The sequence below is a fragment of the Gekko japonicus genome, unplaced genomic scaffold (genome assembly GCF_001447785.1).
Source record: "Gekko japonicus isolate JY-2015 unplaced genomic scaffold, Gekko_japonicus_V1.1 scaffold217, whole genome shotgun sequence".
In the NCBI taxonomy this organism is placed as follows: Eukaryota; Metazoa; Chordata; class Lepidosauria; order Squamata; family Gekkonidae; genus Gekko; species Gekko japonicus.
In genome coordinates this window covers 24,130-246,375 of record NW_015164188.1, presented here as the reverse complement: position 1 = coordinate 246,375, position 222,246 = coordinate 24,130, and the positions used below count along the sequence as shown (strand labels likewise).

Here is a 222,246-nt window from a genome sequence, read left to right as displayed (position 1 = left end):
CCAACTCCAGGTTGGGAAATTTATGGAGATTTGACCAGCCATTTCCTCCTGGGTAACAATTGTTGCCAATCTCCAGGTGAGGGCTAGAGATCACTCAAAATTACAACTGCTCTTCAGGTAGCAGAGATCAGTTCCCCTGGAGAAAATGGTGGACTCTGTGTCATTATACCCTGCTGAGGTCACCACAGCACATTGACGCTGAGTGCCCAAGGCCTTGGCACTCTCCCAGAGCCTCTTTCTAGAGATCGTTGTATTTATTTCCACAACGGGCCTTATTCCTAGTATTTTATATTCCAGTTTATATACAATGAAGACAGAGTGACTTTCCCAAGGACCATATATGTGAGAAGGAACAATGTATGGAAGGGGTATTACAAGTTTAATATGATGTTCCTGGGGACCTGCCTTCTTCTTCTCTGTAAAGTACCATATACATTGATGGGGAAAATGCATATAAAGGGAACCAACGCTGCATGGAGCACTTTTCCTATGAGGAAAGACTAAAGAGTCTGGGGCTTTTCAGTTTTTAGAAAAGATTACTTTTGGGGAGGATCTTGATAGAGGTTTATACAGGCATCCACAGCTGCCTCAGTGCCCACATAGAGTGCAGGGTCCCCGAAGGGCAGAAGGGGAGGCTATCATTTCCACCCCATGCATTTGCTCACCAGCAGCTTCCCAGCAGCCCAGTCGCATTGCTGAGGGCACTCCTGTACCACCCCTGTCAGTGGCAAATCAAGAGAGGGAACCACTGGGGTGGGCTCAGATGTAGGGGCATGAAGCACCTTCCTTCAGATCCCCCAATTCTCTCCTCGATGGAGCAGAGGTGGTCTGGGTCTGGGATGACCATCGTTCCACTCTAGGCTCTGGCACTCCAGTCCCAGAGCAATCAGTGCCCAGAGACTGTCATTCCAAATCCATTCTCCATTCATCATTACTTCCATGTCTAGTAATATAGTAGTAATGTATTGCAATGGAAACCATGCAAGTCATTTGTTGTTTCCAGCTACCAGTATGTCCAATGGGCATATCCTCCCAAAACCCTACCCCCCTCCAAAAGCATCAAGTCCACCTGCGGCACTGGCTCCCCCCAGCCATTGACTCCAGGGATCCCCACAATTCCCTGCCCCCTCAGTGTTTCCTTCACAGATATCATCCCCCTGAGTGGCAGAAGCCCCCCATTCGTAGAGCTCACACAGTTATGAACTTCATTCATTAACTCTATTTATTTCCCACTTTTCTCCTCCAAGTGGCTTACGCCATTCCCCTCTCCTTTTTTAATGCTCACAACAACCCTGTGAGGTTGATTAGGCTGAGAGTGTGCATCTGGCACAAGGCCACCCACCTAGGTTCCATGGTAAAAGTGGGAATGAAATCTGGTTCTCCCAGATCTAGTCTCATCCTCTAACAACTGCAACAAGCTGGCTCATTCACCCAAACCACCCTCTGGCCGCTCCTCACATCACACAGAAGAGGTGAGGGAGGGAACCTGTTAGGTCAACTTTGGAGGTGCCTCTGGGCCCTTGGTAAGTTTGGCAGATGACTATGACCAGTGGGACCTGCACAACTATCCATAGCCACCCAAGGCACCCGAGAGTCCTCCCTCTCAGACATGCCGTCAAGAAGCCCTCAGGGGAAGTCACAGATGGGCTGGGGAGGGAGTGGGGCAGGGAGGAGTGTGGAGCTCCTGTTATGTAATCAGAACTAAACAGACAGAGACACAGATGTGACATGACACAGACTTTACTGAACTGAAAGCCATGGCAAAGCATGAAGACTTCATTTGCTTTCTCCCTGGGGCCACAGGGAAGAAGACTGAGGATCCCCGGCATGGCATGCGTCTACGTGGGATGGCATTGCAGGTGGAACTTGGAAGGGCTGGGTGCTATGCTCCACTTCAAGAGGCAGGCTGGGACAGTGGACTGAGCAGAGTGTGTGGGGGAGGAGGTGGGACTTGCCACACCCACGAGTCCCCCTGTTCGATCTCCATGTACAGTCAAGTAAAACAGAAATACGCCCAGCAAACGGCCACGAGTGCCATGCCGGGCTCACCCATGGATGTGTTGTCCTGACAGCATTTGCAAATGCAGCCCCTTGGGGGGCCTTGCCACGAACCCCCCTTGAAGCACATGATGGTACACCCGTCCTGTGCTGAAGGGCTCACGGATCGCTGGCAGTCCATCCACAGCAGCACCTGCAGCTGCTGCTCAAGGATCTGATTCTGCAAGGAAATGAGTTAAAGGGTCTCATGGCAAGCTGGCTCACCACGTACGGTGGAGCAGCTGCGAGACCACCCCCCCCCCAAAAAAAACCACAGACATGTTCTGTCCTCTGCTGAGTGTGGGAACCAGGCAAAGGACAGAGCACCCCCCGCACCCCGTGATCTCCCGGGACACTTTCCTGGGGTCTTTTCCCATGGCATGTCAAGGGCTTGTGCACCCCCCGTACCATCTCAATGCTGGCCTTGAGTGTAGGAGGCACTGTCGCAGCACCCAGCCTCAAGCGTGGGGAATGGGGGAGCATGTTTGGGATTCTTGCCCTTGCTTACCTGTCAGTGCATCATTGCCCCTTTGGGTCAAGCCTCCAAAGGTGGAGTACCTGTTCGGGTTCTGAAAAGGGAGAGGTCAGAGTATGGACTTTGCTCTCCTCCTTGGGTGTTAGTACTAAGTGCTTGCCCTGTAGTGCCAAATGCACTCTCTGTGCTTTTCCCACCACCGAAGTGGCTTGCCACTTGCTCTAACTCCACACAGCAGGGAGATCTGAGAGAGAATCCCATGCCACACACCCTAACTGCTGAATTGTAAGATGTCCTGGCTGAAGATTTGTAGGGTGGGGTGCGCAATTGGATGCTGGGAAGGGGCTTTGGCCAAGCCTGTAGTCAGCATTCTGAGCTCCTCCAAGATTAATTGGTGAGGCTTCGGTGGCAGGGGAATGACTTGAGTTTTCAGTTCAATTGGTGCTTATTGACCACGCTATGTTTTTTGTTGGCATAAGTTTCCACCTCTGGCAGGGGGCATTCCCAGGCTGGAAGGGTTCAGGGAGCCAACTAACTCTGGCCACACTCCCAAAACTGCCCACAACCACACTGGTAGAGTGGCCTACACCTCAATTGCGCCAATGGGCAACTGCCGCGGCCCTCCACAGGTGCCCAAGAGTGACAGAGCAGTGCTGGGGGCTTGCGCCATCATAACTGGCCCTTACACTCATGTATCTTGGTCATATGGTGACACAAAGGTCAGTTGGCTCCCTGAGCATTTTTGCTTCCCTTAGGATTGCGCTGTGGATCAATTACTATCAGCGCTTTTTGCCTTACAGATAAAACTTCCCATGTCAATGAAGACATTTTCTACACTTTAATACAGGGATCCCCACCCTTTTTGAGCCTGTGGACACTCTGGAATTCTGACTGTGAGCAGTGGGTGCAAGCACAATTATGGCTGCAATAGGAGGGGGAACCAACCACGAAATGTGAGGGGGTGAACTTATACATAACTCGAATAGAAACTCTTCAGCATTTCAGGCAGAAACTCTATTTAATAGAATACCTTTTAAGATGAAGATTTTTACCTTTAGTCATGCAGTGAAGATCCTTGTGTTATGGTGGCAGATGCAGCCAACACAATGTTTTAAAAGATCTGCATAGACAATCAGATCTCCAATGGCCACCCAGAGGCCCTGCTGGGCAAAATCTCCATCTGTCCCTCCCCACTTTCTAAATACGCTTGGTGGGCATCAGGAAAGGTGTTAGTAGGCACTGTGGCACCTACGGTCACCATGCTGGGGAGCCCTACTTTAATATAACAGAGCTTTAATCCAATTAAAAAGCAACACTTGTTTTTCATTGTTGTACTTTTCTTCTGTATTTCCTTAGGATAATTAGATATTATTGGAGAGCCATGAGATTTATTTATCCTTCTTGCTATCACTCTGCTTTGGCAATAATACTCCCAATAACCTATTGTTCTCATTAACTAATTTACCCATTTACAGTCAGACAATTGTTTTAAAGAGTATAAGCACATTTTTAATATGTCTTGTTAAAGAATGCCTTAATGAGCATTATCCTTAGATTGTTTTCAGAGAGTTTCTTAACATAAGAACTGGCTGATCAAACCTCTGGGTAAGTCCAGTGATTCTCTCTAGGGATGGGCATGAACCAACTCACAAACCTAAGTTTGTGACGAATTTTGGTCAGTTTGTTGTTCGTGAACTGAAGAGCTGCAGTTCATGGCAGATTGTGGTGGTTCATGAAGAGCAGAAAGCAGGGGTTTAAATGGCTCTGAGCTGCTTTTGGCAGGGAGGAGAAAGCAAGGGTTTAAATGGCTCCGAGCAATTCGTACCCATCCCTAATTCTCTCTGCAAGTCAATCAGAAATGTGCAGTGTTTTAATCATTGTATAGAATGTGGTAGCCTTGAGAAAACTACAATTTACTCATCAGTGGAAGTGGAAGCTGATGAAAGGGAGGTGAAGTCTGGGGAGGTGTTTTAGCCAAGGACAAACTAACCTGGTGAGACATGGCCACACCCACACTAGTCTGTCATAGAAAGTGAGTTGTGCGGTGACAAAAGCACAGTTTCATTCCCTGTGCCTTCAACCTTTCCAGGCCTGGGAGCCACTGAGTGCAGCACCAACTGATATGCAAGCACATGACAGGAAGAGGATGTGCCAGAGTTATGAACTCACTGATGTCAAGGCCAGGACCCCAGGCAACAGGCCAAGAGAGCAGTAGAGAGAGAGCACAAGCTGAATGCCTGGAGGTATATTGCAGTGAGGAACAAGACAAGGGCCCGAACCATGGAGGAAGTTTCTCTACTGTTAAGTGACATCACCATGCCATCCCACTGCTCTTCTCTGTGTGCATGCAAAGAGAAGCAAGAAGCATGGTTCAGGTTCTTCTGGAAGACAGCAAAAATAGTGGTTCTACAAGGGGATCTGACCCAGCAGGTTGAGATAAATGACCCAACTCATGAGCTGAAAACCACTGCCCTGCCCCCTATGACAGCAGATCATCACAGGTGAAAAGATTGCTTTTGAAAGCGAATAGGGCTTTTACACACAGACCTAGTCACAGTGAGGAACATGAACCCACTCATGGGGCTAGGTCCCTTGCTACCCTAACCTGGGTAGCCCAGGCTAGCCTGATCTTGTCAGATCTTGGAAGCTAAGCGGGGTTGGCCCTGCCTAGTATTTGCATGGGAGACCTCCAAGGAATACCAGGTTGTGACGCGGAGCCAGACAATGGCAAATCACCTCTGAACGTCTCTTGCCTTGAAAACCCTATGGAACATAAGAACCTAAGAGAAGCCAATGCTGGATCAGGCCAATGGCCCATTTAGTCCAACACTCTGTCACACAGTGGCCAAAAATACCAGGTGCTATCAGGAGGTCCAGCAGTGGGGCCATGAGTTGGCTGCAACTTGACAGCACTTTCCACCTCCACCAGGTACTTTTGCTAAAGATCTTGGATTGGTTCCCAGACCTTCACTCGAACCCGGGGTCTGTCTAAGATGAGAATACAAGTGGACCATTATCATCTCCAGCAAGCTTATGCAACTTAGTGTTTCAACAGGTGGGAGAGGAGACGACAGGGCTGATGGGGAACCCAACTAGGAAAAGGAGGAGCTGCATCCTCTCAGTGTCTAAGAACTTCAACAGTGAAAGGCACTGTGGCTCTGGCATCCCTTAGCTTGGATTAAAAGGGTACCAAATGCAATTGTTCTTTGCTGTGCCCAGGGGATATGTTTCCTCTGAAGCAGATCTACATTTTTTGTGTGTGAGTGGTGCTTCTACATGTAGCACATTTATAGACCTTTGATTCAATGGATCCTTAGTGCTTTCAGTTGGGTTGTTTTATGATATTTATATCTGTATTGCTGTTGCTGGAATGTTAATGTTTTGATCCTGTACATTGCATTTGTATGTAGCACATTTATAGACCTTTGATTCAACGGATCCTTAGTGCTTTCAGTTTGGGTTGTTTTATGATATTTATATTTGTGTTGCCGTTGTTGGAATGTTAATGTTTTGTTCCTGTACATTGCATTTGTGTCTTCTTGTAAGCCACTTTGTGATCTAATGTTGACAAGCAGAATATGAAAATAAACATTTTATTAATTTAATTTTATTGGGCATGACCCAGCCAAAAGTATGCATTTTTCCATCTCAGTGATTTCAAAGGGAGAGGTTTAAGCACATGTTTAATTCTCTCAATCGTCCTATAGGGTTTTTACCTTTGGCTGGATAATGTCCATTGTCTCTCTCGCAAAATGTATCTCGAGAGAGAGAGAGAGAGAGAGAGAGAGAGAGAGAGAGAGAGAGAGAGAGAGAGAGAGTGAGTCTTCAGGCCTCCAATCTCAGATGAAGCAGGATTTTCCCAGTTCAAGCACAAGAGCCTTTCTGTGAGCATTTGCCAGACACGTTATCCAAGGAATTGCCACAAAACTGCAATCATTAACCATATGCTCTGCTAGTGACAATTTAAAAGCTAGATTAGGCAGCTAATCAGAAAGATTTATTAATGAGCAACAGTGAATTTCTGGCATTGCTGCTTTGGAGGACTGCACACACACACACAGCGAGAGATCAGAGGTGTAATGGTGGTAGTGGAGAAGGCTATTCAGTAGGTATAAAAATATGTTCCTAAATAAGATTTTAGCTAGTACTTGAAACAAAATATAGAGGTGGTGATTCAGCTTTCTTGAATAAGGAATGGTGACAAAATGAACGCTCCAGGGGTAAACCTGTATCCCTGCCAAACCCAGAGATCTGTAAATTCCCCAAACGGAAGATCACCATCTCATCCTATACCAGCAATGCACTGTGACTGTGAAATGCCAATCCTGAATCATCTGCCGATAAGCATGTGGTTTGGAATCGAGATGGTTCTTCGCCTGGCAGTCTAATCCACAATCCAGAAATTGAACTGACACATTTTAATTCCATAGGTCTAAATCAGTTTAAAGGCAAGAATTTTGCACAGGGCCACCATAGGCCCTCTGGCACTTCAAACCCAAGCATTTTATGAAAATAAAATTGTATGTATGTAAAACAATTCTCATGCAGCCTGTAGAAAATAACTTGTGACTTATACGAACTGGCTTTGCTGGTTGCAAATGTCAGTACCAGATAACAAGGAGTGAGGTGCAAGAAAGAATGGGTACAAAACGGCCATCTAGAGTTCACACAACAGACTCTTGTAGAAGTTGTCTCCATCTTCCAGAGCAATCCATTTTCTGATTCTAGAGGAGTGAGGGAAAGATGCATACTGTTTGGCAGTTGCTTAGTGACCACTGAATGAGCTTCCCAGTCACAGCTAAGGTAAGGGAATTCTACCTCACAGTGTATGCAATAAAATATTAATAAAGCAATTTATTACTTCAACCAACAAAACAATTATTCCATGTTTTGTGTGTACAGTCAGTGCAAACACATTTGGAACTATGCCCTCTACTGGAAGACAAGAGAACTCTCTTTTGTAGCTTACTTCAGATCAATTGTTTGTTCCATATTCCTGGAGGCACAATATGGAGGCACAATTTTTGTCCTTAACAGGATAACACTGGGACTTCATGATCACTCTTGCAGAGCAAAGAGAACGACTGTCAGCTTAAGCAGAAATCTCATACCTGACTTTTGTTTCAATAGAGCAAGAACAAGGAGTTATTTAAAATGCCCACCAACTAACTCCCTCATAGAAGATGACTTATTTGGCTGGTTAGGATAAGATGGAACAAAACGTTTGTCTTCTTAGTTACTTTCTGGTATCAAATTACACGGCAGACTGATTCTATATATATCTGCAAAACAAAAGGAAGGCCCTGCCCGATTCCCTTCTCATTTATCAATTTCCATTTCCCTAACCTCACTGCCAAAACGTGTCACAGGCTGGCAAATTCCTCAGCTTCTATTTCACACTTACTAAGCATTGGTATATGTGATTTGTAAAAGCTAGCAATCCTCCTGCTTTGGAACAGGGAGTTAATTGCCCTCGGACATCACACAAAAAACTCCTTTTGTCTCCAGTGCCACATACTTATATTTTGACCAAGTATGTGGTGTGTGTGTGTTGAACTGAAGCAGATAGATATGCAGGGCCGGTTCTAGAATCATCTCCTTACCTGTTTGAACGGTGCTGCCTCCTATTAGCAAAATCTGCTTCCACAATGCTACTCCGAAAACCAAGCTACACATTCAGAATTATTGCACGATGTAGCTTTCCATGGATTGTATTCTAAAGCAGCAGCTGGGGCTACTCTAGAACCTAGGGTAGGGAGTTTTTATCATGAGAGAGCATTTAAAAATGCAAATAAAACTTTTGGAAAGGTTTTCAGTTGTAGGACAGAGAAGAGGGACTTCAGTGTCTTGAATGGTTCAATGTCACTCATTGGCTACTAATAGAAAGGCCATCTAAACTCCATCTCCCCATATTGCATTGCCCCCTACCAACATAGCCTTTGACCAAAAAAGATGGTGGAATGGTTAGACTAGGATCTGGGAGGCCCATGTTCGAAACCCCAGTCTGCCATGGAAGATGTTTGGCTGACCCTCTGCCAGTCACTCATTCTCAGCCTAGCCTACCTCACAGGGTGGTTGTTGTAAGGATGATATGGAAAATGATGTTGTCTGATGCTTTAGGTTTCTATTGGGCAGGAAAGTGAGGTAAAGGTAAAGGTTTCCCCTGTTCAAAAACCAGTTGAATCCGACTCTAGGGGGCGGTGCTCATCTCTGTTTCCAAGCAGATGAGCCAGCGCTGTCCGAAGACTTTTCCGTTGTCATGTGGCTAAACGTCGAGGTGCACTGAATGCTGTTACCTTCCCACCAAAGCAGTACCTATTTATCTACTTGCAGTTTCTTGCTTTCGAACTCCTAGGTTGGCAGGAGCTGGGGCCAGAGATGGGAGCTCACTCCGTCACGTGGCACTAGGGTCTCGAACTGCCGAGCTACAGACCTTCCAGTCTGCAGCTCAGCGTCTTAACCTCTGAGCCAGCGCGGCCCCTTCGAAAGTGAGGTATAAACATATAAATAAATTACGTATTCTCTGAAAATCCAAATCTTTGATGGAAAACCAGTGGTGCAAATGGAGTTTGTGTGTACTTGATTACCTTGTTTCTTTACTATAGAATTTCAGATTATTTTGGTTCCAAGGGCCATACAAAGCCTTGTTATGTGCTGTTAGTAACTTCATAAGGCGTAAGTTCTTTCCATCTGTTCTGAATCCACTGCTGAAACAAATGCTTTTAATAAACAGGTATTTAAAACTAAAATAATAATTCAGTTTATTTGGGGGCCGAGTGTCTTCTGGAGATCTAATGAAGTGATGGAATGCTGTTGTTTTTATCCTGCTGTACGTGCTATTACTGTTATCCTTTTTACTCATCTGGTCCCTCTGCCTTTCATTTGCACTGATTTTGTTTTGTTTTTTTTTGCTATGGAAGAGCCAATCAATTCTGATAACTTCCAGAAGCAACCAGTCGATTTAGAGACTCATTGAGCAGGAATACCATTCCCTTGTTCAATAAAAGAAATCATAGCTGGTGCCATGAATCCATGGGTGACACTCTGATTCCAATATTCTGGTCGTGCTCATTAGTTATCATGACCACCCTTGCTATTTGCCATTGAGTCCTATGGGCGAAAGGGAGTCCAGGTCTACTCCCATTGATTCCTATGGGTGAGAGGGATGCAGACCAGCTTCAGCACATTGTAGGCCGCTATGCTATGGCATGCGCACGGAACGCTCTGCAAAGAGCAGCGAGGGCCGAGCGGCTGCTCGGCCATCGCTTCAGCGTCTCCTTGGCAGCCGACTTAACTTACTTCTGGGACATGGCGCCGCCCCCCCGCCTTGCCCGCCTCTCCCTCAGCGCTCCCTTCGCGGCTCCTGTCGCCCGAGCGGAGAGATCCGGCGGGAGGGGGGTGTCGGGTTGCCTGCCCCGGAGGGTGAGCAAGGAGGGAATCCCACGTCCCGCTTCTCCCCCTCAGGCCGGGCACGGCGTCCCAATCCCCACCTGCTGGGCAGAGGCTGCGGCAATCGGTAGCAGGGGGATCATCCCTCTTCTCCTCCTCCCCTTTGGCCCAGGCCGGCTCCGTGTAGCGAGGGGAGGTGGCACCTCCTCCTCCTTGCCAGTTCCTAGGCAACTGGATGCCCGGCCTCAGGCGCCCTCGCTGCTCCCTCTGCCGGGCGGTTGCCACGGAGGGAGGCCTTGGGGAGAGAGCGGAGGAGGCAAGGGGGGCGAGTGCGGGGCAGCCTTCGGAGATCCCCACTGACCGCCCCCTCCCAGCTGGCTGGGCTGGGTCCAGAGAGCCTCAGCGAGTGGCCGCTCAAAGAAGGCCGCCTACTCCTGCCCCGAGGAGCAACTAGACAGCCTCTGCTGCGCCCCGTTCCACAGGCCGGTCTTCCGCCTCCTTCCTCATGCTGCGGAATAGTTTAAAACAGCTATATCAGGGCGAGGGGGGACGGCGAGGAGCCGCGAGGGGAGAGGCAAGGGGGGAAGGCAAGGGGGGTGGAGGAGAGGGGGAACCAGCGGGATGGGGGTCCTTACCTCCTCCTGCTGCTTCCTTTGCCTCCCCCCCGCGAGTATCGCGGGCCGCCCCTTGTAACAGTATAATAACACTAACAATAACAAAAACATAATTTCAATAAAATCCAAAGGAAGGACTTTCCAAGACTTTTCACAACAGTTGTCTGGGACCTCTTTGCCCTAGAGTCTGCAAATTTTGCCACAAATTTGCTCAAACATGAAACTTACCATGTTGAAACTCGGTCTGTTTGGTTCAAGCCAAGAAGATGGTGATGGTGATGGTGATGGTGATGGTGATGGTGATGGTGATGGTGATGGTGATGGTGATGATGATGATGATGATGATGATGATGATGATGATGATTTAGATCTGTATCCCAGTGATGCTGAAAAGGCCCTGGCTCTGGTCAAGGACAGCCAGACACTCTCTGGGCCAGGAATCACCAGCAAACTTTGATCGCTAGAGTGTAATGCTCTTGGGGGGGGGAATACCAGGAGAAGCGGTCCTGAAGGTATACTGGTCCAGCCGTTTAGGGCTTTGAAGGTCAGGGCTCTGGTAATGGGACTGGAAACTCGATGGTACCATCGAGTTTCCAGCCCCATTGCTAGAGCGTCGCCCGGCTACATGCCTACATCACGTCTGGGAAACAGAATAGTGCTGCGCCTGTGTTTTCCCCGCAGGAATGGTCCCACGAAGAACTATACATCCCCCGCCGAATTAAGGTAAGTACTTGGGAGCCCTATCTGGTCTACAGTCTTGTTCTTGCTGAAATCACTGAATAAAGTAGAGCTGATCACTAGACTGGGAGTCTGTTCATCCATGGAACCCACTATTTAACAACTACTTTATATGATTTGTGATTGTGAGCGATCTAATTGTCTATTTAAACCATTGCCTGCTGAGCAGAGGAGTTATGCAGCAAGGACAGGGAGGTAGCAGAGCTCAGTCAGACTGTGTGAGAACTGCATACACAAAAATCCAGTTGTGCTGTACCTTATGGTTAGCAAGGGATACAGTGGAACAAACTGCCGAACGGCCACAAACAGACTGATGAACTATCAAACTGATCAGCGGAAACTCAGGACTCTACTATCGGCAGACAGGGTGTGAGTTGAGCTGGTGGGTGTCTGAGCATCCCTACTGGAGGTATTAAGGACTGGATCTAAACCTTCTGCATGCCATTCATGTACTTTGCCACTGTGCTGTGACTCCCAGAGATGACAGTGGTGCCGGCAGACTGATGGAAGATATGCAACTATCCTAGCCAATTGTTGGTGACTTAGAAGACAGTTATAGGAGCCCTATCGTATTTTTTCAAGGGGATATAAATACTAGAAAGCTAAGTGCCCATGCAAATACTATCCATTAATACACAGCTCTGAAAAGAAAGTGCCAATGACCTTAATGTGCCCAGCTGTCTTGTTTTTAGAAATATTCTGACTCTCACGTTCTACATCCGACTTGCCTCCCTGTCTAAGCAGTCCATTCAACAGATTCGTTTTGTTCTCAGACAAGCCATTTATTTCTCTCAGCAGTCCCTGTTCCTGGTGCCTTTTCCCCTGACATGTTCTATTCAGATTTGTTTGGCAATAAATGCCCCCGCAGCAACTTGACATTCAGGAAGGAGTGGCGTGCTGAAGGTATGTGACCTGGGATGCCATTAATTCTAGCAATACCAATGGCTGTGTGTGTTTGTGTGTGCAAATGCTCTCCGACCAAAAACACAGGCATAATGATCCTGAATGCAAATGTTCAAGGCTGACAGTTTCCCTCTTTGTTTCCCAGATAGGAAAAATGAGGCCAGCAATTTCAATAACAAAAAAGTCATCTGCATTCATCGGCAGCTCCAGCTTACTGGCCTGTGTCCCTGGCAACGCCGCCAGCTTTATTAGGGTCTTGGTCAAAGATCTGAAGTTTGGCATAAATTATTTCTTGGTGTCCTTTGTCTTTGGCAACCAGCACTGTCTGGATCATTCAACCAGTGTATTAAATAATGGCAACATACAGTACAGGAAAATTCTTTCATCTGTTTTTATCTGCTCCAAGTTGCTTAAGGCGACATACCAGATGCAGTCCCATTTCATCTTCATAACAACCTTGCATGGTAGGTCAATGATTTCCTCAAGGCCACCAGCATTGAGCAGGAATTTGAACTCACATCTATATCTGCATATCAGTGTCCTCACATCCATATCATCAGTAATGTTATAGTTCGTAAGCAGAGAAAATTATACCGAGAAAACTTATTTCTGCTGTGCTGCCAAACTGAAACTGTTTGGAAAAGACAACACAGTTCTGTTGGCTGATGTGATTATGTACCCTTCACTCTGCCAGGGGAGCTGAATGGGACACAATCATTAAGTATCATTCTGCAATGATTAATTCTTCCATTACCAGGGGAGCCAGACAGGAATTGCCCACCTGTAGCTGGCCCATGATGTCAGTCAACCGCAGGGGTGTGTGCCAGGTCCCATTCATGGGAAGCAGGGCAGCCGGGGGGGGTGGGGGGGGGCCTGGCTGGGTGCCCTATTGGTTTGGCTGGTTGAGTCTGGCAGAGGTAATGGTGAATGCACTTGCCATAGGCATGGATGGGCTACCAATGTGGCCATGCTGGATTTTGGCCCAGGTGTGACTACCTTGCTCATTTAGCTGGCATTCCCAGTATAGCACTTGACAGAGACATGGTGTACCCACTGGCATCACCTGGATTGGGGAGCCTGGTACAGGGACCTTGCTCATTTGGGCTGGAAGGACCTTGCATGGATGTGGGCCACGATGCTTTCAGGGGGATCTGTGGCATGGCCTCTGTCTGGGACTGATGGGGCAGGGGTTGACCAAGCAGCAAGCTGGTCTCCCCTTGTGTGGTAGCAATGCTGCTAGTGTGACCTTCAGTCAGTCACAAATTATTTCAGAGCTGTTCTCTCAAGAGCAGTTCTCAAAGAGCTCTCTCAGCCCCACCTACCTCACAGGATGTCTGTTGTGGGGAGGGGAAGGGAAAGGAGACTGTGAGCCGCTCTGAGACTCCTTTTGGTAGTGAAGGGTGGGGTATAAATCCAATATCTTCTTCTTCAGTGTGAATCGTTGCTTGAATGGTGCACAGTACAGCTTAGGTGAGCACCCCGGGGCATCATTTGAATAGTGAAGGGTTAACCTTTAGCCTGGGGCCTCAGTGCCTTCATAGACCTGGGGCTGGAAGCTCTTGAGCAGAGTCATCATTCTCAAACCATAGAACCTGTGGCTAGGAAGTAGCACACCCCTTCAAGCATCATGAAAGCTTGGCAAGGAGGAGCCTGAGCAGTACATATGTGATGGCTCAAGGCTTGTAGCTGCTAGGGTGGCCTTGCCTGTAAATTCAGGGATGCACCAATAAGAAGAGGCCTGACTCTTCTGCCTCCCACCAATTGCCCATACTGCAAATGGGTTCGGAATGGGGTTGGACCTGGGGGTGGTACAGATCACCTATGATCAATGTAAATAATTAAATAAACTTTGCTCTTTTTATTACCCAGCTGAAGGTATCAGTTCTCCTTATTCCATGTGTGCAGGCAAAGTACTAGATGGGGGGAAGCACAAATATTTTTACTTAAGAACACTGCACGAGATCTCCATCGAGGCTTAGAAATATGATCTGTGATGACATCCCTTTAATTTGGCTAAGCTTTGCATTAAATACCTGGATTTTAGGTGGGGATGATTTTGGTAGGATTTATGATTTCAGATAAGTGATCATTAATATGGACCACTTCTAAATGTAATACAGTCCTTCATTTGACCCTGGGAACATGATTATGAGATCTAACTTTGGCATCTGTTGAGCTTCACTGCATTTTAGAAATATTCCAATCACCAGGTAGACAGAGATTTTGCACGTGAAGAAGAAAGTTTTCATTATTTATAAAGTGCTTTTTGCATGCATGGTACCTTACAGAGTTGCACAGACCTCTACATCTCAGTGTAGCTGGGGATTATTAGGAAGGGTATTGAAAACACATCAGCCAATATCATTATGCCCCTCTATAAATCAATGGTGCGACCTCATTTGGAATACTGTGTACAGTGGTCACAACACCTTAAAAAGGATATTATAGCTTTGGAAAAAGTGCAGAAAAGGGCAACTAGAATGATAAAAGGGCTGGAACACTTTCCCTATGGAGAAAGGTTAAAGTGCTTGGGGCTCTTTAGCTTGTAGAAATGACGGCTGAGGGGTGACATGATTGAGGTTTATAAGATTATGCATGGGATAGAGAGGTACTTTTCTCCCTTTCTCACAATACAAGAACTCATGGGCACTCAATGAAATTGCTGAGCGGTCAGGTTAGAACAAATAAAAGGAAGTCCTTCTTCACCACGTGGAATTCACTGCCACAGGAGGTGGCGGCGGCTACAAGCATGGACGGTTTCAAGAGGGAATTAGATAAGCATATGGAGCAGAGGTCCATCAGTGGCTATTAGCCACAGGGTATAGATTGGGACTCTGGGGCAAGTGATGCTCTGTCTTCTTGGTGCTTGGGGGGGGTCAATAGTGGGAGGGCTCCTAGTGTCCTGGCCCCACTGCTGGACCTCCTGATGGCACCTGGTATTTTTGGCCACTGTGTGACAGAGTGTTGGGCTGGATGGGCCATTGGCCTGATCCAACATTGGCTTCTCTTATGTTCTTACGTAGCATTGCAGTTAGAATGCTGAACTCAAAATAGGGAGACCTGAGTTCAAATTCGCCCTCAACTACAATGCTCATCGGACTGGCTGCTCACTTCCTCTTAGCCTGATCTACTTGACATCATTATCATGAGGTCAAAATGGGGGCAGAGCTCCATGGAGAAGGGGAGTGATAGAAATTTTGTAAATGAATAACAGCGATGTTAAAAAATTGGGAAAACAAAAGACACAAATAGGAAGTCTGCACCCAAAGCCATTTTTATTTAGAACATTTCATTGCCACCTCTCCAGAAAACTTCTCTTCTTTCAGGAATAGTGGAGGTCCTTCAAAAACCCTTTTAGTGCCACATGGAACTAAAAGCAGAATGGGTTTTCCAGAAGTTCTTGTATCATGTTTTATTGACTTTCAAGACTAGAGACAGGAGGAGGACATGCCCCAGTAAAAAGACAATCAAAGGTCATTTTCTTCTTAACTGGAGATTAGGCAAATGCCTGGATCAGAAGTCAGTCAAAGATCCTCAGAAAGAGCAGCACAGAAACTGAATGTTCCAAAAGGTTTAGGACTTCTTTTGATCACCCAGGTTTGTCACCTCAGAATGTTCTTAAAGCCATAACTATTCCTACAAGTACAGACTGTGATAATAGCCAGATCTCATCGAGTTCAACATGTGGGAAAACTGTACTACTTCCCTCCTATTATTTATTTATTTAAGAAATTTATTTAAAGGTAAAGGTTCTCTTGCTCGAAAGCTAGTCGAATCCAACTCTAGGGTTGCGGTGCTCATCTCCGTTTCAGAGCCGAAGAGCCAGCGCTGTCCGAAGACGTTTCCATGGTCATGTGGCCGGCATGACTAAACACCAAGGTGCACGGAACGCTGTTACCTTCCCACCGAAGTGGTACCTATTTATCTACTTGCAATTTCTTGGTTTTGAACTGCTAGGTTATCAGGAGCTGGAACTAGAGACAGGAGCTCACTCCATCTTGCAGCACCCGGGTCTCGAACTGCTGAACTACCGACCTTCCACAGCCTGCAGTTCAGCATCTTAACCACTTTTATTTATTTATTTATTTATTTAGAGCATTCTAATCGCACCCTCCTCCAAGATGCTCAGGGTGGTGTGCGTTCTCCTTCCCTCTTCCATTTTATCTGCACAACCCTATGAAATAGGGTTCCCCAGTGACTGGTCCCAGGTCATCTGGCAAGCTTCCACAGCAGTGCGTAGATTAGAAACTGGGATATCCCAGCTCCTACTTTGACACCCTAACCATAACTCCACGCTAGAACTGAATGGTAAAGGAGACCAAAAGAAAGTAAGTCTTGCAACAGACATGAGAAAGGTTGTCAAGGTGTTCATCAGTGGGCTAAGCCATCCTGCCTGAATGAGTAACAGCAGGTGGCCTAAAAGGATTAGGAAAAGAGAGCCAAGAAATGGAATTCAGAACAGCTGTATGAAAGCTGACAAGCTGAAGTAAACAACATGGATAGAACTGGCACAGCTGGTCGAGGTAATTTTGCTGGTTTCACATGAAAGCACCTTCCGTTCTATCCGCAGCCTCAGTCCTGCACTGCCTTCAAGCTCAAGCTGCGTTTGAAGCTCTCCTGTGGTTCTGGGTTATGTGTCTGAAAATCCATGCATTATTGGGAATTGTGTTGTCATTGTGCCAGAACACTCATTTGCAACTGGATTTTCCTAAGCGGACCATAGAATCCAGTTGTGAACGAATGCTATAGTGCAACAATAGCACAATATCCAATCATATGTGGATGCAGCCACTATCTCTTCCACCCCTACAGTCTCCCCCACCCCCCTTCTGCAAGATAGTATTACAGAACAATTTGGAACTGGTTTGTGTCTGGTTGCACATTTCAGAACTCCCTGCTCTCCAAAGCACTGTTCTGCCCTTGCAGATGAACTATTTGAGGGTTATTTTCCATTCCTAGGGTTGTTGTTGTTTTTAAAGAAAAGCTTTGGTGTTCTATTCCTTTGAAATGTTGGTCCATATAAACCAGACTAATTTGCTGCAACGAAGTAAAACCGAGGAGAAAGCCAAAACCTTCGGAACAAGTTCAAAGCAAGGTGACTGAAAGGTTGCTTAACCCAAATTGTTCTGAAGTGTGTTCTGAAATGTATCTGTCAGACTCATCATATAATAAAACAGTATATGCCTTTTGGCTTTCATAAAGTGGCTATGACCATGCCTCTATTATTTGTTGCTCTAAATTCCTGTTTCTTATTTTATTACAATATCGACAAAAACCCGGATACTTATTAAAGAAATAGTTTACTCATCTCCTTCTGTTCATTAATTTGCATCGAGTGCATCCAACCAATTGTACTAGCATGTAGCATTTCTCCCCCAAAGATGTATTCAGTATCTGGGCCCTCCAGGCCCAGAGGTAAGGGGCCTCCTTAAATCAGTTGCTGGGGAGCGGAGGCAGGGTGACGCTGTTGCAGTCTTCCTGCTTCTGGGCTTCCTAGAGATAGTTGGTTGAAGAGAGCACTGGACTCAGCGGGCCTTGGTTCTGATCCAGCATAGCTCTTCTTATGGTCTTACAAGTATCATTTGTACTAGATGGCCAAGACAATATCCATCACAGTAACTTTACAGTTACAGTAAATACGGCAGTGAAGCGTTGCTTTGAACATAGGCCCAAATTTACATACACTTGCTCTCTAATATGTCAGTATTTATGTGCACATACAAGCTTTAATAATGTTGCATGTTTTGAGGAACGATTGCTATGAAAGATTCTGTCCTGTGGTCTTGCTTAACGTTGTGTGACTGAGTAGGGCTACCTCCTTTTAATCTAGTCCCTCTAGTTATTTTTTAAATATCAGTCTGATCTGCACCCCTGATCAGGTAGGGATGCTAGAGCCCCCCCCCCCAGTAGGCAGGAGTCCCTTGTTCCCAGACCCCACCTCTCCACTGCTGATCAGTTGGCTGGTGGGGGGACTTACTGTAAAAAAAAGGCATCTCATATCACCCAACATTTTAGCGACATCCCCGATATAACTTCAACATGACCAAGAAGTGATGTAGTCATGTTGAGGATGTCAGGGCGATGCTCTGGTCTTTGGGCAAAAACTCTGTGGTAGAAGCTAATTCTACCATAGAGTTTTTGCCCAAATACCAGAGCATCACGTCAGTGTCCCTGATGTGCTGATATCACTTCCAGGTCACATTGGAAGTCATGGGGATGTCACTGAAATATCGGGTGAGACTCCCTGCTCCGGGGTAAGCCCACTCCCCCCACCGACTGCCCAGAGGGACCTGGCAACCCTATGACCAGGTGAGGTTCTTTGGCTCCATGCCATGAAAAACTTCAAGCGTCCATTTCTGAACACAAAACCTCTAATTTCCAGCAGGACAATTTTTTCCCTGGTCAGTTGGCAACCTTATTTCTGGGGGCGTCCTGTGCCTCTGCCAAAAGGAATTGTTATGTTCTGTAATGATGGTAGATATTACTTCAGTGGGGTTTGATTGCTAGGAAGTAGCTCCATGCAAACTTCTACCAGGGCTTAGAGGCAGTGACCCCTGCCCTTGGAGATGGAGAGAGGGTAGAGGTCTCTGTCTGGGTGAAGAAACAGATGCTGGAAACGACACAGAAAGAAACAGAAAGACAAGGCTCTGAAATGGCTGCAGCGCTTTGGGGGCGCAGGTTCTCTCTCTCTCTGCAGGTATGCGTCTTTGACTCCAACTGTGCTTTACTTTCATATCTGAAAATAAATGCTACGAAAACAGCCTATGTCAACAGTGCTCCCTCTCTTTCAAAGGAAACCAACCAAGGTAAGCTCCAGCCCTGGAACTCTGCACTGCTCAGAGAAGTGGAGGGGGGGTGACAATATGATTTTTAATTAAATCCCACTTCTTGTTTATTCAGCATTTTATGGTGAGTAAATGTTGCATTTTGCAGATGGAGAATGGAAGGAAAAATTGCCCAGGCTCATTGGAGAAGTCCAAAGATAAGCTCGGAACTGGAGATTGTGATAATGCTGATTCTCAATACCAGAGCGAAAATAAACCTTAGACAAAATTCTATCTCCAGTGTAGAATTTCGGATTAATAGATACAAAATTCAAGATATACATTTCAAAAGTTAATTTTTAAACATCATATTAATTTAAAGGAATTTTAAAGATTTCTACCTCTGAAGGTCAGTATTCATACCAGTGTACCAATGTTGGTCCCATGCTTATTTCACCACACAAAATGTAATTTTGTAAAATTAGGGACATGGCTCAGTGCCCATTGGATTCCCCCCAATCTGTGTTGAATTCCTTCCCATTAAGATCCCTCCCCCATTGGCCTCCTCCTCCTGGATGTACCCAATGGCGTGAGCCAGGGCACTGAACATTTTACTTATTACACAGTGAAACATGCGCAAAACCTAAATTCATCTTGATGAAATGTGCACATAATCTCCAAGAGCTGTTAGCTGGAATCAATGAAGTAAAACACTTTATGGTGGCATTTTAAAATTGTGGCCATCAGACTATTTCCCACAAATTTGTTAATCTTTATTATTCTTTCAAAACACAAGGCTCCTCTCATACCATTTAGAGGGATGTGGCAGAACCCTATACTGTGAACCTGTTACAGCCAGAACATTTCAAAGACAAACACTTTTCAAAACTTGGAGCATACAGCAGACCCTTGCTTCAAGGACCACCCATTCGCCTCCTGCTTCAGGGTCCCCAGTCTCCAGGTGGGGCTTGGAGATCTCCCAGAATTACAGCTGATCTCTAAATGATGTAGGGATCAGTTCCCCTGGAGAAAAAGGGTACTTTGGAGAGTGAAGGTTGTGGCATTATACTGTGCTGAGGTCCCTCCTCTCACCGAACCCTGTCCTCCCCAGCCTCTGCCCCCAAATCTCCATGAATTTCCCGACCTGGAGTTGGCAGCCCTACTCTGCTGCCTGGCTATAGGTTCTCCTCAGACTTGGCTGTTTAGGTGGCTAAACAACGGAAGGTGCTCTACTGTACCTCCTAAAGTCATAAAGTTTGAAGCAGCCCTACATTTTGAGAAACTCAGCAGAGAGGAAAGGTACCTTATATTCATGAAGAAAGAAGTTTACGTGCACAGATGCACGTGCTGCATTGACTGCATCAACATCTGCTGCTAGGGACGCCAGCCTCCAGGTGTGGCCTGGGGATCACCTGGAATTACAGCTCATCTCCAGACAACAGAGATCAGTTCCCCTGGAGAAAATGACTGCTTTGGAGGGTGGGATCTATGGCATAGTCCCCTACTGAGGCCCCAGGCTCCATCCCCAAATCTCCAGGAGTTTCCCAACCTGGATCTGACAACCCTATCCCCCCCCCATCTCCCACCAGTGGCCAGAGGGGACCTGGCAACCCTATCTGCTGCCTTGACCCAGAGAGCCACAGATGCCATAAGAGTCCCAGTTTTCCCTCATATCATACAGGCGTCCCCTTCCCTTCATGCAAACTGTTATGTCTGAACATGTGCAATCTTCCTCTTAGGCTTAACTGCTGGTGGTGCTAGTAGCCAGCATAAGGAGGCATGCCTGGACTTGTCTGGCAGGCCACCTAGAGGAAGCGTGGGGAGGCATGTCTGGGCTTGTCTGGGCAGGCCACCTAGTTGGAGCTTGAAGCCCCAGAACAAAGGCAGGCAGGATCCTGGAACCTGCCTGCGGATTGGCCCCTGAGGGCAGCCAGCCAATCTGGAGCCTGGAGGCCCTTGGAACTCACCAATCACATGGGGGCTGGGAGTGGCTTAGGTGTATCCAGTTAGGGCAGTGGCCCCATGTAAAGCATTCCTGTTGAGATGCAATAAACTGCTGCTTGTTGAAATCACTCTGCCTTCACCTCTGCCGTGTTAAACCCACTATTTAACACAAACTATTTGTCATACAGGAGTGTTCAGTGAGCATTACTGCAATCAAAGTCTCTGGATCAGAGGCCACGGTTCATGCACAAAGAACCGAGACATTCTGTGCAAAGTTGCTTTCCCACTGGAAAGATTTGTGTCGCCGAACAGGGGCTTCATAATGAGAGTGCCTTGATGGCAGCAGCCAATCTTTCTCTGCTTAGTGAGGAATGGAAGGGAAACAGAAATTTCCCCCTAAATTTGGGTGTTGTGTACGGTGACAATGCATTCCCATCACTCCAATTTATTTTCCTCTGAAGTTTACTTCTGGGTCATTATGTTCTGATAGGATGGTATTCAAGCAGTCAGTGGTGATATCAAGGAGTGCATTAATAGGCAATCCCAACAGTTCTAAGCTTTCCGGTAAGGAGAATTAATCATTGAGCCCTACACAAATATTAGGTGATGACATAACTGAAAAACAAAGTGGAGGTAGAAGACATAGAAGAAACCATTATGATGGTAAAGAACCTTAGTTGAATTAATATTTCGCAGCTAAGCATCAGAAGCTGACCCAAGCAAGGAAAATGTTGATCTTTCTTTTCTTTTTATAAAGCCATTCTGTTATTTTCCAATTATTGGAAATATCGGAATTTCTCTCTGGGCATCATCATTTGTGCAGAACGGTGTAATTTATTGCCTTGCAGGTATGAAAGAGCTGGCAAGACAAAGCATCGTGTTCTGCAAACTTTGTAGATGGAGCTGACTGCAGTGGCAGGAAACCCGAGGATTTGGGCACTAATGTGCCCCTGCAGTGCTATGTCAACAGCTCCCAGTCAAGTTCCTTTATGGCCTGGTTCACATACTTTCTACACTCTAAAACTTAACTCTAGCCATCTGACAATTACCTCATTTATACCCTGCCTCTCTCCCCCTTGGAACTGCGGTGGCTCAGAGGTTAAGAAGCTAAGCTGCAAACCGGGAGGTCTGTAGTTTGGCAGTTCAAGACCCTAGTGCTGCATGACATAGTGAGCTCCCGTCTCTGGCCCCAGTTCCTGCCAACCTAGCAGTTCGAAAGCAAGAAATTGCAAGTAGATAAAAAGGTACTGCTTTTGGTGGGAAGGTAACAGCGTTCCTTGCGCCTCGGCATTTAGTCATGTCGGCCACATGACCACAGAAACATCTTCGGACAGCGCTGGCTCTTTGGCTTGGAAACAGAGATGAGCACCGCCCCCTAGAGTCAGATTTTACTAGCTTTCGAGCAAGGGAAACCTTTACCTTTACTTTTTTACCTTCCTCCCCCAAGTTCTGCTCTCCTCCATTTTATCCTCATGACAACCCTGTGATATAAGATGAAAGTACATGATGGGCCCATGGTCATCCAACAGGCTTCCATGGCAAAGCAGGGATTCAAACCTGGGCCTCCCAGACCCTAGTCATTCTAATACAGGGGGTCTCCAACCTTTTTGAGATGGCCGGCACTTTTGGAATTCTGACTAGGGATGCCAGTCCCCAGGTGAGGATGGGAGAATCCCGATTTTGGGGGCTCCCCTCAGACTCTAGCCAGCTGGCCAGTGGGATAAGCCCCACCCCCAAAAGTTCCCTTTAAACGGTTGGGGGGAAGCAGGGGGCATGCGTGCACAGCACTGCATCCCCAATGCAATGATGTCACTCTACATGATGGCATCATGTCAGGGATGGCCCCGCCCCCTCATGGACCACCCCAAAATCCCCCCACCGGGGAGAAGATGAGACCTGGCAACCACAGGGGTCATTTCCTGCAGGAGCGCACAGGAGCGGAGCTCCAGCAGTAAAGAGCCTAGGGGGCGGGCACATGCAACAAGCCCCGCCCCCTGCTCCCAGCAGCCCCTGGCCATGAGGAGCAAGAAGCAGTCAAGTAAGTTGCAGAGCCCCCCCCCAATAGCTAGCAATCCAAAACAGTCCAGTGGAGCCTGAGCAGTGGGGATTGCTTTCTGACACACTTCCGGTGATGTCAGGGTGTGTGGCATATGCAAATAAGTCATGCTAATGAGTTATGCTAATGAGCTCCTGCACCTCTTTTTCTACAAAATGGCCCCTGGGCAACCATAATTTTTATTATGGTTCCCCCTAAATGAGCCAGTGGGACAACACACACACACACACACACACACACACACACACACACACACACACACACATAATTTTATTAGTTTATACATAGAAAGAGGGAAAGGGGAAAGAAGGGAAAGGAAAAGATATGGAAATCTGTAAAAAAAAAGTCTAATTTAACATTCTTCATGCAAATCTTCTCATAAAAGCTTATAACCATCATTCTTATTGTTCTTTATTTAATCTTAGTTTCTCAGTACTTGTGTCTTAACCAGTCATAAAAGGCCCTCCATGGTCCCATAAATTCTTCTTCCATTTCTCCTTTTAATATATTTGTCAATTTGTCCATTTCGACACAATCTATAATCTTCATTAACTCATAAAGCGTTCGGATTTTCAATGTCCTCCATGTCGTTGCAAATAAAATTCTGGCTGCTGTTATAACATGTAAAATAAAGTATCTATGGTTCTTATCTAAGTAATTTGGTAAACAGTTTAACAGGAATATCTCTGGTTTAAAAGGTATTGTAATATTCAACACTGACTCTAAGAGAGTATGTACTCCAATCCAGTATTTATGAACCTTTTTACATGTCCACCATTTATGATAGTATGATCCAACATCTGTTACACTTCCAGCATTTGTTACTCAAGTTTTTATACATTTTGGCTAATTTATCTGGGGTTAGATGCCATCTATAGAAGCAACCATAATTCTGACATAGGATGGTGGCAACAATTACAAAATGGCTGCTGCAGGAGGTGGAACCAGTCACGAAATGACTGCCACATGAGGTGGAGCCAACCACAACATGTCAGGGAGTGTGGCCATGCATAACTAATAGTAACTCTTCAACATTTCGGGCAGAAGCTCTGTTTAATAGGATGCCTTTTTAAATGAACGTATTATTTAAAAATATGTTCATGCATACACATAGCTTACCTTCAGATCCTTATGCAATGGTGGCAGCTGCTGCTGAAGAAGCTTTTCAAAAATCAGTACAGCCAATCAGATCTCCAGTGGCCAATCAACACTACGAATCAGATCTCAAATGGCCCTGTCTTCTTCTACCTAAAAACACTTGGCAGGTGCTAGCAAAGGTGCCCCACAGTGCCCACAGGCACCAGTTTGGTTATCCCTCTTCTAACCTCTACACCACCCACCCAGCGGTTCGAAAGCTCTGCAAGTAGATAAATGGGTACCTGCTCCTAGGTAGCAGGGGGCACCCTCCTCCCTATGGGGCGGTGTGCGGCAGAAGTGCGGCAGAAGTACCAGCAAGCAGTGGTGTGGCGATGAGCGGCGGCAATAAATGACCAGCGGCAAGCGTCGAGCGGTGACGACGGCGAATATCCGGCGCCAAGCAGCAGCTGAATCTGGGCGGAGACTGATTGGAAGGATCGGAGGTGTAATGACGCAAGCACGGCGGAGCCAGTGGGACAAAATGCCGAGGCTACGGTCATCACAGCCGCGCACCACGAGGACCTGACCCGGAGGAGCTGCTACAAAAATAAGACCAGCACCAGCCGCCGCCGCCAAAAAGATGGATGGGAAAGAAGCCCGCCACGGATAAATGAAGCTGAGAAACAAAGGGAGCAACAACAAGAGAGCCTTGCTGCCCGGGTGCCGGTAGGCTGTCACCCCCCCCCCATACAACATGTGGCCCTAGATAGGTATAAATTGATTGTAAACCGCTCTGAGCCTACGGGAAGGAGCGGTATAGAAAGTCAAATAAATAAATAAATAAATAAATAAATAAAGTGAAAATGGAGATTTACAAGGTTAGTGCCAGAGGATAGGCCCACAGGAATAAGTAACAGAATACCTCTTGTGGTTACCTTGAGTTCCCAGCTGAAACCATTCCATCAATGATCTACAGCTCATCTGGGACCATGATACTTCTTTCAAACACATAAGCCTCAGGTGGTAAGCTTTAACTTTCTTATAGTCAACCCCCTGATTTCAAAAAGTAACTTAACCAAGTGGACTATGGCCCCGGTCACACGGGAGGATTTGCCCCGTGAAACAGACAGATTGAGGGCAGATTAAACCGGTGCGATCAGATGCCAACATCTGGCAAGCGTCACACACCTGCCCCTAACCCAAAGCTTCTGGCCGAAGATGCGGATCTAAAAGAGACTAGTGAAAGGGCAGTACCTACCAGATGATGCGCAGCACCAGCAGCCGTGGGATTGCCGACGCGCGGTTATCCTGTGGTATGCGTGGCAATGGCGAACTGCGCATGCACACAACTGCTGCAGCTGGCCCTCCTTGGCCTTCTTAGCGTCGCTTCCCCTGCAGCATGTGATCGCGGCTGCCGGCAGAAGCGCAGAGCCTCGGGGGACCTGTTTGATCCTGCTGCTGTGCTTCTGTTTGTTGCGGCTCTAAAAATCCACACTTCCCCCACGGCTTTCCCCACTCGTGTGACCGGGGCCTATATAACAGAGACAGCAGCTCAGGGACAAGATACTGCAACACAAATCCACATGTCCCTCTATCCAGTGAGGGAACACTATGGCTGTGGTCACACACACTAAATAATTCACTTTCAATCCACTTTCAATGCACAATCCAACTGGATTTTTGGTATGAACTGGCAAAATCCAGTTCGAAAGTGCATTGAAAGTGGCTTGAAAGTGGATTATTTAGTGTGTGTGACCACAGCCTATGAAAGGATCTAATCATGTCAGCCGTTTTGCTGTGTTATTCACTAGCTTATCTTCCAACTAGGGTTGCTAGCCTGGGTTGGCGTTTTCTGGGATTTACCACTGGTCTCCAGACTACAGAGATCAGTTCACTTGGAAAAAATTGAAACATCAGACCTACTTCCCACTAGCTGCTGCTCCATCCTCACTCTTCCTTTCCCCCCAATTCTACGTGTCAATTTCCCACCACTTGCCCCGCAGGTTCACCTGATTTTCCCCATGTCTTCTCGATCGTGTGGGAAATCGGCTAGTGGGAAATCGGCCTCAGAGAGTGGTTTCTATGGCATCACTGAGCCCTTTCCCAGATTCCACTCCCAAATCTCCAAGAATTTCCCAAGCCAGAGTTGGCAACCCTGCCTCCAACATGAAGCCACCATATGCCAACAATGCCCTTCTGCAGTCTATATAGGACAAACAGCTCAGGTCCTACACAAAAGAATAAATGGATGCCAATTAGACACCAAGAAGAATAACAATTGGAAATCTGTAGGTGAAATTGCATTCTACCAGGATCCTGTTGTTGACCTGAGAAGTCTCCGTTCTTCAGAAAAGACCGTTCAAAGGGAGACACCAAATACATACATATGATTAATGGGTTTTAGTCCTCTTTAATATTTCACAAGTGCTTTTTGTTTTCACTCAAACATTGGTAAAAGGTGTTCCAGGACTACACCTAAAACACCAAGTGTGGGATTCTGTTATTGTGTTTTCCTCTGTATGTAAATAGATCAAGATGGGTAGCTGTGTTAGTCTGCCTATAGCAATAGAAAAGAGCAAGAGTCCAGTAGCACCTTAAAGACTAACAAAATGTGTGGCAGAGTATGAGCGTTTGTGAGTTACCTTTCTAGGGTTACCATTCCCCATGTGGGGGCAGGGAACCCCCGCTTTTGTGGGCTCCTGCCTGTCGGCAGCCAGCTTGCTATCAGGAGGAAATTCCCCCCACCTCCCCAAACAGTGATGTTCTGTGTGACATGCTGACATCACCCAGAAGTGACATAGGCGTGTCAATGACATTGGTGAGGTGACGCTCTGGTTTTTGGGCAAAACTCTATGGTTTGAGGGCAATTTTACCATAGAGTTTTGCCCAAAAACCAGAGTGTCACCCCCAATGTCACCAGCATGCCTACTTGACTTCCAGGTGATGTATGCATGTCGTGTGACATCCCTGCCCACTCCCAGAATGCCCCCCCAATCCCCCTGCCAATGCAACGATTGGACCTGGCAACCCTAACCTTTTCCAGCATATTCTCATCTTAACAGAGGAATCTGTCCTTTCAAGAGGATTATCCTTCTGCCCCGCTCAACCCACACAAACAGTATAGCTCCGTGGAGACCTGGAGGCCTTTCCCCACAATCTACATTTAAAGGAATACTTTCACCGCAGCACAGAACCGAACACACTCAGACAGTCTCCTCACAGCTTCAACAATCTGGCTTGATCGCAGTTATTTCCTGGAGAAGGGTTCTGCAAATCCCAACACTGGGATTCCATATTTTGCAATAGTTGTCCCTTTGCTACCACTGCAAGCACTTGTTTTTGACATTTTAAAAAAGATCTTCTACAGTTTTCCTTTCCCAAGCTAAACAGTCTTTTCTTTCTTGGCTCTCCAACTCAGGCTAATATTAAGAGGCCTGAATTGCCAAGCGTTGTTATCTAATCTTCCCATATTTGAGGATGGCTGAATCATTCTGGAGCCTCTCCATGCCATGCCTCGCTGCCAGCTGAGTCACCTGCGTGTGCTCCGTAGCTTTAGGTGTTCTGATCTCGGCACGGCCATCAGAAAATGCCTTTTGCTGAGGCAGATCAGACAGCTGGCTCACAAACCCCAGAGTTCAAAATGGCAGAACAGATTTCAGTAGCAAAGGCCTGTCACACAAGGGAGGGCCAACTGAACTCCAGTGGTGCCCAGCATGATAAACCAGCCAGTGGTTATTAAAAAGAATACATCTTTTATTAGCAAATATTAAGTACCCTCCCAGACTTGGATGGCCCAAGCTAGCCTTATCTTGTCAGATCTTGGAAGCTAAGCAGGGTCAGCCCTGGTTAGTTTTTGGATGGGAGACCACCAAAGAATTCCAGGGTCACGATGCAGGGGCAGGCAACGGCCAACCACCTCTGAATGTCTCTTGACTTGAAAACCCTGGAGGGGGGGGGGGGTCAACATAAGTCAGCTGTGACTTGACAGCACTTTACAAACACCCAAACACAGACACCAAGTGAATGTCAGTCTTCTTAGAAGCAGAGAGCGACTCAGTTAAGTGTTCTTGAGTGTTCTCAAGAGAGCTCGGCGGAAGCGAAAAAATAACGCTGTTCTTCTGGGTGCCTGGAAAAATCTAACCACGCTAAGATCCACCTTACTCCTCAGTGGCATTATGATTTTATTTCTTGAATGAGAAGATGCCATAAAATGCTGTGGAACATGGGAAGCCGAAAAACAATGTAGATTTTGCATCTAGAGATCTCAAGGTATGTAAGATTGTGTCCTACCAATTAATTTATAGTGCGTTTTTTAAATCATTTTTCTTACTGTGGAAGCACATGCTCTCTATTAATCAGACTTCATCACTTTCTGTCAAGAAAATGCTGGCTTTGGAATTATTCTAAGCAAGCTCTCGGCTTCCCATTTTCTTGGGGATACTTTCAATGGCAAAACAGAATTCAAGGAAGCCTTTGCAGTTCCCAGTTTGCTAACAGAGGTAGCATTTCTGTGTAGGAAAAAGAGAGTGCCCCACCTGCTGGCCACTGAAACACTTCACATTCCTAAATTTGGGGGATTCTGAGCACTTTCCCTTACGTGGCTCAGGTATGCATCATGTCAGTGTTCCTCAGACCCTCCTTCTAGTCCCTCGGTCCTATTAACGGTTTCTCTCTGAAACTGTGAATTGCCATTGGATTGGACAAGCGGGCAGCCCCATCGATAGTAAGGGCAGTCTCTAAATTCGTTTGATCCAGTGCTGGTTTTCTGCCTAAGCCAGGGTGGCACAATAAGAACACCAACATGGAAACAAACCAATTAGGTTTATGGAAATCAAGAAATCTAACTGAAAGAAGACGAGCATTACTTATAGAGAAGCTGCTGAAACAGAACTGGGACTCTCTCCAAAAAGAGGCTGCACAGAAATGCTCCTCGCTCCATCTGGGAATTAAGTACTCTACCCAATTTGACTCGCCTCACTACCTCAATATGCTGGCAGTTCCAAAACTGAGGCAGTCGTATATGATGACACATTGTAACGCGCTGTCAACAACCCAGAAAAAGGGCCGTTTCCTTAAGACACCTCCAGACCCGGCGCATTTGTGACTGTCCTGAGCAGTCGGGTTAGAATGGATAAAAGGAAGTACTTCTTCACCCAAAGAGTGATTAACACTTGGAATTCACTGCCACAGGAAGTGATGGCGGCTACAAGCATGGACGGCTTCAAAAGGGAATTAGATACACATATGGAGCAGAGGTCCATCAGTGGCTATTAGCCACAAGGTATAGATAGGGACTCTGGGGCAAGTGATGCTCTGTCATCTTGGTGCTTGGGGGGGGGGGTCAACAGTGGGAGGGCTTCTAATGTCCTGGCCCCACTGGTGGACCTCCTGATGGCACTGGTATTTCTGGCCACTGTGTGATACAGAGTGTTGGACTGGATGGGCCTTTGGCCTGATCCAACATTGGCATCTCTTATGTTCTTATGTTCCTTTGGCAGTGGTTGATTCATTGTCCCATAGTTTTTTCTACTGTCCAAAGTATGCAACAGCCAGAGAGAGATTTCTCAGAAAATGGCTACTGAAATACTCGGCCATTCCTGATACTTTGAGATTAAGATTCCTCTGCAAAACCTGTATTGTGGATGTGGCAAACTTTTGTTTTACTGTAATTTTTAATTCTTAAAATTGGTTATATAGTAACAGCCTATGGGCGGTGAAACTTGAATAAACCAGAGAGGAACACCAATAGCTCCTTCTGATATCGGCATGAGAAATGCTAGGTATAGGGAATGCCAAGACTTGCACTGCAGTTAGTTGGGTTCAAGGTATGGTGCTGCCAGGACTAGTAAGTCTCTGGCTCAGTGGTACTCACTCCACGGCTCATGGACAACCACATTTGCAAATACTATCAACCAAAATAGCCACATTTACTTTCAGCTCTGGCATAAGGTCCACACCTCAGGAAGGCTTGCAGCTTACCCATTCCTCTAGTTGAAGCTGTTTCCAGATGGGAACCACCTGCCAACCACAAGCAAGGACCTTGCCCACACTCCTGAAACAAGATGTGGGTACCATACTGAGGGAAAGTGCTCAGAAGATCCACAGGTGGCATGTCATGATCCACTGTGTATCTCTGATCTAGACCTTTTTTTCACAGGGATATAAGGAGGTGCCTTACCCCTTATATCCCCACAATGAAAAGGTTGAGACATGTACTCTTTTTTTTTTTTTAAAGGTGAAACCTGGGAATGCAGAGGAATTAGTAGATAGCAGCAACCAATTGTTATATGTAACATTATAGCACTACAATGAACTAGCAATTGCCTATTAAAGAAAAAACAGCCCCCCGCTCAGGAATACCACTTCTTGATTCTCCCAGTCATGGGAATAGAGCTTATGTATGTATCATTCATATGTAAAGAGACACTGCAGCCACATGACACAAATATGGGTAGGTGGAGGGTGGAATCATCATGCTCAGTCATCATGAGTGGGATCAGAGCTAGTGCTTTCAGTCATGCTTCCCTCTATGTTGCCACACATTTGACATGCGTGCAGGGCTAGAGGACAGGAGAGAGCTTTGAGCTACTGAACATAAAGCATTTTGGAGTTACAGTTTATACCTTTGTACCTACATATATCTTTCCAAGGTACCATAAGTCCCCAATGCTCTCTCAGCCACAGAAAATATACCCCATAGCTTTGTCTCAGACCTCCATGTTCAGGGAATTGGGGGGCTTATAACAGTATTTTCTGCTCTTTTTGTGTCATAATTCACTGAGCTACTTGTATTATTTCACCGTGGATTTCTTTTTCTGTTGAAGTTGAGAGCTTTCTATGCACTTAGTCCATCATAAGCAGAAAAAACAGCAATATGCCTGTCTGCTAGAAAAGAACACAGCAGCTGGGCTTTTGTGAAGACTGGAAGAAGCCCTGGAACAAACTCCATTCTCGGTGTATCATTTTTCTTGCTACCATTCATCAACAGTTTCCTGACTGACCCCTCAAAAACAACCGATAAGTTAGAAGCTATGGAGGAGTTAGCAATTCTTCCAGAAAGTAAAACTTTTAAGGATTGAAAAGAAGCATTTGCTTCTGGTAGGAAATAGAACACACAGAAGGCCGCAGAATCAAAACACTTACTGCCAGAAACAGTGCTATATTTGTCTTAGAGGATCCTAGAGATGGATCATGCCCAGACTTGGATAGCCCAGGCTAGACCAATCTCATCAGATCTTGTAAGCTTAGCAGGCTCAGCCCTGGTCAGTATTTGGTTGGAAGACCACCGTGGAATACCAGGGTTGTAACACAGAGGCTGCAATCAGATGAGCTGTTTGGTCTGATGTGGTTGCTGTTACCCAGTGGATTTTAATTGCACATTCAAACAGCATCGTCAGTATCCCCTTCCCCAGTTGTCGCCATCCCTCCTCACCCCACTCTGATTGTGAGTTTTTCGACACCAGGGAAAGTCCAATCTTTATGGATTGTCCGATTCCCCATGCATTCGAATAAATCCACGGTTGATGAACAAAGTAGAATTTATTGTAAAGCGATGATTAGATCAGGAACACAAGAATTGTTAGTAATGACTACAAGTCTCATAGGGAAACATAATAAAGGAACTTGAACCAGGTTAGAGCCAATGAGCCCAATTCCCGCTGGCGGGAATGTAGATAAAACGAGCGCCCAATTCCTTGGGAACCCAACGGTTCTACAACATAAACACAAGTTCAGTTCTCAGGCATCAAATACATAATAAGCAGAGCAACGCCATAACTCCTTCCCACCTCCAGCTGTGTGACCTTGAGCAGTTCCGCAGCGTAGCAAGCAAAGACAGTAAACGCCTACTCAGGAAGAAACATGGGGGGGGGGGGGACCAGAGCATAAGGTAACATGTAGAACAGAGCACACCACTCAATGGCAGCTTGCTGACATGGATGTAGCTGGTTTCACCCCACATTTCCGGATGTCTGAACTCTCTGTTCGATCTCAAGCCGTTTGGGAAGTCTGAACCTTCCCTTTAATTTTCACTCCTTTTTTAAAAAAATCAGTGATGTGTACATCACTGGATCTTCACACCAGGGTCATGAATCACCACTTGGGTGCTTCTTCACCTCAATATTTAGTTGTGATTGGGAATCCACTGGGGGTGTGTGTGTTTTTGAGCAATAAAGTCAAGAAAAACTACCCTTTCTGTCATTTCTTGAAGTAGGATGGTGCTGGAAACAGTGCCTAGGAAGGCTCCCATATAGGCAGCCAGAATTCCATGCCCGAAACTTCACTCCAATCCACTTCATAATATTGCTCTGGTGGAAAAGCTCTATGGGGGAGAGAAAAATATGCAGGATGCACATAGGCAGTGCCGCAGAAATATATAGAGTCCTTTGAAATGAGAGGGAAAGGGAGTAAGATCAGGCGGGAAAGGGAATGATTTCTGGCGAAGAAATACAGTTGTATAAGAACCAATGGGATCACGGTACTTGGCGGAGAGATTGTGGCACTGTCAAAAAGGAGCCAGTGCTTCAAATACGTGCTTATGAACATGTATGAAAAACAAACCAAAAAAAGATCCTGCCCACCCACTCCGTGGTTACTGCACAGCAGTAATCTGAACGGTCAACCATGGGGTGAGTATGCAGTGCAGTGGGTTATGGGTGGATATTTAGACAAAATTCTCCGGCACAAAAGAAAAGGATAAGATTAGAAGTGTGCCCAAAATGCGCTAAGCCTGTCATCTGATCGCAGCTGGAGCCAGGCAATGGAAACCACCTCCGTATGTCCCTTGCCTTGAAAACCCCACGGTGTTGCCGTAAGTCAGATCGCAAAAAAGAGGTGGATCATTTTGAAAACCTAGTCTTAAGACCTGCCTGTGCACAGGGCAAAACCCAGAAGAAATCACCCACCTAACATCTAGGCAGCAATTCCAGAACATCAGCTATAGAAGGAGATACCGGGACACGCACAGAGCGGGGTGGAATCAGAAACCCGGTTCTGCTTTCATTACACATCTCTGTATTATCTTTCCACACAGGACTTCCCAGAATAGGCCAAGAAGAAAGACACCAAGAGAGCAGTTGCCTTGCAGAGAGGGGCCTTGCCTCAGCCTAGTCCTGCTTCCACAAAAGCATCCTTGGCAAGCAAATGCTCCTTAGTTCTGTTAAAGCAGGAGGAAGGGTGGGGCCACAACAGCCAGGAATGTCAGCCCTGCCCAACAGCCAAAGCTCTACTGGTGCAACAGGATCCCGCTTAGCTCCTTCTTATAAACCTTAGCTCCTTGCCTGGTTCAGCACTCCTCCATGACAACACTTCTCTTTGGTAGTTCCTATTTCCAGGTCATGGTAGACAGAGCCAGTTTGGTGTGGTGGTTACGAGCAGCAGACTGTAATCTGGAAAACCAGGTTTGATTCCCCTCTCCTTCACATACAGCCAGCTGGGTGACCTTGGGTCAGTCACAGTTATCTCAGAGCTATTCTCTCATGAGCAGTTCTCTCAGAGATCTCTCAGACCCACCTACCTCACAGGGTGTCTGTTGTGGGGAGGGGAAGGGAAAGGGATTGTAAGCCCGCTCTGAGACTCCGAGTAAAGGGCTGGGTATACATCCAACTCATCTTCTTCTTAGTTGCAAGTGGTGAGAACATGTACCTCAGATAGGGTTGCCAAATGGGGCCGAGGGGCGGGGAATCCCCTGCTTTGGAAGGGGAACTCCGCCCCCAACGTGAGCACGTAGCACGTCACTTCTGGTGATGTGCTGCCGGCGCGCGCGCGTGCGCGTCAGACAAGAACTCCCAGAGCCCGGTGAGGCTCCTCCGCTCCGAGGGGTAAGTAGACTTGGCAACCCTAACCTCAGGGGAGTTCAAAGCCCATATAAAATGCCTTGGTAACTTCACAGACCTAGAAGCCTCAATTTATCCAGAAAGACTTGGATACAACTCCAGGCAAGCAATGGCATAGTCATTTCCAATTAATAATGTTTTGGACTTGGGTAATTCTCCCCATTATGGCAGCCCATGGAGCAAAGAGAGTATTCAACCTCAGAGAAAACAACTCAAGCCAAGCCAGTTAACCTCCTCTTTTGGGAGGGCACACTACAGTCAGACTAATTCATAACAGGGCATCAATTAGAGACCTGTTTTGTCATTTAAAAAATTAAGCAAGATTAAATAAAAGGATCTTCCAGCAGCTCTGGCAACCAGCTCTGGACATACACCAGGATGGCATAATTTCTACGAGCCCTCTTCTTTCTAGGTCACACATTCTTGCTTACAGCAGACTGTATCCTGAACAGTGCAGGTGGGTCTGCCACAGGCCCGGTTGTTAAATGGTCCTGCCTTTGGGCTAGTGGGAGGTTAGATTAGAATTCTGTCCTGTCTCTTTCCCCTCCCATTCTGGTACCTGAGGGCATCCAGACGTTTTTGGTCAGAGGGCCAGAGATCATGTGGTGGAGCAGGCCAAGGCATGGTCTGTCCCGTTTTACAAGGGCCATTGCTTCATCTCTGGTTATTTCTGCCTCCTTTCTAACACCTTGTCTCTGCGGCGGCTCAGTTCCCTGCCCGTTTGGCACTCAGTTGCTCTGCATCCTCCATCTGGGTTACGCATGGTGCTGGCTCCACAACACTTCAGGTGTGCCCGTGTATACGTCCATGTATCCTGTCAGAAACAGAGCTGACATGACCACTTGGCAGCCCCTGATCTGGTCTTGTTATTATTATTATTATTTTTAATCTTCACACAAGCTGGTGGAAAAGCATCCCTGGGCCCGTGAAGGCCTATAGGCCATAGCTGCAGTCCTGGTTCCGTTATTTCTGCTGCTGTGTTGCTATGGATTGCAGTGCTGGTTTTATCATCTCATCATTTCAAGTCTTTCTGTTTATGGGTTTCACTATGCATTATTAATTTTTGTTGGAAGCTGTATGGTGTGCATGTTGAGGACAGGTGGGGTATAAATATTTTAGAGAAAATAAAATACAGACTAAATTTATCTTCAATATTAAGAGACTACTTATGGGAGAACTTTGAAATGTTAACAACCTAGAGAGCAGACAATTACCGTTTCAGGCCACGACGCTGATTATTCCTATGCCTGCATCCAAGTGCATGCCTGCAAGCAGCCCCAAGCGTATCTGAACTGCTAGGAGAGTATGCTTGTTTATGACTGCAAGAGTTCATTTTCCTTTGTTAATTAAAGATGCACACTGCAAACGACTAATATCCTAGGGATGGGAGGGGGAATAAGCTAGGCTTCACTATAATCTGTCAGCACACAGTTTGGGCATCTTTCCTTTGCTCCCCTCTTCCCAGCAGTCCTTTCCAAACCTGGGAAAGTTGATTCCCGGAGGAAGGGCAATAAAGGGCCAATGGGTCTAGGTACACCCGAAAGAGATCTGGGTTCTAACTGTCATGGCTTCCAAACAGATCACTGGGAATTCTAATCTGATAGAGGATGGGAAAGTCTCAGAGATCCCGAATTCTCAGCACTGCACATCCCAGAAGGGATGATTTTAAAAGCAATCGACGTCTGTTGTTCAGATACACTCAGATTCTTGTGGTGCCTTGAGTGACTGTACTCTGGCATGAATTTTCAGAGCACAAGGTGCTAAAAAAATCTGTGATACAATAAAATAGCATTTAAGAGTACAGGGAGATTTGAATGGCTCCAAACTAGGGTTGCCAAGTCCTACCGTAGCTTTAGCGGGGGGAGTCCTGGCTCTCTCCATTAGAAACTGATAAAACGTTAGATAGAGCATCCCCCCACAATGCGAGTAATGGACCCATCGAGCGGGGAGTCCCCCCCCCCCGGGGGGACCTGGCAACCCTACTCCAAACCACTTATGGGAGCATCAATGAAGAAAACTGCATGACTCAGCGTTTTCATCTTGTGAGTCTGATGCCATAGGCAGAGGAGAGAGATGTGCACACAACCCCCAGACCAAGATGAGGGTTATTTCTACCGATTTTAAAGCGCACATCGCTGCAGAGGGTTATATTAATATAATTTGTTCCCATGAGATCCAGAGGCATGAGGAGGGCTCATGCTTCCTCTATCCCAGCTGCGACAGAACATCTGAGGTCAGCTTTTCTCTTTCTGTTGCCACAGGCAGAATTGGCTGCTCTTTTAGAATCTGTGCCCATTCTCAATCAAAGTTCTGAACACAAGCTATTTAGGCAGGTTTGGGAGACAGTTAATAGCCTTGCAGCAGCATATACTTTCTACTACTGCTCATTTTCTCATCCCTTTATTATTCTGGGGGTGGCAAATTCAACAGTGGTAGCAGTCAGTGCAAAGCAGAACATTGAGAACGGGTGGGGTTGGGAGGGAACTGGAGTCTATCGATATATCTAATAGCCAAGGCGCCCCCTGCGTGCGGATATCTAAATCCGCACATCGGGGGCACCTAGGGGGCAAAGAGATTTTCCTGCACATTTGGGCCAATCCCCAGATGTGCTGAAAAATCTGAAAAGTTGAAAAAAAATATAGGAGGGATACTTAAATACCCCCAAAAGAGTGTTCCCTGCGCATGCGCAGGGAATGCTCTGAGAACTGCCTCGCCACCGCTGCTTGGGTGGGAGGTCGGCGGCTTGGTGGGCCAGCGGCTGTGAGCTGCTCAGCCCTCGCTGCCGCCATGGGGGGAGAGGGGAGGGGGGAAGGAAAAGGCTTGGCAGGCTGAGCTTGGGCCTCGTCACCATTGCTGGGGTAGGGAGTTTGGCAGGCCCAGCAGCTCGGAGCCGCATGGGCCTTACCATTGGGGCCGGGAAGGGGAGGGGGAGGTTTGGAGGACCCAGTGGCTCAGAGCCACACAGCCCTTGCTGTCGGGGCCAGGCAGGGTGGGGGAGAAGGGGAGAAGGCTTACCTGCAGCAGCTTCTTCCTCTGCATGGAGCTCTCCCCCCCCCACAAGTATCGCGGGTCACCGCTTCTTGTAACGGTATAATCCTAAACCTTGAAAATCCACTCAAGTCAATGGGTACTCAAGGTTATGACACTGTAAGTCTCCATTGTAAACAGGTAGTCTGTGTCAAACTGGTGTATCCATCAGATGGATTCAAATCCTACTCAAATCCATGTCCGTAGGCCTGATGTCTTCATTGTGACAGTGGAATATGTTTTCAGGTTAGGAGTCGCAGGACTATCTGTATCTATTTTTCAATGTGAAGCTGAGAAATGGTCCATAAAAATGTTGATTTAGAGGTCCATGGGTGGTGGCTATTATAATTTTGGTAGTGTGGAAGTGAAGCCATCAATTTCCTCCCAAACTAAGGAAGTACAAAACCGGGAGTTTTAATGTGGGACATTTTAAAATTCTAAAATGCCAGCTAGTAGCGTCAAGGGGGCTGGGCACCAGGCCATGTTATCTCAACATCTTTCAGTTAAGTTGGAGTGACAGTATTGTCACAGCAGGGTCCTGCCCCTCACAGGGGACTCATTTCCAAATTTGCATGAGCTACGCCAAATGCTTGTGTCAGGGAAGAGCCCTCTCAGAGGTGATAAGAGATCTTTTCCTTCACCTCCTACCAAGCCATATGCTTTCAGTAAGACTTCAGCGTTTCAAAAGCCAGGATATCAAGTCTTGGAATAAACCATGCAAAAACCCTGAAAGATAAAATTGTTGCAGAGTAGTTCTGCGGGCTTATCTGCGCTGGGAGGTTTCATTTGCCTCTCTTCCTGGAAAAGCCAATCTGGTGCCTTGGAGGGTTAAAGAAGATAGCAGATGATATGTTAAATAAATCTAATAAACACCAGTTAGTGTCAGCCTTTCACACGCAAGTCTATTATTTCCTGCTTATAGAAAAAAAGCACATTTTAAAGTTAATTTACAACGACAGCTTCCATTCTAATCACATTTCTTAATGTGCCCACAGGAGTCCCCATTGCCAGTCTGAAAAGTTCACTGCCAAGAAGCTCCATTCAAAGAGAGCTATCTGGGGCTGGAAAGGATGATACCACAAAAGCCTACTGCATAGATGTGCCAGAAAATGGGAAGGCCATGCATCGGGTGAGCTAATTTAGATATTTGTAAGGTGTAAGTTTACCACTGAAATACAGCATGGAAGTGCAGAGTGTGAGAGATTCAAACCTTAGTTTAAAGATAGACACACCTTGTTGCTCCTTGTGAAAGAAACAGTAGGCTGTGACATGAGAACAGCTCTTATGGATATGCCCAACGTTCCCCTCAAAGACTCCATTATAGGGAATGTATTGACATGCACTGAAATGTGTCAGGCACACTTTCCCCCCTTGTGTTCCATGACATTTCTGTCCGAATAACTGTGTGGCATTAAACAGGACCCCTGAGGGATTGCAGAGTTAGGCATCATAGTAAATAGAGATCTGGACTAGCAGAACTCAGCATAAAGATTAGGAAAATGGTCTTTGGTTTCTTACAGTCAACGAAACAGCACTTTAGTATCTTTGCTTTGAGAACACACACTCCAGGTCTGGATTTATATAAAATCAGCCATGTAATGGCCCTGCCAACACAAAATAAAAAACGCCAAAGCACACACCGTAACAAAAAATATATAATAATATATAACATGTAGAACCTGTTGGTGTGCAAGCAATACAGGAACCCTGAGGATTCTAGAATTTACAATTTATTCAATTGTTTATGAAGCTTTTCAAATAAGGATCTCTATACCAGATGGTTATTATCTGATCACAGTACATATATGATAAACATTGAAGAAATGGAAGAATCAGAACAGGACCACATCTGGATTCCTGTCCTTGGCCTGCAGGCAAGACTTCTGCTTCACATGCAAAACTTTGTATTCTGCATTTTATGCGAGACTCACTGCTGAAATTTTGATCAGCTCCATACTTTTTGCATTCTGTTTTGTTTGTTCTACATGCACGATTTTCTTTATTTTTGTATGTCGTTTTTAACTTTGTTATAAAACACACAGTGAATTGTTATATATTTGCTGTTATGGTGTGTGCTTTGGCATTTTTTTGTTTTGTGACAGCTTTTCTTACATAAGAACATAAGAGAAGCCATGCTGAATCAAGCCCATCCAGTCCAACACACTGTGTCACACAGTGGCCAAAAACCCAGGTGCCATCAGGAGGTCCACCAGTGGGGCCAGAACTCCAGAAGCCCTCCCACCGCCCACCGTTGCCCCCCCCCCCAAGCACCAAAAATACAAAGCATCAATGCCCCAGACATAGTATTCCATTTATACCTAGTGGCTAATAGCCACTCATGGACCTCTGCTCCGTATGTTTATCCAGTCCCTTCTTGAAGCTGTCTGTGCTTGTAGTTGCCACCACTTCCTGCAGTAGTGAATTCCACATGTTAATTACTCTTCGGGTGAAGAAGTACTTCCTTTTCTCTGTTCTAAGCTCATTTCATTGAGTGCCCATGGGTTCTTGCATTGTGAGAGTGAAAAGTATTTCTTTGTCTGCCTTCTTTATCCCATGCATAATTTTGTAAACCTCGATCATGTCACCCCTCAATCATTGTTTCTCCGAGCTAAAAAGCCCTGACCTCTTTAACCTTTCTTCATAGAGGTGTTCCATCCCCTTATTCATTTTAGTTGCCCTTTTCTGCACCTTTTCCAGAGCAATATCTTTTTTGAGATATGGTGACCAGAACTGTACATAGTGTTCCAGATGAGTCTGCATCATAAATATACAGGGGCATTATGATACTGGTTGATTTGTTTTCAGTCACCTTCCTAATAATCACCAGAATAGCATTTGCCTTTTTTTATTGCAGTTGCACAATGAGTCATCATCTTCAGTTTGTTATCTACCATGACTCCAAGATCTCTGTCCTGGTCCGTTACTGCCAGTTCGGACCTCATCAACGTATATTTAGGATTTTTGGCTCCAATGTGCATTACTTTGCACTTGCCCAAGTTGAACTTCATTTGGCACATTGATGCCCACTCACCCAGCCTTGACAGATCCCTCTTGAGCACCTCACAGTCCTCCCTGGTTCTCACTACCCTGAACAACTTAGTGTCATCTGCCACTTCACTGCTTACTCCCAACTCCAAACCATTAATGAACTACTGTAAAATCTCTTCTGGAAGCTTTTTTTTTTAAAAAAATGGGAGTTAGATTAGCTACCTTCCAGTCCTGACAAATGGAGGCAGATTTTAGTGATAGATTGCATATTTTTGTCAGGAGATCCACAAGTTCACATTTGAGTTTTTCCAGAACTCTTGGATGTATGCCATCTGGGCCTGGTGATTTGTCATTTTTTAAAATTTGTCTATCAGTCATACAACCTCCTCTCTTGTCCCCTCAATCGGACTCAGGTCTTTTGACATCCCTTCTGAAATCAATGGTTCTGGAGTGGGCAAGCACTTCCCACCACTTCCTCCAAAAGAGCAATGCTTCCTCCACCAGAGGATGCCTCCTTCTGCTAGAGGAAGGTGTCTCACTTATTGGGGAAAAAGTTACTGGATTCTGTCTAGAAGAGTGCTAAGGTTTTGCTAAAGGAGAGCATCAGTATGAAAACAAAAGTGGAACAGCAGTGTGTGCCGTAGGCTCAGAAACCTATGACAAATATCAGAAGAGTACATTCGTTTTTCCTTCCTTTTTGTTCTTTTGATCTGCAAGTCCGTGGAATGGTTCTGAAGACCACCCTCTTACTCTGGTAAACTTGCTGGAACACTGAGTTGAAAAGAATACATTGAACAAACAAAACTGTGTCCCGAAAATTTACACAGGGAACAGTATAGGGGCGCAACTAGTGGCACTGCTTTAATTATGATTGATAGTAAACGAATGGCAACTTTATCAGCACAGAGGGGTGCTTAACAGGAAGACCTGCAGATCCAAATGTGACACTGCTTGATTAATCCCTGCTTTAATGAGAAATATTGACAGTTCAGTCTGCAAAATTCATTTACTCACTGAGGAGAGGAGGAGAGCTATATTGTCATGCTGTCAAGAGTAATACTTTACACAGACACTGAATCACGTGGGAGTCCTAAAATTACTACAGTATGCCAACTCTGGACAAAAGATATTTTTGTGGGTATTATGCTGCCAAGTGGCCTCTAAATCAAAGTGCCACCTGGCTTTACCAGAAATAAATGTCAAGGTGTGTTAATCTAAATCTGCAGTAAAAGAAGAAAGCATCCCTGCTAATATTTAGTGAGGAAAACTGTGGGCACACCTTCATCAACTCCCAAAAGTGCTGGGGTTAAATTTTTACCACAGTTGCACTTTATTTTTTTGGCAAAATGCAGTCTCCACCAGTGGACACTAAATTGCTTTCAATTCTTAGGCACTTTCTACTTCTTTAATGATTACTTGCAAGCAGGGCTCTTTTTGTAGAAAAAGCCCAGCAGGAACTCATTAGCATAATAGGCCACACCCAACAGCAAAACTCATTAGCATATTAGGCCACACCCTGACAGCACTGCTCATTAGCACATTAGGCCACACCCCCATGTTACCAGAAGTGTGGTCATCCAGCCACACCCACCTTTCCCTTCTTATTCTGTTTACCTTGTTTGTTGTCAAAACCCAGGGCTTTTTTTGGAGTAGGAACTCCTTTGCATGTTCGGCCACATACCCCTAATGTAGCCAATCCTAATGAGTTTCTGCTATTGGGTGTGGCCTATTATGCTAATGAGTTCCTGCTGGGCGTGGCCAACTCAGGAGCCAGCCGGAACTCCGTTCCTGTGCGTTCCTGCCCCAAAATAGCCCTGCTTGCAAGAATGCTGCTTAATGTTTGACACACATTAACAAGTTTTTGGATTACTGGCCCAGAATATATTCAGGGTGCTGAATCCATTTCCATAATTTATGACATAATCCCATAGGGACTGCTCTGCAATAGTGAATGTCACCAAAGCCATCGGAGCCTCTTTATTCCCTGAACTATCTGTTCATATTCCATGAAGTCAGCCAAAGAGTGGATCTTGTCAAAACGGTTTCCTAGTCTCTGGAATATGTCAGTTTTGAAAGGTCTCCCCTCGGTTAATCCAGAAGCAGGAATCCATAAATGTAACACAATGTGAAATTGTTGCTATTTTTAATCCATACCAGGCTGTGAACGATTTAACACCAAAGTAACAATACTCTATGAGTAAGTAAATAGCACTGAAACCACAAAATCAAACTGGTAAATCAAGATACTATGAGATTAACTGGAAGAGCTGGCTGGATCCAGCCTATTGTTCACATGCTATACCAATTCATAGAGATGCTTATCTTTTTATGGAATAATTCCTGTCTGATTTCCCATCATGCTTCCTTCTCATTCAGAAACATTTTCTAAAAATAAAGCAACCTCATTAACTCTCTGAGAACACGCAGCATTGAGGGCTGACACCAAAACAGTTGTTGGAAATGCACCATTCCAATGGAAGCAAAAATGCAACCCCCAAACGTCCACTCCTGCTGCAATAAATTCTGACACTATAACCCCAAATGTCTTATCATTCATCAAAAAACTAACTTGCAGTACACAGCGGCCACCAGAAATCTCTGGAGAGACACCTAGACTATGCTGATTCTTGGAGCCGGCTCCTGAAACTCTCTGTCTTTATCAACAGAGGAAGCTGTTTTCTTTCTTTCCACTAGATTGTAATGCATGTGATATTCACACAGATGCCTTTTACATTCCCCTCCTTATTTTTCATCTGCCTTTCCCAAGCATCACTTTAAATAGTCACTGCTTGTCACTAATGACTTTTAACTGAAACATTGTTGCCTAATAGGCCATATATTTCAGAGTAAATTCATTATAGACATAACTCTTCCTCTGTGCACCTTGATTTCAGTTCCCATTTTAAATTCAAACCTACTTTTACACTCCGGTTGTTATATCATGATGTTAGACTGTCTGTAGCAGTAGAAAAGAGCAGTGACTCATGAAAACTCATACCCTGCCACATATTTTGTTAGTCTTTAAGGTGCTATTGGACTCTTGCTCTGGGGATGGTGGAGTTTGGGGAGGGGAGAGACCTCAGCAGGTTTAAGCAGGAAAGTAATGCACTGGAGTTCACCCTCCAAAGATGCCATTTCCTCCAGGGGAATTGTAGTCTGGAGATCAGTTGTAATTCCAGGAGTTATCTAAGCATACTGTTGCCAGACAATGCATGACAACTGGCAAGTAACATAGGTAGCTCTAGGAATCACTGGGAATTCTATGATAAAACAAAAGAGATTCTGGCAATTCCTAGAGCTGCCCTGGAAGTAACAAAGAGTAGAGCTAGGAATTGTTGGAAATGCTATGCTAAAACAAAAGAGTTTTCAGTGATTCCTAGAACTACTCTTTGTCACTTCCAGTTTTTTTTACCAGAAGTGATGTGAAGATGCAGCCTGCATCATGGTTTTTAATTTTTTCTTACCCTGCTCCCACTCAGACCAGTGGCAGGCAATGGAAGTGGGGGGTGAACATAAGAACATAAGAACATAAGAGATGCCAATGTTGGATCAGGCCAAAGGCCCATCCAGTCCAACACTCTGTATCCCACAGTGGCCAGAAATACCAGTGCCATCAGGAGGTCCACCAGTGGGGCCAGGACATTAGAAGCCCTCCCACTGTTGACCCCCCCCCAAGCACCAAGATGACAGAGCATCACTTGCCCCAGAGTCCCTATCTATACCTTGTGGCTAATAGCCACTGATGGACCTCTGCTCCATATGCTTATCTAATTCCCTTTTGAAGCCGTCCATGCTTGTAGCTGCCACCACTTCCTGTGGCAGTGAATTCCAAGTGTTAATCACTCTTTGGGTGAAGAAGTACTTCCTTTTATCCGTTCTAACCCGACCGCTCAGCAATTTCATGGAGTGCCCACGGGTTCTTGTATTGTGAGAAAGGGAGAAAAGTACCTCTTTCTCTACCTGCTCTTTCCCATGCATAATCTTATAAACCTCAATCATGTCACCCCTCAGTCGTCGTTTCTCCAAGCTAAAGAGCCCTAAGCGCCTTAACCGTTCCTCATAGGGAAAGTGTTCCAACCCTTTTATCATTCGAGTTGCTCTTTTCTGCACTTTTTCCAAAGCTATAATATCCTTTTTAAGGTGTGGTGACCAGAATTGCACACAGTATTCCAGATGAGGTCGCACCATTGATTTATATAGCGGCATTATGATATTGGCTGATCTGTTTACAATACCCTTCCTAATAATCCCCAGCATAGCATTGGCCTTCTTTATTGCAGTCACACACTGTCTCGACATTTTCAGTGAGTTATCTACTACAACTCCAAGATCTCTCTCTTGATCTGTCTCTGCCAGTTCAGACCCCATCAACGTGTATTTATAGTTAGGATTTTTGGCTCCAATGTGCATCACCTTGCACTTGGCCACATTGAACCCCATTTGCCATGTTGACGCCCACTCGCCCAACTTTGACAGATCCCTTTGGAGTGCCTCACAATCCTCACTGGTTTTCACCACCCTGAACAACTTCGTATCATCCGCAAATTTAGCCACTTCACTGCTTACTCCCAACTCCAAATCATTAATGAACAAGTTAAAAAGCAGTGGACCAAGTACTGATCCCTGTGGTACCCCACTGCTTACACCCCTCCACTGGGAGAACTGCCCATTTATACTCACTCTCTGTTTTCTATTAATTAGCCAGTTTTTGATCCATAAAAGGACTTGTCCTTTTATCCCATGATTTTTGAGCTTACTTAGGAGCCTTTGATGAGGAACTTTATCAAAAGCTTTCTGGAAGTCAAGGTAAACAATATCTATTGGATCCCCCTTGTCCACATGTTTGTTCACCCCCTCAAAGAACATTAACAGGTTAGTGAGACAAGATCTTCCCTTACAGAACCCATGTTGAGTCTGCCTCAATAGGTTTTGTTCATCTATGTGCCTACTAATTCTTTCCTTAATAATGGTTTCCACCAATTTACCCGGTATCGACGTCAGACTGACTGGCCTGTAATTTCCCGGATCTCCTCTGGAACCCTTTTTAAAGATGGGAGTGACATTAGCTACCTTCCAGTCCTCAGGAATGGAGGCTGATTTTAAGGAGAGATTACATATTTTTGTCAGGAGATCCACAAGTTCACAATTGAGTTCTTTCAGAACTCTTGGATGTATGCCATCTGGGCCTGGTGATTTATCAGTTTTTAAGTTGTTTATCAGTTTTAGGACCTCCTCTCTCGTCACCTCAATCTGACTCAGGTCTTTCAACACCCCTCCCGAACTCAGCGGCTCTGGAGTGGGCAAGCACCTCTCATCTTCCACAGTGAAGACGGAGGCAAAAAATGCATTTAGCTTCTCAGCCATTTCCCTATCATCCTTCAGTACTCCTTTTACCCCTTGGTCATCCAAGGGCCCCACTGCCTCCCTGGCTGGTTTCCTGTTTCTAATGTATTTGAAGAAAGTTTTATTGTTGGTCTTTACATTTTTTGCTATATGCTCCTCATGTTTCCTTTTTGCCTGCCTGACTACAGACTTGCATTTTATTTGCCATAGCCTGTGTTCCGTTTTATCAGCCTCACTGTGACTAGCTTTCCACTGCTTAAAGAAATCCTTTTTACCTTTTACAGCTTCCATTACTTTGTTTGTTAACCATGTAGGCTTTTTCTTATACCTGTTTGTGCCTTTCCTAACCTGCGGAATATATTTTTTTTGAGCTTCTAGAATCGTAGTTTTAAATAGTTTCCAAGCTTCCCCAATGGTTTTGACCCTTTCTACTTTTCCCTTCAGTTTCCTCCCCACATGTCCCCTCATATCTGAAAAATTACCCCTTTTAAAGTTAAAAGTGGTTGTGTGAGTCTTTTTGGCCAATTCCCTATTTGTACAAATGTTGAACTCAACAACATTATGATCACTGTTCCCAAGTGGGCATCCTCTGTGGGCATCCTCTGTACCACTTGGGGGCCTGGAAGCCCTGCCCATCCCCATCTGGAGGTTGGTAACCCTAGTTAAAGGGCTCCAGCCATTCATTTATTAAAATGGGAGCACAGTGATAAATCGAGGTAGGCAAAGTTTGTTGCTTTTATGATTACTCAGGAGCCCTCGCTGATAATGCCCTTCCCTGATGCCTATTGCTTCTTATAGCATTACAAGTGGAGTGCAACGTACGCCTCGTTTGATCAAGGAGTTGACTTGCATGCTTGGACAGAAGCCTGGAGATAGGAATCCCATGTACATCTCCTTTCAAGTTGTTAAAAAATCCACAAACATATTTGCAAACGATACGGCATGTTGTCATGTGAGCCTGGACCTGCCATTGATCCTGTAGCATATAAACAGCATAAAAGACTGAGTAGCCTAAAATGGTAAAACAGTCCTGAGGCAAGAAGCGTACCAGAAAAACAGATTTTTTGAAAGGTGAGACAAAAGAGACGCAGGTAGACAGGACCAGGCAAGCCTCAAGGGGAACAGCCTTCCGTAGTAGCATTGCCAGGTCCCCCCGTCCATTGGGATGGGGATGGGGAGGTAGGGTTGCTAGGCTGCGAAACTTCTGGAGATTTAGGGATGGAGACTGGGGAGGACAGGGACCTCAGTGGGGTACAATGCCATAGAGTTCGCCCTCCAAAGCATCCATTTTCTCCAGGGGAACTGATCTCTGTAACCTGGAGCAGAGCTGTAATTCCAGAGGATCCCCAGGCTCCACCTGGAGGCTGACATCGCTATTCCACAGTTCCAAGTGCCACTGCTAAAAAAACCCCAACCCTGTCTCTGGTTGCTACCTGCCTCACCTCTACACGTGGGAGCACAGAGAGCAACGTACATGAGGGCTCAGAATGATCACTGTGGCCCTGGCCGCCCAGTTTCTGTAAGTACCTGAGTCACACTTGAATTCAGCTTCAGACAGCATTAGGATTAAAAGGGATGGGAACTGTGCTGTAGTAATCCTATTAACACCCACACCCCTTCAGAAGAAACATTGTGCTGGCTGTTTATTCCATTACTCCGTTTCATTCGATTAGCCTTTCCCTCAGCAAGATTGAGAAAAATGCATACCTGTTCCTGCTTGGCCATTTCCCACAGCCAGCCGTTTTAGTCAAATGAATGTTTTTGCCAAGGTTAATTTAGACATTTCTCCTGGAGGAAACGAATGATTTAGTATAAACAGACCCAGAGTTCACCGTGCGACTGTCCACTGAAGGTATGCCTGAAAACAAACCAGTGAATCATTCTGTGTGCACTCTGTTAATGTTCTCCTCCTCATTACCATTACAGAACTGAGACAGAGAAACACATCAAGCCTTCCTAGAAGGAAATGGTTTTGAAAGTGAGCTGTGTGAGGAGTAGGACCAGTTGCCAACTGCTTGACATCTTTTCCAGTTTGGTGTAGTGGTTAAGTATGCGGACTCTAATCTGGGAGAACCGGGTTTGATTCCCCACTCCTCCACTTACACCTGCTGATGTGACCTTGGGTTAGTCACAAGCTCTGGCACAGCTGTCCTTGAAAAAGAGCAGTTTGTGTCAGAGCTCTCTCAGCCCCACCCACCTCACAGGGTGTCTGTTGCGGGGAGGGGAAGGGAAAGGAGTTTGTAAGCCGCTCTGAGACTCCAAGTGAAGGGCGGGGTATAAATCCAATCTCTTCTTCTCTTCTTCTTCCCTCTGGAATCACCCTACACACACACACACACACACACACACACACACACACTTCTCCTTTTGGCTGCCCTGAAGTGAGGAAGAGAGTTTTCCCATCACTAGTTATGAGAAAGAGTTACAGATTCTATATGTAGAATGAAAATGGTACTACTGGTTTGGTTGGAAATCTTTATTTATGACCCTGCCCATTGTTAGTGCAATAAATGCAAATCAGATTAATTCAATGATGGGAAGCCTTAAACAGTGAAAAAATGAAGGCAATTGAATATGACTACTTTCATGTGGCAAGTTTACCTGCTAGACCTCAAACAACCATGAAGGAATGAGTAGGGATGGGCACAAACCAGCTGATGAACTAAAGTTTGTCATGAATTTTGGTCGGTTCGTGGTTCATGAAGCAACGTTCATAAACTGAAGAACCACCACAAACTTTCACAAATTTTGATACTGTTCATTGTGGTTTGTGAATAGCAGAAAGCAGGGGTTTAAGCCTCTGCTTTCTGCTCTTCATAAAAAACAACTGTTCAGTTTAAATGGCTGGGAGCTGCAGGGAACAGAAAGCAGGTGTTTAAATGGCTCCAAGTCTGGGGCAGGCTGCCCAAGAAAGCCCCTTTAAACAGCTGAGTAATGGGGGCACCTTGCTCCTATGGCTCAGTTGTTTAGATTGGAAACAGCTGAGTCATGGGGGCAGCCTGCTCCCATCACTCAGCTATGTAGAGCCAAAAACAGCTGGGTGGCATGAGCAGCTGTTTTGGACACAAACTCAGTTTGGTTCATATGCAGGCCAACTGAATTTGTGGGGTTTGTGCTTCGGTTTGTGGTTCACCCATGAACCAAACTGCATTTTTGTGGTTTGTGTCCATCCCTAGAAATGAGGTGAAAGTAACAGAATTCAGACAGAACTCTCAGAACTGCATCTTTTAATCAAAAGCTTTGTCTTTATACCTCATTATTTTGCCTTTTGTTAGGCTTGCCACCAGATCTGAACATCATCTGTCTTTTACTCAGTAAACTGGCTAATAATTCTGAATATTTATATTTTACCAAATCCACAATAGCTTTAGACACACTGGAAAAATATTAGATCTATAATTTTGGCTGACAAACTCACCGTATTCCTGATGTACGGAGGCAATCTACAGATAACATTTTCCCTGGGGATATCCCCTGACCAGGTTGAGATATATGTTCTCATGTTCCACATTTTCCAGGCACCATTGGGACCAAGGGGCACAAGAAGAAGGAGCTTAGATCTTCCCCTACAGTATATTCCCAACCTGAAAAGATCTGGGATCCTGTTTGTCCTACTGCAGAAACATAACATGAAGCCCGTCAGTACAGTGCTCAATGTGCAAACAGTGGCTCTCCAGGATGATTTCAGTTCAGGAAAACTGTGAGGTGGAAGGTATAAGTCTCCTTTTCCTACAACCACAATCTGAACCAGGCCCATGGTGTGCCCAGGAAGAGGTGAAACCCAGGACATATCTCCTAAACTGATCCAGGGACATCCCCGGGGAAAATGCAGTATGGCATTGCCAGTTAATATGATCCTGGTTAGCAGGACTGGAAAAAGACAATTCTGTCCCACAGACCAAGGTGAGCCATTACCAGGATATTGGCATACTCTTGATATGCAGTGGTAACCAGTGCTGTTTCTCTGATGTGCATATGGTATGCTGCATCTCTTTCTGAACACATGCTTGTCTTGTCTCAGTCATCAGTTCCAATTCAACTAGTACACATCATATTTTTACATATATACCACAGGTGTTTCCCCCCAATGTGTGAAGCAGCCAGTGTTTGTTTTGTGTTTGTCATTGTTGCTTGTGAGCTCTGCAAAGTATCTGCTGGCCAGTGGAAATAAGTCCAGCTAGATGGACGCTTAGTCTTCCCCCATGAGGTTCTTCTTCTGAAGTCTCCAGCTTTTTCCGTTACTGCTCACAGTAAAAAATAGCCAATTTTCTCTGGAAAGATGTATTTGTTGGCTCCTGCCTCACTTTTCATCTAGTATCCAAGCTTCTAAATTAATGTCTGTAGCTTGGGAGCAATGAATAAATCAAGAGAAAACACAATAGACTGGAGGTTGAAAATAATTTGTCTAGCCAAGTGAGCAAAGAAGGCAGTTGGGTCATCAGAAGCCCAGAAATCCTAGCAATTTTTCCAGCTGGATACCCAGTATAATGAATTCAGATGGGACATTTTGGATTTCCAATTAGCCACGTGTGCTAGACTGGAAATGTGGGCTGCTTTTGGGGGTGGGTTGTACAGCACTCCAGTAATCACAGCAGACAGTGACATGATAGGGATCCAGACCAGAGGGCAGGTGAGAAAAAGAACCAACGGAACCTTTATCCATCTTATTCAACAAAATCCACTCCCCAAATCAGCTATATTAAATACTCCTCAACCTTTGATAGCAACCAGAAAAACTGGTTCATATACTAAGCATACTGCTTCAAGCCCGCATTCTGCAGGATTGCGCCACATCGGAAGAAGAATATTTTCATGATAGCATTCTAATTTAGTCAGGTTTCACCCCCTTGGGTTTCAGTTACACCCGCAAGAAGAAATATGTCCTTGGTGTATTACTGCAGTGTTTTTTTTCCCCAGTACTGTTGCTTGTCAGTGCCTAGAGCAAGAAGCCATAATTATAGACCATTAACAAGAGTCAACTTGTGAAGTTGTCAAAGTTAGTTTAGGTGCACTGACTGTTGCTGGGCTGATAGGCCCAGCGTGTTGACACTGCGGCAGAAACACCAGCCTTCAACTTTACCAGCTTTAGAAACAGCTATCTCATGGCAGGACTTGGAGAACGTGGAGAAGGCCTCCACTAAAGAATTTCTTGACATTGCATTTGCAGCTACTGGCAAATGGCATTCTACAAGGTGTCTTAACAAACAGTCCAAAAAGGCTGAGACTTTGCTTGCAAGTGCTGTAGAAGTTCACTGGAGTGAACAATGTTTGGTGGAGAGAAACATCTGGCAAATGACCCATATCTGCTGGATCAGGACATCCCCCTTCTTTATCCATGCGTGCAAAGCATTGAAACCGGCTCAAGTCTTCAACTGCAGATGCATTTAAAAGCTTGGAAACCTGTTCTACATGGTACAGATCTGGTTGATCTCTAAGGCCCCACTCCTGAAATGCTCACAGCAACACACGCCCACACTGGAATACCACATGGTGTGTATGGCAGAGATTTTTGGCTGGCTAAGCAAAGATTGCCTTCTGACTCCCAAATCCATGCAGGTTCAGATGGTATGCTTTCAAATTAGCAGCTGTGAGCCGATTACAGGCTCTGGAGCCCAGCAAGACATTGGCTGGCTGGGGCTGTATGCCAATGCAAGTCAGAGAGAATAATCTGATGTATCTCTCTCTCTGTCTATCAGTATTCTACCTACCTACCTACCTATCAGTATTCCAAAGCAACACAGCAAAGACCTCCAACACACTTTTTCTTGTGAACACAGAACTCCAACATAAAGGCCTGTGCCCCCTCCCCACCTGACCAATTCCATTTGGAGATGTAGATTATTTACATGGTTATTATTACAGTCTGCAGTAATTATAGCAAGCAAACATGTAATCAAGGAAGCAAAGGAATGGTTCTGAAGCACCCTTGTAATTTTAATCTGTAATAGTGGCTAGACTCACAATAAGCCACCTGGGAAAGAAATGGCTTCCTTTTCCAGATTTATGGAGTACAACGCTGTCAACTTTCAAGAGGCAGCTGTGATTTGTAATATATAACCAGTTCATAGACAATGCAGGCAACAAAACTGGGAGGAATTGAGCACTCTAATACCAATAATATGTCTCAGTCCAGGAGTTTGCATTAGGAATTGGGCCTCCAATGCACACATGGAACTCGATTGCCTACAAAAACAACTGCCTCATTTATTTCAACACTGTGTACAGAATGCCAACAGTTGTGTACAACTCAGAGTGCAAGTACAATGCACCAACACCCACCACTCAGGCTCCACTGGACTGTTTTGGATTGCTAGCTATTGGGAGGGGGAACGTGCAGATCTGTCCTCGCAGAGGAGGGAGAGCTTGTACCTGAACAAAACTTGGTCTTAAAGGTGCCACTGGACTCTTTTGGGCCTGGGGGGGGGGTCTCTGCAACTTACCTGGCTGCTTCTTGCTCTGACTGAGGGCTGCTGGGAGCAGGGGGTGTGGCTTGTTGCATGTGCCCACCCCCTGGGCTCTTTACTGCTGGAGCTCTGCTCCTGTGCGCTCCTGCAGGAAATAACCCCTGTAACTACCTCATTTTGGTCCTAAATAGTTGAAATTAAGAGGTATAATATATCAGATCATGGAGGTTCCATTTAGCTAACATAAATAACAACTATTGATGACTGATTCTCCATTAATTCATTTAACCCTGTTCAAAAGCCATCTAAGCTTTTTCACAATACCTTCCAGCATTGAATTATGTAAGCTGCTTTATTTAAAATATTTATACCCTACTTATCTGGTAAATGCTCAAAGCAGCTTACAACTTCCCTGGGACAATATGTATATAGACACAATGATATAAAACCAATAAACATAATTTTAAAAGCTAAAAAAAAAGGTATTGCCCAGTCAGAAAAGTCACTCTGAAGAAGAATCCTGATGCCATGATGAAAGAGGAAGGTTTTGTGGGCCTTCTAGAATGCAAGAGAAGGCAAAGAATCCCAGGTCAACTGACAGCTTTAGGGCCACAGCTACAAAGGCTTTGCTGTCAAGAGCAGCAGATGTTCACTTCACACAAACAAGTGATAGCTGAAGCCACTTTTACCTGTTTGTCCACAGCAGGAGGTATGCTACATCTGAACATGGAAGTTTCTTCTAACTTTCAGGTCTGATAGGGGAGAGGCTTGCATAGAGTGGAGCGGGTTTGGGTGAGGAGAATTGCAGGTGTGGTGGTGGGAGTGCCTTGGAAGGGGAAGTGGGGAACTACTTGCTGTGCTCCTCCTCCTTCTTTTATGCATCCACCACTTCCCCCTCTGCTGAGCTGAGGAACGACAGTGCTATGTGCATATCAGAACATACAAGCACCTCCGGATTCAATGATTCTCTCAAATCTGGCTGGAGACATTTATGCAGGATGCTTTATTCCGAGGACTCGGTTGAGGATCTCTGGGGACATCAAAAGGAATTATTCTGACCAGGATCTTGGAGGCTTTTTGTTTAACAAATAATAGGGTTATAGTTGAGGTAGAGCTGAACTGCTATCTCTGCTAAGTCCACCAGAGGGTCAAAGACAAGAACTTCAGCAATGAAACCTTGGGTCCGAGTAGGGACTATCTTTAAGTACATACCGAGACCAGCTGAGGTGACTTCAGATGCAGCTACTACATAAGTGATTTTATTTTATCCAGTCCAAGTCAGGAAATATAGACTTGAGAAACCCAGATGATGAGGGCTGGCTTGGCATCATTCATCTGGTGCACATCTGTTCACTAATGACCACAATATGGCAAGCGTGCAGTCATAACTGCAGTCTCTTATGTTCATAGTTAATAGTTCCCTATGTTAAAAACTAAAAAGAGGGTATGCATCAGTAACGATGGCTATGCAGCATTTTCTAAAAATCAAGAGGAAGGGCACTTTCCTTACCTTCTCTGATAGCCTATTCTACGTAACTTGAGGAATGACCTCAAAAAAAACCATAAATGTTGCAGATGAATATACCACCCCATGGTTGCAGTCACATGTACCAGAAAAAATGGGGAGGGGGGGAAAGTGAGGCTATTTCCTCTGGAGGAATTTGACCCACAGTTGCACAATCACACCTCCCTTTGAAGCTGTGGGCGCAGTCCGTCAATACATGATCAGACGCAACTGCGGGTGAGTTGGGGGGGGGGGGTTGTGCCGTTTCTCCCCCCATGCGCTTAACCGAGGGATCAATTAATCGCACCTCCGCACCGAGGACTCCCTATGGAGTTTGCGATGACGCGCATACTGCGAGGGGGGGGGGACAACAGCATGGAGTCGGGGTGGCCTGATCAGACCATCACGACGCCATGAGAGTGCGCTGGAGCAATCAGACACGGGAAAGTGTCCGTGGCCCATCACAACCTGTTAATTACCAGATTTCCCCGTGTCTTTTAACTCCACTTCTGCAAGCAGAACGGGTTGCTGATGGCTGCGGAATGCTTCCCAGATGTTGTTGTCTGATCACGCCCTTTAAATCTGCTTGACCTTCACACCTATGTCGGGTCTAATTGTGCGTATGATCGCAGCCTATGGGGATGGTCATCACAAGAAAAGGCTTGTAGGAAAAATAAAGCTGGTGCCCAGGTTCTTACCAGGAGAGATGGCTTCTGGATGTATGGGTTCCAGGTCATGAAGAGCTTTAAAGGTAAGAATCCAGAAACAAAGTTAGCTAAATTAAGGGGTGGATAAACATTGTTTGAAGGAGCTGCGGTGGCTCAAGTGGTTAAGACACATTATGGCGACATTACTTCCAGGTAAAGACCTGGAAGTGACATCATCATATCAAGCAACATTCTAGAAAATTTCCCAGTCTTTATGGTAAATAACATAGGTACAATTCCTAAAGCATCACTCAACATGGTGATGTCACTTCTGGGTTTTCATCTGGAAGTGATGGTGGCTCATTGAGCAATGTCCCCTCCCTGTTTTCCCTATTTCTCAATGGAGCATAGGTGAGGGATGGGTAGCACAGCCAGGAGTTTTCACTCTATAAGCAGGGAACTGCCATTATGATGACAGCCACCCTTAAGCTGTTGACTAAGCATCTGCAGTAACCAGCAGTAAGGAGTGAAACCACTGGAGTGCTATCTCTAGCATGTTCTTGTATAACAGCAGTCAGAGATTGTTCAGCAGAAAAACTAACGCTGCTGTTCCAAAACTTAGCCTGAAGACCGACTGAAATGGGTCAAAGGCAGAAATGTCATCCAGGAACTTCTGAAGTTGCTCTGACACCACCCATTTAAACACCTGACCCTCAAAGTACAAGTCAAAGACCTGCCTCTAAGTAGCTTCATCCTCTTTACATAGTGATTAATGTTAATGTTTCGCATATGAGCCATAGGCTCATGGATTGTGAAGCTCATACTTAAGCTAGTAGTGAGACTTTTCAAAAATACAATGGCATGCATAGCCAGAGAAAATACAATGGCATGCATAGCCAGAGAAAATACAATGGCATGCATAGCCAGAGTCAGGTTGTAGTTTATAACTTGGAAGCTGAAGCAAAGATCAAGAGATTGTACTTAAAATAACATTGTATTGAGAAAGGAAATAAAAACTTCACTAGAACACCATTTTCTCTTCCAAGCACTGAAAACATTTTAACTTTCACCACATCAGTCAATAGAAGATACTGAACACATTGTCTGTAATTTAATTAATGGCCTTGTCTAGGACCAATCCTATGCATGATAACTAGCAAGTAAATTTGCTGAGTTCTGTGGGGTTGTCCTCAAGAAAGTATGCCCAGGATTATAGTCTTAATGTTTGACCCAGCAGCTTCCAGAAGTATGGAAGAAAAACAACCCCAGTTTTCTCATAACAACTCTCTGAATTAACCCAAATGGTTTTTAGACTGTATTTCAGAGATTAACATATATCTATTATTAGTAGATATCTGAGGATTGATTCACACAATCATTTGGGGGAAGGAATCGCCATGAGATCCCTTTCTCTCCTCAATATTTACACAATGGAACTTGGTGCTAATAATAAAATGACAGCTATCTGTAGTAGTTTGGTAACAAAAGATACCCCCTGAGTAGGCCACCAATACTCATCTTTTGTAGATGGTCAATCAACTCTGATAAGAGCTCCCTAACAAAAACTGATTTCATGGATGCATAGAAATTTATACCTATGTATCAGAGCACCGAGTACCCACTACTATGCATTGAATCATACTACCCCTCATAACCAACGCCCCAAGACAATTACATTCTTATCCAGTTCTTCCAGAGCTTAGGGTGCCACACATGAGTCTCTATTCCCAAGGAGGTAGTTTAGGATGGAAAAGAGTGACTGCTCCAAGGCTGTCAAAGTAAGGTGCATGGCTGAGTGGGAAGCTAAACTCAGATCCCATCAGTCCCATAACTACATCACCAAATTTTCCTTCTGCTTAAACTAGACAGCAAATACCCACAAAGAGATGAGAGATATTTTCTTGTCTACCACAATGAACACAAGATCTAGATGTGCATGCTGTCTAGCCATCATGTTTTTCAGGGTTTTGTGTTCTTGGTGTCACTTGTATATTACATTAATGGGTAGCAATTGTTCCCAGGCAGAATTTTCTTCCTCTTTGGATGGCCTCTTCCTGTCATGCTTATGGTATCTATGCCGTGGTCACATATTTTCTATTTCCATTAATTGTCCATCATCACCATTATGAGACACTTAAAAAAGTCAGTTGTAAATAACATTGATGTAATAAGTTTGCAAGCCTTTAATAACAATCTGTTTTAATAAGTGACACTCCAGCCCTACAGCAAAAGCCTTCTTTTGGTTGCATAGTGTGGATGCAAATGACTTTAGCATCTCTTTATCCAGTTTTGGCAGATGTACCGTTTGCCGGTTCCCATTTATAAAATGCTCAAATTATGTTGTTAATGAAATTTGGTTCTCGATACGTTGACCAAAATTTACAGGCTGTCACTCGCAAAACCTGATTTTGCCAATTAGGATCGTATTACTTGCCTATTAATATTGGTTAGTCCTTGACACTAATTAAACTCATTTGTAATTCAGTCCTTGAAACATTCTCAGGATGATAGTGACTTTCAGTAAGAAATCGGCAAAACTCCGAGTCTCAGCTTCATCTCTTTCAAATCAGAAACAAAATGGTAAATCATAAATTAATGCTTGAAGGTGAAAGGAGAAAGGTGGTATTGTTTGAGGAAGGGACTTACTAGCCTATTTCATTCACTCAGTTCAGCCAGGCAGAAACACTCTTTGCCTTTGTCATTAGTAACCTTCTTTATCCATATAAACAAAATGCGTTTTCAATTTTCTACCATGCCTATTACTGACTTTGGCCACCTCACCCAATTCTAATTAGACATATTGTGCTGCCGCCAGTGAGCATTAACTGTAGGCAGTAGTAGTTTGGTAAAACTGCTGTGTATCTTTAAGAGTAGTTGCACCTGGGAATTGTAGTTCTCAGTTAGGGGTCCCAGCAGCTGGACAGGACACATATAAAGACCAGAGATGTGGAGAACACCTCTGAGCTGGTCAGAACTGAGTTCAGGAAGGGGTAACTACTCCCCTCACAAATATCAGTGCATTGGTCAGTTTACTACAAGTATGATTCCAAGCTTGGAATGCCTTGCAAAAACATGCTGTTCTCCTTCCCCATCTCTGCCCCTGCCACCTACTGCTGCAGAACTAGGCTGATGGTGGTAATGGCTGGCAGACAGATAAGTGGCTCATGGGCTGTTGCATCCAATGGGTGGGCAGGCAGAGAATCTGTCTTCCCCGCCTATCTGCCACCTGCCTTGGTGTACCCTAGGAAATGTAGTCCCCAGGGACCCCTTGATATCAGCATCTGGCATCCTGAGAAATACCATCTCACAAATTGCATCACACTGTCATGAAAGACGGTAGTGGGGGAGTGTCATCCCATCTGTGGTACTTATACCAGCACTTCCTTTCTCACTCTAAATGCAAGAGAATGAGGATACAAAGTCCTGGGATAGTGGAATGGACTGTACCACTTGCGTCTATAACTGGTGGATTCTAACTTTGCATGTTCCCTCATTTGAAAAAAAAATGCAAGTAGAATAGCACAACAGGAGAAAGGGCTCATCCCAGCTCTTTGCTTGGTGCACTGATTGTCTGTCTGCAGGCAGCTTTTAACACAGGGGAATATTCCAAAATGTGATCGTCCACCTGCAGTCTGAAATGGTGCTGTCCATTCTACCATCCAATATCTATGGCTCTTCATGCACCTGTGTGTGTGAACCTGGTGTGAGATTGTAGAGTTCTTGGAGCAGGGACCTGTGTTTGCTTATTCTATAAAGTGTAATGCACTTAGCTGCTGCTGGATAAAACACCACATACTCCAAAGCAGCGGTCATACTGGAGCCAGGAAAACACATGGCACAACTGGCTTTCCTACTATAATCTGATTCTCTGAAACGTGGCCTATTAAGATGCCTCCCCCATAAGACCATCAACCCTTCAGGATGTAGACTCTTTTTTATGACCACAATCTGGCTGTAGGGATTGCTTGGCTGCAGACTCATTCATCCTACTCAGGGTGCTAGGTGTGAACTAAATATTTTGTGATGAATTTTGGCTGGTTTGTGAACTGAAGTTCATGGCAGGGCAACCAGCACAAACTTTCAAGTGGTACATGGTGGTTTGTGAATGGATACGTTTCCAGACGGACTGACTCTGCTTAATCAAAACATTTACCAAACTTCAAAGCAACAGGAGGGGGCCAAATTCTCCAGCCTTGGAAACACCAATAGGGGTGAAGTTCCCCTGTGAATTTGGTGTCACTGGCTTGTTTCTGAGCCATTCCATAGACTCCTGTAACTGCAGCTGTCTTTTCCAGAGATAGCACCCTTTTTGGAGGTCCATAACTGAGACCCCAGAAATGTAATCCACCCCCAATTTGGAGAGATTGTAGTGGGCAGCAGGGTGAGGTTCCCTGTGCATTTGGTGTGAGTAGCTTGTATGACATCCATTTTGTACACTTTTGACCCTGCCCTTGACATTTCCCCCCAAAGCACTTTCTTGGGGGCATCTTCTTTGGGGGGGCCATAACTCAGACCCCCTAAGGCCAATCTGCACCTAACTTGGAGGGTGTGTAGAGGTGCATCAAGGGGAGGTCTGCTGTGAGTTTGATGTCTCTAGGTTGCACATGGTCTGTTTTATACACTCTTGAACCCCATGAACCTGCGCCTGCCATTTCCCCAGAAAGCACTTTCCTGGAGGCACCTTCTACAGGAGGCTGTAACTTGGACCCTGTAAATCCAATCCTGATGAAACTTGGAGGTCAGGTAGAGGAGAGTCAGTTGGGGATCCCCTGCAAGTTTGGTGTCTCTAGCACACCAGGGGGATTCAACTGCATCATGAACCTCACAAATCAAATCGGCTCATTTGGCACGTAAAACTTTATCATGGTTCGTGGTTCATGAACCAGGCATACCAAGAACCAAAACAAACCACATTTTCCCGGTTCATGCCCATCCCTAGGTGTGAGTCAGAAACACCATCAGGGCTCTTCTGGGATGCTGACTGGCCAGCCAAGTTAGCCTCAACTTGCCAGGATCCGCTGGGAAAACAATACACATTTCAAGGTAGTGGTACAGCAGGACTCTTCTTGCACGCTTTGTTTCCGTAGCCTGGGTGTAGCCACTGAAGTCTGTACATCCCATGTGCAGCTTTTGTCAACTACTGATTAATCCAGATATGTACTGTTCTTTCCCTTGTTTTGAGCATGACATACAGTAGCTGCAAACAGAAAACACACATCATATCTAATTCATTTTCAGTCTACAAAACTCAATTGGGGAACTGAAAGGGAAAATTCTCCACATTCATGCCCCTTGTTTGGATGAACAAAATACTGAGGCGGTCTCTGTCTTCTGTCTCCAAAATCAATTCCAAGTTTGTCATTTGGAAGATAAATACTATTGTCAAATTATTTTACTTTTCCAAAAAAATTCATTTGAAAGTCTATTCTTCCCATTTTTAGATTTGTGTGCTTAATGGGTACCAAAACATTCTGAAGACACAACATTTTGAAGTACTATATGCCAATTTAAACATTACTCTAATGGTCAGAGCTGGGGGGGGGGTGGACCCTTGCTTTCCTGCCACTGTTCACTCAGGTCCAGGGACTCCTTGTCTTCACAAAATTCATGTGCTCACAGTGCCCTCCAAATCCATATCAATGTCATGAATAGCTCTGTACACATTGCACTGAGTATGGGAATCAGATCCTGCCCCAAGTGAATCAGGGAAACCATGTGCCCAGAGCTCCATGTGAATTTTGGATCAGGCTCATTTGTTTTAGGGCCTGAAATCTCACAAAACTGTTTCCCAGAAGAAAGCAAGGATGATAAGATCAAGTAAAGAAACTATGTATACTGTCAGAATATTAGGAGTCATACAGTGCCAAAGAGTGAGCATATCTTGTTCTTGATGTTCATGTCCCATCAAAAGGGGGAGGAGAAAATGCAGCATGCATATATAATGCATTTTTAAAAGTTAAGCTTAGAAATCTAAATTAGAATTAAAGGTAAAGGTAAAGGTTCCCTTGCTCGAAAGCCAGTCGAGTCCGACTCTAGGGTTGCAGTGCTCATCTCTGTTTCAAAGCCGAAGAGCCAGCGCTGTCCGAAGACATTTCCGTGGTCATGTGGCTGGCATGACTAAACACCAAGGTGCACAGAACGCTGTTACCTTCCCACTGAAGTGGTACCTATTTATCTACTTGCAATTTCTTGCTTTCGAACTGCTAGGTTGGCAGGAGCTGGAACTAGAACTGCTGAACTACTGACCTTCCACAGCCTGCAGTTCAGCGTCATAACCACTTGAGCCACCGCAGCTCCTATGTCTATATCTGTCTTTGTAGAACACATTGATCTATGTCACATGGAACTATTATAGGGTTCCCAGGCCCCCGGTCCGGGTGGGTTTCCCCCCACTTTTGCAGGCCCCTTTTTGCTGCTGGCCAGCAGGCAGGAAACCCACCCGCAAATGGCCCCCAACGCAATGTAATGATGGAAATGATGTCATCACATTCCGACATCGGGGGCGATGCTCTAGTTTTCGGGCAAAATTCTATGATAAAATTGGGCTCAAACCATACAGTTTTGCCCAAAAACTACAGTGTCACTCCCCAGATGTGGGCAACATGATGATGTCACTTCTGGGTGATGTCATTGCAACGCTTGTGCTCCAGAAAATCCCAGAACAGACCTAGGAGCCCCCCACTGGAAGCCAGGTAGGACCTGGCAACCCTAAACTATTAAACCATGACTAGGATGACTGTGTAGGAAACCAGCAGCAGGGTCACCTCAGGGCCACATGGAAGACAATAATGGGAACCATGTTGCAGACAGATACACGTACTGGCCAGCACCCCTCTCTCCCAGAATACTCACATGCCGCTCCCTGCCTCCCTTCCTCTCTCTCACACGCACTTCAGATCTCTCCCTAACAACCATCTTATTTGGTCAAGCATTTGACTTATCCCTAACTATAAATATATTTTTCCCAATTCAGCCATCTGTTACTCTTCTTTCCTATATTTCTCCCCTCCCTTTGGTGCGTTCCCTGACCTGACATTTATAGTGTAAGCTTCTCAGGGCAGGGACAAAATGTAAGGTATATAGTATTAATGCTCTTGTTTGTTATGAATAATAATAAATCTCTTCTACCATGTTGACAGTTTTTCTAGCTGCCACAGTTAACAGACCTGAGCCATGACCGCTACGTGTGTCGTGATTGCTTTGTATCTGACAAAGGGAGCTTTGGCTCTCAAAATCTTATATCCCCAAAATCTTGTGAGTCTCTAAGGTGCTATTGGACTCAAATCTAGCTGTACAACTGCTACAGACTCTTACCTTGTTCGCATGTTATAGCGGACACATATTCAACTTGAATGTACACTCTGATGAGTATGGATCAGTCTATTCTATATGGCAATTATGTTATTATTAATTAGTTATTCATACCCTGCTTTTCTCTCAAATGGGAACCCAGAAGAGCTTCCAACATCAATACCCCTGCCTCCATTTTATCCTCACAACAACCTATGAAGTAGCTTAGGCTGACACTGCAACTGGCCAATGATCACCTAGCCTCCATGACAGGAGGAATTTGAACTTGGGGCCTCCCTGATCCTATGCAGGCACTTTGTTCTACTACACCATGCTGGTTCTCAGGAAATGGTTTTGTTAAGTGCCTATCAGGACTGAATGAGGTGAGCTTGCAGACAGCTTTTAGCATGAAAGGAAAACACAGCTCTGATGCTGGAAGGAGCAGAGAGGGAAGCAGAGAATCACCTTGGAGGATACTAGGGTAGCAGATCTGTAGGACTGCCTCTCTGCCACAGGTCCTCAGTCCTTTCTCTCCTCAAAAGGGAACCAACCCAGGTAAGCACTATCCCAGAACTTCCTACCACTTGGAGAAATGGGATTGGGTTTCCTGGAGAGAAACTGTGAGCTGGTGAGAGTGAGCCAGAATACAGAACAAAAACAGGTATTTGTTTTCCTATCTGCCTGAAATTTGTCAAGGACTACCCGTAAAAGCTACAGTCCCTGAAAACCGCATCCCAATTGGATTGAAAGCCATTACAGTTTAATTATATGGCCATGAAACCAAAGGGGAGTAAAACCAAATTAATACAATAATGAACTAAACAAAAATGAAAAACGTTTTCAAACAAGATGGAAAAAGGAAATTATGGTGGAGATGCATTCAGCTGGTGCAGTCTATTACACTGGCTACCAACTGAGTACCGGATCCACTTCAAGGTGTTGGTACTGACATTTAAAGCCCTGCATGGCCTGGGACCAACGTATCTCTATATACGTGCCCTAGAGAGCCTTGCACTCAGCTGACCCACATCTGCTGGTTATCCCCAGTCCAAGGGAAGTCCGCTTAGCCTCGACTAGGGCCAGGGGGCTTTCTGCCCCGGCCAGGACCTGGTGGAACATGCTGCTGCTTGAGATCAGGGTCCTGTGGGACCTTCTACTCTTTTGCAGGGCCTGTAAACTGGAGCTGTTCTGCCAGGCCATTGGTTGAGGCAGTGGGTGTCCACTTGGGCCAGGGATAAAGATATCCGTATAAAGTTTATTTCCCCCCTTCTTAAGAAATATCCAGGTCGCTCTGATACAGAGCTTTCCAAAATGCTTTTCATGGGTGTCAACCCAATAGTTACAGCTCCCTGTGCGAGATTCTTATCAGTCGCATATAAATTACGCCAAGAGATATTATGAAGTGTACCAGAATTGAGGCAGTGGGTGTCCACTTGGGCCAGGGATAAAGATATCTGTATAAAGTTTATTCCCCCCCTTCTTAAGAAATATCCAGGTCGCTCTGAATCAGAGCTTTGCAAAATGCTTTTCATGGGTGTCAACCCAATAGTTACAGCTCCCAGTGCGAGATTCTTATCAGTCGCATATAAATTACCCCAAGAGATATTATGAAGTGTACCAGAATTTTAACTGTTTTAAACTTTTAAATATTGCTGTGTATATATTGTGCATAAGATTTTCTCACGAATGGTACTATATGATTTATGCTGGTCAATGACTGTATTAATAAAGAAGGACACTGGTTGAGGCTCTCCATCTCTCTGCGGCTCTGACTGAGAAGATCTTAGTTACCCAGCAGCTCCAGCTTTTGAGGCTATTGCACTTTAACTGATAGTGCTACCTGTCTTAATCCATACTGTTTTAACTGTTTGAACCACTGAATTACTGTGTTTATATTGTTGTCGTAATCTGTTCTGAGCCTGCTCACGGGGAGGGCAGAATAAAAGTCTAAATAAATAAATATTTCTAGAGGGACAACAGGTATAAAGAGGTCATTTTGTCTGTTCCCTACCAGCTGTAAGAATTATTAAGGCAACTGCATACAGAAATAATTAGGACATGCCAGACTGTAAATATGAAGCAACAGAGTCTGTGGACAAAACTATCTAAAATAGTTTATGGCTTAGGCAGCCACCTTGTCAGTCTCTCCTCCCTTCACTAGATAATACTTGAAATCAAAGCCATTACTAATGTAAATTTGCCTTCTCTCCTGTGATTGTGGTGTCTACTGTTCTAAAAATAGTAAGGTGCTATGACTGCTTTGAAATTCCCAAGATGATAAAACCCGAGTTGTGAAGGTTGTCAGTATAATTACACACTCCCCGTTGTGTTTTTTAAAATCAATCAGTGTACTTTATTATTTGCAATTTTAAAAACGTGTAATCACACTTGGAAATGGATCCTATTTCACAAGTCACTACAGATGGTACTTTTAAAGCCATAATCATTATACAAGCTTGTCATCTATGGTTTTTAGTGCCAAAGTAAATGGGAAGTGAAATGATACACATGTAAAGGTTCCTACTGTCACTGAGGTATAAGCAGCAGGATGAAGCAGAGTTTTGTGAAATTTATGATATGTCATATAGCTTACACAGAGATAAGACAGAAACAGACATTTCCATGTCAGTGTCACTGGAGTTGGAAGGGCTATCATAAAGAAATGTGTACTCACACAGAGGTAAAAAACACAATTACTATTGTTCACAGGAAGCCCTCAGTGGGAGAGCATCCACCAGAACTATTTTTATTCCCATAGGAAGTGCCCTGGCTCACTGTACTTTGGCTGAACAGTCAGCTATGAACTGTTTCATACTTTAGGCAGGTGCCCAGATCCACAGGTGTAGACCATGGTCAACAAGTATAAAGGGGAGAGGTGCACACATTAAATACCAATCTGGGGACCTGGCCAATTGCTGTTCCTGGCAGCTGCCCCACAGCATTTGGGGATGTGCTTCTTCCATTCAGACTTTCTGAGCTTAAATGCAGCTAACACCAGTGAACATCAGTGTAACTTGTGTTCCTTCATAAAATATGAAGAAGTTCTAAAGTAGTTCACCAACAAAGATGTCTGGCATGGCACCCTGGCAGAGCTACTGTCTAGATCTCAAATGGTTCTTTCACCCCCAAATTAATCATGTGGATGAGGCAGACAGCAATGAGTTATATTAGGTCCTTACAGTCTGAATATTTCCTTTTTGCTCAACAATCTTTGTTTCTGCCTGAAGTAATCTGCACAGTTCATTATGAAATTAAACTGTGCATTACTAATGAGCTGTCTGGTATTTTAGGTGTATTTGTACTGCAGAAACAATGTTTGTGTAAATACTTTCCACATCATTGCCCTTACATATCGGATAACTCAAACGCTGGACTCAAAACTTCATAAGCAACCAGTAGGATAAGCATATACAAAACAAGAATCACTTGAATCTGGAGGTATTCTATCAATTTTGTTATGATTCTCTACAAGAGATATGCCAAAAGACCACACATATATTCAATATTCATTGTAGCTGAAGTTTCTGAACAGATGGCTAAAGAGAAAAAGTCATAGCAGCAATAAATCAAGAGACTATGCATTCCTGTTTTTGTATTGTCCAGACACGTTTATATTTTTCCAAAGTGCATTAAGTGCTACAAACAGTAACATTTAGGTATTTATTCCCTTCTGTAGCTGTGTGTGTACACATATATAATTTTGCATACATATGTACACATCGGAAGTTTCATATATAAATATACATATATACAGACAAACTACCATTTATCCATTTATAGAATCTATACATGTTCTAAATTTCAATTCTGACATTTAACAATTATTTTTAGCTGCTGTGCAAGTTGTAAATACTGTCTAATGCCCCATCCCTGCAATAGAAACCCAAAATATCCCAAAGGGCGCCATATATCTAAGGTAATTAAATTTAAATAGCCTGTTCGTCAAATAAGTTCCTGGCGATTTTTAATTCTGATATATCAAAGGCACTGTTTTCCCTTTGGGACCTTCCAATTTTCTTCTGTATAAAAAAATAAACACTCGTATTATAAAAGATAAAATCTCTGATATAAGCCATAGAATATATTTCCAGCAATCCTGAGTATTTAACGATCCATTCCACATTATATTAAATAGCAAGAGTTCCTTGGGGAGTACTGGGTTGTATGCTTACTGTACGAACCAGGAAGAATTTTGCATGCACAGGATCCACCTGCCAGTCAAAGAATATACTGCAAAAAGCTCCTGCTGAAGTTGCGTACTGCAGTGGCACTGCTTGGGGGACTCTTTGGAACCTACCTCACATTTCTGAATGCTCCCCCTTCCTTGTGCTTTAAAACAGAGTACATCCCTTTGGCAATGAGATAATAAAAACCTGAAGTCAAGCCAGTTAAGACCTCATTAGAAAAGATGCCACTCTAGTCAGAATTTCAGGTGCTCATCTTCTGGATGGATAATTCCTTGTCCCCCATGGATAATATTGATACCTAAAAAGATTTAAAAGTGGTAAGTGTTTTATGGAATGAGAAATTCTATAGCAATTCCAGGCACAGAATAAGACTGAATCTTTGTGCTATCAAACAGATGTACAATGGGGATACTAGCAAAGCCAGAGGGGGAAAAGGACTTGTGGAAAGAATAAAACTCTCATCCTATAGGCTTTGGGTTGTCTCCACATTCAGAACTGACAAGTGAAACACCAACTGGAGTTCTGAAAACTGATACTAAGAAAGGCTGGTGACTAGTACCCCTAGAAGCCAACTTGTTTTTGTATAAAGGAATCTAATGTTCTTTTGGTTGTCAGCCTTGACAATTTCTGATTAAAATTAATAAGCATCATTAAACTCTATGGAAAACCCAAGGAAGGAAGTTCTTATGAGATGCTTTCTCCCTTACAGAAAAGTGAGCTGTCAGTTCTCTGGTTTGTGTAAATTTAACTCCAGCAAGCGTTTGATTTTACTATGAAATGGCAATTTGGATGCCTGAGATCTGTTCATCACCTGAGTACAATCTCATTTAAACCAATCGAACTGGGCACACCCAACCTCTCCTGTAAATGTAGTCCAGTCACCTCGGAGGAAAGACCGAAACAATGGCATTCAGGAGGGGGGGGGGTAGGGAGACCAGCAGCAGATTTCAAGACGATGCAGAATGATATGCAGGTTATTGGATGGGATTTTTTCTCTCCAAAGATTGCATGCTTCCTTTCAACTATTTCTAAATTTTACATACAACCTCACTTTCTCATGCTAGATCTCTTTACAGTTCTGCCTTTTGTGTTACATTCATAATCAAGTATCAGCTAGACTTGTTCTTAGTCTTGGCATATTTTTTTTCCCCATCAGTGTTTGTTTTTCATGAGGGGCTTCTGTAAGAAACCCATGCCGTCAACACGAATACAATGGAGGTGCCTTTCATTGCAAAAGTGCTTCTGCTGGAGGAGGGGATATAATGAGCAGAAATGGCTGCTAAGGATGCGCTGTTCTTCTGTTAGAATGCAGCAGCTGTGACCATCAAAACTACTGGCAAAAATGTGCAACATCACTTTTATCCAGCGCATGCCTACATACCATAAAACCATGCATTAAATTAGAACAGAAATAGAAAGCTGTAGTTACGAAGCAGAATACAAAGATGCATTTATCTAGCATGCCATAAGTTAGCCTTTTGAAATGAAACTCAGATTTACCTATTTGAGGTGAAATTGTAATACCCGCTTTCCTCCAGAACCTCTTCAGTCAGAGTCTAGAAAGTGAAAGGATGTCAGGTTTCAGTAGATGTTAATAAAAAGGAACTGGCATGCACTAACAAAACTGGTGAAAATAATGTTAACATCTGACCTGCATTTGTTCATATGTTATTCCTTCATCCAGATCAAAAGAGCTAGGAAGACCTATGAGTAAATTATATAAGGATAATTTATATCAGGATAATGCTGAATAACCGGATATTCCTTTTTCATAAACTGAATCACTGTAGACCATTTTTCTTAAATGGGAAAAAACCACAGTTTTAAGATTATGTTCATCGTCCTTCCCTTGGCTAGGATATAATCAGCTACTGTCTGGCCTCAGGCCTTTTCAGCTACTGCCCCACTCTTGTGGAACAGCCTCACAAAGTAAGTAAAGCATGCATCTATTCTTATGGTTCTCCAACAAGGATGTAAAATGAAGCTTTATTGATTGTAAAAGGTATTTAGTTGATAGTTGCATTGTTACTGCCTTGGGTTCTGACTGAGGTAGGAAAAAGATGAGCTGTAATGCATAAAATGTTAGTCTTATGGGTTAATAACTGATTCTTAGATCTGAGGGGAAAACAACACATGCAACTTACAGAAGCAGACAATGAAATAAACGGAGCAACAATTAAAGACAATTAGCAGGAGGATCTGTAGCTTTCATCAGCTTCCTGATCCAACCTGATCCAAATTCATTTTTCCCATTCAAGCAACAACCTGCTATGTGAAATATGTGATTTCCCAAGTCTAATGCTCTTAACACTTTCTAGTAAAATGTTAACACTGTCAATAGATCTTCCCATCCTTGATAGATACAAATGGTTAACAACTTTTCTCCATCAAATGAACAGACGCCTTCCTTATTGGCTAAAAAGTACCAGCCAATACAAAGTGTGGGATTTCAGTTCACCTGAAATGCACAAATTTGGCTCCTGTTAATATAACAAGCAGGGAGGATGAGACTCAGGAGCAGGATGGAAGAGATGGTATGGAGGTTCTGTTCCTTTGTGAGACACCATCTTGAAAATGACTCAGGACAAAATACTACTTTAATCTTTGAACTCTACTTTTTGAAATGCAATGAAAATTTCTGATTTCTTTTTATAAGTATTTTCTTTAAGAAAGTGAAACTATGCTTATGGATTCACTGTTTCCAGTGACTCACAACCTGGATGCCTTAGTCACATTATCAAAGCTTGCTTCCCTAATAGTATCGGGTTCCTCAGTTCTCTCTTTCTAAAAATAATTAAGAATGAACAGGTATCACTGGATGCCTTTAACACCATTAGTGGCAATTTAGGATTTTTCCAAGGTTTTTTGTTCGTTTGTTTTTTTTAGGAAAGAGGAATAAGTGAGTCTTCAGCCAGGACAAGGAAAATTACTCTGCCTGAAGAGCTGAAAGGGCAAGAAAAGCACTTAGCACGTTCTAACAGGAAGATCCATTCCTTTCTGTTACATCACAGCTCCAATCCAGAACTTTGTTCTGGGTTTGGGAGGTCCAATGAGTGTCTATAGTTGTGCCAGCTTTTCAATTCATTCAAATAAAGGAAACATTTTTAAAAGCATGAGGATTAGCTCCCTCCATTTCAACTAATGGGAATCCCTGAAGTCACAAAAGTCGCAATTTCTTCAATTTTCATGTTCAGTTATAAATATATATTGCATCATAAAAATGATCATATCCCAATACTTGTTCAGATAACAGTAAGTTTCTTAGTTATTGATATATTCCATCTCCTGTGAAATATCACACAGAAATGCCATATCTGGCATGTGCTGTTTTAATCTGCCATTCTGTAACATATTGTGTTTATGTTGTAGCCTCTTTCCAAAGATAAGAACAAACAAACAATTTTACTTGGAAATATGCACCACTGGGCTCAGTTATAGTTCTAAGTTTGCATGCTCAGAATTACTGGCTTATCATATAATTCAGTTTCAATTTTACTAACCATGACAATGATCCAGAGAGTCAACACACAAATTCAGAGCCCTCCAAAACTAACATTTGGGAACTTGATGCAAAAGCTTTCTAAAGTAGACGACCAGTGAAAATCAGTGGGTTGGATTCCATCTAAAACTTCTGTGCAAACAAGATCGTCTCTGCATGGAAGCATGGTTTTCCCTGCCTCCCTCCACAGCCCAAGATACCCCTTGAAATGCGGTTTTTTGGGGGGGGGGGGGGGGGGGAGAAGCAACAGGAGCAGCAAGTTTAAGGTCAACCACAAGACCACAAGGAAGATCTTGACCGTGGACCTTTTCAACAGGATCCAATCTAGTGCCCCTAAATCACCTTTCAAAATTATTGTGCCAAATCCTCAAAGTACATTTTGAACATATGGTTCGGAGGGGGGGGGGCTTCTAAAAAGAAAACTCTGGAACAGAAAAGTGTGTTTCATTGTGGCTGGTCAGTCATGTGTACACTTTTTATTTCATCTGCAACAGCAAAAAACTTTCACTGGCCCATTAGGAATTAGCTTAATTTTCACATGATTTCTTCCAGAAGTACAAAGATATCAAACTGAGAACTCCAGGATGACCGGCACACACACATTTCCTTCATAATTCCCTAGCCCTCTGCATTAATATGCATCCCATATGCATTAAGCAGTCATTTGTACCCACGCAGTTACTGCATAGCATAATTGTATGTGAAAAACATTTGTTCAAACTTGCTGGGTGACCTTGGGCAGTGAAACACTCTCAGCTTACCGTACCTCACAGGGTTGTAGTAAGGATAATGTGGAGGACAGGAGAACGATACCAACTGCTTTAGGTCACCCACTGGGAGAAAGGTAGCGTACAAATGAGGCAAATAAAAAGAACTAAAATAAGTGAGTCTTCAGTCAGGACAAGGAAAATTACTCTGCCTGAAGAGCTTACTTATAATGAAACATAAACTATAGTACTATTCTACAAGATAAGGATCTAACTCCCATTAACTCAATTTGTCCCAGCTACCATTTCAAACCACTGCTATTTCATATGATGACCGGACAAAGAGAAATCACAGCTTGCCAGAGTCATCCTGTGTGCTCTGTGTAGGAAAGAAGAACTCTGTGTGCCCTAATCAGAAGATGGCAGAGAAGTCCAAGCTAGGGATCACATGATGGCTCCCAGAAAAGACCAAAAGCCTGAGAGAATTTTATTGGTTGATTTTTCTTTTGTAAACCACACTGAGTGCATCGGTATACAAATGTGGTACATTAACTGAGGCGATAAAAATGTGGTAAGTAAATAAGAAAACCTTCCCCGCTGAGACAATATTTTGAATGACATAGTATCAAAGTCCACAAAATGTACAGTCCCTTCAACACCAGTTCTGTTAAGATGAGTTATATACCAGTTTCAATGGGCACATAAAATAAGAATTAACCTCCTGCTTGATAGTCTTTCTCCTCACCTGATAATTCTGAATGCTGTTGTTAAAATAATATATCTGCTTTTTGTGGTGATTGTGTCATCCTTCTTGTTAAGGCTTTATACTGCTAAGAGCTTACACAATATTTTCATATAAATGCTCCTGTCTATACCCCATCTCTTATTCCACTCACAAGTGTAGCTACTCTCTTAGTTTCTTGGCTTTTCTTGCCTATTTCTCTGTGCTTTTTGCTCTGCTGATATAACTTGGTGCCCTAAACCCATGGGCACGATGCACAGAGACCATGAAGAAGATCCTTACTTTCTCAACAAAGTGACCTCCTTTATGTTAAATCATCCTCACTGCACCCTATTTAAGCCTGTTACTGCTTCCCCAATCTCAGGGTATTGCTATTAGTTTAATGCTGATATTCTAATTGATTAGCCTAACACCATACTCTGAAAACACTTTACAATATAGATAGAACAACACGGTGCATAAATTCTAGAACATTCTCCACATTTTCGTCCCAACAATCTAACATAGGGTAACAAAACCCCTATTTATAACTACCATTATGGGAGCATCTGGCTCAACCACGGTCAGAATACAAAAAAGCAATCTCACCAGGTAGTTAGAAACAACACATGGCTCAGGTTTAAGGGGCAACTCTATGATCATCTATTTTCATCCCATATGTGTAAATGGACTTGAACACTGCTGCCTCAGGGCTCTATACACTGCTGTTTATAAATATTTACCTATCTACCAAACTGTAACAATAGTAATAGTATATAGTAATTTGTCTTTACTGGAGTTTTCAAATGTCAACAGCATAAGCCAACAAAAAAATCTAAAAGCCATGGTTTTTGTTGAACTTACCTGATCTGTCATCTGGGACAAACATGTTTCCACCTGAGGAGTCAAGCAGTAAGTGACAATCTGCTGTGAAAAAGTTAGGCTCAATCAGCTCTGGAGAACCTTGAAGTAGCTGGAAAAGTCAAACATGAATATAAATTTCTTTCCCAGATAAATATCATTTTAGATAGCTAGTGAGTTCTTGCAAAACTCTTCAGAAGCTAGTTACATCAGGACTGATAACTTACTCAGAATGAAGAACCACAACTGAGTTCAAAGCTTCCCTAGAAGACACAAACTAATTCTGCACACTCCTTATTACAATAATTTGCATTTTTTGCAAGAACGACCAGTATTTCTTAAATTGTATGTGGGGCCACTTGAGGAATGGAGATCACAAGGTATACAGCATGCAAACCTCCATGGAAGGAAAGACACCTGAAGCAGATGAGCCTTCCTCCCACCAGCTGCCAACACACAACTGGGTTGAATGCTCCCTAATGGAAGATCTTCATCAATTTATATTGCACTTGTGAGGGGGGGAATTGCTCTTCTGTTTGCTCAATCAAGCCAACCTGATTTGGGAAGCACTGTTGCTGTTTTTTTTAAATGACTTCTCATGTAGAGTTTTAGGAAGGATAAGAAACATCCTACTATATTCCTTTTCTAATGTCAGTATTGGATGAATGCATCAATTCATAGATTATACTCAGGAGCACATTGTATGCATACAATTGCATACAGGATTCTGACAGGTAAAACAGATTACTGGTGCTCATTTGGGCCCCACAAAGTAGAAAGTGAGGGGAGAGCTCAAGACGTCTGAGCTGGTAAGTGGAAAACTGATGGCATATCTTTTATATTTATTCTACAGCCCTTTTAATTCTGGAATTGTAATCCTAAATAAACATATAGTTTGGGCACCAACAAAGATAAAACAAACAGTATGATTGTGTTCCTGGGGGCACTGTGAGCTCTAAGCAAGGAAGGAGGAAATTATGCCAAGAAAAGCCTCGGAGACAATGGCTGGAACAAAACAGGCCACGTCTTTATTGATTACAGCAGAGCATTTGGCGCACCATAGGGTAGGATCTAAGAATCGTGACCCGACTGTCAGTCGATGATCTGCACCCCAGCCCGCATGTTGGGGAAAGCCAGGAGAGACAAGAAGATGGTTCCACAAAGGCACAAGCCCTTGTGTGGAACTCTTGCCACCTGGGAATGGTGTGAGGCAACCACCCCTGAGCTGGGCATGCTGCTAAATGACTCAACCTCCAAGACCCCATAAGAGGGTCCCCACTCCGGGAGGTGGGCACATAGGTGCAGCCTCGCCCAAAATGGATCATACCCAATGCCTAAAACCACCATAAAGCTGTGACAAAAAATAACATATGAATATAAAACATAAATAACCATACATTTAGAAAAAAGGGAGGGAGGGAAGGGAATATCTGAAGAGGTGAAAGCCCGACTGCCCAGCAGCAGGGCTTTAAGTAAGCCAGGGGCGGGGCCAGGGAGCACAAACGCTCATCCCAGCCCACCAATCAGGAGGAGCAGAAGAGCCAGTGATTGGCCGGCAACCAAGTAGACCGCCCCAGACACCCAAAGGCACAGGTCCACTGTGATCTGGCTGGAGCCTACCACAGTGGCCAGGTGGCCTTGTTCCTCTCCAGAGAGCCCCCAAGCCCTGCAGCCACAAAGCAGCCACTAGTAAGTCAGTGCCTGCGGATTATTTTTATGAGTTCTAGTCTACTTGTTCATGACAGCTTACAAAACAGTTAGCAAAATACAATTAAAACCAAATGTTAAATAATTAAAGTTAAAAATATATAGCATATAAATTTTAAATTTGTAATAAAGTAATCAGCATGAGCTACGTGGCAGACCACTGTGACATGTCTGTGAGAAGCAGGTGCTCCAGTACGTAAGACAGTTCCAATGAATGATCCTGAGCGGATGCAATGATAAGAAGTTCATTGACACAATCACTCCCATAAAATTAGCAGTTGTCTTTCCACAAGAGGGTACCATTAACACATCAGCTACAATGGTCAAACCCTAATTCTGAGATCTCCTCAACTTATGCTCCAGTTGTCCTCACCACTGCATTGCCTGCAACGACCAGAGCTTCTTAGCATACCAGGGAGCAGTATCGGCTTCCCTTATCTGGATGACCCAGGCTAACTCAATCTTGTCAGATCTCAGAAGCTAAGCAGGGCTGGCCCTACTTAATACTGAGATGGGAGACCATCAAGGAAGTCCACTATGCAGAGGCAGGCAATAGAAAACGGCCTTTGTCTCTTGCCTTGAAAATCCTATAGGGTGGCCATAATTCAGCTGTGACTTGGCAGCATTTTCCACCACCAGTATGGGCTTGGTCTAGTGGGACATGGCATCTAACAACAGTCATGTCAGCCACCCAGGTCATTTCCTCAGGACATTGTGAGGAATGCCAGTAACAACCTTGAAAAGCCCAGAGTAGACCATTTATATATTTATAGTTAGTTATAGCTGCGGTGGCTCAAGTGGTTAAGACGCTGAACTGCAGGCTGTGGAAGGTCAGTAATTCAGCAGCTTGAGACCTGGGTGTCGCATGACGGAGTGAGCTCCCGTCTCTAGTTCCAGCTCCTGCCAACCTAGCAGTTCGAAAGCAAGAAATTGCAAGTAGATAAATAGGTACTGCTTTGGTGGGAAGGTAACAGCGTTCCTTGCGCCTTGGTGTTTAGTCATGCCGGCCACATGACCACGGAAACGTCTTCGGGCAGCGCTGGCTCTTCAGCTTTGAAACGGAGATGAGCACCGCAACCCTAGAGTCGGATTCGACTGGCTTTCGAGCAAGGGAACCTTTACCTTTATAGACCTCCCAGAGTATACCAACCTAACCGGTTCTTTTAAGCTGGATGGAATGAGCAGCAATTGTATTTGTATTTTAAAAAGCTTATATACTTTCATTAAAAAATACCCTTGCATTCCAATGCGTAAGAACAGTGTAATTCTCCTTAAGGGAATAAATAAAATATTAGTAAGATCATTTTAAAGAATATCAAACTATTCAGAAATCACCATGTCTTGGAAATATGACAGCATGCTAAACAAAAAGCTGGAGTAAAATTTAAGACAGAAAATCTGTAAGGCATTTCTGGATGAGAGACACTTTAATAGAGGAGGAACTCTCTTTTTACCTATAGCACACTGCCTACGTGTTTTGTGCTGAACATAAAAGAAAACTTTCATCTAGTGCTAACTTCTTTACCCTTGTTTAAAAATATATAACGTTTGGTGTTGTGATTTTCACAAGGGCCTACAGATGGTAAATGAAATACTATTTGGCCTTAATGTGTGTTTGACACACATTGAAATCCATTGCCCTATGACAACAGGGGAGGAAAACTGTATCTCCAATACAACAATCTCCAGCAAACGGAACTCCTAATTGTAACCTTCAGGGTCTATATGCAGGCACTGGCCTGATTTTCATGACAGTGGAGTGTTCGGCAGGACCCATTGACATTTGTGCAATTTTAGCCATTTTGATCCCTCCAGGGTGCTCAGTCCTTTTGAAGTTGCTTAGAAAAGTGACAACTGTCAGAGCAGATGAAATAAGGGAGAAATTTCTAATCCTCAGAGTGACAGGTACTCATCCAAGCACTGGCTGGCCTCAGCCAGGTGAACAGGTTTCAGCAAATTTAAATTGGGAGAAGGTTTTCATATTATACACTATCAGCTTCAATTTACACTTCTGAGCTAAAGCCAGTGTTATCATTTTTAGTTACGGAATTAAAAGTTCACAACTGTGCTTTGAGCTGGCTTCAGTGGGGGGGGGGGGGGTGGAGTTAACCCAGCCAGGAAAGTGATGGAGGTGTACCTGTTCTATGTTATGGATCGCTTTGCTCTGAGAAACATCTATTCCTATTAGGCCTGCATAGTTACAATGTCTAGGTTGTTTCCATTAATTTTTAAACCAGATACCTCTAAACAAGAATGGGATTAATAATTAAAACAATGGCTGGAATACTAGCGCTCAGTGGGGTGGAGCCTGATTTAAAAGGGTGCGTGATTAGTGCTGATTACTCCCTCCCATGATATCCCTCCCGCCGCCCCCTTCAAGCTGCTTAGGGTGACCCCTGTGCCCCAGAAGCAGCATTTCCAGGGGCATTTCAAGCTTTAACAGGAGGAGGGAGGTAGGTGAGAAAGTCATGTGTCTGTGCACAGAAGTCCTTTCACACACAGAGACGCTTTAGACAGGATCCAACCCAGTGGATCATTGCACACCAACAATTAGCTAAGTCATTCCATCCCCCTGTTAAGGGCAAAACAAGTGACTTTTCTCAATGACTTCTGAGCCACTAATAACATTTGCTGAAACAGAGTGCACATTTTATATATGAAAATATTATGCCTCAAATAGCCTACCATTTCCTCCTATCAGATATTTTTCTCCCAGTAAATTCTAGTGAATTTTACAAATAAGTTCTTTTCAAATTATTGGTTAGGTAAAGCACTGTTCTGGGACAGTCTGTCCTGGCTGCTGACAAACCGTAAGCACACAAAGTTAGTTTCTCGATGTCAGGGTTGGTCAAAGTACAGCTCCGAGGTTCAGGCACAGGTTAGGCAGCACTCACAGCTTCAAGTCCAAGAGCACAGATTTTTTTAAGCAGATGAGATCCTTCATGAAGCTGGAAAGCAATGGCCTGAAAAAGGTTCTACAGGGCTATGCCAAGATTATCAAGCATCAAAATGTATTTGCATTCTTGTCAGTTGAAGAAAGGAGTTCATGTTTAGAAGTCAAAGCTCTCCACCTTTCAAATCCTGACTAGATCTCTTTTTTCATCGCCCTTTACATTCTTCCTTGTTCCTCTACAAGGTCATCTATTGTTACCCACAGCAGGCAGAGGCCTGCTTCTGTGAATGCTAAGATGAGGGGACCATTATTATTTCGAGAACAATCAGATAAGCATTAATTTTCTTCTGAAATGATTTACAACATAAAGCATTGCAATGGAAAAACCGGCTTTGGCTCCACGGGTCAGATCCAGTGAACTACAAAGGGAAAATGTTCCCAGAACGGATCTAATGCATCCTTCAGCCTCCTAAGGGCCCCGGAAGCTCTAAGGTGTTCCAGAACTAACAGAATAGAATGGGATGTAGTGTTGAGGGGAAGGGGCTGTGGCTTGGCAGAAATCACTCTCCTCTTGGGAGAGTAAAGGGAAGCTAGAACTTGCATAAGAACAGAGGAAGGCAATTTCTGCCAATTTCCCTCCTGCCTTTCCTGCTGCATCCCAGTCTCTTCCCTCAGGAGCAGCCTCGTCATTCATGGGGAAACAAGAGGCTCCAGAAGGAAAGAGGGAGTTTGGTTTCATTGATTCATTCCATTCACAGTTCATTGGAACCATTCCATTCTGTAAAACTATGAAAATTCAGTGCTGATTTGTTTTGGAATCCTTACTTTCCTAGGTAAGGATAACTTTGTGTTTTAATAGCAGCTGGCTGACCGTTCTGTTTCATGTGTATCCTGTAACTGAAGGACAGAAACAAAACCAACCAACAAACGTAGGTCCGCGCCCCCCCCCCATAAAGGCACATACTCAAATCTAGGCAAAAATCACTTCCAAAAAAAATCTCTCTTCAAGGCTTTGGGAAAGTTACTACCCAGTTCTGCGTGAATAAGACAGTAGCATATTTAAATATGGAACATCTTACTTGCAAAAATACTGCCCCAGATCCCCTGGGCCCTCATTTCAAATAACAGACAAAATCATGACCTGCCTGAAAACGATCGTCAGAATACTGCACCTTTTTAATTTCAGACTTCAAGTTACACGGATTGCTCTGTTGGTTGAAGAGGGACTTCTTGAATCTCTCAATGACTCTCCTTTTCAAGTTGCAATGCAAAGTTGGTGGAAGCTATTTGAGGGTGCAGAAACAGTTATCACAGCTCAGTCTGTGCTCTTGAAACAGGAAAAAGGTGTTGCAGAGAAATATGAATGCTTTAACTGCTGTTAGTGAGCAGAGCAGAGAACAAACAGCATGAAATGTTTCACTTTTAGAGAAAGACCATTCTCCATTTTACTAGAACCACTTCCACATGATCATCACTATTATTACTAGGCAGAAACAGTATACTACCACTACTTGAGGAGGGGCTGTGGCTCACTGGTAAAGCATCTATTTAGCATGCACAAGGTTCCAGGATCAATACTCAGCATCTCCAGTTAAAAAGGACTAGATTATAGGTGATGTGGAAGATCTCTATCTGAGACCCTGGAGAGTCATTGCCAGTCTGAGTAGACAATTACTGTCCTTGATGGACCAATGGTCTGATTCAGTATAAGGCAATTTCATGTGTTCATGTGCACTCTTACACTAAGAACTTGTATAATACATCACCCTATTTAAAGCACAGTTAATCCTGTAACAAACCTAGAAGGTGGCGTAACACCTCCATACTGAAGTTGGAGGGCTATTGAGGGCTATACAGTGGGTTGTCCATCATTATCTAGTGAGCTCACACAGCAGAGACAAAATTCAAAAGTAAACACTGGAGAGCCAGTGTGGTGTAGTGGTTAGTGTCTGACTAGAATCTGGGAGACCTATGTTTGAATCCCCAATCTGCCATGAAAGCTCTTTGGATGACCTTGGGCCAGTCGCACACTCAGCCTAATCTACCTCACAGGGTTATTGTGAACATAAAATGGAGAAAAGAAAAACAACATAAGCTGCTTTGGCTCCTGTGGCAAAGCAGATTTCTTTTTGGGTTTTTTTGACTGATGGAACAGAAAGGCTTTTAAACTTCTATCTGTTTTTGACAGGAACAGCACTCAAACCTTTATAACACAACACAGATAGTCTTCCCCTTTTTAAACTGGTATTGACAAGAACAGCACCCTACCTATCTTCAAAACACCTAAACTCCCTAATGGGATTCCCTGCCTGACAAACAGACCTCTTAGCCCTTTCTGACACCAAAATCTAACCCTCAAGCCTTGTCAATTTGCCAGCAGTTAAACTGCCTAACATCTTCTTCCTTTCAACATTCCAATCCACCCTTTCAGAGTGATTAGCTGAGTCTTCTGGACTGTCTGTCACAGCTCCCCTTTGGGGAGGAAGCAGGGATATAAGTAAACTAAATTTAACCCCCCACACACATTTTATTTTATTGTATTTTTACTCCATCCTTCCTCCAAAGAGCTCAGAGAAACACACACAGATCTCCCCTCTGCCAAATTATCCTTGCAACGACTCTGAGGTAGGCTAGGTTGACAGAATGTCTGGACCAAGATCACTCAAGTCAGCCTTCTCTTCACCCCTTAGTCTGCTCCCCACCCTACATTCATGGAACAGCATTTCCCCTGAGGCCTCAGCACCCAGCCCTTCTCCACTACCTGACTTTGGACTGTGAAGTTTTTGGGATGGGGCACTATTTTTTTTTTGTTTGTGTGCTGGTATGTTACCATATAAAGCATCATATACAGTAAGGGTGCTTTTTCAAGAATTTTAAGAAGCTGCGGGTTTATTTCTTAAATGATGAAAAATTACTGCAGATTTCTAAGAGCCTTATTGGGAGAGACAACCCTTGCAGAACAGACTCGATGTCTTCCAAAAATACTCTTGCTTCAGCAAAGGAATATGAAGGCAGAACAGAACCACATGCTTCAACATTAACCTGTTTTCACTCTTAGCTATTTTTAAGAGACTCTTTTGGTTTTTAAACAGATCCAGGTGGTCAGCCGTGTTGGTCTGAAGCAGTAGAACAAATTTAGAGCCCAGTGGCACCTTTAAGACCAACAAAGGTTTATTCAAGGCATGAGCTTTTGTGTGCAAGGCACACTTTGTCAAATACATCGGAATGGTAGATGAGGTTCTAAACTTATAGACAGGGACTTAACAGCAAATTAACATGTAACATGATGACGTTTAAGATATGCAAAGTCAGAACTTAAATAACAAGCTAAGGTTATAAGGTCAACAGTTGTAAAGCAATAACTATGTCAAAATAGCAGATAAATGTCTAAAGGTGTCTTTTCTAATTGTGGGAAGCAAACTAAGAATCTCCATTCTCTCCTCCCGGGCATGGAGATCACTTAACAGCACTTTTTGAGGTGGATGCAGTGTCATGTCAGCAAAACATCCCTGTATTCCTTGCATTATAGCAGATAAATGTCTAAAGGCGCCTTTTCTAATTGTGGGAAGCAAGGAATATTGGGATGTTTTGCTGACATGTTTTGCTGGCATGCACACGAAAGCTCATACCTTGAATAAACCTTTGCTGGTCTTAAAGGTGCCACTGGACTCTAAATTGGTTTTTAAACAAGCATTCATTAGGTCAGCAGCCTCAGCTATTAAGTCTTTCTAGACAGGTCCTTATAGCAATTTATACACATGGGTTTATCTCAGTTTTGGTATCATTTTAGAAGAAATGCTTTTTGAGCTAATTTATGTGTTACATGGCATCAAACACATTTTCCACCGTAACAGAATGGATGGGGAGATAGAAGCAATCCCAGCTCCCTGGCAACATATATCCCTGTCATACAAATGGCTAGAAACCATGACTGTCACATGCACAATGTAAAAACATGTGTGTTACTTGTGCATGTCAAGTATTTTATGGATACACTGAACAGCCTAACATGTGAAGCAACCTTAACAGCGCAACCCTAGGCTCAGTTACACCCTTCTAAGTTCATAGAAAATTAGCTGGCTTAGAAGAATGTATCTGTGGTTCCAGCCAGCACTTTCAATCTGCACTAGACAACTTCTAGTCAGGATCTGGCCTTCAGCATCAAAACCAAAGCCTCACTTTTGTCAGGGTGTAACCTTGAAAAGTCTGAATAGATAAATACAATGTTCAGCAGCTGAGAAAAAAAAGTTTAAATTTGCTACTGGGACAGCTGCAGGGAGTTCCGCACATCAGAAATTATTTTATTAATTTACTAGATCCTTGTTACAGTCCTGCTCATAGTTCTCCTTCCTTCCCACATTTTTAGCTTAACAGCAGAAACATTAGAGAGTGATCGGCCCAAAGTCAAGCTGCAAGCTGCATGGAAGAGCAGGGATCTCCCCAGTCCTAGGCTGACATTAACCAATATGCCACGGGCTGCTGGAAAAGAGTTTGCAGCTACGTCACTCCTAGCATCTCTTTTCCCAAAAAGTAAGCGCTGACCACATCTCAACTGCCGACTTGCAGTATTTGACAAGGAGCTCATACTGCTACACTTGATGACCTACCTTTTGACAATTTCCCCTTTCGGGTGGGGAAATAAGTTGCCCGAACACACTGGGGGGGGGGCCCTTGGGCGCAAAGAAGAGTTGTCTTAGGGCCAGTCGCCTGGAAAAGAAATTAAGCAAAGCCCTCTGTGTTAGTTGCTTCTCATCCTTGCTTCAGTTTGCAAAGACTCAGATGTCAGATGAGTGGAAATAAGGTAAGGGGTTTACATAATCGTTTTTTAAAAGCTTACATGATTCCCCCCCCTCGGATCCGAATGAAACCTGTTGCCATGGCAACTGAATGGGGAAAGGCTGCTGGTAGCCAAGATCTAACAATGAGAACTCTCCCCTTATGAACTTCAGCTTCTGCTTGTTAGAGACGATCTGCAACTGATAGCTTTAAATAAACATCCTACATGTCTAAAGTGTCCCATCATGTCAGCAGAGACTACAGAAAGAAAGGGAAGCATGTAATACCTCAGGGGACTGGTCAGTGAGCTTCAGTACTTCTCTGTTAGTATTTTAAAGCCAGACAAGAATGAAAGTGTGAAAGACTTCTTGATCCACTGGGATATTTGTCATATCCACTGGGATATTTATGCCTACTTTATTCTATGGGGTAGAGGTAGGACCACAAAAGGCTTGGTAGCTGGCTAGCAGATAATACACAGAAGTCCCCTGCCCAAATATTTTACCGCCACCAAAAATATTAGGTCCCATGAGCAGAAAAATCAGGAAATCCAAGTGTATTTCACATGGTTTCTCATCATGGATCATGTTTCAACCTCAACAGCACACGTGGTAAATGTGCAATTTGATATTACAAGCAGAGATATGTGAACGCTTGCAGATGCTTTTGCTTTAAAAAAAGATTTCCCCCCCTCTTTCCTCTTCACAATATCACACATTTAGACCTTTTCCCAATAACACATTTTAGTTTCTCCCCTGCCCCTGGGCCCCTGGCCAAGGCATAAGCAACTTCAACGCTAATTGGGCACAAGGGAAATCTGAATCCCCTAGCTTATTTGCTTTCTCCCTGAAAATGCCAGCAATCTGTACCCAAGTCACATATGATCACTGATAAATTTCAAGTGAGTAAAGGAGCTGGTGTTCAACAGCCTGGGCAAGGGACAACTGCTACCTCTCTTTTCTATCAGAACTAGGAAGAAACAGGGAAGGCGTGATGTTTTCTATAGCACTTTCCTATCCTGTGGGAGAGAAGGGAAGAATCTGCAACTCCATATGGAGAATTAAACAGATGCAAAAGTGCATTGGGTCGGTCTAAACAGTTATAAATTGTCCCTGCAGATTTCAAAGGGGAAGGCAGCATGGCACAGCCTGGCCTTGTCAGATCCCAGAGGCTAAGCAGGGTCAGGACTTGGATGGGCCTCTGCTGCTCACTTGCCTTGAAAGCCCCTTGCTGGGTAGCCAGAAGTCAGTTGTGACTGGACTGCACTTATGTATGTAGATTCAAAGGCTGCTTTAACGATGGACATTACAGTCACATCAGTAGCACATAACATTCTGCCCATTTTGCAGAGCAGAGGAAAGGCACTGTCTGTCTCTCTCTTTCTGTGTGATCCCAGCTCTACTGGGAAGAAGCAGAAGCCAAAATACTAACCCAGCATAATTTGCAAATTTGCTGTTCCTCTCTGACCAGACATATCCAGTTAATTAACATATCCAATAAATACTGGCATTAGTAAAAATAATATTTTTTATCTTCTTTGGCCCATATAATGTGCTAAACATCATTAGTGCAAACAGGAATATTAGCCATTTAAAATGGAAGAGGTTAACAAGTGCTATCCTTATGTCAGAAAAACGTACAACCAGGTCTGAATTTTCATTTTAAAATTTGAACAGGTTGTCTAGGCAAACTGAATTCTCCCTTGACAATAAATACCTCTTACCAGATGCTACCTTGGAATCTGAATGTTAATGGGGTGTTTCATAAAATATTAATTCCTAATGAGTAATTTTCAACAATCGTGAAATGAGCGCCTCATTGGTAAGAATCAATGCCTACCAGTCAAAACTATTTCACAGAATGACAAATATCTATATTAATTTCATATAGAGCTATAGTGTATATTGGAAGAAATGTTGGTTTAGAGGAGAGTTGACTTGGAAATGTGGTACAAAAATCTGCACTTGTACTGGGCCGTAGAGGAAACAGATTTTTTTTAATCCCTGCAGTAGAAAATTCACATGGAAATACGGAACCTTGCCTCTTCAACATCTCTGTGTCAAGTCCCATTTCTAAGCCTTTTTGGAAATATTCTAAAACATTCCCAATGAACCTTAAAAAGAAGCCACCCCATGAATCTAGCTAGGGAGGACTCCTTGAGGACATCAAGAGCTTCATCAGAATAACTTATTGGCAAATGGCTCCATTCATGATCAAGGCAATTAAACTGTGAGTTGCAGTTTCTTCATATAAATGATATGAGATTTGGCTGCTTTATAATTGGAATAGAATCAGTGAAATTAATAATCAGGGCTGTTGATTATAGGATTAAGCAACTTGTAGTAAAGGTCACCATTTATTAACTGAGTTTGCCAGCACAGTCTCTTGTCTGCCTAGAAAGTATTTTACCCATTCAGAAGAGGGACGCTGACTGAACTTGATGAAATGGATAAATAGTTTAGATACAAAGAAGGGAAGTAAGAAATCTTGCAACACAGTATGTGATAAGGTTACCCTAGCAACAAAGAGGTCAAGAACAAAAGAAACATTATGAATAATGAATAACAGGATGACCATAAGGGTGTAGAGAAATCGCCAGAGATAACAAGCGAATGTTAAGAAATGGTGTGAAGTAAGAATTGTGGTTAGGAATTGGGTTGAAGTACCAGTAAATGAAGAAGCATGTTCTGGGTTAAGAGTATGCCAATTAATCTGAATGTTTCATCGCTGGCACTTACTCAACACTGCCCAACATGCTTAAGAATAAACCTATATCCTGCCTCTATAAAATCAGCTATAATAGATACATATAGAATTTGTTTCTGATTATTTCTGTTGCTGACATGATGCTTTGGTTATTCTATCATTCAAGCATGACTTCATTCAGGGTTCCATACATCAGTGCCAGCTGCGCTAAATGTCTCATGTCTGAAAGGGAGAAGTATAATCCCAGATACCTGGGGATCTTACACATGTAGACTTTATATATTTGCTTGGCAAATGCTTGTGGAACTTTACCTGGGCTGCCAGAAAGTGTGCAGCTGTTCTCAGGAATCTGGGATGCTGAAAAAGCTTGGCCCTTGAGCATGGACATCAGTTATGACTAGAAATTTCCTGTCAGTGCTCTTGTCAGTTCAGTGCTAGTGTTATGTTACTAACCTAGGCTAGATAGAGCAATCAAAATCACACATGCACCCTGTTGTCTGTTTTTCCTAACCACTTGAAATTAGATGGTTTGAAGAATCATTCCTTAGGTCGAGCCACACCTTTCTCAAGGCACTATTAACTTTAGCTTTTTTTGTAGATGAACGTCTTGCCATGATTTGTGAGCCTGCAATACTATGGACAGGTGAACAGATTCAGCTCTGGATATCTGAAAATCTTGATGGTCTACGTGAATATCTCAGATTTTGGCTCTATTCTACCAGAACTGTACACGAGGCTGTGATATTTTTTGCCCTTGAATATATTTTAAAACATGAAACTCTGTTATATGTATTCCTCTTGAACTCAGTCCGAGATGGTATTCAAGCTGACCCTCATTATTTTAACAAAATGTCGGTTCCCCTTCTTAGGACAAAATCAGCAAAGACTTCAAAAGAACCCATGAATCATTTCATCCCATGAGGAAAAAATCTTAACTGATAGATTCATTGCTCAAATCATTCTATGTTCAACTTCTGCAAAGCTGGAAGACATCCTAGATTTGCTCTGAACATATGGATCATTATTTTGAAACTTTTAAGATTCTAAATGGGAAATCAGGAGGATTCCAATATAAAAAACAGTAAAATGTTAAATATGTTGTCGAAGGCTTTCATGGCCGGAGTTCATTAGTTGATGTAGATTTTTCAGGTTGGCCAAGTCTGCAGTCTCTTTCATGAAAGAACATGAAAGAACACGAAAGAGACTGCAGACTTGGCCAACCTGAAAAATCAACAGTGGCTGAACATAGCCTAACTCAAACAGGACACAGTATTTTGTTCCAAGTCACTGAAAGTCTGGACAACACTTCAAATTACCATGTCAGATTACACAGGGAAGCCATTGAAATTCATAAACATAAACACAATTTCAACAGGAAAGAAGAGAGTTTAAAAATAAATAGGGCATGGTTTCCTGTCCTGAAAAACACAAAAGGCTCTACATCTGACAATTGCACTACAGATAAGATTAAAATTTCAACAGCCAAACCACATACAAAAGAACCTCCTCAGGAAACAGGAAAGCTCCTCAATTAGCATGTTCATAGGCTGGGGAACTCAGCCCTACCCCACCTTCTGGAGTAGATATAAATTACCTGCCTACCATTTTTCTTCTCACCTTGACACAGAGAGTACTCCTTCTTTCTGTTATACCTCTGAGGATGCCAGTCACAGCTACTGGCGAAACATCAGGTTCTACAATGCCAAGACCACGGCCACACAACTTGGAAAATCTACAGCAACTAGTTAAATGTTACTTTTTGTTTCTTTTGATAAACCTGAAATTACGGTTTCCAAAACAAAACTACCTTTTAACAGTCGGCCACATGACCACGGAAACGTCTTCGGACAGCGCTGGCTCTTCGGCTTTGAAACGGAGATGAGCACCGTAACCCTAGAGTCGGATTCGACTGGCTTTCGAGCAAGGGAACCTTTACCTTTACCTTTACTAGTCCATAGCCACCCTTTTTAAGCACTGGAGATATGTTACAAGGAAATATAGGAAATATATGCTGAAGCTTGAATCACTGCAGCTGTGAGATGAAAGACCTACAGCAGTTTTGACAGTTTCTGGATCTTAACGTGTAAATGTAACATGCAGTTCTACAGGGGCAAAATTATATTAAATAGACGAACAAAATCTGTATTTTGGAGCACATACCTATTTTGATATTGTATTTTATGAAGCAGTTAGGGCCTAGCTGTTAGGAGGAGGGAAGAGGTTCTGTTGTGTAGCCAGAACAATGGCAACTTGCGGAGCAGGAAAATAAGCGCTGGAAAACCATACCTGGGTGATGTAGATAATCTTGTGCAGCTGAATTAAAATCTGTTGAATTGGATCACTGATTTGACGCACCTTCCGTTGTGACACAGCGATGCCTGCAGATGCTGAAGTTGATAATGTCACAATCAGCCGGGAGAACCAATTTTGTTTTCGGTACAGCTCATAAATGCCAACAGAGGTGAGGGGAAAGAGGACAGCACCTGGACGTTGCAACTGTCAGTAGATTTAGTGCTTCCTCCCTTCCTTATGTAAACAAATACTTAAAAGATAAAATCAAGAATTCAAAAAAAATAATGTCTTCCCACATTTCTTCTCAATAGCAATAGCAATATATCTAATTCTCAACATTGCCAAATCTGTAGCTGCTTAAAGCCAAAAACTGGAGCCATGAACAGACAAGACAGATCTTTCTATGAAAAATGTTTCACATTTGCAAAGAAATCTAAAATCTAAAGAAAACAAAAACAAAACCGGAGGGGGGGGTTAACCCCACAAAAATAGAAACAACCGCTATAGCTTTAAGAAATGAATGCCCTCAGTGGTCATTGCTAGGCCACTACACAGTATTGCCAACCTTGGCTTTTGTCAGTGGAAGGCAGGGGGAGGGAACAGACACTTTCCAGGGTTGTTTTGGCTTTTAAAAGAGGACTCATCAGGGACAGGCCCAGCTAGAACTACCAGGCAGCTAGATATTTGGCAACTTGCAGGTCTTACCCAGGCCTGGCCGCTTGCTACTGTTTAACAGTACTATTTACTTGGCTAGAGTTTCAGACTAGGATCTGGAAGACCCAATTTTGAATTCTCAGTCTGCCATGGAAACTCAATGGGTGACTGTGGGCCTGTTACGCATTCTCAGCCTAATCTCACAGGGTTGTGGTGAGTATAAAATGAAGGAGAGGAGAATGTTGTAAGCTGATTTGGGACAGTTTTCCACTGTGGAAAAAGGTGGGGTACAAATGAAGTAAATAAGTAATAAATATAGCTGATAAGTAAATAAGTAATAAATATAGCTGATAATGAGGAGCTGCGGTGGCTCAAGTGGTTAAGACGCTGAACTGCAGGCTGTGGAAGGTCAGTAGTTCAGCAGTTCGAGACCCGGGTGCCGCATGACGGAGTGAGCTCCCGTCTCTAGTTCCAGCTCCTGCCAACCTAGCAGTTCAAAAGCAAGAAATTGCAAGTAGATAAATAGGTACCACTTCGGTGGGAAGGTAACAGCGTTCCGTGCGCCTTGGTGTTTAGTCATGCCGGCCACATGACCACGGAAACGTCTTCGGACAGCGCTGGTTCTTCGGCTTTGAAACGGAGATGAGCACCGCAACCCTAGTCGGACTTGACTGGCTTTTGAGCAAGGGAACCTTTACCTTTACCTTTTTATAGCTGATAATATTTTTTTTTTTTTGGGGGGGGGGGTTAGTTCAATGAATCTGTTCTACCTCAATAAAAGTCCCCGCATACTAATTCCCTTAGCTTAAACAATAAGTACAGAATCAGAGGATGAACTCTATTGTGTTTATGCACATGTATCAAGTTAATATTATTTCACTTTTAGCCACTGATACTTAAAATTTAGACCCTGTCAGGAGATTGCCAGTTCCATTCCTGGATGAATAAATTGTTTAATCTGCTTTATTTATTTAGAAAAAACAATTATGCAGCCTCTCCAAGGGAACCTGCCCTAGGTAGTTTTCAAAATAAAGTATAATAAACCTAGCAAGAACATAAAAATAAATAAATCACTGAGCAGCTTAAAATGAATTCAGGCTAAAAGCACACTATTAAAATGGTATTAAAAGATCAACCCCTTCATTAAAAGCCTGGAAAACATTTTGGCCTGGCACATAAAAGACAGTAGTGTAGGCACCAGGCAAGCCTCACGGGAAAAGGCATTCCACAGGCAAAATGCCACTGAGGAAAAAGACTAGTCTCTGGTTGCCATCTGCTTCAACTCTGAAGACAAATGTACAGAGTGCACATCTTGTGGAAAAGACCTTAACTAGCAGGCTAGGCAGCATGGGAGGGGGTGGTCCTTCAAGCACCCTGGTCCCTTGGGCAATAAATGTAAGCACAGGCACTCTGAATTGTTCACTGAAACAAAGGGCAGCCATTACAGACCTTTCAGCACTGTGGTGACACCATCCCTATATCATACCCATAAAAGCGGCCTGGCTGTGGCACTCTGAACTAGCTTTCCAGCCATTCTCAAAGGGAGCCCTAGGCAAAGCACATTATAGTAATTGAACCTGGATTACAGCCTGGTTCACTGTGGCCAGAAAGTAAGACTAGCATGATAACGATACCAACAGGGTTAAAAGTGATAGCAGAATCTTTAGTGAAAACAATCCTCTTTTGAAGTAAAGCTAATATTTATAACTTTTAAAGATTTATTTTAATTATACGTTAGTCATATTAATAACTAGCACCGTTATATTAATAACTATAATAAAACTAATTTAGTTATATTATTTTCAGTTGTATAGATATTAGTTATATTCCAGGCATGATTTTATTAAATGTCTTTTTATCATAATACATTTATATTAAGAAAAAGGGGGAACGCAGATGTATGAACGCTTGAATTATTCTTAGAGAGAAAAACTGAAATTCCAATTTCTTCAGTACATACACCCCAATCTAGCAACCTGAGCAGGTGTTCTGACACCCGCACCGCAGTGCGCATGGGCTCTGAGAATTCTCTATAAAAGAAAATGAGGTGTGGGGGCTCAGAAAGAATTATCTCCCTCTCTCAGCTGACCTGTGGATTTCCCCCAGCAGTACTGAGGAACACACAAAAGCTGTCAGAAGACAACAGGAATATTGATCAGGTCTATAAAATATCGAACTGCAATAAATAATGAAGAGGCCTGCAGGTATCCTGAGAAAAACACAGCTATCAAAGAGAAGGTAAGCATGTTGTCTCTGTTCAAGTAGAGGTATTATACTAATGACACCTGCAGTGTTATTAAGGATCAAAGCTAAAATGATCCCTGGGGCTTAGCATAGCTACAACACTCAGCTGATCCAAAGATTTTTTTTTCCTTTTTGGAAAATATGGAAAGATATGATTGCTAATACTAGTACATTTTTTTAAACCCTGAAAATTCCTTTCAGTCTTTCTGAAACAAAATTCTTTTGTAGATAATAGGGGTGTGTATTCGATTTATCCAAGCTGAACACCCCCCCCCCAAAAAAAAAACCTTACTGGTATTTTTCAGGTATTTTTTAAGCCGGATAGCTGCTGGGATATTTATATAGTTATCTAATACACCTGAGCCTGAAAAATCCTGAAAATATTCAGGATTTTTTAGGGCTGCTGAATAGCTGACGTTAAAGGGTGTTTAAAGGGACTGCAGTCCATTTCAACACCTTCTGGGTGAAGCCACAGCTTGGAGAAGGCATTTAAAGGGACTGTGAGCCCTTTAAATGCCTTCAGAGTTCAGCCACGGCTTGCAAAAGGCATTTAAAAGGACCATATTCCCTTTAAATGCTCTCCCCCCCTATTAGAAACAATGGATGATGGGGGCACATACTTCTAGGTCATACAGAATTGGACTCCCTAGTCTAAATCTTTTTGAAACTTGGGGGGGGGGGTTGAGGAGAGGGACCAGCAGCTATGCTGCAAATTAGGGGTCTCTACCCCCCACAATAGACCTAGGTGTCTCTACCCCCCCAAATAGACCTGACAGAGCCCCAGATTGATTCTCCATTATACCCTATGGGGACCATTAACTATAATGGTCCCCATGGGATATAATGGAGCCAAAACCCCCCAGCAATCCTGAATATTTACCAAATCCAAATACCATAGTGGCATTGGGATCTGGGAATATTGGAGAATTCCGATATTTTGGGGGTTCAATGTACCTGATCCTGAAAAATATATATTTTTTTGCACACCCCTAGTTGCTAGCCTAATCTCCTTCATGATTTCTTTCAGTAAGGTTTCTGATAAAGTTCCAAGCAGATGCAAGTTTTATGTCCTCTGTATTTTAGTGTATTTTTCAGAATATTATATTAGAATACTGAATGTAATGCAAGGAATATTGGAATGTTTTGCTGATAGAACACTGCACCTACCTCAAAGGAAAAAAAATCCTATTAAATTACCTCCATGCCTGAGAGGAGATGAATGGAGAGTCTCATTTTACTTCCCACGATTAGAAAAGATACCTTTACATGTTTATCTCCTATTTTGACATCTTTATTGCTTTACTGTTTTTTCTCCCTAATTAAATCAAAATAACCGTTGACCTTATAACCTTAGCTTGTTATTTAGTTTTGTCTTTGCATATCTTAAAACACCTCCATGTTATATGTTAATTTGCTGTTCAATTACTGTCTATAAGTTTGAACTCTGACCTTCCATTCCAATATATTAGAAAAACTGTGCATGCACACAAAAGCTCATACCTTAAATAAACCTTTGTTGGTCTTAAAGGTGCCACTGGACTCTAAACTTGTTCTGTAACATTTAATTTGCTTACCCAACCAAAGCATTAATGGCTCAGCCATTCAGCAAAAGACACGTGCACAGATTACACATAGCGAAGAACTGAAAAGTTAACTGTATGTATGTGGCCACCTCTTGAATTAAAAGTCACCATAACGCAGCTTTGTTCGAGAGAAAAAATATTAATTGAAGCTCTAAGAACCAATAGAGGGGGGGAAACCCAGAGAATAGCCAGTTCAACTTGTGAATCTTTAAGTAAGCATTAACCTCCATGTTATATGTTAATTTGCTGTTCAATTACTGTCTATAAGTTTGAACTCTGACCTTCCATTCCAATATATTAGAAAAACTGTGCATGCACACAAAAGCTCATACCTTAAATAAACCTTTGTTGGTCTTAAAGGTGCCACTGGACTCTAAACTTATTCTGTAACATTTAATTTGCTTACCCAACCAAAGTACTAATGGCTCAGCCATTCAGCAAAAGACACGTGCACAGATTACACATAGCGAAGAACTGAAAAGTTAACTGTATGTATGTGGCCACCTCTTGAATTAAAAGTCACCATAACGCAGCTTTGTTCGAGAGAAAAAATATTAATTGAAGCTCTAAGAACCAATAGAGGGGGGGGAACCCAGTTCAATAGCCAGTTCAACCTGTGAATCTTTAAGTAAGCATTAAACAAAAAACAGTATTAACATTCATTCATAAAACTAAGTATACCAGTTTACAAAAAGGGTCAGAACCATCTAATTACAAGATAGGTTCTTTTACTTATACCATATGTTTTAGGGTATCTCCAGGTGCCTCAGTCTGTTAATTTTTTAACAGAAGCGCATCAAACTTGGAAAGCAGTTATGAGATGGGCATTTGTCACCATAATTTTTCCAGGAAAGGCTTGGGAAGAAAATACATCATACTTCTTGTACCTCAGTGGTTCACAAATGCATATTAGCTCAAGTCTCATGTAACATGAGGAAGATGATCCACCAACATACCACCAACATATCTGAGATTAGCAACACAGTCCTGAATACTAACTTTCATGCTTATTTTGTGCTATGAGCTGGAACTCAAAATTATCTACCACAAAACAAAGTTTGAGTCCAGTGGCACCTTTAAGAACAAAAAAGTTTTATATAAGCTTTCATGTGTATGCACACTTCCTCAGATACAGTGAAATGGGAATTACCACTCCCACCCAGAAGGGCCATACGTCCTCTTTATTTATTTATTTTTATTTGGAATAACAGATTAGAATAGTAGGTCGTAATGTAATGTAATGAATAACAGAATGTAATGTAATTGGGAATAGTAGATTGAAATGTATTTCTCTGGTCTGGGGATAACTCTACACAGCCAATTGCCCCACTTCAAAGACGAAGAGGCTGTAAGGTTGCCTCCATGCTTGAGAGGAGACAGGTGGAGTTTAATGGCAGGGTCTCAGTTAATTACTCTCAGCATTCCACAGTTAAGGATACACCTGCTCATCAATCTCCAATTTTGACATATTTATTTCCTTTACTATGTTCCCCCCCCAAATTAAACTCAAACAAATGGTAACCACATAAACTAAGCTTGTTATTCCTGTTTGGTCCTTGCACCTGTGAAACATCTTCCTTATGTTGTCTGCTAATTTACTGCTCTCACCCTGTACCTATGTGTTTGGACTGGTAATTTCTGTTTCATTGTATCTGAGGAAGTGTGCATGCATACGAAAGTTTATACCTTGAGTAAAACTTTGTTGGTCTTAAAGGTGCCACTGGACTCAAACTTTGTTCTACTGATTCAGACCAACATGCCTACCCACCTGAATCTATGCTCATACCACACTTAGACTAAGATGCATGAAAACCTGTCAAGCTAGAAACAAGCACCTGGTAGACGCCAATCCAAAGGCTCATCTTTCTTGACACTAGCAAAAGTCTTGGCTCATTGCTCACTCTCTGTAGGAGCTTTGGGACCTAATACAGGAGTGGCTTGGTGGTGGTGAGCAACCTGGGTGGCAGGCTTTCTCCCCACCCCCAGTGCCTGCTAAGTGCAGGATGGGCCTGCTATCCCTGGACATATTTCTCCTTGTGAGGTTAGAAACCTGACTTATGCATGCGCTGGAAATAAGTGCTGGATGACTATCGGAATTTTTCTGGTTAACTGAAGGAGGATTTGCATTGCCATCTATGACAGATGCCAGTTTACAAAGTTGACTGGATAGCAAAGTGCTGGATCAAGCAAGTGTTATATTATATTGTAATCATACCTTAGGGTTATTCATTTGAGCAAAAATTTTGATTAGAGACCTAAAGAACTTTTCGTTATGTATATAAGAGACCTAAAGAACTTTTCGTTATGTATATTTTTTCTTAAAAAAAACTATACTATTTCTAAGTCAGCTACAATTCTTGGTTCTCTAGTAACTGGTTTGACTGCATAACAATACTATTAAGTACTACCATGATCTTTCAGATTGCGAAGAATCACAGCTGGAAGGCTATGGGATTTCCACCCTGTCACTAACGAGTCCTCTATTTTCTTAACGTGGCCCCTGAACATGAGCGAAGGTGCTTTCAGAAGCAGATCAAAGGGCAGCAAAGCTGAAGAAATAAAAGGAGAAACTGAATATGAAACTATTTTTAAAAAGCTTTAAAACAAGGTTAAATGGCAAGATATATTCCCATTCACATATAGTTGCAGATGTGAAATTACCTGGTCTTGGCCTGGTTCCTGAAATTCCGATATAATCTCTGTAAAAGAAAGAATATTGATAAGAAAGCTAATTCTAAATGAGACTGATAACTGTTGTGCATGTAGGTCAGCCCACCAGCTGTTGCTATAAATTTGAAAACAGGAACATTTCACTGCACAAATGGCCTTAGCTTCTGCTGCAGATGCAAAGGAAGAACCCTTCTTCCAGGCATTTTTAGGTACTATATGAAATTCTGACTTGCACAAAAGGGGGAAAGGAATGAAATACACCAGAAAGCACATGCTGTCTTTTTGTTAGATAAACTTAACCTACTGAGGCTGTACACCTGATTCCAACAGGGCTTAGAAAATGTACTGATCATGAAACCTAGTATCCTACAAGCCAGGAAGATTGAAATACCTCGATTTCATCATGATGCAGACAGTTTACAAAAGGATTCTACCCCACACATGCTACTTTGATATATAATGCAGGAGACTCCCAAATGGAAATACATGACTCCCTACAGCATAAGCATATGGGAAAAAATAAGCGTTTTCCAAACATAATGTTCCAAGCGTTCCTTGGTGTAATTCCCCATTCACTTTTCTACTACTGCTTCCTATTGAGAATCGTGGGCCCCGGTCACACGAAAGGTTTTGGGCCGGGAGAGGGACGGATCGGGGGCGGAGCAAATGGGTGCGATCCCACCGCAACATCTGGGAAACATTGCGCACCTGTCCCCGATCCGGCCCTTCAGGCCGAAAAGCCTCATATAAAATAAACCACCTACAGAGGTGGACTTACCAGCACGGCCGCATCAAGTGAGGCTGTGGGATCGCCGGCGCGTCCTTCTGCCGGTGCATCCAAGACCCCTGACCGAACTGCGCATGCTCACACATGCGCAGTTCGGCAGCCTCCGTCTCGTAGCTTTCTCCCCGGTCTCCCTGGCATCTGATCATGCCGGGGAGCAACTGCACGGCGGCTGACGGGATCTGTATGATCCCGCCACCGCGTGTCTATTTTGGTGCGGCTTTCAAAAGCGGCACTTTGCCCGCCCCCCCCCCCCCGGTGTGGCAGGGACCATAATCAATCAAAAACATACATATTAAATTTCATATAGTTTAATAGCAAAAATGAGAGTTTAGACTAGGCTGTTTTTTAAAAAGACAACACAACCCCAAAGGTAAATTTGGCCAGGAAGCATATTATGAAGGCTTTTTAAAAAGATTGTACATGCTCCTCAGGATTTGAGAGCTGCCCAGGCAGCCTCATGTGATGTTTGAGTGCCAGTTGCAATTCAGAAATCTTGATTAGTATTCCATAATTTTGCATATTTTAAAAATAGTGATGTACTGTGCAGTGGCAGTGTAGCCAAGAATGTATAAGTAGACGAATGTATAACATCTTAAATTTCAGATCTCATACTTGCCTTGCCTGAGGTTGCCTTTCAGAAGCACTGAAGCTTCGTTTTATGATACCTGAAATAAAAGCACAATAGGTATAATTCTTTGTGTTGAAAATATTGGAAAATTCTATCTCCCAGCATTCTTGCCCTGTCATAGCAACTTTTAAAAGATTCTGGTAATAAGACAGCTCTGAATATAAAATGTATGAAGACGTGAGCAGCAGTACCGAATGATTCACTGATGCTAAATATCATATTTTAATCTGAATGGCACAATGGATGAGCATTCTACTAGCCTGCTGTAACATCTTAGTGCAAAGCTACCAGATTAATTACTCTTAACTGCATTTTTAACCCCACTCTTCAGCCTTCAAGGCTGAATTTCAAAAATAATTTTTAAAATAATAATACAAAGTATGTAAGCATGCAGACCCCCCCCCCAATCTTTCAGGAGGGGTCATTTCTACCAGCAATGTACCCAAGGAGTCTATATATACCAGGCATCTTGACATAAGTGGACACAAAGATGGACATCAGAACTGGCAGGCCCTATAAATCATGCCGAGGCAGCAACCCTGGGAAACACATGAGATCTTGTTCTGACAACTGTGACTCCCCTCCACCCTGCCGACATCTGCATACTCCGGACAATGGACTTACCTCATTCCAGAGCTACTTGTTTTCAACAGCAATCACTAATTCTATCAATCTCGCCTCATCGTTCCTCTCCACATTTGCTTTATAATAAAAACTCCTGACTTCTACTCCTTTTCCACACCCCAAACCTAGGTAGATCATCAAGCAGTATTGTTTCTGTTTTGATTAGTTTAAATTAGCAATCCATTAGTTCTTTGAAATACCAGAGTAAGCAATGAGGAACCCAACCCAAATTTTACTTTGCATCTAGAAGAAAACCTCCGATCTCTTTTGTCTATTCCTGGGAACTCTCTACAGCATTTCCAAACTACATTGTTTTGTCCTTGATTAATCTCATCAATGTTTTGTTCTGAGGGACCCTCACATTAGCAAGCCCTCCAGACCCATTTTTGGGTATAACTAGCCCAGCCCAGCCCCATTGCTGTGTTCATGTTGTTTTGAGAGCCTAGTGACACATACCCTCAATATATTGGGTTCTTCCTCTCCATGAAGCACTGGTTATTTCACCATCTCTCCTTCTCCATGGATTCATCGACTTCTTCAGGACAGGTAGCTATCACCACACTCCCTGCTATGCTCCTGCTCCTCCCATTATTTTCTATAGATTGTGGGTATGTGTATGCTCCATGTATGCTCCTTGTATGGTAATCTCCTTGTTTTCCATTCAATAAAACATTATCTATTTTACTTCTGAACTGTTTATTGAGAGCTCTCTCTCTTATAGGGAAAGTGAGTGAAAGATCCCTGTAGACATAGGTAGTAGATCCTCAATAAATACCCCACCTCTTACTGAGGCCTGCCATTTAGCTAAATTCCCCTAGAGGCTGAAGGCAGTGATTCAGCTTCTTAAGTCTACACAGGTAGGGGTAACAAGTACTACTTAAAACAAGCCGTGCTGACTATTTGCTTGGCCACTCTACAAACCCAAAGAGTCCACTCCAGTAGACTCCAGTCCACTTTACATCCCTCAAGCATCCATCCACCCACTCTACACACCTATATTATGGTGAAATCAATATTTTGATATTTTAAAAAATCTGATGCAGCTGTTAAACTGAATATATGTATGAACATTTATGGACAATAAATTTCCCTTTCTTACGAAAGAATTACTGCCTAAAGGAATCTTTCTTTTGTTTGCCAGAATTTCATCTCTAGACTGAATTTTTAACACAATTGTATAGTAGATCCATTTTGACAACCACCCTTTGCTGTCCCACCAATGACTTTTGACTTCCTTTTTTAACTAGCTGCCTTTTAATTTATCACGTATGGTTGTCTTAGCTGAAGGCAAAAAACCAATTATGGTCTTTGGTTACTTTCCCCTTCCACAGTGTTTCATCAGATAACGTCCTATTGTCTTCTTCCAATACGATAACATTCTGTTAATGGATGTAATTCCTAACTTTGATCAATCAGATTTTAATTAAAATACAGATATCTAAATGTAACAGCTATTACCAAGTACAGAAAAGAAATAAAAGAAATACAAGACTGCACAAAGAAACATATGTATGATGAAATAAAATTTCCTGTTGTGGCAATCTAAAGTATTATTGTAAGATCACTGGATAGTAGTATTTGATCCCCTGGAAGCCTCAGACAATTAATATAAATGCTTATCTAATTGTTGGCAACGAGACCCTATTTGCTATATGTATGACTAGAAATAAGGCCCGTTGTGGAAATAAATACAACGGGAGCTAGAAAGAGGCTCTGGGAGAGTGCTCTGGCTTTGGGCAAACAGTGTCAGTCTGCTTTTAAAACATGAACCTGGGACCTGCACACCACCAGAATACAGCAGGTTCCATATGCAACTGACATCCCAACTGCCTTGCGGTGTGGGGGGGGGTTGAGGTGTGGAATGGACTGAAGTCCAATCAGCTTCCATATGCAAAAGACCAGGTTGTCGCAGCAGTTGTGGTGTGGGCGGGACCCGGGCTTTGCCTTCTGATTGGTGGCGATATATGCTGAGGAGCAGTGCCATCAGCCATACACTAAGGGAGTGCATTTTAGAATTAGAACTTTGGCACCCACTATTCAATTATATATAAGGAGAGATAAGATTGCCCTTGGATCAAAGTTAAATACTGGGGGAAAACAACAGGAACAACAGGAACTGATTTACCAGTGGATTCTTCAGTGACAGTGTCTATATTAGCAAGAGTTTGGCAGAAGCAAGTGCCTGAACTCAAATTTCAATTGTTAAAAACCACTAAAATCTTAGTCGCTCAGTTCTGAAAGAACAATGAGACAAAATTCAAAAATTCCAGGGGCAGCCTTAGTGATACTAGAGGGGGCTCTAGAATCACTAAGTGAAGCTAGTAAGGCATTTTCAGGGCAGGTGCCAGCAGCAATCAGCTGGGGGGCAGTCAGAGGGGGTACCCTCCCAGCATCCTCTACACCTGTGTCCAGAATCAGATAGGATACCATCTGGATTCTGCACGACCAATACTGGGGATGGAGTTGCAATGACCCACTGGCCTCCCAGCTCCACTCTTGGCTATCTTTCTCTTCTCAGGGGCACTGATGGTGGTTAGGGCTGTCAATCATGCTCCTGTGTAAACTGGAAATAAGGCTGGCACTTCTGCCAACTGAGGCATGGGCCTCAGTATCTCCAGAAAGGATCAGGAAGGTGAGACAGGCAGCCACATTCCCCTTGAGCTTTTAGTACAGAGAGATCTCACTGTGAGAGATTGTCAAGCCCTACTGGGCAGGTGCTGTCTGTGACAGTCCTTGCCATCATCATCATCATCATCAGAAAGGCCAGCAGGGTTGCCACCAGTGCTCCCTCTAAGCTGTGGAGTCTTGTGAGCAAAAATTCTGCTTTGTGAGCTACTGGCATTAAAGTTATGAGCGAGCGATTTGGCTGCTGCATAAATTAGTTTGCTCTGGAGTTCGCTTTCTTGGGCTAAGACAAAAATGAGTGAGCCAGAAGGTAAAAAATTGTGAGCTAGCTCACACTAACTCAGCTTAGAGGGAACATTGGTTGCCACCGTGGGTGCTGGATGGTTGGAGTTCCTCAGCTTGGCTCCCATCCAGCATGAAGCCTGATCAGTTACTGCATTGCTAAGACAGCCCCTGAGATAACATGCATCTTCTGATATGTAAAAATCCACTGGTTTGTCTGCTGGTTTTGCTGGTTTGATAGCCAGCCACCTTACTGCTAGGAGGAATGATAATTAAAAACTGACACTAAATACTGTATACAACAGTGCTCCATAAAGCACCCTAGCTGGTGGAATGAGCTCCCATATGAGATCAGGGCCCTGCGGGAACTTTTACAGTTCCGCAGGGCTTGCAAGATGGAGCTCTTCCACCAGGCTTTTAGCTAGGGTGACGGACGTCCCTCCCTCCCTCTCTACTGGACCTCCCCTCAGTGGGTCAGAACCATATAACCATCTAAGGACCAAATCTTGAAAGAGATGACATCTGTGAGGATAACTTGCACTGGATGAATGTTGTATTTTATTGGTGTTTTAACTGTTTTAATTTTTGTATACTGTATATTGTTTACTAAATCTGATGGAACCCACCCTAAGCCTGCTATGCAGGGAGGGTGGGATATAAATCTAAATAAATAAATAAAAATGTCAGATCTTAGAGGATAAATGCTTGCATTCCATTTCAAGATCCAAAAGACTCATATCACCATATCTAATAGAATATGCACAAACAGTACATAGAAATTATAGTCCCAGATATACAGTCATTGCAAGTACCTGTATTCTCTGCCTTTTCAGTGTTTCCTCCAGTGCTTGTTAAACCCCCTTGGACACAAATATTTTGAGAACGAATGTGGCCCATTTGCTATAGGATTATAGCAGACCTTGGGGACTTGGACTCAAGCTGCCACAGGCAAGTCTTTTTCTGCTTTAACATTTGCAGTTCAAAGAAATTCAGCCTACTTTATTAAAGAGCCACAACTGCTACCTAAAACTTTATCAAGGTATATAAATCAAATTGTTTTTTAAACAGATACTGAGTTCTATTAATGGCAGAAGTGCTATCAAGTTGCTGATCTGGATAGTAAAACAGAAAAAAAAAATCATCTGTGGCTGCTGCACAATTATTTATAGAGTAGAGAAAATGCCTATGAGCATTTAGGGAATATACTAGTTTCTAAATCATGTTTTATACCTTTTTTATCTGGTGCTCCCAGCCCTTCCTCCGGGCAGCTCAGGATGACATATGTGATTCTTCCTTCTCCACTTTATCCTCACAACAACTCAGAGAGGTACGTGAGTCTAAGACAGATTGACTGGCCCAAAGTCACCCAGTGAGCTTCATGGAAGACTGGGAATTTGACCCAAGGACTAGACCCTAACCTGACGTCACCACTAACACTGCATTGTGTCTTAAAACATTCTTAAGACTGGAGGAGAGACTGGAATGTGATGTGATACCATTCAAACACATTGTTTCCGAAAGTGCTATGTGGAAAAAAAATCATTCATTGGAGTCCATTGTTTTATGCTTTAAAACACTGCTATTTGTTCTTTTCAGAAAGCTGTAGCTGTCTTTAAAAACTAGTTTTAATGTGAATGTGCAAGTCTTGATGCGGTAGACTGGGCAGACAGAATATGGCTATCACCAAGATAGTGTGATTAATAACACCTCCTGGGAATCAAGGAAACTGAGATAACCTCCCATGTTCACAGATTTTAAATAATGAATCCAGGGCAAGGAACTTGGTCTCATTTGTGCCCTGCTGGCAGTTTGCCAAAGTATTCTAAGGCACACTGAATAAAAACAATTCTAGAGCACACAAATTCACAGAGAAGGGAAATCAGTTGCAGAGAAAACACTAAACAACACCTTTTATTTTCCTTTAAATTACGTTTCACCACTGATGTCATGGACTTCGTTGCCAAAACCCAATATATTTAGATTTACCATTTTTTCTACTCAACACATAGAGGGACAAAAAAGCATTTGCCTGTTCTGTTTGCACATTCCAGGCAGTTACTGTCAATTAAGAATAATTTCAGCATTTTCATTACACTGTAAATACATTGGTACTGAATTATGAATGAATTCTTATTTATTCTTATACTTGAGAAAGGCTAAAACGGTTTGCAGTCCTCATAACCAATGGCTTATGTCAGAGGTCCCCAATATGACACCCATGGGTGCAATGTCACCCATTGCCATTCTTCCTGGTGCCTGCAAGTAATTGTAGAAAGGGGCTGGGGCCAGGTATGGCTATTGCCCAGCTTTTGCCCAGCAGGGCTTCTGACTGGCCACTGGAGATCTGATTGTCTATGCAGATTTAAATAATGTCGTTCTGGCAGCGGCTGCCATCAGCGTGTTGGTTTTATTCTCCCACTCACTCTTTTCCAGTGTATGTTTAAAAATTATTTGGGTGTGTGCCTCCTGTGGCAGCCATTTTGTGGTTGCAGCCACCAACCTGTGCCAGAATTCCAAAGGCACCCACAGACTTTAAAAGGCTGGGGACCCCTCAGTCATGTGATACAAGTCCCTGTGTCCCTTCCATCTGGGTGCTACCTGTCTGTCCTTTGCAACCTCTCAGTCTTGTCCCTGGAAATATGGAAAGTCCAAAGGTCAGGTCAACTCTTAATTGATTTGGGAATAACAGATTCATTTGCGGGCATCTGGTTAACAATTCAGTTTTCTGGGTTAATTGCAACTAAGCCTAGGAGCAGGCAGGGAAATGAAAATGGCCCTGGAGCAAGCCAAGCTGAGCAGCCTTTATGGTGCTACACAGTGGGTTTTAAGTCGCTCATTGCTTCCATCTGCAAACTGGTAGCAGTGTGGAAGGAGATACCTGGTGACCAATTACCATTGCTGATGAAGAATCTGACTCAAGAGCCCCCTTGAGGCATTGGCAGAGTTGCTGGGGCTTGGCTCTGCTTGTTTCTGGCCACTAGTAACCCTCTAGGGCAGTGGCCACTGGGAAATTTCCCTGTAAGCTAAATGGCCATTTAGCCCACTGATTATGACTAAGGACTGGGGATCTCTGCCTATCCCTACCCAGAGTGAATCATAGAATCACAGAGTTGGAAGGGCCCATGCAGGTCATCTACTGCGCATGTGCAAGACCACAATTTAACAACAGAAGCCGAGTCTAGAAATAAAATCTTTCCCTTTCTCTGGAGACCAAGTTCTGTTTGCAAAGACTCTGTATGCGTGTGTATGTGTGTGTGTGGGGGGAAACATATTATTTCTTGTAATTAGCAATATGTTTTTTCTAGGCCTGATTTATTTTCTGCCTCTAGTATGACAGATGGTGTGATTAACACAGAGGTGACACTACTGGCTATCCTGTAGACTGAGCACAGCTGAAAAAACAAAGGAGTATTAAGGATGATGTGGAGAAAGGTTTATTGGCAGCAACAGAACAGGGGGGGAAATGGGTCTGGTGCTGAGAGAAGACTATGAGCTGTACTCCTCACATGAAACCTCCTTTCCCCACCATACAAATCCTTGCCAATAGTAAGGAGGACACAACAGGATCTATTAATGCTTCAATATTAATCTAAAACTATGGGTGATATAAAATGTGGGGCTTTCTATAAGTATTTTCTTAGTTCTGCAGTATTACACCACAAGAACTGCTGTCAGAAGTTAATGTGCTTGACAGGCAACTAGTGAGATTTGTCAATGGAAGCAAAGAATTCTGGCAGACTGATAGCTGGCCATCTTTTTATTTGTACAAACGAATACTACCATTGAAGCTGCATAAACAGTTTATCTGACATAACAGAATGAAGGAGGCTCACCCAGTATCACTTAGGATTCCAATTATCAGTCTGACATTGCTGATTTGACATTAAAAAAATAAAACTTACGGGAAATGTTGATCATGGATTTACATCTCACTTTGTTAGCCCTCCAAGACTTTCTTAATGAAGAAGAGATTGGATTTATACCCCACCCTTCACTACACGAAAGAGTTTCAGAGCAGCGTACAATCCCTTTCCCTTTCCCTCCCCACAACAGACACCCTATGAGGTAGGCGGGGCTGAGAGAGCTCTTTCGAGTACTGCCTGTGAGAGAACAGCTCTGAAAGAACTAATGACTGACCCAAGGTCACACCAGCAGCTGCATGTGGAGGACTGGGGAATCAAACCTGGTTCTCCCAGATTAGAGTCCACGCTGTTAACCACCACACCAAACTGGCTCCTCAGTTCCACGCTCAGGCTCCACGCTGTCACACCACACAACAGGACAAGTAGGGATGGAACTCATATTTCTCCCCATCTGTTTAACCTTAAAGATGTGGTTCTGAGGTTTGCAAGATTCATAATTTTTAAAACAGAGGTGCTGCATTATTTGTCTAACCTTGCAACTCTAATGATACCACAGGAACGTGGTACTGACCAATGGTTCAATCATCAGTGGGGTTAGTGCAATAACTTTTTGTTATATGCATTCATTAAGACTCTCCATTTTATTACTGCCAAGTGATTACAGGCTCTCCTCCATACTGCTCTAAGACATGTTTGTGATCCCACAAGCAACAGTTTCATTAAGTTACTAACCAAATTCTGGAGAGCACTGCTTGACATTAATTACATCTACCAGAAACTTATCAACAAACCTTTCTGCCAAAATGGTCTATTAACAGCTATCCTCAGATTATTTTATAATCTCAACATATAAAATCATATTTCCAAGCTTTGCTTATACTACCAGTTGTTTTTTAAATTGGTAACACGCTGACATACCATTCATAATAAATATCAATTCAACATATTGATTTTATGTTGCTAGAACAATGCATGCCACTGCCAACCAGGACTCATTCCTCAAAACAGATCTCACTACACCTAGATTGAATTTGTAGGATCCATTCAGTGCACTCCTATTGGAGTTTACTCAGAAGTGAGTTCTATTATGTTCACTGGGGCTTATTCCATGGTACATGTGTAGGGGTGTGCATTTGACAATAGCCAAACCAAAAAATACCTTGTTGATATTTTTTGGCTATTTCATAAACTGAATACACATCAGATATCCATATTCAGACAGGGGAGGGAAAGAAAGGCATTCAAAACATGCCAGGTTTCCCTGCCTGCCCTTCTCCAGCTATCCCCTGTCAGCTAGAGAAGGGAAGGCAGAGAGTGGAGGCTTTCCCTGGTCAATTTCACTCACAGCTGACTAGCAGGGAGTGAAATTGACAGGGAAATCTGTAGGGGCTACCAGAGGGAAAGAAGGCATTTTAACATGCCTCCTTTCCCTCTGGTGGTGTATATCTGACCTAAATATAGTCGGGAATACCAGATATTTCCCCAATCCGAATACTTTACCAGTATTGGACTGGGGAAATTCAGAATTTAGCAATATTTTTTGGGTCTGCTATACCTGAAGCTGAAAAAATACCGGCATTTTTTTTTTTGCATACCCCTATACATGTGTGCAAGATTTCATGCACAGTCTCAACTATCCCAAGCGCAAACTGAAGAAGGAAGCCAGAAGATGCTGCTGTCATGGCAGGGTTACCAGAAGGGGGCCTAGCCTGAGCAGCAGGTTTTAGGTGTGGGACAGATGCGGGGGTGGGGGTGTGGGGGTGGGCTCCCAGTCAAATGTCAATGAGGCAAGCCAACCAAGCCTGGGTAACTAGCATCCTATGTCATGGTAACAGCAATGCAGTCTTGGAGTGTCTTGAGAAAGAATTTGCTACTAAATCTGGTTACCTGACATCTGAGTCCTGATGATCTACTCCCTCTATTTAAGGCTGCATTGACTGGACCCTTCCAAATCTTTTCTGAAAAATTCTGGAATGGCTCCTACAATACCACCTATAACCTATGAAAATTGTTCCAGTATTGCCCGGGCACTTGGTATAGCACAATTTGATCAAACATCAGCATGATGTATTGGTTAGAGTATGGGACTGGGGTCTGGGAAACCCAGATTCGAATCCTTACTCTGCCATGAAAGTTTACTGGGTGACTTTGGGCCAGTTATTCTCTCTCAGCCTGACATACTTCACAGGGAGGCTGTTGGAGGATAAAATGAAGAAGAAAATGATACTGTAAGTGTAAAGAAAATGCTTTTCTTAATTGCGAGTGTTTGTGCAACCCTTGGTTCAGGCCTGGTATTGGGCCTGTAGTAAAAACTTCCAGAGCAACAAGTGAATCTTCTCCCCAGAAACAGAGAGCACTGAGAGCACTTAGTAACCTTGGAGAAATTGCTCCCAGCTGTGGATGATAAGGAGACTGAGATGCTAACCATTAGGTGCATTCCAGCCAATTAACCCCGCAACACCTGCATGTAGGCGGGTAGGGAGTTATGCTGCAGATAACTTTCGATTCCCTCCTCCCTGCCGTAATATTATGGGTTAGCACGGGGTATTATGGGGTACTGGTTACATGGTAACCTAGGAAGGTTGACATCACCTTTCTGACCCACCAATGGGTAAGGCCTAACCCAAGGAGGGGCCAGTTTCCTATAAGAATCCGTGTTACTCAAGCTATGGTTCTGGTTGCCTGGTGATAGAGACATACCTTTGTCAATAGTACCAGTGGCAATCCGCACTGGGGCTGTGACTACTGAGCCTAGTATGGTCCAGTAGTTCAATACCCCAAACGATGGCGTTCCAGTTTGCTTATGCCTGGATGGGCTAAGAAGTGACTACTACGTATGCTGATCAACTGCAACTTTGTCTTTGGGGAAAGGTAACGTTGTATTAGTGTCAGCTACACTGTCTTATGTTTTCCTGCACCTAAATAAATTAGAAAATATTTTACTTTGATAATTTTGTGTGTTCTTTGTGTTACCAAGTCTCAAAGCCTAAATCCTGTTTGCCTAGACCTTTTTAGACCACTCTCTACCAGAAAGCCTTTTTGTCTCCTTTTGAGTTTTGAGCTGCAGTTCCCGTCTGCATTTGTGTTGCTGTTCCCGAATCAGACAGGAGTTTTGGGTTTCCTTTCTCCTGGGCTGGTGGCAACTGCATAATAAGGGACCTGGTGGCAGTTCTACCTAAAGACTTTTGTTTAGAATTTTGTTTTGCCCTTTTGGAAAACAAGAGACAGACCTTTTTCCCTCTTTCTCCTGTTGGGTGATTTTTGTTTGCCCTTTTAGGGTAAAGCCCTGTGCCTTAGTATAGTTTGGTAAACTTTTACAGTTCCCCACCAGGAACAAAAACAAGGTATTTATATTTTATTGTTATTTAACTATTTATTGATAGCCATCTCTATTTAGAAAATAAAATTAATGCATTAGTAAAACTGATGAACTTCTGATTAATAACAATGGAGATTACCATTGTTGCTTCCTTTTAAGTGCTATTGCTTACCAAATCCTGATTCTTTAAGAGGACTTGAACTACAGCTGCTGGAATTGTATGATATGTCCAGTTCATCATCTAATTCTGTGAAGACATCTGCACATAAAAATAACAACAGAAATGAACCTTTCCAATCCAATCTAAACTGGACACTAGAAATACTGAAATTTCACTTATATGTAGTTCCATAACCCTCTTAATGATGATTTAAAAAACAACAATAGGATGTCTAGCTTTCTCCATCAGGGCCAAAAGCAGCTTGGAAGGGCCCATTTTCAACTGGGAAAACAGAAGGAAGGGTTTATTCTCCTCCTCTCCTCCACACCAGTTTCCCTTCAGCTGCATTCTAGTTATATAGGTAGGGAGGCAGAAAGAAAAGCACACACACCAACAAACATTGTTTAAAATAATCAAAGAATAACAGGTAAACATGCCATTTTGTCCTGAGTCACCGCCACCTTTTTCTGAAGTCTCTAAAGTGCAGTTATCATCTGAAAGGGTTTCGTGGCAGGCTTTGTCTTCATCTTTTCCACAGGATGGGTGAAAGCTTTCTGTCAGCAGGTCAGTGTTTTCAGAAAGTTCACTTTTAAAACTGGCTGCTCCACTGCTACTGCTGCTGAGGCTCGACTTCTCATAGTGTTCCTACGAAAAAGGAAATGCAAACAAGATACAGTTACTAAAATTCTCAGCAAGTTTCAAGGCTCTTTCAAAACATGGTGGTTCAAACCTGTGCTTGTGGTATATATGATCTGGATCACGCAAGTTAACCTGCAAAGGGATTCATATAGCATCTAACTATGTTTTGCATGTGAAGGTACCTGACTTAGAGGAGGATTTGGGTTAGATGGTTTTTGGATGTCTTCCAACTAAGATTCCATGTTTGTTAACAAGCTGGCAATTAGTTCTTGATTTGCCAGCTCTCTGCTGCACTTTCAAAATAATGGCCTTACACCATCTAATCCAACATTTTGTCCTTGGGTCTCCATAACAGTGATGCTTTTTACCAGCTGAGAGAACCACAGCTGTTCGTGCAGCCATCAGTTCTATTTCCCGTTAGGCAAAAAGCTGCACCATGGCAGCTGCACACATGCTGTGTTATTACTCTCGTCAACAATCCATATTGTATGTATAGGTGTGTGCTTATAAGTAGATAAAAACTTTATATCATACACATGCTAGAGGCATACAAACAGGTTGGTGCTCCAGCATGCATACAGTGTTTGTGCATTTCCAATTACACAAATGGGTCCAACGGTCTCTGAGATTTGATTCACATAACAGGGGGAATCTATTGTATGAGATGACGTGACCAAATACATTTACTTACCTGAGATAATACAGCAAGCTGGTGATGACATGTCACTGTGTTCCTATTAGCCTCCATGAAATACCTCTGTGTGCGCCTCCTTTCACGTTCCAGTTTCCTCTCCAAGACAAGTTGGGAGGTTGATAAGCCATCTAAATACTTCATCATAACATCTGAGATCAGTGAACTGACTTCTACAATGTCAGGCCGAGTCTCTGCATCAGGGGTCAAGCATCTATGGAAAAACCTCCATTAAGTAAAGAAGTCCAAAAGAATGATAACTGCCATAAGTGAAATTTATAGCTATGGAAGTGGGCTCATGGAGTGCTGCTCAAGGGCTACTGAACCAATAGTTCCAACAAGAAGAACTTCATAAATCCATTTATTTTCTGGAATCTTTATCTAATATTCTCTTGCTTGTTACCACTCCATACCAGATTTGCACAGGAAATGCTTTAAGGGCTATTGGACAGAAACAAGGTCAGTGAGCCTGAGTGGATCTCGACGTAGCAAGCTGATTGAGTTAGCAGCCACCTTTGAGTGTGTATGTGTGTTGATGTATGATTGCAGCATAAGTATTCTACTGCTTAAGGCATTTTATCAACGTACTGCAGCTTTGCAGTGCATCAGCTGAATCACAACTACTTTTAAGCACATGCTAGTTAGCAAGGAAAACTAACTGTTCATTAGTGCGTTTGTTAAACATCTCATTTTAGCAGGTCTCATAAAGGGTTCAATCCTATAAAACACTGCATAGGCATAGAAGCTTCTAGGGCAGGTCTTAAACAACAAGAGAGTCCTCCTGGAAACCAGTCTAAACTTGATACTGGCAGAGTAGCAATGTTGCTGTTGCTGTCCCCCATGTCCCCATCTCTCTGGACTCCTGCCCAAAGCCAGGCCACTCTAGTTCTGGGAAGTAAGATGACAAGGCAATTCTGCAACTCTTCTGATAGGCATAAGATAGGTGTGTCCATGATTTCAAATTTAAGGCAGTTGCACTGGTTAACTACTTGTTTCTGGGTTCTGACTTTGAAAGCTCTCTATGACCTGGTACCATCATACTTGAAGGATTATCTCTGCCTGTATAAACCTGTATACAGGTTTAGGTATTAAATTAATTTCTCTTACACCTTTTTGTCAGGAGCAGGTCTTCTCGGCATGGTCTTGATTTATTTATCTCTGGCCTTAAAAAATTGGGCTGTGTAAAAAGACTACAGACCACCATATGTGATAATGTCTAGCAATCTGGAAAACTGTACAAAGCAGATCTTTTTCAGAAGTGTTTAAATTTATGTTGTCCATGTTTGTCTTCAGCTGGAAAATTATTTATGGCTCTGAAATTGTTCACAGTTAACATTGATAACACTGATATTTTAGGCAGTATTGCAAATGTGGTTGGTTATTTTTACTTGACTGTTTGTCCATGGGTTGTCATTTTGTAAGCTCTTTTGCGAGAATAAATGTGGTAATGGCACACACATTTCTTTGAACTAACTTCTTTGAAATATTATCATGTTCATTTAAAGAATTCCCATTACCAAAGAAATCCAAATAACTACCTAGCTTATTTTGTAATTACTTCTTGTTTTGTTTTTCCGTACCATTAAAACTTGTGCAGGTTTTTCAGCAGAGAATGATGAAGAGATCACTTATGAAAATTGGATAGGATGTGTGGCCAATTACGACATTATGCCAAATAAGCATCAGTGGAACAAACCAATTACATGCTGCTTCTAATAATAAGATTTATCACTACAGACATACTGGAGACCTCAAGGTACCTTTACAGCAGAGCACCGTCACTACCACCACTTCCTGGTGTCTCATGTGAATCAACATGTGAACTTCAACTACCTTCATCTCTCCATTTTCTGTCGAAGCACACCCCTGTACTTATTTTCTCTCTGTTTCCCTTCCCCCCTTTAGACTAATCAATTTTCCCTTTTCCTGTACCGTTCATTCTTCTGAGGTGAACCATTATTTTCTCTGTTGCTCTCAGTACCCATTTTCTTCTTCCCTAGGTCCCTTGCTTCCGCTGCCTCTCTTTCCCCATGCTTCTGTACAGCATCAAAACAAGATGGAAAATGGCAGACAGAGGATCGGTCTTCCTTTCCTCCTGCCCAGTTCCTTGATGACATCACAGTAGCATAGCCAACAACTGCCAGAACCACTATCAAAAATCCTCTTAACATTTTACGGTAGAGATTAAATAACAAATTCCATTGCTAGTGTTAACAGCCAAAGCTCAATAAAGAACTTAAGTCTTCAAAAGGAAAAATTAGCAATATGAGTCACTCTGAAATATACTGGGTTCGGACGCGTAGAAGTGATCAGCTCATAGTTTATTAGTGATTCAGCAAAAGAAAGAAGACTGGAATCCCTGGCCGAAGCCAGGGATTTATGCCTGAAAAGGGTTATACCCAAAAACACCCCACTCCCAACAATAGGCTATTTACACTCTATTGTTTCCCAATTGGTTTACTCTAGGATCCTTGTCTCCCTACTGGTCCATTCTAGGATCCTAGCAATCTCTTGTTATACATCCCAAGCTCAGTCCTTTTGCAAGGGCAGTTCAGGCTCAATACATAACACATTCTTAACAGAATTCCATAGAGTTGTCAAGTCTGGGCTGGGAAGTTCCTGGAGATTCTGGGATGGACCCTGGAGAGGGTGGTATTTGGGGTTGAAGGGAGCCCAACAAATAGGAGCCACGCAACAAAAGAAATTTGCATAGCCTATCGAGCGAGCAGAGGCGTGACCTAACCAGTTCCTGGATGACTTCCCCCCACTGAAGGAGAACTCCAGGCCCACCCAGAGGTTGGTAACCCTAGAAATTCAACATGATGAAGAGGTTCCCTGACAGCTATAATCTGAGCTGGGGGAGTGAGGTAAAATGCACCAAGTTGGCAGGAGACAAGGGTAAGAAAGATGGAAGAGAAAACGATGGCCGAAAGAAGACAGCCAGTGTGGTGCCGTGGTTAGTGTGCTAGACTAGGATGAGAAGATCCAAATCTCCCCTCTGCAGTGAGGCTCAGTGGGTAGCCATGGACCGTTTATTCTCTCAGCCTCACCTCCCCCACTGACTTGTTATAAGGGCAGAATGAAAGATGGGAGGACCCTGTATGACGTCTTGAGCTCCTTGGAAGAAGGGTGGAATAAAACTGAAATAAATAAATACAGCATTTTTTTACGGTTTGAAAGCAATTTTTATGCTTAGAAATTTCCTTCATTCTAATTTAGAATTTCTGTCAGGAAAAAAAATGCTTTTCAAGGCCATTAAGAAGCAGAACAAAAGTATAGGTAGGACTGACCAGTTTTGTTTTAAACCAATATATTAATTTTTCATAGAAAAGGTTCTTTGTTGTAGTTCATTTTTGAACAGGACCTGGATTGTTTCTTACGCATTATCATCTATCATAAATAGGGTTGCTAGCTCTGGCTTAGGAAATATTTGGAGATTTTTTTTGGGGGGTGCAGCCTGAGCAGGGCAGGGTTTGAGGAGGGACCTCGGCAGGATACAATGCCACGGAGTCCACCCTCCAAAGCAACCATTTTCTCCAGGGGAACTGATCTTGGTTGCCTGGAGATCAGCTGTAATAACGGGGAATCTCCAGGTGCCACCTGGAGTTTGGCAACCCCAGTTATAAAACATGTGTCCTTTGCTCATGATAATTACAAAGCAATCCCAAAGAGTGAGTCTTCTGAATCTGGATCTTCCTTTTGTTTGAGCATAGTCTAAATTCCTCAATGTAACTGTATAGCTAGACTCGAGTCCAGTAAGAATTATCTGATGAAGTGTCTGACAAGGGATGCTTTGATTCTCAAAAGCTCATACCCTGAAAAGCTCGTTGGTTTCTACAGTCCTACTGGACTCAAATCTATGTGTTCTACTGCAGACTAACATGGCCACCCTGTGAAAAAAATATATGTAAATGTGTGTTTTATGCCGTCTTGAGAAAAGGCAGTCCCACTCCATGGACAGAAATATCTTCCATCAGCAGAGATTTTCTGCATTATCCAAGCCTTAATATTATTCAAGTCAAGCAAGTGGTCTCGTTGCCAAACCTGCACAAATTACTTACCTTTTAATGACAGCTGACACCTTTTCAGAATAGGCACCTTCTGGGACAGGCTCATAGGTAGCCTCTACTATCTGCAAAAATAGTGCACTGTTGTCAAAAGTAGAAGAACAGTGTTTTGTGTATTAGATTATAATTTTCCTTTGGGACATCACAACAGACATCAACAATGTAAATTCAAGAAGGAGCTGGTAGGCTCCTGCAGTATTTACATACAATGAAACAGACACATGTATACTCATTATACCGGATGGGGTCCATAGATCTTCAGCCACCAAACTGACAACCATGTCAGAAATTAATCTTAACACTCATCAAAATATTCTTAGGATGATCCTGTTCTCATCTGAGTAACCTCCTATCTATTACATGTCTGTGAGCTTACCAGTTGTTATATACCCAATATAGTATTCAGAATTCTGAAACACATACACAAACATCAATAAGGCAGAATCTTTGTAGAGCAGGAATACTATTTTCTGTACAAACACATGTACACATTTTCTGCACTGAGAGTCAGAGAAATTGCTTCTGCCTTTTAGAAAATAATTAAGACTTTTCTTGGTTTTTTTAAAGCCTTCATTAAAATTTGCTGTTGTAAATCCTTTCCCCCCCTTTTTTAATTAAAATGTTGGGACACAGTATAATCCCAGTTATAGGGCAGGCAACATCAATAGGATAGGACATGCTTGGAAAGAGGGGAGGTGGCAGGGTGGACAGTCAAGTATGCCACCTGATTGGCTGAATGAAAGAAGGAGGAGGGAAAGTCAGGGTTGTGGGGATATTTCCAAAATAAAGGTAAGAAAGGGAAGGATTTAGGCAGAAAGGTGGTGTGTTTGGAGCAAGTCCTTAATCTGACCAGGGAAATGCAATTCCGGATGGCTCTTCCAACCACCTTGATTCCTCAGTGGGACAATCCATTCAGCATGTGGGGAATACAAACACTGGTATAATTCATTCTTTGCAGACTTCAAATGCAGTAGGATCTTTTTGTGGATCCTACTACTTTTGCAGGCTCTCTTGCATTGTCATTATAATGGACAAAACTTGCTTACTAAGCATATGTGAAGACAGGGAGAGCAGAAGCTGGTCTTATATCAAGATGAAGATGAGGGGGAATAGAAAGACAGCTAAATCCACACTTTTGAGTACAATGACATTTCCAGAATTATAACAAATACCTTGTAATAAATAATAGCTCTGTGACAGAAACAGAGGTAATCGCCCAGTGTGAACTGGGCCAGAAGAGCAACAGAAAAATGCATGCATGAAAATATTTATTTACCTGCTATTAAAATATTGGTATCCTGGCTTATGATCTTTTAAAAAGCCTCCAGGGTAGCTAACAAATTCATCAAAACCATAATACAAATTAAAAACATGCAAAACACTAATTAACACTGAGGTTTTACAACCAATATTCAGATTACACATTGCTCTGGGTTAGAAACTTTTCTTTATTATGCTTTAAAGGATGCAGACACTTAGCATCAAAAAGCCAAGCAGAGTATAAGATCTGGTGCTTAACTTCCAGAGCAAGTGCAGGAGAAATCCTTGTTCTTTTCGGCCAGTGTTGGGAGCTGTTTCTCTGATACTACTGTCAAGTCCCTGAGCACTGTAAGATCAGTGTATGAAGAACATTATTTTCAGGATGGAGCTGTCACAGCAAAAGCAAGGAGGAAGGGGTCATCCATAAAATAAAGAGATGCAAAGGTTGTGGTGTATTTTCATCTAGCAAACATACATACTTTAGTTGCTAAGGAGAGCATGTTGTTGCTGTAAAAAGGAGGACTAAGAGTTGCCATCTGATAAAGGACACATCCTGCAGCCCAGACATCAGCCTTCTCTCCATATGGCTCACTCTTGACAACTTCAGGGCTAAGTAAACACAAGCAAAATTCAACAGTAAGGGAGAAAAAAATGGCACAAAAATATTCTTCATATGAACATTTTAAAAAGAGGACATCTTCTGGAAGAATACACAACATAATTCAGACTATGTAATGCAATCATTTGCCTATGAAAATGCTTTAAAATATGGCTATATAGAATAAGGGAACTTTAAGTGTTCATAATTCTGTTTAAACAGTTGGAATACTGAAAAATTATTTGTGCGTATAATACTAAATTTTAAATAAATTAGATTCAACCACATATTCACAATATGTGTCATACCGACATGTCTTCTGTAGTTCTGGCACAGCTGTTCTTGAAAAAGAGCAGTTTCTGTCAGAGCTCTCTCAGCCCCACCTACCTCACAGGGTGTCTGTTGTGGGGAGGGGAAGGGAAAGGAGTTTGCAAGCCGCTTCGAGACTCCTTTGGGTAGTGAAGGGTGGGGTATAAATCCAATCTCTTCTTCTTCTTCTATTTTTTTCCCATCAATCTGTACCATGCTCTTACCTCCACAATCTCCCTCCCCCCATTTATCTAGCAGGAACTATTTATTCCTATTTGCAGAAAATGATACTTCATAGTCTAGAGGTTGAAACATATACCTTCAAGTTATAGGATTCTATAATTATATAGCACTTTTCAAGCCACAGAGGTAATCAATCAATTTCTCCCTTCTTTTACTTGCAGTCATTCAACCATAATATTAATTCAGGCACATTCTCTGCTACTATTTTTAATCAATTAATATAGGATTTACTCATTGGCCCTGTTCACATGGAGAATTTGCCACGCTAAATGCACAAATATCAGGTGGATTTTTGGTGCACAATCACACTGCAACATCTGGGAAACGTAGCGCACCTGTGGCCAACCCGTGGCGTCCTGCCGAAGACGTGCAGTAAAAAACTACCGTGGAAAGTGCACTAGTATCTAGAAAATGCGGGGCGGGGTGGGTATCTGATTGTGGGAGTGCTAGTATCCCGTGGCATCCGGCGCCCATCCATGTCCCGTCGCAAACTGGGTGTTTTTTGTAAGCGCATGCGCACAAACACATAACTGAAAGCAGTGCTGCTCCGCGGAACTGCGCACGCACATAAACGCGAAACGCTTGCCATGCCACTTCTTTGCCACACTCCAGCATCGCCGTGTGATCGCCAGCTAACAGCCTAAGTGCGAAGCCTCGGGGGACCATGTGATTGGGCTACCATGCTTTATTTTGCTCCGGGGCAAACAGCCACGCCTCCCCCCCGTGTTATCTGGCCCATGTGATCGGGGCCCATTTTCCAGAAAATGTTGATTTTTATTAGAATTATTAACACCATGTCTTCTTTCTTAGTAGTTTAGTTCAAGTGACTGCAAAATTAAGAAGGCTAAATGAAATACTTCAAAGGAATGGTTCTTTACCCAAGTGATTAAAATGTGGAATCTACTTCCAGAGGATGTAGTGATGGACACAGGCTTTAAAAGGGGTACAGATTAAATGGAGACAGATAAATTGCAAAACTTAATCTGCTTCAGCTTTTAACAAAACTGGTATAGTGCTACAGTGCATGCTTGAAAAACGAAATAGGCAGAGGCAAGTCACTATAGCAGCCATGATGACCATGCCTCCAAGAGCCAATGCAGAGCATGTGTGAAAGAGAAAAGTCAGCAAAAACATGAAAGTACAGAAAATTCACATATATGGAAGCTTCATCATCAATGCACATGCCTCTATACTTCTGTAACCACAGAGAAAACAGTGGGGAGAATTCTCATTGTGTGGAAGCAGCCCTAGTTAATTTAAACAAAATGCAAAGAGTGATATCTTTAAACTGCCATGTAGAAGAAAGACTGAGGGAAGTAAATGAGGTACATATTCTCCATTTTCTCTTATATTGTAAAAAATTCTGTATCTATAAAGCGAGAAACGTTGTACTGAATAAACATTTATTGAATGTGAATGCCAGTTTGGCTCTGGCATTTATACTAAAATCTGTGAACTATGTGTTGTCAAACAGTGCAAATATTTTGAAGTGCATTAAAATGGTATTGACATAGTGGCCTGAGTTAAGAAACACAATACAGAATTATAACCTCACAACATTTTGCATTGCATTAAAGTGGTATTACTTATGAAGTGCGCAGTTAAACTACAAGGTTTTAGATACTTTTAGTTGGATTTTCACAGTAATTATCTGCTTCCAAGTCACAGATCAATCTTATATCTTTTATTCAAGCAGACTGATCCTTACTTCACCACTAAATGACAGATTAGTATACAGACAGTACAATTCTGAAATGAGTTACCCTTGTAAACTCATCCACTTCAATGGACTCAGAAGGGAATAACTGCCTGAGGTTGCATTGACACTCTGCCATACAAATAGTTACAGCTAGCACAAAGCCACATTAGTTGAACATTTTGCAGATGCATTCTTTTTTAACAGATTGAGCCATGCTCTGTTTTCTACAAATGGATTGAGCATCTGCTCTTCTTATAAGGAAATCATATTTTTATTTAATAACACATCTTCTTGCATGCTAAACTCAATTTTAAAAGACATTTGGCTGTTGAACAAATTTATATCAGCATCAACTTTTAATTTTCCATGCATTTTGTCAGGATATTTGCATCCTGAAATGGCTTGGAAATATACTTGAATCTGTAAAAGATAAAATTAGAGACTGAGGAAAAAAAGAAGCAGATGTCCCCAAAAGCTCTGTTATAAGGCTGTTCACAGAATAGCTCTTTTTACAGATTCTTTTCACCAAACCCTTGATGATTCTTCATATTTAAGGCTTAATGCCCAATTTTATTCTATTGTATTATTACAATATTTACATGTGTTTAGTTTTAAGAAGGATGTGGAAATAAACTCCGCCCCCCCCCCAAAAAAAAGCTGAATCCCAGGGTGATGGATAGTAGTCTGCTTGTTCCCTGATTGTTTTAGGAGAAGTGGCTGACAGAATGGGATTAGATTTTGTAAATATTAGTTTCTCTGTGCAAAGGTCATCATAAAAGAGACTGTTTGAGTGATATATTGGTAAAACTAGAGGATTTAGTAAGACAGAGAATGACAAAGGCTGACAGAAACTAAACTCAGTTCAAATAATCTGGCTGCATTGATTCAGCCTGCCAAAACAGAAACTCTAATCAATCTGCATCCTTTGGGATTCAAGTGCCAAGAACATACAGCCTTCCTTACTCTTGGGCCCATGCCTTTCAAAGACCTGGTAACTCAGCAGGTTTAGAAATGCTACGCTGAAAAAGTGGGCAGAAAAGTTCAATCCTACTTGCTGTTATTTATCACAACCCAATGCCCCTTACTCTTTGCTGACTTAAGAACTGGCTGTCTCTTCTTCTTTCACCTTCTCTTTCAGTTATTGGGCTAGACCCCGTGGATCCCTTCTGCTAGCAGAGGGAAGGAGCTCTCTCCCAATGCAAGATGTCTCATGTTAGGAGCTCATTACATCAGAGGAAAGCACCTCCTCCTGTGGACCAGATCCACGAGATCCAACCAATTACACTGGATGATTTTAACTTTCATTCTAATCTGGCAACTGATCTATCATCTCAACATTTGTCCCCTCCTCCTTTTTTCTATGATACCTTGCATTTGGTCAACCAATCAATATGGTTTTCTTTTCTTAGACTCCCTTGTTTATTAATGTAATGCCCTGGCAAGGGAGGCAGGCTCAGACCCGAGAGGACACACAGACCACATGGAGATGGCAGTGTGGCTCTGAGGCGGTTACAAGGCAAACACGATGAGCAGGGGTCATTTCGTAGAAAAAGAGCTAGGGGAACTCATTAGTAACTCATTAGCATATGCCACACCCCCTGACATCAGGGGCCCGGCGGTGGACCTGCAAGGTCAGCGGGAGTGCGAGGAAGCCCCGCCAAGGCCCTCCCTTGCCCCAGGCAGGCAGGGGTGGGGAGAGGCGGGGAGGAAGCAACTTACCCTCCCTCTTCTCCTGCCTCCTCCTGGCTGAATGAGGGCCGGAAGCGGGGGGCGGGGCTTTGTCATGTGCCCCGCCCCCTGCACCTCACCCGGGGGAACTGCGTTCCCCCCCGAAATGACATCTGACGATGAGGAATGTCACCATCAGACAGAACAGCCCCATGGCCTCTGAAAGGGCAAATCCCAGGATAGCATAAGAGAACAGCTGTTGCTTGAGGGATGGGTTCCTGGCATAACCGACGATTAAGCTGCCAAACACTGTGCCAACCCCAGCTCCTGAGGCAGTTATCCCCCGCGGCCCCACCAGCACCAATGAATTTAGCCACGGACTGGTATCAATACCACGGGAGATGGTGCTGGTCTGGAATTCCCGATGAGCCAGCTGAAGAGGGGAAGCACCAAAGGGCTGTACAGTGTGAGTCTCTGGCTTGTTCAATATAGACAGGCAAACCGGTCTGCTCAGAGCCCGTGAACCGCAGCAAGACAGAGCTGACGAGGCCAGAAGAGCTACTGGAGCCTGCATTCTGATCACCCTTCAAAGACCAAGAAAGTTGCAGCAGTCCAGCTCAGACACCGCCAGGCCCCCTTTCTTAGACTCTATTATGTTTTGCTCTTTTTCTGACTCTGCAGTTACTCCAAATGTCTACATTATCATTAGTGCTTAAGTCTTTTCGCGCCTCTTATTCTGTGCATTCTCTTCTCTTCCTTCATTCCCCCACCCTTTATCATACTTCTGAGTGTCTTTGGTATAAGTTCTCTGCTTAACTCCCATTAATTTTTGGACTCACTTTCCATGATTTACCTTCTGCTGAACAATGCTATTTCTCTAAGCTCTTTAATTCTCTCTCTTCTTCCCTTTGGCACCTTTTGATTTGCTTCTCCACCCATCTTCTTGCCTTTGATCTCTTTCTCCTCAGGCTCTTGGACAATTCTTTGTGGATAAAGTTTCTACATTCTCATTTTTTTTCTATTTCTAATGACTATATTGGCAAGTTTTCCTCTTTTATGTTCATTTATCTTTTGATGATTTTTTTTCTGCCTCTGTCTTCCAACCAGTTCCCCATATGCATCCATCCTCTTTACTGAAATATCTTTTCCCTATTATTATTCCTTCATGATTGCATTTTTAATCTCTCAGTGTCACCTGGTATTTTCAGTCCTTCTTGACTTGTACCTATTGTTTCTTCAAATCCAAAATGAATAATGCATATTTGCTCAAACCATACTATCAAGCCACATGCATGCTTTGTTAATACTTCACTGGAGTTCCCCAATTTTTCAGGATCTCAGAATATTGCAAGGGTATCTTCTTTGAACATCATTATCAGATGCTGAGATAGGCAAACACGAATGCTTCTTTGGTCTGGGGAGATTCAAATGGTGCATTCTTCTTCGTCTTTTATTGCCCATGACTCAGATTTCTTATTGTTGTAAACAATACAACAATACAACATCAAAACAACATGCAAAGCTACAAACACACAGAATCAGAAACAACCACTTTTGAAACAAAAAGCCAAAAACAGAAAAAAATACACATAGGCAAAGAAAGCCAGAAACTACAGAAGATAAGAACCAGAGGAAGGAGATCCTTTTCAAGGGATTCTGAATGGCATATGAAATAAAGTCAATAGGGTCAATGTTCCCTAAAGGGTGCTACTAAAGAGAGACCCTGCAGTAGCTAAATTTATATCAGGCATGGATGGAACTCAAGAGAGACCATTTGCTACCAATCTCAAAAGAACACAGTGATGTGTATAAAAGAAAGGAAACACTTTCCATGCCATCATCAACTGCCATAATCACACATGAACCAACCCTAGATCTCTTTGGCTCAGCATCATAAAGACTCAAGGATCTGTCAGGTTCTTAACAGCACAACAGTTGGGCTTGCTAACTTTCCTTTATGACCTACACAGTAGGTGTGGTTACTTGTGTTTCTTTAGAGGAGGGTTCCCCGATGTGGCACACAGCAGCACTTCCCCTGGCACTTGCTAAGCTTTTCAGGAAACGGTTGTGGCCTTTGTAAGTCTGGGCTTGTTACTGGTTGCCCTCATTTAAATGAAAGGGTTTCCCACAGCGACAGTAGCAGCCAAAGGCAGTCACTGGAGGATCAGTACTGGTAAGAACCCGTGCTCTTCTTAGCTAGTACGTGGATCAATTCCCCCTTCAAGCTTGCTTTTTATTCCACAAGATCCTTCACTCTTCCAGCTTGGGCTTTCCATTTCTTTTTATTTGCCTTATCTTCTTTGAGAAACAAGCTTTTATAAAAAAAAATTAAACAGGGAAAGGTTTTAACAACAGCCACCCCATTAAAACTAAAAGGCCTATTGATATGGGAAACCAGGGAGCATTTTAATTCATATGACATGAATGTCACTAAATAGAATGTCACCAAGAATGTTTGGCAGTCAGAGCAGAAAGAGTTCTGACACTGACAGACCAATGGTCTTGTTCAGTGTAAGGCTGCTTCATGGAATAAAATGAGACAGAGGGGGTTAGAGTGATGGCACTGAATTTTTTATCTGACTGACTGTAGCCATGACTTTCTTTTCCAAAGCTTCGATTGGCGCTTAGACTCCAGTGAACTGGGCTGCTTGTTGCATGAGGGGGGATGTATTCAGGAGTAGAAGTCTACCCCCCTCCTTCTCCAGGCTTCCTTTTTTCTCAGTGGCTTGACCACTCAAGTACAGACCTTAACATACCAATGATCCAACTCTGAATAAGAGAGCTTCATATATTCAATGTGGTCCCATACAGTTCTTTTTTCAAAGTGAAGCGGGAGATGTTGCACTTGAGGGGGGATGTATTCAGGAGTAGAAGTCCACCCCCTCCTTCTCCAGGCTTCCCTTTTCTCAATGGCTTGACCACTCTTCCAACCAAAGTACAGACCTTAACACACCAATGATCCAACTCTGAATAAGAGAGCTTCATATATTCAGTGTGGTCCCACACAGTTCTTTATTCAAAGTGAGGAGGGAGATGTTGCACTTGGTTCCACCTCCTGTGGCAGCCACTCTGGGGTAGTGTTCACCCCCCCCTCAAAATCCCAAAAGTGCCTGCAGGCTTTGAAAGGCGAAGGGCCCCTGATTTAGGAGTCTTTGGAGTTGCTTCTGGCTGTCCTTCACCCCCCCCCCCATTAAAACATACAGCACATGAATGCAGGTTTAAACACACTTCCGTTTAGCATACAGAACTTGAAAGCCATTCAAACAAAGGAGTGCTTTTTGATAACTTGGTAACAGACTACAAAGATCAGTTCCCCTGAAGAAAATGTCAGCTTCAGAAGGTGGATTCTATGGCATTATACCCCACTAAGGTCCCTCCCCTTCTCATGCACCACCCCCAAATCTACAGAAATTTCCCAACTCAAAGTTGGCAAGCCTAGTTTTGGCTCTGTCCATGCATCCTAAGGCATAAATTGTGCAACATGTTGATATTTTAACTACACTTCTCTGTTGAGTCAATTAGGTCATTGTTTTTGAAATATGTCAGCAAATGCCACATTCTGCTTTACAAGAAAATTGGGGTGATTACCAGATTATCAGTATTATGTGTTCATACACATGAACTGTTTTCATATTCAAGATTATCACTGAAATTCTAAGTGATGCACAAACACATCTATGTGTCTGTCAATAATTTAGTATTCTAGTATCTCTTACAGTAAACTGCTTTTGTCAGACACACAACACCCACATATACACAAACAGCCACATATATCTCTAATTCCATCATGGATTCAGGACTAAAGCAGACACAGCGGAAGAGATTCATTAGCACAGTTAGTATTTGGGGATTGGTACGAACTCATTCACGAGCCAAAATTTGGCACAAACTTGGCCCAGTTCAGAGTCCCCAAACCAATGTTTGGAGAAGGTGCCTTTCCTGAACATTTCCTGAACTTTTGCCTAATTCAGTTTGGCCATTCAAACCTAACAGCTGAGCGGCATGGGTCCACAGCTAACCTGTTAGGCTTAAAAGGCTGAGAGCCATTTAAACCTAACAGCGGGGCAGGCCCGCCCGTCACCTATTATGTTTAAATGACTGGCAGCCATTTAACCCGTCACTTTCACTTCCCCCACTTCAGAGCAGGCGGAAGCAAAATGGATAGGTTAAACGGGTGCCAGGATGATCCCCCTTTCCCCCTGGGTGCAGCTTGCCATGGCCTGGAGAAAGCAGGTCTGAACTGGCCAGTTCAATTCAGGGAATTTTTGGCTTGGTTCGGGGAACTGTCCCAAACCAAACCCGGAATTTTTAAGTTCATGCTAATTCCTATCAGTATTATACATTATAAAAGTTTACCCCATATGGGTATCATAATTCTGTAAAACAAAGGTTTCAATTCAATCAACACAACACGTAGAAGGTAGAGATGTAAAACAGAGAAAATCAGATTGGTAGGTAGGGAATCATTAGAAAGCCAATTTATTTCTAAGTTTTACAGTTCATCCTTGCAAAATATATGCATATCCTTCAGTTAATAAAAAATGCATATTGTGAAACCATTCTATAATTGTGATATGGTAGGCACAGCACAGAAGCAAATGTGATTCTTTGGGGGATTCAATGTGGGATAATTAAGCTACTTGGCTACCTTGTCTTATCACATCCTAATGAATTTGTTGTTCTTCATAAACGTGCTTTGGCCCCAGTCACACGGGCCGGATATCACGGGGGGGAGGCATGGCTAATTGCCCCGGCACAGTTTGATCCGCGATTACGTGATCAGACAGGCCAGCGGCACACCACTGCTCCTTCCCTCGGCGCCAGCGGGTAAACGAGGGACCGGAGGGGAATGCTGCGCGCCAGCGGGATCACACCACGGGCGTCTGGAGGCAGCCCGTGGCAAACATTTACTAGTACCTTGGAGGTACTAGTTTTTAAATGTGCATTGTCGGCGGTAACCCACGGGTGCGCTCTGCTTCCCAGATGTTGGGGTGTGATCGCGCCCGGATAATCTGCCCACCTTCTGTGCCTCTCCCGCAGCAACTTTGCCGTGTGACTGGGGCCACACTGTGTTTTTTTTCCTGTTCTCAACATCCATGTCTATTCTACCAAATACAAAACCCACATTTCTTTTTATGTCTACATAATTAAACATTTATCCCTATTCTCTGTTATGTTTGCTCCATTCTCTGTCCTTCTTCCAATGTCCCACTTCATCAAATCAGTAATAAAAAAGGATTTAAAAAGAACAAAGGAAAAAATACACATGAAAAGATGCATCACAGGATGGATTCCATCCATTAAGCAAGAATGAAAAAAGGAATGTCAGTCCCCTCCTAGTTTTTATCATGGAGTCAACATGAAAAGCTATGGCTCAGAAGAACAAAGTGGCCAAAATTCTTTCAACCTAGCAATTTTAAATGAAGTAGATTTTATACATGGACTGCCATTTTAATGTCCCAGGAAGTTCTAGAAATGATACACTATCTAACCAGCCATTTTTTTTTCTTGGATCCTTGCTCAATTTGACCCACTTGTTTTATTTCTGTCCACTAGGCCAAACCTTTCTGTAAGCTCCATCTGAGCTGATACAGAAAGCTTGAAGTGCAGGAGCCAGGTTTCCTCATCTATATATATAAAAGAAAGTCCTCGCACCATAAAATCAATGCCCAGGCCAAACCATTGGACCTAGAAACACCAAATTCTGGAAGAGTGCTCCTACCATGACGTAGATGCTCGCTAAGAATGGATTTTTAGAAATTCGACCTCTGAGGTGGTCAAAAGGGGGAAAATGTGCTCCCCCCATTGATTCCCATACAGCTGCCAGGCTACTGCCTCCCTGCACCCCCCACTCTCTGATTGGTCAGCGGCAGAGCTCAGTGTTCTGAGGTAAAAAAAAAAACAGGTACAGGAGACTGCAGAGAGCTCATGACAGTTGAGGAAATCAGGAACGGCCAACAACCACCTGTGAGGTGCAGTAATGCTGCTGGTCCACCCTCTCTGATGGCTTCCAACACACTCCCCCCACCTCCTACACCTAACAGGCGGTTGTCTGTTAGGTGCAGCAGCGGGTGCAGGGTGCTTAAAGCCATGAGGGAGCCCCAGCAGTAATGCCTTAGTGATCCTGCCGGCCCTGCCTCCACAGTGGCTTCTAATACTCCTCCCCCTCCCCCTCCTACAGGCAGCTGCCTGTCAGGTGTAGAAGAGAAGGTGGGATGCTTACAGCCACCGGGGAGGTTTGCTCAGCAGGATTGCCTTAGTCCTGCTGCTGGCCCAGCCTCTCCGATGCCTTTAAATACAATCCCCCCCCAACAGCAGACAGGTGGGTTTCTGTCAGGTGTAGGAGCAGGGCCAGGGTACTTTAATCCATCAGAGACGCCACCCCAGCAGGATCACCTTAGCGATGCTGCTGGCCCAACCTCTCTGATGGCCTCCAACACACTCCCCCCACCTCCTACACCTAACAGGCCATTGTCTGTCAGGTGCAGCAGTGGTTGCAGGGTGCTTAAAGCCACGAGGGAGCCCGCCCCAGCAGTAAAGCCTTAGTGATCCTGCCAGCCTTGCCTCCACAGTGGCTTCTAATACTCCTCCCCCCTCCCCCTCCTACACTGGACAGGCAGCTACCAGGAGGAGGCAATTTAGGAATGCGGCAGAGACATTTGCACATAGTACTCCTGCAGTGCACTGAGCTGTGCAGGCCAAGTACCAGCAAGATCAACCTGAGGTGCTCCATGTGAGCAAAACAATCCAGGAACACAAGTAGAGAGGCCATCACTTTCGTGGCAGGTGGCAAGAATTGACTTAACAGACGACTGCTTCTTAAATGGACAGTTCTATGTGGCCTGCTCCAGAGTGAGCTCATCAAGCAGCCTGGTGATCCTAGCACCTGAGGGCAGAACCACCAATGTGGTCTACAGAGAGGTCCTTCAGTAGAGAGAAAAAAAAGTATGTATGTCTCATTTCATTTTTTACACTACAATCTTCTCCACTAGAATTCCTACAACAAATGTCACATTTCAAACTTCACATCTTCGGTATTATAACTGGATTTACAGAACTTAAATACCGTAGCAAAGCACGGGTATCAGGCTAGTTGTAAATAATACTTTAATGTCCCACATTTGCAGTCTAAACCATGTGGATCTGAAATGCTTAGTGTTATGGCTTAGTGTTAAAACAATACATGTAACTGAACAAATGAAATGGCACAGGAAACATTTAAGCTACTAAAACACTAGGCAAAATCTTGTTTGTTAGTACTGTGGGCTCTGTGGCTTCATCCAACCGTTGAATCATTCACTACAGAAAGCATGGCATCTCCCAGACCTCCTAGCAAAACAGATCAATTACCAGCTAGGTCAGTGATGGCGAACCTTTTACAGACTGAGTGCCCGAACTCCAACCTAGCGCCTCTCCAACCCCACCACGGGAATCCTCTTTGCCACAGAGTCAGCAGGCTGCCGTCCGCACTGCACCCTCATGCTGCATGTGAGCCACCTACCTTACCCCAGACAGGGGAGGGAGGAAGCGCTCCCATTGGGCTGCTGGGCAGAGGGGCGGGTGATGTGAGAAATGTCCTCAGGCGCATGTGGAGAGGGGGAGGGGAGCAGCCCGGCCCTGCGTCCCTCTGCCTTTCTAGTAACGAGCTCCAGCAAACTCTGTACTGGGGCGATGGCGCACGTGCCGACAGAGAGGGCTTTGAGTGTCCCCTCTGGCATGTGTGCCATAGGTTCGACACGACTGAGCTAGGTCATGGGGCTGTCTCCTATGAGTTAGCTGTCACAGTACACATTTTTCCTTGTTCAGGTGCTCTTTGGGCAGTGTGAACAGCGATGGACATGCACAAAAATGTTATTTATTTTAATTTATTTAAATAAATTAAAAAACAGAATTTTTATTTGTATGGTTTGGTTCTTGTATAAAGGGAATATGGTTATAGTTTGAATGTCTGTGGAAATTTTATAGGCAATTTCCATTGCAATGTTTATTGTACGCATCATACTTTTTTGCATTGTTTTCTAATTCTGTAATCCAGCTTTATTGCCTTGTTTATTCTATGGATTATACTATTTTATTATACCCATCTCCAGTTTTGTAATCATGTTCTATTGCACTGTTCATTGTATGTATTATACGATCATTTCTGCATTCTCTAATTCTGTAATCCAGTTTTAATAACTGTTCATATGAATCTTTTAAATTATGTTATTTGCCTTGAGTTTCAGTGAGGAAAATGGACTATAAATGAATACATAAATACTTTGCATTAATTTTCTTTATTGCAGTTGTTTTACCTGTTTGGATACTTTTTCCTATTCTTTGTTTTTCTTGGTTTCAATAGACAATGCATTTCTGTTTATAATGGTGGAGGTGGTGGATGCTCCTTCACTGGACGTTTTCAAGCGGAGGCTGGACGACCATCTTTCGGGTATGTTGTAGGGCTATCTTTCGGCTATGCTCCTGCAGAGTGCAGGGGGTTGGACTACATGACCTGCAAGGTCCCTTCCAACTCTAAGAATCTATGATTCTATACAATTGAACTGGACTCCCAGCAATCACAGCCTTTATCCAAAGAATTTCCCATCACATTCCTGTGATTTGTTGGACAAGCTTATCATTCACACAGATATAGATGTCTAGCCAGATATCCAAAGTAGGAGCTAACTCTGTAAACATGTTTATGGCCCTTCCCCATCGACGAAAATTCTCAAGGATAGGGGCTGTGTGCTTGTAATGGGATAATTGTAGCAAAGATACAAAGAATGTAGAAATAACTATAATTTAATGTCTCAGAAACAGGAGGGAACTTAGTAATTCCGGGACCCTGGGCAAAGTCCAAGATGGAGCCCCAGTACATTGACAAAGGGTCATTAAAATTTGAAGACAAAGTGGCTCTTCCAAAAAAAGAACATTGCCTTACCAGGAGTAGAGAATAGTTCCAACAATTGAAGTAAGTTTGCTATTTTCTTGTTTTTGCTTTGCAAGACCAAAGTCAGCTGCAATAAAGGGGGGGAAATGAATGTTAGTTTTCCCACAAATGCTTCAAGTTCTAGTTACTCCAAAGAATGCCAATTAGCAAAAGTTTACTATCTCTGAAAATGCTTGTTCATTTTTACAGTTTAAATCAGATGCCACATTATTTGTCTACCTCCCTCATCTACCTTTGACCGATTCTGCAAAAGCAGTTGTTCTGCCCTCGGTCTCCTCTTTCCCCCAGTTGTACTGCTCAATTCCCCACTATTTGCTGCTACAAAATAAGGATCAAGAAGACGTGGGGGAAATTGGGGAGAGATGCAGGTCAAAATGCAACCACGCAACAAATAGTGGGAAACTGAGCAGTACAGCTGCGGGAAACGGGAGCAAGGATGGAACGACTGCTTTTGCGGAATTGGTCTTTATGTTTTTTGTGTTTTCTTTTGTTTTTGCTGTCATGTCACAGCCAACTTATGTTGACCCCATAGGGCTTTCAAGGCAAGAGACATTCAGAGGTCGTTTGCTATTGCCTGCCTGTGCGTAACAGCCCTGGACTTCCTCGGTGGTCTCCAGGGTTACCAAGTACCTACCTTCGAATCGGCGGGGGACACATGGTTCCCAGCCGGAACATCCCTTGGTGTAACACCCCCCCCACCGCACCATGCCGTCACCCAGACGTGACGCCAGCACGCTGGGCATGTAGCTGGGTGACGCTCTGGCAATGAAGCTGGAAACTCGTTGGTACTATTGCCAGGAGCGTCGCCCAGCTATGTGCCCAGCGTGCTGGCGTCACATCTGGGCGATGGCGTTTGTTTTCCATGCGGGAATGTTCCTGACAAGCAGTATGTGTCCCCCACCGATTTAAGGTAGGTACTTGGTAAGCCTAATGGTCTCCCATTCAAATATAAACCAGGGCTGACTCAGCTTGGCTTCTGAGATGTGACGAGATCAGGCTACATTTCAATATAGAGGAGACCAGGTCTCCTGCTACAGTGAGAAATCTTCACAGGCCAATGGAGGGAAATGGGGAAGGCTTGCCATCATCACATATGGCTCAAAACCAGAAGTGATGTCATTATGTTGGGTGATGTGCTACTATTCTCCCATAGAGTTTCGAGTGAATCCTAGAACATCACCTTGACATGACAACATCATTTCCAGTTCTGTGACAGAAGTGACCCTGTTCTTGGCCCTGTTTCTCCCATCTACTTCAATTTGATCTATCAATTTTTAGGCAGTAGTCTGTAAATACCAATATAATAAATTTACAATTAGCTCTTTGCTATGCTCTGGGTCTATGCCAATAGCGTGGAATAGAAATGAATATTTTAAATATATATCAAAATCAATTTATGAAGATTAGAATTGAGCAGATGCCAAAACTAACAATGTATTAACTATGAAAACACTTACTTAGGCAACTTTGACTCTAATCTAAGCTACATCAGCTACTGTTCTTGGCAACAGCTGAAAAGCAGTAACTCCCTGAAGACAAATCCTAGCAATGTGATCTCTGCAAAGGTCATATAACTTTTTTTAATTGTCAGCAGAATATTATGTTTCAAATCTTACCAGAGGGCAAAATATTAAATTAAGCTCTGTCATGAGAAGGAAAATGACATGGTACCAAGGTAGTTGCTGCTCCCTTGCCCGTCGGGATTTCCCTTATCCACACTACCATGCTCTCCATCCTTTTCTGAGGATTGCAGAGCAAGGCTGTGGCTGTGGCTGTTGTTGTCTGTCTGCTTCCATCTCCAGTGCCAGCATCAGCACTGCAGCCATTGAGTGAGGTATCACTTTGCAGGCACAGAAATGCAACAGAAAAATGTACACTTGTGTGTTGCCCATTACATACAACAGTTTGGTGTAGTGGTTAAGTGTGCTGACTCTAATCTGGGGGAACCGGGTTTGATTCCCCACTCCTCCACTTGCAGCTGCTGGATGAGCTTGGGCAAGTCATAGTTCTGACAAGAGCTGTCCTTGAAAGGGCAGTTCTTGAAAGAGCTTTCTCAGCCCCACCTACCTCACAGGGTGTCTGTTGTGGGGAGCAGGGGTCTTTTGGGGCCGGAGCATGCTGGAGCGTCCCCCTCCCCCCTCTCTTTGCCCTCTTTCTTTCCCTCCTTTCCTCCCCCTTTCCTTTTCTTTCTCTCTTCCCCTTCTCTTCCTTCCTTCCTCTCTTTTCCTTCTTCTTCCCTTCTCGCTTTCTTTCCATCCTTCTTTCCTTCTCTTTCACTCTTTCATTCCTTCGTTCCTTCTCTCTACACACACTCTCTCTCTCTTTCCTTCCCTCTTTCCTCCTTCTGCGGCCCAACTCTAGTGAGACGAGGTTTAAACTTTAAGCCCCTTCTCTCTTCGCTCCCCCCCCCCCTTGCTGGGGAAGGGAAGGGGAGGCTTTTGAATATGCCTTCCCCCGCTTTTGCTTCCCCTTCTGACATCACTTCCGGTGGGGAGGGGAAGAGAAAGGAGTTTGTAAGCCGCTCTGAGACTCTGGGTGAAGGGCAGGGTATAAGTCCTATCTCTTCTTCTTCTTTTTCACATTTAGACCAGGTTAACTGGTCATTTAGTGCTACCTCTACAATCTGTGCTCAGACTCTGTATTAAAAGCAACATGCTCACCTATGTCTACTTTTATCATAGTTTCTGCACACATTACAATGTATCATATTTACTCTTACAAGGCAAAAACCTATACATTCTTGCTGGGAGAAAGTAAAAACGAAAGCAGTTGGACTTATTTCCAGGTACACGGTCATAGATTTAGGCTGTCTGAGAAAGAAGAAGTAGGATCTGAGATATCAAAAACTAACACAAAACTTAGGGAAAAACTGGGGATTAAAAGAGTTTTCTTGGTCTCCAAATGCTGCTCAAACCAATAAATACTCCTTCCATTTAGTTCAACCCAACCAGTTGTGACCTATTAATTAATCCAAATACTGAACTTTTTAAAGGTCATTTTACATTAAACTACAATCAGCAATATACATATTTAGTTTTCAAAGGTCAAAATTATACCCCTTAGGTTTGGACTGGAGCTCATAATGACACAAAGGGATGGAAACTTAAGACTGGAATATGATGTCACCTGTGGTATTTGCTTTCAGAACTGACAGCTTCACATTACATCATGCTAATACCATGGCACATAGGGAGAATTAAATATTGTAACATATTCCTTGTCTCATTCTCTCCCCCCCCCCCCAAGCCAGTATGTAATAGTATAAACTTCTATTAGCAGCCTTTCAGGTACTCAATATTAAGCAATTTTTTTTAAAAAAAATGAGATGAAGTAGAACATTTAAAGGAGCATACTTATAAGCATACTGGTAGATTCTTCAAAGTGTAATTTTGAACTATTATAATTTGTGTTACCTCAGTTTACTGCAGTCTGAATAATTTCTTCCCTATGTTCCTGTCAACCAACTGACCATGCTGGAGTCTTTAGGTCAGGTCTGACTACCCAATATATTTTTTCAAGTACATTGCCAGGTCAGGTCGACAGCCATGATTTACGAAGGCCATCCTTCCCAGATGAGAGTGGGCTCTATTCAGAGGAATACCATGGCACATAGGGAGAACAGGCTTCAGCCTTCTCGCGAGGCTATTTTTTCTGATCTGAAACAGCTCTGAGGAGCAACTCTTCATCCTGTCAGGAAAGCTTAGCCTGTACTGGTAGACAACATGTGAAGTCACTTCCCCTGACACAGCACTGTCCCAACCAAAACCAGGCCTATGTATGCCTGTAAAGCATATAATTCCAAGACTACACCTGTCAACTCAAACTGGGGATGTAACTTGAAAAAATGTATAATTATGGCCACAGAACAGCTGAATCCAAAGCTGTGTCACTTTTTCTTGCTGTTCATTTAGTGTTTGTTTGGTTCTATCAGAATGTTATTTCAGAAATTGCCACCACCGTCAATTTGACTGGGTGAATATTTTAATAAATCATAAAAATTTGATGTAGGATATTTTCAAACATGTGGATTTCTTAATACTATCTGAAATGTTAGCCCTTTGGAAAGACTATAACAGAAGGCCATGTGGATGTTTGAAACACTTCTTTTATTTTAAAAAAATACAGATATGATTCTAACACATCACAGAAAGACAGAACTGAGATATGTGCCAAAACAAATAACACCCTCAAGTGGAATTCAAATTAAGACTTAAGATGTGATGTTCATCCAGTGACCTTTTGCACCATTTGCTACTTTGGAGCTTTGTGACTGAAAATAACAAGAAACAACGTTTGTTAATTGTTTCTCACATTATATATGTAACAGCCACTTGAGACAGAAAGGCTTTCACACTTGGCTGCTGCAAAAGGTGAGGACAGGTGGGATGTTTCAAGTATAATTTGAACATATTTTTGCTGTCCTGAAAACCAGCAGGCATTTGTTTGACCCACTGTGGCTGCAGTCACACGGACGGAGCATTAGCCATGCTACAGAGACGGAAGATAGGCGGATTTTCCGGGCGCGATCAAACTGCAACATCTGGGAAGCGTAGAGCTCCCGTGGCTAACCCGAGGCTTCCCGCCGAAGATGCGCCGTAAAAAACTAGTACCTCTGAGGTACTAGTTTCCGGAAACTGCGGGGCAAGGGTGGGCGTCTGATCACCTGACCTTTTTCTGACAGAAAGGAAATGTGAAGAACTATACCCCTGCCACCCTACTGCTCCCAGAGAGAGCCAGTGTGGTGTAGTAGTTAAGAGTATTTTCTGGTGGTAGCTCGTGGCATCCGGCACCCACCCATGTCCCGTTGCGAAAAGGGGTTTTTCCCCAAGTCTCCACGGGATGCGCACAAGCACCCAACGGCGCATGCGCACCCTTCAGTAAAAAAAAAACCCACAACCCCCGCCGCGCCGCTTCTTTGCCGCGCTGCAGGATTGACGTATGATTGGCTCCTTCCCCCCGAACCACGGGACGTCGGCTGGACGTTTGATCCGGCGGCCGCGCGGTAGTTTGCTCCGGGGCAAACAGCCATGCCTCCCCCCCGCGATATCCGGCCCGTGTGACCGGGGCCTGTATTTATTTATTTATACCCCACCTTTCTCCTCAATGAGGACCCAAAGTGGCTTATATCATTCTCCTCTCCTCCATTTTATCCACACAACAAACCTGTACAGTAGGTTAGAATGAGAGAGTGTGACTGGCCCATCCATGGCACTAGTGGGGAGGACTTGAATCTAGGTCTTCCAGATACTAGTCCAACTACTCTTAACTACTACACCAGGGTGGCGGGGGTATAGTTCTTCACGTCTCCTTTCTGTCAGAAAAATGTCAGGTGTGATGGGGGTCAATTCAACGCTAAGCATGTCATCATCACGCCTCTCCTCCAGCCCTAGGAGCAATTTTGAACAATTTTTTATAGTCTTCACATTTGGGGGGGAGGGGTTGGTAAAATGAAGGATAAGTACCTGCATTTAAAAACAAACAAACAGGACAACCTTCCTGAAGTGTGAGAAGCAAAACTAAGAGCTTATGGATGTGTGACTTCAAGACCCATACACATGCAAGTCAAGTTGTGATGTTGCTTTTACATGACAAACCTGTTGTGACCATTGTTATGAAGCTGTCCTCATTCTCAGATGCTGAAGAGTTGAAAAGCAGCACGGGAGCATAGTTGCTGGTTTGTTCTGAGACCTCATATTGGTAGTATCGAAGCTTATTTTGTGGTCTGATCCAAAGCCAGGCATTTATTTGGTTCACACTTGGCTCTACACATTATATGTGAGTGGATTATGCCTGTTGCAGTACCATGTTTTACATGGCTCAAGGGCACTGGTACTTGATTATTTCTACTTATTGTAATGATCACCTATGCTGCAAGAAATATACCAAAGCAAACTGAGCAATTCTTCAAGCACGCCTTAAAAAAATTAGAATGGTGCTGGCCTGCCAAATATTGCCTCAAATAAACACTGTTTTATTGCCGTTCAGAAACCATCCATCATAATCCTTTTACAAGTAATCTAAAGAAAACAAGCCTTAGACAGGCTTTAATGGTACTCATAACAAAAAACATGTATTGCAGACCATTTGGTGAAACATAGAGATTAAAAAAATAGGATGATAATGATGGCACAGTTACAATGGACAACGTTGGAGAAACCCCACTGTCTTCCCATCTCTCTCTTTTGTTTAATGCTGATGTTTCTCAGGTGCTATTTTTGGCATGTTGCAAAAGCTGTTCCAGTCATCTATTGAGAGAGGTTAAATAGGTACAGGAACAAAAGGCAATGCAAGAGCACCATTCAGTGGTTGTCTGTTTTAGTGCAACCTGGCTCCTGTTTCTTTCTAGAAATATAGTGCAAGAACGTTTTTTTAAGGAGCAGAAACAGAATAATTAGAAATGTCTTCTTGTATGAGATAGGTGTGGCTACTCTGTTTTGTTAGCAGGGAGAATTTTTTGCATCTGCCTGTGCACGCTGAGATGAGGAAAGCTGGATTAGATGAAGGTGGAGTGAAAATTCATGGAAGGAAGATTAACGATTTGAGATATGCAGATGACACCACATTAACTGGCAGAAATGAGGACTTGAAAGAACTACTGATGAAGGTTAAAGCAGAAAGTGCCAAAACAGGATTACAGCCAAACATCAAGAAGACAAAAGTAGTGAGTACAGGGGAATTACACAACTTTAAGGCTGCTGCTGATGAAGAAATCGAAATTGTAAAAGATTTTCTGTTCCTTGGCTCCATCATCAACCGAAAGGGAGACGGCAACCAAGAAATCAGAAGGCAACTGAGACTCAGAAGGGCAGCCATAAAGGAGCCAGAAAAGACTCTTAGGTGGAAGGATGTGTCACTGGTGACCAAGATCAAGAAAATTCATACCACGGTATTCCCCATTACTATGTATGGGTGTGAAAGTTCGACAATGAAGAAAGCTAACAGGAGGGAAATTGATTTATTTGAAAGGTGGTGTCGGAGGAGTTTTAGGAGTACTGTGGACTGCTATAAAAACAAAGAAGTGTGTTCTAGATTAAATCAAGCCTGGCCTCTCCTTAGAAGTTAAAAGTGACTAAACTGAAGCTGTCATACTTTGGCTACATTATGAGTAGACATCGTTTGCTGGAAAAGACCATAATGCCAGGGGAAGCTGAAGGCAGCAGGAAAAGAGGAAGATCCAACTATGACAGGTGGTTTCTATCAACTGAGGGGACCCACACAGCCTCCTATGATTTTGTGGGAACCAGGTTTATTTTAAACTATAACCCTTTCCCTCAATACCAGGTGTTCTAAAGGTGGAGCGTGTCTAGGCTTTGGATGCGCTGCTGTGAGGTAAACTCTGTAGTGCACAAGTAGAATACAGAGGTCACTGAGGCAGGAATTATATGTTAACAGCAAAGAAGATTGATTCATTTACAAGTAGGTTTCCAGGAACAGATTAGCAGCATAGGGCTCCAGATAGACAAAAGAGAAACCTGGCTGAGGCACATTAATTTAGAGAGTAATTTAAATTTTCTCTAATACTTTCCAGCACAAACAGACTTTTACTGATTAATCACTAGGTTGGATCCTAACACATCCAGGATTCCACCAACACCAGCCTGCCTTTTCCCAAGAGTCGGACTAAATGGCACAAGGTCTGCTCATTGCCAGAGACAGGCCTAACAGTTGGGTAATCTATTCTCCGTCAGAAGACAAACCAAACCACTCTGCCACACTACCAGGCAGAGCAGTCCTTCCCTCTGTCTGCTCTTTTCCTGAGCCAGACCTGAGCTCTCATTGCTCTCTCCCTGAGGCAGAACTTCAACTCAACTCCTGCAGTGTTTCCCTCCAACATTCCATCCCCCTTCTCAAAGGTGACTGGATCCTGGAGCAGTGTTCCCATAGGCTAAAGTGAGTGGGTTTTTCCCCTTCAGGGTCAGGACAGCCTTCATCACACCTACATCAGATGGACTGACTCAATAAAGGAAGCCATGGCCCTCAGTTCACAAGACCTGAACAAGGCTATTAATGATAGGATGTCATTAACTCATAGGGTCACCACAAGTTGGAAGTGTCTCAACAGCACTTAACACACACGCACGCATACACACACATCATAATATGGAGGGAAGTGTCTCAACAGCACTTAACACACACACATAATAATATGGAAGATTATAGAAAGTGCTTCCTGATACCTGAATAAGCTCTTAGAATTAGAAAGTTTTCTTCCATTATTCAATCAAATATGTTTGCAGGCATGCACAAAAGCACACACAATCATTCACATGTGCACTTTAAGCAATGCCATAATATAGCTGTATCTTTTTTTCATAAGTTTCACATGTTTTCATATGTTTGATGTCACTAACTTGGTTAAGCAACGTAAATTAGAGGTAACAGAGTATCATTCTTTACATCTGAATGAAGCTTCTAAATAGGCCTAAAGCAATGTATGCAAGTGATCCTTATGATTCACATATAGATCCCCTTCAGCTTTCAGCTCTTATGCCTTATTTTACTGATTTGTTTATTTTTCTCATGACATCACCAGCCCGCTTCCTTATAATCACAAGGCTGGTGGGAAGTAGCTTATATGATACAGTGACCGAGACATCATCAATTCCCTCAGCTGACATCCTTGGGTCAATCGGTCTCAACCTCAGGGGACAAGAAAAGCCTGTATCTAGAACTTTGGCCAGATTTTTGACCCCAAAACTGAGAAAGCAAATTTAAATAAAACATTAAAATATATAAATACATTAGAATCTTTATCAAATAATACAGTCTTGAAATACAGCCATGTAAATGTGAGCCAGTGTGAGCCGGAGTGTCAGACTGGGGTTCGAATCACTCAGCTACTAAGTTCACTGGCTTTTCTGTCAGCTCAAAGTACCTCCCAGGTTTATTGTGAGGATAAACAGGGATAGGGGAAGACACTGGAGGAAGAATATGTATACAGTCCTGAGCTCTTTGGATAATGGAGGAATAAAATGGAATACATAAATCAACTTGATCACTTGGTCCAACACCAGCCACAGTGCAGGGATGCAGTTCACTGGTATTTCAAAGGCAATAGCTATAGTATCTAGGTAGTTTACTGTTCCTAGAAACATTCTAATGCAGCCTATTGGGTTTTAAGCCCCACTACATCTTTTGGAAATATATAAGGCAAGCCAAACAATTCCCACAAACAGTTCAATTCCAGTTTATGGCATTTAGCTACTAATGGGAGAAAGCCTCAAGATCGTTTTTCAAAGTGTTTTGTAGTGTGCATAGTTACTTAAACACGTGCTCTAAAGCTCATAATCACATTCTTTTAATTATTCATGGAGCCTAAATGAGGAATGGGGACATTTAGAAAGATCTTCTGCCCAAAGGAAGCAAAGTTAATGTTTTTCCCCCAAAGTGCTTATTTGTCCTTCATCTAAGACATCATTACTATAACAAACTAAATTGACTCACATAACCATCCTTCACAGATACGTGGCTGAATCAAATCAACAAATTAATTGAATGAAGAATTAAGTTCTAGAAATTGCTACAATAGCAAAGTTCACCCACTCTACTTCTGCTTAGCGCAGATCTCACCCTGCAGCGGGCATTCCATGTTTTTGAACATTCCAAGCAGCTGTACAAAAGTGCAGCAAATAATGTGTGGTGTGGTGGACTTGTAAAGAACATAGTGGAAGTCTGAGATAGTTCAAGCTTCCATATTCTTGGAAGGATATGGGTGGAAATACGGGGAACTTGCATCCCCTGTAGAATTGCTTAGAATCAATATTTATGTAACTGGATCATTATGGTAACAGAACACACAGTTCTCTCCTATACCACAGCCCTCTCCATCCTTCAGGAATTGATTGTTGATCTTAACCTGACGTGGCAAAGTCACTGCTCTCCTTGGAGGCCAGGATAGGGGCTCTGGGGCAAGTGATGCTCTGTCATCTTGGTGCTTGGGGGGGGTCAACAGTGGGAGGGCTTCTAATGTCCTGGCCCCACTGGTGGACCTCCTGATGGCACTGGTATTTCTGGCCACTGTGTGATACAGAGTGTTGGACTGGATGGGCCTTTGGCCTGATCCAACACTGGCATCTCTTATGTTCTTATGATCCATGTAAATCATGATAGGAGACATGTAAAGACAAGGACTTCCCATTGTCTTCTAGAAACAGGGAAGCATTCGATGTATGAATCAATTCAGAGGTGACGTAGTGGCTAGACATTCTTTAGATTGCGAAACCCAGGTTCAAACTGCTGTTCAGCTACAAAGCTCACGTAGATTTGAGTCCAGTAGCACCTTAGAGACCAACAGGATTTTTCAGGGTATGAGCTTTCAAGAGACAAAGCTCCCTTTGTTGGTCTCTAAGGTGCTACTGGATTTGAATCTAGCTCTTCTACTGCAGAGCTACACAGCTGCCCTCTAAAGCTCATCTAACGACTTTGGGCAAGGGCTTCTCAGCCTACCATACCTCTCAGGCCCGTATTAAATCCACAGAATACATCCTTGAAAGAAGGAAAGACGGCATAGAGAACCTTTAATAAAAATACATTAACTCACTAGCTAAATGGAGATGATCTTATGTAAGTAATCCTGAACTTCTTGGAGGATGGGAGGTATACAAATGTGACATATTAGATGTACTGTGGCCAATCTCTATTCATGAGCAAAGTATTTTCCTTCAAAGAAGAAAACAGGCAACACTTGCACACGAAGTACACCGTAATTTTTATTTTATACTAACAGAAACTTTGGACAACTAATAGCAGGATAATTTAAAGACCACATCTATAACTCTGACAAATTTACTACTTCTCATCTACTGAAAAGTGTACACAGTAAATATGCCAGCGGTACATAGTACTATCTGAAAAGAAAAGGTTTAATATGTCAATATATATTAGAAAGGGTTCAACATTTTCATTTCATTTATTCCAAATTTAGTAGTCCAGACTGAAAATAAATCAGTTTCTACTGAAACCTGCTAGCATTACAAAATTTGAACTTACTGATTGTTACTTTATCCTTATCTCCCAGCATGATATTGTTTGGTGTGAGGTCTCTATGGATAATTCTCTTCTCTTTGTGCAAATATCGAAGAGCTAAACACAGCTTTACAACAAAGAAAAACCTTAATATAAATGCAAAACCATATATATCAGTGACTTTCAAATGGTAAGTTTAAAACCTAGCAGTAGAGAAACAAGTTTTGTGGGAGGCGGCACGGAAACTCTGGACAGTGTGGTGTCAAAAATGGTAACAGATGAGAAAATTTCTAGGATGGTATAAAACTGACTGAAGACCATAGTTTGTGTAACCAATAAGCACACTGATAGAATCCTCCAAAATGTCCCAGTTGAATTATTCATTTTGTGCACTCTATCAGTCCTTCAACAAACTGCATCTGGGATATACGCAGGGCAAAGCTGGCTTGCTTCTAACCCATCCACTGTGTTGCTGTACCTCTAAAGAGAAGACCTAGATATACACTGTAACTCTCCAAAGAATATAATGCTTTAAAGGAAATTTTGTCAATTTTGCTCCTGCTTTCAGAGGCAGGAAATGAAACTTTATCCTCAGTTCTGCAGAAAAGCTAACCAAAGTCTTAATGCAAAGTCTGAAGAATACTTCTGGATTTGCCAAGCAAATGGTATTCTGAGACTCTGCCTTGAGATTTTAGTTAAACTCACTGCAGGTAAAGGGTCTGGGAGAGCCAGTGTGGTGCAGTGGTTAGTGTCAGGGTAGCATTTGGGAGACTCTGGTTTCATCCCCACCCTGCCATGGAAGCTCACCAGGTAACCTTAGGCCAATCACTCTCTTTCAGCCTAACCTACCTCACTGTGTTTTATGTTTTATTGTGAGCAGGGGTCGTTTTGTAGAAAAAGAGCTAGGGGAACTCATTAGCACAACTCATTAGCATATGCCATACCCCCTGACATCACCAGAAGTGTGTCATAAGGCCACACCCCCTGAATGCGCTCGCCCACTTGGGGAGAGGGGATCAAAGTGTAATACAAGCCTCCTCCGAGACTTGATCATACCAATCTCAACTCTCTCTTGGGTCTTGATGCCTGCCAGTCATTCCCCCTGCCTGGGGGAAGCCGAGTTGGACCAAAATACAGTCCAAACTGCTGTAAGGAACACCCGTCCACCCTGAGCACTGACAGGGTGTGTCAAATTGCCATTTTACCCCGACTGGAAGCAGGGGGCGGGGCTTCGTCGTGTGCCCCGCCCCCGCACCTCACCTGGGGGAACGGCGATCCCCCACGATCCCCCGAATCAACCCCTGATTGTGAGGATAAAAAGGAGAAGCGGTGAGCAATGTTGAAAGCCACTTTTGATCCCCATTAGAGTTTTCAGTCTGTCTGAAAACAACTCAAACATATTTGAGTATTATGGCTTGGGAAGGTTTCCCTGACATAATTGGCCATGTCTCAAGGAGGAGGAGGAGATATTGATTTATACCCCGCCCTTCACTACCCGAAGGAATCTCAGAGCGGCTTACAATCTCCTTTCCCTTCCCCTCCCCACAACAGACACCCTGTGAGGTAGGTGGGGCTGAGAGAGCTCTGAGAGAACTGTTCATGAGAACAGCTCTGAAAGAACTTGTAACTCACCCAAGGTCACACTAGCAGCTGCATGTGGAAGAGTAGGGAATCAAACCCGGTTCTCCCAGATGAGAGCCCATACTCCTAACCACAACACCAAACTGGCTCTCAAAAGCCCAGCATGGCATACTGTGCAAAATACACATTGGGGAAAATTGTTGTTAGGTTGTTGTCACCCACCCACTGACAATTGGCCATTACTCATCTGTTACCAATGGGCCAGGGAACATCCTGCAGCCAGCTGATTTTTGTTTTGAGCTGTGACCACCAATTTTAATGTTTATTTGTTTTAAATTTTTAACTGTATGTATTGTATTGCTAATATGATGTTACCTGCCCTGAGCCCACTCATGGGATGGATGGGATAGAGATACGAAAAACAAATAAATAAAAAATAAAAAGAAGGCTCTCAACATGTCTCAAGCGGCTTCTGTAAGGCTTGGATAGTTGTGTGCCGCTCCTCATCCAAAGGATGCCTCTGACACCTACACGGCTACATTCCACAGAGTTACCATTTCTGCAGTGACCGCACTAACTGCAAGACAAAATACAGCTTCCTAGAAATTAAATCTTATGGCCTGAATGGTAGGAAGACTGCCATGCAACAGAACAGCAAACTTGAACAGCATACAGTGAAATGTTTCAGGATCAATGACACAGTTCTTACCCTATCTTGGGAACAATAAACATAAATGAATCACTGTCCCTGAATCAAACGCTACACAAAGAAAAAGCAATTAACATAAATTCAGAGCCTTACTTGAATGAATACATTCCATATTCTATCTTCGGCAAACTGCTGTCGCTTTTCCTTCAATGAATGAAAATGTTCTCCCAGTGGTGCCCCTTCTATGAGCTCCATGACTATGTACAGCCTGTCATCTATACACAACAAAATAAAATAGCAGTAGCAAAACAATATTCTATTTCTGCATGCAGTAGCTGACTAGGGAACACCATACTATAAAAACTGTGGGAGCTAAGCGAAAGGATTTCCCAAATCAGAACTGGTTGACCACTATCACGGCAGGAACACAACAGCATAAGGATCTATGGCCTCAAAAGGAAATGATTAACCCACCAACCAATGTGTCTTCTAAAACTTCCTAAAATTAAAACACCTCTTTACAGGGCTATGTGAAAAGTTAACAATGATTGTGTCCATTGCATAGTGTGTCCGGCTAGTCACCACATGAAACAGACCCAAGGTGGTAACATGGGCCAAAGATCCTGCTTCTGGATTCACTGTTTATACTGAAATCACCCAAGACAAGGAGTTCTGACATCTGGAGAGCCCCCATCTCTTGTGGGATAACTGGTACATCAAAGAATCTGAAACAGACCTGATATCTCCAACACAAAGAACACACAGCTAGATGTCTCCATCCCTGCAGCTTTTGATTTGCCAGTTATCCATCTAAGCAAAAAATTCTCAGCAACCTCTAATGACTACATGTGGGCATCTGAGAGATCAAGTCTGTCATTTTGCAGAACTGAGACCCAGCATGGTGTTGTGGTTAAGAGCGGCGGACTCTAATCTGGAGAACCAGGTTTGATTTCGCACTCCTCTACATGAAACCTGCTGGGTAACCTTGGGCAAGTCACAGTTCTCTCAGAACTCTCTCAGCCCCACCTACCTCACAAGGTGACTGTTGTGGGGAGAGAAAGGGAGGTGATATTAAGTCGCTTTGAGACTCCTTAAGGAAGAGAAAAGCAGGGTATAAGAACCTCCTCCTCCTCTGGATATGGGTTTAAGAGTGGTCAGGAAATAATTCATATCCCTCATACACACTCTGGATTCTGGTGTCAATTAAAAATCTCTGAATCCCAGTTATATATTAAAATTCAGTAAATTATCCAATGTCCCCAAATATCTATAGCTGGAACAAAAGCTTCTTGATGATGTCATGAAGACTTAGGTCCTATTTTTTAAATTTTGTATTAAAAACCTTTCTATGGTAACAAATTAGTTTAACAAAGTAGTCTTGTAAATATATACTTACTTTCTAAGAATGTTCTGTAATATCGTACAACATTAGGATGATAAAGCTACAATAAAATAACATAAAGTTAGGGTTAGATGGAACATTCATGTTTGTAACATCTAGTCACGGCAAGATGAGGAGAGAAGCACAAGCGCAATGCAATGTGCATTGTCACTGCTAAGTACTGTGACTAGGAAGATAACCTAGTAAGATAAAACCATCTTATCTCCTTTTCTTTATACTGTTTGTTAACACTTTACAGGGTCCCCCCAATAGCTCAATTCCCCTTTCAGAAGCTTTCCCCTCCCCTTTATTTTAGCACTGATTTAGGGTTAGCTACTAGTGGTTAAGACACTGAATTGCAGACCGGAAGGTTGGTAGTTCAACAGTTTGAGACCCGAGTGCTGCATGACAGAGTGAGCTCCCATCTCTAGTCACAGCTCCTGCCAACCTAGCAGTTCGAAAGCAAGAAATTGCAAGTAGATAAATAGGTACTGCTTCGGTGGGAAGTAACAGCGTTCCGTGCACCTCGGCATCTAGTCATGCCAGCCACATGCCCACAGAAACATCTTCAGACAGCACTGGCTCTTCAGCTTGGAAATGGAGATGAGCACCGCACCCTAGAGTCGGATTCGACTGGCTTTCGAGCAAGGGAAACCTTTACCTTTAACTTACTTCAGGGGTATGAATGTGGTGAGATCACATTCGTAGACGTAGACGTAGAAAAATAAATATATATAAATACACACAGACACATTCTCTTTAGATATAAATATATACACATATATGAATCTCTTTGCAAGTGGAAAATAATATCTCAATTGACTTTCACAATGCAACCATAAGCACACATGCTTGAAATCTGCGAAACTCCAAGTAACTGTATTTATTTATGGGTGCAACATTATAAACCATTATAAAAAACTGGCTTTACCATTTCTGTGATGTTAGAAAGAATCAAGTTCTACTCTTTCGCTCGTCAAGTTACAGCCTAGAATTAGAGTTTACCGTGCTTGTCACCAAGGTCAGGAAATGGCTGTGCCACTTCAGAAGCATAGAAAGAACTAAGCATTAATGAGTGGTCTATTCTAGATGGGGGAAAGGAAGGGAATGTATGCAAAAGGAATACAAATGTTTAAACTTCTATGTTCCCTATTTTATGGAACAAAGGTGGTCATTGCAGTTCTAGTGACGTGCAACTTTGTTTCCAGACAGACAGATTCAGGTAGGTAGCTGTGTGGGTTCCGAAGCAGCGGAACAAAGTTTGAGTCCAGTGGCACCTTTAAGACCAAGAAAATCTTATCTGAAGAAGTGTGCTTGCACACAAAAGATTGTAAGGTTCAAGGAAGGGCAGAGCGAGAGGGCCAGAAGAAATCAACACACACACAACCGTTTCTGGTAAAAACATGGCCACACTTATTTATTAATACAGACAGAGGAGCTATGGTGCAGCATTGGGATGGATCCAGGCATTGGGTGACCCGCCTGCCACTCGATGGACCCCTCCCCTCCCAGCCCACCTGCTAGGGGATCGTCCATGGAGTGACAAGATACTGGGACACATGTGGGCACCAGCCTCTACATGGTCCCCCTGCCACCTGGAAGTGGAAGCCAGCCGGCAGTCCCTGTCAGTAGCACCAATGAAGACAGCTGCCAGTGACTTCTTCAAAAACACTGTGTTTTCAACAGTGGTTAAATAAAATCTGGGACTATTTTATTTTAAGTAAAATTACTTATAACTTAATTAAAGTAAAGGTAGGCTCCCTTGCTCGAAAGCCAGTCGAATCCGACTCTAGGGTTGCGGTGCTCAGCTCAGTTTCAAAGCCGAAGAGCCAGCGCTGTCCGAAAACGTTTCCGTGGTCATGTGGCCGGCATGACTAAACACCAAGGCGCAAGGAACGCTATTTTTTAATGTTTATTTTGTATTTTAAGATAGTTACATGCTTATCTGGAGGTTACTGACTGCTGTTTAAAGTAAAGGTAAAGGTTCCCTTGCTCGAAAGCCAGTCGAATCCGACTCATCTCCGTTTCAAAGCCGAAGAGCCAACGCTGTCCGAAGACATTTCCGTGGTCATGTGGCCGGCATGACTAAACACGAAGGCGCAGGGAACGCTGTTACCTTCCCACCGAAGTGGTACCTATTTATCTACTTGCAATTTCTTGCTTTCGAACAGCTAGGTTGGCAGGAATAACTTAATTAATGTTCCAATAGTTCAATACCAGAACAAGTTGGTTAAGACTTGGTACCCAATAGTTAGTTACTTAATGGAAAAAAGATTTACTTCCTCAAAATCCTTTGTATCAAGATTTGATTTATTTTTAATTGTTAAAAATTATTTAAGTTTATGTTTATCTGTATCAATGTTATTGTTAAAAGTTAAACATTGTTAATAATAATTTAAAAACCACTGTGTTTAACATGTAGACTACAAAGAGGACACAATCCCATGTTGGAACATCTTTATTGTAATCCTCATTCTTGAAATCCACACCCTTACAGCAATTAGCAGTTTTTAAGGCTTAAAAAAGCGAAAAGGTTTTATAGTTGTATGACTTATAATGACTATTGAACATAAAGGAATTAGATTACATAAAGCAACACCAACAAAGAATACCTAGTTGCTGCCTCTTGTCATTTTACACAGTCAATAGGTTGACTTTGTCTAGCAAACGTCAGTATAGGTAAACTACTTTTTTCATTAGCATTCAAAATCCTGCACATGTTTATTTGAAAGGAAGAACTATTGATCTCCTAAAACTTATTTCCTGTTTATTAATAATAACAAGCTTAAACTTACCTGTTCCTTAATTATGGTTAATTCAGAGACAATGTTCTTCATGCTATTGTCTCGATCTTTTTTATCCTTTCCAAATGCTGGATTATGTAAATTGATCTCTTTCATCGCTAGAAAGTTTTGGCCACTGTGTTTTCTAACCTACGACAAGGAGGAAAAACTGTAAAAATCAACAAGAAAAAAGGAGCATGTTCTGAAAAGTATTTGGATGTGAGGGTGGATCTGGCTGTGGCATCTGTCACCCCACTGATTGCCAGGGTTGATTTGGCTGATTCGGCTGGCTAGGCGGGTGTCCCCTACCTCCCTCACCGCTACATGTGCGTCCCTCCCAAAGCTGCGTGCTCGGTCGAAGAGGACGACCATCCCAGACTTGACTGAAAAGCATTTGTTCAGTGAAACTGCATTTTGTTCAGTGAAACTAACTGCATGAGATACCTGACATTTTGAAAGAACATAGCAGGAGATCTGGCTAGAAATTGGGAACCTCAGAGTTTATGCAGCTCCACTACATTTGAGGTGCACTCCCATGCAGAGTTACTGCTGTGAAAATCCACTAAGATGTATGGGCTTAGACTCATCTAGCTCCAGGATTGCATTGCTGGTGGCTAAAAGAATACCACTTTCAGCATTTATACTGCATACTTCACATATGTTATCTCAATACTGGACCTTGATTATAAGAACCCTGCATACCCATATTGCACACTTGGGGGAAGGGGTGGGGAATGGAGGGATACTGACTTGCCTAATAACATCTAGGAAGCAGAGGTGAGATTCAAAGTGAAGACTAAACAAAATCTGATTCCAGTAGCACTTTTAAGAGCAACAAGATGTCCAGTGTATAAGCTTTAAAGAGTCAAAGCTCCCTCCATCTGACAAAGGAAACTTCAATGCTTGAAAACTTATACCCTGGAAAAAAAAAAAATTTATGTTGGCCTTTAAGGTACTACTGGTCTCAAATCTTACTCTTCTACTACAGACCAACATGGCTACCCATCTGAAACAGAAAAACAAATTATAGGTAGGGACTCCGCTAATCCAAAACATATGGGCCATTTTTATGCAGAGAAAATAGGGAAAATGAAATCTGAAATAATATGGGAAGGTGGAGAGAAGAACATATTTAATCTGTATCAAAAGGTAATTTTTACCTTGTAAACACTTCCAAAAGCTCCACTGCCAAGGTGATCTAATATTGCATAATAGCCTATGTATTTAGTAGGTGCTTTGTTCTGATTAATGTTCTCAATATTTTCCGCAATTTGATTAACTTCATCCTCCTAGTTATGAGATAAATTGAAAACCTTAGTTTGACTGATGTGACATTTGCTGGCAGGATAATGGCTCTGTCTTTACTCACAGTTCTAGCTTACAAAGTCCCAAACAGCATTGGCCTACACACTTTAGAGACCACTTCCTCCCTTATGTACCATCTCAGTCCCACCCAGAACACATTACTGAACACATTATTCAAGTCCGGTGCTAAGTTCAGAGAGGAAGAGCACATGTGGATATTGTCTGTGTGTTATAGCCTATGTTCCCTGGAGACCTGCCTAAGCTCAAGAAATTTCCCCAAGACTCATGTTTGGAAACCTGATTAAACTGAAGGATTTTAATAGATTTTCTTTAGTCTGAACAAGCAGCAAACATCTACTACTTACCAATAATGAATTTAGCTTCGCTACCAACTCTTCATAAGCACTGATCTCAGGCAAGCATGAGATGCAGAACAAAGCAACACACAACATACAGCAATCCCTGAATACATATTGCATAGGTATTCATGCTAGAGACACACATAAGCAGCATCACCACTATACAGAAATACAAACATAAGCTCATATCGTTACATTGCGAAACAACTGTTTACATCTGAAAATATATCTTAGTGCAAACTAGGTGAATGTAGAGGCAATACACATTTTAGCAGACTCTTCAAACTAAAGAGAACCTGACCGACAGACAAAAACTGCACACTGCATGTAGCTAGTCAAAAGAGCTGTTAAATGGGCTGGTTATATTTCATTTTGATACTATTCTTCCAGCATAAACATCACACATTAAGGAATGGTAGCTGTATCGGTAAAAAACGTGAGAAACCCGGAAAAAAGGGAAACTGCTCAGCTAGCTGTTTCAAATTTGACAGTCTTTGAAGCTTTTACAGTTCTTATTCAGGCTTAGAAGTTCAGAGTAAAAATGCAATGAAATAAAGGTAGAACAACCACTTATAGACATCATTTTGTTGATCTGTAGGCACTGGGACAGATGACCCAACCTGCTGCAGTTGACTACAGTTGCTCCTTTGGACACATAGATTAGAGTCCAGCAGCACCTTAGAGAACAACAAGATTTTCAGGGTATGAGTTCACGCCCCGAAAATCTTGTGTGTCTCTACGGTGCTACTGGACTCAAATCTAGCAGTTCTACTGCACACTAACACCGCAGCCCTCTGAAACCATCTCCTTTGGACATGGTGGCAATGAAGTACCTCCAGTTTTATTTGTGCTCCCACCTTAAAAGAGCTCTATGAATCCAAATGGAACTGGGAACAGAAATTTGCCTGTATGGGCCGATTCTTGTGGCATAATGAACATATGAAGCTGCCTTCTACTGAATCACCAAAGTCCACCAAAGTCAGTACTGTCTACTCAGACTGGCAGCAGCTCTCCAGGGTCTCAAGCAGAGGTCTTTCACATCACCTCCTACCTGGTCCTTTTAACTGGAAATGCCGGGGATTGAACCTGGGACCTTCTGCATGGCAAGCAGAGGCTCTACCACTGAACCACAGCCCCTTCAAATACTAATGCAGGAGGCTGATGGAAACACTTCCTATGAGATGGAAGTTCAACTCAGGATCCACCATGCATTAAATGGCAGCAGCAGCACAAGAGGAGAGGTGTGACTCCTCCCATGTTACCCCACTAACACAGGTCTGCAACCCATCTTAGATTCAACCAGCAGCAGCCTCGGCCTGAGAGGTAATGCCAGGTACCTGCAATTCCTGTCACATCCTCCCACATGCTGTTTATGTGCTGGTTTGGTGCCCAAAGCACCCACCTGAGTTGCTTGGGCAGTGAAGCTATGTTTTCTGAGCAACAGTAATGCTTTAAGGATCCCGCTAGACCTCCCAGCTGTAACACAGTCTATGAATTCCCACACTTCTTCCCTTCCTTCCAATGAAAAATGCCACTGCTTGTATATTGGGAGAGATGGGCAGTTAATACTGCACAGGATACCCCATTCTGAGGGCCACAAAATTAGGGGTAAATACATCATCACACCTTAATTTTTTAAAGGCACACTTCAGATCCTATCGCAGCCCACTAATTTGGGAATTACTGCTTTGTCATATTTCTAATTGAACTAGATCAATTATACCCTTGCACTAACTGAAGTTTTCCTTTGAAGTAAGAATCCTCATTTATAGGAAATGAGGCTCCAGATCCTTCCCATCATAAGCTGATTTGGTGACATTTGGCAAATGAACGGATGCAGATATTTAAATTTTTTAAATTTAAACCAGAAGTTACAGTCTCAACATGGAGCTATCGAGAAGAATCTTGTTCCTGAAGCACTGTAACATTTTTCCCCGTAAGAGGCATTATGGACTACAGTGGCATATCTTACCCCCCAATTTCATTTTCAGTTCTTCCAGCCTGAAAACACTGTCTATAATTAAGACTTAAGACTAAAGATAAGTATTAACTTGTGGGCTTTTTGTTGTAAAGCAAGTGCACCTTTTTAGAGTATAATCTTTCCTAATATTTCATTTGCATACCTTTTGAAAAGATGTCTGTTCCTTTCCATGCTGAAAAGAAATCTCAAGGCTCTAAAGGCATAACACTGGAGTGGAGGAAATGCATACATTAATGGTAATTCCATGCAAAAGGATTACTAACGGATTTCCATGCCTTTGGATTGAACAATCTGTGCCTAGCAGCATACTGAATAAGCATCCACTTGTAACCCAGGAGGCCTGAAAGCTTGATGTATTTTTAATGCGGTACTATGAAAACATTTTAATGCTAGAACTATTGATTGTAGTTCACGGGGGGGAAAAAATCAAGATATGCTGCCTCATGACAAGGCACTAAAACAGTTTGTTGCCATGCCCATGCATCTCTCTTCTCACAGCTCCTGTTGCACACAGAGGCTTAATAGAGCCTTCTCAGTTGGATCAGGGTCCCATTTGCCATGATGGCTGAATGCAGGCACTCTGATTGGTCATCGCCTTTCCACCCACTCACCCTGTAAACTGAGCCTCAAATCTTAAATCCCAGTTTAAAAGCCTGGCCTGCAGGGATTAACCAAGCCCCAGTTTCCCAAGTTTTCAGTCATGTTCCATGCACACAACGACAAAGGAAGAGGATGGAGGTGGGAGAAATGAGGGAAGTGTGCGAGCGTGATAGCAAGCACCATTCGTACATTATCACAATTTTTACAGCTTGTCATAATGTCTGATGGCAGTCAAACTGACTGTGAAGACAGCTGCTACCAGCTGTATTTCCCTTCACACATTTTAGTCACATGTAAGCAAGCCACACAAAAATGTCTGAGGATTAGCCCTCACAATCCATAAATCTAGATAATTTTCTTTTGTTTCTTATGCCCCTGGTTGCTCTATTAGATATATTTCTACATCAGAGAAGGCTATGGTTCTCAGAACTTTGTAAATGTCATCTGTGAGTTTCCTCCAAATTTCCACAAACAACTTGTGAAAGGTGTAACAAAAAACAACCTATCAGTAATCCTAGATCCCATAATTGTGAATCCGTCACTATATTACTTCCTCATCTTAGGAAAATGGCTATCTACTTAAAGCACTACTTGCAAGGTCTATTTTATTGAGCAAGGCATCATCTGTAAGCCCAACAATATAAACTATAGAATGCAGACGCTCTGAATGCCATATACAGGACTCTGGAAAAACAACCTCAGAGTTAAGTACCAGATTCAGAAACCATGACAAATAAGTCTGAACAACCTGTCGCAAAACATTTTAATTTTAAGCCTACAGCCTCTCCAATTTAAAAATATTTCTAGTGGAGCAACCATTAAATCCAAGGTCATCAGAAATAAGAGAAAACTTTAAAAGGGAAGATGCAAAGGCATCTTATATCAAAGCGACAGATAATACACCACCACGTATCACTTTTAAATGCTGCGGCAAGATGCTAATAAAGGGAAAAGATTACCTGCAATAAGTTTGCGGTTGGAACACTCCTTTGTTTGTTTGGTAAAATTAGCTTTGCTATTGTATAGACTCCATTTTCCTGAGAAGGAACACATTAAACAAGATAGATTGAGAGTGCAATCAAAAGGTAAACAATAACTTATTTACCATGAAGTTAATTGTCAAAGACGGAGGCTCTATGGCTGGGGGGGGGGCCTTCAGGATTGGGGCACAGATTACCAGCTCTTGCTGGAGTGCCACTGACACCGACACAATCCGTCAGGAGCTTGGGAGTGATTTGGAGATTTAAACCTGGGTCTTCCAGATCCTAGTCCAACGCTAACCACTACACCACACTAGCCCTCCCCACTAAAGGTACTGAGATGAAGACCTCTTACCTGAACGACCTGATGAGCATTTGTATCATTAAGAACCAATTCAGTAATGGCAGCACAACAAGCTAGAATAACAAATTACAAATATGAAATATCTGTTTGCATATAACCATTGTTTACCCAAATAATCAAGCCAGTCTTCTGAATTTTACATGAAATGTATCTAAAACTACTTCACACATTACATTTTTAGGTGGTACATGTAAAACGTTTTAAGTGAAGTGAAAGCCTGGAAATATAAAGCATGGATGTGACTGTTTATCATACAGGTACATTTGTTACAAAACTGCAATTGGCTGTAATTTGGTACTGTATGTACACACCGTAGCAGACCACTCTGTAGGAGCTCATAATGAAATACCAAAGAGGACAATCTGCGTGAATTTGCTATTTTAGATAAAGTACAATATGATTCATGCCGTTAACTGTTTAGCTGAATCTTTTTTAGACTTTCAAACAGTGTTGCTACAAAGTCATTCCTTGGCATTTGATAGGTTCAAAGACAAGCGGTAGCATGAGGTTTTACGTCTTCTGTTATTGCAACTAAATGAGAACTCTGCTTTCAAAGATTATTTAAAAGATAGTAAGCACTTCTACTTTAAAACTTGGGCAAAAGGGACAAGAGTACACAGAAAGACAAATCCTAGCATGGTACCTTAGTGGGTCACACAATTACATGTGTGATGCCAACTCTGAAGGTTCCATACTTACCATAATTTAGATTTTCAATCTAGCCTTATTGCTCATGACATAGTCTTATGTATAACACATCCTCAAGAATAACATACTGGATAAATGGTTCCCGTTTGCAAATCTCTTCTATATAGATTATTGCAAAACATCAGAGGGAACTGCATTATTGTATACCTGCTTGAAGAGAGAATGTATTTTCTTGCAACTCATGGGGGCTTAAATCTTCTGACAAGCGAAGCTGTTGGATTCTTCCTGCTGCATTTGCACTAGATAAACTCCCAATGGAAGAACGATCTGAAAATAGATTTCGCTCCCTGGAAAAGTGCAACCACAGTATAAATAATACTTAGGATATATCTATTAACCATCCTAGTGATTAGAGGCTATTTTCCTCTCCATTAAAAGAACATCAGTACTCTATATATCCTTAAGTACCACTCTGATAATCTGCGTGAATTTGCTATTTTAGATAAAGTACAATACGATTCATGGCATTAACAATTTAGCTGACTCTTTTTTAGACCTTCTAACAGTGTTGCTACAAATGTGTGGATTGTTAACACTAACATTCTTACAAGGAAAAAAAATACTTTGATTCTAGATAGGGAGCAGTGAACCCCAGAATGTAGAACAGAGCTGGGAACAAAGAAATGAAATGCAGCTGCCAATCCACTTTTTAAAAAAATGTGGTAGGCTACATTAAATTATACAATTGTATCATAAAAATGTGTTGAGAAAATTCTCATGAATTTATCATTATAAAGTAATATATTTTAACAGATAAATATATTTACATCAACAGCTATGTAAGATGAAAATTCATATATTTGTGCTTGAAAAGTATCAAATGTGGAGTTCCTTCTGTACATCAATATAAAATAAACACTTGAACTATGTAAATACCATAGATATATACAATCCACTGAAACCTTTGAAGATTTTAGGAATGATCTGTGTACTTCTAGGTATCTGCTATAAAGGGAAATGCACTATGCATCCACAAATTACTGGATGGAACTTTTCCATTTCCCCCTCCCACTACAGACAACTGAGCTCCCACCCGGAACAACATAGTAAGGAAGATGGAAGTCCACAGTGGGAGGGAAGAACTGGTAAAAATCACTGGCTTCCCTTCTAAAGACAGAAATGTCTCTTAGAGAGGCTCTGTGGCTCAGTGGTACAGCATCTGCTTCAAATGTAGAAGGTCCTAAATTCAATCCCCAGCATGTCCAGTTAAAAGCAATCAGGTGGTAGGTCTGCTTGCATGAAAAATACTCTCTCCGATAAAGGGAACAGGGAATCCATTTCCTATTTTTCAACATACTATTCTGTGGGTTTTGGTTAACTTTTTAGCAAGATGAGTGTTCAGAGAGCAAGGAAAGCAGCAGCCCAATGGCAACCCAGAGGACATTTTGTGTCCACTGCTTTCAGAAAATGAGATTCAGGTAGGGTTCACAAATCCCCCCGGGGGGCGGATTTCCCCCCGCTTTCAAGGCCCGATTCCCGTGGAATCGGGGCCCGGGGGAAACCCCACCCCCGTGTGCGCGCCACCCGGAAGTGACGTTGCACGCTGGGGATGGGGCCACACCATTTGAGGGGAAAACAAAGCGTTTTCCCCTCAAATGGCGTGGCCCCGACCCCAGCGTGCGATGTCACTTCCGGGTGACGCGCGCACACAATTTAGACGCCGGCCGGGAGCCCCCCGCTCCCGGCCAAAATCCATTTGGCAACCCTGGATTCAGGCATACCAAGGAGTGCACCTTCCCTCCTTCCCAGCCACACCTTTCCGGATTGGAACAAACCATAGTTCAATGTTACACGCATCAACCAACTATAGGTTATTTCTTGCCTACAAATAAGGATCCTAAAAAAATATAGGCTGCAATCTAAATGAGCTATTAACACGTGCACTGGCAACTGCATAATGCAATTAGGACTTTTTGTGCTGTTTTGCCACAGCAGAACTGAAAATGTTGAAAAAGCAGTCACAGCAGTGCTCTGCTTTTCCCATAAAAATCCATAAACTGACATTCATGGGATATTTGAAACTCTCAAAAATCTTTCAATAAAACCATGCAGTTAAAAGTCAAGGCTTTGCACCCTAATGGGAAACAATCTTCACATAAAGTTGAACAGATTGCTGTGAAAATCTGTGTTATTTTTCAAGGACATGATCACAACCCAAAGAAGAACATTCCTTATAAAATCAGAAACAGCATGTGGGTGGCCTGTTTACTAAGACCTCCCTCAAAAACTTACCCCTGTAAAATATGCAGGAGCTGTTTGATACCACCCCAAATACGGATTTCCACACTGGTCTCCGGGTCTTCGCAAACCTGGACCAGAATCCAAACAACACTCCACAGCAGCTTTAGGTGATCTGAATGGAGCAAAGTGAGCAGGATGGGAACACCTTCATACATTTTGACCTGCTCTTTGACTTGAGGTTCCACACATAGAAGGCGGAGCAACTCTGCCGTCAGCCTGGAAGGAGACAGCCCACAAATGATTATTGTGCATGCAATGAAAGCACAATTTGACGGTTAAATGGACATTTGAGTCCAGTGAGACCTTCAAGACCACGCAAGTTTTATTCATGTTATATGCTTTCATGTGCGAGCACACTTCGACAGCTTGCCTGTGCTTGCACATGAAAGCTTATACTGTGAATAAAACTTGGGTGGTCCTAAAGGTGCCACTGGACTCAAACTCTGTTCTGTTGCTTCAGACCAACACGGCTACCTCACCTGAATCTGACTGTTAAATGGTCATTGTATTTTATTTATTTATTTAAATTTCTACCCGCCCTCCCCACGAATGGGCTCAGGGCGGCTAACAAATGGGGCACCAAGTACCAATACATAAAACCAAGTAAAACACGATACAATTGAATAAATATCAAAATTTCATAATTTCATATTTATACACTGCAATGCTCAAAATGACACAGGAGACCTTTTTGGATTTAGTGACGGACGTGAAGCACTTCCTCTTGATTTTCTTTTTCATTCACTCGAACAGTTATCATAAATAATCTTTTCTCATAAAATGGAAATTATTTTAATGCTAAAATCAAGCCTACATTTTTTTTGGGAAACACTTACATTAGTAGCCACATTAAGAAGTCTGCAAAGCTTCCCTTCCCATTTATTTATAGTAGTCGACCAAAATACATGTCAATGCCCACTGACTTTCTTTCAACTAATATCAAACAAAGAGGTCTAAATTTAGGACTGGATATTTTTTTCTCGCAATACTAATGTAAGCAACAGCAATGGTAAGTGCCATAGAAACCAATTCCTTGATTGAGTTCGTTCCTTACAAGTTACACCATCCTTACATATAATACAGAATTATTCCCCCCCCCCCCCCCTCACATTTAGACTTAGGGCACTTTCAGGTATGTACTGATCAGGATTGCTTCAGGGTGGACTGTACTCCATCAGACGCTACAACTTTTAGTATGTGAATTCCAGTTTACTCAAACAATGCACATTGACTTAACATGCAATCAAAAAAGGTATTTCCACGAGGTATCCATGAAAGGGCTTTACAACCTCCTACCCCCAACACAAATGTAAGCTGAAGATGACCTCTAGCGAATTTAATGACCTACCTCTTAGAAAGCAAATCATATTCATGCAATATCACCAACAAGTTCTCAACGGCATTGAGCTCACTTATCCTCTCTCGGCATTTCAGGACTAAAAAAGAGAAATGTTACATATTAATTCTGAAAATTCATCAAACAACTATTTCCCAAAATACAAAGAAAACCCAAGACAGTTTTTAAGTGGCTGTTCTCTGCAGTATCGGAACTAATACTGTCACACCATGCCTTGGATTCTAAGGGTTTCTTGTGCAAGCAGAAGGCAATTTCCCTTGTTCAAGGGAGAGGTCTCCAATTTCCAGATTCACCACACCACCTGTAGCCCTCTCACACCACATCCCACTATTCCAAATAATTCTGTTATTCTCAGGAGCAGCTTATCAGAGGAAAAGGGGTTGCAACATGAACAAGGGGGCAGTAAATCCCACCTGTAGGAGCAGAATTTCATTTGGACTGCTTTGGATCTAATGGTACAGACAGATGAATATGGTTAGATACAGCCATCTTTTACACTCAATTGCACCTAAATCTCCTCCTCATAAAAGCCTGCATTCCGCTTGGCTTTTGTCCATGCAGGTCCCAATATCCTCAGCAAAAGGAGGCCCTCTCCTACCTTTTTAAGTGGAAAAAATTGATGAATCCAGTCACAATTTAAATGTTGCCATTCATGTTCGCTTCTTTCTTGGTTCTGGACATAACTCCAGTTACTGATTTTGACCTTTAAAGCCCTAATTGGTCTGGGACCAAAGAATCTGTTGGGCAACGTTCTCCCTATATGAACCCACCTACTAGCTGAGATCAGCATCACAGTCCATGTCAAAGACCAAGCAGGTATGTACCAGCTATGGAGTACAACCGCAGAACAGGTGCTTATTATGGAACACTTGCTCTAGCCATGTTTGTCTGGCACTGCCTTTATTGTCCTTTAAGTACATGGCAGGTCTGTCCCATTCTCCTGATTAGTTCTAGTCTTGGGCAGTGCTTTTATATTATGATAGTTGATTCTGTACAAGGTGGGGTTTTCTTCATTAATAGTGTTTCCTATAATTTTATTACTGGTATTTTAACAATTGACTCCTAGCTCATTAATTTGCTTTCCTGCTATTCTTGTTTGATGGCAATTTTGGTGGGAAATGTATGTAAAAATCTTTTAAAATATATACACACTTTTGTTTAAAGAGCAAGTGTCAAATGTTTAAAAAATTAAAGGAACACCAGTGAAAAAGCTGGCTAATACCAAGCCATAATCTTATACTTGTTCCTGAGATGGTAGGCTTGGCCTTTGTCAACTCTCTGGTGAAATGAGTTGCATAATTCTGGAGCAACTGCTCTTTACATGTCTTTAGCATTCAAACTCTATATCTATTATATTGTTAAGGGTAACGCTCAATCCCTCCTAATGCCCAGGCTTTTCAGGTTCAACTAGCTTTGTGCACTGTATTTGGAAGACTATAGGGACCCATTAAAAATTCAGGAGAACTGATGCAATGTGTACTTTTATTATATGGCAACCATTTCCAAGGAAGATACTGTGACAGACAGGAGACTGTCCAGTCCATAAAGGACATGGGTTTCAGCCACTCAGCTGAGCCTATGAGAGTGCTGTTCCAGCATCCAATCACCTTTCACAGCACGGACAGAATGTTGGAAGGAAATACAGCAGGAATTAGTTTGGGTCTGCCTCAGGGAGAATGCAGTGATGTTTTGAGTTTGCCTCAGCAAAAGAGCATACAGTTTGAAGGGTAGCTCTGCCTGGTAACATGGCAGGATGGTTTAACTCTACCTCTGAGAGAGGACAGAATACCAAGTTATGAGGCCTGCCTCTGGTGATGAGCAGACCTCGTACCATGTAATCTAACCCTTGGGAAAGGGCAGGCTGGGTGGGTGGAATCATATGTGTATGAAAGGACCCAACCTCATGGCTAGTCAGTGAAAGCCTGTTTCTACCTATAAGCATTAAAGGAATCCAAACCACACTCTGAAGCCATAACTATCTTAAACTTATGTGCTTCAGTCAGGTTTCTCCTTCATCAATCTGGAGACCTGTGCTGCTGATCTATACTTTAAAATCAACCTGTAAATAAATAAATCTTGTTACTTACATAGAACTCCTGCCTCAGTGAGCTTCATGTTGTGCTTGCTTGCCACAAAACTTACCTCACTGTGGCAAACCCAAAGCCTTTACACCTTCTACCTTAAGAACATCTTATAACTGAGGGGAAAGTTTACAGTTTAAAATAAACCTGGTTCCCCAAAATCATAAGAGGCTGTGTGGGTCCCCTCAGTTGGTAGAAAAGGCAGGAACGCACAGGAACGGAGTTCCGGCTGGCTCCCAAGTTGACCATGCCCAGCAGGAACTCATTAGCATAACAGGCCACACCCAATAGCAGAAACTCATTGGGATTGGCTACATTAGGGGTGTGGCCTAACACAGTTCCTGCTACAAAAGAAGCCCTAGGTTTTAACAGCAAACAAGGAAAACAGAATAAGAAGCAAAAGGTGGGTGTGGCTGGATGTCGACACTTCTGGTAACATGGGGGTGCAGCCTAATATGCACTGCGCTTCCCAGATGTTGGGGTGAGATCGCGCCCGGAAAATCCGCGGGACTCCTGTGCCTCTCCTGCGGCAACTTTGCCGTGTGACCGGGGCCGAAGAGGAAGAAGAGGAAGATACTGGATTTATACCCCGCCCTTCACTTGGATTCTCAGAGCTGTTTATAATCTCCTTTCCCTTCCCCTCCCCACAACAGACACCCTGGGAGGTAGGTGGGGCTGAGAGAGCTTTTCAAGGACTGCTCTTGAAACAGTTCTGAGAGAACTTGTGACTGACTCAGGGTCACACCAGCAGCTGCATGTGGAGTGGGGAATCAAACCTGGTACTCCCAGATTAGAGTATGCGCTCTTAACCACTACACCAAACTGGCTGGAGCCCACTTCTGGGTAGGGCCTGTCCATATAAGGGTCTGCTCATATAAGGGCATAGAAAGCCTATGAAAGCCTTCAGAACTCACTCTGGGAGGTCAGTCGAGTTGGGCCACCCAAATGACTGAGCCCCAAGAGTGAACTCCGTCAGGCCAGCCTGACCTGGAGGTGGGCTCCAAAGGCATTTAAATACCTTCGGAGCTCACTCGGGTCAAGCCACGGGCCGGTGGTGGGCTCTGACAGCATTTAAATGCTTCAGAGCTCACTTCCAAATCCTTCCACGAACCTCCATGAAAACATGGAGGTTTGTGGGTGGGTTCATGGGACGAAATGGTCTCCCAAACCCCTGGTTTGTGCTTCACAAACCAGCCTGGATTGTGCTGAACTGGGGTTCGTAAATCTGTTCATGCCCATCCCTACTCACCTGTAATCATATCATTAAATTCCTTTTAGGCACATGTGACATTTACCCACATTTTACACAGCAGGTACTATAGAAAGGAATAGAGGGAAATAGGAAAGTAAAGGTGCAGCCCTCCTTTTTTCTTCAAGGTAAAAATCTAGCCACAATCTTTAGTGTTTCCACAATTTGGACAGTAAAGCTCGATTACCAGTATTTGTCTCCTTATACAAATTTTCCTGTAGCCACATTAAAACATTAGAGACAAAGCAAAGCATATCAGATTGAAGATACCTTTCTGCCAAGCTAGTGAGAGCCAGCAGTGCACCCAGCAGTACATTGTTGTCTCTGGTTCCAAGTAAATTTACTAAAGTCTGGGGGGGAAAGCAGAAAGATTAAGGGTGAACAAAATTATCTGTTTGGTGATTAAAGAACACACACATCTGCTTCAAGTATGTGAAACACAGCACTCTTTCAGGCTTCATCATATCAATAAGGGTTCTAAACTGTGACCACAGCCAGCCTTGGTATTTTCAAAAGTAACTGCAAATAATGTTGCTCTGTTTTATTTACCTGCCACATATTAAATGAAGCAAGCACATATCTACTATAAAGGTAGATCATGCTGAAGCAGTTCTTATTACAGAGAGAGAGAGAGAGAGAGAGAGAGAGAGAGAGAGAGAGAGAGAGAGAGAGAGCGAGCGCACAATGGAATCAATTTAGACCAGTTCTCACCCAGTAACAGAGTGGGAGCCTTCTTAGTTTCTTCTCCCACCTTAGTTTCTTCATAGTCCCACACTGGGACTATGTGACTATAAGAACCATGTAGCTAGGCAGGCGGCCAACCAAGTTTCCTCCCAGACGAACATTCAGGTGGGAGGGAGCTAGTCAGTTGGCTCCACCTCTGTGGTTACATACAAGAGCATGATCCATAATGCTGTTCAATAGGTGACCAACCAAATGACACAGGCTGGTTTGCCGTCTGAATCTGCTCTGCATCGAAACACATAATGCAGACCTCAACAGAATTTACCTCGTGTCTTGAGGCATTCTCCCTTCCCCAAACTCTTTTTATACATTTAAAAAAATGTTTTTGTAACAGCCATCCTGAAGAAGAGTTCTAACGAACCTGCAAGTTTACACACTCTTATGTGTCATGGAGTTGGTCCTAATAAAAGATATCACATGAATGGGGTTTTTGAATTTTACTGTTAGATCGACACAACTGTCAAACAACTTTTTTTTTTACTATATGCAAACCAGCTTGGACAGCATTAGAGGTTGCAGGCCCTCCATGCCTCTGACGAGTAAGTGGGAACTAGTTCCAGAGCCTCCACATGCTCAGTCAGAAACTGAGCATGTGATGACTCCATAGCAAGACTATCAGCACAATCCTTTGCAAAGTTACTCCATTCTCAGCCCAATTGAAATAATGGTCTAAGACTGGTATATCTTCTGCATATGATCGCACTGTATTTTTCAAGGAAAATGCACTATTCCAAAGCACCATTCATCACCTGTTATATGTGAAGGCCATACCAGTACTCTGGAGGGACTAAATTGCTGCGGCGTCATGAAATGGTATCCAGTTTGTACATAGGGTCAGTGCAAACAATCAAACTATGTTGCTTTATTGACTGCATTAAACATTAACAGTTGCAACACAGGCATATTTTAAATTGATCCATATCACTCTATCTAGCACATTTTTATTCTGCCCTTCTTCCAAGGAGTTCAGGGTGGCATATATGGCTCTTCTCCCTTCCCTCTTTTATCCTCACAACAACCCCTCAAGGGGTCCAAGGTCACCTAGGGAACTTCATAGCATTATGAGGATTTGAACCCAGGGTGGTTGTCTTATGCTGTTTGTCTGCACTGTTTTGTATCCTGTAATCCACCTTGAGTCTCAGCAAGAAAGGCAGACTAAAAGCAAAGAAAAATAAAACAGAATAAACAGTACACTCTCAAGCCTAGGGCATAACTCAAGTCAAATAATGGTGCTTGATGTCCCCTTACTGTCAATGTCCTTGTATTGAGTTCTTTCCTACCGAAACAATGGGACTCAGAAGTACTTAACTTTGGTTGGATCAACGACACAGGAACTTCTGAACTACACAGAGGAAGCTGCCCAGACATGAACTGCAGGGTTGCAGATGCACTCTCTCTCTCTCCCCACCCACCCACCCAGGAGATGCAAGAAGCACAGGTGTTGGTTTCATACTAAGGCAGCTTGAAACAGCACAGAGAATAACAGCAAGTGGCTAAGTATGAGTTGCCTCCAGGCAACAAAACATGAGAAACTGGAGGAAAGCTGCTGCTGCCTGTAAATTTATTCGAATACACCAGAGGCAATGGGAGGGAATGAACAACACATTGATATTTAGCTGGAGCCGCAAGCTCTGTTACAACATGCAAACTTCACATGTGATACTCTGGTTGAATAAATAAATAAGATGAACACATCATTTACTGCTTCAAAGGGTCATACAAAAATACACTACCGTAAGTCAAGCTACCAATTAATGGAGCAATCACTTATACATATTACAAGAGCTGGTCAGTTAACCAATGACAATGGACTTACTTTATGTGCTCCACTGGCTATAACCCACTCTCTTTGTTCTTTAACAGCAGATAGTTTTTGGAAAATATCTGTGGAGGCAAGAAAATGGAATAAACCACTCAGTTTTCATAAAAGCTTTTTTTTAAAGTAAGAGCAGAAATCCAAAAGAGCAACTTGTGCTCTGTTTAGTAGATTTTATGACGAGATGAAAACTTCCCCCCCCACAAAATATGTGAAGACAGGAGGACTCACAAATGTAGCAAAACGAGCAGAGTGATTCTTTGCTTTTTAATCTGCGGATGCTCTGTTGCATCCTGTAGTGCAATGACTGCATCACATCACAACTCAGGAACATTTTGACAACCATGTCAAGAGTTTTTATGTATATTTCAACTGTTAGTCACAGATAAAGAGAGTGTATGTATTAATCAGAACTCACACGTCAAGTTGACCAGTTTGTCTACATTGTGCTGTTCTTCTCCATATCCAAGATAGTCATTGGCTACTGTTTCCATATACTGTAGAGTGAGAAAACAAGGGAATGCTAAAGCAGATCTAAATTCAAAAGAACATACATGTTTGTGACCAGCAGAGGGCACACTAACGTCACGTCCCGCCACAGACTTAACCAAACAAAAATTATGAAAACACATAATAGTTATCACAAAGGATGTGTTCATAGGCTCCAAACACGTACAATTCAGTTTAATGCTGCCCCGTTATGAACATACAGGTCAGGAATATTTATCTACTGGAGTCATTTCTATCCAAAAAAGTTAGACAATACTCTTTAGGAAGAGGTGAGACGGAAGTTAAGAGAAAAAACTACACGATACTCCATCTCGTTTCCATCACAGGTCTACATAATATTAAGAATCATTCACCTTTCATCAGCTACTGAACAACAGCACTTCAGATTAGATTATTAGTTTCCTCTTACCTGATCTATACTAGTTGTATTATAAGAACATAAAAAGAGCCCTCCTGGATCAGACCAGAGGTCCATCTCATCCAACACTGTGTTTCACACAATGGCCAATGAGTTGCCCTAAACAGCCTGCAAAGAGGTCACGCAGACAGAGGCCCTTCCCTGATGTTGCCTCCTAGCACCGGTTTCAGCACTGGGGGTATATACTGTAAGGACGTAAGCTAGGTGTGTCAAGCCCATAGCCAGGATTTTTTTTCATCAGGGGCATTTAAGTGAATTAAATTAATTAATCCAGAATAACCCCAGTTCCCTCCTCACAATCAATGGAGGTCCATGCAGGCAGTCATCACCTTGGGAAGGTCATGAACCGAGCTGGCGGCCAGTTCTCTACCAGCTCTCTACCTGCTAGGGCAGCGAGCAAGCAGGCTTGACAAGCAGTCTGCTGGAGGTCCATGCGGGCAGTCATCACCCTGGGAAGGTCATGAACCAAGCGGGTGGCCAGTTCTCTACCAGCTCTCTATCTGCTAGGGCAGCGAGCAAGCAGGCTGACAAGCAGTCTGCTGGAGGTCCATGCGGGCAGTCATCGCCCTGGGAAGGTAACGAACAGAGCGGGCGGCCAGTTCTCTCTGTGCTAGGCTGGCGAGTGAGTGGGCAGGCGAGGAGTCTGCTGTGCTGCCATTTCATGAGTTTTCCCCTGGCACAGGCACACTGAAGAGAGGCCTGGCACAGGAGCAGTGGAGAGGGGCAGCACAGCAGCCTCCTCACCTGCCCACCACCCTAGCAGGTAGAGAGCCGGTAAAGAACCGGCCTCTCGCTCCGTTTGTTACCTTCCCGGGGTGATGACTGCCCGCATGGACCTCCAGCGATTGTGAGGAGGAAACTGGGGTTATTCTGCCTGCATGCTGCCCTGGCACTCGGCCGGCACATAGAGACCTGGCTGCTTGATCACCAGCCGGCACGGCTTAATATTCTTGCATGGCTTTGTGTGGGGTGTGGGTTATAATTAAGGCGGCAGGGCATCAAAATGCCCCACCAGAACTCCAGAGGTGTGTGAAGCATGTAAAACTGTATGACACACTCAAGTACCACTGAAACAAAATAAGGCAACTGCCCTTGGTTTTAGTATCATTTAAGCATCTGAATTTTCTTGTTTGGTCCAGCAGAAGTCAAACAGCAAGTACGTGCCAGATGGCCCTGCCCTGCAAATCTGCATTCTCATCCCATCCATCACCAAAGCAGATGCCCTTTTCTCTGAAGCAAGCCACTTGGAGTTTAATCAAATTACAAGGGCAGTCACCGTTGCAATCCAGTTCACCTACAACTGTCATTGTTTTATATCCCCTTGGAAACATCACATGCTGACATAGGATCATATAGCCTTCTCTTTACGACAAAAAAAAAAATAGTATGTTTTACAGTAACTTCAGTTCTTGGCTTTACAAATCTAAGTTAATGTGCAACAAAAGACTCGTTGTAAGACAGAGCATTTTACCTGTGCTAAATGTTCAATCCCACCCAGATTGTGGAGTGTTTCCTATACAAAGTAAAACAAAACAAAATTAAGTACACCATACTTCCGAAAAACTGTGAGTGCCCTCTCACCTTCAAGTTGCACTCCAGTCTAGGTTCACTAACCTTGTAAAGGTCTAGCTATTTTAAGTTAACAAACAGATCAAGCCCAATCATAACCATATTTATTTCAAAGCCTTGCTGAGCTCAGTGTGACTCACTTGGTAGAAAGCATGCATGTCTTCCACTAGCAGTCTCACCCCAGCCACACCTAGCAATCCAGTAACAAAGACATTACTACCCACTATGTGCCAATCTTTCTCTACTGACTGTTGCACATTGTGTAGTCATAATGTTGGTCATAATGCTGATTCAGCATTGGAAATGAAGTTCAAACATTTCCAGATGGGTCCAATGGGTGAGAAATATACTTCCTTAACCCAACTTTATTTCAGGTCTCTGTGGAGACCAATTTCCCTTGCTAGTGCTACTTAAAGGTTAAATGCAACAGTGGGTAAGGGGAGACAGCGGACTGGAACTGGGGAAAGAAGTTTGTATTATTTTCTCCATACCACTTTCCAAATCCAGTGCTGCCATCCTAAGCACAGCCACACATGTCTAACTGACTTCAACAGACACAGAAGTGTTTAACTCTGCTTCAGACTGCATTACAAATTTTATTCCTCCAAACTACTGTTTGCTTCATGGGGAAAAAGCAAAAGCACAACATGAATATGTTTTCCTCCATGGGGCAAATAGCACCTTTGAGGGGAAGACAATATACAATAGGAAAACAAGGCAGGTGAAAGAGTTAAAAAAAACCCTAGAGCAACATGGTCAAGATCCATTTTGCCATCCCCTCAGGGGACTTTAACAATGGGGATGGGGGGTGGGAAACTGAACAACAGCAATGAGTGGTAGATCAGCAGGCTTGGGAGAACTCATCTTTTCCGTATGACAAAGTGCCACACCGGAAGTAATGTTCTTTGCTCACAGACAGATGTTTTCAAATTATCTGGTGTACACCTCAACTTGGAAATATTCTGTGGGAATTAGTCACCATGGAATTTGTTGGAAACTGCCCCCAGGATCCTGTTTACAGATAAACTGCAGTGCTTCACGTAATGTTTCACATGGAGATATGACAGGCTTGGGGGGTGGTGGTGGTTAAGCATTACTTTGAAACATCTCTGAGGTCTGCTGTGCAGACTTCTTCCACTAAAAGAGAAACAAATGGCCATTTATGGTACTATAAGAAAACATATGGAAAGACTATATGAGTCACCAGAAAACCAGAGTAAATTTCTATGCTTTTACAGCTGTTCTGTGCTAAAATGTTTGGAATGTAACTACCCAAACTGCACAGCAGCACTGGATTTTGCAAATGACACGTGTCAAATTGCTAGTTTAGCATCAACTGCTAAACTTCTCAAGTCTTAGTATTCAGTGAGTGACAGATTGGAAATACTAGTATGTTACGCTCAGATCTTATGGTACAAGGGGGGAAATCCATAAGCAAACCAACCTGAAAGGACGGATCTCTCATTAATAATCTTACACATATTAAAACTCTCAGAAAATGGATAGATGAAGCTCGGTTAGCCCATTCCCTGTAACAAAGAGACAGAAGAAATCAGTTCTCAGCGCCATGCAGATTAATTTCAATTGAGCACCTTCATCTGTCAAACATCAGTTTGAAATTCTTTTTTAAAAGTTTCAGAACTCAAGAAAGATGCTAGAAAGCTTTTTTTATTAATTAGATGCACAATTAACTACTTACATAACATAAATAAATAAAATTATGTAATAATGTAAATAAATTAAATCCAAATGATTTTATATTGATATCAAGGAAGCACGTATACACATACACACTGTTTATATTTTTACCTCTCTCATTCCCCCTAGAAATAGATATGGTTGATTAGCATTACAGTTTGGCTCCATCCTGGGAATCCAGCCAATGGCTAAAAATAACATGGTAAAAATAAAGGCTGTTCTGTAACAGATACAAGTAAGCTCCCAAGAACAGTTATTTGGAACCATCTCTTGGGACCAAAAGCCAATCAGGACCCAATGGCTCTTTTCCAGATTCCCACCACAGTTGTCTGTTTCCCAGTGACGACACTTGGTTCCTGCATGGATTGATCTCAGATCACCTAGTCAAGGAGACTCATGGTGCAACCCTTAGAATACTTTCTTGGGAGGAAGCCTGAGCAGGATTTTAAGTAGACCTGCTTTGGATGACACTGTGATTTAACTACAAAACAAATACCACTCACTTTGCTCTAAACCATAATCTAATACCCACATCATGTCCTCAGAGATTGAAGAAAGGTACCCAATATTGCATTCTAAAAGAGGGAAAGTTTTTTAAAAATCAGAAACTCATGCTTAATTTATCAGCCATTTTTTGAAGGGAATATGATCACTATCTGGGTTTGATGTTTTTAGCCTTCAAGTAACATTATGGGCATAGGTAAAGGTAAAGGTTCCCTTGCTCAAAAGCCAGTCGAATCCGACTCTAGGGTTGCGGTGCTCATCTCCGTTTCAAAGCCAAAGAGCCAGCGCTGTCCGAAGACGTTTCCGTGGTCATGTGGCCGGCATGACTAAACACCAAGGTGCACGGAACGCTGTTACCTTCCCACCGAAGTGGTACCTATTTATCTACTTGCAATTTCTTGCTTTCGAACTGCTAGGTTGGCAGGAGCTGGAACTAGAGACAGGAGCTCACCCCGTCTTGCGGCACCCGGGTCTTGAACTGCTGAACTACTGACCTTCTACAGCCTGCAGTTCAGCCTCTTAACCACTTGAGCCACCGCAGCTCATTATGGGCATAGTACTGATCAAATCTTTTGGGGGATATTGATAATGATTAGAACAGTGCTATAGCTCATAGTTCCGTATGAGTTAAAGGATGGTATCTTCTGGAGAAAGAAGGCGGATCCTAGTACCAAGGAAGACTTTTCACTTGGATCAAGAACATAATAATAAATATAATGTGCAACCTACTGTATGATATTTATTTATAACTTAAAAGTCAAACTTTTGTCCCATGGTTCTTTCTTAACATAGCAAAGCAACCATTAATTCAAGGGCCAGGATCCAAAAAGCAATATGTAGTACAATCCTAAGCAACAAGATTTTTTCCCCATGTAAATGTGCACGTGCAAGATTACAGCCTTAGATTCAGTAGGGAACTTGAAGTGGCGCAGTGAAAATCTGAGCTTTGTGTCCATGTGTCTATGAGGCACTGGGAGAAGAATTACTGCTCAAATAACAAAATTTTCACAGTGCTTTAGATGCTGCCACATGATAAATGACTACTGAATTCCATTTTAAGAAATTATAAATATAAGCTTTAATATGTTCATATTAAATTTAGATTCCATTTAAAGACTTTTAAAAACTTGCTACAGGTGTGGCTAGGGGATAATATCTGCAATTTCATGAATGGTTAGGGGAGTATGTTTACATTTAGACAACATTGCTGGTGACTTGCTATGTGTCAGCATCCAGCATCTGGGTAAACCTGAGGCATCCGAGTGGTGTATGGGGCTTGGATATATAACAGTAGAAGGGATACTGCTCTTGTGGGATGGGTGATACGATATGAAGGTGCTCAGCATTTGTACAATTCCTGGCCCATACTCAGAGCTATGGATGAAAAGGCTCTCATCTCCTCAATTTTAATCCTGATGCTGTGCATCCCAATGTCAATGAATAATAAAATCATTGATTCACAATGTCATTGTGGATATTAAGCTTGCCTGAGTGACCAAATCATGATTCAGTAACTGTCAGTGTTGCTTTATTTCAAATTACCCCAGCTCATTATACATCAACCCAGAACTGGAGGAAGGGGTATCACTGTTCTTCTTCCGTAAACTCCTGATACAAACAACAGCCAACTTGTGCTGGTTAGGAGCAACATGCAAGGGCTTTACCACCTACTCAGCTTCCTGGCGAGTATCATGGCTGAATCTGAGAAAGCAGTCTCCGGTGTGGTACTGCAGACCACTAGACTGATAGTTCTGGAGGACCAATGTCCATATCGAGGCTGCTTTGATAGGCCAATCTGAGGACTTCAAGGAAACCAGTGACCCACAATGTACTGGACCCAACACATTAAAAGGTCATATGCTAGTTTTTTAGTTTTTTGTTCCTGGGGGGGGGGGGAGAGAATCCAATTTGGAAGGTCCATCCCCAGAGACTAACAGATCCAATCAGTTTTTAGAATGCTCTGGGGGATTCTGGGAGTCTTGATGGTAACTCTGCTGAAGGCCTTGTTGCAGCATGGAATTATACTTTCCAAAGTGCAAACAGACAAGATTTCCCCTCTTCCCCTTCCAGGGGACTACCTGCTCCTTGGATGACGAGGGAAATAGGGAACCTGGAAAGAAAGAAGATGGCTGAAGTGTTACTGGTGTTATCAGATAGAGCATACCATAGACCCCATATGAAGGCTTACAAAAGGGTACTGATGGTAGCAAAGAAGGGTGTTGTTTTCTCTGCTACTGTTGCATCAACTGAATCTTATCCAGCACAACTGTTTAACGTGGCTCATGGTCTGTTAATGCATAGATCCAAACCCCTCAAGAGTTTCATTTGGAAATTAGCTGTGATGACTCGGCTGGATTCTGTGTTGCTAAAGTTTCTTATCTGGTCCAAACGGAAAGACAGTTTAAAGGTGAATCTTATGCTACCAAATCAGAAGCATCTGCTTGTCATCGTTTTATGACTGTTTCAGGTCGATCTCCTTGACTGCAGTAGACAAGTCCTCTTCCTGAAAACTGGATCCTTGCTCTTCTTGCTAAGTTAGATGGTACCAGGGGAAGGAGTACTTCTAGACAAAACAGAACACCTTGGGCCGAGGGCAGGATCCCTTTCCTCATTATTTGTCATTATTTATTCTCTCAAAAAGTGATGATTAGGCGTTGTGTGTCAACCGTGTCTTTCTGTTCTCTCCCTAGGACATACCGGTCAGTCTTTACTCAAAAGTACAAACCGTTAAAACTTTACCTCGTTTATATCCCACCTTTCTCCCAAATGAGGACCCAAAGCGGCTTACGTCATTCTCCTCTCCTCCATTTTATCCCCAGAACAACCCTGTGAGATCATTTCAGATGAGCGCGTGTGACTGGCCCAATGTCCCCCAGCAAGCTTCCATGGAAGAGGAGGGATCTGAACATGGGCCTCCCGTGTCCTAGTCTGACGCTCTAACCAGTATACCACACTTTGACATTAAACCTGCCAGTATTCACAAACCAGTAAGGGAACGTTTCAGTTTCCCAGGATACATTATTGCTGATCTAATAGGTGCCACGTTCCAACAAAAGAAGTTCAGCATGAAACTCCTGAATTAGAATTCATCAAGAAGTTTGATACAATTTACCAAGGACTTAACAAGGACCTGGGCTTCCTCAGCCAATGCAGGCACTGATCAGCTTTGCAAATTATCACAAATTACTACTGTTGTGATTTTAAATCAAATTTGAATTTTAAATAATTACATCTGTTTATAACTTTTTTCTTTATAACATTAATACTGAAACACCTGCCTTGTGGGGACCTGTTGCGTGCCCACACAAGATTATGCTCAAAATGTGTTATCAGCCTCATTGAGCTACGTTTGACGATCATATTAATCATACCACTACCAAAGGATAAAGCCATTAAAAACAGGCAAAGGTAAAGGTTTCCCTCGCTTGAAAGCCAGTCAAATCCAACTCTAGGGGGCAGTGCTCATCACCGTTTCCAAGCCGAAGAGCCAGCGTTATCTGAAACCTTCTCCGTGGTCATGTGACAGGCATGACTAAACGCCGAAGTGCACGGAATGCTGTTACCTTCCCACCGAAGCAGTACCTATTTATCTCCTTGCAATTTCTTGCTTTCTAACTGCTAGGTTGGCAGGAGCTGGGGCCAGAGACGGGAGCTCACTCCGTCACACGGCACTATGGTCTCGAACTGCCGAGCTACCAATCTACCAGTGTGCAACTCAGCGTCTTAACCTCTGAGCCACCACAGCACCCCATTCAAGATATAATACCCCAAAGAAAACAATTTTTTGTAGTTTCCCTGGAAGTAGCTCTCCTCCTGCTGGAAACTAGACCCATTTTATTGCTTTTGTGCTGCCTGACAACACTGGCTTCCTAAAGACCTCCTCCCCACCAAAACAGGTCACCTCAATGATGCACTTTGAAAATTCCACCTCTTGGCCAAATTATATGTACACGACAAATATCTGTGATATGATATGACAATTTTGATGTCACCCACATTCAAAGCCAAAAAATGTAATGCACTGGTATGACAAGAACTGCCCCTTTACAGTAGTGTAAAAGTTAGGTGCTGTCATCAAGTACCTATGAATAGTAACTGCTAACAAGTTAGTATTTCAGCTCCAGATGCAGCAGAGACAAGAAGTGTCCTTCAAAGTAGAAAGCATAACATCAACAAAAGAGGAATTTTATTCTAAATGACAATGTGTACAAATACCTTGGAGGGGACCAGCTCAGAAGATGATCACAAAGCTACAACCTTTCCACATCTAGATAGGCCCAGCTTTCTCCCCTCAGTTTTAGACTAAGACTCATATAGAAGAATTGCAAGATATTAATTTTTGACCAGGGTAGTCCAGCTGCAAACCTCTGTCATGTAGGTCTATGAAGCTAAAGAGCACTATCAGTATTTAGACTTAACGTCTGCCATTCTGTAACAGCAGCACCCTATAGGTCCATGACTACAATTGAGTTGCTCAACCTAAGTATCTCCAATTCTGCTGGACGTTTATCTACCATTCTCTAAAGCCCATGTTTCATACCTGCAAATAAGCCGGTTTTTAACCAAGGCTGCGAAGATATCCTGAAACAACTTGTGCTGAGGATGCTTGCTAAAATTTCTCTCATTCTTGTAATTCATACTAAGGGAAGAAAGGCAAAGACAGTGTTGGAAAACAGCACAGACACTCCTAATCATAACACTTCATAAGGAAGTGCAGAAATGCAAGGCAGCAAATATACTTCACATTTCTGCTTAAATAACCTGGGACCAATCCATGCATCATGAACACAGAGATTATTAGGCTGCCAACAGTGTGATTCAGCATACCAAGGGTTAGATTTACATCAGGGAAAACTGGATATGAGCCCCTGGTCAACCGTGAACAGCCTAGGGAACTTTCTATTGCAGTGGCAGTCCTATGAAACCATGAAACTGCCTCTAAATCAGATCCTCGGTCCACCAAGGTCAATATTGTCTACTCAGACTGGCACTGGCTCTCCAGGGTCTCAAGGAGAGGTCTTTTATGTCATCAACCTTATCGTTTTAACTAGAAAGACTGATGAGTGAACCTGAGGCCTTCTGCATCCCATGCAGATGCTCTACCACTGAGCCAAGCAAGATAAAGATGCCCAAATAAATAATTTCCAAAATGCTGCCAGAGTAATTAGTAACAAAGTACTAAAAGTAAAAACATTAACAATTAGGATCAGTAGGTATAATGTCAGTGGTAGGACATAGGTTTGAAGAGGTAGATATCTCTTCCCTGAACACCTCAATACCCTCTGCTAACTTTAGTTCAGCCAAGAAAACAGCGTGAACAAACTGGAAATGTGCTCCCAGAATATGGCTCATAAACTTCTCTGCCCTTCTCCAAAAACAGCTACATCAAACTGTATAAGCCAGGTTGGTCTGTTCCCAAGCACAGGTGAAGGGAGGATACTTCTCCCAAGCCCACATATTCTCACTATCCAGCCCACCATTGATGCAAAGTGAGTAAAGCAATACTAACCCTGTTACTTCTTTATCCAGTAGGGCAGACTGGAAACCTGCCCTTCAGATATTGTGGGTGTATAACATGTACTGGCCAGGATGGGGACTGGTAGGGGGTGAGAGACTTTCTGTCCTTGTTGGAGAATAGGCCGGTTGAATGTGCTGCCTGAAGATGCTGGCTTCCTAGATAATCTCTCCCTATCAGAAAAGGTCACCCCAAAGATTCACTTTGGAAATGCCATTTCCTGGTCAAATTGTGTTGCACGGTGGAAATTCAGAATGACCAAAACACAGAAATTCTGTGTTTCCTTTGTATATAGGACAAGAAGAAGAAGGAGAAGAAGAAGAGATTGGATTTATACCCCGCCCTTCACTTGGAGTCTCAGAGCGGCTTACAATCTCCTTTCCCTCCCCCTCCCCACAACAGACACCCTGTGAGGTGGGTGGGGCTGAGAGAGCTCTGACAGAAACTGCTCTTTTTCAAGGACAGCTGTGCCAGAGCTTGTGACTGACCCAAGGTCACAGTTTAAAAAACAAGAACATGTAATCCACCTTCACTTTTACAGAAAAAGGCAGACTTAGGGTTGTCAAGTACTTACTGTGAATTGGTGGGGGACACATGGTTTCTGGCCAGAACATTCCTGTGTGTAACACACCCGCGCCCCACTATACTGTCGCCCAGATGTGGCGCCAGCATGCTGGGCACGTAGCTGGGCAACGCTCTGGCAATGGGGCTGAAAAATCGATGGAACCATCGAGTTTTCAGCCCCATTGCCAGAGCGCCGCCCGGCTACATGCCCAGTGTGCTGGCGTCTCGTCTGGGCAACAGCATAGTAGGGCGCAGGTGTTTTCCGTGTGGGAATGTTCCTGCCAAGAACTATGTGTCCCCCGCCGATTCACGGTAAGTACTTGGCAGCAGTGTTCCCTCTAAACTGAGTTGGTGTAAGCTAGCTCACAGTTTTTTAGCCTCCGGCTCACAGATTTTTGCCTTAGCTCAGGAAGGATGGCCTCAAAACAAACTAATTTATGCAGCAACCTAATGGCTCGCTCACAACTTTAATGTCCATAGCTCACAAAGTAGGATTTTTGCTCACAAAACTCCACAGCTTAGAGGGAACATTGCTTGGCAGCCCTAAGCAATCATTATTACTAATGAAGTAATAAAATAAAATAAATATTTATAGCTAGAATTCAAAGGTCTTTATTATTCTGCTCATATCTATAGCGAAGGAGGGAGGAAGATGAGACAAGACCTGAATCAAGTCCATATGCACACACGATAAAGCTTTCACACCGTACCTAAAGTTTTCAAGCTCAACAGCTTCAGTTGATTCTTGCCATTGACCTCTACATCTCTCTCCACAAGTGTTGCTGGGATATTGCTCAGACTTCGTCATGCTATTTTTAGCACTTTCAAAGTTAATGGCTGGCAGCTGCAAAGGCAAGGAAGATTAAACATATGTTAAATGGTATCATTAACCAGGCCAGAGTAACATAAGTAATTGTTATGGGTGTCTCAGATAACCTAAGACCAGGTAATGAAATTTTTTTAAAAATCCAGTGTATGCAGCAGCTTTGTAACCAACCTGGGAACTTCTCCACCTGCTTAAAGTGAAGTCCAGTAGCACTTTAGAGACCAACAAATATTTCAGTGCTTAGGCTTACGAGAGCCAAAGCTTCCTTCATTAGAGTCAAAGCACCCGCCCAATGCCTCTTCTCCATGGCTGTGCTCAGATATGTTCCATATGTGCAGGAGAAAAGGGCACAAAAGTGGACCGGGCATTCTCAAAATGGTGGCTGAGCACACAGAAGACAGGAAGAGCTGCTCTGCATTGTTGAGCCTTCTTGAGGGTAGTAGGAAAACCTATTTGCAGCATGTAGCTGAAAACACCACAAAAATCAGACCAGAATCTGAGAAATACAGTCCTCAGTTAAGTAGACTTTGTGACCTAGAAAGAAGGCATCCACTCAGTAAAGGTCTGGCACTTTTACAGCAGGCAAGTAACAAAGTGGGCTTAAAACCTGGACAATTATTCAAGAACACATATTTCACCTCTTGACTGAGTAAGAAAACAAGCCATAGTTGAAGTGGTGCCTGCAATTAGAAGAGGTTATCTGCATACAAGCACTTTTAAAAAACCATATTGGTATAAAGTGCCCAAAGAGGTTGTTTTTGGGTGCCCCCTTCTATTTTCCTTAAAGCAAAGGGCCAATCCTGCCACCAAGAGGCATTGCCTTTGGAGGTCTCCAACTAGATTCAGCTGATTCATCATCAGATGGTGCTTGGTTTGGTGGCTATGGGGTGAGAGAGATGGGGGGGGAGGCTCTGCCTTCTGGACTGAAGAACACCCAGTCCCCTCACTCTGGTCTCTCCTATGGGTTCTTTAAACCCCAACCACCCACAATAAAATAAAAAGGGGACACAAGCTTTTGAATTGGTAGCATGTAAGCTATGTGCCCCCTAAAGGCCTCTTATTTGGAAACCTGCTAGACCAAGGCTGTACTTGTATGTGAGGTAAACAAAGATCACTTTTCCTTGGATGTTTAATTCGACAGATAAGACAGATGGAGATAAACACCAACAATCTATTTAATGAAGTATTTAACAAGGTAAATATTATGTGTGGATGACTTCATCAATATATATACCGTAGTAAAACTGGCTCTCAAGTAAAGTAAAAAAAACTCTGAAAGGAGATTTGATTCCATCCTTCCAATAAGGTTACCTCAGCAGCATACAAAACCTGCTCTTTTTCCACCCCAAGCACCTTTCCACAGAACCTACATACACCAGTTAGGAATGAATGGGTCCTTAACAGGATGCTCATTTGCCACACTAAAGTAAGCTTTCTTTCCTAAACTGACTCCCAAGCCCAAACTAAAAGCCAAATAAAAACCTGGCTAAGCAGACACTCATTTACAGAGCCACGAAATCTCTACACAAAATAAATAAAGTTTTTCTCCCCCCCCCCCCCCCCCCCCAACCAATGAAGTTCCATGGGCTCTAATTGGTTGACAATCATTTGGATTTGCATGAAGCCAAAATCACAAGGATTGGTTCAGAGTCCCAGAGGAAAGGCAGAAATTTATGGATGATTGCCACACTAGGCTCAGTGTCTTCCAACATTTTGTGATTGCCCTCGTGGTGGCCATTTTATGATTGTTCCTGCCTCCTATGGCAAACATTTTGTGGTGGTGTCTATATCCCATTCACAAAATTCAAAAAATGCCAACAATATCAACAAATTTGGGGACACCATGAACTATATAGTCTTTCTTGCTCACTTTGTCAATTATTCCACTCAATAGTTGCTCCAAGAATGTTTATACATATTATAGAGCAGAGGCCGCCATAGGGATGTATTTAGAGGGCACAGAGTATTTCTGTGGCCAATGGATCAAGGTATTTTAACCAGTGATAGGACCCACCCTAACAATTCAGGACAAATCATTAGGTTTCTGATACAATCATTGGGTTGGAGTCAGACTAAACTCCCTTTTCCAGCAGCAGACCCCCCTCATGTAATTCCTCTGGGTCTCCTGTCCTTCTGAAGCAGCATTTTGTGGAGATCAATGGGCTGCAGTGGAAGGGGAAAGACAGGAAAGTTCCATTCTGCCATTAGAAAATTTAGTCTGGATCTAACTCATTGTGAGTAAAGTACCACATAAATCCCTTCAGCCGCTTTATACACACTCTGTCTCTTGCACTGTCTGCACACACAGAGACCCTGAACACAAACTATTATAATCTTACCTTGGCAGTTCCCTATTCCTAGCCTGACATATTTATGAATATACACCTTTTACACTTTACTGCAAAATATCATAATAAAACCTAACCCACTGAAAATAGGAAACAAACATAGAAGAGGATAAATTTATTAAGCTTTTAAATGGCCCTGACAGCACTCGGCAAAGACACTGACAATGCAGAACAAATTATTTTGAAAATACAACAAAACTGAGATTTACAACACATTTTTATGAATGCAAACTAACAGCTGTTAGAATACCTGTTGCTTGCTTGACTGGACATTGAGAAGTTCCAGAAGCCTTTTAAGATCAGTGTAATCCCTAGGAGAAAGCATAGGTCGTATATCTATTAATGGTCTATCATCAATATGTAATAGAAATTAAATTACACTGTTTCATCGGAAAGGAACCTTTCTGGTAATGCTTCAGCAGCTAACTCTCTTTCCCCCCTCTATTTGAACAACCCATTGTTTCAGTCAAAATGAAAAGGTCAGAATAAACCTGGTGACTAGAGTAACCATGGCTACATACACATAGCATTTCAGATTAAACCATTCAGTTTGGCAGTTGGTGTAAACTCCAACAAGCCACAGCTGACATTCAACATAAAGCATAGTACCTAGCCGTGATCCCCTGAGGTTTGGTATCTGCTGGCTTTTCTGTAGGTTTCACCTTCTTGTGTTGATCAGGCATTGTGCAACATCAAGGCATCAGGCTTAACACATCATACCTTTAAAGAGAAAATGTAAAGTGTATTGTTTTGTCAACAAGTGAAAGGATTGCACCAGCAGAAACCTTCAATAACTGAGAAAAACACAGGGAGTTCACCTAAGCCAGCCACTTACAAACTGTACAGCTGGGGGGGGGGGATCTCTGGATACCATTCAACTGAACCCCAGCAGTTGTATGGCACAGGGAAATGCTGATGGGGCTCAATACCTCTCGGCACCATTCTATGCAGGATGTTTTTCCTCAAAGTTGTTACATGGCTGAGATCAGCCTGTTTTAAGAGTGCTCCTTGATGAACCCACCCATCAACTGAAATATAATTTTAAAAAATTAAAGCAAAGTCCATATTCTGTCTTCAGTTAAAAGATCTCAGAGAGTAAACATGGAGACAATCCTTTCCCTTGAAAAGGAATTACTATTCAGTCTTCAAAATCTTTCAAGGTTATACACTTTATACCTTGATTCTAAAAACAAACAACATCTTGAGAAAAACATATCCAGGGGAAAACAAAGGGGAAAAAAGGGCTCCGAGATGTGAAAAATAGCAGACACTGTAATATACACCCAGCTGAACCAAGCACTTTGCACTCTCCACAGGATTTTTCAAGCAGGTTTGTTTGACCAACCCACATCCATACTGTACAACAAACTGCAATTCAAAAGCCCCTCAGTTTTATAAGTGGTTTACCACACAGCATACAAAACTGCTGTTCAGGAAACTTAAGATACACTTGCACACATCTGGCTGAGTCATGGCCACAGCAGCAGGCAACAGCAAAGTCTAGTTCCCTGTATTACTTATACAGCTGAGTAACCTGTTAGTCCACTCATTAATAATAACCAGACCAAAAGTTCATCCAAAAGAAATTTTAAATCCTTCAATAAAATTTTTAAAAGTACTGCGCTATACCTAACTTTAACTATATGCATCTGGGGGGAGGGAATCCTAAATTTAATATATACTGATGGCCATTACTATTTTATCAGACTATAACTTTGTAATTTTGACTTAAACAATTTGCCTATCTATTTGAACCTCTGACCTCCCTTGCCATCCAGTATATTTAACTGCTAATTCTGTTCGTTTATAACAGGACTCATACCTATCCTTTCTGCATCAACTTTTCCCTTTTCCCCTTAGACTGAGATTTATACTTGAAAGGCTCATAATGTAATTCATACTAACCCTAGACTCCCCCTACCCCATAAAAATTCCCCAGGACTGTTTTCCATCATAGATCTATGTGATAATGTGGGCTGCCTGTGACCCACATAAACTCATATTGAAATTAGTGTTGTTAGTCTTTAAGAAGACACTAGATTTTTATTTTATTTTGATATGTCAGGCTTACTTGGCTACCCTTTTGCAATCCAAGAGTTCTTGGGGCTGTAATGGATAGCATTACAATGTTCCCTCTAAGTTCCACAGTGCTGTGAGCAGAAATTCTATCTCGTGAGTAAAAAAAGCTAGTAGCATTAAAGTTGTGAGTTAGTCTATATTTGACTGTAAAGTAATTAGCTTTTTTTAGAAGATTACTTCCATAACCTTGTAAAAATCTCAGATAATTTTTTAAAAATTATATTTAAACTATATATTAAAAATAATTTAAACAGTATAAGAGAAAGCAGAATCAAGTCACATTTCACCCACCTGTCTCCACTATATTGGTAGACCAGGCCCCCGGAGGTCTACCCACCCCTCTCCACTATATTGGTAGACCTGACCTCCGGAAAACAGGTCTACCCACCTCTTTCCAATATATTGGCAGACCTGGCCTCCAGAGAACAGATCTACCCACCCCAGTCCACTATACTGGCAGACCTTGCCTCTAGAGAACAGGTCTACCCGCCACAGTCCACTATATTGGTAGACCTGGCCTCAGACCATTGGCCTGTGCTGAGCCTTAGAAAACACACCTGCAGTCTACCTTGGTATTTTTTTGTGAAATATGACAAGCGGCATTACGGGTCAAGTATAACAGAGAAGGAAAAATCACTGTCAGAACCCTGCCTAACCTAACAAACAGGAAGCTGTTTAAATGCTATCAACCAGCCCAAACTACTTATTTATTCAAATATTTATATCCCACTTTTCCCTGTGACTCAAAGCAGCTTACAAATCATACTGAAAAGCACAAAAGGGTTGTGCAAAAACTAAATCATTTTTTCCCATCTACATTGTAGCCTATAGGGAGCATTATAGTCAATGGGCCCCATAGGCTATAATGGAGAATCGATCTGCGGGTATCTGGGGCTGGGGGGGCTATTTTATTTTTTTACATAGAGGCACCAAATTTGCAGCATAACTGCTGGTCCCTCTTCTCAAAAATACTCCCAATGTTCAAAAAGATTGGACCATGGGGTCCAATTCTATGGGCCCCAGAAGGAGGTGCCCCCATCCTCCATGGTTTCCAACGGAGGGGGGAACTTTGTGTGCAGAAGTAGAAATCTCTGAGCTGGCATCTAAAAATATGTGCACCAGTGCTCCCTAGCACAGCTTAGAGGGAACTATGGTGTCAACTCACTGTGTAGCAGCAGTGAAAAAAGACAAGCTCTGTGCTGGAGATTAGGAAAGGGACTGAAAATAAAAGTCATGGGGTGGCCTCATTTTAAATAGTGTATACAGCTCTAGTGCCATGTCTCAAAAAAGAATATTGCAGAGCTGTAAAAAGTGCCAACAAAGGCAACCAACATAATCAAGGAGTTGAAACGCCTCTCCTATGGGAGAAGGTTAAAGCTTCTGGAGCTTTCCAGTTTAGAAAAAAGACCACAGCATGGGGGGAGGACATGAAAGAGGTTTACAAAATTATGCAATGACGTGGAGAAAGTTGATGCAGAGAATTTCTTTTCCCACTCCTGTAAGTTTATTTATTTAGATTTTTATGCTGTCTCTTCAGAAACCTGCTTGAGATAAAAAGTAAAAACAGTATAAACCCATCACAAACTAAACAAAACAAGTCATTAAAAACAAACCATGGACATTTTAAAAAGCACATAAATAGCCAAACATATGGACCAGACCAGAAGCAGACTGTAAACAGCTAAAGATAAAGTCCCTAGTTAAAACTGTGGGGGGGGAGAGACATGTTTTGGCCTGGTTCTTAAAAGACAGCTGGATGCCAGGCAAGCATCATGGAGTGGGCATGATACCAGAAATCAGGGACACCCAATGAAGTTGATGGGTAATGGATTCAGGATGGACTAAGAAAATACTTTTTTACTCATTTAAAAATTAAACTGCAAAATTCATGGCCAGTGGAGGTAATGACATTATGAAAGCTGTGATCATAGGAGACTAGACAGATTTGTCGAGGAGAGATCCATCAAATGGCTACTAGCCATGGTGAATAAAGGCAACCTCCATATTCAGAGGCAGCAAACCTCTGAATACCAGTACTAGGAGGCAGTGTTCCCTCTAAGCTGAGTTAGTGTGAGCTAGCTCACAGTTTTTTAGCCTCCAGCTCACACATTTTTGTCTTAGCTCAGGAAGGATGGCTCCAGAACAAACTAATTTGTGCAGTAGCCAAATCGCTCGCTCACAACTTTAATGCCAGTAGCTCACAAAGTAGAATTTTTGCTCACAAGACTCCACAGCTTAGAGGGAACATTGCCCAACATTGTGGAACACTTGGCCTCTGTGCCTTTGTTGGCCTTCCAGGGCAACTGGCTGGCAACTGTGTGAAACAGAATGCTGAACTATTTGAACCACTGCTCTGATGCCTGTAGGATCCTTCTTATGTTCTTATGGAAAGTCGTTCTAATGTGTCAGACCCCATGCACAGACATACACTTCAAAATAATGCTATACTGATCCAATTATACATGTTCTTCAAACAGGTAGAAATAGTGCCCTGGAAGTGGGGTGGGAAATGCAAAGATGCCAGAGACAGAATTTGCACCACCAGCAAAAGGAAGGAAAGAAACGGAGAACAGGTTTGGTAGTGAGATTACACTGAACAAGGTTGGTAAAAACTGAAAAAGCCCAAAATTCAAGAAAAAAAGTTATATGTGTGCAGATGTACAACACAGAGGTGGACTCGTTCATAATTTGCCTAACCCATAAGTCACAGCTTCTGACTTGAAGGGCATACAGCCCAAACCTATGAATGTTTACTCGACAGAGCGGAAATTTCACTCAACCAAGCGGGATTTACTTCTGAGTTTAATACTACTGGTTTAATACCAGAGTTTTGTTTCTTGGGGGTAGTTACACACTAGCGTTGTCGTGTTATTAGAAATGCAATACGTTAAATAAATATTCTGCACATGGTCAGGGACCGTATTGTTTTATCTTCCAAGGTGGCATCCTGTCGCTGAGAGGGTCAGGGAAAACCGGTTCTGGGGCTCAGCTCACAAGGGACTTTGGGCTTTCCTACCCCGTCACCAAAGACAGGATTCACCCTAGAGTGAAAAACAACAGGAACTGATACGTGATGCTCCAGATATGCATCAGCACCTTCTAAAAGCTCCCTCGTCACTCAACTTACTTCGGCCAGCAAAACGCAGGAGCGGGGCCACTTCTCATCAGTATCTTTCAGTTGCATCTCGAATTCCGGTAGCAATGTGACTCTTCGGTTTAGGGTCTCCCTCCCCACCCATCAAAGCGATCGTTCCCCTTCCCCCAATATCACCATAGAATGATCTAACGAGCTAACCAATGAAAACGCGCTTTACCCAAGATGTCCGTTGCATTGGCCAATCACTAGGCTCGTCCGTGGCAGGTGACGTCGCTCCAGGGAGACGGATAACGCCACTGCTGTCGCCATAGCGACGGAAAAGCCGCTCCTACCCGGACGCTGCAGTAGAAAAGACTCTCGCACTAAACGGGAGGTAGGCCGGAGAAAAAGCTATTGCGTCATCAGACACCCTAATTCCTGATTGGCTAATACCAGCCTTCCTCTGTAAAGAGCGGACGGAAAAGGTTACTTGACGGGGGCAGCTCCGGGAGGTGGGTGGGGCGTGGGAGGTTTCACGTCGTCTCCCATTGGCCAGCAGAAACGAACGCAAGAAGAATCCTGATTCAAGACGGAGCAATTTAATATCGTTTCTTAAAGGCACACGCCGTTACTTATTTCGTGCTCTTGAAATGGTTGTAAATATAATGAAACCATCGTAAAAAGTAACAAGAGTTAAAACAAGGTCGAGTCCGGTGGCACCTTTAAGACCAACGAAGTTTGTAAGCTTTCGTGTGCACGCACACTTCCACAGATAATTCTTTTTAAAATAATTTATTTAAGTTCTCCAAGTAACACACAGCTGTTAGCCTCGAGGCAGATAAGATTTCAGCAAGTCAAATGCCCCCACGTCCCCCTCCCCAAATGTGCAGAGGGACAAAAATGAAGGTGAAGGAGGACAAAGCAACAGAAGAATCTGGAATGCAAACTAATTGGAACGTCGATAGCTCAAAAACTCTAAGGCTTATACGGGATGCGCTGCCAGTGTAATGTGAAAGAATTGTAAAGATGGTGCCTTTGGACCTGCGTACTGTGTTTATGCCGAACACACAGCGTTTGTGGAGTGCCCTCCACCAATAATCCAAAACCCCGCCACTGTTGGTCCCAGGAGCCGTGAAGGGATCTAGAGATTAAACCTCTGCTTATTTTATGACAACTGCATACTGTTGCCCCTCCTTCAATAAACAGTACATCACATACACACAACCTTAATCTAACACTTAATCCCACCCTTCCACAGAGAGCACTATCCTCACAACTCTTGATTGTGCCTGGACTGTTTCAGTTTCAGGGTTAAGCAGGGATTTGAATGCTGGTCTCCAAGAGCCTAGTCCATCTGCAAGCTATTCTTGTAAATGTCTAATATATACTATTTGCATAGGAGTACAGAATGCCACAAGAGACACACAACATATTCACAAGACATTAGATTTTATAGCCAAAATAAAGCTGGCTAAAATAAAAAGGTCAGGTTTCATTTCAGGGGCTCTTTCAGTAGGAATATATATTTTCATATATATGAAAATAGAGTTCTTTCAACATACAAACTAAGAAAACATTTTCAACATTCAAAATACAAAACATAAAATACAACACAAACAACCAATTAGAAATCCACCATCATCTTTCAGTAGGGGTTCAGTTCTCTCACTAAAAAGAACCATTAGATCCAATACAGGGTAAACAAAATCTACTATTCCAGTAGGATGATGGCACGAGGACATCTAGGACTCCGCTCTCCCTCCATGAGCATGAAGACACAACATAGATGCTGGTGTAATGTGCCACTGGATTCTTGCACTCTGCTAAGTATGTTTAATCTTCTGTGGGTAGAAGTCTCTCTGCACTGGAGAAAGGCACTGCACTAAACTGAGTGAAGTGGTAGCATATAAACCAATGGTTCTAGAGTTAGAAAATGTTTTGAAACACAGTTGCCATTGACTTTAGACTGTCATTCCATTCATAACAATTCCACCTGAGGGACGTGTGTTGGGTTAATTTTTAAAAAAAGATGAATATTATTTCATTTAAGATCCAGAAACGAATACCCAAAAAATATACTAGTGATTACCCATAGTGGTTAACATTAAGGAAGAGGAAGGTTCAGCAATTGATTAAAAGTTTGAATAAGAGCTTACCTTCTATACTGCTAAATCTTCAGTCATTCCATGTGGCACAGCTGCAATACCTTGTCCCCCTCCAGTGAGAAAGTTCAGATCTTAAAAGCATTTCTACTTACATGCTTTTCTCTTATACTTAAGTGGTGGTAGAAATTTTTTGAGGATGAAAGGGGAGATGACAGTCTCTACGACCAGCTGTATTGCTTAGGCACTATTTGTTATATAATCAAGACCAGTGTCAGAAACTTATAGGTAGCCAGTTCATATTTTGAAGCCCACATAAAATACATTTCTGACACATTATATTAGGCATGTCAAGATGGCTGAAGTACAGAATTTAATGCAAGTGTACTGCTACCAGGACTTTGAACAGGAGCTTAGTTTCTTTGGAGCAGTGTCCAACATTTAAGTAATCTGGTGCAGCATTAAAATGTTGAGAATCTTATTGTTTATGTTTACGGAACATGTACATGTTTGATTCAAGAAAAGAACATGGTTTGATATAGTATCAGCAATTCAGATGTAATGCCATTCTGATCAATCACACATGTCTTAAAACGGGCATTGACCACAATTTTTGATCAAATGGGGGAATGCTTTCAGATCTATGTATAGCATTTTTCATTAATGTGTACTACATGTTAGTTCTTTCCCCTATAAAAGGCAGCATAAGCTGTTTGTGTGCTAAAATGAGATTTAAGGGCTTGTAGGTATATGAAATGTGATGCCTTTGTGTATAATCTCTTAGATTCCTTTTCTAGTAGGAAGGTTTAAGACTTGTCAGCAGCTTGTGTTTTAAAATATTCTGGCACTGAGTCCCTTTACTAGAGGCAAAACATTTAAGAAGAGTACTTTTTAAAAGGGGGGAATGAGGCAAGGGTTTTAAAAATTATTTTAAAGGGGTTCTAGGAACATGTCAGTTTGAATTATGTGTGGAGTTATTCTCCAAAGCTGAATATCTTTTGTTTTAAAAATGAATGTAGTGAGAGAAGGAAAATCAATACACTGAACACAACTTTTGCCAAGAACAACACTGAAGCTTTGGATTTGGGTCCCGTTTAGTTCAAGTTCTTTCTAATGCTGTGGCCTTATCTGAACAGGTGATTTTCCCTGTAAGACAAAATATGAATGAGTCCTCATGATGATGACACAGTGAAGTTGCCACACAATAGCCACCAATGAAGATGTACCTTGAGCTTACTGTTCAAAAAACTTTTTGTGACCACAGTGAAATTCTGGCCAACTGGCAACCCTAGACAAGGCCTATGTGGAAGGAGGAGGAAGAGACTGGATTTATACCCCACTCCTCACTACCCGAAGGAGTCTCAGAGCAGCCTATAATCCCTTTCCCTTCCCCTCCCCACAGCAGACACCATGTGATGAGAGAACAGTTCTGAAAGAATGTATGACTGACCCAAGGTCACACCAGCAGCTGCATGTGGAGGAGTGGGGAATCAAACCCAGTTCTCCCAGATTAGAGTCCACAGTCCTAATCACTACACCAAACTGGCTCTCCACCTTAGTGGTAGCACATCTGTTTGTCATACAAAATGTCCCAGGTTTAATCTCCACTCCAGCTTCTCCAATTAAAAAGGATCAAGTAGCAACTGGTGTGATAGACCTCTGCCCGAGACTCTGGGGAGATGCTGCCAGTCTGAGTAGACAATAATGACACTGACAGATGAACCATCTGATTCAGTATACGGCAGCTCCATCCGTTCATGAGTTGTACTTGATTCCCATTCATGAAGCATGAATCCCTACATTTTAAAATACGCCAATCCATATTTTATCCTAATGTGGGAATACTGGAGTATTTGGTAGAAAGTGTTGTCAAGTTGCGGCTGACTTACGTAGGAGTTTCAAAGTGAAAGACAAACAGAGATGGTTTGCCTTGCCTGCCTCTGCATAACTACTGTGGATTTCCTTGGTGATCTCCTATCCAAGTACTAACCAAGGCTGACCATGGTTAGCTTCTGAGATCCAAAAGGACTGGGCTAACGTGGGCCATCCAGGTCAGGATTCTGAAGTAAACAAACCCAATAAAGCAGAAAATCTATTTCCTACTATTTCTCATGCTTGTCCCTAAGGTACCATTCACATCCTTCCACTGAAATAAGAATGGGTTTGAACTAACCATCTTTTCTACCGGTGAAAATGGAAGGAAGAGCCTACCCTTTGACCACCTAAAAAGGCTGCACTGGATATCTTGGGGTCTTTCGCCATAGAGAAAAGCCATGTGGGATGGGAACTGTAGCAAGGAGAGGAATTTGCAAGACAGAATGAAACTGGCTGCTTTCCCTTATACAAAACAAATAAAATTTTTAAAAAATCTACACACACACACACACAAAACCAACAGGCAACAGATACAATAGGCATTGTCTTTTTTACAGTTTGCAAGCTACCAAATTTACCAAGTTAGAGAGTCTTCTATATAAACTGGAGGGGAGGGGTTGAACAGTAATTGAATTTCTTTAAAGTCAGTGTAAACATTTCAGAGTACTGTTCAGAGCAGGAAGTGTCATTTTTCTCCTATCCCAGCTTGTTTCAGTCAGTCCAATGCACAATGCAGAAAAAGAAAACAGGGAACTGGTCTTACTTTGGTCATCTTTCCTGATCTTTACAGAACTAACATGTGACTGGCAGAAGCCAAGAGATACAATGAAACTGCACATTTCACAGCACTTTGTAAAATACAGTTTTAGTGTTGCCTTCTTCAGACATCAGTAAATCTAAGATCCTGAGGTCTTTCATGCTGTAGCATTATCAAGAGATAGAACTCAAGGAGGAACTATGCATACAGGAGTAGGCTTAGCTGATCCTATTGAGTCCTATTGAGTTCTAGGAGACAGACTGCAATTGGCAAGATTATCAAGGGAGATAGAGAATCCAATCCCCCACCCCCAAATTTTATGACATCAAGGGAACGGTTAACCCATCTTAATGCTTTTGTGAACACACTTTTAATTACTTAAACGGTTGCCATTTCAATGTTTTAGTACTATTTTAGAAGGATCTTGGGCATGAAAATAGTACTTGTCTTTCTATCACAGCCTCTGTCCATTTTGCCCGCTTAAAACAATATACAATATACGAAAACAATATACATTCCTGGTCCCAAACATATGATTTCTATGCTGCAATGGCATGACAGTGTTATAGTTTGTAACTTGTCAAGTCAGCACACTGTAATTCAAGCCCTCAGTGGCTTCTTGAATAATTTGTACGGCAACTGCAAACACCTTCACCCTAAAAGCACATTAAGATCTACAGAGGTTTTTTGCCCCGAGCATCTTTCCAATTTATACCAGGTAATAGTAATCCTGCATAATGCACCACACAGCTGGAATAAAAGATTTAACAAACTGTTAAAGTCAGTGGCATTTTATTGCTTTTTTGTCAACTTTGTGAAACATTACAAAAAATAGTTTTTGCAACAGGCATTAAACAAATTGTAAAGGCTTGATTTTTCACATTAAATATCGGAGAAAAATTTGTAGGCATTATATAAATTAATAAAATATTGTTTTTACATTTGGAACAGTGTCAACTTGCTTTGGATTTTATTATAAAAGGAAATATATGTAATTAGAAAACTGTCATAAAAATTGGAATAAAGTGTATAATTACACCTCAAGTCCAAGTAAAGGTTTTTGTTCAGCTAGATGCTCTGAACACTGGAAGACACATTTACAAAACAAAGCATCAGTAACAAAAGGGGGAAAATATTACAAAGGATGTATCTCCTGACTAATAAACTGCATTATAAAAAACAGGCTATTAAATACATTACTCCAAGACTGCCAAATAGTGACAATATGTTCTAAATATGAAAACCTTTATTTTCACACCAAGTGTAACCCTTTCCTATACTTGACAAGTTTACTAAAAAGTTACGAAGTACAAAAAATGCGAAGTAGTAAAATCACAAGACATTTGTATTCAGAATACAAGTATAGATAAACACACAACTAGGTGCCTGTACATTCACTAAAATAAATGGTTGCTCACAACATCTGTACGGTATTAGGTAAAGGATGGCACCTACAGCAATAATTTTTAAAAACATTAAATTACTGACCAAACAGAACAAAAAGCAAAATACATTCAGTATGTTGGGCTAATGATCTAGAAATTCTGAACAGGTGACTTCAACACAATTAATTTACAAAATGTATGTACAATAACCCTTTTACACAATGCAGACCAGTGCATTTTTGCAATGCCTCACACCTATCTATGGACATTTTACATTTAGAACCTACCTTTACAAAGGGTACATTTTACAAGACTACTGTACATAGAGATAAATGCATTTGAAATGAGAATAAAAAGGAAATGTTCTGCTGGATGCTACAAGCAATGGAAATGCTTAGCAAAAAATCTTGCCACACTACTTTGCACATTTCATGTCACCTTGAGCACCTGGAATAACACCTGAAACAAAATTTGCAATATATATGAGCTGCAAATTAAAGGATAATGAGAAACTTGTTCATGTCTAGAACACAATTCTCATTGTCTCCATATAAATCAAACATACTTGGTTAGATCCAGGGTTTCTGTTTCTCTAAAGGTGCTATCTTCCTCCAGTACAAGGAGCCTTCCTCTGGTAGAATGTGTCTTTTCCACCAGAAGAAGGTTTCAGCCTCCTTGGAACAGAACTTTTTGAACCTATTCAACGTGTTGTAGAGTACTGACTCTAAATGGGATAGTAATTTTTTTTTAAAAAAAATCAGAATATAACTAAGTCAAACTCAAAGTCAGATACTCTCTGTAAAACATTCACTTTTAAAAATAAGCATTTTAGAAATTTTCAAAAGCAATTTCCTAAGGGTAGCTCTGCAGTCATTATACAGGAATCAAATTTTGCACCCCAGGAGGTGACTAAGGTACATAAAAGGTGATCAGCTATTTATGTGACTGGTTTAATGAAAATATACTGGCTTTACATTAGGTTTACTTTAGGTGAGTCAGTGCACAGTAAATTATCCCTGCTCATTTACACCTATTAAGGCAACGTTTATATCTACGTACAGTAATAGCTACATCCTTCACTGTCTTTCTCTAACACCATTTTTTTATTACAGAGAAGGAAATAACATTTGTATGAAGTAAAATAAGCAGTAGATTTAGATAGAAGTTACCATTGGTGTTTTCAGCATGTCATCAGGACATATCTGATATTAAAAGGTTAAAATGTGTAAGAATACATTAACGACCAGCATTGGAACAATCAATGTAGACTACATTGCAAGTCATGGGATTCCTGGCACTGGTTAGTATTTGTTTTAACAAAAAGAGAATTAAATATTATGATTCTGCAATAATTCTCTGATCTTCATTTAAGTGACTAAAACGAATTAACCCTTTGGCACTGAAAAGATGATACAAACAATTCAGTAATACAGAATTCTAAGCTTTTAAAACAAAGGGTTAAAATTCACAACAGTCTGTTTGGGTCTTTGCAAATTGTCACCACATTCCTCTGAAAATGCAAGTGTACAGTAATGGAAGACTTTGAAGCCACATACACAGTAACATGGCTTAACTCTGTGAAAGCTGCATAGACTTACAGACATGATTCTCCCTTGACTGCAGCAAAACAGAATAAATTATTCTAAACATAATTGTTAAAGACATTGAACATATGTGAGATTAGGGTAAGTAACAGTCTGTCATGATTTTCACATTGTTTAAAAAGTGCATATTAATTGAAGAAAGCTAGCTAAGGCACAAAATATACAAACATCCAGGAAGGGGAAAAAATAGCTATACTGTTCCCAATTTTAGTATCAAAGCTAAACCAAAACTGCAAAGATAATTTGATGGTGCTTAAGCTTCAGCTTTTACTTCAGTTTTAATAACACTGCCCATACTCTTGTGTGTTATGGTTTAGTAGAACAAACTTTTTAATTGAGTTCAGAATATATTTAGCAGGATTTCTGACAATAAAGGGAATAATAATAACTGTCGTTATCAATATATAATTGTTGGCTGGTTTTAAAATATGGAGTTTTACTACTGACAACACTGCAAACTATTTAAGCTTTGTTTGTGGGCTATTCACAGGGAAATGAAAAGTCTGATAAAACCTCTTATCTACATTATGGAAATTTTGTGATATTTATATTCTGAAGTTAATGGCTGTTTTCTCATTGCCTTTTGGTCAGATAGGCTATGTTCATTTTCACAAAAGCAAGAAAACTGATAAAAATAGTAAGATGTATATTTGTATATTTTTAAATATTTTTAACGTTCTAAATGTTGTACAGAATAACCATAGCCCAAAGTTTGTTTATATGCATGGAATCTCTCATGGGCTGATGGAGCTCCCAAACAAACAAAGCTTTCACAGCCATCATCAAAGTAAACACAGAAGTCACAAAAGCTTTGCATGCATTCTAGCTTTAAATGGGGGATTCATTGACTTGGAAGTTGTCTCATTACCTTTAATATAATTTTTTCCATATAAGTGTATTGTGCATTGACTTAAGAACTGTTTCATTGGAAATTACACTGAGCTGCAGTGTTGAACATAGTTTAAAACTAGGTCAACGTTCTTAGTTACATTTCCTAAATTATGCTGTGTCAAAAAGGATAAAATATTTTAAATAGCCAAATATTGCCTGGTTTTTGTACAGTAGTCAGTATTCAAGCTATTTGGCATGTATCTTATTATTATGCTATCATACATCCCCTGTATACAGCAGGGAATCTGAACTGCAAGTACAAAGCTCATGATCTTACCTGCCAATCTAATACTGATCATAATATTACAGCATAAATTTAACATAAAAATAAAGGGTTCAGGAATGAGAAGCTAGTCTAATTTTACTCACCTCTCTGGAATTATCTTCAAATGTCAATAGCATTTAGGTATGTGCAGAAGAAAGGAACTTATTAGATAATCAGTCTCTATGTAAAGATGCTTACTAAACCAACACAATGCTGTTTATGTTTACCATTCAAACTGGCATCCTAATGCATCCTAACACAGAGCCCTAAATCTGTGTCCCCCCCGGAGTCACAGCCTTGTTGGGGGAAGCTGTCTCATTCATTTCAGTGGCGACAGTATAGCTATCCTTTTAAAAACATGGTATAGAGAGGGAAGCCTTATCTCAGTAAGGGCTACTGTGGCTTTCTATGATGTGGAACATGACAGAGTACGAATGAGAACTGTGGATTTATCTACTATACAGAATGAGATAGGAGGGTTTTTTTTAAAATGGCATTGAAATGATATAATTTACATGTGAAGACATTATTCCTACAAATATGAATTTAGAACCCCATGAAACAGCAACATGAAATAGGAATGGTTTGAAAATGCAGTCAATCATGAAATGGCACATTGGGAATTTGTTCAAAGGGAGACTGATATATAGAAAACTTTGCAAAAACCCAAACAGCAATTGCCTGACAAATAGGACATCAATACCACAATAAATTATAAAACAGCTTTGTATGTAAAGACAATCAATAATTTACAGTTAAACGCGATCTGACATTTATGCACATAATGGTAACTAAAAAGTAATTTTGACATTCCTATTAAAAATTAAAATAAAAATTTCACTAAAAATAAATATTTCCAAAGTGATCATAACTTCATTCTTGTCTGAAAAAGTCTCGTTGTTGAGCATATAATATTCAGAACACAAATTTCAGTAAGTGAAAGAAGTTTGGAAATCACCGTTTAACATTATATCCTATAAAATGATATACCCTCAAGTTCACTTCTATACTGAGGTTTCAGCATCTACATACTTTGTTTCAGATGCCTTTTCCGTGTCTATTTTCACACATTCTTCTTTTTCAGAGCTGTTAGAACAATGCAATAGGTTAGACAAATAAAAACATGCAAAGTTTATGAAATAACTTCTTTATTCATTATTGCTTTTTATCATGGGGAGTCTCTCACATGCTCACATTTATCTAAGAGTACAGTATACATCAACAAAATTTAACCTACAAGTGCCAATTGTTTTTTCTACTCAATTGTGTTATGTAATTTTAAATGAAATATTTAATGTTCTATTACCCATAGATTTATCCAGTATACACATATCTATGCAGAGAACAAGCCTAGAAATAGCTAAATGCTGTGCAGTAGAAATTGTCACTACTGAAATCTGCCATTTGAGGCCATGTTGACTGAATTGAGATTTTTCTCCAAACTAGGGAGAACCTCCCCCAGGGTTGCAAAAAAATCTAAAACTTTAAAAAGAGGTGTCTCCCCCCAAACCCCCTCCCCAAAACATAAAGCCGCTTTCTGTGCTTGTGCAGGCAACTGTCCTCCTGGGTGTCTCCTGGGTTACCCTTTCATATTCTTTTTTTTGTCCATTGCCCACTGCTGAGGTGGCCTCACCAGAGGCACACAGATGGCCAGCAAAGGAGGGTGAGCTTCCAATGCCCCCCCCCACATGACAAAACTGCTACTAAGGTAGTAGTCTTGGAGACTGGTGAGTGAGGAAGAGGGGAAGGCTCTGCCACAGTCCCACAGCTGAAACCACTGCTAAGGTAGCAGAACTGGAAGTGGGACAAGTAAGGAGGGGAAGTCTCCACCCCCCAGCATCCCCCTTCCATCATCAACTCAGAAAGGGCAGCGGGGAGAGAGATGGCCTACCAAAATCCTCCCTGCAAATCTCTTGGTGGGGTGGAATGGCAAACTGCCTAGAAAGTGGTTCGTCCAACCAGGGGGGTATTTCTCCTTCCCCAGTCTTACAGATCCCCACTTGTAAAAAATCTAATTTTCAGACCAGCCTAAAGTGTACAGTCACTAAAACCAGGGGCAAGGAGGAAAATATTCCCACCTTTTGCCACAGAAGAATATTTCAAACACAACCATTCCATGTCTTCAGATTATTACTACACAGTACTAAAAATGTGACTTGCCCCAAACCCAGAGGTAATTAGGAGGGATTACTCTAGTACAATACATCCCCCCCCAAAAAAACAACAACAGCTGAACCCAAATGCCATATCACTAAAATGCCAGTTTTAAAAACCGTTCGCCATGTGGCATTTAGGACTACTATTCAAGAAAATTGGCAAACTGTGTTTACTACAGTGGTGTTAACTGTTCTTTGGATTCTGACCTTCAGTGTACAAACCAATTCCTGTCTACCTTTGCCTCAACTCTTATTAGATTTCATACATTTTCTCTGTTCAGATTGTTAATATAAACTTATCATATATTCAAAATATTAATATATGATCAAAACAAATTACTTCCACAGCTATCATATACTTAAAGCAAAACTACAGCAAAACTACAATCAGAAATTGTGAGTAATTATAAGCTACCTCAAGTTAGATCTGGTTACTTTGGAATTCTCTGTGTTCATGGAAAGAGCCTTCCACTGTGCAGTTTTGGCCATTTCATCTGATATGTTTACAACAGAAGGATCAACGCTAGACAACAAACACACTTTGATTAGTACTCAGTGCCTTGCAATAGCGTTAATTATGTGTCATGCTGTTTATATCATTTGAGCCTTAGGTTATCGATTTACACAGCCACCAAAAGCATGTTTAATTCAACATCGTCACTAAATACTGTATTTTGTACCAATTAATTGGAATAAAGATTCCAAAGTTAAAGGGTAAATTTTATACAGGAAAAAGTGTACTTGACTTTTTAGGTGAATTCAGCTATAATAAGGTAATTGAAGTATTTATGGAAATGTTTGAATTTTAATGACAAATTACTTAATAATCTAAATCACATTTTGTCTTCTTCCAATGGAACATAAGACCAACACAATTTATAAAAGAATCTCATGGTACTTTTTTTACCATGTTTGCTTATGTAATGTCTTGTATTATGCAATGACATTTTAACATACAACTCTGATTTGCACTAAGGCTTGTATTTAAATGTACAGAGCAATACTTTCACAATAAAATGGCTAAGTGGCAATTAAACATCTTATATTTAATTGGGTAACAATGTATCTTAATTGAAATTATCTTGTTGAAAAGCAAATGTGAAGATATAGGTAACAGAAGCTTCCTACACCAAGTCAGACTTCCTGTCGGCTATCTTACTATTATCTACTTTGACTGGCCATGACACTCCAGGGTCTCAGGCAGAGGAACTTCATTCTCAGCACAGACTACCTGAGATTCTTTAACTGGAAAGTTTAGGGCTTGAACCGGGGACTTTCTGCATATAAAAGCACATGCTCTACCATTGTCAAAGTCCCTTTTAAGCTACCCCAAAAAAAACCTTACTCTCAACTAGGGCTATGGACAAAAAGCAGGATGTCCCTTGATAAATTGTTTGAAGGTTGGTATTCCAGTGGAGCTTTGTCAGAAGCACTTGAACTTTATATGTAAGATGTTTTAATTCCCCCTTTAGGGGGGGAAGGATAAAAAATTGGCAAAACTATCCCTTTCCCATAACTTTAAGCAGGTATGGATACCCTTATGAAGTTAAAAGGATACTGCTGATTGAGATTACTTTAAATAGTGTAAAGGCACGAGTGCTATATCTTTCAGACGAACCAGAGTTATCCTTTCATATTCTGCCTTCTATAAAGGGTTTATTGCTTGAATTTTTCATTAACCAATTAAACTCCATCTAAAAATTTCACTAAGCCACGAATTAATAACTATGGGAGTAATCCTACCCATCTGCTTGGAAGTAAGTCCCACTTTATTCAATGGGGCTTGCTCCCAGGAAGGTGTTTTTAGAATTACAGCCAAAATCATATACAGAAAATCTGGGCTTAAAAATAAACAAGCATGTGTGTTATTTGAGGAATTTAAGAAATTTGTCCACTTTTGCTATCAAATATTATTTCAATATTAAGTGTACATGTTTAAATACAAAAGGAATTGCTCTGTGACATTCCAACAAAATTGTTTAAGTAGCTGGTAAACATATGGCTCAGATAACTTATATTTAGTATCTTCAATGCTTTTCATATCATTAGCCATGCACACCACCACACTACAAAGAACTGACCAAAACAGTTTCTTCACCCTGAGAACAGCTGGTTGAAAGTGAGTCATCGGATCTGTTCAAAAGGGTCATGTGAGTAAGCAATAAGGAATTTAAAAACAGATACAAAAAATGATCTTATATAAAGGTATCATAAACTCCTTCCAGAGCATCTTCCCCAGCTAAGTGAATCCCAGATTTTGCCAGTGTTCATTCAAGTGTGTTAAAATATGTCATTTAAGGCAATATCAAATATAAAAGCTATATAAAAGAAACATTAAATGAAAATAGTAGGTATATATCACACCTGTATTTTAGTGCTTTCACAGGAATCTCTAACACATCGCTTCTTTCATATGGAAGGTGTACAGTTTCACTGTCCACTGTCTGAAACATTCGCTCAGCTTCCTGAAAGTTACATATTATCCAATACATATTTAACGTTATTTTAAGCTACAAGAACCAGGCATCTAAAACAAGGCCCTTTATCAAGCTTTCTTTAAATGCAGAGACAAGTGGCCACAAAGATGTACTTTGAGTAGTGCGACAATATCATTACACCTAGTTGCATCCAGCTACCTACTAGAATCTATGTAGTGAACTACACACAAACAGTGAAGTTAAAGCCTCCTCTTTATGGAGGTTGCTCTCAGTGTCATTCATCAAGCCCACCTGAACATCTGGGTATACTTCAGAAGTATTATTATTATAGTACATAGATCTGTTACTAGGGGAGAAACTAGTGGGCCTCCTAACAAGATTGACCGCTTGTACATCTTTGTGGCTTCTGGGATCTACAGATGTTTGAAGGGCCTACTGAGCCAAAGTCTGGATTGTTTAATTCTATCCACCAGTACTTTTCTAGCACATGGGAGATCTAGAGGGAGGATTGATTCAGGATCACAAAACTGAGCAGGAGCAGTTACACACTACTTGCTTAAGGAAGCTCTGTCACTTCAGAATTAAACAAAATTCAGTGGTACTTTTAAAGACAACAGCATTTATTTCAATATGAGCTTTTGTAGTCACGGCTGACCCCACAAAAAGTCATATTGAAATAAATGTTGTTAGTCTTTAAGGTGCCACTGGATTTTTTGTTTTACTTTGATAAAACAGATTAGCACAGCTACCCCTTCTGCAATCTCCCACTTCAAGCATCTTGTCAAAAGTGTAAATTAATCTTCAGTCAGCCCTAAAGAAATCCCAGTGCATGCAATGCAAGCCTCGCATACCTAAAGATTTAGTCTTAAGTAGAAAATTTCTCTTTTAAGGGTTTACAAAAGTGGCTCATGTTACATGGTACACCAAGTAAAGGCTGGAATCCAAACTGTGGAATCCAAATTCAGCCTTTCTCACAAAGACTTAAAGTGGATTACAAAGGTAAAATAAATAAAATAAAAATGCATGCAATAATCTAGAAAATTTAAAAAGACATTACAGTTCAGTAAAATGTATTAAAATTTGTAGAAATGCTTCTTAAATGGCATCTGTTTTACATGTTCTATGGACACAGCAGGGAAGCCTCCCTCATCTAATCAGATATTCCACCAAGTGAGCCCCCAATAGATAATGCTCAGATATGGGCAGGCATTGATCTAACCTGTTGCAGGGCAACATCTTCAGATGAACAAAGTAGTATAACTTGAGAATGGCTTATAACAGAGTTTTTTATGACTATCAAGGCCTAGAGCTCATAAGTATGTTCTGTAAAACCAATCACATTCTCCAGCTATTGTATTTAAACTCATATAGAATATGAAACATTACAGGACTGACCATATAAATAAAGTATCTATGGTTTTCATTTCTTTCAGTAAATTCTCCTTTTACTTATTTAAATATGACTGGTCTACTTACTTCTTTTGCTTTTTTCTTTTTGTCATCTTCCTTCTTCTTTTTACTTTCTGGCATAAGATCATCAAGCCAACTTAGCTCCCGTTTGGTGAAACACAAATCCAAAAGTTTGCGTATGAAAACCAGAGCTAATACCTTAAAAGCAATTTTTAAAAGACCATGTTCAGATCAGTATATAGAGAAAATAATACAAAACTAATGGCTTGCTTCCTCCCTTCCCGCCAAAAAGAACTCTACTAGCAATATGCCCTCAGGAACTGTAAGACAAGGAGCAGGTACAGGGAAGCTTGTTCCCTTGCTCCCTGCCAATGAACACACCATCCCAAACCATCCTGTGCTGGATAAGTACAGAGAGGAAAGGAAGAACAAGTGTAACAAGTCACATGACCAAGGGCAATTGAATAGTTGCACCACTTCCATCTCAGTGAGAGATCAGTCTTGTCATAAATGGAGCAAAATGCCTATTAACAAGGAAGAAGAAGAAGAAGAGGAGGAGGAGGAGGAGATTGGATTTATACCCCGTCCTTCACTACCCAAAGGTGTCTCAGAGCGGCTTACAAACTCCTTTCCCTTCCCCTCCCAACAGACACCCTGTGAGGTAGGTGGGGCTGAGAGAGCTCTTGACAGAAACTGCTCTTTTTCAAGAACAGCTCTTATCAGAGCTACAGCTTGCCCAAGGTCATCCAGCCAGGTGCAAGTGGAGGAGTGGGGAATCAAACCCAGTTCTCCCAGATTAGAGTCCACGCACTTAACCACTACACCAAACTAACCCCTTCATACTGGGCGTTGTCATCCTGATCTCCCTCTTTTTACCTTCCCTGTGTTGCCTCTTAGTGTATGAGCTTGGGAGAGGGCTTCAATCTTATTTTCATTTATGAACACTGTCCTGCACCCCCACCCCAACATTGTAATTACTGCAAACCACCTGGGGAGATAATTTTGGTGCAAAAATTGGCTTAAAATGCAAGTAATAACAAAAGAGAATAATGATTTTCAACCTTTTTTTGGTTGAAGAAACCCTGTAACATATTGTGATGCCACACTCAACCCCAACACAAAGTAAACATACAAACAATAGATAATTTGGCAAAAAGCAGGGCAAGTGAAGTAACTGAAGCAGGAATTCGTAAAATGTTGTGACACCTCTGAGGGATGCCAGCAGAACCCAAGGGTTCCATTGAACCCTGGTTTTAAAAAGCTCTGGAACAGAAAAAGTTATGTAAAACAGAATTCTAGTGAACAGTTCTCTGAACTCTAGCAAACAACTGGTTTGGCATACTTTCAAAAATAATGACTAATAATGGAAGGTTCTTAGTTAACTTACCATCATAGGAAAAACAACAGCAGCTGCAGAAGCTTTAATTACCCACAGAAGAACAAGACAAGTAAGCTGAACTACTGTAAATATATGGACCTTCCAGAGAGGCACGTAACGCAGATAGATCAAATCTGGCTGATGTTTGGCAGGCATTCCAAATAATTTGATACGATCAAAAAACTAAATTTAGAAGAAGAAAAATTACTAAATCCTTGAGGAAACTAAAAATATGCACGTATATATATATATATAAAGATAGGCAGTGTTGGTCATTTCCATATGAAAATACTGGTTCAGTCAATACTGGCCAAATGTTTAGAGCATTAACTTATTACAATTTTAATACTCATAGTAGTTACAAAAGAATTAGTTGTTATACAAAAAAAATCAAATTGTCCTCCTGAAACAAGCATGGCCTCCATCCCAGAAAAGCTCCATTTCATCATTTCCCCAATCCAGAAGCTTTATTTAGGAAGTAATATTTTTACACTGCTTTCTTTCACTTGCTTAACCCAGTACCAGTTTTCTGGGAGGAAGTAAAAGAAACATCATAAACATATTGTTCCTCCTTGTTCCCCTGGCATGACTTACAAGAGTGAGAAAAGGATATTATTTTCCCCTGTGGGTCCCATCCAGAACAGTTAAATCAATCCGTCTCAGGAATGGTAAGCAATGGCCTTACAACAATACTGTCCAAGTGTTTATATATTTCACTATAAAAATTAATTGTATCTGCTCACTTGATTTTATTTATTTGATTTTTATCCCGCCCTCCCAGCCATAGCCAGCACAGAACGGCTTACAAAACAGGATAAATTTCCGATAATACATATAAAATCACAGCACCAATGAATATAAATATATTAGGGCTCTTTTTGTAGCAGGAACTCCTTTGCATATTAGGCGATACACCCCTAATGTAGCCAATCCTCCAAGAGCTTACAGTAGCCCCTGTAAGAAGAGCTCTGTAAGCTCTTGGAGGATTGGCTACATTAGGGATGTGTCGCCTAATATGCAAAGGAGTTCCTGCTACAAAAAGAGCCCTGAGTGCTAACATAATCTCCTCCTTTTAAAATCAGCTCCTAGGTCTGCTTCAATTGTCTTGGGCGATTAGCTCGGGCAGTAATTAAAGGGTCCACCATAAGGTGTCAGTTGTTATTGGTGGTGGTAATGGTGATCGTAGTGGTGGTGGCAGCTCCAAAGGCCTGGCGGAAGAGCTCCGTTTCACAGGCCCTGCAGAACTATAAAAGGTCCCGCAGGACCCTGATCTCTTCTGGGAGCTCATTCCACCTGAGTGGAGCCACCACCGAAAAAGCCCTGGCCCTAGTTGTCACTAGCCTGGCCTCCTTGATGCTCAGGAGAGCCAGATGATTCTGGGTCCCTGATCGCAGTGCTCTCTGGGGTACATATGGGGAAAGGCAGTCCCTCAGGTATGTAGGTCCCTGGTCATAAAGGGCTTTAAAGGTAAGGACCAGCACCTTGAAGCAAATCCGGTATGCTATTGGCAGCCAGTGCAAAGCCTATAGTACAGGCTGGATGTGCTCCTGAATAGGGAGTCCCATCAACAGCCTGGCTGCGGCATTTTGCACCAGCTGCAGCTTCCGGATTTGCGACAAGGGCAGACCCATGTAGAGGGCATTACAGTAATCCAATGTCAAGGGGACCATCATATGGATCACTGTTGCCAAGTCGTCGTGTTCAAGGAAGGGAACCAACTGCCTAATCAGCCAAAGATGGTAAAAGGCCAACTTGGCAGTGGTGCTACCTGGGCCTCTATTGTTAAAGAGGCATCCAGGAGCACTCCCAGACTCCTAACCTCTGGCGCTGACACCAATGATGCCCCATCAAAGGTTGGAAGCGGGATCCCTACCCTCGGACCGCTGCAGCTCAGGCACAGGACCTCCGTCTTCGTCGGATTCAATTTCAGCCGGCTCAGCCTAAGCCAACCAGCCACGGTTTGTAACACCCGGTCTAGATCGTCCGGTTTGGAGTCAGACTGGCCATCCAACAACAGATAGAGCTGGGTGTCGTCTGCATACAGGTGACAACCCACCCCATGCCTCTGGGCAAGAGGGCGCATATAGATGTTAAAAAGCATCAGGGACAGCACCGCCCCTTGGGGCACTCCACATTCCAATGGGTACCTGCAGGACAGCTGATCCCCCAGCGCCATCTTTGTCCCCAATCTTGGAGAAAGGAAGCAAGCCACTGCAAGGCTAGTCCCTGAATTCCAGTGTCAGCGAGGTGGTGGATCAGTAGCTGATGGTCAACCATGTCGAACGCAGCCAACAGGTCTAACACCAACAGCACTGCCAATCCGCCCCAATCCAGATGCCTCTGGAGGTCTTCTGTGAGGGCGACCAGTGCCATCTCTGTCCCGTGGCCTGGGCGAAAACCGGACTGGAAGGGATCTAACACTTATATAAGAGAGTGAGATATGAACCAAGGGATACCAGTAGGGTAGGAGCTAAGCCTGCCCTCATCTTTTGATGAGCCCATTACTTGAGAGTGACAGCAGGGTTTTGCTTCCTTTAGCTTTTCTTGCAAAACTGTGGCCCCATTTATGTTGTCCTACAAAATGCAACGGGAACCCATCCATATATATATCTGTATGTTCCATATCTGCAGATTCCACCACGCAGGATCCTGTTTCTTGGTTATGCTATAGGATGGCATAATGCTGGACTACGAAGATTAGCTCTGGCTCATGTTTTACTCCCTATTTTATCAATTCATTACACTTTTACATCACTTCGTTTCATTTATAGCTATTACTGTACAAGACAATTTTAGAAGACATTACATAATTAAAACACAACTTGCCTGGATGCCTTTTAGTGAGGATGCTCCCATGTAAAGAAAAACACCATACAAGACTGGCATTGGAATAAACTGTGGAGAAAATGTTTAAACAATGTTTAAACCTGAGAACTAACAAATCATGGAAGATAAAATACATCATTTTTACAATGGATTAAATAAAAAGTGAAATTTTCATAGTCTCAAGTATTTCACCCAGAAGCAGTTACAAAACTGTACTTTCATTTTTAAAAAAAACCTTTTGGCTATCAGACCTAAAAAAGGATCATTATATAGTAATCTAAAGCCAGATTTCCAACGTGAACTTTGGGATGTAAAACAAATTTATGTCAGCACAATTAAGTGAAATATTAACCTAACAAAGTTTTGTACCCCTTCGGTACCCTCTGAGCCCAATTAAATATTGGACATAAATGCATGCAACAAAACTCAACAGGTACTTTGGTTCTTAGAAAGCCAGTCTGGGAATGGACAAGATAAAGTGGTGAAACAAGAATGATGAAACATTTCACTTGTCTAGCACTATTCTCCTGCAACTCTTTCACTCCTTAGAGTTTAAGATGCTTGTTTTACAAAGTTAACTTACCTGTGGAACTCCACAGACATCTTTGATGGGGGGGGAAGTGCAAACGTAGCAGATGGGGGGAAGGGAAGTGTCCCTCCTAGTCTCCCAGTTGCTATACAGGCAGCCCCAGGAAGCAAGCCACCTGAACCCCTGCCAGTCAAATAGCTCCTGCCATCTCATCCCTGGACAGCTCTGTGGGGCCACTGCTACACTAAACAGACAGGCTATATCTGAATTACCACACATCAGATTTCATACAGTCAAGTATTTCCTTCACAAAGAAAGGCCAAACACTCAGGCACTCAGACCAAAATACTAGATGGTGTCATATTATAGTTTCAGAATACTCAAATGCCCATGCCACACTATGCAACCAGTACACTGTTACATAATTTGAAACTCCTCAAATATTATTGACTATTATAAGTAATTTGATACAGCCATATCACAAATATCATTAGCTCCTTACTGTAGATAGAGGATCAGACGAATAAAATACCCTAACCATCATGTTTAAACTGTCAGAATTTTTAAACTGCTAAGAAAATAAAATTTGTCTCCAAAGCAGCTCTCTCCAAATAAAATTGTACAAATCTAGATTATAAAGCACAACAAAAAAGAAGATGAAGGTGCCTGCCCAGAAAAACAATTTCCGATGACTCCATAAATTATTGCATAACTTTGACTGTTTACCTTTGAATGTAAAAGCACATTGTGAATCTATTCCTGCTACGATGGCATTCAATTGTGGTTGATATCTTAATGTCAACTGTATCTATACATCATGAGGTACTACACTGTCATTGCACCACAGCATTTGCAAATGATTGGCATAATACAATAGTGCAATATCATGGCAGAGCATCCCATCCTTGTGTTTAAGAACAAGCTCACTTAAAATTTAAGACTGACAAAATCTCTGTGTTGTTAACTACTAAGAACAGACTGTCAAAGATCCCAAGTATTCTGCAGCCAAGCAGAGCTAACAAGCAAAAGTTTGTAGATGGGAGTAGTCTTCCATTGCATTTACTTCAGAGTGTTTTTCTTACAGTGCAATCCTAAGCAGGTCTATCCAGAATCTTAACTCAGGTTTAGACAATGGAGCTTAGTTGCAAAAAAGCATTTTAGGATTGCACTGTTATTCAGCAGGTCATTTACTTCTATTTGGCAATAATGACCTATTATGCAAGCACTGTTTACTGGAGATTTTCCAAGCAGTAAGCCTTTTAAGCTTGACTTCGGATTCTGTTCCCACCTTATGCACCATTCCTTTGCCTCCAGTGTATTCATTCTGCAGCTACAAGCACCCCCCCCCCGGGGGGGGGCAGTTTTTTTAAATCGAGGTGGAACATCACTTGTGATGTGTGGGGGCTTGTTTTTTTAAAAAATTACACAATTGCCCTATCGTAGCTGTACAGTAGCATCCAACAAGCACCTTCCATTTAAATCCTCATGGTTCAGGTTTTTGCACATATATTTTAGCACTGATTCGCAGAATGAAAGGGAACATAAAGGAAGGCAGGCATCCCACTTTTGAAATTGACCAGACTTTTTCTGCAATTGACAAGCAGCTGCAAAGCCCCATTTCCCATACTGTCTAGCACTAGGGGATTCTCTACTGTGTTATCCGTCACTGTGAAAAATGGAAAAGTGTCACACGATCTCATAATGTGGAGGAACATGCTGAGTGCACAGAATACATGGTTGAACCCACTGACACTGGCATTAGAAGCTGTGATTGTTGTCAATGCGTGTGTGCACAAGTGCACTTTTCTTCTAGGAACAGTAAGGAGAGGGCAGCCCAGCTGGGCTTGCTGGGCATGTGGGGAGCTGATGGCTCCTTGCGCGCACAACTCAGCACCGCCTCCTTCTGCCACCATGCCAGTTTGCTATGTGCCTGCCTAACTAGATGAAAAGCTGGGAGATCCTTGACTGCAATTCCCTAGAGTTTTAAAACTAGAAATAGCAACCATGCAGCACCCCAATTCAGGTCAGAGAGGAGAGGGAGTTCAATTTTTTTCCCCACAGCATAGTTTCACCAATCAAAACTTAACTCTTCCTCCACATACACATGTGCTATGATTTGCCCATTCTTTTCCCCTTCAGAACTAATGTCCAATCAATGTCCATCTTTTTTCTTTCTTTCCAAAATCAAGCTTAAATTGGCAAAACTGCACAGAGGAGAAGAGTTAGGTCTCCTCTTCTCCATGCTGCACAGTTACTATTTCTATTTTTAAAATTCTAGAAAAGTCCAACCAGAATCTTGTCCAGGTCAGAGGCCTATTGTTGTTGAAATGAATCAGGTTCTAAATTCCTTGACACCCTTCCTATGAGGCCACACAAAGTTCCCTCTAAACTGCACTAGGGTGTGCTGTCGCACAACATTTTAGCTGACAGTGCAGAGAATTTAGCTGCTGGCTCAGCCTACAAGTGAACTGAGAACATTTTCCCCTCCATTGAAAACAATGGAGGATGGGGCACCTCCTTCTGGGGCTCGTAGAACTGGACCCCCGGCCGGGTCAAACTTTTTGAAACGTGGGGGGGGGGGGGGTTGAGGAGAGGCACCAGCAGCTATGCTGCAAATTTGGTCCCTCTAACTAAGAAAACCCAGCCCCCTCAGAGCCCCACATACCCTCAGATCAATTCTCCATTATAGCCTATGGGGCCCATTGACTATAATGGAGCCCAGAAAAAATCAGGGTTTTTTGCACTCCCATATTATGCTTTTCAATATGATTTATAAGCTGCCTTGAGTCATAGGGGAAAGTGGGATATAAATATTTGAATAAATAAGTAGTTTGGGCAGGTTGATAACATTTAAGCAACTTCCTGTTTGTTAGGTTAGGCAGGGTTCTGACAGTGATTTTCCACCTCTGTTATACTTGGCCTGTAATGCTGGTTGTCATATTTCACTAAAAACCCCAAGTGCTGGTATATTTTCTAAGGCTCAGCATAGGCTGACGGTCTGAGGCCAGGTCTACCAATGTAGTGGCCTGGGGCAGGTAGAGCTGTTCTCCAGAGGCTTGGTCTACCAATACAGTGGAAACGGGTAGACAGAGCTGTTCTCCAGAGGCCGGGTCTACTAATATAGTGAAGAGAGGTGAGTAGACTTGTTCTCTGGAGGTCTACCAATATAGTAGAAAGCAGTGGATAGACCTATTCTCTGGAGGACAGGCCTACCAATATAGTGGAAAGGGGCGGGTGAAAATTGACTTGATTTTGTTTTCTCTTATAATGTTTAAATTATTCTTAAACTATAGTTTTAATATAATGTAAAATAATTTATTCTGAGATTTTTACAAGGTTATGGAAATAATCTAAAAAACTAATTTACGCGATAGTCAAATGTAGACTCGCTCACAACTTTAATGCTACTAGCTTTTTTTGCTCAGAAGGTAGAATTTCTGCTCACAACACTGTGGAGCTTAGCGGGAACATAGCAGGTAACTGCTAAGAGTACCAATCTGCATCAAGTAGATTTTTCTGTAGCAGCAGAAGGTACCAGTTTTTCATGTCCCAGCATTCTTTTGTCGACAGTGCCTCCACCACAGAAGAACTGCAGCATACACTCGTGAGTTGATATCATTAGGAAGTTAGAAAATTCAGACAATAGACGAACAGCAAATAGCACAAAGAAGGACTAGTTGCAACTAAGACGGGCTGTAGTCTAGTGAACAGTATTGCATGTCCGCATGCTTATGTGTGTGAGACAGACTATTAAATGACATAGAGAGGAACTGATCACCTCATACCCTGCTAAATTGAAAGAACAGAAGGGAATGATCTAAAAGGTCCTGGTGGGACCTGAACCGTCAAAAATATCATGCAAGGAGGAGCTGGTGTAGCTTACTACTAAACAGTAAATACTCTGACCTGGATAGCCCAGGCTAGTGAGATCTTGTTGTCAGTTGTGCTCACTGTGCATACGGGGAGCCAATAAGCATGCGCAGCTCAGCACTGCCTCCTCCCAGTGCCCAGTTTAAACCGAGCAGCAGCAGAGATCAGCCCAGCCGGGAGTCATTTCCCTTTTTTTACAGTGGTCTGAGACTAGTGATAGTCTCATATCGCTAGACTCGTGCCACTTGTAAAAAAAAAAATGGCAGAAGGTACAGAGACAGCAGAACAACCTGGATGTGGGTGTAGGAGTGGCCTACAAGGGGCAGAGGGGGAAATCTGAGGGAATCTGTATGCTTTTGAAGTACTTTCAGCTTGGAAGTGAAGCACGGGGGGAAATAGCACAAAAGCACTCTCAAAAAACCTGGAGAACTGAGAGCTGAAGGGGGGGGGGAAACTATGCAGAATGAAAAAGAAAACCCAACAGACATGCAAAGCGAAGCAAAACACCCGTGCATAATAAAGCCAATGAATGTCAAGTACCAACCCTTCTCCATGCAGCTGTTGAAGCATCTGGCCATGGCATTCTATTCTACCCTACCATTTTTAAAGTATATAGTAGTGTCAAATACAGACGATTCTCTCATCTAACTTTCCATTGAAGTTTTGCTACTTCAGGGCAGAATAGGAATTAACTCATTCCAGCCTGACCAGTGAGGATTTTGAAATGGTAATTAACTTATAAACTTTATAAAGATGTACAGCAAAAATGATTTCTTACCTTTAATATAGAGGTCATGAACACTGACATCCCCATTAGAACAAAAATCATTAATCCCGTTACTCTCTGCTCACGGATTCCGAGAAACTTCGGCTGCTCTCCTGGAGCAGAGCACTCAGATTCTACTTTTAAACTGTTGACGTGACTTATAGAAAGAACAGTAGCAGCCACAAACCAAGGCAAGCCCATTATGGAGCATATTCCTAGCATAACGCCAACCATGAGCAGATCAAGATGATAGCCACAGCCTTTCTGTGGAGTCAAAAACACATATGACACCATAGCAATTATAGCAACAAAATACCTTTTAAAGTTTCTACAAAGGGATCTGAAATACCTTTAACTGCTACAATTTGTAACAAACTAAGATTGTTTGAAACAATGTAAAATATAAGCCACGCTGGATAGAGTAGACTAGAATCTGGCTGGCTGTTAAGAGAAACCCTACAAAATTATAGTATCTGCTTTCTAGAACACAATTTTGTTCCCAAGGACATACACTATAATCAACCTCACAACTACAAGGGGAGGAAAAGAGAGAATTCATGGCTGAGCAATATGCCAAACATAGGTTTCCAGTAGTATAGTATAGTATAGTAAATAGAGGCCCCGGTCACACGGCAAAGTTGCCGCGGGAGAGGCACGGGAGTCCCGCGGATTTTCCAGGCACGATCTCACCCCAACATCTGTGAAGCGCAGTGCTCCCGTGGCTCCCCGCCGAAGGTGCGGAGTTAAAAACTAGTACCTACGAGATACTAGTTTCCTGAAACCGCGGGCCAAGGGCGGGCATCTGATCGTATTCCCGGTGGACTTGCATGGCATCCGGCGCCCGCCGCTGTTCGTCTCCGCAGGTTGCGCAAAAGCGCATGCGCACAAAGAGTGATTGCTAGTGCGATCGCGCGGCTTCTGTGCCACACTGCAGGATACCCATCTGATCGGCATTTCCCCCGAACCATGGGACCTCGACCGGGACGTGTGCTCGGGCAGCCGCGCGTTAGTTTCCTCCGGGGCAATTAGCCACGCCTCCCCCCCGCGATATCCGGCCCGTGTAACCGGGGCCACAGATACTCTGGCAACACCTTCAAGTCATTAAGTGTGTACACATGTAGAAGCCAAAAATCCCAAATCTGATACCAGAAAAATCCTCTGTGAAGTTAATTATGTGGTCCTCATCATAAGGGAAACAGTTGGGATATGTGGGCAGGATCTACTCAAAATACAGCTGTAGTCTCAAAAACTCTTCCAATAATCACAAGGCCCATTATTTACTCCTCTTTTCTATTCAGCTTCCCTAGCTCTATATTCCAAGGACATCAAAGATTTCAATTGCGTATATTTACCAGTCAGTCTTTGACATACATGTGTTTACATGTTTTAATTGTTTTTAACTGTTTTATACATATTTTAAACATTGGTTTTAATTTTTTTATTGTTCTCTGCCTTTCCTACATTGGGAGGAATGACAGGATAGAAATGTTTAAAATAAACAAAAACAGATTACATCCCTCTCTGGCTTTTTAAGAGTTTAAAGCAAAATAAGGGCTGTTTAATATTAATTTTGTTTTACTTGCCAAATTATGTGGACTACATTTTTTAAAAACTTTCAAGTTCAGCATTGTAGACCTTTAACAAGTATAATGGGGGAGTTGATCTGGGCATTCACAATTTCTGTCAGAAAATGAAACAAATACATTACCTTCAGCTTATGTTCCTTTCTGTTTATGATGACTGCTGTAATTTGCTGGTCCATAAAAATCAGAATGGTACAGAGTAAAGCAGGAACTGCAGCTACTATGAGTGTCCACCAAGGATTAGGCCCTAGAGGATCTATGAGCCATCCCCGATCACTTCGTGTGGGCTAGAAAGAGATAAATATTAAAAAATTAATAAAAACAAAACAGGGCATGCATTACTTATAAAGCAAACATGTGAATTATTACTAACTTTACATGAGCTCTGTTTGCACTAAATAACTTTAGAATGCTAACACTTCCCCAAAATTCTGTTTAAGAGGTAATTGAAATGCTGTGGGATGAGGAAAGAATACCACAGAATACCAAAGAATGCATCATATTAAAATTAAGGCTTCATACGAAATACAATTAAAGAAAATATAAAGTTTCCCTATTCTGATAGTATATTTTAAAACCAGCAAAAAAATAATCGTGGAATGCAGAGACAGGTTAATTTAATGTGGCATAATATCATACAAATAATCCTCTTACTTCAGACTTTTTGATGTAAACCACCTCAAGCCACTATGGGACAGGCAGCACAAATTAATAATCTAATCATATGAATATTTACTTAGAAGCCATTTAAATAAGACTTGCTCGCTCTTCCTTGCTCCAGTGGTCCGTCCAGCTGAGAGACCTGATGGTACAAGTGAAGCTAGCCAGGTCAAGCATAGGAGATCAGGCGTTTGAAATGATGAATGAAGAGGGGTCGGAAGACCAACTATGAACGTGAGTCAAATGAGAACTGATTTTTAAACGAAAAGACACTCCTTACCCGAAGCAGCAAAACGGCAGAAGCGAGTGGTGGGACGCCTCCCATGCCCATAAATTGTTGAGCGAAAGGGGAGGGAGTGGAAGAATAAACAAGAAATTGCCCAGAAGTACTCATCCATCGAGCTATACAGACAAGCGCATATTCAGAGACTTTAAAATTTATTGCGAAAGCAAACAAACGAGAAAAAGATGGCGGGGAAGAGGGACAGAGACAAAGAGAAACTTTTAAAAGCGAAACTAGAGTCCCTGGAAACAACCAGTGAGATGACGAAGGCGATGACAGAGGTCATGCGCCCTCTGCTGGAACAGCTCAATGTCTTTAAAGAACAGATGTCTGTTGTAACAGCGAATATTACTGCAGAACAAAAGCAGCTGCAAGTTGCGACAAGCATTACTGCTCAACAAACGCAAATAACGGATTTGATTCAAGTAATGAAGCAGGATGCTGAGAAAGTAAAGGAAATGGCTGAGGCAATGCAGATATTGAGGAAAAAAGTGCAAAAATTGGAAAAGAAAACTGTATCTTTGGAAGATCAGATGCTGCAAGTACAAATGGATAAGGCTAATATGGTCCTGCGCTTCCAAGGGGTGCCAGAGAAAAGAGGAGAGAATCTTAAAGAATTTATGAGTGAGCTACTTGCCCCAGTAGCAGAAATAAAGGCGTACTTGCTACTCAACGACATGGATGTGGCCTACAGGTCATATTCAGGATACATAAAGAAAAATAATCTGCCTGGGGAAATTTGCTTTAGTCCTACCAGACAGTTTACAAAATACAGTAATAACAGGAAGAAAGTAGTTTGGACTCCTAGCATTTTTGGTATGGGATCCCACAATCTCCTATGTTGTCACTCATACTGTGTAACAAATACTGTGCTGAAGTTATCTGTAAATATGGAGTAAACTTTGCTGTGATAACATTCAACTATTTCTCCTTTTCATCAGGGTCAGCTGATGCTGTATTTTATTCTTTTACTCAGAATGTATTTCAAACATAATTTTGATGGACTAAGTAGAATATAGACATTGGCATGTATCCAACGTCACATTTCCTCCAATGGAACAAGATTTCTGTTTTCAGAAATGGGGGTGGCAATTGTTATCAATTCTCCCCCCTCACATTGTTGACCACCTCTTTAGCACCTGTCCGTTCCTGTTTAATACTGGGGTACTTCTATATAATGGGTTCATAACTTTAATCTTGTGTTTATCCTTTAAAGCCTGAAACAAGCCATTTGCCTATTCATTCCAATTCCATTCCAGTAATCTCACAGTATTATAGTGAATAGCTACACAGGAGTTTCATTAAAATTATGTTTTATCCACAATATTTAAGAATAGCCTTTCACAATTGTAGATGTTTTTCAAAGGAACATTTTCTTACCTCAAATTTTTCAGGCACATGAAGTTTAGGAGAAGGAACTCCCACAAGGTAATCAATAAGAACCATTATTACTATAGTCAAAAATACAGCAAAGTCACTTATTGTAGAACGCACCTAAAAAGTAAGGGGAATAGTATTTAAAAAAACCTATTTTGCAAACAAAGACTACCTGCAATGGCGAGGGGGCACTACCTACTGACTCATATTATTTCCAAAGAATGCATTGAGATTTATACTTAATCAGACCCTGTGGAATGTAATATGAACTCATCAAAGTTGTTAAGGTTGCCATCACTGATTAATAAGAATTATTACTATGCCATATTACAGCTGTAGTCTACTTTTCCCCTCTTTAATTTAATGGTGAAAAGGAAGGGAAACTACTAGCACAGGGTAAAGTTACTTTGTAGTTTTAACATTGAAAAGGTAATTGCAAGCTGGATCACATTTGTTCAAAATCAGATTATTTCTAGAAAAGTTACTAACGTTAAGGCAAACCTATCACAACTTTTTTCGCTAAAGTTGTGGTTTAATATCTAGAAGTAATGGTCAGATTATGATAATGTTATTTGTTCAGTATTGCAACAAATTACAAATTCACAACAACTGAAATATAATTTTAGGATTTGTGTGCACATTACCTAAGGAAGCCTGCTGCCTTGGTTTAAAGGAACAGGAGGAGATTACAGGATTGCACATTCCTTCTTTTTGGTCCTGAACAATGTTAACCTTAAGATTTTAATTTAAAGCAATTTTAAAATCATTTTTAAATATCATTGCGGGTTTACATGTCCATCAGCCTTTAAACATCTGCCACCACAAGGTATTGCCACAACATTTTTTTGGTTCTGTGCTCACTAAAAGGCATTCCCATGATCTGCTCATCTTATTAATTTTTTTACAAATTGGAATTGCATGTGCCAGCAGGTTCCACTCACCTTCACAGAGCTTTGTTACAGCATTTTCACTACATCCTTTTGAAGATCTTTAGAAAGCTGTACTGAAGTGCTCCAGTTGTTGCCTATGTACCACTGTTTAATGAGCTGATTTACAGCATTTTAAAAAAAATTATCATTACATTTCTACCCCACCCTCCCCGCAAGTGGGCTCAGGGCGGCTGTTTCAGCAATTTCAGCCTCATCTTGATGATCATTCCAAAACCAAGCTCTTTCCAGTAACGAGCCAGTGGAATACACTGGTTCTGACAGCTAATGTAACCAACCCAACATTAACTGTGCAGCAGTATATAGAGAAGAATGGGCGTTCCAAAGCTTTCCAAAACCAGAGATGCTAAATATTTTATTTGCCATAGATTTACACATTTGCTTTGCTTTGCTTGCACACGGTGACTGCAGGAAAGGAATGAAGCAAGCAAACAAACAAACAAAAAGCCCTGCTTCCTCCAATCAGCTCGACAGGCACCATGTAGCAGCATTAGGGTTGCCTGCAATAGCGAGGAGGGCCTGGTCCCGGAGTTTAGCGCGCGCACACCACAATGACATCGCCTGGAAGTGACATAATCACGCTGAGCACATCACAGGGTGACACTCTAGAAATCGCCCTAAAAACTCTATGGCACCATAGAGTTTTCAGGGGGATTGCTAGATGTCATCACGCTGGGCACGTTGGCCTGATCTGGCCACTTCAGGGGTGGGGATCCCCTTGCCGGCCAGATGCGGACCGGCGGATTGGGGGCCCTTTTGGCGGGGGAATCCCCACCCCCCAGGGGGACTTGGCAGCACTAAGCAGCATTTGATTTGTTTGTGGCATACTCCTTCCCCTACATGATGCAAGGTTGATCATGATAACAGAAGATGACTTTGATTCCTTGCAAAATTATAGCCAAACTACTTCTATTGAAATCCATATAATAAGCCATGTTGCCTTTGTTTTGTTTTTACTACTGGACACCAAATTGTTAAGTCATAAATAGCTAGCCCTCATTTGCAAATAAGATACTCAGTACAGAAATCCTGAAAATACTTAAATGCAATCACAATTACCTTAGTGGGAAAATAGCGCTTGGTCTTAAATTGCTTGAGGAAAGAGGAGAGGAAAAATGTTGTAAAAAATAAAATGACACACCAAAAAAGAACATCTGGGAAATATGGGCCATGATGACCACATGCTGATCCATGAAACACACCCTGATAGGTCTTGCATTCCTGTAAATCAAGACATTTACAAAAATAAGTTATTATTCATTTATTTATGTTACATTTAGTCCTGTTCAAGAAAACAAAGTAGATATAGATAGATATAGATAGATATATAAACTTCATTTGCACCCCACATTTCTCCCCAATGAGGACCCAAAGTGGCTTACAACATTCTCCCTTTCTCCATTTTATATTCACAACAACAACCCTGTGAGGTAGGTTAGGCTGAGAGTGTGAGACTGGCTCAAGGTCAATCAGCAAGTTTCCATGGCAGAACAGGGAAACAAACCTGGGTCTCCTAGCTCCTAATCTCACACTCTCACTATTATACTACACTGGTGTATAGTAATGTGGTTGTGGTATACCATCCTGAATTCGGAATACACTAGAAATAAAGCTCCTTTAAGTTGCATCTAGATTAGCAACTCTAGGGAGACTGCCACATATTGTTACTGTCCATGGTCTCTGAACTTAATCACATCTGAATTTTACACATCTTACACTATATTGACCCTTTGATCTTGCTGTTTATATATGAAATTACAATAAAAGTTTTTAAAAAGTAAACAAGCATCCACTAAATGCATCTAGCCAATGAAAGCTAATACTAGGGGGGAAATTTGTTTTACTGAAGGTACCACGCAAGACTCTTTTTTTATTTTCTCAGCTCAAAGACAATACAATAAAAGAAGTAATCTGATTTTCTGTGAACATCAAGTAATGCGATAATTTTCTTTCTCCCCCCCCTATTTTGCAAATGTTTTGATCGCATCCTCATAGATTCCAGCTCACAAATATACAGAAAATGAGTACATGGAAAGCCACTATGTTTTCTAATAAATAATATTACATGACATAATGGAAACATTTCTAAGGGCCTGTGTGAACGAACACTGAGCACATGTCTTAGGCTCAAGAAAAAGCTTCCTTCTAAAAATACTGAATCAAATGCCTGAACCAGGAGACGGTGCATTTCAGATTGGTTATTCAAATGAATACAGTATTTTGCTTTTGGGGAATTTTGGTATATGTGCCACAAGTTTCACAGACAGCCATGCAGAGTCTGCTAAGCTAACTCTCTTCTCTAAAAGCAGAAAGACAGACAAAAGAAACAATTGGAACATAAAAAATGAAAATGCAGTTTACATTTCTGCCTACAGTTTCATTGATACAAGACTTCAGCAATCTTCATTATATCACTTATACTTGAGATAGGGAGGAAATTTACTAACTGCTTAAAAGCTAGACAGTTAAATAAAAAAAGACAACTTTAGTCATTGTACATCTCAGTCACCACAAAACAGGGTTGGATCCAGCCAGCTTTCCTGCTAGTGAAAACGGGATGAAAGGGTGCCTTTGATCACCAAAAACAGCTATTGTTGGTGATCATGAAACCTACATGGGGGCTGTAATAAGAAGGGGAACTTGGCAAGACAAAGGGGAAAAAACTGGTAGGATCCAACCCAGGAAATAAGACCGATGCGTGCCAAGTTATTTCAGACTTGACCTATAGTTATTCTGAAATGTGAAATTCTATATTTTACTCAAAGTACTCACACTAACTGTAAGGTTAGCCCATGATATAGTATCGGCAGATTTGTTATGCTTCATCCATAGTTCCAGTGTTTCATTGCTGGGATTCGGTGGCTCTGAACATACACATCTGGCAAATTTTAAATTTAAGCATTTTAGTCACTGCTTTATCTTATTACTATGAACTTGAAATTCACAGACAATACTCCAGTGATTTTAAAAATGTCTGTTCTGACAAGTTTAAAGTGCAAAAAAAATGGCAGGAAATGGTAAGCATATTTGCTGTAAGGGAAGCATAAAGTTCAGCTAGAATGACAAACTTGTTTTAATAATCAAAGTAACTAAAGATCTCATTTTTTTCTCAGTATGGTATATTAAAAAGACAATGGGATAAACAAGGAAGAAAATATGAAGAAAAAAATAAACTGCATGCAGAAGAACAGCAATAGCACATATATCCTTACATGACAGCTGTTTCTAATCTTTAACATGACAGAAGATAGATTTGAATAAATGGCAGAAAAGACTACCATGTTATGAAGTATATAGACCAAGCTTGTATCAGATAGGACCCACTCAGCCAGATGAACTATTAGCTTACTCTAGAAGGATTTAGTACTCTTTATAAGTTTGAATCAATATTTAGAAGGTGCATTACAGATAGGGTTGCCAAGTCTTACCTTGGCTTTAGCGGGGGGAGTCCAGTAACGTCATTGATAGAGCGTCCCCCCGTAACGTGCCCAACGTGATGATGTCACCTCTGGGTGTCGTCATCACGCCAGACACTTCTGGCACTTTGGGGGTGGGGTTCCCCCCCAGCGGCCCAAACCGGGCCGGCAGGGAATGGGCCTCTTGAGCGGGGGTTTCCCCGCTCCCTGGGGGAACTTGGCAACCCTAATTACAGAGTACTAGAAGTACTTCTAGCATTCATTCTCATGAAAGAAGATATTGCAATCTCTCCCCCCCATGTAATAATTTTATTAGCACCAACCAAAATAAAACAAAGAAACATAAATCTTGAAATCTGGCATATTATTTTTATTATTTTGGATGGTCCTGATAAAAAGGTACTACATGACTTCTCAATTTTGGATTTTTTTTTGGATCAGTGCAACTTTTGTCTATGTTTACGAAGAAAGGATACTTACGAATATAGTGTCAACCTATCCAGCTTATTGTGCATATTGAAAGAAAACACGTCTCTCAAGTGAAAAAGCTTTTCCAGTGCTTCATATATAAATATTATGCAAATAAGAGCAGCAAAAGCCTCCTCGGTAAATCGAGTGATATAACACACAAGGCTGCTTGCATCAGTTGCTACTAACAGTATACATAAAAACGATGTCCACAGACCAATGCTGGTTCTTAGAGACAGGTAAGAAAGTTCGTAATCCCTGTTTAAAAAAACAAATGTAGATTTAGTAAAACTATTACAACTACCAGTATTTAACTGAGGCACAAAATAGACAAGATCCAGGTTGCAGTCTAACTTCTCTGCTATTGCTTATTTCCCTCTGCCTCCTTATAGCACAGTTCTTGTCAGGATTTTTGGAATCTAATACCATTTAAAAAGTACACAAAAAGGAAAACAAGGCTGCATTTATCTGTACTGGTGTTCACTAAGTGGTCATCTGTGCAGTCACAGGTGGAGGGGGGAAACTGCATATGTGTAGACCAGTCACAAAACATTCCAGGACTGAATCAATAAAGCCAGGGAATTTTGGGGGTAAAAGGAAAATGGTTCCCTCCTTCCTTTGCACATGACTTAGAAACAGGGAAGTATCTCATGCTCCAAAGAGTGCTGAAACTTTCTATGGCTAGACTGCACAATGCATATAGCCCACCACCCATATGGAACTTTATACCTCAGGATGGTAAATCCTTCTTGCTGACATTCTAGCTTCTCAAACTGAGCTTTTGATGCAGAAGTATGTGATCCCACCTACCAGGATGGTTGTACCTCATGGTTTTTCTGAAGATTACAGCTGATGTTCAGATATTTTTGCTAGAGCTTATGTCTTTGTGCTAAAGAGAAGATTCCTAAATACTTTTCTATCACTTGTAGATAAGACTGTTTCCAAGAAAAGCTTCTTCTCTACTTAATTCCAGGGTTCGGGCAGTGACCTGTTGAGCTGGAGTAACCTAAATAATATAACTATTTCCCTTGCTGTATGCGTGACACCAACACTCCAGGAAAATATGTACTTATATTACCTCCTAACAAGTAATATGGTAACACACCACATTACAAACGTTGCCTTTATTGCCAAGAGACTTAAACGGTATTTAAATCAAGAATCTCATGGCTGAAAAAGTAAAAAAACCCACCCTACAAACATACAGACTAAAGACATATTTAATTCCAGAAAATTCACAAGCCTGTTCATTTAGTATTTTATTTCTGAAACAGTTAATGATATATTCATTAACATCAGGGGTCATTTCCTGCAGGAGCGCACAGGAGCGGAGCTCTGGCAGTAAAGAGCCCAGGGGGCATGCACATGCAACAAGCCCCACCCCCTGCTCCCAGCAGCCCTCAGCCAGAGCAAGAAGCAGCCAGGTAAGTTGCAGAGCTCCCCCCGGCCCCCTGGTCCAAAACAGTCCAGTGGCACCTTTAAGGCCAAGTTTTATTCAGGTATAAGCTCTCCCTCCTCCGCAAGGACCGATCTAGCTATCAATAGCTAGCAATCCAAAACAGTCCAGTGGAGCCTGAGCGGTGGGTGTTGCCTTCTGACACACTTCCGGTGATGTCAGGGGGTGTGGCATATGCAATATGTTATGCTAATGAGTTATGCTAATGAGCTCCTGCACCTCTTTTTCTACGAAATGACCCCTGATTAACATGAATTCATGGTATTGTGTTCATATTCAAGAATCTATATAGCATTATACTAGCTGCTACTTTCCCTCTCAGGTTCTTAAAAAAAAACCCCAAGGAATATCTCTGATTAAACATAATGAGCACAAAATTTTGAGAATAAAAATAAACTTACTTGCAAAATTTATATAAGATTTTTTCAAATACTAAAACAGGTCCAGTGCTCCCCAATATTGTCAAAGGTTGCCCAGCGAACAGTGAATAGGCAATCCCAGTTAATGATGCTCCAAATAAAGATTCTATTGCACTCTGAGGGGAAAGAAAAACCTGTGATTCACCGAACACATAGTTACCACTTGCCACCGTGTTTTTACACATATTCCTTACATATTAACTTGTAAAGAGAATAAAAGTAAACATTATTGCCTATATACAGCCTCACACTAGAATTTAACATAATATGGTGGGTATTTGGAAAATTTGTCATGAAAGAAACAAAGTTATTCAAAAACCATGAGATCCGATTATTCATTTGGGGAGCTAAGAGAAGAAAAGGTATATACCTAAACCCCTAAAATGCAATACCTAATTAATATAGGGAGAATCAGATAAAGGGCTTTCTCCTGTGTGAAGAAGGTAATGTTGCAACCAACTATCAAAACTAATTATAATGAGCTATATTAAACTTGTACTAGTCAAACTAATGACAAAACAGAAATGACTATACAAGAATGATTTAATGTATAAGGAAACAAATGAACACAGGGAAACAAACGAAACAAAATTTATTATCCCACCTGGTAATGAATATTCTTAATTACAATGTTCTAGAACTGTACAGCTGTTTTCTTAACACCTTTTTAATACAGTATCCCATGATATTACCCATGCATAGGAAACAGGAGGACTTAACCAAAGTCATATTAAGTTATATTAATTTTAAAGGATCAAAAGACAATGAAAAATAGATTATTGAACTAAAACTTCCTTATCCCATGGAAAACTATTCAAAAGTGATTAAAATAATTACCAGGCAAGCACAATACTAGCTGACTTAATGTGCACCTAAATCCACCATAACTAAGGGAAACACTTAAGTACCAACATAAGGGGTATGCGAAAGGGGTATTATAACCAGTAGTATGTCATGATCTATACACAACAGAGACAGCACAAAGGATTAAGCCTGTCTTTGTAACATCAACCATGAACTAATTAATGCAGGCAGGATAACAAGGGCAGGAGCACTCCTGAGGTGATGGCCTCTGGAGGTGAATGGAAGTGGTGTGAACACAAGTGTGTACCTTACAAGCCAGTTACTGAGTATGAACACACGTGTGTAGTAACTAATATATTCACTGATGAACACCAAGCAAATGAAGGCAGCTAAAAGAAAGAAGGCATTTTTGTATTTTAGCACAAGAGAAACACATTTTCAACCAGTTGTGTGACAACGCTCAGACAAGTACTTCAACAAAACCAAGTGCTACTGAATTACAAGGTCATTTTAAAATTCCGAAAATAGGTTCCTCACGGGGTATTGTTTTGGGGGAGGGGGGAGGCCAGTCAACCAAACAACAAAAAATATAAATACTCAAGCACAATAAAGCTAAATAAACTTTGCCTGAAAAAAAAATTAAGTCTGGTAAATGAGCAGTATTGTTACAGTATTGAAAAATAAAGGTATGTTTTTAAAAGCAATGAACATTTTATGTAGATATGACAAATGTTAAAAATAGACATTTATTGCTTTCTTTTCTGAAGGACAGACTGACATCTTGAGAAAGAAGTGCTCTAAATTTTCAAACAGTTATATAACAATACTGAATCACTGACCTTAACCCATGCCACATACAACCACTCCCATTTCTATTAACTGTAAAGCCCTACTAGGTCATCTGCCATAACACCCATAGAATTTTGAATCATAATTAAATGTGACAAAATGGTTAAGGTTTACAATGATTTCTTTCTTGTTAAGATCAACTGCATTTTAATGCAAAACTAGAGTAGGACACGTAATAAAAATATTTCTGAAAATATGACATATTAGAGGACCAAGCTTCATATTACACACAAATATGTGTATGTAAACTTGATGACTGTCAGGATTGGGCCAAGCAGGACAATGATTGATTCTTGTAGGGGAAAACAACTTCAAAAAGCAGCAAATTGGAATGCAGATGGGGTAACAGAGGGGAGTGGTTAACTTGTTCCCCCAATCTTTGCTTTTCTGCTGCAGCCTCCTATCCCAAAGCTACCAACCCTGCCAGCAGGAAAATATCCATCTGGAATGTCTCAGCAGGAGAGATAGAAAGTAGCCACGGAGGGGGTCTGAAGTAGAAAACCAGTAGACCAAAAAAGGTTTAAGGCCCCTGTCCTAACATTGTGTCAAACCCCTCTTAACACAAGCACAGTCTGTCTGATTCCATGATTGTGCATGTATAATATTTATTACCAGCCCTAACAATACTTTATTTTCACTTTACTTCACAGACCTACTGCCCTATAAGGCAATCTGAACCATCAGTCTTGAGTAGAAATCAAGGCAGTGTACTCAGATGCCTGTTAATGGCCTTTTTAATATATAAAGACAAAGCATGCTATCTCTCTCTCAATTCGTGGAACAGTTCATTAAGACAGGATCATTTTTTTTTACCTTAACTGTGCATCTTCTCCTGCTCACACATACATATTCTTCATGTTTTCCACAGCAGTTAATAATTGAGGAACATCTACTGTGGGGCTAATCAAATGCTGTGGGCTAAAGGTTTTCAAATAAAGGTAGAAAAATAAAGGAGACAAATGAACACAGTCACTTGCCTCTGGAAATCTAAAAGCCTGGCTACTACCATTCTTTGTACTCACTATTCTGTTTTCTGTAGCTTCTCCAAGGAGCCCTCCAAAAGTGATTACAGGAGACATACAGGCACAGTATAGGAAAAGAATCGAGGCCAGGCACTGAAGACTTAATGCATCCTTGAAGTCACTCAAGAAAAAAGGTGCTTTCCTTTTGATGTCAAGTATCAAACCACCAAAAAGCCTAAATAGGTGAGATGAAACTCGTCAAACTGTACACTAAAGGACTCCAGAATGCTTAAAACTATGGGAGAAGCAAGACTGACTGCTGATTTTCAGCATAAATTAGCCTTTTTTATGTAGTCCAAATGTATTCATAATACAGACCGCAAAGAGTATATCAATGTCATTTAGTTGGTTTCAGTACTGAAATTCTGTTGGTTTTTGTTTTTTTGTTTTTTTTATTACCAGCATATATTGTGTATATAATGGGCTAGACACCGAAAAAAGCCTGGCAAATTAGTCTACCAATTTCATCCATATCTCATAATAAAAATAACAAAATATTTTGTAAATATTCTCACCTGCCAACTCTGTAGGACTATTTATTTCCTGCATTTGTGATGTTTAATAGAAACTTCTACTAGTAAATAGGTTCTCTCTGATCAACGTACAACTTGGAAATCTCATGTATTTCAGAGAAACATATATCCATATGGATGGCCAACAGCTTTTTGAATCTCTAACACATACATATGGTGGTGTGGGTGTGAACAGAGAACTTGTCCATTCTGTTCTATACTAAGAAATGCCCTGTGTACTTCCCATAAAAAGGGACTAAGACAACCTTATGCGCACTGTTATATGAGCCCACATTTATATCCCAGATATTTGCATACACTGACTAGAGAATTTTGTAAACTTGATAAATTAAGCCAGTAAATTAAATTTACTTAATTACTTAATTTACTTAAATTAGGTTTGCCCCCATAATTTATTTTGCTTCTTGCAGTAATGGAGAGGAGCTCTGAAATGCTCCTGTGCCAACCTCTGGAACTCATATTCAGCCCCGTCTCTAAATTCAGAGAGCAGGCGTTACGCACACACTAAATTAATCAGAAATTTGCTCCAAATGAAAAATTGTAATTTCCTGGAGTTTGCACCTGCATGGTGGTTGTACTGATCTGCTAAATATTGCAGAGCACTGAATAATTACCCAAGCCAAGGGACTCTTATATCACAGTTATGTTGAAAAAGCGCAAAGTAGTTACCAAAAATGCCAAACAACTTGCAACTGTTTGACATGCTATTTTTATAGACACGTATAAAATCATCATCTAGGAAGGAATCCAGTTTTAATTTAAGAAAAATAACTACTATATGGGAAATATGCCAACATGTATTTTGAAACTCATAGAAATAAATCTGGGCTATTGTTTTCATTTACTTAAGAACATGAGAGAATCCATGTTGGATCAGGCCAATGACCCATCCAGTCCAACACTCTGTGTCACATAGTGACCAAAACCCAGGTGCCATCAGGAGATCCAGCAGCAGGGCCAAAACTCCAGAAGCCCTCCCACTGTTGCCCCCCCAAGCACCAAGAATACAGAGCATCACTGCCCAGACATGGTGTTCCATCTATACCTTGTGGCTAATAGCCACTGATGGATCTCTGCTCCATACTAAAATTTCTTCAAGAGGAAAGCGTTATTTGTTTTGTGGGAAAGTTTTGTGGGAAAGTCTTCCATTCTCTAAACATGCCCTTTTAATATTGACCAAATACTAGTAAATCACAGCTTATATATTTATCAGGAGCTTTGGTTTAGCGCTTTTGTAGAACCCAGCTTAGCCAAGAAAATTGTCTTTGAAGACTATTTTTGCCTTCCTAAAAAGTTTTTCCTTTCTGTAAGTGTCAAGAATCTTTGAACATATGGACACCTCTAAATGTTTCAGATTGAAAAGGAAAGGTCTTAATTTTAGGGAACATTTTTAAATATCTAGCCCACTATAGACAACTTCCAGTTTTAAGCTATTCTTCTGATAAACATATGCCTTTCAATATTTTAGAAACTGGTTCAATTTGAAATAATATTGAGTTCATCAAAGCATCATTATACACTATATTAGAACAAAGTTTAAGTCCAGTGGCACCTTTAAGACCAACAAAGTTTTATTCAAAGTGTCAGCTTTCGTGGGCAAAGCACACTTCTTCAGTCAAATGCACACAAAAGCTTACACTATGAATAAAATTTTGTTGGTCTTAAAGGTGCCACTGGACTCAAACTTTGTTCTGCTGCTTCAGACCAACACGGCTATCCACCTGAATTTTTATGCACTATATTGTTCCCCAACAAGATACTGAGGAATACTACAAGGCCCAAACAGGCCAACAAATTAGATGACAAATATTTAAGGTAGATACAATATATTTCTCATTGATGTAAGTTTTTAGCATGACATTATGCACATTTCTATAGCGGTAACTGTTTCTTTGACATTACTAGCAGTTAAGCAAACACAACACACCTTCCAGTCCTTTGTAATTCAGGTCCAGCATGATGGGCTTCTTCTTTGAGAGGCTCTCCAGGAGTAACAGCTCCATTTGGAAATTTAGGTATCTTCCTTTTTTCCTGCATGAAGAAATGACATTAATGTTTTCGTTTTGCATGAATGTTACATTAAAATTAAAAGCATTATTTCGTGCTTTCCTTCTGTCATCTAAGCAGAGTTCGACAGACTCGGCTTGACATTTTCTTGCAAGCATGAAATTTTTTAAAGATCATCATAAACGCCAATAAAAATATCAACTAATTATACCAAGCAACAAACATAGCTCTGGCTGCAGTCACACAAAGTAATCCACTTTCAACCCACTTTCAGTGAACCAACTGGATTTTACTGTGTCAACTGGCAAAAACAGTTGGAAAGTGCATTGAAAAAGGCCTGAAAGTAGATGATTTAGTGTGTGAGACTGCAGCCTCTGAAAGAAAAAAAATTGGTACTAGAACATGTGAACAACAGAACTATCACTCGAATCACAGTACAGAGAGCCAAATTTCTGCTTAGAATTAAACATTACTCCCCTAAGGGCCAAACAAGATGTGAAGTTTTTCTATGACCCTGATCTGGATTGCCCCAACCTGACTCTCATGCTCCTATGGTCAGATGGCAGTTGCAGGCAATCAATTCAAACTGAGACCATGGGGGGGGAGGGGGACTTCAACCTTCCCCTCCAGCATCATTTTTCCAACCTGAAATTGTCCCCGGGGACAATATTTGCTCTGTTGGGAGGCTGCATGTGCAGTAGCTGATACACAGTATACATATTGGCATCTGACAATACACAGTATGCCACTAGGTGGTAGTTATTTGTGTGCATTTGAATGCATCATGACATATGTTTGCATATATTTGTTCATGAAGCTAAGCACGTTTGTGTTTGGTCAGTGCCTAGACTGGAGACTACTCGAGTAACAAATCCAAAGATTCCTACACATACATCTTGAGAACCTGCATCACAGAAGAAGTTAGCGCATGAAAATTTTCTACCAAAAAATTACATCAGTTACAGTTTCAGATAATCAGCCTGTAAATAAACTCTACACTCTAGCTATGATCACATAATTTGCAATCATACGGAAGCACAGAAATACAGTAGAACATCGCACTGACCACAGAATTCATTTACCAGTGAATTTACTTTTTAAATAGTTTTCTAGCCCTCATATTAGTGAAAACAGATTATTATGAAAGTGTAGGCAAAATGCCTGATGAAATGTCAAAAGCTAGAAGAGCTGCACAGACCTCCTATGGCCTTCTACACCATTATACAATTTAAAAGGTTGTCATCTGCTGAAAAAGTTCTTACCTGAGAAGGAACGCTTTTAGGTGGTTCAATTCGTATAGATGGATCCCACTCTCCTGGGGGCAAAACAGTCACTTGATCTAAAAACTCATCAATTCCAGAGAGCAGATCATTTCGGTCTTTAGCTTTATAAGCAACATCATGGAAAACCTTCATAAACACACATACATACAAATTTACATTTGATTTTATGACATGACGACACTAGCCTGATATACTGCAGAATAACAACTGGTATTTTCAAGGCTCGAACAAATATGTTTTATATGTAAATAATGTAATACCCACACCTTTTGAACTGATAAAAATGTGTGTTTAAATTGCATTTATATGTACAGGCAATGCATAATTAGAGAATTATGTCACCTATCGTATTTTAAAAAAAATCAGTACACTATACCTGTCAATATCTTGGAAAACTGGAGGGAGGTAAGGGAAGTAATAGTGGAATTAGTTGTTGTAGATTTTCCGGGCTGTATGGCCATGGTCTTGGCATTGTAGGACCTGACGTTTCGCCAGTAGCTGTGACTGGCATCCTCAGAGGTATAACGCAGAAAGAAGGAGTACTCTCTGTGTCAAGGTGAGAAGAAAAATGGTAGGCAGGTAATTTATATCTACTCAGGAAGGTGGGGTAGGGCTAAGTCATTACCTTGTAGGAGTTCCCCAGGCTGTGACATGCTAATGGATTGGCTGTTGAAATTCTTATCTGTAGTACTATTGTAAGATGTAGAGCATTTTGTGTTTTTCAGGACAGGAACCGTGCCCTATTTATTTTTAAACTCTCTTCTTTCCTGTTGAAATTGTGTTTATGTTTATGAATTTCAATGGCTTCCCTGTGTAATCTGACATGGTAATTGGATGTGTTGTCCAGCCTTTCAGTGTCTTGGAATAAGATACTGTGTCCTGTTTGAGTTAGGCTATGTTCAGCCACTGCTGATTTTTCAGGTTGGCCCAGTATGCAGTGTCTTTCGTGTTCTTTTATTCTTGTCTGAATGCTACGCTGTGTGGTCCCGATGTAAACCTGTCCACAACTGCATGGTATGCGATATACTCGTGCAGAAGTGAGGGGGGTCTCTTCTGTCTTTTGCAGATTGTAGCAGCTGTTGTATTTTTCTGGTGGGTCTGAATACTGTTTGTATGTTGTGTTTTTTCATAAATTTTCCCATCTGATCAGTGATTCCTTTGATATATGGCAAAAACACTTTTCCTGTGGGAGACTGTTTTTCCTCAGTTGTTTGTTTTACCTTTGGTTTAATTGCTCTTCTGATTTCATTCTTGGAGTAGCCATTTGCTACAATGCCAAGACCACGGCCATACAGCCTGGAAAATCTACAACAACTAATGAACTCCAGCCATGAAAGCCTTCGACAATATATTAATAGTGGAATACCTAAATGCATTTGGAGATGGTAAGAAAGGAATAACAAAGACTACATCTGAAGGGAATACAGCCTTCACTGAAGAATCTTCTAGGGCCATGTTTCAATTGGCAATAAACTTGAACAAATAAGGGTAAGATTTCCAGAGAGCCCTCAAAGAAAGTTTCTAGGAAAAGATCTGTACATAACCAAACTCTAACATTCTACATTAGTAAAGTACTTAATAATTTAGTCTTGCAATTATTGTGCCAATGTTGTCAGTCTTAAATAGATACAATATGATTACAATTGCCAAAATCAATAAGCAACTGTTTTGCTATACTACTTAGCAATAACCTTTTATTGCTTTATATTAGCTTATACTCCAAAACTAGGGTTTTACACAATAGAGGACTATAAGCCTCTTACCAGGGCATCTCATTTCAGGAAAAAACTCAACACTGGCCCCGGTCACACGGGCCAGAAAACGCGGTGGGGACGCGTGGCTCTTTGCGCCGTTGCAATCTGATGTGCGATTAGGCGATCAGACTTGACGGCAGCACACCGGAGCTTCCACCGTTGGCGCACGCAGCAAAGAGGACGGCTGGCTCGTTCACACCACAGGAGTTCGGAGGCAACCCGTGGCAAACCATTTGCTGGTAGATCGAACCTGGTAGCTTTTAACTATGCGGCTTCAGCAGCTTGGCCACGGGAGTGCTACGCCTCCCAGATGTTCCGGTGAGATCGCGCCCGGAAAATCCGCCACAGTATCGTGCCTTTAGTGGGGCAAATGCTCCGTGTGACTGGGGCTACTATACAACTAACAGCATCTCAGACAAACCCTACTATGTAACGCAGATCTATATTAGATCAAGATAATGCTTATGACAGGTGTCCTTAATGAGGCACCGATGGGTACCACCAATACCTTTCCTGGTGCCACTAAGAGTTTTCAGAAAGTGGGCAGGTGCTTTTGGCCAGCATGTGGAGGTGCTTTTACCCATCAGGGCTTCTGATTGGCCACTGGAAATCTGACTATGCAGATTTTTTAAACGTTTCTTCTGCAGCTGCTGCCACTACTACACATGGATCTTTACTGCGTAACTGCTGTGTGTACACAAGAAAATATTTTAAACAATATGTTCATTTAAAAAGGCATCTTATTAGACAGAGCTTCTGCCTGAGATGTTATAGAGTTTCTTCCCTTACATTTTGTGGTTGGCGCCACCATTTGTTCTGCCTTGACCTGGATAGCCCAGAGTAGTCCAGTCTCATCAGATCTCAGAAGCTAAGCAGGGCTGGCCCTACCTAGTAATTAGATGGGAGACTACCAAATGCCTAGTACTCACATCATCAGTCATAAGCGTTGCTATTGATCGGCCAATTTCATGGTATTGAGGCGCTTTGCCTGCTGGACCCAACAAAATAAAAAGGAATCTGTGAAAGAAACAGACTATGAGAAATCAGATATTAATCTAAATAAAGCAAGAGGTTATATTAAGCAAACAGTTTTATTTGGAGGATCTACTAGTCAGGTTGCATATATCAATTAGAACGAATAAATATCTAGATCAAGCAAGGGAAAAATTAAGTTAATGTGTTTGGATTCCAAAAAATCTAAGGGACTATTTTTAAATGAACATATTACTCAGAGAGACACTTATATATTAATTCAAACTAGTCACTTCATAGTTACTCAGAGAGACACTTATATATTAATTCAAACTAGTCACTTCATTCACTTTTACTGTTCTCCTGCTCTAAGCAAACTTTGCCAAAATTTGGCTACAAGTCGGCAATTTAATTTTTAGACCACTACAGACATGTCTGCACTTTGCAGGTAAATACTGTGAGTAAGCCCAGTATTTTAATTTTTAGACCACCCGGCACTAGCAAAGAATCTGGGTCAGTGAAGGATAGGAAATTAACATTTTCCTTTTATTTTAAAAAACAGATAAAATGTCTACAGTGTAGACTCAGGATAATTAAGATGCAAAATAGATAAAGAGATACAGATTCCTTCCCCAATCAAAACCATGCTAGCTCACGATCCTGTATAGCCACCAGATGGAAATCCCACCTTGCCCCTAGGATTGAGCTATGGTTCACAAAAGTCTGGGACCTCTTTATACTAGAGAAAATTACAAACCATGTCAGATGCATAGACCAATTTCCTAAGAAGACCTTCTTCTCTGCAAAATGGCTACCCTTCTTCGAAATGATAACTGAGAAAGACATTCAACCACACAAACAGATATATCTCAAACTACTCTACATTTAGATAACACAAGAGGGGGGACCTGGGGGGGGGGAGTATTCCCCACAGCTCCCGGCCTGCAGAAGCGGCAGCAGGGGAGCCCATTCTCCCCCCCCCCCCG

At 42.2% G+C, this 222,246-nt stretch overlaps 2 protein-coding genes and 1 non-coding gene across 3 annotated transcripts in view; all 3 read right to left on the bottom strand.

Moving 5' to 3' along the window:
- Window positions 1-65,186: 65,186 nt before the first annotated feature.
- NEK10 (NIMA related kinase 10) lies at window positions 65,187-177,281 on the bottom strand. The gene is given in 40 exon segments (XM_015408234.1): window positions 65,187-65,518; window positions 66,721-66,776; window positions 66,872-66,924; window positions 71,012-71,120; window positions 76,781-76,891; window positions 85,377-85,477; window positions 86,626-86,641; window positions 89,268-89,281; window positions 92,272-92,412; window positions 92,525-92,562; window positions 93,937-93,985; window positions 104,834-104,920; window positions 105,283-105,466; window positions 106,152-106,365; window positions 110,213-110,283; window positions 111,958-112,087; window positions 124,916-124,991; window positions 135,914-136,016; window positions 138,273-138,394; window positions 139,516-139,561; window positions 142,296-142,433; window positions 143,444-143,572; window positions 143,954-143,998; window positions 144,143-144,164; window positions 146,071-146,135; window positions 147,488-147,565; window positions 147,864-147,925; window positions 148,728-148,867; window positions 150,813-151,037; window positions 152,170-152,256; window positions 155,779-155,858; window positions 158,069-158,136; window positions 158,487-158,565; window positions 160,468-160,509; window positions 162,010-162,094; window positions 167,308-167,406; window positions 169,557-169,690; window positions 172,271-172,331; window positions 172,630-172,740; window positions 177,227-177,281. Coding segments are annotated over 39 exon segments (3,483 nt in total). The 5' UTR covers window positions 172,704-172,740; window positions 177,227-177,281; the 3' UTR covers window positions 65,187-65,469.
- Window positions 145,013-145,084, bottom strand: TRNAG-GCC. The gene has a single exon. It is a non-coding gene; the product is annotated as a tRNA-Gly (tRNA).
- Window positions 177,282-187,015: 9,734 nt separating the features above from the next.
- Window positions 187,016-222,246, bottom strand: part of SLC4A7 (solute carrier family 4, sodium bicarbonate cotransporter, member 7) — a gene marked incomplete at its 5' end in the record, with an annotated part of 56,037 nt that continues 20,806 nt past the window's right edge. The window contains 17 exons of the mRNA XM_015408233.1: window positions 187,016-187,140; window positions 188,626-188,733; window positions 190,575-190,675; window positions 192,125-192,256; window positions 193,446-193,619; window positions 196,263-196,331; window positions 201,440-201,691; window positions 203,136-203,297; window positions 205,334-205,447; window positions 207,337-207,498; window positions 209,050-209,155; window positions 210,174-210,419; window positions 212,019-212,152; window positions 214,712-214,886; window positions 217,172-217,275; window positions 218,514-218,660; window positions 221,218-221,305. Coding sequence (XP_015263719.1) covers window positions 187,059-187,140; window positions 188,626-188,733; window positions 190,575-190,675; window positions 192,125-192,256; window positions 193,446-193,619; window positions 196,263-196,331; window positions 201,440-201,691; window positions 203,136-203,297; window positions 205,334-205,447; window positions 207,337-207,498; window positions 209,050-209,155; window positions 210,174-210,419; window positions 212,019-212,152; window positions 214,712-214,886; window positions 217,172-217,275; window positions 218,514-218,660; window positions 221,218-221,305 — 2,356 coding nt within the window. The remainder of the gene's footprint in view (window positions 187,141-188,625; window positions 188,734-190,574; window positions 190,676-192,124; window positions 192,257-193,445; window positions 193,620-196,262; window positions 196,332-201,439; window positions 201,692-203,135; window positions 203,298-205,333; window positions 205,448-207,336; window positions 207,499-209,049; window positions 209,156-210,173; window positions 210,420-212,018; window positions 212,153-214,711; window positions 214,887-217,171; window positions 217,276-218,513; window positions 218,661-221,217; window positions 221,306-222,246) is intronic.